General features: G+C 34.4%; 2 protein-coding genes across 4 annotated transcripts; one reads left to right on the top strand and one right to left on the bottom strand.

Moving 5' to 3' along the window:
• Positions 1-112,584: 112,584 nt before the first annotated feature.
• On the top strand, positions 112,585-242,067 carry LOC100372533 (potassium voltage-gated channel subfamily KQT member 1-like). Of its 3 annotated transcripts, none has more exons than XM_085507845.1 (13): positions 112,585-112,901; positions 217,055-217,145; positions 218,575-218,701; positions 219,774-219,949; positions 221,143-221,271; positions 222,443-222,553; positions 227,817-227,912; positions 228,445-228,533; positions 229,040-229,290; positions 230,752-230,772; positions 232,308-232,400; positions 232,704-232,902; positions 236,602-242,067. In XM_085507845.1, the coding sequence occupies exons 1-13, from the start codon at positions 112,630-112,632 to the stop codon at positions 237,164-237,166; spliced, it is 2,220 nt and encodes a 739-aa protein (XP_085363971.1). In that variant the 5' UTR covers positions 112,585-112,629; the 3' UTR covers positions 237,167-242,067. The 3 variants fall into 3 exon arrangements, with proteins under 3 accessions (XP_085363971.1, XP_077868035.2, XP_085363972.1); XM_078011909.2 differs by lacking the exon at positions 227,817-227,912 and adding an exon at positions 227,645-227,740 and having other exon boundaries at positions 112,587-112,901; XM_085507846.1 differs by lacking the exons at positions 227,817-227,912; positions 230,752-230,772 and adding an exon at positions 227,645-227,740 and having other exon boundaries at positions 112,588-112,901.
• A 4,404-nt stretch (positions 242,068-246,471) lies between these two features.
• bmp5/8 (bone morphogenetic protein 5/8) lies at positions 246,472-264,172 on the bottom strand. Its single transcript, NM_001164916.1, is given in 6 exon segments — positions 246,472-247,179; positions 247,785-247,858; positions 248,952-249,143; positions 251,839-251,987; positions 253,012-253,186; positions 263,472-264,172. Coding segments are annotated over 6 exon segments (1,275 nt in total). The 5' UTR covers positions 263,896-264,172; the 3' UTR covers positions 246,472-246,918.
• Positions 264,173-267,995: the final 3,823 nt, after the last annotated feature.

Genomic DNA, 267,995 nt, shown 5'->3' with positions numbered 1-267,995 from the left:
CTAATGAAAATAGTAAGTTCCTTGTACTGTCGTACTGACAAATCCCAACTTATTTTGTTAATGTTCTCTGAAATCGATTATTATATGGATCTCTCGTCTGTATATTCGTTTACTTCAATTGCCAAAGCTACAAGTAAACACTGTTGTGATATATGTGTATGGCACAAATGCACGTGTGGAACACGATAAAATGGAAATTTATATTGCAATACTTCACTCTCAAATCAGTTATATTGGTCATATTAGTTGACCCTTTACTGTATCGCATTAAGCAGAACACATTGATACATATGTTTTTTTCCCATCGCATTCGCAGGACATACGCTTCTCAGCTTAAAATGTACCAGTCAGCATTTATACCCTGATATATATATGGATAGCAATTCTGATCGCGTAAATCATGCGTAATTTTGTAATTTAGCACCTACTTTACATATGGTTAGTTTCACTTTTATCAACGAAATCACCACACCAACAACAGTAAATCAGTTGTAATTCGAAACAAATAAATGATCTTGTAATCACACTAATTTAACACGATTTTTTAAAATTATTTTGTTTCAATAACTGGGAGATACGTCGAACCATAGAATCTACGTACATTTGACTCCAACTCAAGAGAATACCGATTTGTTTGAACATTTTTCCCCACACTTATGGGTAATTTAGTACAATAAGTCGCCGCATTACACTCAAATCGGGGCAATGTCTCTCAATTCGATAATCTAGCCACGATCTACCATCCAAATACCGCGAATGTTTAATTGCTACTTTATTAAATCCCGCACTTTTAATCATTGCCGTAGATTTCATCCAATTAAAAACTACATGAAATGCACGTGATACAGTATCAATTCAAACGCAAACACCTCGTTCACAGCTGTATCATTTTGGGAGTTATATTTCAACCAAACAGCAGTCCAACGTCAGCTTCGATAAAACTTTCGTTTCAAAAGTGCGACCGGGTGATCAACTACGTGTTTGTTGATAGTATTTTAGTATAGGTGTCTATGTCGCTCGTTACTGTGACCGAGTACGCCATACTACCACGTCACTATTATTTCTTAGGTAGTCGTGTAGACATAATATTCACTATAAATAGCAGATTTGACATTATGAACCAATATTTGAAACAACCATAGAAGTTTTTGACGTAATCAAACACTGCTACTCGGCTAAATCCTCGCAAATGGTCTTTTGCAACACGTGAGCGGACAGAGAGACTCTGCAGAAGAGGAGTTTTGGCTATAATATTGGTTGATTAAATTACCCCTATTATTACACGGAGACGATTGCATATATGATTTGCGAGAGCACACGGATTGATTCGTAATATATACAAAGTCGAACCTTATTGATTTTTGTGTTGCATTTGATGTGTTGATCAACATCAGTGATTAATTATATTCATAACAATGATAGGCGCCCACAGATGGCGATATTTACGTGAAACTATTTCACACAAGGAAAATTTGATATTTTGGTGAACAAACCTATATTGAACTAAAAACAATGATAATTACAAACAGTATTTGACAATATGTAAAAAAAAAAACACAAAATGAAGTACGTACCTGGATTACCTTTATAGTGTTCACACTTGTTTGCTGCATCCTTGTACGCCGGCGTAAAAGAAAAACAGATGAGAACACGTGTTGTAAGTGCATTGGCGTCATAAACTGAATATTAGTGCCACAGTCAACTGTCTTTACGTTTATCTTATTTAAAAAATAATACCCACAATAGTGTGTTGAACTTTCAAGCACTTTAGTCTGTTGTAATTATCTGTTTACGATACTGCGTGGTTGAAACAAGTTAACGATGTATGGCATCGACTTGCCAACTATTATTGTTCGATTGAAAAATTAAAAACAACGACAGAAATATATGGTCAACATATATATTTTTCTCTCGTGAGAACACGTAGGTGAAATTCAAATATTTCTACCAGTTTTAAAATCAGATGCCACATGAAGGGTTCACTTCCATGCGCTGTGTGTATGGCAAACAAATCGTACAAAATGTGGAAGATTTATTCAGAATCTCGGTTCTTTTGATGTGCGTTCTTATATTATATACATCACTAACAAGACAGAATAGCATTAAAACGTCAGAGGAATGAAAGTGGATGTTTTCGGTATAGTGCTTACTTATTTCAAAGGGGTTATTAAACGTGGCATGGGGTCCTTCATGTGTGTATATTTGAAAGAAATTGCCGACTTTACGTTAAAAGCACGATTCGCGGGAATAGTTGATTATGGAAACAGGGTATCTTTATTGCACAACACGAATACCTACATTGCGATGATTTTGAGATACCACCAGGATGTACACACATCACAAGGCTCCCTAAGTGAGCTACAAAATGTGGATAGTTTGAAAGATGATCACGTCAATTGTTAACATCAATAAAAATTAGTCATTTGCATTGGCTTCAATTTCCTGTTGAGGTTTAAGCATTGATTAGTTCTGTTGGTTGACGCTGATTTTATATGGTTGTACTATCTCGACGTGTGTGCAATTGCGGTGATTTCTTGGTATTTCAACTATACATGCTGTATTCCCTGTCGCTACGCTGCGCAGCGCGACGCAACACTGCGCATGTTAGTTTTACGCCCTCAAATCCCCCAGTTTGCTTATTCAAGTTTGTGTTAAAATAACCTAATTAAGCATCCAAATATCTATATTTTACCACGATTTTGGTAGGAGAGTGAATTGCCAGATCACCTATTTGGAAATTCGCTTTGGGTAATTTTCTGTATACATTAGTCGGTCAACGAATAAACCTAAGAGATGTAGACGTCGTTGAATAGAAGAATATCACGCGCTCAGGAAACCCGGAAATGATTCACTACTGGCTTCGGTGATTTAAACATTGGATTTGTTCGAATTAACCTCTACACTAGTGTGATTCAAGAGATTAGACAGGGAATTCCGAGAATCATTGTTTGTTGATAACATTGCTGTGTGAGATTAGCTTAACTGAAGATGCGTCTTTAATTCAACGTATTGACGAGTAATCAGCGCCAACACATATACATGGAAAATAAGCACATCAGATTAAAAGATCATGTACTATACAATTATGCACACTGTATATTATGAATGTTGATCACGTGATCAACTAGACTGTTTACCGCAAACGTGCACATACTAATGACATGGTACTTATACGTCGAACTTGTCAGTTGCACTACATCACATTATAAAATATATTTTAGAGTTTGGAAAAATAACTGTACCCATTTGTTGGCTGATTTGCATATTACAATTGCTCTAGGAATGACAGCGTTTGCTACGTGCAGGACATGGTCGATACAATGCAATGTTCTTCTCTAGAAACGTGACAGTCGAAAACAATTGTTCGAAACTATACCAGATATTACCTAAACCATAATTGTAATGTATGCGTAGCTGTTCAAACAATAAAGAATTGGCTCATTACTATGCAAGGCACGTACTGGCTACTGATATTATATGTATCTGTCTCAAAAACAGGTTGTGCATATCTAGCACACGAAATACATGACAAGAATAACAATTAATGCATTTAAAAGTTCGCCCCAAGAACATTATATCGTAAAATTGTATTTGTAATTTGAATTTGTTTGTCAATAAAAATAATGCACCGTCATGTGATTTTATTTGAAGCGGAACTATGCCGCCAATTTCTTAGAGAAACTGATACGGTATATAGAAGTCTAAATCATTTGTACCCCGGGGTATAATCTATTTATTCCACGGCGTCTAAAGATTACAGTCTGTTATTAACTTTTAACATGTGCCCCATTTGATCAGCTGAAACCCCAAACAGATTTGATCCTGGGTGAACTAGGGGTTCCAGTGACATCTGTCTGAACTAAGGGTTCTTTTTGATATGCGACTACCCTAGGGGATTCCGTGCTATGTTCCTGTACTTGTACTTGTCTGAATACAGCGTCTAGTGAGTCAACACCGCGTACCATCACCTGTATCTGATATATTTCTTGCATATCAACTTTTGAAATATCATATGGTTTTTAACAACTAGTCTGTATAATGAGCATTTCTGATAATCCTCTCAAATGCTTGTAGATTAGCATTTTGTGAGGTTCTTGTAATTTTATCCCCAATTTCTTTAATCCTTCGTACAGAATTATTTTGTTGATTTGATATTTACGAAAGCCAATACTGTAAAATGACTAATTTTCACTGGGTTTGAATTTCACTGATTTACCATTTCAGGCATATTCAATGGGTTTTAAATTCACGGTTTCGTCATTTAGATAATGTGTTCTATGCTAAATTGTACATACTCACTGGGTTTTAATTTAGCGCATTTTCCAGTCAGCGAAATAAGCTAAATTAAAAACCAGTGAATAATTACCCCTTTACAGTACTACATCAGCAATCATGCTAGACAATAGGGTGCTTTTAAAGCAGAATAATCGTCACGCCGCATCGGGTACTGAGCGATGAACACAATGAGTGTAACAAATTGTTTACATTAATTCAAACACGCACTGCGTGACAACGCGACACGTCACGCGCAGACGGCGACGCTTTGAATTCATACATGTATATTAATAATCATAATGTTGCTTGCGAGTATATGGCTGCAATCGGAGAATACATGCGTGTGATCCGATCAGACCAATCAACAGCACTGTGAGCAACGTGCAGAGCAAAGAGGTTCACTTAGACTAGTTAATTGATCTTACTCTGTTAAAGTTCGCTGTCACTCCATAATCGTCAAATTGAATGATTGCAAAATAATTCAAGCAGCCCACGTGACCTTTGACTCAGTGTCGAGCATTGACGCATACCAAATAGGTAAGGTGTAATAATACGCAATCCTTATTCATTATATCAAATGTGAGATGTCATGATCCCTCCAATATTATGTTTCCCGCTAACTCTCGTGTTCATTTCATTTCTATAAATAACGTGTACTGCGTTAAGCTGTAACTGTAAATGCGTTGTTGTTTTTACGCGACATGTTACAATACGCCGCGTCTGTAAAGATCATTGCGCGTCGCCGCAGTACTCCCAGTCTGTCCCTCGGGTATTTTTTTAGTTTATATTCAATATATCTAGTTCATGCCATTTAATTAGAACCACGATTCTATTAGTTTAAATTTTATTAGGGCTGGCCAATTAAATTAAATTATAACATGTGTCTTTATTGCGCCTGTCCGTAGCTGAATTTCTTTCATTTACTTTTCTGGTAGATTTGGATTAGCGCACGCGTATTTTGATATAACTGCAGTCCAGTCTGTGGCGGATTGATATATCGCAGTTACGAAAGGTAAGTCAATATTTCGAATTGTACGTAACTTCGTTGTACCATGTCGAATCATTAGCAGCATTCAATCGTAAATGTCAACAAAGGGTCGATTTTGTTTTGATGTTATACGTTTAGACGTTCTTGTAAAGATTCTTGTTTTGTTCGCACGGTTTATAAGTTAACACTGCGTAGAAATATAATTTTGTTTTGGACATCGATGCGACGTGAGCCACTGAGCGAGTTGTGTCACCGTCTAAACTTGAATGTTGAATGTTGGCTATCACATAATCAAATAGTAATATACAAATTTCAAAATTTTTATTTTTCCAGATTAGATTACGTCAAAATAAATCACTATTTGTCCAGCTACTTTTAAATCCATCTCAGTGACTTTATAATATAGTGTATTTATTTCATTTAACATAATAACACATAAATTAAGGACAGATATTTTAAAATACGAACGTGTTTTCAATTCGTTGTATTTTGCCCTGCGTTTCCTATTGACGAAAGCAAAGTTGTAACAATTCTAACAATTTAACGTTGGTGTATCATATCCTCGGTGTTATCGAACGCCAAATACCATTATGTCTCACACGTGGAGCTCATACTTGTCTAATTATTAAACGCATGCACTCATCATGCCTGGCATTTACAAATGACACAGTTGCCCTCATTACAAACATAAATACTTTGACTAAATGGTTGACAGCGTATTTGCATATTTTATCTGCGGTCCTTATTTCAAATACGTGATTACCAATGAGTCTAGGAAGTTTATTCTAAATTACCAGTAATCACGGCTGCAGCACGTTTGTGGGCATCAACATATTCTACTACAACTTAGCATATTATTGAAACAAATGGCCTTTTAAAATTAACATCAAATTGTGTAAATTAGCCTATTAGTTCACACGTCAAAGTGATCGTAATAATGTCAAAGTTTTTGTTTTTACATACCATATGCCACTCTAAATCGAATTTTGTGTTTTATTTAGTCTTACGTCCTGGTCCCCAGATTACTCTTGTGAGCAAAACGTCTGCATGTTATGATACATTGATACTATCGGACTATTTGATACGATCTTTTTTTATCGATGGCTGTATTCCAGTCATAATAATATATGGGAACTGCCCGTATCAGATTTATGGTTAATGGGGTAGCGCATACCCAAGACGTAAAGCTATCCGAATACGAGCTTTATCCGCAAATATCATGCATCGGTCTATTTACACACGTAGTTCATACAGGGGGTGATCGATTGATGAGGCAGTGAGATAACCCACCTTATGTATGAATATGCGTGTATTTTCCCGTGAAGGTCATCGATCTGTTCCTTCATTCGTTTACTATTATTATTGTTTTTTTATTGCCCGGTTTCTGAAATTAATAAAAAAAAATCGCTACAATAATCTGCCTTCTTATGCGGCGTCACGGAAAATAAAACCGGATCAAATCGCTGCAATTGTAGAGTGCGCGTTTAATGGCGATAGCTCTTATTTAGCGTGTAGCTGACATTTTAGTGTTGTCAAATACATTGTACATATGTATTTAAGTGGTAGTAATGCCACGGAGGTATCCCCATGTCATATAAAGTAATGGAATTATACAAAATTTTACGTATTGTTGTAACTCGCAGCACTATTGAGTCCTACATGCTTCTTTCTTTGAAAAGAACTCTGCCCCCGGAAGCGTGGGTTCTATGACTTTGTAGTCAGGGGAAAGAAAAGAATAGTTATAAATACGATCATAGTAGTAGCGTACATGTGTATTATTTTAACATTTAACCATTCATTTTGCTTTTATTTGCACAGTGAACTTTTTTGATGTTATCAAATTTCACCAAGTCCGAATTTGTGCAATTGGTTCTCGAAATTGTAAATGTCTTTATGAATTACTAATTTGAATATCGATAAATATGCCGTCTATTTCACTTATACGTAACTGTGATATAGTATGCAGAGTATTAACAGCCTTGCGTAGTCTACGTCATTCAGGTTATGTCGGTTGTTACTGGAAGAACATTTCTAATCACTGTTATAGTGACAATGGACACAGATTTCGAGATTTCCGGATTTAATTAAATCAATGTTGTAGTGTAATATCCAAACATCAATAACATCGCTGTTTCTGTTCATCATAATGTCTTCAAGTACACAGCAGCCATGTTTCCACGTCATGCATTTATTACCAAAACGACCCACCACCATATCATTCTGCGTAAATCTGAGAAAATTACAAGTTAATCAAGATTCTCATCTTCGTCGTAATGGCAGTACATGATCGTTAAGTCACGCTTTCCTCGTGACCTCAATATAATCTACTATGCGCTTACCAAAGGTTAAGGCGCTGTAATTGGTGGGATTTTTTTGCTGGCGTTGTGAGCCTATTCCTTGTAGTGATAATCCCCTGCTCGCATTGTATGGAGCAGTGTGTGTTTCTGATGGTTAGTTAACACACCGATGTGTATAGCTCTCTTGCAAACACTATAATAACCACCGCAAGGATTTACGCAAAGGAGGGTAACGCGATACAGAAAATACCCTTAATGAGGTTTCAAACTGAATTCACTGCGCTATAATATCCGATCTTCCGTGCTGTGGTCCAACTATTACCGACTCGCCCAAAAGACTCGATGTGTAATATACATCTCCCTTGATTCCAACTGCTGAATCCGATCTTTTTGTTTTGATGATATTGGATTTTAATTTGTCTGAGAGGAACTTTAATGTAGCTGGTTTGGGGATTATTACATAGTAGGTAAGTAGCTCCAAGTTACGTAAGTGCATATATATATATATATTGGTATACATATAATCTCACTGACAAGACGAGATGGCGGTATACCTTAGCATAATGAAGTGTAGAGCGATTGATGTATATTTGTTATCACGTGATAATGTTGTACTAGGAGGATTCATTGCGATTTAATATACAGAAGTAGGAACAACCTCTAACGGCGCTTCGGAAATGACGTATTATAAACATGAAGAGCTAAGTATGAATTGGCCTTTCTCTGTCAGTCTGTCGACATACAGCTATTTACATATATTATACGAGTGTTACAACATATCAGCCTGTATTCTAGGGGAAATAACAATTACGTCATCATCGGTGTATTGGGTGATGTACGGGGTCAATGTCACCAATAATGACACAGTATGTGTATCACTCACTTGTTTGTGCAGAATATCAGTAGGATACCGAATTACATTACTGTAACCGTATGTCAGATGGGAAACCTTTTTTACATCATGATTTGGTACTCCGAATAATAGCCTTATTTAGCTGATTGTCGAAAATAAAATAAATATATAAATAATAAGAACATATAAAATATATGCCATGTAAAGTAACGACACTTTTGATCCATCTAATCCTATTACAATCCTTTGAAAGGTTTACATTTAGTAGACTAACTGGTAAATATGGCATCATATAAAAAGCGTTATTGAGTTAGGTTTTCGATAAAATAACCTACAATTCTCTGTTATTTTAACACCCAAGTTACACTTTTGAAATACTAGAAGCGTCATTGTATGGTTTCTATATAAATATATATAGGGGACGTGAGCGCAATTTCTCACTATGAACTTTTAGCTTCGATTACGACCCTTAATCTGGTATATTGTCTTCACAAAATGTGAAATCCAGTTTCATTGTCCTGGATTTACAGTCATTTGTTTTCAGTAGAATTTTTTGACATACATGTGGTTTATATATAAAAACACGTAAACAACAACGTGTTCTCAAGGCAGCAACAAGGAATAACGAGTTAAACATTGATCTATGAATGAGACATTATATAAAAGTTACTAAGCATGTTACCATAATAACCTATACAGCATTTGAAAGCTTAGATATAAATAAAAAAATAAATAAATACAGTATTGAATATTCCGCACCGATGTTTGTTTAATGGAATACCTAAATCTCAATTCAGCTAATGTCGTTTCTATGTAACAGGGTCAATGTCACCAATAATGACACAGTATGTGTATCACTCACTAGTTTGTGCAGAATATCAGTGGGATACCGAATGTCATTACTGTAACCGTATGTCAGCTGGGAAACCTTTTTTACATCATGATTGGTACTCCGAATAATAGCCATATTTAGCTAATCGTCGAAAATATAAAAAAAAAAAAAAAATATAAAAAAATATTCAATATATGCCATGTAAAGTAACGACACTTTTGATTCATCTAATCCTATTACAATCCTTTGAAAGGTTTACATTTATTAGACTAACTGGTGAATATGACATCATATAACAATCGTTATTGAGTTAGGTTTTCGATAAAATAACCTACAATTCTCTGTTATTTTAACAACCAAATTACACTTTTGAAATAATGGAAGCTCCAATGCATGGTTTCTATATAATTTTATATAGGAGACGTCAGCGCAATTTCTCACTATGAACTTTTAGTAGCTTCGATTACGATTCTCAATCTGGTATATTGTCTTCGCAATACTATGTGAAATCCTGTTTCATTGCTCTGAATTTACATGAATGTAAATAAATAAATAAACATTTCAAATAAATAGTTTAAATAAATAGTTTAAATAAATAAATAAATAAATAAATAAATAAATAAATAAATAAATAAATAAATAAATAAATAAATAAATAAATAAATAAATAAATAAATAAATAAAAAAATAAATAAATAGGACAGTTGAATGTGATCTGACTATAATTAGAATACGAAAGCACAGAAAATGAGAAATGTATAGCCTGTTTTTTTAACAATGTCACGAAAAACTGCTCACATAAATGCATCACACAATAATGAATTGTGGAGCCGGAAATTAGGAAAAGTAGGACACCACCTTTAGATTTATTTGTCCTACAGAACTGTCCGTCAGGCTATCTTTTCGACAAACGTTGATACGGCATAAATACTAGCGTATTCACACATATCTAAGCAATCCGATGATGTATAAGTTGTAAGAGTACTAACATGCTTAGTAACTTTTAGAGATTGTTTGGATCACAGAACTATTTTTAACTGATTTTCCCATGTTACTATTTTAATACTTTTGATATAATTCTGTTTTTTGAAATTAATGAAATGTAATTATGTCCCACTTTACATTTTTCAATCACCCTATTATTCTTGTGTTAGAACAACCATGTTCACGGGATGTTCATATTTCGCAATATATGTCACAGACATTGTAGCGCGCCCATTGGTCAATTCAATTCATAGTACAAGCATCACCAATACTCACATTCATATATTAAAACGTTGCTTCATTTTCGTATTCTATGATTTTAGCTTTTACTCATTCTTTAAGCGCATTCATCAATAGAATGTTGTACAATATAAACTCACAATCCAAATTGTAAAACGTGTCACACTGCAGAATGTTCCTTATTCGACCTACTTTCAAAATTGCTCGCGTTCTATTATGCTGTCACTAACACCTGTTTGTTACAATGAATTCGGTTTTCGTATAATGCTCAGTCGCGTCACATTTATGTCAACTATAATGTTTATCAGAATCCATTAAAATTAGCAAATGCCTCTCCTGTACATTTAATAACAGGGATGCGATGAACTTATTTAATATCCCCTATGTCAAAAGTATTGATTTTTTGTGCAGAGCATTGACCTATTCGTGTGTGTTGAGCGGATTTTACATATATATTAAATATCTTTTATTGGTGGTGCATTTTCTGAGATAAAACATGAATATATCATTATATACAAGTCACATTTACTTTATCTGATTACGTCATTCCCCTCCGGTAGTATGAGATTACTGTGATCGTTTCAAGCGAGGCGTAGCAGAGAGGGTCAATGCGATCCCTACTGCCTAAGTGTGTACTTTGCGGTATTTTCATGATATATGACATATTATAAGAATTTCTTCGTGTCTGTATTCGTAATTTAATGAGATATAACAACCCAATGTAAATAAAAGAAAATGTTTGAATGTTCGAATAAGGAAGACATTCGAACGCGACCGTAACACTTCTGTATTGCATTTCACGGACGTCTGATGAGTTTTCGCTGCCAGATATATAATAATGAATGTCATTTACTCCTAATTGTTATATGCAAATTGCAAGTGCCGACCAAGGTGGAAGGACTGTGTCCCTATCTTTTGTCATAATGGTATCAAAAGTCTCAAAAGCTTTTCAATGAAATTTGTAGCGACTTTGACCTATCCATCTGACCTTGCGTTTTACTTAGTGTGGGACATTTTTAGAGTTCAATCCCAAGTATGATGAGAATAGGTAATCAACACCTTATTATGTCTATTTATGAATACTGGTACGTACAGATGGGACGTGGCCTCGTCGTACAACAATCACGAGACTGGGTACACACCAGAACGTGTTCTAAATAAAACGAAATTAATTTTACAGTATAAAACATATAAATACATTCCTGCGATGTACAATTCCCGGGTACTGAACGGTACGGTACTGAAAATGCTAGTTTTATGCTGCATACTAACCCTTAAACTGTAATCCTATACAAATAAATGTCCCACACGTAATATATTCACAGTCGGACAGAACATTGCCTATACATTATCCATTCAATTCTGTACATAACACCACAATCACTTTTCAGTCGTGTGTATATAACGATATAAAGCATTTGCCCAGAAAGTCAGCATTTTATTCGGTAACTGGTTCGGTAACTGGTTCGTTAAAAATACAATCATTACAAATGTAATCGGCGAAACAAAAGTATTCATTTCGTATATGTTCGGAAATTATTCTCGTATGTGGATACATTATACATGATCTAATTAGAGAAGAGTTTAATTCTAGAATTATGTACCGGCATTCTATTACAATGGAGTGAAAGTTTGAAATTGATTTGATTTGAATGAAACATTCTACTTAAGAGCTGGTCATATATATGCGCGGCGTGCGCAATAAAACACAATGACGAATAAGCACGTAGAAGTAAAGTAAACAAAGAACAATTACACTCATACAACATACAAGATCAATTATGTATATTTAATCAGCATGGACAAATGTTGATGTTCTTGGGAATTCACGTAATCCCCCAATGTGGTATTCACTTAAAATCTTTGATAACCAATCTTAACATGTTTCCACGGGAATTGTGCATTCATAATTAATTACGTCACATAACAGGTCATACAATATGTCTAATATTCATGCATAAATTATATCTATATGTCAGACTATTAACTGTGTACATCGCTAACTCCCCTTTCTCCCTCGATCTTGACTTTACACCACTTAAATGTCGCACTGTTTGCGTGTAAGAAACATTGTTTCGCACATTATATGTATTCAGACAAACGAACCACTTACGGATTAAAATCGTATTACTCTTGGCAAATGTGTTATGGGGTTGTATACACGACTGATATGGTTACTTGTCACGTTTTGTCTGCTTTTGTGGACGTTTTATGTGGAGTAGTTTTGCTGATAACAGTCTTATGGTGATAACATGTATATAGCATTTGTTTGATTCAAAACCAGAACATGCGATATGCGATTGAAAATTAATGTTGTAAGATACTGTAAAAGTCATTCCATTTCGTTGTGTTTTTTGAATACAATAATCTGTGGACTACTGATAGATAAAACACGACAAGGTGGACGTTAACTTACCGTATTTAATGGACTGTTTGCGAAAAACGAAACCCCAAACAGGCCGTTAAATACCGTTAGCGTTCGAGTATAATACTGCGATTTTTAGGTACTGTGAGTTTTAGATACCATCACGGGCTGTGTGTTGTCACAGTGGACGTGTGTCACTACACTTGTACAGAAGAATAATGGATATGCCGAAGACCTGTAGAAATCATAGTAAACAATATGATGATTTGAACCACAAACCACCTGCTTAGCTTATTGAGTAAAGTTACCATGTATTCAGTCAGCTTGTGTCTCTGAAAATCGTACCGTTTTTAAATTGTGGAGTCAACCGTTTTCTCTTCTTTTCAGTCATGTAAAGAGAACACCCTAGTTCTAAAAAAAACTCCCGCTCAGTTAATTGGTGGTGTTGAGGACAAATAAACTAGTAAACTGGTACTGTAACTGTTTTGAACTAAGAACGAGTACTTTCCTAGTACATGCTGAACGAAACCGAATAATAATGACGATTCAGTACGTTACGTGAAATTTGTTGAAAAACATGAATTTATATAACGATTAAAATTACAAACAATTTGGTACTAGAAATATAAAACTTGGTATCCGGATTTGTACAATAATTATTCCATACCAATCTAGGCAGAAACTATTGCTTGATACCAGATATAACTCCTAAACCGGAACGAACGCTCCGCACTGGATGTATATATATACATTAAGCACCCCAGGACGTCATCTAGATTAGGACATCCGACGCTTTCTGTGATTTAACCGACCGTAACCAGATTCTCAGTTCCTGCAATTGGGTGCTGTCACAGTCTTCTCATTGTAAAAATATACACGTTAATGAAAATAGTAAGCTGAACAGTGATTATAATATGTTGACAAGTCAGATTCTAAATGATTTTTGATGCGTATAGACTTGTTTACAGTGTATTATGCTTCGAATTCAAATACGTGGTGATGAAAATAACCTCCAACAAAATTAATATTCAGATCTATAATTAATGACCCCAAAACGTCATTTATTAAGCCGCTCAATTTCTGGCGCACACAATTACAAAAAATAACTTAACATTTGAACCTGTATTATTCCTGCATATTTATGATGGAATTACTTCAACTTGACAATTGCGGGATTTATACGTTTAATATAAATCCCCCCGAGTGACACATTGACATTGTGATGCCGAAAAAAGACATGCCAATTAGTGTAGTTATTATTGTGATTTCAAATATGGATTATAAATATTAGCATATGTATGAATAATGAGCTTCTAAAATTAATCCAATGACCCCGCGGCGAGAAAAAACAAACATTTGTCATGGTGTTTTAAAAAAGTGTGAAGGCTTCGGTGATATTTTTTCTTAATTACAAATATAAAATAATCTTGTAAATGCTTGTACTAATAATCCATAAATTTCCTGCGTAACCGATGGGTAATTTAACGATGCTTTCGGTGTTGTATCCATTAGTTTTGTGTTCTTTGTACATTACCACTGTGTATCAGGTCAAAATATCGATTCGCGGAGAGGCAAATTTGGTTAAAAAAAATACATCTGCAAAAATATCTCCTTGACCGTAGAACTACAGTAACGTACCCCGCGGGCGGATATGAATTGAATAAGTACATTGCAATTTGATTTTCGTTTCAACATACGCCGAGAACTGAAACTGCAGTGTTCTGTATTCATACACAAACTACAGACGAGCAGACACTAATCTGCAACCTAGGGTGTTATGTGATGCCATCTACTAAGTAACGGTGAGTCTTGATATACTTTAACAATGGCACATTTTATAATATTCTGTATTTCTGCTCGCATCATTCACATTTCTTATAATTGTCAGTCCTCGTCTCATCGAGCTCATAGTAAACACACAATGGTGAATTGAGTGTTCTCCTTCACATCATGTCTACGAATTATAAAAAAAACGAAATACGTGAGAAGCAATTGTATTTCAATGCACGGTTTATGTATTTCTGCAGCTAGCGTTTAAAGTTGTAAACCTTTGAATGCTTTTACCAGTCAGCACGATGATGTCTTCCATGTACCTTTCTTATTATAACCAATGTCAGTCTATGTTTGTTTGTGTTTAAATATACTGAATATTACACCCGACGGTGGTTATTATTATTAAAGGTATATAGCGTAAGTAAGTGGGAATAGAAAGGGAAACAAGAGGATTACTGTTGACATTCAATATAAGCCTTCTTTTAAATCCTTCATGGCCACCTTAAATAATTTAACGTAGATGGGTTACCCGTGTATATACATAAAGCATAAACGCGGACAGACAGCGGTGTCATTAGAATAAAATTAACATTAGGCAGCATAATAACCTCTGGTAAATCCTGCCCCGAATGACAACTGTGTTTTTAAATCTGTCTATATTATTATTATTATAAGTATAAGTGCATTGAAATTAATCACTGATGCACGAAATCGCATCTTGATCTTCTTTCATGAATCCGCCAATCAGTCTCCATGTAATTAATCCACTAACCTTGCGCTTGTTTGTATGTTTCATGTGTGTCAAGCTCGTTCGGACAGGGTACGTATTTCGCATAGAGAACTTTCTTTTAAGGGTAATTTCGTATACCTTCAGATTTAATAGAAATCTCTGATTGTGACATTTATTTTACTCGTAATATTTGTCGTTCTTCTATGTTATGTTTATTTATTTATCTGACCCCCAAGTGTCTGTCTGAGAGGTTCCCGGGAATATTAAGTAATCTTTGTCGTAAACCTTTTCTAGACTGTCAAGTAGTGTTAGCTTTCATTTAACTCTGCACCGACGTTACGAGTGCAAGAAACATCTTAGTGGAAGACGAGTTGTATAGTGTGTGTCACTCACAAAACCTCAAAACTGCATCGGGAACATTGCATTACGTTTCACTCAATTCATTATGCTGAATAGATTTACTTTTCAACAGAGGAGGTACAAATCATATTAACGGAGTTTATCGTAAAATGAACCGATCCTGACGTGAATCGGTATCATTGTAACATTCTATAAAAATACATATATGCTACATTTTTAAGATATATTTTAAATATTAAATAACACACATAGAATATGTTATTATGATACAAGTCTGTTGCATCAGAGAGTGAAAAAGATCGGTTGTAGGTTAGATATACAACTCCACGGTAGAGCATCATGACAGTCGGTCGTTTTTATTTTGACGTACTGCGCATGTCAACTGACCTTCAACGTTCCTTTATTGCGTAACGTATATCATCGGACAAGTAACATTAGCATTCACACGACGAATATTAATAATTGCACTTGACTAGTGAGATATATATGTGGTTTGTTTCTAACCTTTTAAAGTTCATTTCCATGACAACAACTGGAACATACAAAATGTGGTTTTAATGGTCGCCTACAAAAAACACTAATATTAGATTATGTGGGTTTTATTTTGTTATCACGTATGTAAATAGTTTGTACGATGCATTGAATTTATTAAATTGCCGCTAAACAATTTCTTTTGAACTCGATGGCATTTTATCCCCCATAATATATGCAACACGATACAAACCAGCGATGTCTTTTACATAGACTCGTATAATTGATAACGTAAATTCACAGTTTCTGCTAACACAAGAGCTAAAGCTGGTAAAGAAGAGGAATAACACCGAATACACAGTATGCGATATCTGTGCAATCACGAGCATGCATAGCTCTGCTTACTTCACCACAAACGATGTTACATAAATTAGTTACCGTAGAATTTCCCGTAACAGGTATTTATTGTATTTTAATGTCACGTGGTAGAAATCATTTTGTATACGATGATTGTCAGTACGTACACGAACATATTAATGTGTAGTCTTTTATTTTTTCGGACGTTAAATTTTCTATTGTGCACGATTAATTCATCATAAGCGTTAACGGGGCTGTGAAACCCACATATAATTCTTTTAATCACCCAATTAACAGAAACTAATTGGCGAAAAGCTCGCTTATGCGTTTAATCGTTCTTCGAATAGACGCATTACCACCATTGATTTATTGGGTTTCATTACCAATTATCATTTGTCATATTTATGCACGACATTAGCCATTTAAAGAAAACATCACTAATGCTGCCAGGCCGTTTGTAATTTTTCTTGAGCCGTCAGTTAATGTAGAATATAACAAATAATAGAATATAGTTAAAATATAATATCCGAAACAAAATTATAATTCGACATTTAGTAAACACGACACTTCACATTGTTTAGAATGTGTTGAATATTTTAAATATTTTAAACAGTACAACACAATTCAATTCCCAATAACAATAATATTGATCGTGGCAAATGGTAATAACTGGTAATGTTTATGAGTTTCATAAATCTCACCACACAGTATTCTTTGTTATAATCGACATTTTGGTGTTTTTTTTTCTGATCATGTCACTAAAAACGATACCGGTTAAGTAGGTTTTGATGTCGAAATGCGTTTTCGTCATTTTTAGGTTTTCCCGATTACGGCTGCAGAGGTATTGTTAGTAAACGTATGTTTGTGTTGAATCACGCGTTTTCATTCCGCATTTAGATTTGATAACATTGCAGTAAAACAAACGCTAGCCACTTTCTGAAATGAGAGTAAATTTGTTATTATCATGGATTTTTTGGCACAAAATTGTGCGTCAATTATATCAATATTTCATTATAAAAACTGCGGAGAAATACGCTAATTTCTTGATTCTTGAACTCTGTATCTTCCATGGAGAGACAACTGCGACACAATATAGTTAAGGCATAATTGTCTTCTCAGTCTTTTAAGATCAGTCTTGTTCCTTGCAGATTAACAATTACAAAACGTGCGATTTTTGTCATCGATTTACCTTTTCCCAAGCGTGTCCAAGGCCGTCAATTGTAAACAAAAAAATCATCATTTGTAATTCTCACGTTCGTTCGTTTTCAACAATGTTCGCTTGTTTATTTTCCGCGATGTGTGTAAAGATCACGATTTGGATTTCGTAAACATTTTTACTAAACTGAAACTTTCCCACAATCTATCACGCCAATGTACAATCTGTATGTGTAACTAATATCACATTTACGTGACTGTTCATTAATGCTGAGGTTTCAAATAACCGCCATATTATCTGTGATACCGATAACGCGATGCCCCAAAACAATTGGTTTATTAATTACACGCTATAAATCATCCAAACACCTGCATTTGAACGTCGGAAATTAATTTCTCTAAACTTACTTTAAATCTAAACTATATTACCACCTGTCTTCGTCTTCCTATAGTACACCATATTGAATAATAGTGTAAGATCATAACATATCTTTTGGTATTATAGTTATGCTTGGTCCATTTGCAGTTTCAACTACTTTTATAGTGCATGATATGATACGTTTAGTTGGTTTATATGAAGATATATTACATATGTTATTGCCATGGTAATGTATTATGCAACTGCTTGATACAACAATGATTTCCAAAGATAGAGAGGTAATTCTACGGAGACCTTTATGACTCAGAACCCATTTACTAGATCTATATTCTTGAGATCGTGGCAGTTCTATTATATTGATGTATATATACTGTCTTGTCGAATACGTGTTCATCGGGCAGATTATTGCTTGAATATACGAATGCTTTAGAAGTTAGATATTATTTTATATATGCTCACTTTTGTTTGTCTTGGTTGTCTCGACGTATTTGCTAACAGTTACCGTTCGCTGCAAGATCCCGTGTTGTGTGTAAAAATCGATCGTAAAGACAGGACGCAATCACAAATCCTAACGGCATAATATCACCAAAACGTTTGCAAAAGCATTTTTGGGTTAATTCAACATTTAATAAAATTAGGTTATTACAAAAACACCGCACAGTATGCACGAAGACAGAACGGTGATCCTATCGACCGACCTATAGTCTTAGTGCATACTTCGCGGAACTCACGTGACAACCTTATCTTTTACTGCTTGTAATAATGGTTTAATGGGAGAGAACAGCCGGAAGTGGCAACGAATTATGTGTTGCTGTCACGTGCTATGGCGCTTTTACGTCCGATCAAGTAACCAACAACTATTGAGTCAGAGATACGTTAATTCAATATATCATTGAGCCCCGAATTTATATGGCGAACACCAATTGGTCAGCTGGAGTCTGACAATGCGCAAAACCACTGAGTTCGAGTCAAAAGCAGCGTGTGTGATAATGCTTTAAATTTCTGGCTGCAATGATACTAACATCTCTTGTATTGTACTGACCCATAGTTCGTCTATTAAGGACTATAGCTGATCCAAGCAATTTTGCCTGCATCCTTTGGTCAGATGTTAACGAAAGAATGTGTTCTAATGTGAAGACATTCGAACGTGTCCGTAACACTTTCAAACACATCCGTACGGCGTTTTACGGACAGATGAAAACCACTAGTATTGTTTTCGGCGTCCGATGTACAATAGTGTGCTTTACTTGATGCTAGTCAATTTTGATGACGTATCTTAATGCCATGTTTTTTTTGAAAGACCGGCATTACGACATTGAGCTCCACAAAAGAAAACCAATTTCAAAATCAATTCATTCTATGTTTGCTGCACACGTTCGGTTCGAGCCTTTCCCGCAATACGCAGTGACCGAACAATTATTTATTATTTCGTTGTTTCTTCTACAAGAATGTATGCGTTACAATCACACTTTTATAACTTGGGAGACCATCTTTGAAACGAAAAATATCACTATAATGTTACCAAGTTTGTTTTAAATACATTTATCATAAAAAAAAACATTTTGAGTAACTATAAGAAGGAACAGTATTGTTTCAATACTGGCAATCATTTTGCATAATTTATTTTTAATCTTTCACACGGATGTTTAATCTGCTATAATTGAGGAAGCATAAAAAACAGATGCATAAGTTATGAACAATAGTATCGGAATTGGGAATTATAGTCTCTCTGATAATGAAAAAATAATGAATCAATTTCCATAGATGGACTGAGTTCAACAAACTGTATACTGGATGCGGGATATTTAAGTTTGCGATCACATGTGACTGTGAAACTTAAACGGCGACAGTTGTCGTGCCACGTCCTGTTTCGATATGGTACTCATAGCGACGTATACAACGCGTGTAAAATACATTGTTTATTTACATGAAATTCGAACACGCGCTGCGCGACGACCACCGCGCTTTAGTCACGCGAGCGGCACGGTGCTCTGGACAGCTTATAGCCAGGTATTAAATACGTCATGAAATTCACCGATTAACCTACATAACGCATATATATATATATATATATTTCAATAAATTATGCACTACTGTTAGGGTCTATAGTCAAATTCCCCGATTAGGTCGCAGGTCAATAATCTTTCGAGCATAGAAATCATTAATGTAATGCATTTCCCCCCTTCTCTTTGGGACATATTTGACATTTAGAAAGCATTGTTTTTTATAGTCGTGTTTCCATTATCAAAGTATGCGATGTTATAGTTCAGGATACATCTGTCAGTTCTATATAAACACGACAAAGACAATTGATTATGTCCCCTACCTGAGAGCTTTTTAATGCTACCCTTGCCCGCAGTGGCGAACGTCGACTATCATGTTTTTTTCCATGATTTGTTCAGTGATTTGTGTTGGCTATCAATGCCTGTAGCTGAATATTTTTGTGTTGCCACATCTGATCTGATACTATTTGAGCTTGAAGCCATTGTCTACAGCGGATTAAAGTACTTGTAAACTCTATTTTGAAGATCATAAATGTGTATGTATCCATGCAAATGAAATCCACAAAGCTACAAAAAACGGCATTTATTTGGGAAATTGTTTATTTCATAAAGCGTGTTTGTCAATGTGGCTAAAGGACAACAAAAATATTCCGATGGAAAATGAAACAGGTTAGATAGATGAACGTATGAATTACCTAATATACGGTAGGTGTTTATGTTCATGTCGAAACGGCATCAGAATAACATACACAACATACACACAAAGGAGAGACGGCACACTTACGAACAATCAGAACGCATATACTATTAAACAGTGATTAGCAAACTAATATATAAGGACTTAAACAAATATAGAGGTCGATGCTGGAGATCACAAAAACACCTCTGCGTTTGCAGTGAGAACTATGAAAAGCGATATTCACATATATCTTTATAGGTTAACGCCCTTATTAAAGTAACCACATAATCCTCATTAAAAACAATGAAAACGTTGATATATTCATGATTTAAGTTAAATGAACCTTAATAACTTGACAGTAAGTTTCCTGAGTCGGAAATGTACATTCTTTCCATAAATTACATTACATTCACTTGAAATAGTAACTATAATATTGCCCTATTTTCTGAAATAACCCACATCATAACCGCACTGTGTACCATTTTATCCCACATGAGACGTAAAGTGGTTGTTCTTGGGCAACTCAACAATCTGTTCAAATGTGTCGCCATACATTCTTGAGAATAGTAGTGTTAAGCGTACTGTATTGGTCTCATCATATTCACAGCAGTATCCACGAATGGCTCGAAATCGATTAAAAAGCATTTTCATTTGATGAGATTTCCCATCGATGCGCCCGAATTCACGCAATTACCTTGTCTGAATGGTTCGGTTTTATGCGTGAAGACCAGCATGGAGCATTTCCATGGTTACCGCGGAGTTGAGCAGTATCATTGACCGGGAAATTATGCTAAACGATCGTCGGCTGAATGTACGCCCAGTTTTACGCGCTGGGTTTATTCGGATATCTATTCACCGTAAATTGCGCCGGGATTCCTTCATGAATTAGAATCTGGCGGCACTATTCATTGCAAGGTGGGAAGCAAGACTTACCCCGACCACTGAAAATCTAAACAGTTGTAATAAGAGATCAAACTCCTTCTCGTTATCTGACTTCATCTTAGCAACTGTGTCACTTTGTTATAGCAACCGTGTCATAGCATCGTACCAATCATGACATTTCTTCTTTGTCATCGCAAATATCGGGAATATCATCTTGTCTTTACGTCATTACGTTTCCGGGAATGATATTTATCTTCGACGTTATTCAACATACGCGGCTCTATACACGGGTAATTTTACTCAATAACCATAAATTGTTGATCAAATCATGCTGATTACGCCCATAGTTTTAAACATAATAACATAATTTCAGTTCAAATAGATTAAGCTAAAACTTCTGCAGTGTTGTTAATGGCACGAGAGCACAACGTACAATGCGATTGACGGCAATTATTTTTTATTTTTATTCACACCATTCAATGAATAATATTCTTTGAGTTGTTTGACATCAAACCTTTTAAAGTTAAGGTAGAAATGCAGTTTATCTGACAGGTATTTTAATTAGTTAATTAGGAAACCAAGATGACCTCATTTGTCCACAAAACTATATATTTTCCGGAAGCTTATTGTATGAATTTTTAAATTTTAAATTTTTTTATGGACAGTGATTTAAAAAAAATAGCTTCTAAGCAATGCTTCTGTTTCCTGTCAAAATTGGTTTACATCTCTTTACTATGAAGAAAGTGTCGTCTTGAAAACTATCTTCCAGTTGTCAATTTTGCAGGGCAGCAGCTCAAATTTCACTATTTCAAGTTTATGCATAAATTAATACCCAGGTTAGTTGTTTGTACGATTGTTGTAACACTGTTCAACCAAAAACAATGCTCCGACGGTGTTTTGAAGATAAACACATTGTCAATCATTTGTGAAAATTTCAAAACAAAAGGTCAAAGCGTCTAGGAGCTATTTTTTTTTAAGTTCTGGGATGTGCACTAAAAAGAAGCTGAGATAATTGCTAATTTCCATAACAATTCACTCAGTACGAAGTTTGCTAATGCCGCTAATTAAAATGGCTGTACCAGTTCCAAATTTAAATGTATTATCGTTTTGTTACAGTTAAATATAGTGCATGTTATGGAGATCCCGTCAGTTCTTTTTTTTACCATGTTTCTTTTTTTATTATTTATGTACAGCCTTGCTAAATCTTGCTAAGCATTCAAAAGAGAGAATGTTTGCACCTGGTATCTATATTTGAAAATCGTTTTTTGAGTATGTTCCACTATTCCCAATTCTACAAAAATTCAACAGTCTATAGCCAATACTGTTTGGATAATAAAAAGCAAAACAAAAAAAATTCACTCCCAAGTGCCCACGAACCTGCATCTCTACCTTAAATAATCACAAATGTATGTGTACATCTATGTAACGTGTTACAATGTTCTGTATATCACTGTCTAAAATATAACAAATGTATAATTATTTTAACCCTTAGAACGCCTGAAAATTATATTTTTTTCTAAAAATTAAAGAAATTCTCGTACATATTTTCGCTATGTTTAGTTATTTTATTATATTATTTTTAATTGACATAATGACTAAAGTTATTGATCACAGTTTTGGAACAAATACAAAAATGGAGAATAAAAAAGTTAAGTCAAAAGTTACTGGCGTGTGTTACATGTCCTGTGCACCATGTGTGTACGATCAATATATTGAACACTGTTTATAGGCTGTAATGTTTGTATCACAGCAACTACATACACTTGGACTATCGGGTCCTGTGCAGACTCCCAGTACACACTTAGACAATCTGGTCCTGCCAGATTGCGGTGATACACTTGGACTGTCTAGTCTTGTCAAGACTCCCAGTACACACTTAGACAATCAGGTTCTGCCAGACTCCGGTGATACACTTGGACTATCTTATTTTGTCTAGACTCCCAGTTCACACTTAGGCAATCTGGTCCTGCCAGACTCCGGTGATACACTTGGACTATCTTGTCTTGTCTAGACTCCCAGTAAACACTTAGACAATCAGGTCCTGCCAGACTCCGGTGATACACTTGGACTATCTTGTCTTGTCTAGACTCCCAGTTCACACTTAGGCAATCTGGCCCTGCCAGACTCCTGGGATACACTTGGACTATCGGGTCCTGTCCAGACTCCCAGTACACACTTAGACAATCTGGTCATGCCAGACTCCGGGTATATATTTCGACTATCGGGTCTTGTCCAGACTCCCTGTACACGCTTAGACAATCTGGTCCTGCCAGACTCCGGGGATACACTTGGACTATTGGATCTTGTTCAGACTCCCAGTACACACTTAGGCAATCTGGTCCTGCCAGACTCCGGAGATACATTTCGACTATCGGGTCTTGTTCAGACTCCCAGTGCAAACTTAGGCAATCAGGTCCTGCCAGACTCCGGGGATACACTTGGACTATCAGGTTTTGTCCAGACTCCCAGTAAACACTTATACAATCTGGTCCTGCCAGACTCCAGGGATACACTTGGACTATCAGGTTTTGTCCAGACTCCCAGTAAACATTTAGACAATCAGGTCCTGCCAGACTCCGGGGATACACTGGGACTATCAGGTTTTGTCCAGACTCCCAGTAAACACTTAGACAATCTGGTCCTGCCAGACTCCGGGAATACACTTGGACTCACAGGTTTTGTCCAGACTCCCAGTAAACACTTAGACAATCTGGTCCTGCCAGACTCCGGTGATACACTTGGACTATCAGGCTTTGTCCAGACTCCCAGTAAACACTTAGAAAATCTGGTCCTGCCAGTCTCCGGAGATACATTTGGACTATCAGGTTTTGTCCAGACTCCCAGTACACACTTAGACAATCTGATCCTGCCAGACTCCGGGGATACACTTGGACTATCAGGTTTTGTCCAGACTCCCAGTAAACACTTAGACAATCTGGTCCTGTCAGACTCCGGGGGTAGACTTGGACTATCAGGTTTTATCCAGACTCCCAGTACACACTTAGACAATCTGGTCCTGCCAGATTCCGGTGATACACTTGGACTATCTAGTCTTGTCTAGAACCCCAGTGCACACTTAGACAATCTGGTCCTGCCAGACTCCGGGGATGCACTTGGACTTTCTTGTCTTGTCTAGACTCCCAGTGCACACTTAGACAATCTGGTCCTGCCAGACTCCGGGGATACACTTGGACTATCAGGTTTTATCCAGACTCCCAGTAAACACTTAGACAATCTGGTCCTGCCAGACTCCGGGGATACACTTGGACTATCAGGTTTTGTCCAGACTCCCAGTAAACACTTAGATAATCTGGTCCTGCCAGACTCCGGGGATACACTTGGACTATCAGGCTTTGTCCAGACTCCCAGTAAACACTTAGACAATCTGGTCCTGCCAGACTCCGGGGATACACTTGGACTATCAGGTTTTGTCTAGACTCCCAGCAAACACGTAGACAATCTGGTCCTGCCAGACTCCGGGGATACACTTGGACTATCAGGTTTTGTCCAGACTCCCAGTACACACTTAGACAATCTGGTCCTGCCAGATTGCGGTGATACACTTGGACTATCTAGTCTTGTCTAGAACCCCAGTGCACACTTAGACAATCTGGTCCTGCCAGACTCCGGGGATACACTTGGACTATCTTGTCTTGTCTAGACTCCCAGTGCACACTTAGACAATCTGGTCCTGCCAGACTCCGGGGATACACTTGGACTATCAGGTTTTGTCCAGACTCCCAGTAAACACTTAGACAATCTGGTCCTGCCAGACTCCGAGGATACACTTGGACTATCAGGCTTTGTCCAGACTCCCAGTAAACGCTTAGACAATCTGGTCCTGTCAGTCTCCGGGGATACACTTGGATTATCAGGTTTTGTCCAGACTCCCAGTACACACTTAGACAATCTGGTCCTGCCAGACTCCGGGGATACACTTGGACTATCAGGTTTTGTCCAGACTCCCAGTAAACACTTAGACAATCTGGTCCTGCCAGATTCCGGTGATACACTTGGACTATCTAGTCTTGTCTAGACTCCCAGTAAACACTTAGACAATCTGGTCCTGCCAGACTCCGGAGATACACTTGGACTATCTTGTCTTGTCTAGACTCCCAGTGCACACTTAGACAATCTGGTCCTGCCAGACTCCGGGGATACACTTGGCCTCTCAGGTTTTGTCCAGACTCCCAGTAAACACTTAGACAATCTGGTCCTGCCAGACTCTGGGGATACACTTGGACTATCAGGTTTTGTCCAGACTCCCAGTAAACACTTAGACAATCTGGTCCTGCCAGACTCCGGGGATACACTTGGACTATTGGATCTTGTTCAGACTCCCAGTACACACTTAGGCAATCTGGTCCTGCCAGACTCCGGAGATACATTTCGACTATCGGGTCTTGTTCAGACTCCCAGTGCAAACTTAGGCAATCAGGTCCTGCCAGACTCCGGGGATACACTTGGACTATCAGGTTTTGTCCAGACTCCCAGTAAACACTTATACAATCTGGTCCTGCCAGACTCCAGGGATACACTTGGACTATCAGGTTTTGTCCAGACTCCCAGTAAACATTTAGACAATCAGGTCCTGCCAGACTCCGGGGATACACTGGGACTATCAGGTTTTGTCCAGACTCCCAGTAAACACTTAGACAATCTGGTCCTGCCAGACTCCGGGAATACACTTGGACTCACAGGTTTTGTCCAGACTCCCAGTAAACACTTAGACAATCTGGTCCTGCCAGACTCCGGTGATACACTTGGACTATCAGGCTTTGTCCAGACTCCCAGTAAACACTTAGAAAATCTGGTCCTGCCAGTCTCCGGAGATACATTTGGACTATCAGGTTTTGTCCAGACTCCCAGTACACACTTAGACAATCTGATCCTGCCAGACTCCGGGGATACACTTGGACTATCAGGTTTTGTCCAGACTCCCAGTAAACACTTAGACAATCTGGTCCTGTCAGACTCCGGGGGTAGACTTGGACTATCAGGTTTTATCCAGACTCCCAGTACACACTTAGACAATCTGGTCCTGCCAGATTCCGGTGATACACTTGGACTATCTAGTCTTGTCTAGAACCCCAGTGCACACTTAGACAATCTGGTCATGCCAGACTCCGGGGATGCACTTGGACTTTCTTGTCTTGTCTAGACTCCCAGTGCACACTTAGACAATCTGGTCCTGCCAGACTCCGGGGATACACTTGGACTATCAGGTTTTATCCAGACTCCCAGTAAACACTTAGACAATCTGGTCCTGCCAGACTCCGGGGATACACTTGGACTATCAGGTTTTGTCCAGACTCCCAGTAAACACTTAGATAATCTGGTCCTGCCAGACTCCGGGGATACACTTGGACTATCAGGCTTTGTCCAGACTCCCAGTAAACACTTAGACAATCTGGTCCTGTCAGTCTCCGGGGATACACTTGGACTATCAGGTTTTGTCCAGACTCCCAGTACACACTTAGACAATCTGGTCCTGCCAGACTCCGGGGATACACTTGGACTATCAGGTTTTGTCTAGACTCCCAGTAAACACGTAGACAATCTGGTCCTGCCAGACTCCGGGGATACACTTGGACTATCAGGTTTTGTCCAGACTCCCAGTACACACTTAGACAATCTGGTCCTGCCAGATTGCGGTGATACACTTGGACTATCTAGTCTTGTCTAGAACCCCAGTGCACACTTAGACAATCTGGTCCTGCCAGACTCCGGGGATACACTTGGACTATCTGGTCTTGTCTAGACTCCCAGTGCACACTTAGACAATCTGGTCCTGCCAGACTCCGGGGATACACTTGGACTATCAGGTTTTGTCCAGACTCCCAGTAAACACTTAGACAATCTGGTCCTGCCAGACTCCGAGGATACACTTGGACTATCAGGCTTTGTCCAGACTCCCAGTAAACGCTTAGACAATCTGGTCCTGTCAGTCTCCGGGGATACACTTGGATTATCAGGTTTTGTCCAGACTCCCAGTACACACTTAGACAATCTGGTCCTGCCAGACTCCGGGGATACACTTGGACTATCAGGTTTTGTCCAGACTCCCAGTAAACACTTAGACAATCTGGTCCTGCCAGATTCCGGTGATACACTTGGACTATCTAGTCTTGTCTAGACTCCCAGTAAACACTTAGACAATCTGGTCCTGCCAGACTCCGGAGATACACTTGGACTATCTTGTCTTGTCTAGACTCCCAGTGCACACTTAGACAATCTGGTCCTGCCAGACTCCGGGGATACACTTGGCCTCTCAGGTTTTGTCCAGACTCCCAGTAAACACTTAGACAATCTGGTCCTGCCAGACTCCGGGGATACACTTGGACTCACAGGTTTTGTCCAGACTCCCAGTAAACACTTAGACAATCTGGTCCTGCCAGACTCCGGTGATACACTTGGACTATCAGGCTTTGTCCAGACTCCCAGTAAACACTTAGAAAATCTGGTCCTGCCAGTCTCCGGAGATACATTTGGACTATCAGGTTTTGTCCAGACTCCCAGTACACACTTAGACAATCTGATCCTGCCAGACTCCGGGGATACACTTGGACTATCAGGTTTTGTCCAGACTCCCAGTAAACACTTAGACAATCTGGTCCTGTCAGACTCCGGGGGTAGACTTGGACTATCAGGTTTTATCCAGACTCCCAGTACACACTTAGACAATCTGGTCCTGCCAGATTCCGGTGATACACTTGGACTATCTAGTCTTGTCTAGAACCCCAGTGCACACTTAGACAATCTGGTCCTGCCAGACTCCGGGGATGCACTTGGACTTTCTTGTCTTGTCTAGACTCCCAGTGCACACTTAGACAATCTGGTCCTGCCAGACTCCGGGGATACACTTGGACTATCAGGTTTTATCCAGACTCCCAGTAAACACTTAGACAATCTGGTCCTGCCAGACTCCGGGGATACACTTGGACTATCAGGTTTTGTCCAGACTCCCAGTAAACACTTAGATAATCTGGTCCTGCCAGACTCCGGGGATACACTTGGACTATCAGGCTTTGTCCAGACTCCCAGTAAACACTTAGACAATCTGGTCCTGCCAGACTCCGGGGATACACTTGGACTATCAGGTTTTGTCTAGACTCCCAGCAAACACGTAGACAATCTGGTCCTGCCAGACTCCGGGGATACACTTGGACTATCAGGTTTTGTCCAGACTCCCAGTACACACTTAGACAATCTGGTCCTGCCAGATTGCGGTGATACACTTGGACTATCTAGTCTTGTCTAGAACCCCAGTGCACACTTAGACAATCTGGTCCTGCCAGACTCCGGGGATACACTTGGACTATCTTGTCTTGTCTAGACTCCCAGTGCACACTTAGACAATCTGGTCCTGCCAGACTCCGGGGATACACTTGGACTATCAGGTTTTGTCCAGACTCCCAGTAAACACTTAGACAATCTGGTCCTGCCAGACTCCGAGGATACACTTGGACTATCAGGCTTTGTTCAGACTCCCAGTAAACGCTTAGACAATCTGGTCCTGTCAGTCTCCGGGGATACACTTGGATTATCAGGTTTTGTCCAGACTCCCAGTACACACTTAGACAATCTGGTCCTGCCAGACTCCGGGGATACACTTGGACTATCAGGTTTTGTCCAGACTCCCAGTAAACACTTAGACAATCTGGTCCTGCCAGATTCCGGTGATACACTTGGACTATCTAGTCTTGTCTAGACTCCCAGTAAACACTTAGACAATCTGGTCCTGCCAGACTCCGGAGATACACTTGGACTATCTTGTCTTGTCTAGACTCCCAGTGCACACTTAGACAATCTGGTCCTGCCAGACTCCGGGGATACACTTGGCCTCTCAGGTTTTGTCCAGACTCCCAGTAAACACTTAGACAATCTGGTCCTGCCAGACTCTGGGGATACACTTGGACTATCAGGTTTTGTCCAGACTCCCAGTAAACACTTAGACAATCTGGTCCTGCCAGACTCCGGGGATACACTTGGACTATTGGATCTTGTTCAGACTCCCAGTACACACTTAGGCAATCTGGTCCTGCCAGACTCCGGAGATACATTTCGACTATCGGGTCTTGTTCAGACTCCCAGTGCAAACTTAGGCAATCAGGTCCTGCCAGACTCCGGGGATACACTTGGACTATCAGGTTTTGTCCAGACTCCCAGTAAACACTTATACAATCTGGTCCTGCCAGACTCCAGGGATACACTTGGACTATCAGGTTTTGTCCAGACTCCCAGTAAACATTTAGACAATCAGGTCCTGCCAGACTCCGGGGATACACTGGGACTATCAGGTTTTGTCCAGACTCCCAGTAAACACTTAGACAATCTGGTCCTGCCAGACTCCGGGAATACACTTGGACTCACAGGTTTTGTCCAGACTCCCAGTAAACACTTAGACAATCTGGTCCTGCCAGACTCCGGTGATACACTTGGACTATCAGGCTTTGTCCAGACTCCCAGTAAACACTTAGAAAATCTGGTCCTGCCAGTCTCCGGAGATACATTTGGACTATCAGGTTTTGTCCAGACTCCCAGTACACACTTAGACAATCTGATCCTGCCAGACTCCGGGGATACACTTGGACTATCAGGTTTTGTCCAGACTCCCAGTAAACACTTAGACAATCTGGTCCTGTCAGACTCCGGGGGTAGACTTGGACTATCAGGTTTTATCCAGACTCCCAGTACACACTTAGACAATCTGGTCCTGCCAGATTCCGGTGATACACTTGGACTATCTAGTCTTGTCTAGAACCCCAGTGCACACTTAGACAATCTGGTCATGCCAGACTCCGGGGATGCACTTGGACTTTCTTGTCTTGTCTAGACTCCCAGTGCACACTTAGACAATCTGGTCCTGCCAGACTCCGGGGATACACTTGGACTATCAGGTTTTATCCAGACTCCCAGTAAACACTTAGACAATCTGGTCCTGCCAGACTCCGGGGATACACTTGGACTATCAGGTTTTGTCCAGACTCCCAGTAAACACTTAGATAATCTGGTCCTGCCAGACTCCGGGGATACACTTGGACTATCAGGCTTTGTCCAGACTCCCAGTAAACACTTAGACAATCTGGTCCTGTCAGTCTCCGGGGATACACTTGGACTATCAGGTTTTGTCCAGACTCCCAGTACACACTTAGACAATCTGGTCCTGCCAGACTCCGGGGATACACTTGGACTATCAGGTTTTGTCTAGACTCCCAGTAAACACGTAGACAATCTGGTCCTGCCAGACTCCGGGGATACACTTGGACTATCAGGTTTTGTCCAGACTCCCAGTACACACTTAGACAATCTGGTCCTGCCAGATTGCGGTGATACACTTGGACTATCTAGTCTTGTCTAGAACCCCAGTGCACACTTAGACAATCTGGTCCTGCCAGACTCCGGGGATACACTTGGACTATCTTGTCTTGTCTAGACTCCCAGTGCACACTTAGACAATCTGGTCCTGCCAGACTCCGGGGATACACTTGGACTATCAGGTTTTGTCCAGACTCCCAGTAAACACTTAGACAATCTGGTCCTGCCAGACTCCGAGGATACACTTGGACTATCAGGCTTTGTCCAGACTCCCAGTAAACGCTTAGACAATCTGGTCCTGTCAGTCTCCGGGGATACACTTGGATTATCAGGTTTTGTCCAGACTCCCAGTACACACTTAGACAATCTGGTCCTGCCAGACTCCGGGGATACACTTGGACTATCAGGTTTTGTCCAGACTCCCAGTAAACACTTAGACAATCTGGTCCTGCCAGATTCCGGTGATACACTTGGACTATCTAGTCTTGTCTAGACTCCCAGTAAACACTTAGACAATCTGGTCCTGCCAGACTCCGGAGATACACTTGGACTATCTTGTCTTGTCTAGACTCCCAGTGCACACTTAGACAATCTGGTCCTGCCAGACTCCGGGGATACACTTGGCCTCTCAGGTTTTGTCCAGACTCCCAGTAAACACTTAGACAATCTGGTCCTGCCAGACTCCGGGGATACACTTGGACTATCAGGTTTTGTCCAGACTCCCAGTAAACACTTAGACAATCTGGTCTTGCCAGACTCCGGGGATACACTTGGACTATCAGGCTTTGTCCAGACACCCAGTAAACACTTAGACAATCTGGTCCTGCCAGTCTCCGGGGATACATTTGGACTATCAGGTTTTGTCCAGACTCCCAGTACACACTTAGACAATCTGGTCCTGCCAGACTCCGGGGATACACTTGGACTATCAGGTTTTGTCCAGACTCCCAGTAAACACTTAGACAATCTGGTCCTGCCAGACTCCGGAGATACACTTGGACTATCAGGTTTTGTCCAGACTCCCAGTAAACATTTAGACAATTTGGACCTGCCAGAATCCGGGGATACACTGGGACTATCTAGTATTGTCTAGACTCCCAGTAAACACTTAGACAATCTGGTCCTGCCAGACTCCGGTGATACACTTGGACTATCTTGTCTTGTCTAGACTACCAGTGCACACTTAGACAAGCTGGTCCTGCCAGACTCCGGGGATACACTTGGACTATCAGGTTTTGTCCAGACTCCCAGTACACACTTAGACAATCTGGTTCTGCCAGACTCCGGTGACACACTTGGACTATCAGATCATGTCCAGATACCGGGGATACATTTCGACTATCTGATTGTGTAAGTGGATAGGCATTTTAGGGGGTTCAGTGTGATATAGTTACACCATTGGAGAGATATTCTTGTTTCTTGTTTTTAGGAACATTTTTAATCTACTTTATGATTGTTATTCTGTTTGGACACTGATTGACCTCTTTAAGATGACTAAATGTAAGTAGATAAAAAAACAAGCGACATGTTAAAAAAAAAATTACGGAATCCTAACGCTATATATGTGGATATCATTAAGAGATCCCATATTTGGAATTCGTGTTTCCTAATAAGGTAGGATGCAGATATACCGCATGAAATACTGCAAAATTACGGAAAGCAGTAATTTATCAATTTAAGATGACGAAAGACATTGACATTCACCAATATCGACAAATAATAGTCTACCAGCAAATTCACAGGAAATATTTCGAGAAATGTTGTTAAATAGTGAGTATAAATATTTAATTACGACTAAATTTAAACCTGTCTTATAGTATTATGGCGTGAATGAAATGTATCCATAATGTATTAGATACAAATAAAGGTTTACATTATCGTGTGATAAAGCAACGACGTATGTACACCTAATTTTGATAGAGATAATGTTGTAACATTTATCTAATAATATAAATGGAACTATTAATCCTCAACAGATTGGTACATTAACAGTCATTATTTAATTTATTTGCATGTGCAGTATTTCATCCTACAATACGTTAAAGAAAAAAGGGGTAACCCACAAAAGAAAATATATGCACAATATCTCGTATTTATAGCATAATATGGCAAAAACCATAACCCAAAATTGTATTGGGTATTCCTGCTCTGTCACAAAATAAAAAAGGAAATAACATCAGTAAATGGCACCCGCTATGACACTGTTTTTCATTAACAGATAACGGATGTGCTTATTTCCACATATCACATCAAACGTTCCTTCTGAACATATCTTTGTACTATATTTCAGGCGTTACGTTATCGCTGTAATTAAACTTTGACAAAATTAAAAAAATCTAATTTTTCAAAACAATTAATGTTGTAAGTAAGCGTTCACACTAATGTTCTGAATTTATTAATAATTCTTTACGCCGGCGAGATTTGTTCAGGGCTGCGTTCTTAGGCATATCGTGAAGGACTCACTCGATGGCAACCTCGCTAAATGATTCAAATAGCATTTATCGCTCTAAAGATGTATAAATTGACATCTAGTAAATCGTATATTAAGATCACCGGGGAATCATTCGAGTGATCGCATCGGTGTGCGTAGAATATCTGATGAACATCGTTTTCACTTTCGAGAGAATTGCATCCATGAGTTACAAACTTCAAGCTATAAACTGCGAGTTATACCAAATTTACATGTCCGCTTTCTTGAGGTAACCACGGCAACTATGATCTGAAAATTGTCCAAAAAGCAATTAATGCAAGTTTGAAAAAATGGTTATTTCAAAGTTCTTTGACAATTCTACAAATACAAAAGTAATGCTGATTTATGTGGTTTTTCATATCAAAACTATCGTATTATGTATCGGGAAATGCATTTACTGTATTATTCTCCCGGAACTGTGAACTGTGAATTGTAGTTACGTCAGCAAGTTGTAAATGCAAGTCTCGCGATATCGATTCTAAGCAAATTTCATGATTGTTACTCTTTGTGAGCTTACCTCCTTACATTTATTGCAGCATCGATTGTGATTCGTCCTAACACTACGTATGACAATACACCACTTACAAATACATGGTACAAATCAAATGTAGCCACGTGCTATCTAAACTGTTTTTTTATGAACCAAATAATACAAATTGTTACATGTGCCCTATTAACTCCAAGCGTGGCGTTTTCAATGACGTCATTTACGTCACCGTACGACTTCGTGTACGTCGGAAACCAGTTATTAACTGCAATTCGTGACATAGCCAGATGATGAAGTACGATGAATCAAACCACTTTACGGAGAGGACCACAGTATTAAGTAGTCGTGCTATCAATGGGATACTATTGAATACAGATGTCGAGATGTAGTTCAGACTTAATCTAAGTCTAAGCTATTGCTTATTGATCACTGTCACACCAAGATATCCAGTAGCGTATATTGTGGATCGCTGTTTCCAGTATAATGAAATGATATGCAGTTTTTAATGCGATTCAAACTGCATTTTGAATGAAAACTACGGCGTTCTCGTTCAAAATGTAAATGAAATGATGTTCAATTAATAGTTTTCTTTAATCAACAGATGATTAATTGGCTAATACACGATAATCGCGATTATATTACCTTGTTGACCACTTTGTGACATTTACGCATTATAGCCGAACATTCCCGGTTGTGAATTTGTAATGTCTTCAACTATTCTAGCTAATGACTTTACGTCTTTGGGCGTTCAGTTTGTAGCAATGCTATCGCTGTTGTCACATGATAAATTGTAAAATGAAAACTAAACCTAATACGGCATTCAAGAGGGAAATTCTCAACTGCTTGGTGATTGCTTGACAAAAAATATATTTTTATATGTTATTTGTGTGTTAGTTAAAGTATACTGTTGAATATATAAGAGTACTTGACTGAAATATTTGTTTCTGTAGTAAATATTCCAGGGTCAAATACATGTATATAATAACATTTGTTACGATGCACTGGCGCTCATGTAAATGCGGACAGAAAACAACATATCATCAATCTGGTCGTATTCCAATTAGCATACACTGCAATTTGTCGACTACTTCATAACTGTTTTTTTTTCTACGACTACTTTTTTAACTACTACTTTTTTGAAATATTCCTCCCTAAACTACTTAGATTGGATTATTTTTCAGTTATCTAATCGCTGTTGATAGTGAACTCGCACTATATTGTCCAATTGACGCCATCTTGATGTATGTGCTTGAAAATTCAAAATCAGTGTTATGTACATTTAGCATGAAATCCCAACAGCATGGTCACACCTTTGTATATGGATTTTATACACAAGGCACACAATTGTTTCCACAAATTACCAGTCAATGCTGTAAAACAACATATATTTGAACTACTGCATTTATTTTAACATTTTTGCCATTTGGCAAAGTTTGCGAACTTTATATTCTATATAAATTTTACACTGGAACCTTTTCTATGCAATTATTTTTCTCTCGTTATGTGCAATTGTATAGAGCACTGCGATGTTTAATCAGCTGTCGCGACAAACCAGCTGGATAAGCATAGTTAGTTCAATCTCGTATTCATGGCCTAGGGGGTTATTATACTTCTCAACTGATGACTAAAACAATGTTTAGTGTTCACGGCTTAGGGCGTCTTAATACCACTTAACTGTTGAATGAAAATAATATCACGTTTATAACAAATCTATAACAATATTGCGTTGTACATGGAATTCTAAATTGAAATTGTATAATAATTATTGTCTGGAGCGAGATTAAATTGCTTGAGAGCACGTAGCGAGGGTGTATACATTTCAAGATTTTGTTCGTCCCGAATATCTTTGCAGACTGGAATGGTAGATAAATGGCGCCATTATATCTGAATCGTGTTCTCGACAAGCGTCGGATCGACTCTCTCTACGGGAGGTCAAATTATCAAACTATTGAGTTCGTGTTACAAGTTCATTTTTTTAATACATACTATGCGTCTATAAACTATGATGTTATCTTTTAAAGTGACAGTTATAGTTGTGCACTGTGAATACATACTGAAAGACGCAGATCACAATTAATCAATGGGAAATGAACGATTTGGCCATTACACATCGGTAACCATGGGTGGCATAATTCTCGCCGAGTGAACCTTCGGTTACCGTAGAAGATACCATCTGTGTGCAACTAGATCTTGTGATGGCATGTTTATTTCATGGACACATTGTATTCTTATAAAGATGTTGCTTAGCTATGCACAAATTAGCTAGGCGTGACTTGTCACACATATCCTGCATATTGTCTATCATTGCGTTCATGGGCTACCGTGGACAGCCATCACCAACCCCCACCCCACCCCCACCCGCACCGCAACGTGGCCCCATATCCCATATACTCGCCGCAGTCCTACATTAACGAGCACATCTCTTTAAACGGTGAGTGATTTGTCCGTTGTATTGAATTAATTATTTCCTCCAGTGTTTTCATTTTTTGTAAAGGTTAATTGCTAGTAAATATGCCATGGGTCGTTATGGACCGAGGAAGGGTATTGTTTTGGGCGCATGTATTTTACAAAGGTGTGTTGATAGTATTCTTAATTCTGCTTCGCCTGGAGGTATATACTTCAACGTACCTTATGAGTACCGTCTCTTCATGGTATGAACACGTTGTAAACGATGGCTTAATGTGGCATCATATGTTCTGCTAGGTGACATCGCATTCAATCCTGGCTGTTTTAAGAGCATTCGTTCACGGTACAAATAGTGCAACATAAACCATACCTAGTACTGCGTGGTTCATCTTCCTATATTCAAGGCAATGTTGTCCAACAGTGCACGTATTGAGAAATATGAATGAAAAAAGCAGCTATTCCTAAATTGAAGTGTATATATATCTAAACGTTTCTTTCACGTGTATAACTAATTTTAAATAGTTGAAACTTGTCTTTCTATAAGATGGAAATGGACATCTACTTTTTAAGAGAATCGAGTTCATTTCATGCAGTACCTCCAAACACAAGGCTAGCGTTTGGACAATGAGGCCACTAGAGACGATCACTAACAGTCCGGTCTTTCACAGAGCAATTCACTTGCATTATTATTTCTATAAATGTGTGTTTATCTTGTGATTGTTTCTTCATCTCTTCATTTCATTTCATATCACAACATTTGCATAATTACCCCAATCTTATAAATCTTTGATTACATGAATATTCCATACACTAAACAATATTTCAAACCGACTGTTTTTGTCGCAGAAATGCATTTTGAGTAGCAAACGACACTTGAGTTGTTCCAATGCTCATTGCTGCAATCTTCCAATGTAACATCGGTACACTAAATGTCTGCCAGGGACGGGATTAATCTCACACTAGTACTATGTGTATCATGTAGAGTAATGGTGAAATAACTTAAGCAAATAGTATGCGTTAAGACATGACAAATTGATATCGTAATGACTATATGACAAGGAAACTGTGGATATCTTCCCACTACCTTTTCTTCCTTAAAAGAAGTCATTACACCCAGAGGAAATTTGAGAAACTGAGAAGAGAGAAGCTCATTTTATAAGTTCCGTTCTCTTTGTCTAAATCCTCTGAGGTTAATAAAAAAGGCTTAGAGTATTTACTTTGGAGAAGATGATTAATCGTTGAGATTACTAAGTCCGTGTATTGTCAATCAACAATGTCACGTGGCTTACACACATACACTGGCATCTTGTCGAGGCTGTAGTGTCCATATTGTTTTTAGTGCCTGTATGATTTACGATTGACGCCAACACGGTTTGATTCCGTTGTGTCCTTATATTTATTCATTTGTGTTTCTCACCTCGATTCTCGCCTTTCGAGCACAGCCATATATCTAATTGCCCAGCGCCTGGAGCAGTGTTTTAGTGTACGTTGACACACCTACACTTCCTATAACGCGTGTCTAATTGGATCACCCCATTTTCAGACTAGGCAGAATTAGGTTTGACAGACCGTTTCTGTATTTCCAATTGTAATTCCTTGAGAAGTGTTACAAAATATCCTGCTATTCAGTGATATGATCTTGCAATTGATCTGAGTAAGATATATGGCGCGTCTGAAAACTACGGTCAGCACTAACTGTACATACAGTCTTTGTTAGCTATGGGAAACTAATGCTGACACCAGGTAGATGTGCCACGTGAGATTAAGAATAATTGGATTTTTAGCTGGCATTTGAGCCTTCAGATCTAAAATGTCTAGGGATTGAGTGACAGATGCTGTATATGTTTGACCCAGTAACGCTACATCAAACACAGAACGACTTTAAACGATGTTGTAATCCATTTACATTGGAAAGGGTTCACCTATAGACCCGGATACCATGATAAGGTTGCAGGTGATTAGGCAAGATTAATAGTGTGACAGGTCACTTGTTGTGTTCGAGGTGTTGAACCTTGCCGTACTGTTGGAGGGCACATGTCGGACAATACTCGAATGGCATAAGCAATTATGTCTTACCCGACTCATGGTGAATTCGTGATAACATTCTAACTTTTTTCGACCTTGCTGCAACACTTTTCAATCAGTAAATCACAGAGCACAATATTTACCTACAGTATGCGTGTACTCATTAACGACGAACCTCAATGTTAACATAATAACGTTTTAAGTAGCATTTAGAAATACCGTTCCATACCTAAATGATGTATATATCACATTTAAATCACACAGTTTGTTATATCAGAGCTCATTCATTTTGTTGTAGCGGGTTATGTGAATATACATTAGATACATTTCTACAGGACGTGTCGGTGTAAATACCAACGTCTGTGTCCAACGTTGTGGGTGTAGACGGACTCCAATTTATGAACGATACACAGAATTCGTTTAAATGTATGTGCTTTTTTCACTAATACCTTCCACGTGAAATTATGTTGCACATGTCATTTACACATAGTTTGCTAAAAGGCTCTAGGATGTCATATCAATTCAATCTGAACTTCAAAGATTCTTCATTTATTCATTTTCAAGAGTTATATCCATACATGTGCTTAAGGGTTGAGCGATAAATCGTGTTTCGCACTATGTAATGTTGGAATACGTTCAAATCAAATTTACTGTCGCTTGACGGTGTCAATTGTATTACATAATTTATTTATGCATATGAATTTCCATTAAAACTAACTTTGAGTATCTCATCATTGATTGTTCAGTGTGTCGGCGTAGTTAAAGATATGTTCTTTACATGGACACATACAGTTGTAGTTGATTGGACCATATTTGTTAAAGTTAAAGAGATCTTTTTGCTTGCATCCAATTTACGTGAGATAATTTTCTTTAAGTCATCCCCTAGGAGCTGATGGTAATAGTCAAGCATATTCCTGATTGATTGCGTGTACTGTAATTAATCACGACGTGTTGCTAATTTCTTTTTTTGTATATTCGGGCAGAAGATTGTATACCTCTCACACAAGAAATCAGCACGGAGAATTATATATATATTGTTATGTAGAGAATTGAGAGAATGCTGTGAATAACACCAGTAAGACGATTGCCAGACTGAATTGCCGTTAGGTACTCTGATGCATGAATTGGCAATGTCTACAAAACTTTTAAGATGCTGCTCAGGTGCATTTAATTTTACGCCGTTTACGTATATCAAAGGAACAGTACGATGCGCGTGATGTGACATGCGATTGTTGTTGACATGTGTATCAATTCATATTCATATTTGGTTTTATTATTAAGTCGTATGTATAATAGAACAAATCGGTTTACTGTTTACGTTAGCTTCCCCAGTAATTGACAATAAAACAGAATTCACAACATATTTTGCATATTAGATATCACAGCAAACGTTTTTAGGGCTCAATCCAATTGCATATATGTACCACTACACGAGCCTTAATATAATGAAGTGTTCTAGGTGTGTGCATTACGTGTCTACACCAAGTAGTGTTGCTGTTCTTCTCAGTGTTCGTCCCATATTCGAATCAATAAGAGTTATACGCTAATCGTATGTCAATGTATACATGGCATTTAGTTTGGTTTTTAGATAGAATACGTCTGTAACATGGTACGAACACACGTTGTATACTACTTTAACATCATTCACAATATAAAATCTATGTCAATGAACATGTGTCTCTAACGATTTGATCTCGAAATCCGGCAATATCCAAATATAATGTACATCCCACACGCATAGATGCCACGTGAAACAGTTATACTATGAAATGCGTTTAGATAATTTCCGTGGCTGGTTATGGCTTGGATTTGTTGTACATTAAAATGCGCAATGGTATCACCAATGTATATATATTTTGTATAAAATGTGATGCAATAACTGTGTGACGTAATAATGAATAAATTAACCGCATGGAAACAATTACCTAACCCAGTTATCTGAGCGTATCGGACCAATTCCTTTCCTTTGTGCGTTAAATGAACATTTACGTCCTTGTAACAGTAATATACTTTGTTGGCGGTAAAATTGCATCATTACTGTGAGTATTAAATCTCTCCGGTTACCATGACGATCGCTATGTGAAATTTAAACGTCGTATTTTAGTTTGAAACTGTGTTGTTACATATATATTAGCTGAAATATGTTAGCAGTCAGGTTAATGGGGGCATTAACATATCAGTGTAGGTTTCAACAAATGCACTTGCGATACCTATTATGACAGAGACAAATGGGTTTTAACATTCATAATTTACTTGACTTTTATTAGACGGCGATCCCGTTAATGGGGTGAGTGATCTCAAGTAAACGATGACAAAGACAAACTAGTTGCGCGGGCAAAGTTACTGCTTATAGTAAAGGGGAAAACGTGACAAAAGGCCGCAGATGTTTTGTCGCACTTTGAATGGTTAGCAGGGGGCCTCTCTCTGCCTCTCAGTCTTTCGATGCTTTGATGAGTGGGTCGTGTTATGGAGAGTGGCTGTTTTATTTTTTTCAGCTATTCTTTTGTATATCGTTATATTCACACGACATATAGTTGTCATTCGCCATCTAAATGAGTGTAAATAATGATCGTGTGGAATTGCCTGCATTGTAATCTGCACGTCGACATCCATGATGCTCGAAGCTATAGCAATCTTGTTTAGACGACCAAGTTGCATTTGTGAATGCATCTATGATACGTGTAGAATTTTAAACACTATTTTTGTGATGTTGGAATGGATTAACGACGTGCTAGGCCGGTAATCGCAGCCACCGATTTAGTTGGGATAATTTACAATACGGATGCACGGGTTTTAAATCAGACGAAACCGTTGCGACTGGCAATCTTCAACCAAGCATTCATTGTGTATTTCCAGCCTTTGTTCGACACCATAGGTATAAATGGTCTCGGTTTCTCTCCTTGTATCTTATCAGGCACTACGAGAGGCATCTAGTAAAGTAGTAGAGGATATGTAACATTTGAACAGCGGAATCATCCTGTCAATTCACATATTAGGTGTATATTCGGGTAAGTTGAATATTATTTTCTCGGGTCGATTCCAGAATCTTATATCACGATGAATAGTCTTTATTAGATACAGTGAAGGAACCATTAGTCATTGTTTTCCATTTCACGACTGCAGTCACCCAAGTACACCCAGCTACCCTTTCCTCATCCCCCAATTATCACCACACTGAGTACATTAGATGCCATGTATGCTCAAAGTACGTTATATTGATGTCGTTATGTTATATAAGTGGTAGATTTATATAGCTAGTATGTTCTCCAAAGGAGGTATGATTTATGATTGGTTTGAATGTGGTGTGCATTGTGTTAGGCGCGAGCGTTTTTAGTACTATATTTGCGCATATCCAGTGTCGCATTTTTCACGTCGTGATGTGCTCAATGATTCTCAGGTAATATGTCTGAAACGCCAATAACATCGTGACATAGATAGGTGATGGTTCGGATCTAAACGTCTATTATAGAACGATCGGCATCAGTGCTCTGCAAGATTATATCAATTATTGTATGGGTATCTGTCTGCTTTCATTTGTTCTAATAGTATCGTGGTGAACCAAAAACCCAGAACGTGTACATACAGCGTTATGTAACAATGTAATGTAATGTAAGATGTTTATCATTTCTTGTGAGAGTGTGCTGTTACTGTTAGTATCTTGGTGGACCATAACCTGAAACGTCGTTATGACTGTCTGTATAACGCAATCTGTATCCATACATGGAAAGGTCAATATAAGTTATTAGGAGGGTATCTATTTTTTTTTAGTACTGTGTTACTCAATACCCCCAGACGTTTATATACAGCGAACTTTTCCAATACATTGCAAGAACTATGATCAGTTATTTTGTGGATGGCTGTTTTATTTTTTCTGTTAGTATCTTAGTGAACCATGTCGTAGAACGTCTACATTCAGGTATCTACTTCCATATAATATACCGTCAAACATCCATCACAGATTTGTTATGTTTTTTTCCCTGGTGCGTAGCTATATAGTGCCGTAACAATCAGTCATTGTGACAAGGATGTCTGTATATTTTAGAACTTAGAATTGTTGTACTGTAAATGCCCATGGTTGTAAAGCTTTGATGACATTTCAATTGAATCACATAACGTGTAAAAGTGGATATATCTAAAACAGTTTAATTTAACGAGTGGCATTAAGCGTTAAGTGATTAACGTGTCCACACGTTAAATTATGCACTGGTGAAGCCACCGTATATTGCACCACACTTCCTGTTATGGGCTGTAGTATATAATATACATGGATAGTTACAAGGAAGTTTACAGCATGTTTGAAAATTACAACAAGTTTATGAGACGTGTCTCTTTTTATTCATTTGAATATTTCAATTTGCAGCCTACTGACAAATTAAAGCTCAACAGTAAAACGGCAACAAAACAATATCATATCTTGCTATTGACATCATATCTTGCTATTGACATCATATCTTGCTATTGACATCATATCTTGCTATTGACATCATATCTTGCTATTGACATCATATCTTGCTATTGATATCATATCTTGCTATTGACATCATATCTTGCTATTGACATCATATCTTGCTATTGACATCATATCTTGCTATTGACATCATATCTTGCTATTGACATCATATCTTGCTATTGACATCATATCTTGCTATTGACATCATATCTTGCTATTGACATCATATCTTGCTATTGATATCATATCTTGCTATTGACATCATATCTTGCTATTGACATCATATCTTGCTATTGACATCATATCTTGCTATTGACATCATATCTTGCTATTGACATCATATCTTGATATTGACATCATATCTTGCTATTGACATCATATCTTGCTATTGACATCATATCTTGCTATTGACATCATATCTTGCTATTGACATCATATCTTGCTATTGACATCATATCTTGCTATTGACATCATATCTTGCTATTGACATCATATCTTGCTATTGACATCATATCTTGCTATTGACATCATATCTTGCTATTGACATCATATCTTGCTATTGACTGCGCTATTATTCCCTGTATCTTATTACTGACAACAAATACCATTCATATATGACAATACTACTTATAAAACATATAAAACTACTCCACCAAATGTGCCATTAAAAAAGCAGATTTGTTATTTAAGCAGACTGAACGTGAGTTACACGGATAATTACAAATACGTGGTTGTATTATCAAGTTATTTTGTTGACTGTATTTATCGGGTGTGATGCAATCGCCGTTGGATCGAATTAGATTAATACATTTGCACACATAGTGCGTTTTAAATCGTTTTTACATCACGCCTCGGTACACAAATAAAAAGTTATAGGACAACTGGAATACAAATAGAAAATAAGTAAATGGAACCTACCACTGCATCAAATTTCAATCACATTGTCATTTCAGTTTACCATAATAACTGCCCTCTATCTGAAACTCAATGCCCCTTTTGCAATATTCATTAAGATCGGCGATGAATGTACATGATCATTTTACTGTAACCTTATGTTTGGTAGTCTGCAACATAAAACTATACATATAAGGTGTCTATATTGTGGGCACAACGTGCTATACTCATTTGGAACAAGTTGATGTGTAATCGGTATTGGAATACTGACTGACAAGAATGATATTGTATTACATGAATTTCAATTGTTTACTCTTTACTTCCTGTCGTGATGGTAGAGACATTAGGAGTACAATATTTTGTTTGACTACGAATATCAGTTTCGCATATTTACTGATTTATACTAATACAATAAGTGACCTTTATCTACATAACAAACTCAAACTGTACACATTCCATACTAGCCGCTGCGTGTCACATTTTAACATAGTATTTACCTTGTCAGCGAAATGTTTTCTATTCAAACATGCATAGTATATGAGTTATTAAAAAAAGACGCGATCTATCTATATACATTGAACTGGATAACAAATACAGTGCTGGGGAAAAGAGGTTATAGTTATATCATATATATCACTGATAACAGTCAACTGGTGATGAACATGTGGAGCAGTCAAAAAATAGCATAGCATATTTGCATGATGACAACAATTATAGTACACTAAATCTCTATAGGTCAGACAAGTGACTGACTGAAGTCTACCCCAACATCATCTTATATTTCCACAATTGGAAATGTATGCAAATATATGCATATAAGTCACGTGATGCGCCCCATCACCATATACACTCGTAGCAGTATTAATTGTCGACGCTATTTTTCAGATATCCTTTTAGCTTTCAACACATTCACCCATGCCCCATTGCCTGTCACACCTTCTATGTAATTATCTGTCTACTAGAGTGTTAATCCTCTGGATAAAGGCAATGCTAATGATGATTACTCTCGGTGGATCGCCGTGATCTGACAGTACACCCATTAAGATTAATGTAATGATTACTACATAGGTTTATTGTGTCATTCTAACGAACGCCAATGTGTACTGCAAATAGCACTATGGCGGTATCCTGGGTAACAAATGTAGTCAGTCATCGATAGATCACCTTATCATTACATGTTTTGTTTGTTTTATCTATTTTACTCCTTAACAGTCTGATTTATTTACAGACATACTGCATTTAATGCTCGTTTCATGTCTATTTCGAGGAAACTTCACACGCACTGGGTTGATATACTTATGTAATGTTTACCCAAAAACTGAATACGGACAACTTTGTTCTTAAGGTGAATCCTCGTACTGGGAATATAAAACATATCGTCGTGATATCCTCTTAGAACAAGGGTATCAGAGTCCTCGCACGGCCTCACTTGCCTTAGCCTCAGAGCACTCTCTTTCAATTGAAACCTTGTACATTTCAAAATGATACGTATTTGGGAGAGAGTCGTTCATCCTAGCAGTATGTTATAAATACCACATGGCGAACAAGGCCCTATATAATATCTAATGACAATGCTGATAGCGTGAATATCTAAATATCAGCTAGATATATATGCGATATGCATCGAACGTATCAGATATATACCGAGGCCAATACTTGACCACCGTCTAGTTTAATATTTGTGTGCAGAGCAGTAGGGACGGGTATAATTGGGTTTTTCATTTGTATCCTCCGATTCAGTAGTATTACGCACGAAAATATTAATTATTACCGACCCAAATTGCCCATCGTCCGATGGCGCAGCGTTTCATGCGCAACGATGCGTAACACAGTAGCGGCGATATACAATACATAATGGTATTAGCGGCCGTGAAGCAAATGGCCTGGAACTGATTATGAGATTTATGATGCAAAAACCAACGAGAGGTGAGCGATAGCATTTCCTAATGGCTTCTATACTCAGGCATCGTATTGATGGCTTTATGATTATTATTAACGGCGATGTGCCGTCTAGTACTTCCAGCCCCTGGCCCAGCCGTGCGTGTAAATAAACGAGACGTCTTTTTTTTTCTTCACGCCGCTATCATTCTATATCGCAGGATGCCTAGTCAGGTCGTGTGTCGACCTTTGTTTTCTTTTCTGAGGTCTTCTGGCGTGTGGTTTGACTTTTTGAGCCGTCTATAAAGAGATCTAATCATTTGGCTCAGTGGAAGAGACGATATCCTATCCACATCCACTTTAACAAATAGATTTATTGCTGACATCGTCCTGGGTAATTTATCACTAGATTTGGAGTGAAATATATACTACCATTTTAGTCTACATTAAGTTACATATAATACCCGTGTTTTTTGTTAGAAATCAGATTCAATATACGATTTATTTATTTTTTCATTCCTGGATTGTTTAGATACTATTTATATTTTGTATGTAATTCTGGTTATATTTCCATCAGTTGCGTTCAGTGAATAGCGACTAATTTGACTTACCTGGCTGTCCGATTTCATTGTGTAGACTGTCAGCTAAGTGATAATTTACCTGACATTTGGGACATTGTTTACCGTAACATAATACGATACGAGTATATTGGGTGTTTCAGCGTGACATGCTGTGGCGGACTATGTTTTGTAAGACGACGCCTTGCCATCATATAGAAATCAATAACAGTGTATGTACACACGCAAGGCATGTTGATTTCTCATACTGAGAGAAGGGCTCGTAGATCACGACCTGTGGTCGCTTTTCGTGCATGTACGATCCTGTTCCGTCCGTAGTTACGGTGAAAAATAACCCGTGGTCCGCCGCATTCGCTGCTCGCCTGTTTCCGTTGATGTATGGAATTCATATCCCCATTCCCTGTATCGAGTAAATTTAACGCATATTTTTTGTGAGCGTCTGGATTAAACGACAGCGACCCGCCATAAGGAGTATCATCGGTACTCGAAGATTTTACCGGCTCGAACAAAGAGGTGAGATACAAATCATGATTCATATAGTATATCCTCTCGTTACCAGCGTCGAACGTGAATGATTTGTTTCAGAATCATCCTGACAATGATGTTTAAAAGTGTATCTGTCAATCATGTCGTTTCACCCATATACGTTTTTTTAGAATTAAGCATTACAAAGAAAGACCCAAATCATATTCCTATCAACAAGATGTATGAGATATGTTTACACTACTTGAGAATCCTGTATAAAATCGAAATCAGGTGATGGATTTGTTTCACTGTTCAGCTTTCACTTACTGACCTTTTCCTGTTAATGTTCGCAACAACTGGCTTGTTACCCGGAAACGCAATATTGTAGGCGGATAATTTATATTTCTCTTGAAATGTCATATTTAGTTCTTAGTTTCCATTCCCAAAAACAGTAAAATCACCACCAAGATACTCATATTTTTTTCTTGTTGAAATTCAAATTACACCTAAACATGCCTGCTCATCAAATATCCCATTGTATTTATTATTTACAGAACAAATCCCCCAGTACCTGATTGTTCCAACGTTTAAATATATGAAGATTGTTTAACAGCTGTACCATATATCGTACTGCGCCACATTTTACGTACTTTGTCAAATATCTCTTCTCTAAAACCGCTGTACAATTGAAGCTATCCTCCTTCATCACATCGGTTCCCACAACCGTAAACATTTATTAAAAGCGATCAATCAAATTGTTCTGTATTACATATACATATTTTCTGAAGGTCAACCATTTGACGCTGATTACATATAGATATCCCATTCCGTATAATAATAGTAATGTTTAAAGAGCGTGATACTGATATTGAGGGCAGAATGCATGGTATTGCGCTACGTAATATATAGAGTGACTACAGTGAGTACGACAGATATAAGTGTGCGCTCAGTAATGGCCGCACCTTACACGATATGTGCAAATTTAATTAGCAACTGTAAATATTTTATTGGGGTATAGTGTACTCCATATACTCAACTTTTCATTAACAACATTCTGCAGAATGATCCGATGATGCGAATTCATTCTACTCCTCTGAGATGGGGACCGGATAGAAACGACGTGAGAGGATTTAAAACTGACTTGTATCGTAAATTATTTTTTTTTATTAGTCGAGTGATGATTCATTAGTATGCGCCAATGCGAGCACAAAACGTTAGTGTGACTGTTATCTGGTTTAGTCGATGTTTCACGAAATTACAATGTATTGGATGCCTCACTCCAGGTTATCTATACTAGTAGGTCTCTGCGATTCGCAAACCCACGCCTGTATTGTCCATATGCCGATAACACAATTCCCGGTTGGCAGATAGTGTTAATTATTCATGTATTACGCACCGTTATTACTACAGTATTTCTTTTATCAAATATTTTATGTACACTTTCCAATGTAAAGGGACCGATTACAAAAATTACGCCATTATCCGCACTCTGTGATTATTAATAATAATATTAGCCTATTATGTAACATGTCCCGTGTGACGATTCGTTATGACAATCTGAGCTGCACAATGACAACGAGTTCGAGCACTTTGACCTACTATCCCGGCCTAGTTTCGTTTTTAATGCATCGATGACATGTTGACCCCATGCCCTTTGTAGTTACCGGATTGAATGTATAATTCTTATAAAAGTATGCTTGACGCAGGAGCAAAATAAAAATAACGAGTCCCCTGTCCATACCCTTATATTTGTAATATTGCTGTAAGCTTATTACGTATCTTCGTATCACAACCAACTGTAGCGTGAACAACAACGAATGACATAAATATATATGTATGTATTATGTATGTGCAGTGTAATGTGGTTTGTACAAATGCAATTTGTAGTTGTTATCGAGGCGTATATCCATGCATGAACATCGTGCATTATAACTAATACATTAGTGTTGCAGTCAGAAAATTGAATTTGCCATCCTGTATGTCAAGATTATTGTTTAAAATGTGAAGGCTAGTAGTGAAGAATTCGACTTTGAGTTTACCATTATTTATGTTCCCCATCTTTGTAGTAATATACATCTTCCCCCTGCATATGGTGGGTGTATACATTTCACAGCGTGTTCGATATGCTAAACTTTGCAAAACGCCATAGACTCCTGTCTTCCATGCTGCCGAGTAAAGATTTTTTTAAAAGAACGCCTTATATTAATATTCAAGCGTTTCTATGGCAAATATTATGAACATGTGACAAAATATGACAAATAACCCAAACAAACGATCTCTGATCGTGTTAACATTATTTCCCCAATGTAGAAGATCCCATCATGACATTGACTACTCACATTGATATATAGCGGGTGCTATTGGTAGGGCAGGATATGATCACGCTTTTGCAAACACCTGGTATCAATTCTTGGACTCAATCTCAGGGTTCATATATAATTTATGTGAATGCTCCGAGACTGGTCATTTCTCTGTTGTAGCACAGTAATTCACTGTACACATTTTTCCTATGTGTGTGTATAAATGTACCTTGGCTGGTGTATGTCTTGTATATGTTGCTGAAATCCCTATATGAATGAATATCATTGTTTCTTATTCTTGTACCATGGCGAAGCAAACCACAAGCGACCGTTGTCGGATTCGACAAAATTACCCGAACTTTAAATAATAATAATATATATTACTTTTATCTGAATGAAAGCAACATTCAATTTATACAAGAATGTAGTTTTTAATTAAATTACAATTGGTGTCTTTTACGTAGGTTCACTGACAGAGTGTAAGTTTCAATGTCTTGCCGGAGAATTTTAAGCCTCGGTATAGGTTTTCATAATACATAATTCAAATATCTACTTTTATAGAACTGTCAGTGTCAGATGCACGAGTGTTTTTGTTTGTATGTGTCATTCTCAAATCTCGCATCACCCTGACGTTTGCGGTATTCTAGTGAGTGCAATATTCTATTCGATGACGTGTTCAACTCATAGCCTCGTTCGAGGTCATTTCCCGGTCAAATTGGCATTAAGATTGTGCGGTATTTTAATTAACATGTCGAGGTGTGGTGAATATTTATAGAATCACTGACCTGATTAGGTACAAGCAAAATGACCGATTTGATGCATACTCCGATAACACGTGACACTAAAACCTGCAGATGGTATATCACGTACACTCTTATTATACAAATATTGTCTCAATATTGTTGCCACAATCGATAATTACACATAGAATTAATAATATTAATTAGTAATATATTTCAAAATTTATCTCAAATAACTTTTTAATATTGATCAAGACCAATTGAAATACACCTGTATTTAAACATACTCACTTGTGTTTTTAATAATAATATATATAATGGTTGGTCGTCGTCTCATGGTGCATTTAACATGCCAAGTGGCCTGTCAATACCAGCAGCTTATTACTGCCAACGTGCGTTTCACACATGTGTGTCTTCATATCTATGATAGACATAAATTATTTTTAATCTAGATGTTTCAAACTTTGATATATAATATGTATGAAACGTGTTGTTTCTATAGTTACTAATTTAAAAATTTAAGTCGAGGCCAATAATAGTCTTGAAACCAATTTCTCTTAACCTTGAACCTTGAACAACATTTTAATAATATATAATAAGATTGGGGTTAAATGTGATAACACTGATCTTCACATAATGGGTGCCACATTTTTTTGTAACACCTGGAATCATTTATTGACTGTATCATTCACTGATTTTACCGTGTACTTGCGCATACTTATCCTTCTTTGTAGGGTCTTTTTCTAAAATAATGAATTTAGAAATTATGTTAAATCTACTTAAATTACTTTATACTATAACAAATATAAGTTACATAGGCTAACTAGATACAATTCTCTACACTGCTACGAGGATCCTATTTTTCAAAGCAGTCAGTCGTATAAAATAATTTATACAATGAAAAAAGTATTTCTGCGCCTGAAATTGCTTTGTTAACGTTGATCCTTAGGAGATACTTCCATCTATCTTTCTGTTGCTCTTGCTCTGGCTGTTGTACGTTGCTTAGATAAGCCGCTATTGTCATGGATATGAATGATACGATATGTTCAATTATTCATTTCTTACGTAAACAACGCGACTGGAAAAATGAGACTTGATAAAGGATTGTTTATGGCATTCTGATAACCTGCGATGATAAGCTTGATTACAAAAATGAGGTTTCGTATCTATGGGAAAACCGCTGTTGATATTTGCGCTAACATCTATTGTTGGGTTTCCAATTGCAATTGTGATCTTCAAGCACGCAACATTTACTTGCAGGTTAGTCTGTGAAAGAAAAGTAAATTAACTAAACACTTTGGATAAATTAATTCCCCTTTTACATGATCGATGATCCATTAACCACTGAAGAGCGTCGCGTCTCGCTACTCAATTTATGCATTCATTACTGGAAAACAGTATATATACAGGACATTTCGCTTTAAGTTGAAGAATATTTCAAATTCGTTTAACTTATTTAAAATAAAAAAACAACCTAAATATATATATTACTTTACTTGTAATTCTAACTAAAAGTAATAAAAAGTGTTCACTGTATCGCTGCATACTAATTGTAATAAAGACCAAAAGCAATAAAAACACACTAACGTGAAATACATGCCTGGTGATTTTTTCATGGCGCCTAAAACAATTTTCAAATACGAACCATCATTTATATATCATTTATGTTTAATCAGTGTGTAAATAAGTTAATTTCGTTACACAAATTATCTCAGACAATTTCAGCGTCAATTGTCTGTCTACTGCACTACTTGACTTACATTGATGTATGGCGTGTGTCACACACGGAGAAGGATGTGCTCACTCATATTTGTGTTCCTGATAAGAATTCTAGATTGAATGCCTTTAGGCCAATATTTCACTGAATCGACCAGATATTGTATTGTTATGACATTATATTGATACTGTGTGTCTCCTTTACTGTTGTGTTTCCAATTAACCGGTTATAACTAAAGGGCCTCGTATGTGCAGGCTAGACATTTCTATACTTTTCATATTGCTGGTTATGTTATTAAAATTAATAGGTTGTGGTTTCCGCTCTCGTGTTCATCATGACACGGTATGCAATGATACGTGACATGGCGTGCTTACGAGAAATGTACCAACGAGTAATAAAGAATCACTATTGTAATTGAGATAATCAATCTTTTATCCGTGTATCTGTTGTTTTAGCATATTAGCCACTTTTGATTTACCCGTTCTGTAGTAATTATCTGGTGTATAATGAAGGCACGATTTGTCTACACACCAGTCAACACATCATTTGAAAAAAGCTGATTAAAGGCCCGACAAGAAGAATTTTAATCACGCAATAAATCTGGTATAATCTCCAGCATCGCATTGTTCTATCGTAAAACATATAATCAGTCAACTAGGCGTGGTACACATCCTGGTCAAGTGTATTGCATGTGTTATTAGTTCAGGACATACAGTACACTACAATCAGTGTGTTGTCTGCATCGTGTTTACATCGCAGCTGCACGCACACACACACACACACACACACACACTTAACAATGCAAATATGGGTCTTTTTTTTGCTATGTCGGACTGTAATCTAAATTTCTTCAAACTTTAGTATTGAAAAAAAACTTTCTTTTTCTAACATTTAATAAACGTTATGTATCGATTATGTCATGTGGTAGTCATACGTGTATTGATCAACTGAGCGAATTGCCTTCTGAGAAAGAAATTGATTGTTTTTTTCAGTTATTTGACATTAGTCATTATTGATCTTCGGACGATCGCAGTTTACTTTGTACTGTATTACATTATGTTCACTCGACTAAGAATCAGTATTCGGAGCTGTATTGCATACACTACAATAACCGGCATCACGAAAGCGATTATATGACTCCCGCAAATCCCCAATTAATATACTAGAAATCACTAACTTGATCAAGTAAATCTCACCGGATATAAATAGTATAAAGAAATTGCCAAGTTAATTACTAATCAACGTTAACCAATTTGTCAACATAACCTTGGCGCCATGCAGTCTGACCTACCATTCACCAGTCCCAAAGTGATAACCCCATGTAATCACGCAATGTTGAACCTCACAACCCTTAAAAGCGATAGTGGCCTTGATCACTTATGGTGCAACGTTGTGGTTATGACGATTATGAAGTCCATTTTAATAGAACGCAAGGTCTAGTCGGCTGTGAATTGATATTATTGTTGGCTTTAAGACATGATTGAAGTATGTAAGCCGAGAGTAAGGTATGTGCAATGATTGAATGTTAAATGTCACATTCTGTTAACGATGATCACCACTCTCCTTATAACCGATTCAGAATATAAGCAGTGTGTATATTTATTTATATGACCATCCTGCTGCGTTTGGTGTGTTTCTATGAAACTAAAACGCGGTGATCTATTTTCATTTCTCGAGTTGTTGACGTTACACCAACAACACATTAAATTTAGCGCCAGTCGCTGTACAGCGCGTTGGAATTTGATACTAATAAACAATGTATTTTGCGCACGATGTTTACGTCGCATGGGACCCATATCGATTACCATGTGGCGCGACGACTCTGGCGAATTAAGAAATATTCCTGTCAAAAATTGGCTTATAAAAATTAATGAAAACCTCTAAATGTCTAGTGTCGTCAAAACGTGCATCTTTATCCTGTGAATTACGATTCAACGAATGGATTTTCACATACTGAAAAGACATATGTTATTCAGTATATGACGGTTACACGGTGTATCCGTTGGAATTGCTGGCTTTCTTCCGTGTGGTTGCAGTATTTGCCGCAGAAGCAGGATATGTTCACTTTTTTTCGAAACCCTTGATATAACTTAGATATAACTTATAACTCATGATGACCTGACCCTGTACTAGGTATGTTTAGACCTTGGCTATTGTGTCCTTGGACGAGCAAATTCGCAATGCTGGTTATGAATGATAGTTTAAATTCGTTCTGTTATTTTCACATTGATTTAACGATTCAACACAGACAAAAAATTGCATTTCAAATATTGTTATGCGATACTTCATGCTGTAGACCAAATCGGATTATAATTTATCTTGTACTAAAAAAGTTGCATTTGCATTATACACATGATTATTCATTAGATAAAAATTCCACTAATGCGCATGTGCCGTGATTGTCATTGTACATACCAGAACCAGTGCACATGCGTTACTGAGAATTTCATTGCAATGTACTCGTAAATATACAGTATCAAAGAACAATATTGAAAACACATCATTTCTTTTTCATGTTACATAAGGCGGGTAGTATAAACAGAATTAATTAGTATAATGTAAAATAGTACTTACGGTTACGGTTAAAAGAGTGACGGTTCGAAAGTTATTGAAATATTTCGCGAGGGAACAATGCAAAAATGAAACCTGTGAGGAATATGAGGTACCTAAAAGTATGCTGGAAAACAGTACAGCGAGAGTGTCAACCGACATCTTTTCTTTCCAAGGATACATTATGGGAATGCCGAAATCCAAAATGTTTAAAAACAGAATCAGCGACCTTGTTTGTGTGGAGTCCGGTCAAACCCAGGTAGCGGCCATGTTTGTTTTTATTATTGGAGTTCACTTGTGCGTGTAATCATTCCATATTTGGAATTCGCAATTCCTTATATGGTAGGATGACAATACCCTGTAAAGTATCGCAAAATTACGGCACGCTTTAACGTATGGCGTTACGGTGACAGATGTATAATAATATTATATATTACAATACCGTGCTCTGGGACGGCGAGCAGACATGACTGTTATGATTGGCGCATAACTGTGTTGCTGCGAGAAATTGAATTTAATGATTTTACAACCGGTGTTGTTCAGGTGCATATTGCTGTATTGCCATCTTAGAATGTCAGTAATATTTTACAGACTCAAAAGTGGGTATGATCATTCCATACGTCGCGCCCTGTAGTTAGGGAACGCTGTCGTGGCATAACAAAGCATATAAGATACAGGAAAAGTCATTCAAGTTTACAACTAGGTTTGACTATGAGTAGTCGTCATCTAGAATATATAGTAAAATCTCTGAAAAACACAATTTCATGGATGTACTACAAATCATCAACCACACTTCGCCTCAATCATTTGCGTCATCGAAGCGCCTTATCACAAGATGGCGCGATTTATGAGAAAGGTGTACTTTTTAGCGAATAACAAACCGTGTGAATTGTTGTGAATTGTCTACAAAGCAAAAGCTAGCTACAATACAAATCTTCTTCAACTTGGTTAATTAGTGCAAACATGTGCTCAGCTCAATTCCCAGGATACAGTATATATTATTTCTGTGACCAAATGGAACCTAGTTATTTTAGAGTCGACATTTCCGTCGATACAACATGGTGTATAATAAAAAGTGTCTTGATAGTTGTACAGTAATGTCCTGTGACTTCACTTACTAGTATGACTGGATTTAATAGTTTACTTAAAGTACTTCGGTCATACTATATCTATTATGCTTCTTATCCTGACAACGATTGCCACTTATATCGTTGTTTAGTATTATTAGTATATGTACACATTTCAAGATTTGTAATAAACATACATCTATACGATTGTCACATTATAGTGCGATATGCACACATCGTCCTTGAAACTCAGCAGATACCCGATTGTGCTTGATAAGCTGTTCTTATATTATTACGTTACAACAAGTTTTATGGTGTTTATTCGGAGCTTTTTTATTACCGTCATATATTTGTCAGATTTCTCAGACTCCTGGGACTACCTTCAGGACAGCTTACCTAACCAAACGACGGCGTACTGCCTTTTTGATTTATGTTAGTGACCTGCGGCATATATATTATGTTTAAAACGTGCATACATACAGTAATTTTACAGTCTAGAATAAAATAAGTAATGGTTATTTTTTTGCCCACGATCAGGCACGGCAAATTTTGTAAATCGAAACTTCTTCCTTCGCTCATTTGAAAAATGTTGTACTTTCCAATAATTCTCAAATTTATCGAATCTGATTCGTAGAGTAACATTTACAACTTCTTCAGAATACTCCTTTCAGTTTACCATGTCTCATAAAGGCATTATCTCTAATCAGTGGAATATTTTGAGACCACTTCTACAAACAACTCATCTCTATGTCACGGATTCCCCCACGGACAAAATAACACACGGATTTAGAGACTGGAATATCGACCACTTCCGTGGACAACTATTCTTGTATTGAAGTGGCTATTATTGTCAAGATTGTATGATAGTACAGCTCGTATATAATGCTTTCTCATACACATTCCTCTGCGCTTTATTTAACGGCACTATCATACTAGATATGGCTTGAAGACAATTATCGTATTGCAAACCGCAAAATAACATATGAGCTTATTCGGTTTCTTTTACAAGTGTCTTTGCCTTCAGCAATCGCACGTTTCTAGTTCAAAATCTTCCCTCTCGGTAATAATACAATTGACTCTGATTTCCTAGCGATTGTAGAGTTTTATATATTAACATTTGACGATGATTCTATGTATGCAATTCACACGAAAGCATGTGAAGTTGCTGTACTAATGCATGTTTGAATATATGCCGAGTAGCTGTTTTCAAAATTCAGAATTTATTTCGGCTAGTTGAGAGACTTACAGGCGTTCGTTGCAGAACACAGACCGGGTAGCATTCACAGTATCAATACTATATATAACTTACTCAACATTTGTAGTTGCTGAATGATTCCTAATCCAGAAAGATTTATCTTGAACCCAAATGAATTGTTTCAGATATTTCTACTTTCAAATTATTATTCAAACAGAATAAAGTCTAGACCCATAATCACCCATCCACAGTGCTGTTATTATAATTAATTAGACGCATTCATGGATAACTTGTCTATCTTCTTTTTATAATCAAATCATTTTGTACAAACCTCAGTAGTGTACGTCTGCCTTTATAATTAATGTATTTACATTGACTCTGATACAGCTACATTCTGCGTTATACTTGCAGTACCGCAGTAACGTTAGTGTCCATATTCAGACAATCGGCCGACTTGTCTCGAACACATGCCTACGTCGACATGAAATTCAAGCTTTTGTACACGTATTGACCTCAATGAAGAATACATATCCAGACTATAACGTTGATTATGACGGGCACCACGTGTGGAATACAACTTTTTTTAAGCTTCTGATATGACGTGTTGGCTGTCCACGTCTTACTCTTTTTGCTTGTTGGCCATTTTATTTGCGATGTTTTCATTTCCATGACGAACTGTGAATAATTTTAGTAACATTGCGGTGCGGTTACCCTATATTATATATGCATCTATTCAGTTAACAGCTTTTTTTTCAAAATCATTAAAATTAGTGACTTCTTTTCATGTTATAGTACAAGATAAAATATTTTTACCGTATGCAGACAAAGATAGAAAATGATTTTAAATGACTTTCGTTTCTTAAAATATTATATATGAAGTAAATTGAATTCGGCCCACTCTCCTCAAGGCCATATTGTGCATTATAGCCTGCATTCAATCGCTAATTGAATCTTCAATACAGTCTTTACAATTTCGATATATATATATAACCTGAATAGATTCGTTAAAGCACCGAACGTAAAGCGACTTATCACATTTTCGCTGCAAGGTAAACTGCATCTTTGAATGAACTGTCGCCGATAAAGCATGTCATATGATACACTTTAGTGAGTGTAAGCGTACTGAATCAAATCTTCGCTGAAAAGGAGGAAATCTTATAAATGTTCTATTATGACACGTTCGAGTGCCTCTTTAGTGGAAGTCTATATGCACACGAATTGGTACATATTGTGTTTGGGACGGTCTAGCGGATCGCACAAGCCCTATTCATAGATATCAAAAGGTTTCGTAAAGAGGATGTCGCAAATGATTTCCTCGAGGTAGGAGACACTCGTAAGTTTGATTTGTTTATGGTGATTCCCGAGATTGAAATATGATGAGTTGAATTGCTTTTACAGTAAGTATCTTATCTATAACTCTGGCAAGAAGACGCCTAGAAGTCCTCCTAACATACAGCTACTACAACATATTAGTTGTTTTAAGGGCAACGAAGTTTTCTTAATTATTTCCTAAACTTATTTCGTAGTCACTTCATCACAAAAACACGCGAGCTCTCGCAGCACAAACCTGGCAACATTTATCTTAGCCGGTTTTAACATCTAATAGTATTGACATGGGCAGTGATACAGACATTCCATTTGAACTCTATTTTTAGACTCCACTATTGTCTGCGCTAGATAGGAGCTTTGTTAGATGGCTCAAGGGACAGTTGACGGATGATAACATTTACCAGGTCACACAATAGACGCGGGTTATCAGTTGAGGTTACTGATACCATCTAAGTGCATACACTGGCCATGCTCTGCCTCACTATATCTTACATACGATAGTTAGTACTTCATTTTTTTTGAATAATTATGGTTTTTATTTCAATAAATTATCTTATACTCTCTGGACAAAACACAAACATGCAATGAATGTGGATATTGTTTTACGCCATACATAACTACTACATGTTCGTGTCAACACTTAGTGTAACATTATATTTATAATAACATACAAATAATTAAAACAAAATAAGTATGATCCTTCTACTTACGTTGCTTTTAGGGTAACTCATTATGAGTTATCCTGAAATATATTCTTTCAGAAAGTCATGGTAATATTTTTCTGAAATAGCTTACGATTAACTACGTCTTAAAAGTGTAAGCCTACATATACTGATTTAATTAGTATTTCTGAAAATAAAATAAAAAAGACTATATTCATTTAACGTTGCATCATTCTACACTGTATTATAAGCATTGTTGTAATCACTCGAGGCGACTTTACTTTATTTTAGAGTCTCCTAAATTCTAGATGCTTACACAGGGTCAGTGAACGGTTTTCCGCAGTTCATAAAAAATGAAAGTGCAAGTTTAACATATATCAAATTACGAACTACATGCCCTAGTAATGAACATGGACCGCGTGGGCTGCCGGGAATTATAATTGTGTAAGCGCGATAGTGATGACTATGAAACCTGTGCATGTGTATGTATCATAACTAACATAATGTATAGGACTATATTTTCGATCCCTAGCAGATGCGATATAATCGGCAACCTTTAAATATAATTACATTCATAAGCAAATCCGCCAAGTCGGTTTATTCAAATCATAATACCTCAAGTAGCAACACACTTTATATGTAAAAGAGATGCCTAATGTCTGCTAAAAAACTCACCCCTCTTCCAATAATATCGTTTCACAACAGATATCTAGATATATCTATATCTAGATCTAGTTACTTTCCATCAATTACAAAGTAATGTCTCTATAACATATGAAACATGTACACACAAATATACAGTTGCCAGCCAGTGGTCAAAACAATTCTGACAACAAAATCAAATCACATCTTAGTCTAGAAATTGAATGTGAAGTGAATAAATGTTTGAGAGAGTACGGATATAAATGTTTCATATATGATAATTCATATTGTTCATTTTACTTGCAAAAGTGGTGTTTGTTGATCTGGGAATTACTGATAAATGGGCTAGTACGTAAACCATTTACTTCTTTATCCTTTTTTTTAAAGTCGTATAATTACGATGGCGCACACTTTACATGTCTCCAACTATCAAATGGTACTTTGAACCGAATGTGGGCAGCTGTTTTCTTCCAGTTTACTGCAGCGCTGTTAACGATTCGGAGATAATTTATCAAATACTACATAATTTGTCATAATAAACAGGTTATGCCACAGAAATGAGTGAGATGAATAGTCATTAGTTTCCCGCCAGGAAACCCCATCCTGTCAAGATATTTTCAGTAAGCGTATACGTTCAGCTCGTGACTAGGCTGCAAATATGCTCGATTATTTTCGTATTCGTTAGGCTGCCTTATTAGACATAAATTGAAATATTTATTGAATTACGGCTTGGTATCCTGTCATACGTGTTCATGTGGTTTGTTTGATTTCTAGCCACGGAGTAATCATTCACTAAGATTTGACTTGTGATTGTAACCATGACAATGTATGCGTCCATGTTGTTGATACAAACAATGTATGTTGTGAAGAGTAGGTGCTACCACTACAACAATAGTCAAATAAGTAACTATTTTTTCAGACAAATGGTCTTATTATGTTTTTAAATTAATTTAGTAAGGCCTTGTGTGATTGTGCAGCAAATTGTAGGCTTAAATATAGTCTGCTGGGTAGAATAAGCTTATTGCATGCCCGACTATCAAATTAAAATTATATTGTGTTTGTAATCAGTTTGAAAGAATTGATTGTCGGTTGTAGTTTGTTCTGATGTTACCTTATTATGTGGTACAAGTGAATTCATTGTTGAAAACTGAAGTATAAAATACTCATTCTTTTCAAAATACCTGACATTACCTCTTGGTTGGTTTCCAGGAGGTCTATATAACTTTCTCGAAATCCACTGAGTTGTACTGTGTTGCGATTATTACCTTTGTATTTGCGGAATTTGCTTATTGACATTGATAATTTGCATATTGACATTGATAATAATTAATGTGCATATGGACATTGATAATTTGCATATTGACATTGATAATTTCCATTCTATTTCATTCATACGTTCGCTATACTGGCCGTTATAGTCTACGTATTTGTACATTCCAGTGATTGGCATTCGAATTCAAAATAGCCAAATATGATGTTAATTTAAATAAATATTTCGACACACGCATCGGTAAACTATTGACAAGCGTACTTCAGTGTTAATACATTCGAAAGGATTTATAGATAATACATACGCATATAAGGCATTTATATATAATATATACACATGTATAGACATTTGTATATATTACATACACACATATATATACATTTATATGTAATACATACACGTATATAGACATTTATGTATAATACATACACATATATAGACATTTATATATAATACATACACATATACAGGCATTTATGTATAATACATACACCTATATATGCATTTATGTATAATACATACACATATATATGCATTTATATATAATACATACACATATATATGCATTTATATATAATACATACACATATATATGTATTTATATATAATACATACACCTATATATGCATTTATGTATAATACATACACATATATATGCATTTATATATAATACATACACATATATAGGCATTTATATATAATACATATATATATATATATATATATATATATATATATATATATATATATATATATATATATATATATATATATATATATATATATATATATATATATATATATATATATATATATATATGCATTTATATATAATACATACACATATATAGGCATTTATGTATAATACATACACCTATATATGCATTTATGTATAATACATACACATATATATGCATTTATATATAATACATACACATATATAAGCATTTATATATAATACATACACATATATAGGCATTTATGTATAATACATACACCTATATATGCATTTATGTGTAATACATACACATATATAGGCATTTATATATAATACATACGCATATATAGGCATTTAAATATAATACATACACATATATAGGCATTTATGTATAATACATACACCTATATATGCATTTATGAATAATACATACACATATATAGGCATTTATGTATAATACATACACATATATAGGCATTTATGTATAATACATACACCTATATATGCATTTATGTATAATACATACACATATATAGGCATTTATTTATAATACATACACATATATATGCATTGATGTATAATACATACACATATATATGCATTTATATATAATACATACACATATATATGCATTTATATATAATATTACATACACATATATGCATGTATATATAATACATACACATATATAGGCATTTATATATAATACATACGCATATATAGGCATTTAAATATAATACATACATATATATATGCATTTATATATAATACCACACACATATATATGCATTTATATATAATACATACACATATATAGACATTTATGTATAATACATACACCTATATATGCATTTATGTATAATACATACACATATATATGCATTTATGTATAATACATACACATATATAGGCATTTATTTATAATACATACATATATATATGCATTTATATATAATACACACACATATATATATGCATTTATGTATAATACATACACATATATATGCATTTATATATAATACACACATATATATATATATGCATTTATGTATAATACATACACCTATATATGCATTTATATATAATACATACACATATATAGACATTTATATATATAATACACACACATATATATGCATTTATGTATAATACATACACATATATAGGCATTTATTTATAATACATACACATATATATGCATTTATGTATAATACATACACATATATAGGCATTTATGTATAATACATACACCTATATATGCATTTATGTATAATACATACACATATATATGCATTTATATATAATACATACACATATATAAGCATTTATATATAATACATACACATATATAGGCATTTATGTATAATACATACACCTATATATGCATTTATGTGTAATACATACACATATATAGGCATTTATATATAATACATACGCATATATAGGCATTTAAATATAATACATACACATATATAGGCATTTATGTATAATACATACACCTATATATGCATTTATGAATAATACATACACATATATAGGCATTTATGTATAATACATACACATATATAGGCATTTATGTATAATACATACACCTATATATGCATTTATGTATAATACATACACATATATAGGCATTTATTTATAATACATACACATATATATGCATTGATGTATAATACATACACATATATATGCATTTATATATAATACATACACATATATATGCATTTATATATAATATTACATACACATATATGCATGTATATATAATACATACACATATATAGGCATTTATATATAATACATACGCATATATAGGCATTTAAATATAATACATACATATATATATGCATTTATATATAATACACACACATATATATGCATTTATATATAATACATACACATATATAGACATTTATGTATAATACATACACCTATATATGCATTTATGTATAATACATACACATATATATGCATTTATGTATAATACATACACATATATAGGCATTTATTTATAATACATACATATATATATGCATTTATATATAATACACACACATATATATATGCATTTATGTATAATACATACACATATATATGCATTTATATATAATACACACATATATATATATATGCATTTATGTATAATACATACACCTATATATGCATTTATATATAATACATACACATATATAGACATTTATATATATAATACACACACATATATATGCATTTATGTATAATACATACACATATATAGGCATTTATTTATAATACATACACATATATATGCATTTATGTATAATACATACACATATATAGACATTTATATATAATACATACACATAAATAGACATTTATTTATAATACATACGCATATATATGCATTTATGTATAATACATACACATATATAGGCATTTATATATAATACATACATATATATATGCATTTATATATAATACACACACATATATATGCATTTATGTATAATACATACACATATATATGCATTTATATATAATTACACACATATATATATATGCATTTATGTATAATACATACACATATATAGGCATTTATGTATAATACATATATATATATATATATATATATATATATATATATATATATATATGCATTTATGTATAATACATACACCTATATATGCATTTATATATAATACATACACATATATAGACATTTATATATATAATACACACACATATATATGCATTTATGTATAATACATACACATATATAGGCATTTATTTATAATACATACACATATATATGCATTTATGTATAATACATACACATATATAGACATTTATATATAATACATACACATATATAGACATTTATTTATAATACATACGCATATATATGCATTTATGTATAATACATACACATATATAGGCATTTATATATAATTACATACATATATATATGCATTTATATATATAATACACACACATATATATGCATTTATATATAATACATACACATATATAGGCATTTATGTATAATACATACACCTATATATGCATTTATGTATAATACATACACCTATATATGCATTTATGTATAATACATACACCTATATATGCATTTATATATAATACATACACATATATATGCATTTATATATAATACATACACATATATAGACATTTATGTATAATACACATATATAGACATTTATGTATAATACATACACCTGTATATGCATTTATGTATAATACATACACATATATATGCATTTATATATAATACATACACATATATAGGCATTTATATATAATACATACACATATATATGCATTTATAGATAATACATACACATATATAGGCATTTATGTATAATACATACACATATATATGCATTTATGTATAATACATACACACATATATATATTTATGTATAATACATACACATATATAGGCATTTATATATAATACATACACATATATAGACATTTATGTATAATACATACACATATATAGACATTTATTTATAATACATACACATATATAGGCATTTATATATAATACATACACATATATAGACATTTATGTATAATACATACACATATATAGGCATTTATTTATAATACATACACATATATATATGCATTTATGTATAATACATACACATATATAGACATTTATATATAATACACATATATATGCATTTATATATAATACATACACCTATATATGCATTTAGTGTAATACATACACATATATAGACATTTATTTATAATACATACGCATATATATGCATTTATGTATAATACATACACATATATAGGCATTTATATATAATACATACACATATATAGACATTTATATATAATACACACACATATATATGCATTTATATATAATACATACACATATATAGGCATTTATGTATAATACATACACCTAAATATGCATTTATGTATAATACATACACCTATATATGCATTTATGTATAATACACACACATATATATATGCATTTATATATATACATACACCTATATATGCATTTTTGTATAATACATACACATATATCGACATTTATTTATAATACATACGCATATATATGCATTTATGTATAATACATACACATATATAGGCATTTATATATAATACATACACATATATAGACATTTATATATAATACACACACATATATATGCATTTATATATAATACATACACATATATAGGCATTTATGTATAATACATACACCTATATATGCATTTATGTATAATACATACATCTATATATGCATTTATGTATAATACATACACATATATAGGCATTTATTTATAATACATACATATATATATATGCATTTATATATAATACACACACATATATATGCATTTATGTATAATACATACACATATATATGCATTTATATATAATACACATATATATATATATGCATTTATGTATAATACATACACATATATAAGCATTTATGTATAATACATACATATATATATATATGCATTTATGTATAATACATACACCTATATATGCATTTATATATAATACATACACATATATAGGCATTTATTTATAATACATACACATATATATATATATATATATATATGCATTTATGTATAATACATACACATATATAGACATTTATATATATAATACACACACATATATATGCATTTATGTATAATACATACACATATATAGGCATTTATTTATAATACATACACATATATATGCATTTATGTATAATACATACACATATATAGACATTTATATATAATACATACACATATATAGACATTTATTTATAATACATACGCATATATATGCATTTATGTATAATACATACACATATATAGGCATTTATATATAATACATACATATATATATGCATTTATATATATAATACACACACATATATATGCATTTATATATAATACATACACATATATAGGCATTTATGTATAATACACACACATATATATGCATTTATGTATAATACATACATATATATATATATACATTTATGTATAATACATACACATATATATGCATTTATATATAATACACACATATATATATATGCATTTATGTATAATACATACACATATATAAGCATTTATGTATAATACATACATATATATATATATGCATTTATGTATAATACATACACCTATATATGCATTTATATATAATACATACACATATATAGGCATTTATTTATAATACATACGCATATATATGCATTTATGTATAATACATACACATATATAGACATTTATATATAATACATACACATATATAGACATTTATTTATAATACATACGCATATATATGCATTTATGTATAATACATACACATATATAGGCATTTATATATAATACATACATATATATATGCATTTATATATATAATACACACACATATATATGCATTTATATATAATACATACACATATATAGGCATTTATGTATAATACACACACATATATATGCATTTATGTATAATACATACATATATATATACATTTATGTATAATACATACACATATATATGCATTTATATATAATACATACACCTATATATGCATTTATGTATAATACATACACATATATAGACATTTATTTATAATACATACGCATATATATGCATTTATGTATAATACATACACATATATAGGCATTTATATATAATACATACACATATATAGACATTTATATATAATACACACACATATATATGCATTTATATATAATACATGCAAATATATAGGCATTTATGTATAATACATACACCTATATATGCATTTATGTATAATACACACACATATATATCCATTTATGTATAATATATACACATATATAGACATTTATGTATAATACATACGCATATATATGCATTTATATATAATACATACACATATATAGGCATTTATATATAATACATACACATATATAGGCATTATATATGCACATATAAATCTGATAAAACCTGATTTATTAAAAGATATTTCCGATTTTTATCTTTTGTAATGTGCATGTAATTTATTGAAAAAAGAATATTTATTTATTGAATCGCTTCCTCATCTTTATGGTATTATAGTATCGGAGACACTATTATTTGACGAATGTTGTTTAAATTTTAATTCCAATGCCATTAATGTAACAATAGCAATTTACACATCGGTGTTGGTGTGGTATTTTACCAAATACCTGTATACCTTTATTAGTATTCCACACATACGAGTGTCCCGTATTTCTCTGATCTCTAACACTGCATGTAAATGACAATTATACTTAAAAGTGTTTTATATTTTATTAATAACTTGACAATATTGAACATTGACCTCCACGTTTCGGAATTTAACCAGCATCGCGTCCAACAATAATCAGGAAATCATGTCATGTATTTATTTCCGGCAATTTGTCAATGCCCTTCAAATCCAATGTCGTGTTTTCTGCATTGTGTTCGCTTTTAATTTGGCGGAATTTTAGATTATTATTATATCATGCAGTATGACCCCAAGTGTATGAAGTTACGGGTGAATGGGACCGTCTTGGGGTAAAAATACACAAAGATATATACACGTAACGTTACATAGAGATACTGCATAACATTTTAATGAAGGAAAGTGATAAATATGTTACAAGATTCGTCAGCTTACTTCTTTACTATTATCTCCATATTGCATTTTCCTAGTCTCGTTAGCAGCCTTACTATGACGTAAAGCTAGGTTATATATTCAATCTTGGCGCCTATATGTACTGCATTTTGGGTAATCCCTTCAGCTAGAGGCTAGGCTTTATTTTTCGCAATATATGTCAATACAATTGATATTGTGTTATGCCTCGGGGTTTACTGCCATTTGAGTTAAATATTTTGTGGATTGGGTTTTCAGATACGTTTCTACTATTGTATTGAATCGTTAAGCCATTTGCCACGCGTGTCACGTCTATAAAATGTTAAATACTGATTGACCCTGAAATTTAATCCTTATCAATTCAATTACGCATAATATAGAGTAGTCGGATTAATTTGTGTTTTACGTTTAACTCATACAATTATATATATTCTAAGTGTTTTGTAACAGGCGTGACAGCTGGCTTTGTATAATTGTGTTATGCGTGTTTTGTCATAGGTTCAAACACCTTCTCGCTGTACTAACATATTATTATATGAATCCTGAACCAGTGACATGTGAAATGGTTCCTTTCAAAGAAATATTCATCTTTTGTTACTTGTCAGGTAATACAATCCAAATTATATACTTATTTATCATGTGCTTATTATTGAGTTGCCATGGGCGACAACATTTTGTGTCTTTAATTATTTAAACGGCTTTAGTTAACTGTAAGATATCAACCTAAATACTGCGTAGATTATTGCATCGCCACACAATGTTTTTTTTATAATGAATAAACATGCATGGAATTATTCCTGTTTGATCATACATCATGCACATCCAAATTACCTTAGCATATATCGCCACATAAATTTCACGATGATAGTACACGAGCTTTTCATTCCACTTTTATAGTGTATTTTAACGTGACCTAGATTCAGGAGAGATAACATCGAATCGATGATTCTTTGGTTACCCTGGATCATGTTTTTTGAACTATGGCATCACCTAAGTTTGACTTATTGACAATTTGCATACAACTAAACTAGATGTGATTCCATCAATACAGCGATTTTCAATAAACTTGTCTGGGCTTTGATAATATGTTGGGGGCATCGATGATACATGTTGTGAGCTTATACAATGTTTTAGTTGGCTTCAATAATGCTTTATGGAATTCAATAATGATGTCGTGGGCTTCAATAATGTCTTTGTGGGCGTTGATAATGTTTTTATGGACTTTGATAATGTTTTTGTGGGCTTTAATAATGTTTTGTTGGCTTCAATAATGATTTTCTGGGCTTCGATAATGTTTGGGGTCTATGATAATGTTTTTGGGGGTTTCAATAATGTTTTGGGAGCAGCTTCGGTAATATTTGTGTGGGCTTTGGTAATGTGTTTGTGAGCTTAGATAATTTTTCTGGGCTTCGATAATGTTTTTATGGGCTTTTATGGTCTTTTTATGCTTCGATAATGTTTTCTGGGTGCGTTAGTGTATAATTTAGGTTTAGATAACGCGATTTTCACCAACAAATTTATTATATCAAATATGTTAAAACGTTGAAAAGAATTATATCTTCAATTTAAATAAATCAACAAGGACAAATCACACACGAACATAATCTAGAGCAATCCGTCTACATTCATATGGTGCTTATCCTCGAAAAAATAGTAAAACATCACCAATAGATTCTAGTTAGTGAAACAATTTCAAATTTTAAAATTACAACATTATGTCACTTCTATTTAAGAATGCCAACAATTACAGGCCCAAAGTAATCGAAATCGGTCCTAAACAAGTTTGTGTAAGGGTTAAATAAATGATTTATTTACTGCCAAGCCTATTGACAGAGATAAAAATGGTCCTATTAATTCTGCATTTTAAAACCTTAATTGGTGCTAACAATTTCAAAATTGACCAAAATTTGCATCTCTAATTAAACTAAGCCCGCAATTATTCTTTTACGAAATTATTCGGACTGGGATGCCATCTGTGATTATGAATAATAAGCTCAAAATGTGACACAATTGATCAAAAAATCACTAAATTCGCAAATGTTACTAAGTTGATCTACAGACGTGTTATTATTATCTCGTGCACATGTGTCAAATCTTGTTCCACCAATATCTAAAGAACCACTAGTGTAAATCCATGTATATCAATTACTAACTACTACGATAATGATGACATCCTAACGATAGTTTGTATAAAAACAAAACAAAACAAAATATGAATATTCACACCTATAATAACTACCTTGAAATAAGTTAATCACATGTTAAGGTGTGTAAAATTAGTATACGTACCGCTGCCATCAATAGTAAGTTATGTCAAGAGAGATTGTTTGGCCGAATTCGGCAATTTTATGCCCAATTTAGGTCTTGTGACATTAAACTTTTCCTAGTGAGTTTGCACTTGAACCGTTGCGTGTAATGCCTGCCAAAATTCATTATCATACTTTGCATGTTTGGTCATTACTGTTTTCATCGTATCCATGAATAATACACCAATCTGCCATACCATAAGCCCTGCATTATACTGCATTATACAGACTGTAGCTAAACAGTAACTGTAGTTACTTACATGTCTCCGAAAACATAACTTTTCTACCGTACATGGGGCGCAACAGGACATTTCATCCAAACAAATATGCCCTTAGAATATTATTATATCATATACTGATATTCATTGACATGTATGCACAGTGTGTTACCCTGGGTCATATACGCCATCCCAACTGTCTTTTTATAACGTTACTGAATATACATACATACACCTCACATCTGCCTTAGCTATAACCATTCTAAGTGCTTTCATATACTGTAATTCATTGGCATGTATGCACAGTGTGTTACCCTGGGTCATATATGCCATCCCAACTGTCTTTTTATAACGTTACTGAATATACATACATACACCTCACATCTGCCTTAGCCATAACCATTCTAAGTGTATTCATATACTGTAATTCATTGGCATGTATGCACAGTGTGTTACCCTGGGTCATATATGCCATCCCAACTGTCTTTTTATAACGTTACTGAATATACATACATACACCTCACATCTGCCTTAGCCATAACCATTCTAAGTGTATTCATATACTGTAATTCATTGGCATGTATGCACAGTGTGTTACCCTGGGTCATATATGCCATCCCAACTGTCTTTTTATAACGTTACTGAATATACATACATACACCTCACATCTGCCTTAGCTATAACCATTCTAAGTGATTTCATATTCTACAACTCATTGGCATGTATGTACATTGTGTTACCCCGGGTCACATATGCCATCCCAACTGTCTTTTTATAACGTTACTGAATATACATACATGCACCTCACATCTGTCTTAGCCATAACCATCCCAAGTGCATTCATATACTGTAATTCATTGGCATGTATGCACAGTGTGTTACCCTGGGTCAAATATGCCCTCCCAACTGTCTTTTTATAACGTTACTGAATATACATACATACACCTCACACCTGCCTTAGCCATAACCATTCTAAGTACATTCGTATACTGTAATTCATTGGCATGTATGCACAGTGTGTTACCCTGGGTCATATATGCCATCCCAACTGTCTTTTTATAACGTTACTGAATATACATACATGCATCTCACATCTGCCTTAGCCATATCCATTCTAAGTGCTTTCATATACTGTAATTCATTGGCATGTATGCACAGTGTGTTACCCTGGGTCATATACGCCATAAACAGTCTTTTTATAACGTTACTGAATATACATACATACACCTCACATCTGCCTTAGCCATAACCATTCTAAGTGTATTCATATACTGTAATTCATTGGCATGTATGCACAGTGTGTTACCCTGGGTCATATATGCCCTCCCAACTGTCTTTTTATAACGTTGCTGAATATACATACATACACCTCACATCTGCCTTAGTCATAACCATTCTAAGTACATTCGTATACTGTAATTCATTGGCATGTATGCACAGTGTGTTACCCTGGGTCATATATGCCCTCCCAACTGTCTTTTTATAACGTTACTGAATATACATACATACACCTCACACCTGCCTTAGCCATAACCATTCTAAGTACATTCGTATACTGTAATTCATTGGCATGTATGCACAGTGTGTTACCCTGGGTCATATATGCCATCCCAACTGTCTTTTTATAACGTTACTGAATATACATACATGCATCTCACATCTGCCTTAGCCATATCCATTCTAAGTGCTTTCATATACTGTAATTCATTGGCATGTATGCACAGTGTGTTACCCTGGGTCATATACGCCATCCCAACTGTCTTTTTATAACGTTACTGAATATACATACATACACCTCACATCTGCCTTAGCCATAACCATTCTAAGTGATTTCATATTCTACAACTCATTGGCATGTATGTACATTGTGTTACCCCGGGTCACATATGCCATCCCAACTGTCTTTTTATAACGTTACTGAATATACATACATGCACCTCACATCTGTCTTAGCCATAACCATCCCAAGTGCATTCATATACTGTAATTCATTGGCATGTATGCACAGTGTGTTACCCTGGGTCAAATATGCCCTCCCAACTGTCTTTTTATAACGTTACTGAATATACATACATACACCTCACACCTGCCTTAGCCATAACCATTCTAAGTACATTCGTATACTGTAATTCATTGGCATGTATGCACAGTGTGTTACCCTGGGTCATATATGCCATCCCAACTGTCTTTTTATAACGTTACTGAATATACATACATGCATCTCACATCTGCCTTAGCCATATCCATTCTAAGTGCTTTCATATACTGTAATTCATTGGCATGTATGCACAGTGTGTTACCCTGGGTCATATACGCCATAAACAGTCTTTTTATAACGTTACTGAATATACATACATACACCTCACATCTGCCTTAGCCATAACCATTCTAAGTGTATTCATATACTGTAATTCATTGGCATGTATGCACAGTGTGTTACCCTGGGTCATATATGCCCTCCCAACTGTCTTTTTATAACGTTGCTGAATATACATACATACACCTCACATCTGCCTTAGTCATAACCATTCTAAGTACATTCGTATACTGTAATTCATTGGCATGTATGCACAGTGTGTTACCCTGGGTCATATATGCCCTCCCAACTGTCTTTTTATAACGTTACTGAATATACATACATACACCTCACACCTGCCTTAGCCATAACCATTCTAAGTACATTCGTATACTGTAATTCATTGGCATGTATGCACAGTGTGTTACCCTGGGTCATATATGCCATCCCAACTGTCTTTTTATAACGTTACTGAATATACATACATGCATCTCACATCTGCCTTAGCCATATCCATTCTAAGTGCTTTCATATACTGTAATTCATTGGCATGTATGCACAGTGTGTTACCCTGGGTCATATACGCCATCCCAACTGTCTTTTTATAACGTTACTGAATATACATACATACACCTCACATCTGCCTTAGCCATAACCATTCTAAGTGATTTCATATTCTACAACTCATTGGCATGTATGTACATTGTGTTACCCCGGGTCACATATGCCATCCCAACTGTCTTTTTATAACGTTACTGAATATACATACATGCACCTCACATCTGTCTTAGCCATAACCATCCCAAGTGCATTCATATACTGTAATTCATTGGCATGTATGCACAGTGTGTTACCCTGGGTCAAATATGCCCTCCCAACTGTCTTTTTATAACGTTGCTGAATATACATACATACACCTCACATCTGCCTTAGTCATAACCATTCTAAGTACATTCGTATACTGTAATTCATTGGCATGTATGCACAGTGTGTTACCCTGGGTCATATATGCCATCCCAACTGTCTTTTTATAACGTTACTGAATATGCATACATGCACCTCACATCTGCTTTAGCCATATCCATTCTAAGTGCATTTATATACTGTTATTCATTGACATGTATGTACAGTGTGTTACCCTGGGTCATATATGCCATCCCAACTGTCTTTTTATAACGTTACTGAATATACATACATGCACCTCACTTCTGCCTTGGCCATAACCATTCTAAGTGCATTCGTATACTGTAATTCATTAGCATGTATGCACAGTGTGTTACCCTGGGTCATATACGCCATCCCAACTGTCTTTTTATAACGTTACTGAATATACATACATACACCTCACATCTGCCTTAGCCATATCCATTCTAAGTGCATTCGTATACTGTAATTCATTAGCATGTATGCACAGTGTGTTACCCTGGGTCATATACGCCATCCCAACTGTCTTTTTATAACGTTACTGAATATACATACATACACCTCACATCTGCCTTAGCCATATCCATTCTAAGTGCTTTCATATACTGTAATTCATTGGCATGTATGCACAGTGTGTTACCCTGGGTCATATACGCCATCCCAACTGTCTTTTTATAACGTTACTGAATATACATACATACACCTCACATCTGCCTTAGCCATAACCATTCTAAGTGTATTCATATACTGTAATTCATTGGCATGTATGCACAGTGTGTTACCCTGGGTCATATATGCCATCCCAACTGTCTTTTTATAACGTTACTGAATATACATACATGCATCTCACATCTGCCTTAGCCATATCCATTCTAAGTGCTTTCATATACTGTAATTCATTGGCATGTATGCACAGTGTGTTACCCTGGGTCATATACGCCATCCCAACTGTCTTTTTATAACGTTACTGAATATACATACATACACCTCACATCTGCCTTAGCCATAACCATTCTAAGTGTATTCATATACTGTAATTCATTGGCATGTATGCACAGTGTGTTACCCTGGGTCATATATGCCATCCCAACTGTCTTTTTATAACGTTACTGAATATACATACATGCACCTCACATCTGACTTAGCCATAACCATTCTAAGTGATTTCATATACTGTAATTCATTGGCATGTATGTACAGTGTGTTAACCTGGGTCATATACGTCATCCCAACTGTCTTTTTATAACGTTACTGAATATACATACATGCATCTCACATCTGCCTTAGTCATAACCATTCTAAGTGATTTCATATACTGTAATTCATTGGCATGTACGCACAGTGTGTTACCCTGGGTCATATATGTCATCCCAACTGTCTTTTTATAACGTTACTGAATATACATACATGCACCTCACATCTGACTTAGCCATATCCATTCTAAGTGATTTCATATACTGTAATTCATTGGCATGTATGTACATTGTGTTACCCTGGGTCATATATGCCATCCCAACAGTCTTTTTATAACGTTACTGAATATACATACATGCACCTTACACCTGACTTAGCCATAACCATTCTAAGTGCTTTCATATATTGTAATTCATTGACATGTATGTACATTGTGTTACCCTGGGTCATATACGCCATCCCAACTGTCTTTTTATAACGTTACTGAATATACATACATACACCTCACATCTGACTTAGCCATAACCATTCTAAGTACATTTACATTCATTATACTGTTATTCTTTGGCATACATTTAAAGTTTGTTACCCTGGGTCATATGTGCTTTTGTATTTTCGCCTAGTGCTTCCATAACATGATATTATTTCGACATATTCCCTTCGGTTACTCTGCATATAGTTGTATTATGTAGTCATACGTCATTCTGGGTCACAGTACAGCCTAGTTGGCTGTATATAATGTTATTCTCCCGACACGAATGTACCTTACCTTAGGCAATATTACATTCCAACTAACTACATATAAATTATTGTGCGGACCATGTCTTCCGTTCACCTGAGTCCTACTGCCTCTCAACTAGCTTTTCATAATGCTCATTTAGCCACATGTGAGAACTATGCCTCGAGCGAATTCATTTGCAATTGCGGTTTATTTTTCATACATTAGAACACGAGTGAAAGCAACAACTGAATGTTACTGTAACAGACGAACTGAAACGTCGGTATCCGCGGAATTGTGTTAAAATCGTAATTATCACGTGCTCTCTGCTTGAAGGCGAATCGACGCTTGATTATTCTTCAAATGTAGCGCTTTTTGCGTTAATTTTCTAAAATCCTGTTAAACCGTCGAGTTGCTTTCAACGGGCACTTCAAGTAACAATTGGTGGGGTATCTTATTAAAGCATGACGTCGTACGTCAGTTGGGATATACCGGTCGATTCTTTAGAACGACGTACGTGCTCTGCATACAAATAACGTTTTATACACTTGTGTTTGATTCCGAAAACTGTTGTTGTACAATAATTCTTAATGATGCCAGAAATAACAACACAGAACAGAACAATATTCCAAATACTCATCGGCGCTATGAATCAGAAAACATTCAATTTTAAGTACAAGAACAACGTTTCTTCATATTATAAAAAGCAAACATATGTTTGTAATAACATTTTCGGTGGTGGACTCAAAAATACTTGCTCTTGTAATAACAAAAACAAAAAAGTGGGGATCTTTAAAGAAAACTATTTGATGATTTTAACACTTAACAATAACTGTGTATAAGTGTTGATTCTATCCTTATTTAACTTGGTCATGTCATGGCGAAAATAAATTGTCAACATAATAGTAAATTGCATTTTTTCCAAAGAAGTAATCCAGACATAATTTAATTCATGGATATGTGTATTGCGATGTACTGTGCGATATGATATAAATTCCATATTCATAATTCTGTAATAATTTCAGATTACGATATCATTGATATTTCCATTGCCATGATTACATTATCTCCGTAATTTGCAAGGCGCGTCACTCGCAATCCTTAAGGTAGAGATGCAGTTTACCAAGATGACCTCCCTTGTCCACAAAACTATATATTTTCGGAAAGCTTATTGTATGAATTTTAACATTTTGTATGTATTTTTTTATAGACACTGTAGTTTGAAATATGCACAAAAAATGTGTTTTTTTTTTGTCAAAAGTGATTTAAACAAAAAATTAGCTTCTAAACCATGTCTGTCAAAATTGGTTTACGGGTACATCTGTTTACTATGAAAAAAGTCCCGTCTTGAAAACTGTCTACCGGTTAACTAACGAATACGCAAATATTGCGCCAGAGACCCCGAAAGTTCTAATAATTTACACGAATGAACTAGGATAAAGCACGCATGAAACTTATAAGTTTTTATCTTAGTTATCAAACGAGAATTTGTCGTCTGTATGTCTGGTTCGCGTTGGTTTGATACGCTCCGCATATTACTAGTACGTTCTAGCCTGCGGTTCGCTGGATAGTTAATAAAAAAACAAATATCTGCAAGCGAGTAGAACAATGTGTTGAGTTGAGTATGTGTTTTTGTAAAATATATGTTCTATTGATGAAAACTAAATGCATGGAACCCCGGGGTCAACGCAAAACAAATAAACTCGCCTTACCCATAATGCACTTATTGTAATTCATTCCAGCTCTTAGGGCATTGTGGTATCCTGAAGCGATTTGGATTGAAACATGGCAGTTATCACACACGAGCTTATAAAAAAATATACTTTGTTCAAAAGCCACAAGAGAATTAGTCCAATAATTACTGAACGGTAATTTACTTTGATTACAGTAAATGTGTTCACTAAACAGTCATGACAACAGTATATATCCTGTCTGCACTTCATCCGGTCACGTGTTTTACCATTGTCGTGGGGAGACATGGGTAAGCGCCTGCATCGTTGATGCAATTTCTCCCATTAGCTCATTATGTTCGGTTTCCATTTCTTCAATATTACAAACATGGAGTGGCACTTCTAACCATCAGTAGAGTAGGGCATTACCACCATTAATTGTGTTAGCCTACATATTGAAACGTAAACGCATTTGATATGAGCTAATTTCAGACGCAACTTGTGAATAATAACACGGAAATGAATTATAGACTAGTGTCGAGTTCCCCGGTTATTCCGGGTTGCTATGTTACTGGTTTCGCTCGCGACAGAAGGTTTAGGTCGATTTTATAATGTTTACAATCTCGTTTGCGAGTTTTTCATATGTTTAATATATATATACGTTTATGCTGTCCACAAGAAATGTCTTACTTGAATGAAAAACACGTTTAAAAAAATATCGCAAAATTTTCTCAACTTTCAAAGGTGACGTGGACGACTGCGACATAGAATCAAAACCAAACATATTCTCGTTGACCAAAAATGAATTAATGTCGTTTCGACACCACCGCCTCCACGCACCCATAGCAGCAGCAACCGGGTAACTCGGAATTAATCTAATCCTAATTGTTCCGTGATATTCATCGTACACGTGTCACATTGTGATACTTCAAATAAGTCAAACATCCAAATTCTTGCAATAATTGTTAGTATATAAAGTAATACTGAGTTATTACTTAATATTTAATTGTTTCTCAGTTAGTTGCGCCTACTCTACCCTCAATTTCTGCCGGATTACTTGATCTTACTTGACATTGCTACCAACAAACGACAAGACAGAGCTATTTTGGATTGGCGGGCTTTAGCCAGACAGTCACTCAGCCTAGTCAGGCAGTCTCGCCACCCAGCAATTGTTTTTACTTTTGTTGAAACTTTTAATTAATTGTTCTGATATTTATCGTGGTAGTACATTTGACACATTTCATAGACTTAACCATTCAGAGGAAATATACTAGTATAATTGACTAAGTATGCATTTTTAGTTTAAAATGTTCTTTTCGACTTCTTCTAGAAAACCGCCAATTCCTTTGATGGTTGGTGTAACACTGATTCACTGGCGTGACTATGTCCAAATTTGTTCATTTCGTCAAAATATCTGTTGTTTTATTTATTGATAAACCGAGACGTATGTTTTATGCTTAGATGTTGGTCTTTGTTTACCGTTAGTTAATTTTGATAAAATAGGTTTCTAATAATTTGAAATCTTGCAGTAGATGATATTTTGTAAACACTGGTCACGTTTTAAGATATATTCAATTTACACATTCGTTGATGAAGGCATATGAAACTATGTTTCCGGAAACAAGATAGCTACAATGATTGAGTCGCTTTTCAATTAGGATTTATGTTTTAATCTGATCACTGGATGTTGATATACACGATTGTGGATGCTTTCAAATATCAGTTAATTTCCATGTTAGGAGTATACGCGAGAGTTGTGCGCTTCCATGGTTCTTCGATGCTTATGTTCAATTAAAATGTTCAGGCTTTCAGAGCAATTGTTCTCTTCGGATTGGGAAATGCAATTAGTGACGTCATTGTTTCTCTAGTAACGCATTTACATATATAATCGTACAACAATATTTATACATTTGAATATAAGGGCACCAAGCCATGACTTTCAGGGTTGTCAATCAGTTTTAATTTGTTTCTGCTTTTAGCAAAGTCGAATTAATACATCGTACCTCGGTGTAATAGTCTCGTTGGCAAACTAATGACTGATTTGTATTAGGTATTGAAAGGGCCATGGTCGTCGCGCTGCGCATATGCGACAATTGTGTTGATAAACATTGATTTCCCACAATCCAATACGCTCTCTAATGGCAATCACAAGTATGATGTTTGACCCCGGTGCGACTTGCCCAAATTACCGCCGGTGACTCCTACAAAATACCTAATTAAAGCTTAGTAACGTCTCAGTTTGTACTCGTTGATCTGCAGAACAGTCAAAGTATTTGTTTATATGAGACCCATATATCTCACACATGCGTGGCGCGACTATTGCCCTTTAAACATGTTTCTGTCCACCATAACACGCTACAATTCTGCTGTGACTGTATTCCATTTTGTTCCTCGAGATCTGAGTTTTTAATTATGCCCACCTGTGGTAACCGGAGGGAATTAATAATTCAGAGAATCAAATACTGCACTCGATCATTCGGTTATTCACGTAGATAGCCTGCTTCTTTGTAATTGGTTTGTTACCCAGTGGGAACGGTTTTCAGTAATACTAAAAATAGCGATTGGATATTGTGCCAAGGTTACGATGCCATTAGTGCATTAAATTCTACCCTAAATGCGTACCTAGGACATATATGCATCTTCAGTACATTGAACTGGCCTTCTTTTTGTATCGCGTCTTCCTCGTTTATCTCAGGAATTTGATACCCAAACATATCGGCTTAACAATCACGCAAGGTTGATATTGGACTGCATCGTCTTTCATAAACGACGATTGTGTATGCAATTTAGCCTGTTGGGCTTCTTGTGATTGTCTGAATACTGAAATATATATTACGTATAGTGTATTTGTGTTGTATCTCTCTCTTCAATACTCAATGTTGAACCGAGAACTATATCGAGTAAAGATTAGTGATTTGAGTAATTGAAAAAAATGTTTAATACCCCTCCATTGCTACAAACGATGGAAAAATTCTCTGTGGCACACATGAAACGAGAAATGCACACGCCAGTAATGTCGTGAAACCGACAAATGATTTAATTGAATCAATTAATTTCATTTGCATTCATGTTTTTAATAATTAATGAGGCGTATCGCTTGACATACTTTTTTTGATTACACGTTTTCCCGAGAACACAGTCGCGTTAAGGTTACTGTCAAGATAAGATATGAGCCTGTTCATATTTATCAGTAAATGGTAAAATGGCGTGGCACTGTTTTAATGCTTAAATCAGCATGTGACATTTCAACATTGCGCGGTGTGGCACAAAACTGTATTTCAATTGTTATGATGGAAACAGTTTTCATAAAACACAATGTGAATTATTAACCTTTTTCTAAAACCAGGATTTTAGAAAAATAAGTCAAGACAACATAAAGTACCTTGTCAGTTACGATATGTCAATATTCAATAATTTGATAAATGAAGAGATGTCTTTACCATAGCAACTAATAATGATAAACTGGCTTCCATTATTTTATATTGTATATCATGTTCACAAAAATCAGTATGGTGACGTAAATATTATATTAGTTCATAACGCAATAAACCATGGATGCAAATGGCCGCCGATATCTCGGGAAGAGCGAGAGTGACACGGACCTTGTTTTTCCCTCAGACAATGTTCCATTCTCTCTCGTTCGCTGTTCATATGACCTATTTAATCATGGTATTCGGAACAGTGGATACGATGACCTGAGTGAAAATCGAACACTAGACTATTAGAGGGACAAAAACAAGTTTTGTGGTGATCTCGCTCTCAACGAGATCTCTGTGTGCATTTGCGCCAAAGGCCTGTTTAAACTAATCAGGAAATCTACCTCAGCTAAGGTGAAAATTAATGTATTCACATAAATGTTATAGGTGTAGATTGTGTTTAATATGCAGTCGAATCTGAAGTATTCAGAATTGTTCGACTAAAGAACAGTGCTTATAATTTATCATTTAACGTTTGAATTACCAAAGTGCACTCGGGAAACATAACCACCGTAATGATGAATGGTCAGGATTACATAAAATAGTTTTTAAATTCCTGTAAAGCAATTCTATGCTAGGCTTGTGATAGGTACTATATAACCAGGTATTCCATGATTTATTTATGTAAAACTAATTGAGGAAAAATACCTAAAGGTTGTATAACAATATTTGCGGCGCGGTGTGCGTAATTAGAGTATCTGTTCGGTTGAAAATATTGTCATAGTGTGATTTGTTGACTTTAATATCTGCAATGGTGAAACACATGTAACATTTCATACGGTAGTTATGAATTCTAGACAAAATATTCAAGGTTGAATACTGGTCCCTGAGGTAAAATATGACTACAATATGTAACATTCATACAATTTGAACATTCATCATAAAGATGAATAATATAATTGTTGAATAAACCCAGTGACGACTATTGCCTGTAGAATTCGGTCGACTGTTATTATTAACAACTTAGTAGCCAGTGTGACGTAGTGAGTCTCGAAATGTATTCAGCTATTGGTGGCTTGTGATTAAAAACATATATGATCACTGGAACAACGCTCGTTTATCTCAAATTATGAAATACTCATTGCACAGCCAAACATGTTTTATAGTGATTCATTTTGTTGTGACAATTCTTAGGTTTATTATTCATGTATTTGATTTGAACAAAAGCGCCCTATTGTCGATATCATACTCTCATATTTATTACAAAATGGCATATCTGCATTTTCAGAGGTCAAAGATAACACACACAAATACATACATACATACATACATATAGATGCAAAACAACGTTTATTGATTGATATAAACACGCCCAACAATCGAATTGTTGAACCTACAGTAAAGCTAGATCGGCACGTGCAATATGAGCTGCTGTGAAGTCAAATAGTCGAAAATGATTATTATTGAACTTGATACACAAAATAACGCTGTATTTCAAATTCCAAATGATGAGGTTTAAAACGAACATTTGCAAACAAAACTTTTGAATAATCGAAAAAGACACATTATTTTGGTTATTAATATAATTGATCGCCAAATCGTGTTTCCATTCGATATTGGTAGTGGTGATGATGGTGTTGTTGTTGCTGTTGAAACAACACTACAGACGACCTTTTTTGAGGTTGTCATCTTTATACAGTCCAAAAGCGCCCAGTAATCATACGATCCTCGTTCGTGGCAAATAGTCTAAGCACTTAAGGCCACCGCTGTTACTACCATAGTATGTAGGTTACGGATACAAAAGTCGAACACGATTACTGGCTCCGAAATTATATCATGGTAATTGAATGAACGTGCATTCTTGTACTTGGATTAACCTTTTGTTACTCTATAATGATCTCATTGAATTTTCCCAGAACAATAGTGGCATTAGAGCGAGTAAGTTTTCAGATGGATAGATAAGTCCTTTCTGAGTTATTTAATGACATTTATTCATAATATTTTAATTATGTAAACGTGCGGAGGTTTAGTTCACTGCATCGTTAATGCTAATGACTGTGTCTGAAAGAAAAATAACGAATACCGACAGTGTTATTAGGGAAATAAATTTATTGCGAGAGTATGTGACTGATTTATCAATCATTACCTTTCCATGAACTTGATCACCGATTAGTAGACGGTCATACAAATCAGTCCATTGTAAACTCCATTTTAGACCGGGATTTCAGATTTATAAATTGCATTGTAAAAAGACTTTCACATATAGCGGTTAGGTTGCTATAGAGTCGTCAAATATCACAGTTCAAATCAGAGAAGAGATATTAAAAGACAATTTGGTAATTTTTATTGCCGTCTACTCTACAGCCACAAATCTACTTATATCCCCAACGCACGTCTTGAAATGATTGCAACATATGCTGAATAATTCAGTTTATTCTTGCCTCTTTGTGGCCATTCGAAGGATGCCATTGTTTGGCTTATATCTTATAAATTACATGGATAAAGCTGGTTGTGTTACCATGGCAATAACACCCTACCCACTGAAAATCATTGCCCACAAAAGCACACAAAAATAAACTCTTTAAAGCAAACTAGACCTTCAAATCACAAATGGAAGCAATTTCAAAAAATAATGAACTGTTTTTCCACTGCGAACTGGTTCACTGTAAAATGGTATCATAGCCCGAATAGGAAGATATAAACGCTGCATCTAAAACGATGATATGAATAAAATTGTCACATCGACCAAGTAATCAATCAGTCAGTCGATCAATCATTCTTTGAATATATTAATCCTTTGATGTATTGTTATCGAAGTTATTTTAATCTTTACACACTTTACCGGTAACAGATTGTATCAAACGACCACCACATATACCCTTTAAATGAAGTTAACTCGAACAAACATGTTAGGAATAATGTATGATTTGCCGATTTAGAAAAAAGTAACTATAGCCATCAACATCCAGATATAGTTGTCTCCAATTCCAAATCTTGTTTAGTATCACGGTGCACACAAGATGAAGAGATCACCAAACACGTCCACTAACACACAATTAGAAAATGTGGCACCAGAGTTGACTATCGTATGTCAATCACTATGATTCTTAGGGCCGTCAACACAGCCCGACAAAAGGTTTTAACTTTTAAACTAGTCAGGATTGCCAGTCTTCAATTCTACCCTTTACTAAGAAGGTGTACGCATATGTTATATGAAACTATACCCATTTTACACATCCAGTGTACTTAACTTACCAACATTCGTTAATTTGAATACCGAAGGAACTCGGTGGGCTAAATCCTTCAGAAATTATCATCCCTGGTGCCAAAACAAATGACGGTTTGTTGGCTTTAGCTTCTCATAGTGAATAGTTCTAATTTTTTACTTGATAATAAACTAGTCGCAAAAAAAAACTTTTCAGAAGTTTCTATTGACAATATGTCTGTTCCTCCTGAGCTTACGTCTACACCATAGGAGGTGGACAGGTAATGTTTTGAAATAGTGTTTTCTATATGGTTAGATATATGCACATGGGTTAGACCACCACCAGTTCTAGCCCTATTGATCCTCAGGTTTTTCCCAAACTTTTTGCAGATGTTGCGACAGGTGGCACTGATTCATGATTTTACCGAGAGGACATCAGTGTCACATCTAATTTAAGAAACCGCAGTGGGTCTCGGTTTTGCACTGAGGCAGCATTAGAGAAACATGAGAAGAACTTGGGTCAACTTCTTTACACTGCAACTAAGTTGGCATGTCAACATCGTGAATGCATTAAGAATCGTGCTGGCAAACAGATTAACAGTAACAAACCAAAGTTCACATGGTTCTATCATCTCTTAAGAAGTGCATAGCTTTTTTAAAAGAAAATTGTTTGGCGACAAGGGCGGCAAGGCAATACATAGTCTTTCCGATACTGAATTCAAATGACTTGACAAAGGCACCCATATCTCCTTAAGGGCAATCTCCTAGACACTTGATATGAATGCTACATTACGGGCTATTTATTATGACATAAGTAAGGCTGTTATAGCTTCAAATGCAGTGGTGCAAGCATTTCCTGATCTCTACATCAACTTGCTGTGGGACCTCATGTTTTCATGCCCTTTCACTGATGGGGCAACATTCCATTTAGAATGCTAGATCATGTCTACCATTCAACTCAGACCTCTGATTAACTTTGTGGAAACTGCCTTTGTCACAAGTTCATGGACAAATATTAACCAAAAGCACTATTTTTACCACCCTTTGTGTGATTTCTTAACCAATTCAAAGTCACAAAATTCGTGTACCACAAGGATAACAGGCACAAGTGTGTGCACATAAAATCAATCTTTCACATTATAAAAGCAAAATGTTTGCTTGGTATGGTTTTCATCTCCGGCAGATCATCGCTAAACGTAGCCTACACCACACACGCCACAGCTCGATATCTATCTAAAATCGGTATCTATCCTACAACATCATTCAATACTCATCACAAATATATTTGTAAAATACCACATAAATAAACTGGCCTGTAAATTGACAATTCTATAAAGTTACGATACCTGTAATTGTGATGTTCCTCAAACTGGAGTTCATGAATTAAATTGTTGAGCTCTATCTACCCATCCAGGCTTCCTTCCCAGTTTGATGTAAGACTTCTATATTAAACGCGGAGTTTGGCTGATTTCAGGGTCACACCAAAGCCTGGACTTGCTTCATTGGCAAAATTGCGAGCAGAAACAACCATAGAACAATGCTGTCTCATTGTAAATACCATGACCCACAACACCTGTTTACCCATCACTTGGATACTCGTCCAGTGTAATGTTCGTGTAGAGTCAACTACGCCTACCTACTTGGCTATAAAACCTGCCTCTGATTGCGGGCTATTGTCAATATATATGATTATTATTATTATAATAATTAAATACAAAATGTGAACTTTTGTGTACAACTTGTGTTTCACTCTAATAATTTGATTACATAATTACATCTTTTATGTACAACACATAATTCGTTTCATTAAATTACGATCCAGAAGCCTTGTAACAGACTTGCTGAGCCTGGTGCCGCAAGATTGTGTCCAAGTCAGGTGTTATTGGTACAGCTCTGCAATGAGTCCACTTCCTTGATGAATACAGAACAAGAAGGTTCTAGTCTGGTGCAACTTCTTTACTGTGGTGACACACATCGTTATGACGATACGAACCCCTACACTAAGCCAGCTGTTAAAGGAGAATAATGTTGATCTGGTGTGAGGAAAGGGACTACAGCTCACCTATCACAAAACATGAGGAGCTCTATGTGATTTCAGTACTGTTTCACTTACACACTTAGAAGATTTCCAGCAATTGGCAGTTGAGAGAGAATTCTTCAACCGAGTGTCTGACAATATCGCCAGACCTTAATGTGACATTAGTAAAGAGCTGGACGTATTGTAGTTGAGCTAAGTAAGCTATTTCCTCCAGCTTTCTTAGTTAATATGAATCTGTTCCCAATTTCTTGATCAGTACAACATACTTATGATCAGGTTTAAATCCTTTCCGTTCAAAGTCAACAAATTCTATGACAAGATGACAAGTAAATGTTTTTTGACTCGTTGTTTTTAACTAGTTAAGGTAATTCTGTATGATTGTACTTCCATTTCCTACTATTTAAAAAGACCAATTTTGGTTAAGAACAACCTACTTTTGTACTCTAGTCTAGTCTAATGAGTTAAATATCAAATTTTGGTGAGGTGTGTATGACCAAGCAAGAAAATTACCACAAAGATAATAAGACATATAACATAGCAATGTCATAGTTACCTTAATCCAGCCCGTCTCCCATCAATACATCAATACAATCTGTCGTAGATTGCTCACTTGTGGCGCTAGGGTCCCAAGTGCCAATTTTAGTAGCATCTAGGGGTGCTAAGGTCAAACTCGGGCAGTTCGCTAGCTCACTGAGGTCATTCAATACACAAATAATTAATTGCTGGTAAGGAAAGTATGTAAAGTTTCAAATTAACGTGGTAGAATTTGTGCAATTTTCGCTCAGAATTGAATTCGCTGATTATTATAGTGATTTTAACGGAATTATAAATTGTACAAATTATACTGACTTTTTTTGGAGATAACAACCTAAATATTCACGAATAATGTGGATGTAAAATCTGTAACACAATTTTATGCAGTGGCATAAGGTTGTACTCTGAAGAACCTGGTTATTTTGTTCATTATCAAATGACAAATATATATAATAAAAAATCTTTATGTATGAAGTCCACTTAGGAGTGTATATGTTTACCTGTCACGCACAAATCAAGTGGGATGCAAAACTATTAGTCAAAATCAGGGTGCATTAGAATGTATTTACTTGTTATTTATAATTATTATAAATACGGTTTGTAATACTTTTAGTTATAGTGATCATTCAATGAAGAAGTCATTTTAAGAATATATACAATAACTATGTTTGAAGCAAGCTATATTCCAGCTATATATCTATTATGTATCAATTGAAAAATAGTATTTTGAAATAACTAAAAATAAATTGTCTAAGGTGTATTAAAATAATTATTAGTTTTCTCGATTAAAATGACATAACTATTTTAGGTTACAGTTTATTCCACAATACATGCGCTTTATCAATATTACAAACTTTCAGAACATACTGGATGTTTGTTTTTATGGATTTTGCATTTGCGCAAACTTTTTATACTACAAAATGTATAATAAATAAACTATTTATTATTTAAATTAGTCCAAACAATTAACTGTGTATCCTTTTGTTTGCGGTTTGTCTATACTTAGTTTTTAACGCAAAATATTCCTGGAATCCCACTCTGTTGGATAGTTTTGGAAAGCACTTGGTTCTTATAATTTGCGTAGGTAATCACGTGATCATTATGTGCACACATGTAATACTTCCATTAAACTTGAAATCAACCTTTTGAAAGTGGTTTATGAAGGTAGAGGCGGCACGCCAATTTATGTCATATTATAGTATGAGAAAATAATTTCTAAATGATAATTTAAGTTCCTATAATAAAAAGATAGTTTCAGTCATTTTATGTCAAAGCCATCAAACTATAACAAATGAGCCAACTCCCAAGGTTCGATTTGAGGAGACACAGTTTACAGTTATGGCTCCAAAATAGTGCAGACGATCGGGCAGGTGATTCTCTAGATAAACTCATTTTAAAATCGCATTTGGGGACCTAATTAGAACAGAGAGTTAGACTAATTTGCATGCCAATTAATATAAGTATTCGATTCCCAATTCAAATTGTTATGCAATCCAGATGCCAAATTCTATTAGTGTAGTTGATTATTAGATAGAGAGAAAAGTCGTAAAATATAAATGTGGCAACGTTATGCAACATATTGTTCAAAGATGCAATATGGGCAAAAACGTTTTTTTAATATTGTTACGTAATTAATAGTGTTGTTCGATACTCCATACTGAAGAATAAATCAGAAAATGATTTATTATAAACTAAACAAATGTTGCGTTTGCAGGACGCCAAGCAGTATCCGTTAGATGAAAAATCAAAACCACTATTACGCATGAGCAGTGATTGTTATTGTACGTACCAAAACAACAAGTGCACATGCGTATACGAGAGTTTCACTGTTTCATCGACCAATAGCGTTTTCGGTTAATGATATATTATAGATAGCCCAATGCAGTCACCAAAATACAGTATAAAACAAAAACATTCAAAATCACATGTTTTCCTCCATTTTGCATCTTTAAGAAGATAGGAAACTATACAAGGTTTTGGAGGTTTTTCAGAAATCTGTAACAACTATCGCATAGACATGCCTGGTCAACGAACGCAGTCAACTATTCACAATAAATTGGATTGATTGATGAAAAACGCACGTGCAGCATTTAAAATGGCAAACGAGGAAGATTATGTTGACTTGCTTGATATGTACGTGACGTCAGGTATGAATATATTTGCATCACTAAAAAGCTACAAACCGACCTCTGTATCGATGTGGTCATTGTAGAGGTCGCTGCAATTGCATCTATTCTAGAACTGCTACATCCAATTTCATTGCAAAACGCGGGGTGTTGCGTACAAGGTAGATCAGTCAAATAAATGAAAAGCATTCCATGTAGAAAGATCCAGATGATCAATCGCTGTTTTAGAACCGTGGTCGACGCTATCTAAGTTCTCAATGTGTCTTTACCTCGAGATGTATCTATATGTTTGAACAGTACATTTTTTCAAGATTGAACGTTATGTGTTCCTCGAACGTTAACGGGGAAATAATACTTATTCATTATTTTGATAATTTCCGCTGACTGGCTGAGCACTTATATTAATGGCGATTCACATCGCGTGGTGGATAACTATGCGCACATACTGCTTTAATTCGATCAAGATGTTCAGTTATTGGATAATTAAAAATATCCCGTATCGTCGGAGATCTACATATATGCAAAGTCTTTGAAGAAATGGTATTAAGCCGCCACAACGGCTGTGTGACGTTTCTGTGTCGTGGTGTCCTAATTTCAAAAGCAGGTTTACGCTTAAAGACCGGGCGCCACTCTGTCCCAGACGACTCACGGTCTGTCTGAAGCATGAAGTCTGTTCATGAGCAATACTATTTTGAAATAAATATTTCAACAAAATATTATTTTATTTATATGCCATATAACTTCTTTGTAGGGCAGTGCTGCGCTGTGCATTGATTCAAAGACAACGCATTAAATTATATGGCGGGAAAGGTTGAGGGCGACGTATTTGTTTTTCTCCGCGGAACGTTAATATAGAGGTCAACGGAAGGTGACAACAAGGCACTTGCGCGCATTCCAGTATGCTACCAGAATGATTTAGCGCGCGGATGAAACGTAACGCATATAACGGGTGATCTTATAAGTTCAGTTGAAATGACTGCGGAGTACTCCCAGCCAAAATCAAGGTGAGTAAGACGTGGGCGCTGAACGGCCATGATCAATGTTGCAACAATATGGGGTGAAATACGCTATGTTCTGTCCAATCACGTCGCGCACGATCACCGTCCCGTTCGTACTAGAATTTCGCGGTATTTAAAACAAATACTAGTATGTACCTGCCTTGTATAAACGATATATTTGGAGGGTTATTTTACTGATTATTGTGTCAACTGGCTACGATTGAGACAGCAGACTGTATGCGGCAGCAGACTGTGTGACGCACTCTGATAATACTGAAAGCCGCAAATCTTCTATAGAATGTGGTATAAAATGTGTCATTTTGCAAAATTGTAACATGAATCGTGATTCAGTGGGACTGATTCCTCTTGTTTAACAAAACATGACGTTTAGGTACGAGTCACTTTGTGATAAAAAAAACATATCAGGGGCTTGGTTAGAAAAATATTAATGCTTCGTTGTATGGGATCTTTCATCAATGAACATATATTATGTTTTGCCCGTGCTTTAATCATTGTAAACCGATGCGATGTGATAGTAATATATCCAAGGACGGTTTTAATTCGACACGTGTGAGACTCCGTGGCAACAGTGTATTATTCATGTGTGTATCATAGTAGAAAATTATAATGGAGTATTAACAATTAATTAACTTTTAGAAAAGAGGAATGAAATTAAAGATGCAAAACCCTTTTGAAAATACTCGTGGATATAAATTGATATCTTAAAACAACATAGTAAATCATTAGTAATTCCGACAGTTATCAAAAATAATTGCTCATAAAAGGTTTAATTATATGCAACACAACTAATCTGAAATGTGAATTCCCCAGATAAGATACCATATAAGGTGAATTACATTCATTAGACACTTGGACACCTTACCTATAAATCGCGCCCTCTAGTGACGAAGCGCTTTAGTGACGTAAATATGAGTCATCAATAAAGATTATGTTTTTGATAAATTTTACTATATTCTAGATGACTACACAATTAAACAATCAAAGCACATTTGTCAATTTAAACGACATTGCTTCACCTTTATATATATAATGTTTACGTCACAGAAACATGACGCCACTAGAGGGCGTTTCTTATAGTAATGGTGTATTTAACAAGCTTGATAACTAGACAATGCGTCCAGGCACCGAGACGTGCAGTAGGAAGTATTCATCATCCATATTTCACGTGTCTTGGGATGTCATTAACGCAGCAATTGCCGTGGGAATCTCTCAGTGATGTTACTGATCATTATTTTTAGAATCAACGACCCTCAACATAAACATCGAACATCATGCATATTTTGTTGTTGTGATGTATTCGGAAACAACTAGTTTCAAAATGGTACGTGTACGCATGTCTCCGAAGGTGAAATTCAAATTACCTGTTGTTTATTATGTTTTGTTTCCGTTTCTATTACGATCTTCTAATTGTAATCACAAATCGAAGACAGCAATACATGCGCATTACACATTTCAGAGGAAAGCAGTACATGCGCATTACACATTTCAAACGAAAGCAGTACATGCGCATTACACATTTCAGACGAAAGCAGTACATGTGCATTACATATTTCAAACTAAAGCAGTACGTATGCATTACATATTTCAAACGAAAGCAGTACATGCGCATTGCACATTTCAGACGAAAGCAGTAAACGCACATTACATATTTCAGACAACAATACATGCGCATTACACATTTCAGAGGAAAGCAGTACATGTGCATTACACATTTCAGAGGAAAGCAGTACATGTGCATTACACATTTCAGAGGAAAGCAGTACATGCGCATTACACATTTCAGACAACAATACATGCGCATTACACATTTCAGACGAAAGCAGTACACGCACATTACATATTTCATACAACAATACATGCGCATTACATATTTCAAACGAAAGCCGTACATGCGCATTAAATATTTCAAACGAAAGCAGTACATGTGCATTACATATTTCAAACAAAAGCAGTACATGTGCATTACATATTTCAAACGAAAGCCGTACATGCGCATTACATATTTCAAACGAAAGCAGTACATGTGCATTACATATTTCAGACAATAACAATACATGCGCATTACACATTTCAGACATAATTCAGACTACAGCAGTACATACGCGGTACAAATTCAAGACTACAGTAGTACCCCGTGCGTTACACATTGCAGACTACGGTAGTATATGCTTGTTACACATTCAATACGACAATAGTATATGCGTATTACACATTTGTGTATTACACAATCTGGACGACACGATACAGACGACAGCAACTCATGCGCGCTACACATTCGTGACGTCAGCAATACACGCGTGTAACACTTTTCAGAGGAAAGCAGTACATGCGCATTACATACTATAGTATTCAGTCTACAACAGTACATGTACGTTATATGTATTACGTTGCGAAAATAAAATTTCTGCTTGTTGTTGACTGTTAACAAAAAAACATGCATATTTGTTATTTTATTTATAAAACATATATCCAAGAAATGCCCAACTTAATCAGTATTTATGTCGATTCCGCCAATGTGGGCTCCTATTGTTATTTTTCTGACAATACAATGGTCCATTTCATTCAAACCTGGCGCCAGAAAATTACGTTCCACTTTATCTATGATAAAAGACCGTATATGTGATGAATTTCATCTGACCATGGAGGTCATCTGACCATGGAGTCATGATTTGACTCAAACGCAGGCTTCTTATAAATGAAAACTTAAAATACAAAACAAATAAGACCGGGGTTTGCGGCAATAAAAACGTCGCCGCCACGTCGTAGATTGTAAACGAGGATGACCACACATCGAATCAATTTACTGTATGTCTCGGTAATGTTTCGTGCAGTAATTATATACAATCTTTTCTTGACACATCTATGACACGTGTTTCGCGATCTGATATCTTCACATCTGTGAACGCTTATCGCTGTAAATATGAGTAAACTGTAATGAACGTACAATTGAATAAAAGAGATATAATGATGACCTTAGTCTGACATTAACCAAAAGTCAACTTGCAGAATTTCTGAGTCAATTACTAAAAAACATTTTATGAGTATTTATCGTGTATCATTTTACAACTAGCAGGTAACTACTATGAATCAAAATAAATAAACGGGGTTTATATTTGTTAGCACTTTCATATTCTTGTGTGAATAATACGTATAAATTATTTCTTATCTTCAGTCGATATTAGAAAGGTGAAAATTTCCATTCGTCGTGAAAGCGAGCAACGATCCTCTCCGATATGTAACAACATATCATCGGTCATTTCGTAGCCTTCCGCAATTTTAATCAGTTGAAGTCAGATGATGATCTCTGTGACAGACATGCGTCACATTGACGGGTGACAAATAGCATACATTGGTGATGCACTTAGCGAACATTGTAATGATGTGTCATTAGTTAACAAAGTTAGTGCCAGTGAGGCACCGAGTTCGATTTGTCACGTAAAATGCAAGTAGAACGAAGTATTTTAAAACACATGTAATCCCCGTGTGAGGCCGTTCATTCGACTGTGCTAACAATACACACTAAGCTGCCTTAAAAGCTGCTTAAATCATTTGACATGTTGAATTGTCCAATGCGCTGAAATAGCTCTGTGGTTGGTCATTTTCATCTGACTGGCTGTCATCTAAAAGTAGTTGGCTGATTCGAATTATGCGCATGCGCATAATGTCAGCATTGACGCCAAATAACTAATTACATTGGTCTTACGTTGACACTGTTATGACCTAAAGTAGAAGATATTTCTGTTTCGGTTCACCTTTTCTTCAACTCTAACCAAGCAACGCCGTTTATCTTCCCACCGAATAACGTGGTGTGGCTATTAAGGGATAAAAGTGTGCGGTTTCCGTGACGCTCTGCTTGTCGATGTACGTACACTTCCCTAATAGCAATAATACAAAGTTTAAAGAGCTGTGCATTAATCGTATGGATTTTCTGATATCAATTTAATGGGTGAAAAACCATTAGCCTATATGTAGTTGGTATCCGGGATATAAACGTAGGCTGTAAATACCGCAGTGTTAGAGTGAATGAAACATTGCATTATGTGTCACGCACGATTTATTGAACGTGATATGGACAAGAGAAGCCCAGTGATGGAAGCGTCGTTAGTGGAGTTTCGTCGAAACTCCATTGTTACGTTGTTCGCATTCCCTCATTTACTCGGTACCCACCCTCACTCTTGAGACCCCGCATGTAATTATTAAATTAAATTAATACGTGTTCGTGCTCGCAAGCTGCAGTTGTTTGCAACAACATACACTGGGACTATGCATGTGTATTTTGAGCAAGATATCTGCGCCGTGCTTATCATAACTATCACTGTGCTAATGTGTATCACGTAGGTCGATAACCTCGACTAATAGCTGAAATGGGCGGATAATCTCCAATCTAAGGTGTTAGAGGGCGCGCAAAGACGTACACCTATGCTCTACATCAGTTTTGGCTATTAATGCATAGAATTAGGATGTCCAATAATTTTTAGATATTGTCATACTTCCAATCTGCAGCTAGATTCGCAATTTAAAGGGCGATAGTCGTCGCGCAGTGAGTGTTCGAATTTCATGTAAATAAACAATGTATTTTACACGCGTTGTATACGTCGCTATGAGTCCCATACCGAACAGGACGCGGCACGACGACCACCGCCTTTTAAGTGTGGTCACCGAAGTACATCTAACTCCGTCTGACATATCATAATCACGTCCTAGTCTCTTTGTGCCAGCAACCAATCATAACTCGTGTTACAGGTAGCTCAGTTGTTGTAAAATGTGAGACCGAAAAAAACAATTCGAACCCCTATTTTTAGTTGAACATTTTAATGTAAAATGTTGTACATATTTATTTATTATTTGTTAATTTTGAACCAGATGGATGTAATTTTACGTTAGATGCCGATCACATCGCCAGGACGCTGCTATTGAATTTACCGAAACCCACGCCTGAGGTCATTCTTGCCTAGTCAGCGAGTCTATTGCTGCACCCTCACCTGTCAATAATTAAAATAGTAATCTACCATCCGATTTCCTTGAAAATATACCCGATATACAGTATTATAGTCTGTAAACTCAATATGTTGAACCTGTTTCAAATCTGGAAACCGCCATATTTGGGAATCGAAATAACGATTTCCGATCTTTTGAACAAACATCACAGAAAACTACATTGCCGAAAACTGTATCGTACACATAATTATTAGGAATCTTTTGTAGGAAAGAACCAATTTTAGTGAAGCGATGTGAGATGTAAGCCATCCTCCCCTGGGTGTCATTGGAGAAAAGACAAACAATCAGCCTCGGTAACTATGACACACTGCATTACTGCAATATAACAACGTCAAATGGAGCAGCCTCATAAATCTATCGAAATTATTATTGCGACTGATCTTATCGTACGACTACAATAATTATATTTTCTTAAGTGATGAAATATATATTATATGTATCGCCCACGTTGTAAGTGGATAGAGATATATGGCTAGATTCGCTCACATCCAGCACTTCGGGGTGAATGTATTACATCGATTCAACTCAATTTCAAACTTTATCAGTTTTATTTTTATTTTTTTATAATTGCGCATTTTCACCAACACAACATAATATGTTTGATTACTATCATATTTCATAACTGCAATATGTTCGATATGTCTCTCGTGGTTTATATTAAAGGAAAAACCACTTTTTATACGGGGGTGATCAGGTTCCAACTTCAGAACAGCCAATATGTTTGTTTAAAGTTCTTGTATCGCGTCCTGTTCGATATGGGTCCCATGGCGACGTATACAACACGTGTAAAATACATTGTTTGTAATCACAAAACTTGAACGGGTATATACATCTGTCTTAGTATTATTGCATATTCCTGAATGTAATTATTCAGAATTTGCCCGGAGTGCACTATCTGAATTACAAGTTGGTACTGGCCAGTATCGTTCAACTGAATGTTTTAATATTCATTGATAGTTTACATATTAACTTTAATTTGCGACTGACATCGAATTTCCGAAGTTCGAAACCAATATTTTCGTGTTTTCTATAACCAAGTGTCTAACAAAAGTGCTATTTCCAGTCTCTGGAGTTTGATGTCTCGCTGGTAATTCAAGACAATTCACAGAAAGTTTGGGGGAATCGGTCAGATAATGACTCGCAGATAACATGGAAAATTAAAGTATTGATATATGTTTTTAATTACGAGGTCAATTCTCCCATATGGTAGTTACATAGTGTCGCATTCATACAGCGAAACACCTAATTCAGGCATTTATTGCCAAGTTGTTTCTGCTGGACTTTTGAATCCTGCCCAGAAGGGACATATGTTGATAATTGTACCGTTGCCCTTTTTATTCGACACTATTTATTTTATTTTTTTAATGGTTTGTCATATTGCTACCTCTGTTTAACATATTGTAATGTTTGATTAACATATTGTAACCTATGCCGAATACACAAAAACCTGCGTTAAACATACTGTAATCTGTGTTGAAGATATTGAAACATGTTTTTAACATGTTGTGTCCTGTGCTGCACATACTGTTACTCGTGTTGAACATACTGCGACCTGTGATTAACATATTGAAAGCCATATTGAACATATTGAAACCTGCGTTGAACATACTGTGATGTGTTATACATATTGTAACACGTGTTTAACAGGTTGCCCCCAGTGTTAGACACATTGAGACCCACTTCGAAGACGTTACGACTTATGTGTTGAACATACTGTAACTAACCTGTGTTGTACATATTGCGAACTGTATTGAACATATTGCAACCAGTTTTGAACATACAGTGAGACCGATGTTGGACATTCAGATCTGTGTAGTTTCATCGTGTAAGTGTTGAACACATTGTTTTACAGCATGTATGGGTGGGTGGGAGTATAGATTTTTGTGTTGTTGCGACCTCTATTAAATGTTTTGCTACCAGCTTTGATTTTATAGTATGACCGGTGTTAGACATATTAACACCTGTGCTGTTGTTAAACATGGCATGGCATGTATTAAACAAATTGTGACATGTGTTGAACAAATTGTGACATGTGTTGAACAAATTGTGACATGTGTTGAACAAATTGTGACATGTGTTGAACAAATTGTGACTTGTTTTGAACAAATTGTGACATATATTGAACAAATTGTGACATGTGTTGAACAAATTGTGACTTGTGTTGAACAAATTGTTACATGTGTTGAACAAATTGTGACATGTGTTGAACAAATTGTGACATTTAATGAACAAATTGTGATCTGTATTGAACAAAACAAATTGTGACATGTGTTGAACAAATTGTGACCTGTGTTGAACAAATTGTGGCCTGTGTTGAACTAATTGTGACATTAAATGAACAAATTGTGATCTGTATTGAACAAAACAAATTGTGACATGTGTTGAACAAATTGTGACCTGTGTTGAACAAATTGTGACATTAAATGAACAAATTGTGACGTGTAATGAACAAATTGTGATCTGTATTGAACAAAACAAATTGTGACATGTGTTGAACAAATTGTGACCTGTGTTGAAGAATTTGTGACATGTGTTGAACAAATTGTGACCTGTGTTGAACAAATTGTGGCCTGTGTTGAACTAATTGTGACATTAAATGAACAAATTGTGACATTAAATGAACAAATTGTGATCTGTATTGAACAAAACAAATTGTGACCCGTGTTGAACAAATTGTGATCTGTATTGAACAAATCAAATTGTGACATGTGTTGAACAAATTGTGACATGTAATGAACAAATTGTGACATTTAATGAGCAAATTGTGATCTGTATTGAACAAATTGTGACCTGTCTTGAACATATTGTTTTACAGCATGGATGGGTGAAAGATTTTTTGGATTTATATTTAGGTGAATCGAATCGTGAGTGAGTGGTGAGGTTGGCAGATTCGTGGTTAGATGGCGCTTTGAGGTAGGTAGGACAAGCTGAATATGAATCATAGTTATATTACAGAAACGAAAAAGTATATATTGTATTTCTGTGTAGCGCTTAAACAACCTAATTGCATTCAACAAATTAGCTCACCAGCAACACAAGTGATTACTGATGTATATATGTGTCTAAACATGTCTGTGTGACATATATTACTCACTCCAACAGGTGGTATGAGTAAAATGGTTAGTGATGTATATATGTGTCTATACATGTCTGTGTGACATATATTACTCACTCTAACAGGTGGTATGAGTAAAGTTATCAGTGATGTATATATGTGTCTATACATGTCTGTGTGACATATATTACTCACTCTAACAGGTGGTATGAGTAAAGTGATTAGTGCTGTATATATGTGTCTATACATGTCTGTGTGACATATATTACTCACTCTAACAGGTGGTATGAGTAAAGTTATCAGTGATGTATATATGTGTCTAAACATGTCTGTGTGACATATATTACTCACTCTAACAGGTGGTATGAGTAAAGTTATCAGTGATGTATATATGTGTCTATACATGTCTGTGTGACATATATTACTCACTCTAACAGGTGGTAAGAGTAAAGTTATCAGTGATGTATATATGTGTCTATACATGTCTGTGTGACATATATTACTCACTCTAACAGGTGGTATGAGTAAAGTTATCAGTGATGTATGTGTGACATATATTACTCACGCTAACAGGTGGTATGAGTAAAGTGATTAGTGCTGTATATATGTGTCTATACATGTCTGTGTGACATATATTACTCACTCTAACAGGTGGTATGAGTAAAGTTATCAGTGATGTATATATGTGTCTATACATGTCTGTGTGACATATATTACTCACTCTAACAGGTGGTATGAGTAAAGTGATTAGTGATGTATATATGTGTCTAAACATGTCTGTGTGACATATATTACTCACTCCAACAGGTGGTATGGGTAAAGTAATTAGTGATGTATATATGTGTCTAAACATGTCTGTGTGACATATATTACTCACTCCAACAGGTGGTATGAGTAAAGTGATTAGTGATGTATATATGTGTCTAAACATGTCTGTGTGACATATATTACTCACTCTAACAGGTGGTATGAGTAAAGTTATTAGAGATGTATATATGTGTCTATACATGTCTGTGTGACATATATTACTCACTCTAACAGGTGGTATGAGTAAAGTGATTAGTGATGTATATATGTGTCTAAACATGTTTGTGTGACATATATTACTCACTCTAACAGGTGGTATGAGTAAAGTTATTAGAGATGTATATATGTGTCTAAACATGTCTGTGTGACATATATTACTCACTCTAACAGGTGGTATGAGTAAAGTGATTAGTGATGTATATATGTGTCTATACATGTCTGTGTGACATATATTACTCACTCTAACAGGTGACTATTACTGTCTTCAAATACAAGACGAATGAAGTTTTGAATTCCGTCAGAGTACCACATGCACTGGGCATAACATAATAACTGTCGTAAATTTTCTGTTATTTGACAAAAAGAGCAGACTGACAGGTATTGGCATTAAATACAGTTGATTTAATATGCGCTAAAACATGCGCACAAGTCAAATATACAAAAGTAGTTTACCTCCATAAGTTAAATGAACCCGTTAACATCACAAGGGTCAAGTATATTGGGATATCCACCCCGTCCATATGCTGTCAATATCCAAACATCGCCACACGAGTGCATTATCTTGTACATGCCATACTTTATTGACAGAGATGAAAGCCCTGCAATATTACTCTTATTATTGGAACATTTTTTTAATAGAGAGTCTATAGATATGTGTCATTGATTGGCGTACTTATACTTGCCTCATTGAGCTGTGCGACTGTCACATGCGTATCCCAATCACGGCGTGTATTGATTGGTGGAGAATTACGGCTAACCTTTCTGTTTAACCTTTTGAAGGCTTTAATGTTTCCGCCAACATTTGTGGGTAAGCATTTGAAAATTGTATGTAGATTTTTTAATATTTAATATAAGAACACTGATAACTATGAGCAAATCTAATTACAATACAGCTTTGTTTACTGTAGGTGATTATTTCTGGTCACATAGGCGGCCTGCTTGTAATTTTAATATTAACAAATTATTAATACGTTTCGGAAAACCTGAATGTTAAACTATTTAGAGAACATACTAGTATACATTATTTATCGTACCATTCATCATGTGTAAACAGTCTCGGATTAAATATAGACCAATATTTAACATTTTTTTCAACATCTTTGTATCTCAATATAATTTAAGTAAATCGGACAAACCAACATAATACGAGTCCCGAATCGATTTTTTGCGCGGAAAAGCACTTTAGACAAACGGAAATTTCCATCAATAACCATTTATAATGTTATTGAATTTTCCAAATCGATAGCAGCCCCTTGGCTAGTCACGATCCATACGTGGTAACAATGTTGTATTTAAAAACACTGACATAGGCGGCATGTGACGATTGGAAGCTGGAATAGCAGGTACAAACAAAAGATTTGCGCGCGCGTGGTATGCCCGGTAACTTTGACAGCGTGTATCCAATCAATTAAAAGTAATGTGTTATATTTAGTTTGTTTGTATTTTTCTCTGTTTACAACACTGCCGATTTGCTTCTTGTGTGGTTCTTCATCGCCATACAACTAAACATGGCGAATAAAATGCTCGAATTAGTTAACATTGTATTAATCGACTGTACTCTGTATCGGAGGGTGTTTATTGGGTACCGCCCGCTATTGTAAGATTGCAACCTCGCCTTCGGCTTCAGATTGAGAACTTAACCTCAAATTCAATCTCCGAGTTATATGCTACTTAGGAGAGAACACACAAACAGGCGCACACCCAGTATTACTTCTTGACAGTCTGAATGCAAAAATGTGTACCCGTTTCCCCTCTTCACACAGATTATAATTTTCTTTTGTTTTGGCTTGATTGTATTATGAACGTTCTCCTCTCGGAAATATTGATTTTGATGGTTGAAGAATGTGTTCATCGATGTTCAAGAGTTATTTTCAGCTGCCAGTGCATGTAGCATATTTATTGTGATCTTCTATTATATATTGGTAATACATCGACTGGGCGTCATCGATACCATGATCTTACAAAGCCCCGGGGTCCGACTGAAACTGTCATGACCCCCTAGTACGTGTTATTTGCATCAGATCCTGACCCATCCCATATGGCCGCAATGACATCTGTTTACAAATTCTCAACGCAGTTGGAGTGTCTTGTTGAGTATTTGTTTTGAGCATCTTCAAAATTGTGAACTGTGTGACGTGTATTAGGGTGTTTTTCAAAATATTTGTTCCAAGGTTTCTCGTATGAGATCCCGTCCCTTGAATTAATTCTGTGCTATACACTGTTATCAGCATGGCGGACAATTATATTATGTTAACGCTAGTGGGCGTACTTTTTTGCGTGATTGACTTTCTGTCCTACGTAATAATTTTACAAATAATCCTTTTTCAGAAGAACCTTTCTACGATTGTCAAGTTTAGCTACATGCTATGGGGTATACCTATTCCATTTTATCAGGAGTAGGAGGCAACTACTGTTATCAAATAAATTTGTTAATGGTCCCTATTACTGTTATTGATGTCCTAAATATTGATGTAAATACGTTTCATTGAACAGAAATGAGGGTAGCTTCGATGCTATAATAAATGGTTAGCCATTAACAATATGCTAATAGGAGAAATACTAGTAACTGTGTGTGTTTATAAATACATTTTTCTGCATGATGGTGTGTGAACAGCGTCCACAATTCAAATTCAAATTTGGTAGAAACTAAAGATTGCGATTTATGAGTTACGTAATGCTCCGAGAAATATTCATGGGAAGTAGGGGGGATGGAATAATGCAGGTTGTTTCAGTAGTATGACATCATGAATTTATTAAAGTTAACATTTGTGAAATGAATCTTCAAATATTTTGGTTAATTGATTGATTAATTTCTCACAAGACTCGTGTCCTTTGTCTAGTATCGCAATTGGTGAAGAATTGGTTAGTGCTTCGTCAAGTGCTAGAAACTTAGGTGTCTTGTTTGATTCGCAGCTATCTATGGAAACACACATTTCTACTATTTGTAGATCTGGATATTCCCATCTAAGAAATATTAATCGTATTCGTAAATCATTATCCCAATCTGATACTGAAAAGTTGGTACATGCATTCATATCTTCTCGCTTAGACAGCTGTAATTCATTATTGTCTGGTCTCCCTGTAACTAAGATAAAACCTCTTATTCGTGTACAAAATGCAGCAGCCCGCCTTGTCACTCGTGCTCGAAAATATGACCACATTACAGACATTTTTATTAAACTTCATTGGTTACCAGTTGTACAAAGAATCAATTTCAAATTACTTTTACTAGTGTATAAATCTTTGTATGGTTTTGCCCCAAATTATCTATGTGAATTAATCGAATTTTATGTACCTAGTCGTAGTTTAAGATCTGAATCAAAGTTTCTTATTAAAACTCGTCAGGTGTGTAGTAAAAAGTCCAAGGTGTTATACAAAGACCGTGCTTTTGAAAATTTAGGTCCTAAACTTTTTAATGAATTACCTCTGTCTGTTCGTTCTAGTCCTTCAGTAGACATTTTTAAATCCAGACTGAAAACGCACTTATTTAAATGTGCTTTTAATATTTGACTGATTGTTTATTGTATCAGCGCCTTTGATCTTCATATGTTGGAATTGTTGCGCTTAATTAAATAAAGTTATTATTATTATTATTATTATTGTTAATATCAACAATCACCGAGATGGTTTTCTTCTCTGAATATTGACCGATTCATCGTAACATGTGATTACTAACTATATTGTGCCTCTGCGCTGTATGTTCTTACATAGCAGTTCTCACTACCACGCATGCGTCTACATGCGACAGTGATACGGTGTGAAATGAGAGGCGTTTAATAGACTCGAGGGATAATTTATGAACGAAATCATTTATAATTATCCAAACACATCTTGGTGGTGGATTCCTTGCATTAGTTATTTTCAATTTGGAATTTATAACGAAGACGAAAATAAGGGATTCGTGAGCGTTCTGAATATAAACAAATATGACCTCGCAAAGGTTGTTTTTTTTTACTTTTGTTGGGGGAGGTTACTGTGAATACCCACGAACCACGACCTATCGCAACAATTCTAATTACCCTTGGGAATTGTTCTGCCTTGTTTTTTTTATTGCCTCTGTATCTGTTTACCCAGAGAAACAATAATACAATCTTTCCCCTCAAATCGTACGTGCATTAGTGAAAAACGTCCCAGGCATGTCATTTAAAATACGCTGGGGCATGTGTTTATAAGTGAGCCTGTCTGTGGCATTGCTCTAATGCACATGGGACGCTGCGGATGTTTGAGTCGGTCTACAGCTTTTTTAATGTATGTGGGTCGGACATGGACCATTAGGAATTAAGTGAGTCTGACTACGACATTTCTAAGGTATGTGAACCAATACGGATGTTTGAGTCCGTCTACGACATGTTGTGGACCATTACGGGCGAGTGAGTTCGTCTGCGATTTTGAAGGTACGTGGACCACTGCTGTTGCTTCGGTCCGTCGTCAACATTTCTAAACTTTGTGAACTACTACGAATATTTGTACCCGTTTACCGGCCCCTCTTACGACGTGTCTAAGATACGTTGATCTTTGCAATATGACATTTTTAGTACGTGTTAGCCGAAATTTTTGGTCCATGTCTTCGATATTTTATGAGGTCTGATTAGAAAAGAAACCTCAATGCACGTACACTGTTGTTTAATCTGGGTTTGGTAATACATAACTTACGTTATGCCTTAACCTTTTTACAAACGGTGTCTGATGCATCGTATGTGCGATAGTTTATACCCGACCGTTGCTGGGCCTCAGTAGTTTCATAGGTGCAATCATGGAGGTATTCTGTCTTTTACTTCCATGGTGCAATCGGTAAATACTAGTGTTTAAAATATCGAAATGAAATGAAATAAAAGAAAAGTTGAAACAAATGCTACAAGCATTGTGTTAATTGAGATGCAGCACTGGTAGAATTCAAAATCCACGGCGTTGGCAGTGTAGGTGTTACTCATTCGTTCGTCGGTTGCCCACTCAAACCTGAGTTCAAACCTACGACCACGGCTACGCTCCTAAAATATCTGATTTTAAAACAGTTAAGGGATGCCTTTCGATTTTTTTTTTCAGCTGTGAATGAGGGTCGTCTTTCACTGAACGTGCCTTGCAGAATAAGTTGAGGTTATACTAAATGACACAAAGCTAGGGTGTCATTGTCAGAAACTTTTTAGCTATAAACAGCGTTTTTCTTTCAAACTACGTTTAAACTAAAAGAGTTCAATTTTTGACGAAACCGCTTTACAAAATATAGAAGGGCCTCATGCACCACTGACTGACCGAAACTAAGTATGATGCCAAACTATACATGTCTTTGGAGTTGGAACCGTGATAAGAACACTATGTTGTATTAGGTGTATGCCGTCAAATTCAGAACAAATACTGTCAAGGGGAAAAAGCACGGGTCAGAAGACGAGTCCAATACCGCCTCAGATCTGCAGTCTTTGCTAGGCATTTCTCGGTGCGGTAGATCACCTATTAACGTGTCAGATCAGTCAGATGTTTGGAATATAATGAATAACAAGAAATGTATACGTGATCATTAGATGTATTGTCATAATACGTATCTAAAATAACGAACGTCAACCAGACGTATATTTGAACGACATTGTTCGCACACCCATCGACATCACTTTGACGTCACGAACGCTCTTCGTCGCTAAAGGGCGCGACGCATACGAACGGTGTATTGGATAAACTGTCTGACATTGTATGGTAATATTACTTTTTGAAGGTTTTAACTAATCTGTATTTTGACCACATGTCACTAGTTTATATGCTAACGAGCCGCTATATATAATGGGGGCATAATTATGGGATAGACGTTACTTGTATTTGCCTTCAGATGTTTACACGTTGTGGCATGTATGACGAGATGGATTGTAACCCTGGGTCTACGGCGTTGTGAGAATGGGCTTTATTTACATTCGGTCGTCGGCTGCCCATTCAAACACCGCGAAGAGTTGGATGATCAGTGTCTTGGACCAGTTGACCAGAAACTTATAAGCTCGATTTGGTTATATTGTCTTTGTTGTACGCATGCGCATTGTGTGCGTCTCTGCTTAAGCTCGGGCTTCATTTACGCTTGATGTACGATGCGTACCACAACCTTAAACCCCGGCCGTAAACGTAGTAATCGCGACGGGAGCATTTTTTTACACGTTTTTATGAAACAATCAATAATTTTAATGAAATGATACTTCAACACCGATTCCTATGGAAATAGTTCTAACATATCCATTATTACATATTTCAGCCATTTTTTCTCGCTAAAAATATTTCATTATAGATAAAAACAACAAATGTTTGTCAATAATCAATAATTGTAATATTTGTACGCCTCTAGGTAATAGTTGGAATTCACCCGATTGTTCCCGCTATTTTTTCTTCGTAGTTTTGTCCTAAATGACGTTATAACGCAGCTTATATTCACGCATTACGCTTTACGTATTACGCATTACGCGGACAAAGACGCGTCACGTGGACGGACCACGCGTTAGTGGAGTCCTAGCTTTACGCGTCAACTCCATTTAGCTATCCTCGGGGACGGAGCTACGTCACAGACGTTCCACGTTGCTAAGACGCGCACCACTGTACCACGTATTTCTATGGGCTCTGTGCGCGCTGCTGTGGAACGCCGGTCGAGCCGGTGAAAATTCGAGAAAACAACACAAACTCAACTTTGAAGTAATCCTGAACAACAGAATTTAATATGTTACACAAGTAGGGCTAATCTTGTTACACTGTTCAGGGGAGTCTCAACAACCATCTCAAAGTACCGTTTTCTGCGAGTTTTTGGCCTTTGTTTTCACCGCGATGGTTGCAAGGCGGTGAAAATGCCCGGATGTCCGCTCCCGAGGATAACAAGATTCACAGCGTTGTTTAAAGCGGGAGGGTCACCTGCGCACGCGCGGGAATCGAGTCCCAAGCGACGATAACAACACACGCTAACACGCAAAGGCTCATGGGTAGACGCTTGTTTGTAAACAATTACACGCTATGGCAATTTGACGCATGCGCAGATGACAACTCCCCCGCTTTAAGTGAAAGGCCGAAGACCGAATCTAAATAACGCCCACTTTGACAACGCCGCCTATCCAGGGTTAGATGGGCTGATGCGTCGAAAATAAATTTATTCAAAATTGAAATCAACATTTTTATAGTACAACTTAGTATGTATTATGTATTCTCAGTTGTGTCCTTAATTTCCAACTCTCCAGGTGCAGATAGTCGGACCGGAACACCACTTGTTGATTGAATCAAAGCGGCGGCCATCAAGCGTTTTCTTCCCGAACTAGCCTAAGGGTTGTATGTAAATATACAAAAATACAAAGGTAAGTCCGTCAGTAATGACGCGCACTTGTAGAATGACTGAAATCTGTCTGAATGACATGCCACCAAATTCAACAACAATTTGAATATTGTAGCTATTTCTTGCTTCTTCGAAATATTTCGAGTCATGGCCATTGGTGCATGAGTACACCTTTCTTGCACAGAGGCGGCGGCATGAAATCTGCTCACCAGCCTTGCACCAAAGGCGCGACCTTACTAGGGGGTCCGGAAGCATGCTCCCCTTTGACAATTTTGATATCTAGACCCTCTGAAACGCTATTTCCTGATTTTTGAGGGACAAATTTTGCTGACACAAAGGATTTCAGTTTGATTTTGGAAGGGCCACGCCCCAACATTTTTTTCGAGAGGGCGACGATGAACTATTCCCAATAACATCAAATAAAACAAAAAAATGTTGCGTAATAATTGTCATAATTGATTCAAGATGAAAATCCAAATCAGGATGTGATGTGTTATACAACAAATATTGACTGGCCTTATTGCAGCGAGTAGCATTCTCAGTCTCTTTCCGTCGGTCTAAGGTGTATGGCCGTTTTGTATTTCTTTTACGGTCACAGGGGTTTCGTGAACCCACTAAGAACACAATAACAAATTGCCATTTTGTTTTGACAAAAGGAAAAAAATCGCAACTTTACCATTCTAGCGTCTGTGTGTAATAAAGATTGCTACGACGTTACAACAACAAGCAGAGCAATTTTACGTCCGATTGAAATTGGCCTGTGACGTCACAACATCCGGGACATCATAATTAGCAGACGACAACAACATGGCTGACACAGCTTTTCGTTGGCTTCAGAGGCCAATTTCTACATAGTAGCCATGAATAAGCTTGTGCCGGGTGCCGACGAGAAGGAATTTGTGTCTCATGTGGCGATCACGAAACATGCACACCAAGCCGTGCCAGTGTTTGCTGCGTTCGTATGTGTTCAACTACATTATGTGTGTTATGCCCCCTCACTATGTGAGATGAAATGGTATGAGCGTCATATCCTAGACTAACTGTCTCATTGTCTTTGTTTAGGACAATAAACCAGTTATCCAAAATTACTGCCCCAAGTTACTGACCTCTGCTTTCGGTAGAAACCATTAATTCTCGACCTCGGGGAATCCAGGAATATTGTAGAACAAACAACTAAACAACGAACACTTGGTGGTGATATTCTCGCCAAAATCACTTTTATTTCAGACCAAATTATTTCTAAACAATGTAAACAAATATATGTGCCCCATTATTCTAAAATGTTAACGCACAACCATACACAGTCCTATAGACTTTCCCTAGCGAAGTTTAAAAATGTTACGTCACACTGACGTCAGTCCGCGGTCAAGAATATACACCACTCAGCTTGGAACGGTAATTATTGATATCGACCTCAGCTTTCTGTCAAATCCTCAATAACCAGCACCACCACGGCATTCTTGATAATATTACCCTCCGCAATGTTGTAAAAATAACGTATCGATTTGCGGTTTGTTAATTCTACTACTATGACATAAGTTACAATTTTCAGGCAGAACATCCAGGTTACATAGTATACTGAAATAAGATATATTAAATGCTCGTCCGGGGCATACATCTGCCTTAATTCGTAGAGTAGTATTAATTGTCTATTCATTATTTGTCTACATTAGTAAATTCTGATTCTATCCTATAAAAAATAATTGTACATTCACTGCACGTACAATATTATATGATCAAAGATTTATAAGATAGGGGTATGAAAGTATTATATTTAGAATAATTATAGTATGATGTACAGTTAAGAAGACGGTCATATGGATTTGAAAGTTGAATACTAGTACCACTATATTTGTCTCTATTTATTTCTAGTCATGACATTTCGCACACCTTTGTAAGAATGCCCGTTCTTTATAATCCTAAAATGACCATGGCCGGATGGATTTGAAAGTTGCATACCCTTATTTTTGTATCAAGTTTTATTTCTAGTTAATATTGGGTATATCTTTGTAAGAATATCTAACATCGCAGTGTACTATAACAAAAGCTTAGTAAGGGATTAGACATTTGAAATCTGAGGTTGGGCGGGTCCAGGGTGTTAGCCAGCCACCAAACGGACTGGCAACTTTGATTTTGGACAGGCATCTTTTTCCCATTTTTCTGTTTTTTCCTATTGTTCTTTGATATTTTTACCAAAATATATCCCAAACCATCTACATTTTCATGAAGTTGAATTGTTTTGGACTGGCAGTTGCAAATTCCTGGCTAATAGCCTGGGCGGGTCACTGAAAAAAATTACATTATTCACGTTTTTTTTCTAATTCCTTGACATTATGCAGTGATCATTTACTATTTTTCTCTTTTTACCAAATTTTATTCACAAAACCCTCCAATTACAGTAACTCCAATCGCATTGGAATATGGTTTATTTCACTGATATATTATTATTATTATTATTATTATTATTATTATTGTATTATTTTTTTTAATGATTTTGGGGTTCTATTTAATTTGATGGAAGAATTGTTTCTAAGGATTTGTTTTGCGAAAGCAACCCGGTGCAGCAAAAATTATTAAAAATAAATAATAGTTACAATACAAAAAATATAAATATATATATATATAAACCAAACAGGACCTTAATCCAATGAGACTGGTAGTAATCACCAATCTTTAATAACATACGTCACCCCTAGACAACATACGCATTTTCAAAGTTGGCGTTTTGCATTTCAAAATGTACAATAAATTTTAATAATATACAACGACCCGTTGCTGGGTTTCGCCCTGAACGACGAATGAATGGTTTTAGCGGATCTACTCAGCTACCGATGCTCGTCACTTTCGAAGTGCGCGAGTAGACGAGTCACGATTGCTATGGTGTGATTAATCGATTACATTAGCACATCAGTAGAGAATTATAGATGCCCAGTTGGGTAATAAATACATGAATCAATAGAAACTCACCAAAAAATTAGAAAATGTGATAAGTCAAACGAAATATCTGCTTTGATCAGTATTATTGGGCTTGTGATTTTTTTATTTCATATATGCAGGTGTCGCTCACTGGATATCATTAGCTCGCGGTCTGCTGTGACAAAAATGCCCAAAAGTTATTTTATTAACAAGATTTTGCCTTCATGGGTTGTCGACATTGTAGTCCAACCATGAAAAAAAGAGTGATATCACAGTTTATGACTGTTTGTATTGCTCGGGTGTTTATTTCCTATACTGCCTAACGTCATCCGGTCACCCCGTCGACTCGGGACACCGATGATCCTCGTCCCAGGCACCGCCACATTGAAACATGTGACGTATATAGCATTTTTTCTAAAAAGCGGTTACATGGTAAAATAATGTTAGCTTATTTTAATTAAATGGTTGAGGGGGTACCATGATATATGCATGTGTTTCTGTAACTTCATATATAACAACGTGGCCGTATGGATTTGAAAGTTGCATACCCTTATATTTGTATCAAGTTTTATTTCTATTAAATATTGCGTATATCCTTGCGGCAAGAATGCCTAACACTGTAAACAGTAACATTTATATTACGGGCGATCATTTTTTCACAAAAACCTTCCGTAACCCTTATTTGCAAATGGGAGAAACCCTAAGTCACACAGTTACAAACGCACGTTTCAAAGTTAGCATTCTGAATTTCAAAGTATACCAATAAATTACAATAGAACGACATTACAACAGCGCGGCCCTGAATGTTTTATCTTGCACTACTAACGGTTTTAACAGGTCTAATGCGAATGATCGTCACCCAGACTGCTGCCTTCCGCTGATTTATTCAATCTTTCACATGTTCACTTGTTCGGCTGATGAAACACATACAACTGGTTTGTACTGATTTGTTTTTCTTTTACCTAATAGTTCATTCTTATGCATTTCTCAGTAATCGCAAAACGCTTTTTACGGACGGCGAGAAACCTCGCTTGTGGCTTCTGACTGGTTGTCGTGAAATATATTAGCTTCCCGCACAAAGAGAAAATACTGATACTTGTTCAATACCGTGTTAGAAGTCGATTATAAAATTACATGCATTTCGCGCCCATGGCTTCACAACCATGTATGAATGGCGTGTAAAGTTTTGGAAACAGTTTGAAGGGCGAGGGTTGTCGCGCAACGCAGGTGTGACATTTGTGTTTATAAACATTGATTTTCCCACAATTCTATGCGCTTTTTTAATGGAAATTACGAGTACGAGTTTTGACCTAGGCGCAACGTGCACTAATTACCGATGGCGACTCCCTCGATACTTTCCAATCACCAAAGAAATTATATAGTCAAAATTTAGTAACGTCTCAGTTTGTACTCGTTAAGGAAACAGTCAAAGTCGCCATCTATGTTGATATGAGTCCCATATTTTGCGCATGCGTGGCGCAATGACCACCGCCCTTTACGTGATTTTTCATGAAAGGCAAAAACGGGACGTTCAAATCGTGGCAATAGACTATTTGCCGGTTAGATTCAATGTCACGTGAGTACGGCACCGAATCTGCTATCTTGTTCGTCCTAGTCCGTAACCAGAAGGTATGCTAGTGATATCAACATATCAAATTTATTTCAAATAAGTTTAACTTCATGCGTTCAATATCCTATCAACCAGACCCGTTCGAACACAGGCAACTGCATCCCCCAATGTCACATCTGTAGCAAATGATGAATCTCGGTCAGTGGTCAGCCTCTCCACATTGCGTATGTGACACACTCGATGAATATATTGGTCGACCCCGGGCCTTTTTTAGTGTTCAAAAGATATGTGGGTTTTACCGTTCATGGACCTAGTGTAACCACAGTAACTGTGGTGCAACAACAAACTAAATTGAGCACCCAACGTTGTCAGGTTGCATGAACGTTGAATTACAAGCTGCGATTTAGAGTTGACGTGATGCTGATAGACAGCTACTCATATAACATTACAAAACATTTATGTTGTTTTCATTATTGTATGTTATATATACGTGTATACGTCTTTTGCATGTTCGCTCTTCGTGTCGTAATATGATAACGTTTTGTTTGTTTGTTTGTTTCGCTGAGGGCGCTATTGCTCTATCGAATTTTGCGGGACGGGTTTAAACGAACACCATATTTGCTTTACAGCTTGTGCTGAAAACAAGAGTTATTGCTTGACTGGCGGGCACCGAGTTCACTATGATTTTGCGGATTATTTTATGCAACCTCTTTCAACACGCCATGAAATATATAGCGCATTTGTGTGTGTTTTTTAATGTTTTTTTTTTCCAGTTAATTTCAATTATCGATCTAATGATGAAAAAATATATTGTTTTATTTTAAGGAGTGTGACAAAATTAAAATATAATATATTTGCCCCCACCTCTTCCTGTCCCACTAATTGCTTTCTGGGTACATTTGGAAATCCCATCGTACAACTGAATGAAATACAATTTGATGATAATAAGAAACCAAGCCATAACATACGACTGCGTTTTTCATTCGTTTTCTCATTAGCACGACGGCAACCGACCAGAAATCACATCAAAGAGCGCCGCCTCGCGATACACCGCCTATTAATTGACGAGACGAGCCTCAATTAATTAAAGCTCTAGAATAAACGTGTAGTCGGTTTACTCAATGTCAACGTTAACGCCGATATCGCATTAGGGTCCCCTAACTTCCAGTATATTGATAGAAAATGCTGAAACTGGTCACATGTTTACAATCTCCAAATATATTCTCTCAGGGAGTAATATACCTGTTATTAATTCAAATTAATTATTTAATTCAGTTTTATAACATTAATTATTGGTACGTACCAATATTTCAAAGTGCATGCGCATTTGTTTAGTTCATTATTTCATCCAGTTATACAACTTTAATTACTGGAACGTACTATTAATTCAAAGTGCATGCGTATTTAATATACTGAAGTTATCCATGTTGCCCCAGTCTTTAGAATGTAGTTTTATAGTGATAATTTCAGCCTGAGTAACTTGTGCAGTTGTAATTTGAGTTAGTATAGTGATATGCACACGTTGCCACGAAGTAGCCATGCAGTGCCGGAGCTCATTTCATTTAAGATCTCCCTCCATATTGCTTTGCCGCAGGCTCAAACACACATACACGCCAATCAGTGTGTGTTAAGAGGTTGTCCAGCTGATGGGTTATACCGGTTTTCTTGTAATTTCTAGTCTAGCGCCCCCTATTTTTTATCTGATTCAACCGTACGTTTGTTTTGACATATTAACTGTTTATCGGGACCCACGTGTAATCTTGACACTGTTGTAATCGTTCTGAGTTGAGTGTGTATTTCTCTTGTCCCGTAAGTGTACTTTTTCGACAATTAGGAATTAGCTGGAATATACTATGATAGGTGTGACTGTCTTTTTTTTTTTCGTCATTTCTACAACACTTTATAAATGAGCAGCTATCGGTACCTGGGATTACACCATGGACACCATTATGCGTTGCTTACACTGTTAATCTGACTTTTGTTTCCCTAATATCAATTCACCAAATCTCATTTGTTCTTAAAAGTATTAAAAACTGTGCCTTTAAAAGACACATGGTCCGGTCAGTGCCGTATAACGTTTTTTTCCTAACCAGGCACAGATTCTGTCACCATTATTCTTCAGTTTTTTGCTGTTGCTGAAGCATTTTTTTTTTCAATTTATTTACTTACAACTATCACCCCTACAGACCGTTGCCGTCCTAAATAATTTCATACTCATATTAAATAGTCGAAATATGTTGTTGGGGCCCGAGTATACCAGCCGGCTCACCGCGTATCACCCTGTTGTAATTTTAACGCGCTGACACTGAACACATTTATGGTTTTCTTTAAAAGGAAATCTGTAAAGCTTGTTCATGGTTCGCTTGTTTTCTGAGACTTGAGTTACAAAGTTTAAAGAGAGAAAACAAAGATGGAAAAAAAGTAAAGAAGTTCGTCCGTTGCCCCTCGTCTCCTCGTAACATACATGCTACTACCGGTAATTTGACAAGAAATTTTTCCAGGAAATTTTTCCTCTTTCCAGAAGCTCCAGATTGTATTTTTATCATGTATTTCCTTTTTTCGAGATAGGTAGAAATGAATCGCAGAGGGCTCGCCACTGAAATGAAACGCTTGGATAGTCACTCTTCCGAAGACTCCGCCGACGAGTGCCCGAAGCATGCCGAACGCCGAGCGCTGCGTGTGGAATTTCATATGGCCGATGATGAGTGGAGGGATAAAACAGATGAGAATAGTGACGATCCGCACATTGAGCTACGTCGCAAAGTAAAACGCGAATTCCAAAAACTCCACGGCCGCCGCCAGGCCGGCCGATTAGCCGCCCCAAGAATGAGTTTATTGGGAAAACCACTGCATTATCGTCCAGCAACTAAAAGAGCGCTGAAATATCGCAAAACGCAGAGCAAAATCTATAACTTTCTGGAGAGACCGAGCGACTGGAAATCTATAACATATCACGTAATAGTGTAAGTACTGTGTTTTGCCATCGTCTGCATCTTTGACGTTATTTTGCTTGTGACATTTCATCTCTAAAATTGTGTTTTTCTATATATTCTGACTCACAGTAGGTGTATTTCTTCACATTTTGGTCCATTGTCACTGTTTATTTCAGCATCACCGTAAAAAAACGGTTTTGGTTTCTACTTACAGCGAACAACGGCCATACGATTTTATTTAGCTTACTGTGTATTGTCACTGCCGCCGTACATTATTCGGCACACAATTCGGCCTTCAGGCAAACAACATGTCGTTAAAAATACCACGTTCTCTATGCCTTTTTTAGAGGGAATAGTATTCATTCAGGCTTTAATATTTGTCGGTGTAATTTTATTTTAATTTTTTATTTGGCGCGTAATTATCATGCTACGTCTGGCCGTTTGATCTGCTTCAACACGTACACATCGCTCGTAAAATCGTGTTACAATGTATTATGGTTATTGTTTTTTTTGTTTTTTTTTAAATACCAAAACGGGAGTCTCATGTCAAATATGTTTATTTATATTCATCGTGTAGTCTGCTGGTAATGCTATCTGACCAAGCCTTTTTGTAGATCGTGTTTTACGGCAGCACGAACATTCATGCATTAAAAAAAAAACGATGACATTTCGTAAGAGCAGGAGGATGATGTATGCGAGTGAGTTAGAATCGATAGACTCACTCCAGAACATCGTCTTCTACTCCAGCCCAAGAATGAGATATGCATACGATTGAATAGCGCTCCTCGTGCGGTTGCAATTGATTTTCATAAAATATGGGACTCATCACTGAAATTGAGCCTTAAACATGGATGACATTTCAGTATACATGTTGTATCCGTAGCCATTCTCATACGCACCAGCATTTGTAATACAACGTAGCCGCCATTGTGTTTTTTCCTACGCCGTGGACAGTGCTCGTCGATGGCTTGCTGGGCTTTTATCGAATTCACTACCCGGCTTACCGGCAATGCGGAAATGTGGAAAATGCCCCGTTCTTTGTGTTTGTGCCTGTTGTATCGCCGGTCTCCACACGCTCGGTGTCTCGGATTTCAAGCACGCCGAATTCATTTGATGTAATCCGGGTAGTATCTAATACAGCGTGTTTAAAACATAGACTAATCGGCACAGAGAAGCTTCGCAGCGAACTGGTCGAAGAAAATCGCTTTTTGTTTGCGAAAAATACTCACCGCAACGCTCGATTATATCGTGTTTTACTCCCCGTATGTTTCTCTAGCATTTGTCCAAATATTATCTATTCACGAGAAAAACGCAGCCATGTTTTGATTACATCGTTTGAAATTATAATTTCACAAGTGGCGGGGGGGGGGGGTGAAATTCAGCATGATTCAAAAGCGTTTATTTCCATGGCAATATAACGTCAAGTGAAGTGATATCAAAATGTAGTGAATTCAAAAGAATCTTGTAATTCGAGGCAGGTTTTTCAAGATTCATTATTTTTCTGAGGTAGGTGTTCCAACCCACACTGAACATCTTGAGGAAACCATCCTAATATTATAATGGGGTTATTCTTGTAGCGAAAACCATTGTGGCATATTTACTGAAATCAAGAAAACATGGGTATTATATTTTCAGATTTACATAAATGTACCTAGCATGAAGTGTAATTTGGTGAATACCGAAGAAGGATATGTGACATGAAATTTTAAATATTAAATCTTAGTCCTCAAAATGAGCTGCATGGAAATACAACTCAGTGATTTCTATAGCTTATCAAAATATCTATATAATGAAATAATTTATTAAATTTGAGAATATTGTGAAACAATCACAATTATTAATTATTCTCATCAGATTTATAATTTTATAAAAAATTTAATGAAAAAAAATGTATTTTAATTTTTAATAAATCTGTGCATTTTGTTGGTGTACATGCAACGAGTTTACATGTTATATTTCTATCTTCATTGTACCAAGGATCATGCCAAAAAAACAGGAGATTAGGTATTATATCGTATGAAGATGCTGGTAGTGCCCGAAAGCTGGCACCATGAAATCAAAAACACCTTTTGACTCAGGCCCATTAGAAATGCAAAAATTCTATCATAGTGTATTCCAATTTCTGTCATTGGGGATTTCCTCTGTTTTTGTATGCCATTATGTCGAAGATAACACTTCGCTTTATACATACATGTGCAATGTTAGAAGAAAAAAAGTTCGATTTCCCACTGGTATTAAGAGAAGAAATACCAAACAGTAAAAACATCCATGTTATTCTTGCTGTATATGGATGCTATTCAGACGATGTCGCTGCTCGCTTGTACCCACAATAACATAATGGATCAATTTGTATCCTATGTTAACTAATAAAACTAAGGATGGTGGCAAATTATAGGCAATGTAAGTCCATATAAAAGATAGTTTAAATTACACCATTCGCCTAGGCATAAGTGTTTGCTTGTCTTATAAAGTGTCCACCCCCGTTCTTTAATACTCTTCAGAATTCATTGATAACATGGTCAATTTCACACACAATAAAAAGACAAAGCAGAAAAAAATAAACGGTTATTTGCATAAAAAATGTGAAGAAATTCCTATGAAATTTATATTGATCTGTTTTTCTTGCAAATGTTTCATTTAAATATTACCCTTGGACATGCATCACAAACAGACTGGCTGGCTGACATGAGCATACATCACAGACAATCCGTTTGACAATAAAATAAGAAACCACAATTTGCACTTGATGCATGTAGGAAATCAGGTGGTATAGATCTAATCTAGGTGAAATTACAAAATATGTAGTTTATTTTCTGTGAGTATTATGTCATATAAAGCTTCATATTAAAACTGTTATTCAGTGTATTTTTTGATAATGTTTGAAAACGAGAAGAATTTGAATTTTTTGATGTTAAATTTACATGCCTGGGATTGATAACATTTTCGTATGGAATCCAAATAATTACCGAGTTCGTTCATCATTCTCAATAATGTCTGTACTTCATGTTAAATATGAAAGTCTATTTGCATTAAATTATGAAATTTGGTGCAGTACACTTGTTGAGCTGCCTTGTGGTGAGTAGGAGCCATTTGGGTATCTCATTTGCATAATCGCTTTGACCCTGACAATATGTGTGTTGAAATGTTACACATGGTCTATTTCATTCAGTCATTTGACTCACCTGTGCTTAATGTCCATGAAATTGACACACTGCTAAAACAATGGCAATTAATCAGTCATTCTGTTGTAATTTTTGAATTGTTATTTAATATATACATACACAGATTAGGAAAGCTTAATGCCTTATATCTTGTATATGTGTATTTTGAGCCATGTATGCCTAAATGACTCAAATTTTAACAATTCAACCAGATGTTGTGGACATCGACCTGGTGATGTTATTTTTTTTTAAATATTGTGGTGCTAATTGACAGCTGGGGACATTAAGTGTCACTGATGCCCTCACATGGTTAATTTAAGTATATTCAGTACATTTTTGCCACATAAATCATAATATCCTATCCGTGACTACCTGACACATAGGGCTTTACTACCATGCTATTATAATCGTATTATGTCATTTTGATGTGTTATACCAGCATCAACTGGTTCTGGTCTAACACAAGCACCTGTGGATTATATTATCACCATCAGTTCCCTCTTTTCATCACAAATTCACAAAAAAAGAGTCCTGTTTATAGTCTGTATTTTCCTTCAGAAGATTGGGGAAAAAATTATTTGACTAAAAACTGAAATTCAACCCTAAGTACCAATCGGACTCTAGAGCTAATGATCATACAAAAAATGTTTATAGATGTGTTTATAATAAAAATCAAATCTTATATCTTGAAAATTTAAATTTGAAAAATGTCAATGCTACGTGTAGATTAAATCGGTACTTCTTCTAAAATCTATTTTCATTAATCAATATTGAATCAAAGTCATCTAATTATATATTCATAAACAAACATAATTCATATTTATATTCTGGCATCATTTGCTTAATATAAGGTATCTCATGATAGCTGAAACACAGATACAATGACTGTGGGTTAGAAAAACATTGCGTTTAATTCATTTTCATCTGTTATGACCCCGTGCGTGATCTTTTGGAATTTTATCCTCCAGCAAGTTAGTCTCCTTAATACTTCAAATTTGAAAACAAATGGGTAATACTGACGCAACTTATTTTGCTTCAATACATGAGCTGAGTGTTATACATCTATGATGTGTTTTTTATTCCCATGACAACTGGTACCAAATCAACATAATTTAATACAAATTGTGGCTAATGCCTTTCCATCATGGCTGACATTAATTAAGAAATAAAATTTACATACCCAATATGACGACAACATTTTCACCAGCTGATATCTCATTTTTTAAATTTTTAAACTGAGTTTCAGATTATTTAAATTTTATTCACATTTTTCTGATGAAAAAAAAAAAGATTGTTGAAAAAACTGTTAAATTTACTCTGCTATAAATTTCTGTGATTTTATAATTCGAAGCATTTGTGAGAATGAACCAGGGTGAAATACTGCGACAAAATGTAATGAATTTTCATAACAAAATTTGGTGACAACAATTCACAGTAAAGCACTTAAAATCAGTGTTTTCAATTAGATAATTACTGTGCACTGCGAGGATATTTTTCTCCAAAAGCTGCTGTGACAGCCTAGAAATCCTTGAAGCTAAAACATCATGTTATGCTGTCTCCTGATTGGTCACAATTTGTCTAGCCTGTAATTAGAGTGGTTTACACTATGTATTTAGTCTTTAAACAATTTTAATGCCAGTACAGTTGAAAATGTAAACCTGAATATATTACGGCAGAAATTAGTTTAAAGGGTTGTTTTTAAGACTGAATTAACCTAAAAAGAAATCGGGTCAATAGCTGCACTAATGTAAATAGTGGATTTAATCTAATATGCAAATAACAATTGAAGTGCAAGTCAAATAAACAGATACCCTATCTGCTATGCTATGCTTTGTGCGATGTCTGTCAGATAATACACATTCAAAATATTCATTGGAAATTGTACAGTTTTGTATATCTTCATTATTGATTGTGATGTTATTTCTCTTATCATTTGGGTAAAATTTGTATACAAGAAATAGTTTATTTACTTGCTTTCTGTTTTACGGCTCCTGTGAAAAGCTGTACAATGAATCTGTTTATTGTGAGGATTTAAAGATTTGCATTTCACGATTAAATAAATGTACAAATAAATTATGTCAGGATAATCTGCTTGTAATGACACCCCTTGGTTGTGTCAGAAAATAAAAAAAAATGTACATTTACATAACGGTAGCAGTTTGTGGTTCTGGTTTAAGAAAAGTCTAAATAATTGTCATTATAGTTTTCCTTGCCAGAAATGATTAGTAAATAGTTGAAATTTTACATTGAATGCAAGTAGGGATGAAGAATTTTGAACGGATTTATTAAAATCATGTGATGAATGGATGAGAGCTGTTGAGAGCTGACACTAAAATATAAATTCTTTTGTTTATATACATATACAACATTGAGTATCTGATCTTTGTTTTATACTCATAACTCACGAAGAAGTAAGCCAAAGATGAATGAAGACCAGAAATATAAGCAGCTCCTGTTAATGAACATAATTTCACTTGGAGCAATATTCCTATATTCTACTAATTACTCTTCAGACTAATTAATCAAATAAATAAATGTACCAGTACTTGGCAATTTTAATATTACATTGTACCTGGAAATGAAAATGTACATTTTATAGGAAGATAATGATGAGAGTAGTGACGGTCAATTAAAGTAAAACCTAAATAAGCATTTATTGTTATGCTAATAAGCAAACTTCTGTCTGGTGGTAGTGAGAGTAATCCTTACTTAATTTTACCTTCATTGAGGTAACAAATACAAGTTTACCACTAGAAAATGACTTTTTTTTTCACTTTATTGTAACTAAAATCTATTGCGTTCGTCGATGACAACATGGTTGGTTTACTTGTTGATGCCTACATTCTATTAGGGACGACGTCAAAAGATTGATGTCGGATAAAAAACTTAATTCCTTTAGTTTTTTTCCAAACCCCCCTACCCCCCACTGAAACTTAATTGTTAAATATTGGTCATGGCGTCAGACTACATTCACCATTAAATACAAATTGATAATCGGACAGTAGTATTGCGTTGCAGTTGGTTGTCGGGTGGGTGTAAAAAGATTTTACAAATGCACCTCATTTGATGCACAGATTTACACTTGAACCAAACCATTTTTCTGGGTTTTTTTTCCTTTTCGGTTATTTCTGTCCATGATCTGATAGATTTTTTTGACTTCATTAAAAAATAAAATCGTTTTTGTAGGATGGAAACTTTTTGAGGTCAAAACCCCCCACCCCCAAACTAAAGGAAATAAGTTTTTTATCCGACATCGATCTTTTGACGTCGTCCCTTAGTCAGTTCAATATTGCGACGGAAAATGCTCTAAAATGTGTTAGTCATCTGGTTTAATATAGGCTACAAAGTTATAAAAGTTTCAAGCCATTCTACTTGTTTGACACATCAAGTGTAAATTTAATTGTTTTATATGGGGACCATGCTGTGCTAATTGTTACAGATGTTGGCAATGTTTTTCATAGAAAAAAAACATGTTAAGGTCAGGCCCAAAAAATAATTTGCTCTTTTCAAATGAATTTCTTTTGGTTGTGGAGTACTTGTGGGCCCGTTCCTGGATGATTTTCTTTGTGGATTTGCTGCTTGTAAAATTTTCAAATGTACTTATTTTTTGAGTTTACGAGATTGCTCCTATTTTCGGGGTTTCGGAGATTGCAGGATCACATTTTGTTCAATTTTGCGTAATACAACTGATGACTGAGATTTTCGGTCTTTGCTTCATGAAAAATTTCGCACACCGCCCCTAAAACATTTCTCATAAAAACTATGTGTCTAAAGGTAAATGTTCTATAAAAAAAGTCAACAGGTTCATGACTTTGACCTTGTGACTTTTACAAAACATAGCTGATCCTATTTACAAGAAACTTCAAAAGTGTATTGTTTCGATTGGTATTTTTTAAAAATATTTGATCTGCTCAGTAGATTTGCCCCGACAGCTCATACATCATTAAACAAGGACTTATCCATCATGTCTATCAGGATAATTGAGTTCTCAGTTCGTCAAATAGGAACATGTGCTGCTTTGGACCATTTTGGAACTTTGCGTCATGGGAAAATGGTGGCACAGAAGACAATTTAATACTTAAAACAGGACATAGTAAAAGTGCCCAGTCGTGCATATTTTGATTAATGGTTTTGGGGGTGATAGAAAACAAAGCTATTTAAAAAAAATAAAAAATTGGGCTCTGGCTAAGTCAAACATTATATTAGCCATGATGGATATTGCTATATTATTGTTTTGATCTTCACCTGGAGAGAAAAAAAATCAAGATATTGTCAGATTTAGAAAAATCAAAATATACTTACTATGATATCAACTTTAAGAAATATGTTTCCAGATGTTATCAATTTATTTTGACAAGATTGTGACCTTTTTCTGGAAATAATGCCTGGCTTGTAATGTATCTATCAGTGGTGAAAGTGACATAATTCAGAAAATAATTCACAATTGGTGACTGGCAAAGGGTTAGCAGAAGCCAAGAATCCATGTAATTCACCATCTCGACTGGCGAAAGGCTAGCAGAAGCCCCGAGTAAACTCAGAAAGTAATTAACCATTGGTGACTTGTGAATTTCTTCAGAGTACTCATTTGATTCTTCAGTAACCGATTTATTAACATGTGACCACTTGAAGGTTGTATCTAATATTAATTTTCAATTAGTATAAATTATATGCTTTCATAAAATATATAGCGTGATATGGTTTAAAACAATACTTTTATGAACTTGTTAGTATAAGTTTTACTTCCTGAAAACCTCTACTCCATTCTTAATTTTCAAATTGTTTGTGTGTTTCATAATATGATAATATTATTGGATGAGTCACATTATTTGATCGTAAAGTGAGAAATTTCACCGTAAACACTACATTTATTAGTTATGAAGAATTGTTTCACTTCGTACAAGCTTTGCAGAAGCACAAATATACATTGGATGTTCCTGTTATAATACATAATATGTATCAAATTTATTTAAAAGTAAAGGCGAAAATTTATTTTCGTTTACTCGAATAGGGTTAGGGTTTCTAAAGTGTATGCTTTGAATGACCATTGCGGGCGCGATACAAAAAAACACTGTGAACATTTACTGAGCCATTATAGATCTGCTTCCAATTTATTTGCCACTTTTATTCATTGGATATATGGTGTCAATTTAGATTTGTTTTCTCTTATTCTGATTAATTTTCTAATGGTTAAGATTCAGCTGGTTTGTCATTAGCGTGATATGATGATAGCTCTGATCATGGGGTGAAGATCAGGTCAAAAGTGAGACTAAAAGGTTAGAATTAGACCCCCTACTAGTCTTTGTGTTTATATTGTGTTGTGTGGTATTTGGCAGGTCAGAAAATCCCAACTGTCTGCAGTTAATTCTATGGTTCTCCAGGAATCCAATTATCAAAATAATACAAAGCAGTGAATGAACCTGCAGATACTTCGCATTAATATTACGATGTGGGGATTAATAATCGTTTCCTGCTATAATTCTCAAATTATAAATTGGTTTCTTTGACATTAACATTCCTAACACTGGGAAATCATTTTGTTAGATGTGATGATTATGTTGTTTGAGTACAACAATTTCCACACAATTAGAACAATGAAGTTTTAATTATATAATGTTTACTAAATGGTTTTGTGTATCAGTAGTTGCATAATTGTTTCAGAGGAGGAGTATGGGGATTGTATATATACTGCCTGCTCCAAGTCCTTCAATTTGAGTGCAGGTTTCTTATTGAAGTAAGATATCAGTTATTATTACGGTAGTCATTCTGTAATGTAATAGTATGCTCAAAATCATTTTGGATACAATTTTATTATTATCCAAACCGAAAATACATAATATAGATGATTTGAAAATGTTATTAAAATTTATTAAATAATTATAATAAATAATTCAAATCTAACGAGTATACTATTAGCTTGCATGGACTTAAAATGCAGCCCTGGTAGTGGTAATCATGGTAATTGATAGTTCAAGCTGAATCCTGCATGTTTTAATCCAGTAATGACCTTGCCACATTTCTGCATTATCATAAATTGACTAGATTTGATTTTTAAGTTGAGTCAGTTGAAAAAAGTATTTATTTTTTAATCATATATATATATTTATATAGTTTTAATAACTTATATTAAAAATGAAAAAAAATTATGTTTATTGAGTTTCCATGACAAATTTGAGACTCCCTAAAAGATATATACAGAAATATTTAAAAATTTGTTGTCTTCTCAGTGAATAACAGATACTATGGCAGTTTGTAACTCTGCTAATGGCATCTTTGACCTTAAGAAATTATTATTGTAAGGTCCCTACATACCATGGGTACAGATTACTAGTGAAGCTTAACACAGCCAATTATTCATGCTTCTGAAGTCTACTGAAGAATTTGTCAGTGTTCCAAGCCTGCTGCATACATTCTAGCCCTTTTGTAAACAGAAAAATTAAATCATCACAAAAATGAAAGGATGATTTTAATTTAGTCTTGAAATATAAGTCGTGCATCAATCGTTTGTACTGTTTACAATTTGTGAGTAACATATGTTGTTCAGTTTATATGTAAATAGAGAGACAATCTGAAAAAACAACATCATTTGGTATCAATATGATTGATTCCTCTAAGATGGGTGCAAATATTGATATTAAACTTCAGTTTTAATTTACGATCGTTTATTACTTCCCTACTTAATATAAAGTTCCCTCATTTTCCTAATCCCTAGTATGAATGATGTGTGTACTACAGAAACCATGGTTTAATCTATTACATGGGTAATTCTCATATTACCTACCTTATTTCCTCTATTAGAAGCAAACATCCATTGTATTGAAATTGTCAGTTTGACCATAGGTACACCTCTGTCATTTACATATAAAGTACATGTGCTATTATTAGAGCAAATACTGTATTTGAAAATTTTGCAAATGTTTGATCTTTAAAAGATGACTGCAATATATCCAGAGATGCTGAAAACTGTCCTTTCTGGGTGGATTATATCCCATAATTCGCATATATCTGTACAACTATGTGTAGGTCAGTAGACAAATTGCAATAGCAGATTATAATCTTGTTAGAATTTGATTTAAAATTCATGTTTCTGTGACAGCGCTGCCATGAAGACGATTGGAGGGTATACCAATTATGAGATAGATAATCACTGTTATTATGAATTTTTTTACTGTCAGTTGACGGCTGTTGGAGCAAAGCTGAATGTGTTTCCTTGATTAATGATAATTTTCTTTTCATATGACAGTATAGAATTTAGGCATGACGTAAGTATATGGTTTCTTCCAGTATTAAAGAGAAAGTGTTTCATGAAAAAACAAATATTTATTCAGCCTGTTTGTTTTATGTGATGAGAATACTAATTCAGTTTGTACGTCATTGCGTCAGGTCTTCTGACCTCCTTCGTTCCCTCCGTTTACAGAGAGTAAATGAATACGGCAGGTCCAGGGCATTATTGCCACATAGAACACTCAAATATTATAGTGAAGCCTTTTGAACTGAATTCCGGTACAGTTAACCTTGTCTAAATTACACCAGTACAGTGCAAACATGTCTAAATTGAACACAAGTACAGTGAAACCCGTCTAAAAATGAACACAGGTAGTGAAACCTGTCTAAACTGAACACCAGTACAGTTAAACCTATCTAAGCTGAGTACCAGTACAGTTAAACCTGTCTAGACTGAACACCAGTACAGTGAGACCTGTCTAAGCTGAACACCAGTACAGTGAAACCTGTCTAAGCTGAACACCAGTACAGTGAGACCTGTCTAAGCTGAACACCAGTACAGTGAGACCTGTCTAAGCTGAACACCAGTACAGTGAGACCTGTCTAAGCTGAACACCAGTATAGTGAAACCTGTCTAAGCTGAACACCAGTACAGTGAAACCTGTCTGAGCTGAACATCAATACAATTAAGCCTGTCTAAATTGGACACCAAAAGATCTGAAAAAATGCGTGTCATTTATGGAGCCGCTTGTTGTGTTTTTTTCTATATAAAAAAATGTCTACGTAAAAAAGATTGGAGAAGGTATTTTTAGTTTAATCTAGTTTCAGACATCTACTAATAAGTAATAAATGATATAGTAGTAATTAAAATGATAATTGTTTTCATAATTAAAATTTCAGAAATATTTATGGAAGGCAAGTATTAAAAACTGTCATGATCAGAATCTTTGAGCAATTAATTTTTAATTTTACATGATTATTTCCAGACTACCATAAATTAGAAATAAAACAAGTCTTGGCCAAGTGATCAGGTCTAAGGAATTTGTTAATGAAACAGGTGAAAATTATTACTGTGCTATTTTACTATGGCTTCAATCAAATGTACTGGGTATGTGTTGTTGCTCAGAGCAATTTATTAATTTGCTCTCAGGTGTGTCAAATCGTCACTGTCAAATTTTAGTCATCCATCATCATGAATAATTAATTTTATTATGAAATGTTTGCGACATCAATCGTAACTATAAAGCAGTAAACATGTAAATATGCAAAACGGTTACATTAAGTCAAATAAAAAATGTTGTGGTCCCCATAATGTACTTTTCAAAAAGTAGGTTGGTATGGATTTTTTTTTTTATTTTTCTATATATTTGTTCTTTTATAGAAGGACAGTTTTTGAGTATCCTAAATCATGTTTAAAGCCTATTTTTACATTTTACATTTCTATGAAATCACATTCAAAACACCATTTTCGTGAAATTTTCTCAAATATGACCCAAAAAAAGTTCAGAATTGGGCAGTAAAAATAGGGCGGGTCGAGTTATTGGAACTATTATTTTTTCTACTATTGTTTTTTCTCTAGGCCTTGTAACTGTTGTGTTCTATACCATAAATATATTACAAACATACATATGGTTTCCCTATATATATATATTCTGCACTATTCTTTATGGAAAGTTGCTGGTATAAAAATATGTAATGAATAATATGTAGCAAAACACCATAATTAGAATCATTAATGACATCATCATCATTGCTAAAACTATAATATTTGTGATATACACTTTCAACAGCTTGTCGCATCAATAAATCTTGTATTATATGTAAAATCAAACATAGATACAAGACAAACAAAGTTCATAGCGTTGTTATGACATCAAAACATTACATGTGATTTGAAAAATGTGAAAGTATAATGGGGGTATTTTCATGCCTAATATAGTGCTGCTTTTCATATATGATGATGTAAGGATGTCTCAGTGCCATATTCCCCTCTCAAAAATCGGCATTCCACTTTGAGCTGCAAGAAAGAAATTCAAATTAAGAATCAAATCATTTGATTTTGCAATGTTCAGTCTGTGCCTTTCTCGCAATATGCAAACTCTCGCAGTATCGCCAATTCACAAAGTTATGATATTCCATGGAAAATGTAGGATGGGGGTAATATAAGCTCCTTTACTGAATGACAATTTTGACAATATTTATTCTGTGAAAATTGGTTAGATATGAATAATGAGAGTAGACAGGATTGAATTTCTTTGAATTTATATACATGTAATCTTAAGTAGAACACAGGACAGAACATGTTGGTTATATTTATGTCTTGAAAGACTAATGAGTTCTTTCCTAGTTATGAGGCAGTAAAAAATGATTGTGCCCAGTGTCAAATATGAGAAAGGTCTGCTTTAAAATAATATTGCTTTTTTCTCCTCGCTTAAGATAACAAAAAGTAAATGCTTTTGTACTAGACATTATTGGAGAACCTTTGAGCTGATTTTCTGGTCTGGGACTCGAGAGGTAAAAAAAAAATGTTTGTCATTTCTGTGTAATGCTTGCTTCAATTTCCATTTCTTCGAATATATTGTAGCAAATATGTTTAAAATTAAATCAGGAGGTTAATTTTGAAGTCATCGAAAATTGTAAAAATGTAGAAATTATACTAGGTTCGTAACAACATGGAGTCACATGGAGTCACATTGATTTTCAGGAAATATTGTCCAGGAAATTTTGTCCAGGAAACTGCTATTGATGCATCAAATCATGAAAATTCCTGGCAGTAAAGAGTTTATATTATTTTAGGAGGGGGAGTCAAGAGTAATGAAAGCATGTTTATTCTATTAAGAGTGTACTGTAATTTGGTAAGGCATTGAAGCTTCCCTTGAGGTGCACATACAGACACAGGCATCACATTGGCTCCATTTTGTCCCTTGTGTGTTACAAGCCTGGTAGACAAGAATTCCAAGTTTCAGTCTGGATTTCTTGGGTGTGGTACTTGTATGCAGTGAACTATGTGAGATGGGGAATCAGACATAGTTTCGCTACACAAGTTATTTTTTCTCCTTTTCCCAAAAGGAAAATATGTGTGAACAATTCTTGCTGGGGTATTGTGGTTTGAAAATTATCTGAAACTTCACATGTTCACAGTTGCACTCTAATACAAGTGATGAGGCACTTTAGACAAGGTGCTATCAAAATATATCTCTATATAGTGCAGTCCTGAGAGATTTTCTTTCACTTTGTCACCATGGCAACATTGACATTTTACCAATTTGTCCTTGTGAAAACTGAGGGAATAGATAATTATAATTTTTCTACCATGATAGGCCCCTACTCCAACAGTGTATATAGTATGTCTGTATGTCAGTCATTTCCCACGCAGACCTTAGAAGCAGCTACTGCTGAGATCTTGTTTTGAGAAAGAGAGCCAGGCATGACTTGTTTTTACCCTCCAAACAGTGTTTCAATATTTTTTGTCCTTGCATACATTGTAGACAGGGGAAACGGTGAATGCAATGATAAGCAGTACAGAAATTAATATCATAATAATGTGAACTTAGAATATTTTATTTATTTATTTATTTGTTTATTTATTTATTTATTTATTTATTTATTTATTTATTTATTTATTTATTTATTTATTTATTTATTTATTTATTTATTTATTTATTTATTTATTTATTTATTTATTTATTTATTTATTTATTTATTTATTTATTTATTTATTTATTTATTTATTTATTTATTTATTTATTTATTTATTTATTTATTTATTTATTTATTTATTTATTTATTTATTTATTTATTTATTTATTTATTTATTTATTTATTTATTTATTTATTTATTTATTTATTTATTTATTTATTTATTTATTTATTTATTTATTTATTTATTTATTTATTTATTTATTTATTTATTTATTTATTTATTTATTTATTTATTTATTTATTTATTTATTTATTTATTTATTTATTTATTTATTTATTTATTTATTTATTTATTTATTTATTTATTTATTTATTTATTTATTTATTTATTTATTTATTTATTTATTTATTTATTTATTTATTTATTTATTTATTTATTTATTTATTTATTTATTTATTTATTTATTTATTTATTTATTTATTTATTTATTTATTTATTTATTTATTTATTTATTTATTTATTTATTTATTTATTTATTTATTTATTTATTTATTTATTTATTTATTTATTTATTTATTTATTTATTTATTTATTTATTTATTTATTTATTTATTTATTTATTTATTTATTTATTTATTTATTTATTTATTTATTTATTTATTTATTTATTTATTTATTTATTTATTTATTTATTTATTTATTTATTTATTTATTTATTTATTTATTTATTTATTTATTTATTTATTTATTTATTTATTTATTTATTTATTTATTTATTTATTTATTTATTTATTTATTTATTTATTTATTTATTTATTTATTTATTTATTTATTTATTTATTTATTTATTTATTTATTTATTTATTTATTTATTTATTTATTTATTTATTTATTTATTTATTTATTTATTTATTTATTTATTTATTTATTTATTTATTTATTTATTTATTTATTTATTTATTTATTTATTTATTTATTTATTTATTTATTTATTTATTTATTTATTTATTTATTTATTTATTTATTTATTTATTTATTTATTTATTTATTTATTTATTTATTTATTTATTTATTTATTTATTTATTTATTTATTTATTTATTTATTTATTTATTTATTTATTTATTTATTTATTTATTTATTTATTTATTTATTTATTTATTTATTTATTTATTTATTTATTTATTTATTTATTTATTTAAAGGGAACCTCAATCCAAACAACATAATGACCCCTAAAGAAAAAGCTCCACAAATGTAGGAGAATGCAATTTAGACTTTTTTTATAACAGTTTTCATTCTCTAGATATTCAACTTTTCATCATTAATAAGTAGTCAGCCATCTTGATTCTCAAGCAAAGGATTATGGGTAAAGTATGACATCATAGAATCTGTTGTCAGAAATTGAGAAAATTATTTCATCTATAACATGAGAAATACTGATGCGAATTAGTTCAAATTTTCGTTGTGCATATTACTCATGTATATAATTATAGTAATGGAAATGGGAATTTTACAAATACACATAAAGTGAAGATATTGTTGAAAACGTTAAAAAAATAAAAATCAATATTTTAGTTGTGAAATATAGAATGTCACTTTTGTGTCCCCTTTTTGCACTCAACATGTGATATATCACCTATATAACCTACTCACGTTGGTAAATTGTATACAATATAAGGAAATTTTAGCATTTGGTAGAAAAACATAAAAATAAATATTTTCAGTTCTGTTTCCATGACAACTATTTTATAAGCATGGATGGCACCATGTACTTGTACTATGTATGCTACCAATTTCTAAACTTTCAGCCAATTTGAAGTTGAACTTTTGAAGTTATAGATGAAATCATTTTCTCAATTTCTGACAACAGATTCTATGATGTCATACTTTACCCATGATCCTTTGCTTGAAAATCAAGATGGCTGACTACGTAATACCGATGAAAAGTGGAATATCTAGAGAATGAAAAGTGATACAACAAAACTGTAAATTGCATTCTCCTACATTTGTGGAGCTTTTTCTTTAGGGGTCATTATGTTGTTTGGATTGAGGTTCCCTTTAATACAACCACAACAGCCATATAACGCCAAAAACAGTGGTGTGTTAGTAGACACATTTGTTAAATACAATATAGCAGTAAACAAAATTACAATCAGAAAATATGTTTTAAAGTAGACAATCCCAGATTAAAAATTTCGCAGTTTATGTTTTATTAAAAAAAACCTAGGCAAACGACTTAATAACCCATTCTTAGTGACGTCAATGTTTCCAATTGGTACTACGTCAAATGTGTAAACTGAAAAAAGAAGATAATTTACAACAACTACCAGGTAGGTAGGAGATGATTTTAAATCTTTATGATGCCGCCATTTTATTTAAACGTTTGTCTTACTTCACAAGTTTATCTTACAATAAACTGCCCCCAAATACTGTGTTTTAATCAATACTTCTGTGACTACTGCTAGTCATTGTGTTGGCATGGCAGCTAAATCAAATCTGATTCCCACTTTTAATATTAATTTTAAAAGAAGATACTCACAAGTTATTTTCAGAAAATTTGAATTAAACATGGCAATTTGTAAATTCATCATTTGTGAGGTATACCTTCATATTTGCTTGCAGGTGGATAATACTATCTTAACATTATTATCTTTAAATTAAAGGCTCTTGCTGCTAAAAATAATTGATGTCAGTCACTCTATAAATATCCAATGGTTTATGAATACTCCAAATAGTAATTTACTCTCAAGTTTCCAAAGCTTAGATACTGGGCACTCTTCGTAGTCTATGTAATTGTTGAAATTGAATACAATCCTGTTTCATGTATATTTTTGGCAACACTAGAGTCAGTCAACATAGTATAGAAATGAAAAATTTCTTTCTAACATGCATGAACTTTTATTTGTGTAACCATCAGAACGTGATAAGTGGAAGATTAATGTGAGAGAAGTATGGTGAGGTAGATTAATAAGTTTAATATGTAGTATGTGGCACAGTGACTGTACTTCATGGCATGTCTAATTTAGATATCCATTAAATGGGATATAATGTTTTGTCGAAAGTTTGTGAGAAAAGGCTTGGAACATACAAACATGGAAAGAGAAATGATAAATGCGCTCACAGCACAGAGAAAAGCTGCACAGATATAGGCTTTGCATTATTTGTAACTTAAGACATTGATGGATGGCACTGCTAAAGATCTGAAAAAAATAAAAAAAATATTTCCATATAATGTTACTAAGTATTAAGAAGACCTGTTATAGGAAGGTTTTATGAAAAGTAGCATGGCTACATTTGCCCACAATGCTATTGAATAATATTTACCCACAATGCTACAGCATTGTAATAAATTACCCATGCAACTGAATAAGCTATACCCACAAAGCAGCGTGGTATAACTTACCTACCATGCTACTGATTACCTTTACCCACAATGCAACTGAATGACTTTACCCACAATGCAGCATGATAACACAGTTACCCACAATGTCATCTTTTCAAATTTGAAATTATTTGTATAAACTATGTTAAAGTTGTTCATTCTGATTTGATTTGGAATATGTAGTTATTTTTAGATATGTGAGATGATTGTGCAGTCAGACATGAAAATGCACAGTTTATTGATAAAATTCAGTTCTTTTGAATGACAACTGGTTTCTTGTCTGGTCTGTCAAATCTGTGTGAACAATGACTGAGTCTTTCTTTCCCTATTCTACCTCATTATGTTTTCCGAATCCCTTCAAAAGAAATTCTTGATTGAAACGGCAACGTAATTTTGCCTAGAATGAAAAATATGAAATTAACAGCTCAGTCATGTGGATGGAGTCAGAAAATATTACTGGTGGAATTCCATGGGATTTGCTGCAATAATAACACTGATCAATGATGAATGCCGATTTCATTGTGTTTTGTTAATGGGATTGTAAATTTATGGCACTTTGGAATGTTTTCATCATCACCACGGCGATTGTTTTGAAGATGAAGTAGAATCCCATCATAAATTCAAATTTTTTTACGGATGTGAAATTTATTAGTAGCTTTTATCAACACTTTTTCAAGCAAATTTTATGGTTTTTAACACATGTCAATAAAGTATTCCGTATTTTGCAAGTCCAAAACACTTTTTCAGTGATGTTTTACATTTTTTTTAATAAATTCATTTGATTGTATATTTATAATCGTATTTTTCATACTGGAGATCAGTGACGACATTACTTGGGCATTTAACTCCCGCAGTATGTGGATTTATTTAAATATTACTAACCAAATATGAGCTTTTGTGCCAGAGAGCAGGAGTTTACTTGCTCAGTATATAGGAATGCGTAAAAGTGGATGCATATAATAAGATACGTAAACAGTCAGTCTCATGTTGTTATTCTCATTTTTGTTAACAAATATAAATCAAATATATAACACTTTTTTTTCATTTTTTTTGGCCTACTTGTTATTATCTAGAAACAAAATGTGTTCACTAATCTATGTTTTTACATTGTCTACTTTTCACTTACTTTTTGGCTAAATAGGCTTTGAGTATTAGATATTTCACTTTTGTAAAATATTATCTAAATTGGTGAAAAATTCATGTTTGCTTGGTCGGTTCCTTTTCCATGCATGTGAGCTCTATTAAAAGTGCATCCTTAATACAAGCATGTAGGCCTAAAACCAATAGGTTTGGTAAGATTACATGTATATGTACACCATAATGGATGCAAACTTTTAACAGGTAATTCATTTGATGTGCATGGTATAGTGAATAATATCAACTGAGTCAGTAAGCAAGATGGTGAAAATTAAAAAAACTCCTTTGCTTTGACTTTTGACATTGAAAAAGTATGGTATTATTTGAAATATCACATTCATAAAATGTTGATAACACTGTATTTACTCTATTAGAAATGCATGCATGGTAAAATTGATCCTGTATATAATGTTTGATTTATGTGCACTTATATTATGGATGCGCTTCTAATGGAGCAAATAGATATGATCTCATTAAATAAGTTTGGCAGGAAATGGCATTTGTAACAAGCCTGATATTTCATAATTGTTTATATTGTAAAAAAAAATTATTGTATGTGGACTGGGTGATACCATTATTTAGTAGTTTAGTTGTGTGGAAGGTGTATGATGAGGAGCACTTTCATTGCCCCTCTCTTGATGGCTGTTCTACCTTCATGTAAATAAAATCATCCTATTGCTTCAGAAAGCTTACCAAATTCACATCAACCTCAGCAAATTTTAGACTTGTGCTGAAATTTGCATGACTATACGTCATCAAAAATGAAACGAAAATTATAATAAGATGTATATGACAGTAGCAGCGTTGATTTCCACTGACTGTATTAGTATTCATATAGCAAGTCCTTTTATAGGTAACATACTGCTGCGTATAACATTAATACAAACACCTATACGCAGCCAAATGTGATCAAAGATATCACACTGTTTGCATAATTTATTGCTCATATTGTATCTTCAGCATCCCATATTAGAGGTTTCTATATTAATTATTTTTATTGATTAATTTAAAGAAATTCTCATAGATAGGTATAGTGTTTTGCAATTTAAGTACAAATTTAATTTATAAAGGTTGATTTTAAAGCTCACCATCAGAATTGGCCAGCTTAAAGAGATTTGGATCAAATTGAAAATGAAATGTCGCTGTCTTCATACTTTCAGGGAGAGAATTCCTAGTCATTGATACAGAAAACGATAATAATTATGAGGTCAAAAATTCTCAGTTTTTCTTAGCCTTTATCGGTCAGGGCTTTGGCAGGGCATATAAGCAGATCACTACATGTGTTGTTAAAATAATAGATCTGTATGTGAAGCACAATGCTGGCTCATTAAACATGATTTATTTTGTCCATGCACACAAAACTACAAATTTCAGAGAACATCAACAATGCCTAAGGGTTGATGCATTTAGAATCGTGGGGAGGGCGTGGAAGAAGTTGATGAAGACTCCAAAGTGACTATTATTTAGTACATCCATTTTTTTAAATAACTACCTGTATTGTATATTTTGTATATACAAGTGCACTGTAGTTAGACTGCAAATTTGGGGGTGGGGGAGATAGTTGATAATGCAAATAATTTTATTATATTAGATATATATATTTACATTATAGCTTATCTTTATCTTGTTGGACTCCAACTGGTTAATAAGGTTATTATATTATTAGTAGTTATTAACTGATATTAACTGAATGCCCCAAAAAAGTTTTGCCACAGTTAATAACTTCATGAATTATTAACTTCATTAGCTATCAGGTTCTGTGTTGTGTGATGCAGATCACAGATTTCCTAATCATTCGCTTCAGTTCACCGCTACTGACACTGACAGTCTTCAGAATATTTAATTAAACAGTGATGTTTAATTTGAAAATGAGTCGTGTACAAGCTACAATTTTTGATCTATTAATTCATTGTTATCGATCACTGGTAGTGTAGTGGTTGTTGCATGGGACCCATAATCTGAATACATTGTTGGTCTTAAATCGAACACAATAAAGAAATCAACTTGTACCCTGGTCAGTGTGCAACAGAGGGATAAATAAAGCAACTGACTGTCAATTTTATTCACCATCCAGATGCGAGATATGCATGTGCAACTAAGCCTGGATGATAACAAGGCATCACATTAATAATGCTATTACCATAGTAATATGTTACACATTATTGTTACATATTTCCAAGTATGGTAGCTCGCACCTTTAATTGCCACATAAACAAAAACAGGAGTGACTGTGTCACATTCACATACCACAAAAAAATAAAAATGCAATTTCTTTCATGTATAATAAAACTTGTATTCTGTGTATGTCAAAATATGTGTCTATGGGCTGATTCCATCTTGAACGTTCAACCACCAAGAAGAGTTAGACCTCAGAACCTATATAATGGGTTTAGCCCAATAACAACTATATACTGATGATAGTTTCTTCTTTTCAAAGCATTGATAATAGGTTATCATATCCTTATCAACGTAGTCATGAATCTGTATACCTTTAACGACATAGACATTAATCTGTATACCATTTTGCGGTCAACAAATTTATCAATATATCAGCAATAAGGAATCACTATGACACTTTGACCAAGATGTTAAAATGGATATGCTGCCATTAGTTGTGATGCGTGATCAGAGAAATAGTTTTCTCATGGGTTTTATAGAGATAACAGTTTCTAGTTGACAGCAATTTAATAAAATTGATGTACTTCCCTGAGATGTCAAAATCAGGCATTTCTGTAGAAATGCATCAGGCAGCTCAATTTCATGCTTCATTGGGCATGCATCTGTAATTGGTTGTTCTTATAGATTGCCTAGTGATGAGATGTATCCAATTTTTTGTGTCTGTTTGGACATACTTAGTCCGAAAACTGGGGAATTATAATATATCCTCTGTGTCCGTGCGTCTGTTATTTGCACCTATTTCTCAGACGTGCACGCTTTCATTCAAACTTCACACACACATCATATCATACATATGCCCATGCATTTTTTTTATAATCCAAGATTCATCAAAGTCAAGCTTATCTGCCATTTGAAAGCTGGATTTCAGTTCAAACTTGGTATGTCCATTAAACATAATGCATCTGTGATGCACCTCTTGTTTTTCCCAGATTTGTTACAGAATGGCTGACTGATGGCTATTTTGTTTTAACAAATGCTGTTTTTTTTAGCCATAATGTTAACATGGCTGGACTGATCATGTTCAAACTTCACACATGCATCATGTAACACATTTGCACATTTGATCTGTTTCAGAATCTAATTCAAGATTGCTGATGATCATTTTCAGGCTAGAATTGCATTACGAATGTCATTGGTAGATTAAAGGAAGGAATTCCACAAATAAACTGGCTCCATTTTGTATCATGTCTGTCACAGTGTAAATAATTATTTGTTACTAATGTTGGACAGTCATTAAAAACAAGATTGGGACATTGTCATGGACAATGACTTGTCTTTATTTGGTCTGGATACTTTGGCCCTAAATATTCAGATCAAGTTGTTCATCAGACATATTTTGCATCTTGGTGGCCTCATTCTTGTTCTCGTTCTCGGATTGAAATATTATTTTTTCTTTAAATTAATAGAAATTATGTTTATTGTCTTTAAATTAATAATTCTAAATCATTGTTGCATCTTCAGGTGATGCACAAAATCACATAAAAGAAATAACTTCCATTAATATATAAAATGATTTTTGGGATTGATACATTTTTAAATCTTCGTAACCAGTAATCGCAAATACAATATTCAATTTGATATAAAACAATTATTTATAACTCGTATTTTCTTGTAATGTCATCAGAAGTAATGTGTCTTTATATTTGGATATTTATATATGAATAAATACGTTTAAAAGAAATCTTCATAATCAAATTTGTATTAAATAATTAATATTGATTTATGAATCACATATATTGATTAGTTCCGGTTCCTGGGAAACTGCATCATGTGATGCATATCAAGGTATTCTCATAATACATCAGTAACTTCACCATCCTCATGAGAAGAGTACATAATTTAGGTACTTTTAAAATATTGATAAAAAATATTACATGAAAAGTTATTTTCAATATAATGAACCACAACCCTGATGTTACCTAAAAAAAATCATCAATGAATTATACCTCTTAAATTTACAAAGTGGGAATACAAATTTAATCCCATAGAATCTAAAGTTTTGTGAATTTTTCATTGATCATTTTAGTATCCATTTTGAATTGAACAATGACTAATCATTCAATTGAGAAATGCATGCTAGACTAGTTATCACATTACCTAATACGGGTTTAGATAATGTGACTGATATCATTTGACAGCAGTGCATATCATTGTATGCTGTGACGTTTAGTGTGAAACGTCTCATATTTGTGACGCAGGATTAAAACCATTCAGACAACAGTATCAGTTTTATCGCATTGGTATGATAATTTCAATCGATTATCAACAATTAGTCATTTGATCAATTACTCATGACTCATAACTTTATCGACTGATGGTGTTTTTTGAATAATACTGTAAATGCACTAATTATTCACTGGGTTTTAATTTCCCTATTTTTGCCAATAAGTAAAATCTGCTAAATTAAATCTATATGAACTTGTAACATAACAAAGAACTCATTGTTTTTCTGCCAAGTTCGTGAACTTAAAACCCAAAGCATCAAAATAGTGAAATTAAATGTCAGTAAACATAAATGGTTTTATAGCATCGATAAGAATGCTACTTACGAAATTAAAACCTTCAACAACAGAATTAGGAATTAGTAACATTTTTAATGTCATGTGAAACACAGGAGATAACATAAAGAAAGGCCAATTCCACTGGCCGAGATTCATTCACTAACGAATGCAACTTTGGGGGAACCTTGGTTAAGACGGTTGACGCCAGGATAGCGCATTACAAATTGCCATTTGACAGAGAGATGGCCATACAGCCCTGTCATGTAGTCCCGAACATGAATATGACTTCTGTGGCAAAATGCACTAAGTGTCGTCACTAGCACTTGCAATTTGCACATACAGAAAAAAAAGTCAGGAGAGACAACAGTGACACTCAACAGTGACCGGAACTGTCGCCTGGCACAAAAAATATTCAAAAAAAAGAAGAATTCTTGTAAAACATTTTGTGTACAACACTTGCATACGTATTCCAGTAATAAATATATATATTTATGTTTAAATATGTTTATCACATAGAATTAACTGCATTCTAATGTTTATTTGGTCACTGACATACAATGAAAAGTTTAATTATTTGTTTATATATATAATAAACTGTTTTTAGGTTTATTGATGTCTTAGGACTATTATGTGACATAAGGTATGTGACAATCGCTTAAAAGTTTTGCCACTCTTCTGAATTACTGACAGTCACAAGAACAAGGGACAATCCATACATGCTGCATTGAAGACATTTCTGTATAATTGTTAAAGCAAATAAAATTCGAACAAATCATTGAATTATTAATGTTCAGGACATAGTTCATACATATTATCACTATCAAATATGTCATATTATATTCCCGAAACACTAATAAATGTCTCAAAAATATGTCTCAAAGTGCAAATTTACAGAACAATGAATAATTAAAACAAGCACAAAGCCAACATAATTTCTTTAACATTCAAACCATTCCCTCACTGAACAGACATTAACACAGAGATTTTTGCACACAGTAATTAAAACTACCTCTGACCTTCTGAACAAAGAGATTACACCTGCTGTGCCTATGCTCAGGTAACATTAAAAAGACAGATTGGCAACATCTATTGTTCAAAGGTGTTAAGAGGATTATTTTCTAGCCATGTATGCCATGGATAATAAAGATAAACAGTGTATCCAGACATTACCAAGTGCACATGTTTTTCGCGATTTTTTTTTTCAACTAGATCATTACTTTTAACGTTTTAAAACAAGATTGCCTGAAAAATCTTCATATTATTAAAGTTTTACCAAAATTGACTAGGTAAGTTTTATTTGAGTTACAGCCTTTAAAGCAATGCGAGTTGTATTAACAAATTTATAATTAGGAAAATGAAATCATAAATAATTTTAAAATGTGACTGTTTCTGTGTTTTCTGAAAGTGTGTGGTTAGTGTGAATTGAATTCACAGTTTGCCACAATTAGTATGAAAATATGTCTACTCGTAAACTCAAAATTCCAAAGTGTTTGGGTTTTTTCTAAAAGAATTACCAAACAAGCAAACCTTCAGAAAGTGACCGGTTAACTGGATATGGAAGTTTATTGTTATAAAAAAACAAAAACTTATTTTTTATTTTTTGGTCTAATTAAAACTCTGCATTAACAATTTCAAAGATCTAATTGTAATGAGAAAACATGACATTGCAGTTAACTGGACAAAGCCTTGCAATGACATGCGATACTTGCAAAATGGCATTTTACTGAAATATCATGTGAGATGTTTAAAGAATTGCTTAATCTATTACCCAAATAAAATATTCTATAAGCATTTTTTAAATGTAGCCGAAGCAGACATAGTAACAATATTTATTGATGTCTGAGGCCCATATTTTAATTATTCAAAAGTCCCTAAGATTCAAGCAATTATCATAAATATAACCACAATGATGTCTGTTATACATTGTTATAACTTTGCATTTAATTTTTTGCATTTCCAACATACCAGTAAGATAAATGTTGAACTGTTAAATTATATTACAACAATTGTTTAGTTATTTCACAATTCTGAGATTTTGTAGCCATGGCAATGGAGGATTTTTAGTCGTAAGATTTTCACAATTATTCTCTCATAATTTAATTTCTTCTTTATGCAAAGATGAAATAATATTTTGGTATTGTCCTCTCAAAGCCCAACTCAATTTTATCATTTCTGTTTAAAAATTGACATCATTCCCCCAGAGAAAATACCTTCATAGTTTTTTTCTCATTAAAAGTTCTTTATTGCGTGTTATTAGTATTACTTAAGTTAATTATCCTACTGCTAAATTGATATGGTGAATATTAATTGTCAGATCATATATCTATTTTTCAGGTCTTCTTATTACCTGTCATATTAAAATAATATTTAAAAAGATATATTATGAATGATAAATAGAAATATTGTGTAATATTATTATCGGTATATGATAAATATGTTGTCAGATCATATACATTACAATAATGCTTACAGAGATATGGTATAAATGAAATATTGTGTAATATTATTATCGGTATATGATAAATATGTTGTCAGATCATATACATTACAATAATGCTTACAGAGATATGGTATAAATGAAATATTGTGTATTATTATTATCGGTATATGATAAATATGTTGTCAGATCATATACATTACAATAATGCTTACAGAGATATGGTATAAATGAAATATTGTGTAATATTATTATCGGTATATGATAAATATGTTGTCAGATCATATACATTACAATAATGCTTACAGAGATATGGTATAAATGAAATATTGTGTAATATTATTATCGGTATATGATAAATATGTTGTCAGATCATATACATTACAATAATGCTTACAGAGATATGGTATAAATGAAATATTGTGTAATATTATTATCGGTATATGATAAATATGTTGTCAGATCATATACATTACAATAATGCTTACAGAGATATGGTATAAATGAAATATTGTGTAATATTATTATCGGTATATGATAAATATGTTGTCAGATCATATACATTACAATAATGCTTACAGAGATATGGTATAAATGAAATATTGTGTATTATTATTATCGGTATATGATAAATATGTTGTCAGATCATATACATTACAATAATGCTTACAGAGATATGGTATAAATGAAATATTGTGTAATATTATTATCGGTATATGATAAATATGTTGTCAGATCATATACATTACAATAATGCTTACAGAGATATGGTATAAATGAAATATTGTGTAATATTATTATCGGTATATGATAAATATGTTGTCAGATCATATACATTACAATAATGCTTACAGAGATATGGTATAAATGAAATATTGTGTATTATTATTATATTACTCATATGATAAATATTCTGTGTAAGACCAAAGACCCTAGAGACTATAGGGACAGACAAGAGCAGCAAACACTATAGGTAATAGAATGATGTCCCATCACATTTTATAATGTACACGCAATAAATTACCTAATATTTAAAGCAGGGGAGTCATCACCTACGCATGCGTCAGGTGGCCATAGCGTGTCATTGTTTACAAACAAGGGTTTTCCCATCAGCCTTAGCATTCTTAGCTTGTGTTGTTATCGTCGCTTCGGACTCAATTCCCATGCATGCGTAGGTGACGACCCTCCCACTTTTAAATACGCTGTTAATTATGTTTATAGAAGACTAGTTTTGGTATCATGATTTAGGTACTGTGACATAGACAGGTGTTTGTTTGAAAATTGATGAATAGAAATCTTGTTTACTTGCATCATCATTGTCAGAACAAGGTGTTACCTGTTTTTCAAAAATATGGTATGCCAAATTTATTCAAATTCTACTACTTCATGTCATACTGTTATAATGTTGTGTAGGCATGTTTTAGTTCGTAAATTTGTACATCGAAAAACATGATTAATATTTTGTGGATTTTGTATGTGTGTGATGCAACTTGTGGATTATTCAAATGTAATCTTGCACGTCAACATCGCATTAGAATCCCAAGAGACGTAACATCAGAGACTGTACTTGCATATTCTCTAGGGTCTTCGGTTATACTATACATATATTATTTGGGTCAGCTCAATGCATATCACTACAATACATGAACATTATCATATTTAATATAGATATCTATAGCATAAACACTTAAGAGGCACTGGTACTGGTAGTTCTGTTTACCTACTAGACTAATGTACTACTAACTAACTTAAATGCAAAGTGTCACACTCAAGTCTTGCATCTACTAAGTGTATTACTGACCATTTCTACAATGCATTATTAGAGGGAAATTCACATCAAATAATGTAAAATTATACACCATTTGCAATTCACTAGTGTATTCGAGTCAGAATTGAATTATGGGTAAATTTATTGATGACTCTTTTTTGGTAAGATATTGATGGACAAAGTACATTGTAGGTTATGCATTTAGGACTGAATTGGATTCTGGGAAATTTATCGACAGAATCGGTTTTAGGTAAGACATTAATAGGTGAATTAGATTGTGGATAATATATCAAAGACTGAATAGGATTCTGGGTAATTTATTGACAGCAGAAATCAGTTTTAGGTACGATATTGATAGGTGAATTGGATTGTGGATAGTATATCAAATACTGAATTGGATTATGGGTAATTTATTGACAGCAAAGTCGGTTTCAGGTGAGATATTAATAAATGAATTGGATCATGAGTAATGTAAACAATATTGAATTGGATTCTGGGTAATGTAAACAAGGCTGAATTGGAGAGCAAGGGTGTGGATAAGATTGATTGCTTAAAGGCCCAGGTATACTATAAATACGGTCCTAAACAATAGGGATTATTTCCTTGCTTGTCACGCTGTAGTAAACAGCTCCAGCCAAGCCCCGGTAATAGCGCGTTTTCTCGAACTTACAGGTCGATTATGTCATGCCAAAGTGGACACATGTGACTATGAATATCACAGCAGTGACTGTGTGTAGTATTTATGACAATAAATAGTGTACAAGCTGAGATTTTGGCGGATAAAAGTCAAAAACTCGAATCGGGGAAAGGGACACGCTACTAATCTTGAATAATTAACTACTGTCAATCAAAGTCACGTGATGTTGGACCACTGAAACAGGATGCATCATAGGCTATGCAAGTGATTAACAACACTCATTAGCATAGTCACACCTCCAATTCACACTTGCCCAGGGCAAGTGAATTGGGCCTTTAAGCAGATTGTAGGAAATGTGAACAATATTGGATTGTGGGTATTTATTGGAATATTGGTAATTCACTGCAATGCTTCAATGTGTTGTATTTGAGTGATGTTAGAGACAAATGCTTAAAAATAAATGCACCCTTCTGTTGCACTTATGTGGAGTGAACATAGAAGGCATAAAACTAAATAATCACCAGATTTGCTATGTTTGCTATATTGAGTGGTTACATTTATACCTTCATTATTGGATTGTCACATTTAAGTATCATTTCGCTCAATACTTAGCTTTCCCTCTGTCCAGATGGCTATTCATGTAGCATGTATAGGAGCCGTTCTCACCAAATTGTGATAGATAACCATCCTCATTATCAAATCATATTGCCTGTAATCTGAAATCTAAAATTGAATCTTACTCCACATGCTATAGTCAATAACATTTACATATGCTTCATTTCCAAGAATGGGTTTTAATTTTAAACCAAAACAAAATTAAAACATATAGCAGAAGATTTTTACTGTTAGAAGCACATCACAAATAGAAATATAGCCCAAAAACATGCGTCTATTGTACACACTGGATTGTTAAAATATTTTTATTTTAATTGTAGACACACCTAAGACATTTACGTGCATGCACGTCTAATAGAACAAATATGGTGCTCAATCATCTCTGAAAATGGCGTATAACTTTAAAAACAACAAAATTAAAGCACCATGGTCAAAAAAAAAACAGATTTGATTTTCATTTTGTGTACATCGTGTGGGACTAATATCGAACAGGACATGGTACTTTAATCTTTTATTTTTAAACATGATGGACAGAAAAACGATAATAGATGTTTATTCAATGGTTTAAGTGAAATCTATTGTAACAGATGAGTAATTGAATCTGTGTGACAAAAACTGTGGAGTAGTTACAGAAAGCTGACTTAAAGTGGTGTGCTCAATATTTATACAATACTGTAGTAGATGCTAGGATAGTTACAGCAGCCCATGTGCCATATGATATCAGTTGTTGATTTTTGCTTTAGGCTAAAAAGGAGACACTTGATATCTGTTGGCAATGATACCATGGTTTACTCTTAAGGTGGTTCTCTACCATTAAAACAAAGCATCAGACTTTTTGATTTTTACAATGTATTTTTATTAGTCCCCGTTCGGACAAAGTCCGAAAACGGGGACTTATAATTCGGTCTCCGTCCGTCCGTCCGTGTGTCCGTGCGTCTGTGCGTCCGTCCGGAGTCATATCTCAGAATCCCTTGGACCGATTCCGTTCATTCTTTGCATGTGCCTAGTACTTTATGTGGGACATATGCACATGCAGTGATTTAGCGATTTGATTCAAAATGGCTGACTGGCAGCCATCTTGTTTTTTGAAAATGTTGTATTTTGGACATGCTTTGTCAGTTTTCATTCAAACTTGGTACATAGAGTATACATGTTAGGATACATGTCCATGATGATTTATTTCACAATTGGATCAAAGATGGCCGACTGGCAGCCATCTTGTTTTTTGAAAATGTAATATTTTGGACATGCTTTGTCAGTTTTCATTCAAATTTAGTACATAGATCATACATGTTAGGATACATGTCCCCGACCGTCCGTGAGTTCCTGAGTCTGTCCGTCCGTCCGTGTGTCAGTCTGTCCATGCGTCAGTCTGTCCGTCATATTTTAGAATCCTGTGGACCGATTCTGTTTATTCTTTGCATGTGCCTAGTACCTTATGTGGGACATATGCACATGCAGTAGTTTAGCGATTCGATTCAAAATGGCCAACTGGCAGCCATCTTGTTTTTTGAAAATGTTGTATTTTGGACATGCTTTGTCAGTTGTCATTCAAACTTGGTACATAGATTATACATGTTAGGATACATGTCCATGACAAATTATTTCACAATTGGATCAAAGATGGTCGACTGGCAGGCATCTTGTTTTTGTTTTTTTATGCGGTATCTTGGACGTGCCCTATCAGTTTTCATTCAAATTTGACACATACATGTACTTTATACATGTTAGGATGCATGTCCATGACAATTTGTTTCAAAATCTGGTCAAGGATGGCCGATTGACAGCCATCTGACTTTTTGGCCTTACTACTATATTTCCACAATTTATGTACCATTTTCATTCGTATTTGGCACATCATACATATCAGTGTGTTTCATAATCAGATCAAAGATGGCCAAATAACAGCTGTTTTTATTTTGGCCATATTACTATGACACGAAACACGTGTTTTGATGTAAATAAATAATCTGTTGTATACGCCACTTGGAACTCAAGTTTCAAGGACACACTCGCGACAACCTCTCTGCTTTAATATGACGAGCACAAAGAGAACTTAACGGGGACTGTGTCATTTTCAATGACTTGTTTATATTTATGACCAAAAAAAAAATACTATTCACACAAAATGGCCCTGAGTATGAATTTTGATTCATTTACAATTGGTTTCTATGGCGACAAGGTCGTCATATCTCAAAATGATGTGTAACAAAATTGTGAATTTAATATCAAGTTTAAGTCAGTGAATCAGAAATACACATTCAGTAGTTTAATATCTCAAATGGAACAGCTTCAAGGCATGTTTCAGTTAACATATAAGCTTTAGGCAGTCAAGAATAAAAAAAAAACTGGTTTATTAGGATTTTAAGACTTGTCATCTTTTTTACTACAGGAGACACTTCATTGTCCATCATCTATATAGAGAAAGTGTCACTTACATGTAGTCACAAATAGATATGGTTCAATTCCTCATTTTGTGATGCACATGAACAGGGCTAAAAATCATATACATGTAGTTACAAGATGATTATTATTATTTTTTGAGAATACTGCCGGATTCCTATTATAGTGAGCAATTCCCGCCCCCTCCCAGTCCACTTTCTGAGATATCGTGGATATTTGAAAACAACAGATTAGTTTAATCTTAGCCAGGACAGAATCTGGCAAAGAAGGAAGTACAGATTAAAAAGATGTGTTTGTCTTTTTACCAAGGTCAAATTATTTTTGTTTTTGTTTAATAGAATGTTGTATTGAATATATGTATATAGATAAAGAGTAAATAAAATATTTTCAATAATAAATTTTTATTTGTTTATTTTTTTTTTATTTATTTATTTATTCCATCTTAGTAATTCATTCCATCTCATGTATTTTATTTATTTATTTTGTTCATTCTATCTCAGTGTCTGGCAGGTCTTCAAATTACGTCCAAGCAGGTAATTTGTAATACCCTTCAGGAATCAATTTTTATTTGAAGAAAAGTAAAGAGTATACCGGCATGTTTGATGAGTCAGTACAATTTGTGATTATCGTGACATCAGGGTCTACCAAGAAAACCCCAGGGTAGAAGCTAGCATGCTCAGTGCAATCAAAAAAGCCATCAGAGTCACTGAATCACCAACTCTCACAAGGTTTATAATATTATACATGCAGTGCAATTGTGAAACAAACAAAATTTTTTGAGAGAGATTGATTATTCATGGAATTATGCTCAGCTACTCTTGCACCGATTGGAGGACTTTTAATGATGCAAATTGTGAACTTAATATACTCTTTTGCAAAAATATGTTTATTTGAATGTATATACAGTGTATGCATGCACGTCATCGATTGACCAACAATTTTTTGTATCCATTCTTGCTCATACGCAGGTCTGGTCATAAACTTGTCCAAATAAATGCCATTTATGCTTGAAATATAATGCATTATTTGTACATCTAGCATTGAAAACAATATACCGTTCAATAAAATGGTGTATTTCCATTCGTTTCAAAGCATATCTGCATTTGTTTGAATTTTCCATTCCCTTTATAATGTTGACCTGTTAACACTATCCTTTGTTTGCGATGGATACAGCAGAAGTGCCATGTAGTGTTTGAAATAGACCATTTTCTGTTCACTGCGAGAATCACGCGTTATGCGTGAAATTGAACGTAAAACAGGACAAACAAAGGTCATAGCGTCGTAGTCGCGTCAAACATCACGTGGGATTCGACAAACGCGAAAATATTTCGGGGACATTTCCATGCTTAATAATGTGCTGTCCACATTTGATGATAGGCAATTTCAATTAAGTAAGGGTATTGGGAAGCAGTATTCCTCTGTCGAAGATCGGCCGGTCAATGTAAGCTACAAAATAAAGAAATTCTAGTTCAAAATCAAATCGTTCGATTTTTGCGGCAGACGTTCGACGCGCGTCTTTCATGCATCTCGCGAGATCTCGCAATTGTATGGAAAATCACCTATTGTATCCCGTCACTGAACCCTGAAAACATTTTGGATTGTTACCTCTCATTGTTGTAATTACAACAAGCAGGAAAAAGATGAGGTTATCACAAGGATACTGCAAAGTATGCACTCAGGCAATACAGGGTTGCATCAAATGATCAGTTGATATGATTGAAATACTGCTTTTGTAACTATAGCGATTTTCTCATGATAACATGATTATTACCAGTATACATAGAAGTAATAAATTAATGAGAAATTAAAGCCCAAAATGGTTTTGTGATGTGCAATTTTTATGGTGATTAAAACGTAGATATTCTATATTCAAACATGGTAGTATTTTATGAATTTTTTTTCTTAGCCTTTCAGTTTTCTTGATCTGATAATTTAATGGCATTCAAGGACAACATTTTGCTGAAGGACCGTCGTAAAGATCAAAAATGAAAATTCTTAATGCTCTTGCAAGCTTAAAGTGGTTTACAGTATGTTGATTTTGAAATATGTTGCTTGAAAATCATAAAATTTTCTCTCTTAGAAATGCTCACAATTTGATGACTCAATGATGATTTCCTGTTGTAGATCATCCACTGGAATGTTGAATGCTATAAAATTTTACAATTTATCCTGACTCACAAAATGTGTCTCATGAAATTAAACCAGTTTTACAGCACGACAAGCTCTAAAACAGGTAGCAATATGTTTAAAAAACAACTATAAACAAAACACACTTGCTGTATTTGAATTAGATGATTACCATACATCATACATGCAAGTTCTAAAAATGTTATAACTAGCAATTAGAATTTGTAGCAAGATGTGTGATCACATAGGCATTCTTGTTCTAAAAAAATATATTTTTAATAATATTAATTATGATATCATAATAACTAAGCTTTAGATTTGTTAGAATAACTTTACCGAAAACCCACCACTTTTTAACATGGCGGACTCATATTTAAATTATTGCTAGTACCAGTGTGGTTGAATTGGCTTTATTTTTGGAACTGTTTACCCCTGTGATAATGCTGCTTGCTATTTGATTTAAAAGCCAGACAAAGTTTTCAAATTTTAGATAGTTGACTCATTGGCTCTGTGTGTAAAACAGCCCTGCTTTTCAAGTTGTATTCAAAGCTGCCTGCGGGGAGTTTAATTGTATGTAGACCTAAAACCACATCATCAAATACTGAAAACCCTTATATGTTATAAATCTACCAGCAAAAACAATCAAATTTAACCATCCATGAAATAAAAATTGTACAATGTGTTGTAAAGTGTTATTTGTAACATATGTATCTTATTTTCATGACATTTGACACATTGTGTACACACTGTAGCAACAGTAATGCATGAGATGGAAATGGAACTGCATCATTGATTACAAACAATGGCCTACAATTCTTGTGAAATATTGTCTACTTGTATATTTTACTGTTGTATCTCACTAAATTATGAATAGGTAAATATATCAGGGTCCATAGCATTGGTAAAATCCTTTAAAAGTCTTTGGATTTTTTGAGGTCTAGAAAGTCTTTGATTTTTCTTTAAATTACAGGAAAAATTAAATAAAATCTTTGAAAAGTATTTTAGAAAGGCCCATTTTCTCCAGGGAACTACCATACCCTTAGAACTTTGATGAGCTTTGGTGATAATGTTGGCCTGAATTAAGGATCAAAATGTCTTGGAAAATGCAAGAAAGTTTGAGAAAAGGTCTGGAAAAGTCTTGGAAATCATTTGGCTCTTGGTGCTATGGAGCCTGGATGTGTTTTGTGATCTTGTTATTCTTGTGATAACTTCAAACATCATGATAACTCAGTAGATTTATGTTGTTTAAGATCAGGCATTTGATTCAGTTAGATATTAAACCAAATTTCAAAAGTTACTTCAAGTATGTGACTGATGTAGACAGCCATCATAAGTTGACAGCTAATTTTCCGCCTGCTGCCTCTGAACAAGGCTCTTGAAAATAATGATTACATATACTGTTCAAAGGAGAGTGTGCATGTATGCTCCAATGGTGTTAATAGTTTATGAGATACGATATAATCTAAGGAAACTTTCAAAGATTTAACTATGAAGTTATCAGTATACAATGTGCTTTTTATAAATGAAGCCCTGATTACATTGTGGTATTTCATGGTGCATAATAGAGGGTTTTGCTTGAACAGATAAGGGAATGATTAGAATAGAAGTTCTTAATCTTTCTGGGAACAGGATGTCATCATTATTTATGTTTGTGTTTTGATGATGTCATTTGGGTTTCTGGGAACGTGATGTCATAATTAATTTTGTTACTGTGTAAGTGATGTCATTGTTATTTGGATTACTGCAATTTTTTTGGTTTACACGTGTGAATTTGTTTTTGAATCTAATTCAAGATGACTAAATGGCAGCATTTTCAGTGCCAAAAAAACAAATCTTGGTTGTGTAATAAAAATTTCGTTCAATTTTTATTCTACACATTGGATATTATGGTATCTTGCATGTCACTTTGTTTCGCAGATTGGATTTAAAATGGCCGACTGGTGGTGATTTTGGTATAAATAAATGCTGTTGCAAAGCCATATTTTTGGCATGTCTGGACCGACCATGTTCAAACCTCACACATATTTCATACATCATGTCCAATTGAAGTTGCTGAATGGCATCACTATCAGTTCTGATTCCAAATTGCTGCAGTTGTATTACTTATTGTCAAATACTTTTATATGGGTTAACATTACACAGGGTTATTATTACATGATTTCCATTAGTTGACCAAGCTATGATTTTATTGATTCTGACCATTATTTTTGAAAGCATTGTTTACTGAGCTTGGTCAATAATCCTGCTGTATTTCTTTGTGTAATCTTCTTTCAATGTGACAATAGGGTAATGTGGTATTTTGGGGAAAATCTTGGTCTTTGTCAGTCGTCTCATGAAAGATCACCTAATTTGTCATTTATTTTCTCTGTTGGTAATTTTGCCATAACAAATGTTATCAGCTTGTAGGTTGGTGTAAATGAAATGCGAATAAAACCATTATATTAATTGACAAGTACTTTGTGTTGCTATGAGTCATGAAAGTGATGGCCGTTTCTAGGGAGATATTTTTATAACAATTTGTTAAACAGAAAATCTAATTATGTGTGTCTTTTTACTTTGAAAAGTCTGTCAGAGCTATAGAGACTAAGGTCTTATTATCATAATGAATAAATAATAAATGTATGCATTCTGATTGGACGATGTATCTTTGATTCACTCATTTACTGTTCAAATCAAAATGTACGTAGTAAGGAAGACGATATAGTATTTTTGAGATTTTGATGGGCAAAGAAAGCTAGTTAAAATATGATTATCTTTTTAAAATTTTTGAAAAAAATTACTATATAATGTATTTTAAATGATGAACAACTGATGTCTACAAAACACGTTATTTTAAGTTGTCACTCTGAACAACTTTGCTTTCAGTCATTTAAACCAAAAAATGTGTTGCTTAAATTAGTGAGCATTGCTCATAATGACAGTGTATGAAACTTTATTTTTAAAAATAAACCTATGATTCATGTTCATTAATTGTCACAATAATGGTGAATTCTCTATTGTATAATCCCAGTTACAGCGAAGGGCAATTTTCACAATCACCATAATTCCAAAATAAAATCTGGCTGTCTGGAATGGTGGCTCAGTTCTGACTTTTTTAGGGTTGATATTGTAGGTTTTATGTTAGTACCATGTTAGAAATCTCTCCTGAAGGCTGTCGTAATGTATTGACAACAATTATGAATACCTGTAGGTATAATTTGTATGCATATTGAGTCTATGTTGGATTACGGTCCTGATCCACAGAATGATCCCATGACAGATGAATGCTTTTGGGAAATTCATAAAGTATTTGAAATAGGAGTAGAAAGATGGGAGAAAATGGTTTATAGGTTGAGTGTGTTAAATTAATATTAATCCATGCATTAATAAATACCAGAACAGCTGCTAATTTATCTTAATCTCAATTTAATTTTATACTTGGCATCAGAGAATGTACATTGACCGTATCGCTATTCCAAATCATAGTGCATTGTGAGATTATGGTAGAATCGAATAAAACTCTGCCAATTACAAATCACACCCACTCAACCACTCATGTAACTATTCCACAATGCATTAAAATTTGTAATTGTGAATTGTGATGTATGCCCTGCAATAAATAAGCTTTAACATACATCTGCTGCAGTATTGAAAAACAATGATTCATTAGACATTTTGAAAATAATTGGATGCTACCTGTTATGGTCATGTTTGAAATATATTTATTCAAAACTCTTACAAATATGCATAATTGATCGAGTGTATATAGCATGTATAGCAGAGTTTTATTTCTGCATACTGGTATTTAAAATGCGCTAAATTAGAATATTCAAATATGAATGTAGAAGGACATTTTCAACTTATCGAAATTGTGGCCGCAAAGGCAGTTTATCTATACCTCAAATATGTTTGAATTTTTATGACTTAAATTATTCACGGAAAAAAAAAGCTTTTTTGTCAAACGTTTGCTATACAATATATACTAATTTTGGAAATTACAGATAACAAAATATTATTGATATCATAATATCTATTCAATGTATTATCACGTCTTCAACTCAGCCAGTCAAACACAAGCATTTGCAGACCTTTCACCAAAGCCTTCATTGCTAAGGAATTTACTACTGACTTTGGTCTTTCATTGAGTTTTTGGTACACTGTCTCAGGATACAGAGTATATAGCCTCCTCATTAAGCCTGTGACACATTCACCCAGGGTATGGGTCAACAACCCATCAGGTATGATTTGAACTCATGGCTACTTATCATGTGACTGGTGTATGACTGCTGATTGGTCCAACCAAAGATTTTTATTGACGAAAAATCATTTATGGTCACGTGCTGAATTTTGCACTATGACCAAAACAAAGGCAAACACTTTTCTGGCTTCTGTTGATGCATTTATTATGAATATAAACAGCTTTAAAAAACGTCACAATTTCTCATATATTCTTATGAAAATGAACAATATTGATTTTTCAGGAAAAATTATTGATTATGTGATAATATTGATTTTGACATTGAATGACCTGATAATGATTGAATGGATTCTTCAAATAGTGCCTCTAGTCAACAATAGAATGTTTTCTTTTTATAAAGTGTAAGCTATTTCCACAAATTTCCAACAAATATATTAAAAATATTAATAATAATATAAATATATTTTATACAAAAAAAACCAAAATAAAAATTACTCAAGAGTACTTAAGAAAAGAGGAATTTGATATTATGAAAAGAAACTACTTCATTGAATGTGTAATTTTAATGAAGCATTTTGAGTTTGCTGTTTATTAATTTTAAGCTAAACAACAGTGTGAAAGTACTTAAAATTAGTAACCATGGTAACCAGGGTTTAACTGTTTGATTAAAAGAACAGTACCATATTGACTTTATTTAAGTGTATAAAATAGATTTATTATTTACGGAATTGTAAAAATATGGCTTATTTTGACTACAGACAAAAGTGGTGAAACTTTATACTTATGGTCAACCACGGTTTAATTGTTGTATTTTGTACGCAGTTCAAAATTGTTAATTATTCATTTGCATACTTTTCATTTGCATAACTTCGTTTGTTTGTTTAATTTCTCCACTGCGCATGTTTCTTGTAGCCAATTCGCTTCGTTCTGTTTACATGCACTGTTTACATCGCACGCTGTTCGTGCCCAGTTATTTCTGTTCGGGTTATTTTCACCCACCCACTCACCCATTTTTTTTTTTTTTCTATCATTTTGTATTAGTATCACGCTTTGTTTTGTTTCGTTCTTGTTTTTGAGTGCTTTTTATCGTTTTGTCACAGTTCTGTTTTTGCCTTTTAATGCTGTATTTCACTGTATGCCAGAAATGTAATTTTAGATTCAACAGAATTAAACTAACTTTTTATTTTCTTTTGCCGCCAATTCGCTTGAGTCGGGTTCGTTCTTTTGCCAGTGAATAATTGCTTGACCATGATTAAAGTTATTGCACTTTTTCAACAATAAGCTTGTTCTATTCATGTTGGTTATTTCATTACTCCAATTATAGAGCAAGCAACTACCGGTACTCATTTTTGATTCCATGCACTACAAAATTCCGTAAAAACTGTTTCCAGTTGCTGACCCCTTAAAGTTTTTGTTACTATTTTCTTAAGTATGAGTAATTTATGGCTTTCAAAAACCTTTTCATTCACATCGGAATTTGAAATGAGAAAAAGTAGTGCCATTCCTGTAAATGCTATAACAGTCAGACCAGAAATCATTTCAGAGTGACATTTTCATTCTTTGAGCATGTTCACTACATGTCAGAGATGATGATCTCATAGTTATCTGTTTACACAGCAGTATGTAGCTATTTTCATATTTTTAAGAAGCTAGTGTTGTCTCAAATGAGATGATACTTACTGTAAAGGGGTTAATTATTCACTAGGGTATCTGCCAGTATATCAAATTGTTGACAAAATATTGTTTTTATTAAAAAATAGTTCAGGGATGCAAAAACGTATACAGTATTGAAGGACAAATGTCATGACAGTGTTGACAGCTGAAAGAAAAGAATTGAGAGGAAACATAATTTGATGACATTTTGGTGGTAATGAAATTAAACAAGATGTTTTAGTATGATATATGGTAATTTAGTATTGGGTTTAACATTTTTCTTTATTCACAGCCCCTAAGTGGTTCAAATGCATTAGGAATGTTCAGAATTTAACACATGTAATAAAATGGAAATGGCTACTGAATTTAAACTCAAATTTTCATTTAATAACTAATTGATAATACCAGGGGTATCAAGGAATTATAAGATTATACTTGTATATGTATATAGTGTAGATACGAGAGTCTATTATTCTAAAACAAGAGTGCTCAATACGAAGTATATATAGAGCGGACAGATAATGTAATTGAGGATAGCTCCTGATGAGTGAGGCACTTGTACCTTACGAAATAGTGCTGTAGAGTTTCAATATTAATGTAGTTGTCTTAATTCCTCAATAACCATATAATATATTTATATGAGGTAAAGATCTTGCAAGAAGCAAACTTTCCCACTTTGTAGCATTTGAAAGCAATTCCATTTCATGCATGTCAATCAAATGTAGTTCTGACCAATAGTGACACAGAACACAGTGGGTGCTTGGAAATGTTTGATTGTGTAAATAGAAATGAGTGACAATATCATTGCATTCAAAAACAGATAAATTACATACGTCACATTTAATCAAGGACTCTGTCGAAGACTATCTGAAATAAACACTAATCAGTTCTTTTCGGAGTCACTAAAATGTATTAGAATTTGTAGAAATGTAGGTATTACCGTAATGTAGGTTTGTCTTGCAATTCGCATGATCTCTTTAATTCATGTGAGATCTTCATCCCATCGCACACTTGCATATCCTCATTCTCGTACATCCTTGATAATATTTAATATACATAAATTATTACTTATAATTAATTTGTAATGTTCACCAAATCTTGTAACTAATATGCATTCATTGTTTCATGCAATATATATATATATATATATATATATATATATATATATATATATATATATATATATATATATATATATATATATATATATATTGATTAATTCCAATTATTATTATACTAATTAATTTTAAATGTGATCAAAACCATAATACTATATTTATGCCTATTTTTGTTTCATATAATTCAACAGCATTTTATCTTACTTTGATCGTGATAATAGATTTTCCTGTTTTAATAATATATTGTTCCTATGTTGGTATGTGATAATTAATTTTAATAATGTATTATAGAATGGAATGAGTATACTAATCATTATTAACAATGAATGATTATTTGAGCACTTTCCGAATAAAAATTCGGCACCTGTTTAATATTATAGGCCACCTGGATAGTTTATTTTGTATATTTGTTGCATTTTGTAATGATATTTGAGAATTATTACTTCAATCTGAACATTAGGTTATTTCTATCGCGCCATTAATGCAGAGTTGCCATGATGATTGCCATTACAAAACAATAAATGCTTTGCATATGACATCACAAGTGCTTCACCACGCGATGTGTTACATATAAGATGTGCTAGGAACTGTTCAATATTCACCATTACTGCCATTTTGAATGAATATATTTACATTACATGTATAAAAGAAAAATACCTTTTTCTGTATGGATTGCATATGACCAAAAAAATATTTTCAAAAAAACATTAAGCCACATAAATGTAGTAAAAATAATTTTTAAACATTTTGTTGTCAGATCCTATTAAAATTTTACATAAATTTCGGCAGATCTGATATGTGGCCCAATGTTTCTGCATTATTTATTCAAAATGGCATCTAGCCACAGCATGTACAAATACGATCATCAATTCAATGAGCAGTAAATCTTATGCGAGCCATGCAAGTATTTTAAATGATTGTTGTCAGAACCAAGCTATTTTTATTGTTTGGCCTAATGTAATCATCATAACAGGTCACACAGTATGATGAGATGACAGGTGGAAGGAAAAAAAAAATTATTTTCTAAATGTCAATTATTTCTAGTTAAGCAAACCAAACCAAAGTATATTAAAGTACTAATTATATTTTCGCGCTATGAAACAATAACAGACAGATCCTTCATACAGACACTTGCATCATTAATTTCTTACTAAATTCCATGTGAGGCTATATACTTCACCTCTATCACTTGTTATAGGCAGGCACAATCGCAATCTAGTTCGAGCACGAAGAATATAATTACGCTTAAAAAAAAAAAGTACCTTCTGTGGTTGCCATGGTGATCCCATCTTTACAAGCTTTGCTCATCCTAGGCAGATGTTCATTGTTTATTCAGTTTGGGGTTTATGTGAGTGATTAGTGGGAATTCTAACAGGGACATGTGTGATGTAGCAAATAGTCAGTGAACCTGACCTTTGACCTTACATGATTGTGAAGTAAAAGATTACCTGTGCTGTTCTATTTTTAGGAAGCCATTTTTTTTCCCATGTTTAATTTGATAATTCAGCTTCATAAATCTTTTATTAGCTTGACAGTTTTCACATATCAGAAATAGATTGAAGGCTTGCTAGCCATATTCATTTTAAGTTCATGGCAACTGCTGTGTTTTTTTTTTGAAAAAGAAGAATTCAAAAATAAATGAAAAAAGATGTTTTTTTTGCAGATAGGTTAGAAGGATCATATTCAGATAATATCGTATTGTATAGATTTAAAAAAATAAGCTAATAGTAATAATGTAGAAGATAACATTTTGTAGAAAACAATTGAATATATATAGATAGACTCTGGAGGGATTTTTTAAAAAGTGTGTCAGCAGGAAGGTTTTGCTTTAAGTATGTCACAAGGAGATTGGTTTATAACCTATGATCAAGTTTAAGAGGTAAAGCATGAAAATGAAGGATGCAACCACTTGTGTGGGGGAGGTTAGCTGGTTATCAATATGTTCTCAAATAATGGACCTGCTCTTCTCATCGTATCCCATGATCCCTACATTTGAATGGTTTCACCCAACAAGGACATTGATCATTGCAGTGAGAAAATTGGAGTGATAAGGTAGTGTGTGAAATGTAATAGAAAAAACATAAGGGTTCTTTTTTCGCTTAAATACAGGTGCAAAGAGGTCGTTCGTGGTTCTCCCTGAGGACTGAAAGTAATTAAAATAAAGATAAAATGAGGATATGTTGTTTGGTTCGTGGATAGAAGTGATGGTATATTTGTATTGGTTGGAATTACTAAGAAAACGAGCATGAACCTCAAAATAAAAAGGTCACCAATGAATAATGTTGTTGCTCAGCTCAATTAAATCATGCTTATATGGTATATTGTCTTACCTTGTTCCACCATTATTTTTTGCTATTTTTTGTTTTTAATCAATTAACACTGGGTTAAATCTCAAGGATATTGTTATACTATTGTAAAAAAAAAAATATTTTATAGGGAGTTGCCATTATGTATGAATGGATGAAAATTTATTGAAGCTATTTAGAAAATACATTGCACCATTGGTTATATTAGCCATACCTAGTGTTATCATTGGTCATGATGGCCATCATGATTTGTCTTACCCTTTACTATCATTGGCCATATTGGCCACCATGATTTGTTTTACTCAATGTTATCATTGGTCATCATGGCCACTATGATTTGTCTGACCCAGTGTTATCATTGGTCATCATGGCCATCATGATTTGTCTTACTCAGTGTTATCATTAGTCATCATGGCCATCATGATTTGTCTTACTCAATGTTATCATTGGTCATCATGGCCATCATGATTTGTCTTGCTCAGTGTTATCATTGGTCATCATGGCCATCATGCTTTGTCTTACTCAGTGTTATCATTGGTCATCATGGCCATCATGATTTGTCTTACTCAATGTTATCATTGGTCATCATGGCCATCATGATTTGTCTTACTCAGTGTTATCATTGGTCATCATGGCCATCATGATTTGTCTTACTCAGTGTTATCATTGGTCATCATAGCCATCATGATTTGTCTTACTCAGTGTTATCATTGGTCATCATAGCCATCATGATTTGTCTTACTCAGTGTTATCATTGGTCATCATAGCCATCATGATTTGTCTTTCTCAGTGTTATCATTGGTCATCATAGCCATCATGATTTGTCTTACTCAGTGTTATCATTGGTCATCATGGCCATCATGATTTGTCTTACTCAGTGTTATCATTGGTCATCATAGCCATCATGATTTGTCTTACTCAGTGTTATCATTGGTCATCATAGCCATCATGATTTGTCTTACTCAGTGTTATCATTGGTCATCATAGCCATCATGTTTTGTCTTACTCAGTGTTATCATTGGTCATCATGGCCATCATGATTTGTCTTACTCAGTGTTATCATTGGTCATTATAGCCATCATGATTTGTCTTACTCAGTGTTATCATTGGTCATCATGGCCATCATGATTTGTCTTGCTCAGTGTTATCATTGGTCATCATAGCCATCATGATTTGCTGCACTCAGTGCCAAATCTTACCGACTTGCTGAACATATTCTGGTGACTGTAAGGCTTTGCTCCCTACAGGGCCAAATCATACCAACATGAAGCATACTCTAGTGGCCGTTAGGCTTTGCTCCTCACAGGGCCAAATCGTACCAACATGAAGCATATTCTGGTGGCTGTGAGGCTTTGCTGCACTTCGGGCAATATCTTACCATCATGCAGAGCATACTTGACTGTCAAGTGCTGACTGACATCAAAACGAAATAGTATCATATTGGATATGTCATAATTGTACTTGAGGAAGCAGTTGCTATGGTAACTATTGAAATTTATGAACCCATTAGTCTGTGATATGTTAAGCAGTGGAATATGAGCTATGAATTCGAACATTATAAATTCCCTGAAACTGGCAGATAAATTGACCCTGTTGTACCCTTTCACTTGAGCAGCATCGCATTTCCAGTCAAATTATCCTTTTAGTGGAAAATCATCCAGTTGATGCCTTACAGTACTTTCTAGTTCACGCGACCTTCATATAATATGACCTTTCTTTAGATGAAATACTGTCTGATTTGTCTGCCACATACTTTCTTTTAAAAAGTATGATAGAAAATATCAAATTTCTGTTAGTTTGAACAGAATGCATTTGTAGAGTTGATAAACACCTTTGCAGTGATTACAAAGTTAAAGCGCGGTGGTTGTCCCGCGATCGCGTGTTCGAATTTCATGTAAATAAATAATGAATTTTACATGCGTTGTATACGCCACTATGAGTCCCATATCGAACAGGATGTGGCACGACGACTGTCGCCCCTTTAACATCATATGGAAACTTTTTATTATATTTTGCACAGATAAATTTACGTCATTTTCACTTATGTAAGTAATATATTTGCTTAGCACTAGAGAAATAACACAATGGTTGTGTATTACTGAATGAGCAAATATTGTTATCAATGAATCATTTTGAAGTGGAACCATAAAACAAAGATGTCACATTTATAATATAAAATATTTTTAAAAGTGCAGTTTACCAATTAAATATTTTTTCATTGATGACAACTATTAGTGAATGAAAGACTAAATTTGCATGCACTGTTAAGACCACAAAATAACTTTCTTCATTTGTCTATTATAGTGATTTCTCTAGAACTATAGACATGGTAGTCACCATCTGTCTGTCAACGCTTCAACCATTGGTATTTGGTAGGAAACCACTGTATGATAGTTCATGGTTATATCAATGTTTCCTTTGAGAATAATTTCAGGTATGATGGGATAGTAATGATTAATTTACTAACTGTTTTGCTTCTTAGGTGACCCTGATTCTCATGATTACATCTGACTCCTAATTTTGCACTAACATTTCATCTATTCATCCGTACATGTTGCTAAGTGGAATCTGTTCAAGTGACTGACTGAAAATGCCTCTTATCTATAAGGACATACATATGGATTACATTAATGTTCTTTCTGTTAAATGGAAGTTGTTGTATTTAAGCCAGGAAAAATATTCATGTGTGTGTTTTTTGTGCTTGTTAGAAATGTATTTAAAAATGTGCACAGCCTTTTCTTTAAATTGTTTTTGTTAGAATTTTATAAAGCATTAAAGAAAAATCCAATTTACAGGAATATCAAAATCAAAACATATTTGTTATGATATTTTAATGATAATAAAATAATACCTGGGCATATTCATTTACAAAAAATGACTAGAAACTAATCAATTGTTGTGGCCCTTACTTGGATGGTATTTGTTGATCAACCCCAAATTCCCCCTCACCCAAAATTATTATTGGTCGATCCCTTAGAATTATACTGTAAGATGTGAGAGAATGCCCCCCAATTAACACAGGTATTATAATTTAGCAGCAACCAGATTGGTAAAACTAAATCATCCAGCACCTTATGCAAAGAAGGGTATTAGCCAAATTTATTCCACAGGCTGTTAAAATAACTGATCAGCTATCTCACATTGAAGACTTCTTTTACTTATTATAAAAGCACATATATCTCATATGTCTCTGGCCTCGAAAGATAATTGGTTTTGGAATATGGAAAATAAGGTTCCATTCTGCAATTCATGTTATTCTAAAAATAATAATAAGCATAATTTTTTTTATTTTTTTAATTATATTAACTTATTCAAACACATAAAATTCCATGGAGGATTTCAACTAGTTACATAAGAAATTCTACGAAAATTCACACAACTGATTGGAAATAACAAAAGTTACATACACACTAGAATACTAGTTGCAAAAGAATTTGTTATTCCTGTGTAAGTATAACTAGAACACACCCAATACATGTAATAGTCTATCGGTAGACAGTATTTGAGGAATTTCAAGTTGTAATTTTTATGTAAAGTTACATGATACCTTGCTAAATTTTCATGGGTTTATAGTAATCAAAAAGTGAAATCTATCTTCATCATTTTGGATCTCCGCTAACACTTTGCCACTTGCCAATGGTTATTTATTTCATTTACATTTGGTTACTATAAATTTTGTCACTTTAGTCATAAATGACTCGGAGTAATTTTAAACCATGAATTATTGGTAAAAAAAATGGTCATTTAAAAGCAGGTCATCATCATCCACAGAAATGTAAATTAAAGAACCAGGAATATGTGTTGTTACAGTAGCATGTTTCAATTTCCTGCACAAATCTGACAAATTTCATGATTTGTTATTTCTTATTATTTATGAAATGGCTAAACAAGTTTTAAATTGGTTAAAAAATGTAGTATTAGCCATTGATTTTATTTAGCAAAATCCTAGACATTGTTCCTCAATTTTACCAATTTTCCTGAATTCTACAACAATTTACCTAAAAAAAAGTGTTAGATCTAATACTCTTATGGTTAACAGATTCTGTTTGAATTATTATTAATCTGTTCATTTTATAAAATGAATGACTGGAAGGAAATGACTGCAACATGTAGCGGTAATAAGCTGTCCTATCATGAATATTTACAATTCCACTATTGAGAACACTAAACCGTGGATATAAAAATGTTCACACAAAATTACCGCCCCTGCTTTAAATCACTGAAGCTAATGTCTGCATCTGACAAGGCCAAATTAAACACAAAAATGAGATTGGAAAATAAACTGACTGGTTGTTCAATTTCATGTCATGTAAATTGCATGACATTGCAGCCATAGACTTACTGGCAACAGTAGTTGTTAGAGTCATGAATGTGTAATGTATATGGAATTAAAATCAGTACAATATACTCCTGTATTTATTGTCTACATGTGGTTATACCTTCACATCTGTGGACTATACATGTATTCATGACATTATGTATGTATAGTAAAGAGTGGTGCTATACCGTTACTGGATGTTTGTCCTTGGGTCTGTCCTGTAATTACTTTTAGTCCACCAAAGTCAGGATGACAGTCACTAAATTCTCTCCGAATGAGCACACATAAATATACAAAAAATTAATAGTTTATAATATTTAATATTTCTACTGTGGTTAATTATGCCCTTGTAACTGTACTGCAAATTATTTATATTTAGTTATTGAAGTCTCACTCGTAATCCAACTTGCATTATGTATTGATGAGTTTTATAATTATAAAAAATTATTATAAATTCACAACAAAAGTGCTATAAAACATTTCAGCGCTATTACTGTAAAATCGGTATTAGAAGCTGCAGCTTCTATTAAAATGGTACAATGCAACAGAGGGATGCGGCTTCCATCAGAGCATCTACACATATGAGAAATGATGAATTTTTTCTGTACTGTCCTCAGGCATACTTTGAGGTATTCACGTAATGTGACAGCTTTGTTTTATTGTTCTACTTCAAATTGATTCATTGAAAACAAAAATATATGTGCGACTTCTATTAGAGATGCGGCTTCTAATACAGATTTTACAGTAGTTTTCTCCAGTATGATAATTTAATGCTGCTCATGGGGAGAGAGTTTTTGAAAAGTTGTTTACTGCTTCAGAATATTTCGGTCTTCACTGACTCGCTAGAGAAACTTCACAAAATTTAGTCTCTCATGAAAAATAATGTGATTAAGGATTTATAGGGTAAGGGTGTGCAGCTAGATATCTATATTGCAATTAAACTGAAACATTGCTTCTCTTAAACAGGGGAATTCTATAAATAATAAAGTTTAAACTTAGTCTAATTAAAATCACCTGCCTCGCCAAGTGACCACCTGTGAGCATTATATTTTTCTCAATCCTCCCGACATTGTCTGTAATTAGCCTCGCATTATCTAATCTCATTACATAACCAGACAGGAACCATTTTCTCCATATTTTTGGACTTAGGGACTATAACTATATTATGGTGTTTTAAAATAGAATTCTTTAAATATGATTTTCAAGCCGTTTTAGTGATAATTGAGGTTGATTTAAATGTAGCAGCTGATTAAAAAACAAAAATCTTTGAGTCATTTAATTTAAAATTAATATTTCAGGAGTGGTACCGTATTTGATCCATTGGTAGCGCATGGGTTTAGCAGAGATGTGTCTATCATAAAAACATATCATAACAATTCAGCGAACAATACATGCACTTCTATTAGGAATGTGCTTCTAATAAATCAAATACAGTATTTAAATTGATTGTTAGAAATATAAGGGTGAATATGATTTAGTGTTTACAAGCCCCTCTAAAGAACACACAGTGTATATCCAGCATGTATTACTTATTACCTCTAATGTTCACACATCTTACAACCTGCTTATTATGACCCCTAAAGATCACACATCCTGGTACTTGTTTATAATCCCTAAAGGTCAGATATCCTGGTACTTATTTATGACCCTTAATAACCTTTTCACCACCAGTTCCCACTTTTCATCACAAATTCACAAAATAATCCCGTTTATAGTCTGCACTTTCCTTCTGAAGATTGGGACAAAAATTGCCAAATTTGTGGAACGAAAACTGAAAATTGACTCAAATTTTGTCTGTTGGCTTCAAAATTAGGGTTCATCTCCAGAAATATTGAAGAATATTAAAAAAAAAATGCAGAAAAATTTGGGCGAGAAAGTATGGTGGTGAAAAGTTTAATGGTCTTAAATCCTGGGATCCAAGGTCACACCTTAGGCTACTTTTTTATGAGCTATATCATACATACGTCAATACCTATTTACCCATGATGCACTTGGCATAATCAAACCATAATGAATAGCAATCTATTCTAGGGACAAAAAGTGATTGGCAGATTCATTTTTTGGGTCTTGATAGAAATCTTTGTATGAAACTTAATACTTGTTTGCAAATGAAATTTTCTTATCTTGAAAACAAAATGTTATCCTAGATCACTGTTTTAATGGCTGTGAATTTAATGGCTAACATTCGGGATGAAAATAACTTTGAGTAATTGATCATGATATTAATGTAGGGGTTTAATCTTCAGCAACTGAAATGGTGAAATGGTGAAGATTACTGCTCTACCATAACTTATTTTTCGTGAAATCAAAAGGTGAACAACAAAATTACTTTTTATTACACAACCTATGAGTATTTAACCATTTTACCACCAGACTTTCTTGCCTGAATTTGACTGTCTGTACTTATTTATTATATTCTTCAATATTTCTGGAAATAAACCAGTATTCCAGAGTCACTAGACAAAAGTTGAGTCAATTTTTAGTTTTTGCCGAAATTGGCTATTTTTGTTCCAATCAGCGGACTATTTTGTGTATTTGTAATGAAAAGAGCGGGGAACTGGTGGTGAAAAGGTTAATGACAATAAAAGGACAGGTCATTGGAACCATTTGTACTGAAGGCTAAACTAACCTGAAATAAAGTGTCCTGAGAGTTTGTTTATTTATTTCCAAGATAAACTACTAAATTGAATATAATACATATACAAAATTCAGTAAAACCATCATGGCGAGGAACGTAATAAATACCTCAATTTGAGTTAATGAAACACTATGTCTCACCATTATAATAACATGAAATTGTTTTAAAAACATACCAGTAATCCTTTAATGTAAAGAAGTAGCTACATAAGCAAGCAACCAACTGCATTGCAAAATCTCAAGAAAAAAACAAGTACATTTTTCTAATTAAAAATACTACACTGAGCATTAACAATAGCAGACGTACCCACAAATTCAAATAGCAATAACACTTATATTTACATATGCAATTTGATAACTGGTTATTATTAGTTGCATGCTACTTGTATTTGTATTTTGTAATGATGTGAGGGTAGGAAATAGTGGAGACTGTAACTATGAATTTGTTTTTGTAGAGCCAGGGGAAGCTGGAATACTCATAATTAACTTGTGTTGGTGGTAGCTGCTGCGGAAGCTGCAAATACTAGTAGAAACAGCGGAGACTGAAACTACATGAGAATTTAATGGCTGAGGCAATGGAGTCTGCGACGAAAGACGCAGTAGAGCTAGGCTACCTACATGGTTTGTTAGTGCGGATAATTAATTGAAGAAATAGTTTAACAAGGGGCTCTGTTGTATCAAAATTAGATTAGGACATTTTGTTCAAAATGACAACTAGCATCATTGGACATTTCTTATTATTGGCCATATTTTGGGTGTAAAACAGTACATTTAACAGAAAACACTAAAAACATTGAACAAATGTAGGACATTTTGAAATAATACCAGCAAATTGCTGATGTCCACTGAGCATCTAAATCACTGTGTGTAGAAGACTAGTACTTGTAACCTTACATTTTCAGTAGTTGAGTGTTTTCAGTGGCTAAAGCTCACAAGGGTCACTGTGCATCGATCCCTAAATAAAATTGTGGGAATATTTATCATATTTCTGTTAATTTGATCTATTCATATATTTTAAAGTGTCAGCAGCCACTGCATAATTATGGTTATGATATAGGTCATAAAAGGTCGATTATAGCTACAGCAAAATGACATTGCTGAAACGGATGTGCATGACAGAGCTAGTAACCAGTCACAACATGATCATTGTCAGTTTATTAACAAGTGAGTCACAGAAAACATGTTAGACACGGCATAACAAATTGTCACCACTACTAAAAGATACTGGATGGTTTGAAACAATACACATGTGTATAAAGTTTATATAACCCTTGGTGACCCCAATCATGAGTCCAAGCTGTGCATGCAATTTTCACACAGCTGTTGATGAAAAATAAAAAAAAGCTATTACATGTTTGCGGTAATTGAAATCTGGCATGATGTAAGTCACCAAAATCCAAGGTGATCTAATAATAGTTTCATTTCTGGTGAAAATTAACTAGCAAAACATTCAAGCTAAATGTGTGTTGTCTCTCTGTGACAATTGTGACCAAATCCGAGCCAGTCTTGCACACTGAGAATTTTTCATTACTTAATTTTTCATTTAAAGTCGGTGAGGAGTGAACACTGGAATAACTTGTATTAAAACAAGCAGTATTTTATATGTATGCTGCTAGGGACCTATATCAAACACATTGTGGTGAGATGCACAGCCTAGTATCGAACATGTTATGCTGAGATAGCATTTTAACTCAATGCAGTCATTCTAAATTTGTAACACATTACAGTAAATTTAATGAACATATGACCTTTTGTGTGTGAATTATAAATATTTATATATTTACCCTAAAAAACCCTTGTCGTACATTTCAAATCTGTAGAATGTTTGATTGGCTATTGAAGCCATTTTGTTATGCTCATTTGCTATTAGTCTTGGCGAATTTACTGCCATGCGCATGAATGATATTATATATGTGCGGCATGCATTCTCTAAGGCATTGTCATTGGTCAAGTTTAATTTTCAATATTTTATATGAAAAAACATTCATGAAATTCTTTGTGATTACTTGAGTCAATTAATTCTTATAAAATAAATTTGATATTAATTAAATGTCACTGAGTGAGACGCAAGTTAAAAATTATTATTATACATCTGTCCTCGTAATGCTATAAGTTACAGCGTGCTGTAATTATGCAATATTTTATGGGGTATTTTCATCCTACCATATTAGGAAATGCGAATTCCAAATATGGAATGATTACGCACGCAAGTGCCCTCTAATAATAAAAACAAACATGGCTGCCACCAGGGTTTGACTGGACTCCATAAAAAGAAGTTCGTTGATTCTGTTTTAAACTTTTTAGATTTTGGCATTCCCATGATGTATTCTTGGTAGGAAAATATGTATACGCTGTACTGTCTTTGTGCATACTTTGAGGTATCTTCGCAACAACCTTATATGATGTACTTAATAATAATACAATTAACTCTTAATGATTTTCACAAGTCAAAGGTCAAAACTGAAATTTCCATAAAGATTTTCTAAAACTGAATTTCCTACGATGCATTGCATTGACTTCACTATATGGTATAATCAACATAGCATATTTAAATGCAAACCATCAATAATTTATGAATATTATATTTTATTGTATAAACATCACCTGCTGATGCACTGATGTTTTTTTCTCCATTCATTTTGGATATTGGTTGAGGTTTTCATCAGGCAATGTGCTTAAACAAAATTAAATGTCCTTGCACTAATCGGAGTATGGTGATGTTACAGATTAACTGATGCTGATCCTTACACATCTTTATTCAGTTTTGCCAGTGATGTTTTATTTTTTTTTCATCATTGCACATTTATGAATTGTTCGTTTTATCTTGTTTCAATCTTTGTCACACGGTGACGCCGTATGTACCGGCTGGTTATTGTATGTATCAGTCTATTCTACAAATATTTTCCTGTGTTTGAACAAACAGTTATGCAAAAAGAAACACAAAGAGGTGGGTACAGTGTGAAAAGATGTTATTTTCTATTCTGGACAATGATGAAGAATAGGATTACAAGATCTTGATCTGAAATACATTTTTTACATTACCTTACATTCTAGTACAGTGATTCAGATGTTCAGTGGGCATTAGCAAGTTGCTGGAATTTTTATCTAAATGTTCTAAATCTGTTCAATGATTTCAGATAAAGAACCTAGTAAGTGTTTTCTATTAAAATTATTGTTTCACACACAAAATATAGCAAATTATTAGAAATTTTTCAGGACGCTAGTTGTCAAAAATGCGTTAAACTATTTTTTTGAGTCAATTAATACCTGTGGTATAATGGGTAATTTAAGGGGAAGGTATAAAAGGTGAAAAGGTCTGTCCTCATTTTCCCAATGTAAATTTAGTTTTTGTGGACAACCATAATATTTTTAATAAGACTAACAAATTGTGCAGTGAGCGCCTTTTTTTTTAAAAATTACAATGGAGTGAAACTAGTGAAAAAGAAAGGTTGTTAGCAGCTCCTTTTAAACTGACCTATATACTTACCAGATACAAATCTCAATTTTATCATCTGTCAGTATAAAATCTTGAATGAATTAGTTCTATCCACTTGTCATAGGTTGTTAAATGTTGTTACAATGGGAAAAAAAAAACTATTTTTATAATATTCATAAAATTCATACGAGTTGAACTGCTTTATGTGTGGCCTTTTAATATACTCATGGTGTAGGAGTGGATTATTTTGTATGAATACCGGTAGTACTATTTCTGTTTATAGAAATTATAATAATCTGTTATAATGATCTAAAAATAAATATTTCTTATATGGTTATGTTCTCAATAATTAGAATTATGAGTATGTCCTTAGAGTTCTAATAATTCATCCATCTAATTAATTTGTGTCTGAGAACATGTCTATCATTATAATAAACATGGGCATTCTGTCACTTGATATTTCATAAAATGCCCGTGCTTAATAATATTAGGTAGCATTGACATGTAAACAATACATTTATTTTGTTCTCATTTCCTGTAGTTCTACACATAAAATTGTGTTGATAGATTGATTGATTGATTGATTGATTGATTGAAGCTTAGTATTTTTTTAGACTTTCTCATTCACAATCAAACCCAGTTTTAGTATACTTTTGCGTTGAATTGAATGAATGCAGCTAACTACTTGTAGTTACAAATTGTTTAAAGGCACTACAAATTCTTGTTATTTTGTTGATAAAAAGCAAATTAATAATCATGGGTCACAGTGCAAACTTGTGTTAATGGATTGAAAAATGAGGTTCATAACGCAGATGAGGTTCATAAATTCCAAAACTAATTTGTGTACCAAAAATTTATTATTTGGATTTTATAACAGCCATTCAAAATAATTAATTTATTTTAAGTTTCAGGAAATTGCTGTCAAAAACAGAAAGTATCTTTCTCTGAAATGAAATCTGGTGATCATCAATTTATATTTTAGCTTTAGACGATTAATACTTGATTGATACTTGAAGATTGAAGATTGTCCCTAATTAGCAAATCAACCCTAACACCAAATTGTACAGCCAATCAGAGAGCAGCTTTTATGTATGTACCTTGAAATGTCAATACAAAATTACTAACAAGATTGTGTCTGATTGGCTACTCAACCCTAACACCAAATTGTACGGCCAATCAGAGAGCAGCTTTTATGTATGTACCTTGAAATGTCAATACAAAATTACTAACAAGATTGTGCCTGATTGGCTACTCAACCCTAACACCAAATAGTAAGACCAATCAGAGAGCAGCTTTTATGTATGTACCCTGAAGTGTCAATACAAATTTACTAACAAGATTGTGCCTGAATTGCTACTCAACCCTAACACCAAATAGTAAGACCAATCAGAGAGCAGCTTTTATGTATGTACCCTGAAGTGTCAATACAAATTTACTAACAAGATTGTGCCTGATTGGCTACTCAACCCTAACACCAAATTGTACGGCCAATCAGAGAGCAGCTTTTATGTATGTACCTTGAAGTGTCGATGCAAAATTATAAGATTGTGCCTGACTGGCTACTCAACCCTAACACCAAATTGTACGGCCAATCAGAGAGCAGCTTTTATGTATGTACCTTGAAGTGTCAATGCAAATTTACTAACAAGATTGTGCTTGATTGGCTACTCAACCCTAACACCAAATAGTAAGACCAATCAGAGAGCAGCTTTTATGTATGTACCCTGAAGTGTCAATACAAATTTACTAACAAGATTGTGCCTGACTGGCTACTCAACCCTAACACCAAATAGTAAGACCAATCAGAGAGCAGCTTTTATGTATGTACCTTGAAGTGTCAATGCAAAATTATAAGATTGTGCCTGATTGGCTACTCAACCCTAACACCAAATAGTAAGACCAATCAGAGAGCAGCTTTTATGTATGTACCTTGAAGTGTCAATGCAAATTTACTAACAAGATTGTGCTTGATTGGCTACTCAACCCTAACACCAAATAGTAAGACCAATCAGAGAGCAGCTTTTATGTATGTACCCTGAAGTGTCAATACAAATTTACTAACAAGATTGTGCCTGACTGGCTACTCAACCCTAACACCAAATAGTAAGACCAATCAGAGAGCAGCTTTTATGTATGTACCTTGAAGTGTCAATGCAAAATTATAAGATTGTGCCTGATTGGCTACTCAACCCTAACACCAAATAGTAAGACCAATCAGAGAGCAGCTTTTATGTATGTACCCTGAAGTGTCAATACAAATTTACTAACAAGATTGTGCCTGATCGGCTACTCAACCCTAACACCAAATTGTACGGCCAATCAGAGATCAGCTTTTATGTATGTACCTTGAAGTGTCAATGCAAATTTACTAACAAGATTGTGCTTGATTGGCTACTCAACCCTAACACCAAATAGTAAGACCAATCAGAGAGCAGCTTTTATGTATGTACCTTGAAATGTCAATACAAAATTACTAACAAGATTGTGCCTGATTGGCTACTCAACCCTAACACCAAATAGTAAGACCAATCAGAGAACAGCTTTTATGTATGTACCCTGAAGTGTCAATACAAATTTACTAACAAGATTGTGCTTGATTGGCTACTCAACCCTAACACCAAATAGTAAGACCAATCAGAGAGCAGCTTTTATGTATGTACCTTGAAATGTCAATACAAAATTACTAACAAGATTGTGTCTGATTGGCTACTCAACCCTAACACCAAATAGTAAGACCAATCAGAGAACAGCTTTTATGTATGTACCCTGAAGTGTCAATACAAATTTACTAACAAGATTGTGCCTGATTGGCTACTCAACCCTAACACCAAATAGTAAGACCAATCAGAGAACAGCTTTTATGTATGTACCCTGAAGTGTCAATACAAATTTACTAACAAGATTGTGCCTGATTGGCTACTCAACCCTAAAACCAAATAGTAAGACCAATCAGAGATCAGCGTTTATGTATGTACCTTGAAGTGTCAATGCAAAATTATATGATTGTGCCTGACTGGCTACTCAACCCTAACACCACATTGTACGGCCAATCAGAGAGCAGCTTTTATGTATGTACCTTGAAGTGTCAATGCAAATTTACTAACAAGATTGTGCCTGATTGGCTACTTAACCCTAACACCAAATAGTAAGACCAATCAGAGAGCAGCTTTTATGTATGTACCTTGAAGTGTCAATGCAAATTTACTAACAAGATTGTGCCTGATTGGCTACTTAACTCTCTAACACCAAACAGCAAGACCAATCAGAGAGAAGATATTTAGTTGACTAGTTTTTTCAGCCTATCAAATTATGCTTTATATATATGCTTTGACTCAAATGACCTTACATGGACCTTCATCAGATTTGTTCATTGTGATGGGATCTTCAATATTTTATTTTCAGTGAATATTTTTGTCATTTTTACCTTGTGAATGAAAGGCATAGTATATGAGGGTAAAATGTTTTTCCGCGTTGTTGTTGTTGTTTTTATCCAGCTCCTTCAACTTGGATATTACCAGTTTTGGATCTCATCCAAGTTTGATCATGATACATTTTCTATGTATAGTTTTCAAGATATTCATTAAATTTTACTTAAAATTATCTTTGTCTTGTGGTTACGATAACTCAACAATTTTTATCTGATCATCTTTAAATTTGAGAATCTTATAAATCACTATGAAATGTCAACCAAGTTCAGTTTTGGTGTAACTAGCATGCGTAATTTTCAAGATATGGGGTTAAAATTTGACTGAAATAAAACATTTTTGACATAGAAATAAGTGGACAGCATGATGAGACCAAGGTATTAGTAATATTCCCTTCAAGACCTGTCAGTATGTGAAGGATCAATTGAGAAACACATTAACTAGTATTTTGCTCAAATATATTGCAGTATTAAATTTTTTAGGAACTTTTATATAATTCATCTTATGTTTTTTCTATAAGGCACGTTGAGATTAATACAGTACATGTAGTATTAAATAAAGAACATAAATATTGATTTTTTATGTAATTATCATGAATTTTTAGCCTGTATTTTCCTTGCAAAATGCTTAATATATTTATTGCATTATTTCAGGACTTTATACTCACTTGTGCCATGCAAAGATAAGGTATTGCATCGTTAGTTTGTTATCCATCTATATATTTGTTATTTAATCTAGGTTCTCAATAGACAAGGTTGTAATAGCTATGCTATATTTGAAAAATACCATCTCAGTCACTTTGTTTCTTGGTATGCAGGAATCTTAGGTGGATCTCTATGACATTTGTAACCCAATATTAACAATTGCCATGGCAATAACCATATAAACAAACATGGTTTTGATATGGCAAGAACGTAGTGGTGGTAGTGGTGCCGTAGTGGTGCCGGTAACCATGCCAAGTAGCTAGTGTCTCATCTTACAAAACATTATTAACTTTTTTTAGGATGACACTGTACAAGGACAGCAGAGCTTAGTTTGACTCGAAGGTCACTTGTTGATGAAATCCACACCCAGTATCAAATGTATTCAGTGCAATTTGATGGTTGTGTAGGCTGTGTGTGATTATGGTAGTCCTCTTGTATTTGTTATTATTGCTAATTGGTTATACTGTTAGACACATTGTAATCCAAATTGTTTTCATAATGGCTTCCCATTATCAAACCTGGCAATGTGGTGAGTTTAGGTGTCAAATTTAATAGTCATTCTGCCATGTGCTTCCATGGCATACCCCTAACTTAATCTAATCTATTTTAATATAATCTAATCATATTTAATTCTTTACTACTGTTCAAATTTACACTCAAAGATTTATCTATTAGTGGCGCATCCAGAAATAGGTGTCCCTGTCCTTGCAGCTTAAAATTAAGGTAGTTCACCACCATTGACAAATGAAAAAAATTTACCACTTTGAATCATTCAAAAATTGTTGTGTGATGATTTACATACATTTGAAGTTTTTACGAAGAAAAAAAGGATGAGTTTTCAAGAAAATGTATGCAAAATAATCTAAAAAGCGGCCATTTTGGAACAATTTCCATTGGATTCCATATAAACATATTATTCCATGGATAACTTTTACTAATGTTCAAAATCCTCCAATGTTTTGGGACAGCCATATGTAGCTCTCATAACACTACATATCATTTTTTTAGCAAATGTCACCAAACAAAATTTTGAGATATGAGGGAATGTTTCTGCCATAGAAACTAATAGTAAACTGTTCAAAAAACGTATATTTGATCAATTTTCGATGTCGTTTTGTGGAAAACTTAGTTTAGTGACCCTATATTTTTATTTCAGAATTTTAAACCTTACAGTAACCCAATCTCTCTTGCTGAATTTCAAAGATTTCTGAGTATTTTTTTAATGGCAGCAAACTACCTTAATTATTCCAAGGTGCCAATTGACTGCAGACCAGCAATAAGTACAAACTGACCATGAAGTGGAGATTCTTAGCTCATTAACATTCCTAGCTGCAGCTAGCAGCTGTAAATAAATCGCACCCAGTGAGAATTTACCTTTACCTTTCAGATATAATGGTGATGAGATTGAATATGTGTTTCCTGCACACTTGGGGTCATCGCTCATCCAGGGAAATGATTGTCCACATATGAGAAATGAGAGTTACTCATTCTCGTAAACAATGTCCCTCGTGGAAAAATTAAAGTAATTATTTGTGAAGGGGGAAGTGAAAATTGTTCTATCTAGTCACACATTTCTTAATGAACGATATGGGTGAAAAAAAACCATAATAATTTGTAGTTTTGTTTTGAGAATGGAGGGATGTAAAGTTGATAGATTAATGAAAAAAAGTATAAATTCACAGTACGCCGTTAAGTGCATCAATTTTATATTCACCAATTAGTGCAATGTGCTAAATGAAAAGCATAATAAAACTCATTGTTCTGCTATCAAATGTATAGGAAGTTATAAATTAAAATCCTATGGAATTAAACGCTTCAACAGCTCAAATTAAAAAAAAAAAAAAACTGGTATACTAGTAGCTTTTGATATCTCAACAGTAACAAAAAAAAACACTACATCAAAAATTTTCTTGAGTAAAAAATTGCTACACAACAAACAAGTGCAGTTCATATATGCATAATATAATTGTGAAGTCATTGATTGATCAGTGGTCTTGTGGGGATATCATTTAGTTTCAACCTCAGCTGAGTACAATTACCGTGCTTGTCCACTGTGGTGGAATTGTTAAAAGAACATATTTACTGTATTCTTCTTAATTAAAAGCACATAAAAAAAAATCATACTTTAAAACCTCAAAATAGATTTCTCATTATCATGTACATCAGTAGAAATGTGTATGGGTCATAGGCTATTTGTTAGAATTTTATAAAATTAATAATAAATTTGAATAACAAAAGCACATTTTAATGATAATTTTAAAATAAGAACTCTCCTTGCACACGTCATTTTGGAAAACAAATTGACCAGAAAATGTTTACTTTTTTTACATGATCAAATGCATTGTAAAACTGCCACTCTAGGTTAGTACAATGTAACATGAAGTAACGAACATTATCTCAATCAGTATTGTTGCTGCAATCAGCACAACATATTAACAGCACCATTGGAGAGGCTAACAAAGATAACACAATGCATGAAATAAATTTGTGTGGGGGAACTTACGTAATTTTTACCTGCTTTATATCGCCATTAACAAAAAAACTGTCAATGATGATTGAGATGTTTTAGGTTTAGTTTTTTTGCTGCAAGATAAGTGGCCTCTTAGGATTGAATAAATACAGTTTAAACAACTTCAAAATAACAGTTGGTATTATAAATGGTTGCATTTTTCTGTCAGTGATGTGATAATTTGATAGTGTCTGCACAGACTAGATTACAAAATGTCACCGCACCTTTAAAGTACCCAGTCACATTTTCACTGATACACATTTTTTTCATGTTCCCTGCCTCGCAAAATTGTTGCAGTGTCAAATTAATCAAATCTCAACTCATGACCATGTTTAGCTCCGCTGTCGACTTTGTCGAGCGGAGCTTATCATATGAGTGATTGTCCGTCGTCGTCGCCCATGTCAATGTTTTTCTTTTCGACTTCTTCTTGAAAACTACTAGCCTGAATGCTTCATTTCATGTTGATATCTTCAATTCTCTAATTTGGGTGAATATTTTTGTCATTTTTGGTAAAAAGTGATATTTTCGACTTCTTGTTAAAAACCGCAAGTCCAATTGTTTTGATATTACATATATAGGTACTACATGTGGACCCTCTCAGATTTGTTCAATTTGTAATGATATCTTTAATTCTCTAAATTTGGTGAATATTTTTTGTCATTTTTGGTAAAAAGTGATATTTTTGACTTCTTGTTAAAAACCGCAAGGCCAATTGCTTTGATATTAACATATATAGGTACTACATGTGGACCTCGCTCAGATTTGTTCAATTTGTAATGATATCTTTAATTCTCTAAATTTGGTGAATATTTTTGTCATTTTTGGTAAAAAGTGATATTTTCAACTTCTTGTTAAAAACCGCAAGTCCAATTGCTTTGATATTATGTAGGTAATAGATATGAAGGTACCACATGTGGACCTCTTTCAGATTTGTTAATTTCGTGGTGATATTTTCAATTATCTAATTTTGATGATTATTTTTGTCATTGTTGGTGAAAAGTTATATTTTTGACTTCTTGTTGAAAACAGCAAGTCCCATTGCATTGATACTATACATATTGTTCATTTTCTAATGATATCTTCAGTTCTTTAATTGAAATGTGCATTGCTAACAGCAGAGCTATCTCAGCCGACAGGCTGCTTATTTATTTTATTATACCTTTTTGCCCTGTCATTTTTCACCCAAAATGAATTGGAATAATTAGTATTTTTAGAATATAGCTTGAACTTTGACACATCAAATGAAATTACTTTAATGCTGAAAGTAGTTTTTCTTTGTGCCTTTCAAAAAATAGAGGTTTTGCTGTACTATTCCCTAGGGCTAGAGCACTTTTAACAAATTTGGCTTTGAAAATCGATGCCCTCTCAAACCCTGCTGTTGAGTAAAATTAAATCTGTTTTAAAAGTAGTATCTTCTCAATTTTAGTATCTTTGCCAGCCAATGTCTGTTTATTTGGACATTGTTTCACCAGGATTCTATGGCAGGATTCTATTAAGTGTGTACGTATTGGGATGGACTTCTAGCAATTCAACATTCCACCATTTTTTTATGCACCACTCTGATTGGTTGGATATTTTACCTTAGTCAAATATGCGACTCCACAATTAAATCATATTAATGTTTATTTGAGGAGTATGTTTCACTTCAAGTTTGTGAAATCATGCGATTTGGGTGATGCGATTTTCAGTTCAGTAGCACTTGTGTAGCATTTTACTTTATGCCATTATAACAATTGATTTTAAATAAATATTTCATTCATTGTATTTTAATATACATTTGTATATTAATTTTTAGTAGTTAACATTCATTTAGTATTGCTCATATATTTCTTGTTATCAATTTTTTTGTCAGTATTTTTTTTAACCTTTGAGATCTTAATAAACTTAATACTGTACATTGTACCTTTAAGTCAGTGTTATGTCGTCAAATATTATAATTATGATCATATGATTTATTAATAATGATAAATACTATATCATATCCTCATTTAGGATCTAGACAAAAATTATGTCTATATGATACCATTAAACTAAGAGCTATTAACAATTCTATTATAACCTGCTGCACTATTAATCCCATTCAGATTAGTGTCTAATCTACTGGATTTAAATTATATCAATCTATTCATGCAGATGTCGTTATTGTGTCAGTTGATTTAAGGACTCTGTAAATCATGACAGTCCAATTAAACCTGCTTCTTCAAACAGTTTATAACGTCATAGTTGATCATCATCATTTGTATACATGTACTGGTAGAAAACGTATACCATATTTGTTCTATTAGTAGCACAATTGTGCTTACATAAATGAGATAGATAGGTGATTGTCTTGTATATTCTAATAATTCGGCCCTGATTTATTTTCTGATGAGAACACTGGTTGATAATCTTTGATCCAGCACAACTAAGTTGATGACTACCGTCTAAACCTTAAATGGTCACTCTTGTCCATTATTTCCCCAATTAACGAATCCATGATGCATAAATTATAACCTTAATCATTGCTATCTCCTACATTCCATTGAGCGTTTTCTCTGTTTATCCATGGTACCTGTCTGTCCAAGCATGAAATGTATCAGTCCATCAGTCATAGCATTATCAGATATATGTACTGGTCCCATCAACTATCATGCGATCAGTCAATTTTTTTTAGCTCATCCACCCATGAATGTCATCATAATAGATCTTCCTTTCATCACCTGCTCTTGACAGTTTTATATCCAACCCAGGCGTGTGTTTATATTTGTATATGTGACGTCATCCGAGTGTCATCCGGTGCACTCTAGGTGTTTCACAAAATGTCTGTGTTAATTATCATAACAGTACATACATTTTTAGAGTGATCGCTTAATTGTGACTTGTTTGGGAAAATTGTGACCTTGAGGAGTATCTATTTTGAGTGGCACCAACTAGGAAATAAACATTGGGATTCGCTTCAGAAAAATGTTCAATTAAACTCAATTTTGATCTGTCCTCTGAATACAAATCCTCTTATTAAATCCGACCGAGTGAACTGAAAACGTGGCAATTTAGGTACATTGTACTACTGCTGAAGACTTGCGTTTGATGGTTTGAATGAAATTACCTGCGCACTATGAATAACAGTGGAAATCAGAATTAATTGCGTCATCAATATATATGCTTTTTGTTCTGATGGAAGCATTAATCGTACTCATTTTCGTAAATCGAATAGATCATCTTAAACTGTATTAACAATAGCTGTGGGATATGAATTTACATCTCTCAACTTGAAACACTGTTTCCTATGCAATCTGTCATTTGGACTCAAGGGCATCTTTTGGTTATGCTGTGAAAACATACCTATTTAAACAGTATTTTCATTTAATTACTTATGCCTATTTCTTTTTGTTTTTATTGGCCTTGAAACTCAATTTATGAGAATATGTGATCAACCTTATTTTCCTATTCCTATGTTAAATTCACACAAGAAAAATATAACAATATATATGCAATTATTTCTCAGGCATAATCCGTATATCAGAAAAAATCTATTTGCAAATATATGAATAATTGATGAAAAATTGTTCCAAGATAAATAATCAAGACAAACAAAAAGGCAATACTTATACAAACAGTAAACAAAAATGGAAGACAAATAATGAGCAAAAGACATGAAATGAAGAATAAAAATGGGTAAATAACATAAATGAACAAATTAAAGATTTGACTATAATATGTGGTATAGAGAGCAGTTTTAGATTCCTTCATTTTTAGCTCCGCTGTCAACTTTGTCGAGCGGAGCTTATCATATGTGTGATTGTCCGTCGTCGTCGTCCGTGTCAATGTTTTACTTTTTTGACTTCTTCTTGAAAACCACAAGCCTGAATGCTTTTATACTTGGTGTATATGTACCTTGGGTAGACCTCTCTCAGATTTGTTCATTTCATGATGATATCTTCAATTTTCTAATTTTGGTGAATATTTTTGTCATTTTTGGTAAAAAGTGATATTTTCGACTTCTTGTTAAAAACCTCAAGTCCAATTGCTTTGATATTACATATATAGGTACTACATGTGGACCTCTCTCAGATTTGTTCATTTCATGATGATATCTTAATTCTCTAATTTTGATGAATATTTTTGTAATTTTTGGTAAAAAGTGATATTTTCGACTTCTTGCTGAAAACCGCAAGTCCAATTGTTTTGATATATTATACATATAGGTACTACATGTGGACCTCTCTCAGATTTGTTCATTTTCTAATGATATCTTCTGTTCTTTAATTGTCATGTGCATTGCTAACAGCGGAGCTATCTCAGCCGACAGGCTGCTTGTTTTTATTTCCAGTCATCTATCTTTGAGTGCTTTACCATCTGTTAAAATAAACAAGATATTTACAAATATTTTTATTCTTGATGGAGTAGATGAAATCATCCTTCTATCAATATTCAAGTCTGGCAATAAACACCATAGTATATATTGTCACTTGTTTCAGTTAGATCGTATAACCACTGAAGTAGGACTAATACCTGTAAGAATTGAAATGCAGAAGAGGACTGATGTAACTGTGTTCTTTCGAGTAGAACAGAGACGTTGTATAAGTAGTATGACTATAGCTAACAACTCGTGACAGGGACATGACATTAAGGATGGACACGGCTAAATAGAAATAATGCAGAAAACTAAAAAGCACTTCTGAAAAAATTCCGGAACTGGTTCTGGGTCATGTATGGATGGATTTCGTTCAAACTTGGTACATACATTATGGTTTTCTAATGCACGTCATTTTGTTTTTCAAATCAGATTCAAAATGACCAACTTGCAGCCATTTTATTTTAATGAATGTGGTTTTAGTGCCGTATCTCTGATATGATTGTTTGTTTTAGCACATTAGAATGGTGGTTTTACCATGAATATAAAAAATTAGAAAAATAAATGTGGAAATTCCTGTGCTTACAGGTAGTAATTTTTCAGTTGATATAATATTATTTTGTTTTCTAAAATCAAAATATTCAGGCAGATTAATTTGTACTTTCATTTTCTCTGAAAACTGAACTGTTTAATTTGAAAAAAGAAAAAGAACTTGTGCTGTTGACCAGAAACATTAATGTTTTTTTTTTCTGGGCCATATTTATATATAAAGTGCATTATCAAGCATCTGTCTGTGAAAACAATAGAATTCACTTATGGAAATGTTTGAAAGTGTTCCTTATTTTAAAATTGTAGCATTTATGTCACAGTCATTTTTTCTTTGTTTACATTGTATGTAGCATGCCTGAAATAGAATAATGTCACTGAATTCAAACAAACACGCAGACACAAATAATTTTTGCTGGCATTTAGGGCTGTTATATCATTAAATTATGGCTACAAACACGAAAAGATGTACTATATATTAAATAAAGTGATCACAAGAATACTGCAAAGTATGCACACTGGAATTACTGGATCATTTCAACCTCTGTTACGCCTCGGTAGATATGATCGCGGCATTGCCTTCATGTATATTTTGTAGTATTCTTGTAATAACTTCATAATCTTCAATAAATCTGACTTCAGGCACAAATTGTCAAAATATTCATGTATAGAAATTTCTATAATTCTATAATTTTTCTGTATGAGCCACCTACATGTATCACCCCAGCAATGAAAGATGAGGGGAAAGTATTGTCACCAGAATAGTATCAGCATGAGTTGTTTTCCTATATCAAGTTTGGCATGTTACAAAGTAGAGCCACAGCTTTTTGGTTCATTGTTGTAATGTTCTCTGGTGTTGTGACCTATCATCATGGTGACCCACAATATTGTTTTCTGTTAAAACACATGTTGCATGAGTTTAAGTGCATTTATTATTTTAAAGACCTTATTTGCGGTTAGCTTATTGTATTAAAAGTACAAGGCGAGGCTGACCACAGCTATGGAGTTAACAATCATAATCATACTCCTAACAAGTTGTGATTACCAACTTTGTTTACATACAAATACTCATTACTAATTCTATGCATACCATGTAATATAATAAAAAGACCCTTCTAATGAGTTAACCTGGCCAGACGAACATTTATCAGAATTCACAATAGCTCAGTCATTAGAGCCTCTACTACCCGGTAGTTGTTGTGCCAGATGTTGTAGTTTTGAACTCCACCTTTGCCAACTTTTTCAATAGTAGGGAGAACTGTATTTCTTACCAATCTGAGAGTATATGTTGTACGTCAGCTGTACAGTCTCAGCCAAGTTGCAAGGTCTGATTTACAATGTTGATTACATGTACTTATATAACTGTACCAGTTCGCAATCTGCATATGAATACAACTGTAGCTGTTTTACAATCTGCATATGAATACAACTGTACCAGTTCACAATCTGCATATTAATACAACTGTGCCAATTTACAATCTGCATATGAATACAACTGTACCAATTTACAATCTGCATATGAATACAACTGTACCAGTTTTACAATTTGCATATGAATACAACTGTGCCAATTTATAATCTGCATATGAATATAACTGTACCAGTTTTACAATTTGCATATGAATACAACTGTACTAGTTCACATTCTGCATATTAATACAACTGTGCCAATTTACAATCTGCATATGAATACAACTGTAGCAATTTACATTCTGCATATGAATACAATTAGCAGTGTTCAATCTGCATAAAGACACAAGGACATGATTCACATTACCATAAGTATTACTTTGTATTACATCTTTTGAACACTATACTTTTCCTGGTCAAAATTGTGCACATTTAATTTACATTTTCTTAATTAATTTTGGATGAAATGGACAGTCTCTCATTGACTGTAAGTTTTATTAACGATTTTTGAAAACAAATTATGAGTTTTGTTTTGTGGAGGTGATAAAGGCTGAATTTTGTATTTAAATGATGAGAAACTGTTGTACAATAATATTAAAATTGATGTGCACATACTACGTATTCCTGTTACATTTGCTGCTGAAATTGTCTACACGATGGTAGCAAAAATGTTGTGGGTGACTAACCAGATATATGACTAGATCTGGAGATTGCCTTAGCAACAGGTACAGGTTTTAAATGCAGAGAAAGTGTATCATTGTTCAATTCTTGTCAAACTTAATTGACTTCAACTATAATGGACAAATATATTATAAGTATACAATGTAAGTGTACACTTTAATTAAGCTATTTAAAACCAAAATATGAAATTAAAACTATAATTTTAATGTGTTGACGAAAATAGTGCAATATTGTTGATGTTGACTAGGACTTTTTATGCATGCATTCTTAAAAGAATTGCATAATATCAATGTAATTTGTTCGAATAATGAATGAACTAATTTTACTCTCATTATAAATTCATAGAATAATATACAACATTAGAGCATTTAATAATAAAACATATCTCACAAATGATGGTTGCCATGGAAACAAAACATTACTTTCAGTTAATCCATCGTCTTTAACTGGGATTCGTCAAGCTTTCAAGCAATCGAAGATAGTTCGTTCACCCTTCCTCATTTGACATTTAGCGTAGATCTAGGGTTGGCTCTATATAATCTCACTAACACTAATTGTTAAACCTTCCTCATCAGACAGTTGTTAATTTTCTTTCTCGATAGACTTAACTATTGATTAAATATTTTAATATAACCTTGATTAGTGAATGATTAATGAAGTATGTTTTTATATTTCATATATACAGCTTTATCTAGGTGTTTATCTGAATCATATTTAAGTCAAATATAAAAATTATACATGTATGTAAATATTATAATAATTTATTTTTTCAATGAATTCAGTAATCAGTTATACTTTCTCCATGCTAATAGAAACATCTTTTATTAGGCCTCAGCATCGTTGAGTTTTTTTTCATTATTGATATTTTAAATAAACTACATAACACAATAACGGGGAAATATTAATTTTTCTATATAATAATGAAATTAATAAACACATATTCCATTCTCACTATGGTCAATTTTATTTTCATTATATAAATATCTTTTATAAGACTGCAATTATAATAAAAGTAATTAAGACAAACATATTTAATGTGAATATGGTTAGTGATATTTTGATTATTTTTCTGATGAGTGTATTTTTTCTAACATTATGACAGTGAAATGTTTATAGTAATTTATGAAAACGTATTCCACCTTTTACTGAATATGCTTTTAGTTTGTTGATTCTTGGCAGGTGTTTTTGATATTTCATTCATAGTATGTCATTATTCATTTTCATATGCTAAACTACTTTAAATAACTTTTCTAGATCAGTTTTAGCAATTATATTAGTAAAAAAAAATCGCGAAAAAATGCAGCAGTGAAAATTTCTTTATGTATTATGTTGGAGTGATTTTATTGAGTCAGAGTCATTTTCTGAAAATTTCATAAAAGTTTGACTTTAAATTACATGTCAAGTTAGGTCATCTTCGTCTTTCACAAAATAAACCTACAAAACTTGCTCTTTATGTTTTGATAAACAAATTATCAAGATCTGCAGCTAATGGGAAATTAGGTCCACGAAAATTATATAAAATTCATATAAATTTTTAAAATGCTGCAGCAGCATTTTGGGGGTATTCATGTATTCAGTTTAAATTGTGCCTATTTTCAAAATATATGACCTAACCTTTGGTTTTCTATAAATACACAAAGAACACTTCAACACTTTTTTTGAATTAAATGTACATGTGCGATAAGAGTTATTTTTGATTGGTTTGTGTTCATATTCCAGCATACAGGAGTACACACTGAATGTCTAGACGCGAAAATAAACCAAAAAAAGGATGGAAATCAAAAATGGAAAGTTGCATCAATAATTCAATGAGATATTAATTCCCAAGAGTTTAGGCGTAATGTTTGAAAGATGACTATGATCATATCTTGTGAATTATATTTATCCATTACAGATATGATAGACACCTTCCATCATGAATGTTAACTGGGCGTGTCAGCATTCTCTACAACAACACTCTTTTCATTAATACATTTTTTTTCTTGCAAATACACTTTTTTCTCAACATCCAACCTTTGGTGTTACAAATTTGTTTACGCGAACTGTATTTATCTGTATATTTTTGTCTTAACAGTTAGAATTTGACATTGCATTTATAATTTGAGCAACTTGGTGTGGAAATATTCAGACAGCTATCAAGAAAATTGAAGTGCAATTTTCGTAGTTCAAAATTACTGAGATTTTAGGTTGCTCACAGGAGAACGAAACTGCATGATAGTCTTTAAATGCATAAGGAACGCATAGAAATATGCAACAGTTGTAAAAATAATATAAAATAAAGATTGTGTAATAATAGAAAAGTAAAAGAAAACCAAAAAAATAGTAAAAAAAAAAAGAAAAATTATGTGATTGGATGGTAACCAACATCAAAGATGAACGGATTCACATTAGTCTAAGATCATTTTGAACAAACAAATTCTGTTCAGAATTATCGCAAACCTAACTGATCTATGAGTATGTGTATTACCCAAAGGTGAGATTATCATTGCTTACAATCTATCAGTGGTCTCCTTGACATTTAACCTTTTCACCACCAGACTTTCTCGTCCAAATTTGTCTGCATTTTTTTCATATATTCTTATTTAAATATTTCTGGAAATGAACCCCAATTTTGGGGACATCAGTCTAAATTTGAGTCAATTTTCAGTTTTTATCCCCAAAATTTGGTTATTTTTGTCCTAATCTTTCAAAAGAAAGTGCAGACTATAAATAGGACTATTTTGTTAATTTGTGATGAAAAAAAGTAACTAGTGGTGAAAAAGGTGAAAATTCTTCTTTTTACAGAGTTTCATGTGCTTCATTTAAACAAGCTCCTAACCAATAGCATGGTAGCTCTTACTTTGAAACTCTCACCAGCTACCAGCTAGTAAAAACAGAAAATATGTTTTCAACACTTCAATATGTGCCTCTTAGTTAAAACTTAGCTTGTGAAAGAGTCAGTCTTTTTACATCATTTTATCAAAGTCAAAAATGCTGTTAGTACAATCATATTTAGAACAGAAACCATCGTTTTTTATTGAACAAAAATTCTGCCATGCAAACATATTCAAACATCACATTTACTGGAAGCAAGAAAGGTAAAGTATTGTTAGTAAGATCATCTGCCAGTTTAAAATGATCTACTAACAGACAAGAATGTAACACTATTTGATGGCAAAAACAAGTCTTGTGGCTTTGTCACACTTGACTATCTTTGCAGCCATTTGTGTCAAGGTCTATTGTGTGAGTCATGTTTAATGAATGAGCTGTGGGAGCTGGAAGTAATAATAACATTCTTTTTATAATCAATTTCAATTTTGAATATTTGTTTCATTCAAATAACATCATTTGCACTGTTGAAATAGGAATTTATTTGTTTTCATTCATTTTTTTAGAAATATGACAATATTGTTTACTAAACTTACAAAACAAAAGAATGGGATATTTATACAATATTTTGAAACCAGTCCGTTCTTGCTCATGTGTGAAATCATTTTTTGGCTCCATTTTGGAGACGAAATTAAATTCCATGATGATAATAGTTCACAACCAGTTTTATCAATTTCAAATTCAAGCTTGTTTTTGTTATCCATCGTAGCATATCATCTATGAAATTCACAGGATAGTTTCAATTCTCTAATTTCCTTTGCTTTTGACAGCTACCTTCTGTTCGAGAATATACCATCCTGCCTATTGTTCAAAGACTGCATTCATTTTAAAATGTATCAATTTTTTTTTCCTGACACATTGTCATTAAAGCGCCACATTAGTTACCTTGTATCATGTTTGAAATGAGTCCCATGCAACATGTACAATGTATGTAAAGTATATTATTGCTTTTAATACACCACATTTGAAAACATGCAGTGACTGTGACGCATAAGGTAGATTATTCCAAGTGTTCTACTAATTTGTTAGAGATGATGGTCAACAGCTAATTTATGCAAGATATATATCATATAAATACAAACATTATAATGATTTTTCCAAATTCAACAGTTGCTATATTTAGTGCATTATGTAAAGTCATTAACAATATACACAAAATGAATTTATCTGAATGTTATATTAGAAGTGATGCTCACCTGTATTTTATCGATTTATGTATAACGACAATGTGTCTTTTAATAAATGTTCCTTTTAGAAATCAAAATCTAATAATTTCTAAAGTTTGATATTGTTGATAAATTTATGCTAACCAGCGGTTTATTTATATATACACTGTGCAAATTGTAATAAAAAAATTGAAAATCAATAGTAGTGCAAATGCGCAACTCAAAATACAATATAAGTTCAGTTTCATGAAAAATCATAATAAAAGCAAAATCTTTTTAATGAACATAAACATTGAAAGCTACCTGTGCACGCTGATTATAGAAAACAAATTGATCACAAACATTTTTTTTTGTCTTAATCCTTTGAGTGCCAGATAATCCTTTGCCAAAATTCAGTGCAAATATTTTAACATTTTATTTTGATCCATACAGACAGTTTCAGATATTGCTTTTAGTTTTGAATCAAAAGATTTGTCAATTTTTATTAACATTTCATTTGGGGGAAGAGCAGACTATAAAACAAAATCATTTTGCAGATGGTGCCAAATGTTGACAATGCCTGGCACTCAATGCAATGTTTGATGCATGTGCACTTCTATTTATTAGAGATATGCTACTAATAGAGGAATTACAGTACACTTCATTAGATGTATTTGAATATATTTTGAATTTAAAGGGCGGTGGTTGTCGCGCAGAAAGTGTTCGAATTTCATGTAAACAAACATTGTATTATACACACGTTGTATACATTGCTATGAGGACAGGACTTAGCGTGATGACCACCACTCTTTTATAACCCGCTTCAGTCACCTACTTTTGCAAACTCCGTGTTGAACATTAAGACCACCTGCTTTTGCAGTTGAACCTCCTAATGAATATTTAAAAAAGCGCTCTACACATAGTAATCTTACTTGTTACAGTTTTGAAATTGGAAACCAAATCACTCAATAGTACCATCAGTATTCACAAGATGCATGTATTTAATAGTCTGAAATATGCTATGATGTCATTATATTGGAATTTTAGTGTTAAATATTTCCTTCTTCACATTCCTTTACACAATATATACTGTAACTACCTGTCAAAAATAAAATACTTTAGTCATAAAACTGAATTATCTTAGGATAGCTTCTATTTTTGCATCCATCAGATGATGATATAAAAACAAACTGACAGGGCAGTTACGGGAGTTAAATTCCAGGAGGGGTGATGATATTGAAATTTTGAAAATATCATATTGCTTTATCTACCAGGATAACACATGGAATTTGCATGATATATGTAGTAATGCTGGTCTCAAACCCTACAAAGTGTAAAATAAATGACTTTATAAATTGTGTTTTTAGTTCTCAATTCAGCTTTGTTATGAAAATCACTTCCTGTGATGTGAAATATTGTTTTATTCTACAATCCATCAATCATTTTAGTGGCTAACATTTATGCATTCTAAAGTCTTCTCAAAATCTGTACCATGAATCTAAGATCAAAATGGACTTTCCTCTCTGGTGCTTTCATCATAAATAACATGTCAGCAGTTTCGTAATTGTTTCTTGGTCTGAATCCAAACATACATTCTTGTTCCTGTCTCTTGGCAAAACATCTTGTTTCACTTGCAAAGAACATGCTGACATTTTTTAAATAAATCACATGAAAATTCAATGCAAGGAATATATGGAGGCTGGAATTGAGACAATTTGCTGTAATAGAAAGTAGATTAACTCTTCCCTGTGCAGGTATTTTGTTGCTTTCCTCTAAGGAACATCAATGGTGTGTAAAACTGCAGCTTCCGTGTGTTCATGAAGAGAAATGAGTTGAATTTTATTGTGTCACTACATGTATGTTTTCATACCTAAGGGTTTGGCCATTAACAACTTTAGGGGGGGCATATTTCAGAAAGAAATCTTCACATAAAAATTGAAAAAGAACAACAACTTTATTCATAAAACAGCTCAAATGCATTTAATAATAAAAGGAAAGCAACAAACAAAGGTACAGCATTAAAAAATAAGCAAAGAAAAAAAATAATGTGCAAAGTCTTTCTACCATCTCCCCCACAGAATATCTAAATTCTAGCCCCTTATATATTTATCTGAGAAACAGCTAGGACTACTTTGTGTTGTGGAGGGTTACATCATTGATAATTGCTGTGGTGGGTCAATAATGAGTATTGGTATTTTCACTGTATGTCGTTCTAGACTTTGTCCAAAGAAAAGTTCATGAAAAGCGTAGTCTAAGCTTCTGAAAAAATGTTGTGTATTCAGTTCTTTGGAATGAAAGTCAACAGTGAACAATATTTTATTATAAAAAAAAACTTTACTTTGAGCAAAGTTGTCCATATAATGTAACAATACATGGCGTTAATGCATTTCAATCTTAAAAACCCATAATTTTATCACATCATGAAAGGCTCCGTGAATAGCCAAAATAAATGAGAAATACACAGTTGAAATTAAATAAAGTAATTAAAGAGATTTTTACACTACAAAATATTCCTTCATCAACACACAATGTAAAATATTTCAAAATAAAAAAAATGGGCACAGTTCAAACTTCATGAATAATATCCCCTCCCAAAATATTTGTTTACATCAATATTCTCATATTTGCTTTTTGTGTGTATAACGCAATTTGGATGTATTCTAGGTGGCTTTAATTGAAGAAAACAAATTAGATACGTTTTACTGAACTTCCTAAGCCCATGAAGCAAACAGGATTCTTCACATATCTGTAATTTTTTATATTTTTGTATCTCTACTGTAAAGGTTTAATGAGAAATGAGATATTTGAGAAGAATTAATCAGAAATATTAAATTCAGATTCACATTAAAATGATTTCTTGTCATTAGATAACAATTAAAGTTACAAATCTCGGCTGTGCGCTTATTCTTGAATGATTGTAGTAGGTTTGCTTGTTTCCTAATAATGCTGATGCATGTCTCATTTCTCTTTGAAGTGGTGTCCATTTCATTCTACTCTACTTATAGACTTGAAAATTACCCATACTTTAACATTGCTAAATTAAATGGAATTGCAATAATTACTTATTACTCTGAAGTCTGCATGTTGAGGAGATTTAAAATTGTTACAAAATGAAGACAAAATATAAAGTGTATCAAAATAGATGTAAGTCAGTACTACAACTCACTAAATAATTGTGTTCTGCACAAGCTCCAACAGATAATAGGCAGTGTTATTATTTCTGCCACTAGAGGGCACTATGGTACCACTAGAGGGGGCTGAATACTTTTTCTTCAAATATTGATGTTTTGCTTATTTGTTTTGTACAATTCCTATTATGTGGCTCATAGTATCTCAGTATTCCTAACATTATTTTTTTTCTACATTTAGAAATTTCTCTTAATTTTGTTGTTGCTATATCAGCGTGATATCAACATCCATCTTAAATTGTGGTTGCTTATAATACCGTTGCTACCGAGTATTTTATAGTATAAAAAACGAGTATGGCATTGACATTTCCTTCTTCTAATCAAATTTTTATTTGCAATCCAATTTAATAAAGAAAAAAATGTGATCATAAACCTGAATGTCAATCAGAAAAAGTAATATTACATAGAGATATCGACTGTTGTAGCATATGGTGCCCTATCTCTGGACTTGATTATACATATTGATGACCAAAGCTAATAGTAACAGTAAAATGTGAGCACTCTACCTAAGACTTTTAATGAAATAACAGCATTGTCATTTATGTTTCTGACTTGAATTCACTGTGATGTGTTCCTTCACCTGAATTAATCACATAAAGTCTAATATAATCTGATCTATTCTATTCTAAGTTAATCGTGTCTTGTTTATGCTCTTCTATTATGATTTGTTTGATTCTATTCTATTCTATTCTATTCTATTCTATTCTATTCTATTCTATTCTATTCTATTCTATTCTATTCTATTCTATTCTATTCTATTCCTCATCACTGTACAAAAACACATTACCAGCGCTCACCAAGGCAGCTCAACAGACAAATATTTTGCAATGTATTTAGGTCATGCTTAAAGCCTTGCTGAGGAAAATATGATTAACATAGTGAATCTATGTCAGTATACATGTAATATGGTCATTCAGAGAATGAGGAAGTATGGTCATTAACGTTTGAAAATACAGATGAATAGCATGTAAACCAAGTAATAAAGATCAGGAAGTGAATTTCAAGGGAGACACTCTAGTCAATGAGAATAGAGTGATATTCATAATTCATTGCTTGCAGAACACCTGTGAAATGTTACCGTAGTTTATATGACATGTCCATCTTCTCATCATTTGAAATTCTCACATTTTCAAGGAATATGTATTTATACATTTCATACACAATTAAATGCCCTGTAACCTGGATTTTGTATACATTTCATACACAATTAAATGCCCTGTAACCTGGATTTTGTATACATTTATAATTTGATAGACAATTGAATGCCCTGTAACCTGGATTTTGTATACATTTATAATTTGATAGACAATTGAATGCCCTGTAACCTGGATTTTGTATACATTTATAATTTGATAGACAATTAAATGCCCTGTAACCTGGATTTTGTATACATTTATAATTTGATAGACAATTGAAAGCCCTATAACCTGGATTTTGTATGCATTTATAATTCGATAGACAATTGAATGCCCTGTAACCTGGATTTTGTATGCATTTATAATTTGATAGACAATTGAATGCCCTGTATTTTGTATACATGAATATATATTCAATACACAGTTATAGAAATGCCTTGAAACCTGCATTTCAAATGCACTAGCCTTATATAATTTGTATACAATTAAATGCCCTATAACCTGCATTTTCAAGATTAAACTTGTGTACAAACTTTAACATTACATCCATCTGTATAAATTTTGACCATGTATCTTACTTATTTAAAAAAATATTGCTCCAATATTGATATTCCATGCAAGTTATTATTAGATTATGCTGTACTTTGGTTAATATATGAGCTGTTCACACTGTGGTGTCAAATGTCTAGTTGCAGTCTTAGAATTCTGTCATTGTATGCAAATGACCTTGGCTGTAATGAAGATGGCGGTTAGGAAGGTTCAGTAGGTGAAAGAATTCTGTTCATGTAGTTGTTGTTAAAGGATTGTCATGCTGCGCATGTGCAACATTTCTGTTGATAAACATTGATTTTCCCACAATCCAATGCGCTCTTCTAATGGAAATCACAAGTTGAATAGAATAGAATATTAATTTATTACAACGTTAAAGAAAATTGGACAGTTCTTTTTTGGTTTCTACACAGAAGAAAGTAATAAAGTTAAAAAACAAACAAAACAAAAAGTGTGAAACAACAACAAACAAGAAAAAGTATGAGTTTTGACCTGGCTCTACATCCAGTAATTACTGTCGGTGACTCCTTCCAGTCACCATGGAAATTACATAGTTTAGGCTTGGTAATGTAACAGTTTGTACTTGTTGTCTGCGCAACAGTCAAAGTTGTCATTTGCACATGTGCAACATTTCTGTTGGTAAACATTGATTTTCCCACAATAATGCGCTCTTCTAATAGAAATCGCAAGTATAAGTTTTGACCTGGGTTCTACATTGCCATTTTTGTTCATATGAGACCCATATATCTCATGCATGTGTGGCATGATGACCACATTGCTTGTGATTGCAATAACTGAACATGTGGACATAGTATCTATCAGTAGAAAATCTCACCCAAGTTTGATTTTGAATATCTTGAATAACTTTCAAGATATTACTAAAATGAGGCTTAAAAATTCCTATTGGTTTAACCTAGGAATTATTACATTGTCAATTTAATCTGTGAATTCTTGTTTAATTCCCCAGGTAATTTTGTCATCAATTCAAAAAGCACTTGTTAGCATAGGAATACAAAAAACATTCTACTTACATAAATTGTAGAGTTTTCATATTCTGTCGTTTATGCAAATTGTTTTCAATTACTGTAGAATACTTTATTTTCGCTTAGAATTTATTTTCGCTATTTTCTCTGAAGGGATGATTTCGTGAAAATAAAATCCAGCGAATATACTTTTTTTCCTATATTTCACATTAAACTCATCAAAAATCAGTGAAAATAAATTCCATACAAAATGCCCAAAAAGCCTTTTTCAGCGAAAATTAATTCCAGCGAAAATAAAGTATTCCACAGTATTTGGCAACAAGAAGTAATATTTCAAAGAAATCTATGAAATATTTTATTCTCCATTAGTTCTCATGTGAAAAATATGCTTCAACATACATGTACATGGCCCCTTATATTTATTGAAATATGACTTGTAGATTTCGAAGTCAGTTTGAAAGTTGAATATTTCCTCCTGTGTGTCACAATAATAAATGATCATGCTAATTAATTAGTATCTTGGGCAGTTACTCAGCGATTATTATTGGCTCATTTCAGTGAATAACACTATATTGTCTGGTAATTCTTAGTTTTAATACTGGATATTGTGCTGATTCGGTTCATTCTTCATTTTATCTGTTTATTAGCTGGTGATTAAATATTCTGTGCCGCCAAATAGACAGGCAGTACTGTTCCTCTCCCTCTTGCAATGAAATCTTCTGTGCTTAATCAGAGACTGGTATTTTATATTTTTAAAATGATTATTAAAAATTCTTTTCTTTGGTTTCATATCGGAAATATGATTTTTGTAAGGACTCCTTCATAAAATTGTTGGTTTGCCTCCTTGTCAGGCACGTGGGCAGTCCTAATTGTCAATGTCTTCCTTCTTGAACTCAGCGTATAGTGACAGCGCCCTCTAGCATTACTTACATCACTCCCTATGAAATATTAACTTTTACTAAATTTAAATAATGGTATAATGTAATACAGTAAAATCCATGAAGATATAATTTAAATAAAATGGTTATTTAAAGATTTACCCTGGAAGACCCTACTACCTCATGCAAATCCAAAGATTATGCTTTCATTGGCTATTGATTTGATGACACTGATTAGTCAAATTGTTTTCAACCATCACTTGAAATTTATAAGTATTTCTTATAAAGAACATTCGTGCCTTTATGAAATTCACTGTAACGAACACATTAAAATTAAATAAAGTTTATTTTATCAGCTTTTTATATACTTTTGCACCATTTTGTTCTGATTTTTTTTTAATTTTTATTAAGGTACATGTATATAGCCAATGTAAAATAATGGAAATAAGGTCCATTTGGTCTAAAAATAATAAAGAAATTGTAGAAAAATTTATTAAAATATTCTATTGCGATTTCAATGGGAAAGGGTTAACACATCTGTAAGAAAATTTCTTTAGAATTTCCCTGCAAACACAGATGGAACCCAGAATGTATATAACATTGATTTCTAAAAAAGTCTGTTTAAATATATGCTTTTAAATTGATTGACGTAAAAACAGGATTACATAAGATGGAAATTTGACTCCTCCATACCTATGTGCTTTCATGAAAATCTTTTGTGACATAATATATTTGCAATATTAGAATCACATGTAATACTGAGTCATAATTACTTTTGCGGTACTAAACGAGTGAACAAGATGCATGGTAGGTAGTATAATGTGCAAATAGCTGTTACATAATTTATTTAAATAAAAAACAGTGTTTTATAATCTATCAGCCAGTACTTCATTCATTTATTTACACATGCATAGAAGTGCACAATCAGTTTACATATGGAAGTGCACAATTGGTTTACACATGGAAGTGCACAATCAGTTTACATATGGAAGTACACAATTGGTTTACACATGGAAGTGCACAATCAGTTTACATATGGAAGTGCACAATTGGTTTACACATGGAAGTGCACAATCAGTTTACATATGGAAGTACACAATTGTTTTAGACATGGAAGTGCACAATCAGTTTACACATGGAAGTACACAAAATGGTTTACATATGGAAGTACAGAATTTGTTTACACATGGAAGTACACAATTGGTTTACATATGGAAGTGCACAATTGGTTTACACATGGAAGTACACAATTGGTTTACACATGGAAGTGCACAATCAGTTTACACATGGAAGTGTACAATCAGTTTACATATGGAAGTACACAATTGGTTTACATATGGAAGTACACAATTGGTTTACATATGGAAGTGCACAAGCAGTTTACATATGGAAGTGCACAAGCAGTTTACATATGGAAGTGCACAAGCAGTTTACATATGGAAGTACACAATTGTTTTACACACGAAAATGCTGCACAATTGGTTTACACATGGAAGTGCACAATCAGTTTACACATGGAAGTGCTTAATCAGTTTACACATGGAAGTACACAATTGGTTTACATATGGAAGTGCACAATTTGTTTACACATGGAAGTACACAATTGGTTTACACATGGAAGTGCACAATCAGTTTACACATGGAAGTGCACAATTGGTTTACATATGGAAGTACACAATTTGTTTACACATGGAAGTGTACAATCAGTTTACACATGGAAGTGCACAATCAGTTTACATATGGAGGTACACAATTGGTTCGCATATGGAAGTGCACAAGCAGTTTACATATGGAAGTACACAATTGTTTTACACACGAAAATGCTGCACAATTGGTTTACACATGGAAGTGCACAATCAGTTTACACATGGAAGTGCACAATCAGTTTACATATGGAAGTGCACAATTGGTTTACATATGGAAGTGCACAATTGGTTTACATATGGAAGTACACAATTGGTTTACACATGGAAGTACACAAGCAGTTTACATATGGAAGTACAGAATTTGTTTACACATGGAAGTGCACAAGCAGTTTACATATGGAAGTGCACAATCAGTTTACATAATGGAAGTACACAATTGGTTTACACATGGAAGTGCTGCACAATTGGTTTATACATGGAAATGCATGATAGGTTTACACATGGAAGTGAACGATAGGTTTACACATGGAAGTGCACAATTGGTTTACACATGGAAGTGCTGCACAATTGGTTTATACATGGAAATGCATGATAGGTTTACACATGGAAGTGAACGATAGGTTTACACATGGAAGTTCACAATTGGTTTACACATGGAAGTGAACGATAGGTTTACACATGGAAGTTCACAATTGGTTTACACATGAAAGTTCTAGATTGTTAACGCATGGAAGTGCACAATAGGTTTACACTTGAAAGTGCACAATAGGTTTACACATGAAAGTTCTAGATTGTTAACACATGGAAGTGCACAATAGGTTTACACTTGAAAGTGCACAATAGGTTTACACATGAAAGTTCTAGATTGTTAACACATGGAAGTGCACAATAGGTTTACACTTGAAAGTGCACAATAGGTTTACACATGAAAGTTCTAGATTGTTAACACATGGAAGTGCACAATAGGTTTACACATGAAAGTTCTAGATTGTTAACACATGGAAGTGCACAATAGGTTTACACTTGAAAGTGCACAATAGGTTTACACATGAAAGTTCTAGATTGTTAACACATGGAAGTGCACAATAGGTTTACACATGGAAGTGAACGATAGGTTTACACATGGAAGTGAACAATAGGTTTACACTTGAAAGTGCACAATAGGTTTACACATGAAAGTGCACAATAGGTTTACACATGGACTTGCACGAAATCAGTTTACACATGAAAGTGTGTTCCTACAGGAAGCATGGTACATTATGTTTAGACAAACTGCAGGTGTAAAAATGTAAATGCTTGATCTATTTTACTCATCTCAGAAATCCAATTACTGCAGACAGAAAAAAATAAAAAAAGATCTGAAAAACAAGTTTTATTAATTGATTCTGCCTGACCTGTGTAGGTTGAAGTGAAAACAAATTTGTTATTCATTATATTATATTGTCAAGTTGATTTTGAATAATATAATTCACACAGCAATCACTAAAAATAAAATATTCCAAATTTGTTTGTTGATTGACCGATTCAAAAATAAACTTCAAGCAGGTTTATTTCACTGTCCAACAATGGGAGTCAAAAACATTCATTCACGTACTAGCCGATCAGGTATAAATTCTACCTAATCATAAAATCATAGAAAAAGGTTGCTTCTAATGGATATTTTAGCTGTTTTGCATAACTATGTCCATTGAAAATCAGTTGGCACATGATTTTAATTGAGCCAATCAACATTGTGAAGCAATTAATTGAGCCAATCAAATAGATTGTACTATATATAAGCTTGAGCAGTTTTCTTCTGTGAGAGTTATTATTATTTATTTTTTTGACATTCACTAATTTGAAAAAAATATTCAGAAAATAAAATGTGGGTCTTTTTTCCAAGAATGTACGTGTTTTGGCGAGGATTGGAGCAAACAAATTGGGGTAATAAATATTCTGTGTTTAAGGTTCCTTTCAAATCATATTGGTGTACTATCCTCCTCGGTGAAGAATATTTCATCATTTGTTATGGATCTAGCAACCTAAAAACTGCAACAATGTAACAAATATTTATTGTTGTTGTTTCTGAGCATTTTATTAACACTTTGGATTTCAACATTTTTTTTATTTTGTTCATTTTTATTCAAACATTTGATCTAACCTATAGGCATTGGAAATTAATGTCCAGGTTATTAAAAATTAACAAATATATATTATAGAAAAACATAAAAACTTTTGCACAAATATTTTGGCAGGATAATGATGGCATTCACAGGGTTAATTTGCTGTGTAACCATAGTATATTCAAACTATTCATGCATCAGACTCACAATTTGCCATCACTGCATCACCATGGTTATCTTGTACATCAGGATTCGTGATTGTGAGCACTATTCATATTTTGAGGGATTGTTTTAGCTGAACACATTTCACATCGATCATAAACAGTGATTGATGACCTAGTAACAGTGACCTCAATTAATGGCAACTGGTGAAATGTGTGTCCCTTATCCAAAAAATGGTTTGATCCAATATGGATGTACTATAAAAGTCTCCTCCATTGAATTTCTTTTAATATTTACGATATATGAAATTGTTGAAATTAGTAGTGCTCCAACTGATGAAATAAAATATTTTGTTGTGTGACAGTCAGAGTGGTAAAATCATATTACCGGTACTAAGGTTGGATTGAATGAGGGTCAAAGTTGATAGTTCCAATGAGTTGCATCATTTCGTCCAGCACAGAAATCAGTCAATAAAAAAATTACGCATTTTCTCATAGATTCTGATTTTAAGATGCTCCTCTTACAACAAAACTATAAGAACCTCATAAAAATTGATTATTTAAAAAAATTTACATCAATTATTGATTGATTCAAGAGATTCATAATCATAATTCTGGATATATTTAATTTAGTCAAGTCATTATATAAGATAAACAGTAAATAAGAACCAGAATACTATAAATTGTTTTTTAAGCCAAGTAAAATAAACCTTGTGTTCCCTTAACCTTACCTACCCATATCTTGAATTTTATTCATGCAAATGAGCCACAAATTGTGTATTTCTATGCTACAGGCATATAATATTGTAATTTTTATACCATTTACTTCCTTCTATGCAGTGAATGACTAGCACTAAATTGTACAAAAGAAGTCTATCATGAAATATAAATCGTTCTTATATTTGTATATATAAGTATGTTATCAAAACTACCATTTTGGTTCAACCTCATTCAGAGCAAGATGTTGGTTTATCCTCGTTCAGAGGTAGCTGTAAACAATAAATACAAGAGTGAAACAGGTGTGAGATAATTGTTTATTAATCATAAATCAACTAGCTATGAACAAGGATGAACCAAAATGGCAGATATGACGACTTACTCAGACAATACAACTTTGGTGAATAATTTTTTGGACCATTATAACATGACTAGATATGAACTAGGTTGCCACTTACAGGATCCTTAATTTTGGGCCTATTTAAAAAAAAAAAAAAAAAAAACGTGACCCGATATTTTATATTTTTTGGTCGGTCGCTGAGAGCAACAAAACAACATTTTTTTTTTTGGCCTTATAACATGGCTAGTTATGAACTAGGATGAACAAAATGGCCGATTTGACGTCTTACTTGAACATCATGACACTAAACCCCACAAATGGTCAATTGGCGAGATGAGTGTATGGGTTATATGACACAGTGAAATTGGGGGGAATTGATTAACTCAAAGTATAGATAAAAGATGGTCTAGATCATAGTTTGAAATATAACTTCATTCTTCATTCTAATTTAATAAACCCCTACTTGAATACAATGCTACAGTAGCTTTCATTTCCAAAATTAAAATTAGTATTTTATTATTAAAAATATAAAGGTACTGGGAAACATACATTGACACTTTTCCATTATTTAAGAGATGAATCACCATGGTTACTGATCTAGCACACCATCCTCTTACACAAAAAGCTGACTCTGTGAGTTGATTAGGTCTTACATCTTGTGATACTCCTCCCTTGATATTACTCGATTTTAATCAGATTTTCCCTCCCTCAAACCTATATAGTGGCTGCATGTAAAGAGGCTCCCCAGTGAAGCTCTTCTGGTGTGTTTTTTTCAAATTTAATTTGGAGAATTTTCATAAAACGAGTCAGGTTTGCCAGTAGTAGAAGCAATTGTAATGATGTGGGTTATACTATTTTCAAATAGGGGTAAAGTTATTTTTAGCGGATTATTTTTAGAACATTGATGCTGGTTCATGTGTTTTTTTTAGCTGAATAATTACAAATATCATAGATTAACATTAAAATATATGTGTGCTAAATACATACCAATCATTCCACTCTAAAAAAGTGATTATTATATGTCCCTCAGTTTCACCTAAAATATTTTCAGCTGTTCCATTTTGAATCACATACTTGATATTCCAGGTATTGATTACTTTCCCCACTCTGTGCATAAAATTCCTTCTGATGGGGATGAAATGCATGTACGTTTTATCTTTTGAGGAGGCATAGTGCCAAGTAATTTTTCTTCCCAAATGAGACTGGCTATTCTATCAAAATCCGCAAATTGATTTGCAGTTGAAAAATAACCATTATTCACATAAAACCATAGTTTTTTTTTCCTAAGTTTGCTATTTGAAAGTAATTTTAAAAATATATATATCTTTTTTGTATTATATATAAATAAAAGAGTTTTAGGGTATGAAAATGGCTATTGTTGATGTTCTTCATATCATTTTAAATCTTGTGTTCTCGCCTACATGTTTAGATCATAAATCTGGGCATGTCTACGGTTCACTTCACTTGTGAATTGCACTTCTAGTGTAATCGGATAAATTATTAATCATGTCGCTTTTAAAAAGTTGGCCACCTCCATACACAGAGTAATAGTGTTCTTTGCAAAGGCATTAAAGATTGTATGAGAACAAACATTATATGTGCAATAAATGTCTCCCTATTAAAGGAATTTTAAGCTGTGGGTTACACAGATCATTTCATTATTTATCCATGAATAAATGCATATGAAATGCAGGTTACAGACAATTAAATTGTGTATCAAATGTATAAATGCATATGATACACAGATTACAGGGCATTTAATTGTGTATCAAATGTATAAATGCATATGATACACAGATTACACTGCATTTAATTGGTTATCAAATGTATAAATGCATATGATACACAGATTACACAGCATTTAATTGTTTATCAAATGTATAAATGCATATGATACACAGATTACAGGGCATTTAATTGTTTATTAAATGTATAATATACAGGTTATAGGACATTTAATTGTTTATCAGTTTTATGTGCAGATGACATTCAGGTTACAGGATATCAGTATATTATAGTGATCATGTGACTTCACAATAACCAATAAGATTTTAGGATCTTAGCAATATAGATTTACATGTGTGGGACAATTATAAAATTATAAATATTTATATCCAACTTAGTGTTTTGAGTTGCACTGACAAATGTTTCTTAAGAATAAGATATTTTTTTTCCATACATTATTAAACTATGATAGTTGGATCAGGATTTGTCTGTCATATTCCAATTACAGTAACTAACCTGTGTAACTGCAAGCTCCACCTTGTAATGCTAATATAATTATGTCAGCTAGATGAAGCATATATCCATAACTGTAATGTGTTGTCTTATTAGCTGACATTGTACAGTGAATAATTTCTCTATACAATGGTAACACTGTCATGTATCATGCCTTATAGAGCTGGAAGCTAAAGTGATTCTTGAAATTGGTAAAGATGATGCTATAATGTATTTATGCAAATATGAAATATTAAGGATTTTTTAACGTTTTAGGGAAAGCTGTGCATCTTGAATTTTCAAGATGTTTCAGCCAAGTGCCTAAAAGACTGGTGAACTTATATCAAACTGTGCTAGGATGATCAGGCAATGTTGCTTTCAAATATTAAGTAAACAAATAGTTAAACATTTAATGTGCCAATTCTTCATAAGACATGAATGTTACAAATTTAGTGCTTAAAGCACCACCTGGAATTCATAAAAGTTCGTTTATGATGAAATTGAAACAGTTCACAATACATAAAACAAAATAAAATAAAAAAATTAAAAAAAAGCATGTGTAAATTCTGTTCCACACCAGGTCCTGTTTGATATGGACCTCATATAAACCTGTACAACAAGTGTAAAATACATAGTGTATTTACATAAAATTTGAACATGAACTGTACCCTTACACTCTCATTTACTCATTCACATTCACTCTTCCTCATGTGTGAAATATTTGAAACAAACTATATAAAACAGTGCAATTTTGTGTGCACCTTCGACTTTCCCCCAAACATGGAGATTACACTTGATTACACATGTTTTAATTATCCACAGCCCCTAGTTTTGTGAAACGAAAGTAATTTACCGCATTGCACAAAAATGTATTGTGAACTTTTTGAAGTTGAGATGAAAATACATACAGTATGTGGTGATTGGAACACAGTTAAATAAATGTCAACTTTATATGACCACCTCAAATCTTCATTCAGGATGGAGAAGAAGAATCTAATCAGTTTTTCCCCCTCTTCAGATTTTAAGGGATCTTCTCAAAATTTTGCCCTGAGTTTTAAAGCCAGGAAGTCATCACCTGCGTATGGCAGACGGCCACAGAGTGTCATTGTTTACAAATGGCTTTAATTCAAAAGAGAATGACCTGGTTTTTACTTTTTATCATATACCATATTTTTATTCCATGTTATGTGACCTTTAATGTACAGAATGAACACATAAAGTAAGTAAGTGAGCAAATAAGTAAGTATGATCGGGAGAATAGATCTTAGATACAAATGCCATCGACATCTCGCTGAGAGGGAGAGAACCATGAGGCTTAATTTTGCCCCTCAAATTGTGTTTCATTCTCTCTCGTCATGTAGCCTGGTTTCCTATTATAGCGGTTGCTATCGTTGACCATTTTGATGAACAAGCAACAAGACTATTCCGCCCACCTCCCCCACATGTGCACTGATTCTCTGACCTCTGTAATCATAGTATTAATTGGAACAGCAGCCGCAATGTTGGGGGAGAATGTAACATTATTTGAAGGGCAGAAACAAGTCACATATCTCTTTTGTTCTCAATTAAATCTTGATGGCCATTATTTTCTAAGGTTTATTGGATAGTTATTCAACTAAAATATTGGTTTTTGTTCGCATTTCTGGACCATTTTGCCTTTCTTTCAGAGCGTGTACACTGTGTAGTAAATTAAAGATGTTTTCAGCCTTGAATGCCATGCACCATCACACACTCAAGAAGCTGGAGTTTTTAGTCATGCGGACATATAATCAATCACATTTAATGTACAGTATAATTATGATCTCATACATGTGGTATTGTCTAATTTGAAGGTATGATGGACATGGACGTATGTGGGAGGAATACTCAAACAGAAACCAAATTTTATAAAAGGTCCCTGAAAAAAATTATGACGTTGCCTTCAGGGCAAAATTCCATTATATACAAAAAAAATCTTAGTACATTTAAGCTGAAACCATGTGCCATTTTGTAGCAAGGTTGCCCCCTATTTTTTTAATTGCCGGAGGACATTTTGATCAAATCGTGCATATAATCCGTTCCAATATCAGATACATGTATTATTACAATCGCGCTGTTTTCTTATAGTTTGATAAGCCAACTGATCACCACCAGATTTACTATTTTCATTCTCTAATTGCTTTGTGTCCCTTGCCATTAGTGTAGTATATAAAAAGTATTACCAGAATTTTCCATTTTCCCATTCTTATTATAAAAACGTCTATTTCAGTTTGTGTTCTGCAAAGAAATTTGAAACTTTTAGACATCATCAAAATCTGATCAGGATTTTGTGACTGGAGGGCATTTCATCCACAAATCTCATTTAAAATTAGAATCATGTTTTCTAAATGCTAGTTAAATTGATCAGAATGTGATTGCCGAATTCTCCATTGAATTTTTTCAGTTTTTAATTTAAATTTTTTTTTTCTAATTTTAAATGTCAGGCATCATTTTCTGAACATTAAAATGACTGCTGTCTCTTCTGACATTTTTGGTTTTTGGTGCTCATAATGCAAGAACAGTCAGCTTCAAGAATCAAACCCACAATCCCTCAGTGTACTATAGCCCATCTTATCAGTTATAGATGTCTTTTCAGGACAATATTATTGTTACCATTTATTGTATATATTACCAGAGGTACATTACTTGGGGTTTGCAACTACGGTGACATGATACCAAGATCCCGTTTCAATCTCGCTCTCGCATAAGCATTCCAACTCAGGAAAATGCAAATGCGCATGCCCGAGGTAACTAGGATACTGGAACGTCCAGGTGGACCTAAATAGCTGCATACAATATGACGGATTACGATAACTTTATTTTCTGTACATTTTCGATGTATTACATTTTTTCACTATGAATGTGGTAATACATGTTTTATTGTTTTATTACAAACCGCCTGTGTCATGTCAGAAGGTCGTAGCACCAGTCTCGCTATCTACGAGATGAGACTTGAATGGGATCTTGACATGATGTCACCATACAGTACTATGCGCGTTGCAAACCCCAAGTAATGTACCTCTGATATTACTGATTCTGATATGTCTATGCTTCATAAGTCCATAATGTATCATAAAATCTCATCTTTACTATCTTTAGTTATGAGGTACATGTAGTTGGCTCTACCATTAAATATATCACCAGATTTTCTTGTCTTTTACAATGATGTTTTATTTTATGCCGTTATTCACAAAACCCTGATAAAAATATACGATCACAAAACTATACACATAAATACGAGTCAAAATCCATTAGTGATTTTCTAGACATTTATTATTAGTTTCTATAATATAAAGGTTTTATATCTCAAAACTTTGTTTAGTTACATACATGTATGTTTAAAAAATCATATGTAGTAATTATAATCGGCACTTTTGGTTGTCGCAATTTATTAGGAAATTTGTTCTATTTATTTTTTATGAAAAATCACTTTATCTTGTAGAATTAATAACTTGTGTCTAAATCTACTCATTTGATAAATAGTTCACCACTATTCATGCCTTATGATTGATCTTAAAATGTGGTATGCACAAGATATGGGTCTTGTATGAACAAAGATGGCGACTTTGACTGTTGCACAGACTAACGAGTACAACCGGAGACATTAATTTACCTTAATTAAATCATTTTTTTTGTGATTGAAAGGTATCAGGGAGTCATCTGCGGTAATCAGTGCACATCACATCCACGTCAAAACTCGTACTTGTTCTCCATTAGAAGAGTGCATTGAATTGTAGGAAAATCAATGTTTATCAACACAAATGGCGCACATGTGCGGCGTGACAACCATTTAATCAGAATTTCATAATGGATTTGGTATACAGTTGGAAGTTGGGTTAAAATTCACCAAACTTTTAGTCAAGGGCAGATTATTTTCTCAGAAAAAGTTTGTTTCAACAGATTTTGATTTTCATTATGCTATGTGTTGTACAGTGTGTTTTTTTGAGTTCTAATTAAATTTCAATGCATGAGCAAGGCTTGAACCTTGATATTCTAAAGGTACATGTACCCTGCTTCAAAGAAAAAAAGATACAAATGTATTAGACTAATTAAAATCATTTCAGGAATATCAAACTAAGGCCAAATACAATAGAATAGGTATATTTTTTGAGACATGTGAACAATTTGTTTAGCATGCTGCAAAAAACAGTAAGTGAGCACCGACATAAAGTCAAAACTTAACAAGAGTGCAAAAGGTGGAAAAGCATGGCAAGGTCGGGTTGCTAATTTATTTTTATTTGGCCTAATTTTAAAGGAAGTGCAACACTGACCCTCTTATCCTCTGTTTATAATTGGAAGCACATTCAATATAATGTTTTGAGCAAAAATTAGTTTCTCTTGGGTTTTCATTAAGACAGCTATTTTGACATTACAAACGAGTCTTGAACAAGGAGAAAAGTTAGCCTTAAATTTTTTCAGTGAGGTGTCTAAGTTTAAAAATGAAATTAGGCACTCTGAGAAACATTCTTTCAATTTCATGCATTTGTACACAAATTTAATATACTGTAAAATGACTAATTTTCACTGGGTTTAAATTTCACTGAATTACCATTTCAGGCATATTCAATGGGTTTTAAATTCACTGTTTCGTCATTTAGATAATGTGTTCTATGCTAAATTTTACATATTCACTGGGTTTTAAATTAGCGCATTTTCCAGTCAGCGAAATAAGCGAAATTAAAACCTAGTGAATAATTACCCTCTTTACAGTACCACATTCCAAGTGGGCTTTGAGATGAAAACTACACATTTGTCTGTGCTAAATTGGTGAGTAGTTGGTGGGTCAAAAAACTACTCTTTTTGAATATTAGTCTGTCTATAGATGCAATTAATTATCTATAATTATACATCTGTCACCATAACGCAATAAGTTACAGCGTGCCGTAATTTTGCAGTATTTTACAGGGTATTTTCATCCTACCATATTAGGAAATGTGAACTCCAAATATAGAATGATCAGCGTCCTCTGATAATAAAAACAAACATGGCTGCCACCAGGGTTTGACCGGACTCCACACAAAAAAGTTTGCTGATTCTGTTTTAAACTTTTTAGATTTCGGTATTCCCATGATGTATCCTTGGTAGGAAAAGATGTATAATAATAAGGTTATTACAAAGATACCTCAAAGTATGCACTCAGACAGTATGCTGTCGCATCGACCTCCGCTGCGCGTTGGTCGATACTGCCGCTGTACTAACTTCGTGCATACTTTGAGGTATTTTCGTAATAACCTTACATTATTATGAAAATGAAATGCAGCACTAGAGCTCAAAGTAATATTGATGATAAAAAAAAGTAATTCAAGTTTAAATTTCAATTTCATATCATTTGATTTTTACAGATCTTCGATCCGCATCTTTCACACATTACACAAGATTCACAGTTTTTTTTTGTTTTTTTTAGAAATTATCGTAAACCACAGCATGTTGTTAAATAACTACAAACCAATAAATTCCCAGACTATGAGTGAAGATTGTCTTTAACAGCATCAGTGACCTACATTTTCATGGATTACCACCCTAGACGATAAAAAAAGTAAAAAATTCCAGATCTTCAGATCATGGAATAAACGTGATCATTAAAAATTGTCTTGTATAACCCTTAAGATCAGGGAGTTGACTGCTACTAAAATGGATGCCCTTTGAACATCCTGTCTGTACTAGACTTACCGGTACTTACTATTTCAAATTGATGTGCATGTGTTTTAGTGTTCATGATTACTTGTGAAACAGTTTCCATATATTAGCATCTATGTCATTAAAGCTTTCATCTACTATTGTTAAACTTGTGTCAATTCCAACAGAGCTACATTGTATCCGCTCATTTTCTCATAAATTTTTTTCAAGACCTATAGGTTGTTTTGAAGTCATAAAAAATTAGAGAAAAATACAGGAAATCAAGGAAATATATTTCTACCAATATTGAGACGAGTGGGAAATTACTCACACTGAAAGGGTTTTAGTATATTTAATTAAAATATCCATTATGTATTTGTGTTCTGCATGACCCAGAACTGCTTGAAGGTCGTCACAAGAGGTCAGTATTCTACGCTTAAAATGATCGACCGACTTTTTTTCATTGCTGTTCAACATGTTTATATGACAGGCGTGACATGTACGAATTAGCAAACCTATAAAATGTGAAAAAAACTGCAGTAATGCAAGTGAAATACAAATTATATAATATGTGTCAATTTATATATAAAATATATTAAAGTTTGTAAAATGGAATTATGTACTTCCTTATAGAATTCAAATTTGAGTCTACTATCTATAACTTTGTTTCCATACATTATTTGTCATTTTATTCAATTTTTACCAAACTTTGCAGATAGAAATTTCCAGAATTTTTTTAGTAGTAAATAAATATTCAAGAGAGAAGTATATTTTTTGCTGCTAATGGGAATGTTTCTTGTGAAATATCTAATCTACAAAACCTTTCAAGATTAATGAGGTGTATAAATTATTCACAAAATGATTTAGTGTCAGAGATTTATTACCAAAATTTACAACCAGAAAGCGTTCCTGATCAAAATAAATCTATTATTTAAAACTAATTTGCCAATTCAGAAATTAGTGAATTATTAGACTATATCAAGATTTTGACACTGATGTATTTTACCTAGGGTTTATGTTATATTTGTAATGAAAATAACCTGGATTGGGTTGATTATACTTACAAATAGATTACTTACTTCAGAATCAAAAAAACATATCCCAATTAAGGTTGTGAGTTAAACTGCTATATTGCTCTTGAAAGTAAATTCATGTGTACGTGGAAGTTGTTAAAAGGATTCATATTTTGGTTCATGCTCATAAATGCAGGATATATCAAAGCTTCATTGACACATTGTGTGATTGAAGCAAAGGAATTTTTAGGCTCGCTACTATAGTTAAACACTACAATTCACGAGCAGGAAATCAGATTTTCTACTCCGTATTTTGTGCTATACACTGAGCATTATGCCATCAGTAGACTGTCAACTGATTTGTATGGGTTGTGTCCGGAAGATACTGTTCTATAGCTCTATTATGTCTTTTGCAGACCTAGAAAAGACCGGTGTTCATTTTATTTTCAGGATCAATAATCTTTTTCCTTTTATCAACTGTCAATTAAGCCTTTATATGCCATGAAAGGCATTTAATTGTTAGCTTCAGAAACATGGTTTGCTGAAATACTCAAGCCATGAAAGGAAAAATGCAGCAAAAATGATGCTGAATGATCATGTCTGTAACTTAGCATTCATTCAGTATTTTCAAATATTCTAATATTGTGATGACTAAATAAATAAAATTCATATAATAATAAAAGCATGTTCCTGTTGAATTTACATTTTTGCATTCAAATCAAATGATCATGTATTATTTAATATCTTTTGTGATGAAAAAAAGCCCATGATCATAAAAAAAATTGTATGTATGCAATCACAACTTTTTGTTTAAGCTTTGGAACAAAATATAGTTTCAGAATTGTAAAATCACATTTACATTTTAGTCTTGCTTTCCCAACATACTAGTAGCAAATCAGGGATAAAAACACTGAAATTCAACATGGCCGCCCAAGTCATTCAACGAAGTAGAATTCTAGGTAGAAAATAAAAATCTCAGTTTCTATGGCAACCAGTAGGAGAAGAGGCAGTCTAATCTCAAACTCTACTGCCATAAAAACAAGTAAAAATAGGATGAAGTGATATAATGATATGTCAGACCGCAGCTTAATTCTTAGTATAAATTTGGATTGCTGTGGATTTAGTGTGTGTATAGACAGCAGAAAGGTCAAACAGAAAACTGTCTATGTCATCACTTTATCTCCCTCTCATCATTACACATTGTAGGTGGCAATTATGACGCATGTGTTGTATCACATTTATGAGAAATTGTGGAAATTCTGAGAAAAAAAAATGTATTTTTTTCTGTTCATTATGATAATGTAGGTAGTAGTGAGGAGTTAGTTGTTTCTGTTTTCATTGTCAACAATTGACGCTGGATAATACACAATAAAAGTAACTGGCATTTACATCACCCAGCATCAATATGTTTTATGTCTAGGTGAGATGTGAAAACAAAGATTGAAAGACCAAAAGCGCCACTCACGACCAAGCATAACGTTATCATAAAGCACATTATTTATGCGTCCTTTTCCGGTTTCAAATCCCACTCTTTTATTGATGCACTCTCGCAACACCCATGCGACTAGCAGTGCACCACCAAAAGCAACATGCGATAAAATTGAACATGCTCAAATTGTGACAAACCATTATGTCAATTATCATAGAGCGTAGTCTGCAGCGGGCTTATAATGTTGTGTATAATTTTTGACAAATGGACCCAATAACCTCAAGGTTACAAGTCTTGAACAACATTTTGGGGAATATCAAATGAGAATTGTTTTTTTTTCATTTTATTTTGTGATAGGAGACAAAAGTGACCTTTTGCACTCAAAGAATTAAAGCGGGAGCGTCGTCACCTGCGCAGGCGTGGGAATTGAGTCCCAAGCCATGATAACAACACACGCTAAAAATGCAAAGTCTCATGGGTTGATGCTTGTTTGTAAACAATGACACACTATGGCCATCTGATGCATGTGCTTTAAGACATTTTCAACACCACTGAAATAAAATTTGCTCAAATGACTGCTGAACAACAGAAAGAACGAATTACACTAATTTTTCTAATTATACTTGCACATCAATATAAACATTACTCGATCAACAAACAATTGACCCTTCACAAAATATACCAACAATATTTTCCAGATGTTTTCAAAAATGTTGATCAAGAGATTAATGAGAAATCTTGTCCAAATGAGCAAAGGAAATTACATCAAAAAATGTACCAAATTTTAGGCAGGAAAAATTACTATAAATAAACAACTTACAGATCTGTGAGCTTCAGCTCTTTGAGTAGTAATAAGAGAGTAAGTGATTGATAATCAAATAGGAATATTGTTTAAAATAAGTGATGTTCCTAAAGAAGTATACTCTCAGGGGTTTCACAAATTCATATAATAGCAGGCCATCATCCTGTAACAACAGGCCGAAACAAAAATAAAAAGGCTCTCGGCAGTGAAAGGGCCTGCAGTGAAACTGGTATTGGTGGTCGGGTGGGGTGGCGGGGGTGTAGATCAGAAAGTAGACGGTCGATTTGGGCTTGTAGTAAGCCATATGGCCAGTGGCCGACTCTTAACAAAACCCCTGAGTCCGATCTAATGGTCTCTGCAATATCATCTTCATAACTATTTTAGAATGTTGAGCTTATACGATACATATTAATTGTCTTTATGGGATATTAAATTTCTAAATAAATGCAGTTGTGTAACTTATATATTGAAAATTTTTGAGTGAAATATTCAGTTTCATTCTGATGTGTGTTCTGCATTAATGCTATATTTGTAATGATCACTCTATAACATTGAATCATTCAATGCTGAAGTCAACTTCATTTACCATTCACAAATTAATTCACCCATAATCCCTTTGCTTGAGAATCAAGATGGCTGACTACATAATACTGATGAAAAGTTGAATATCTAGAGAATAAATAGTGATATAAAAAAACTGTAAAATTGCAATCTCCAACATTTGTGGAGCTTTTTCTTGGGGGGTCATTGTGTTGTTTGGCTTGACTTCCCTTTTAACATATTTTTTTGTAGAATTTGATCCCTTTACTATGTGCTAGATATTTTTCCTGCACAAAATTCACTGGCCTATATTTTCGCATTTTGTAAAATTGTCACTAAATTGCATCTTCTGTTAAAAAGGTACAATGCAACAGAGGGGATGTGGCTTCTATTACCGCATCTATACATATGAGAAATGGTGAGTTTTGAGGTCTCAATTTTTCGAAAAGACTAGAATGTCTTTTATTAGGGATGTGGCTTCTAATACAGATTTTACATTTGTGTGTATAACACTGATCTGGATAGCATCCCAATTATAGCATTCTCTGTTGTTGGACAAAATATTGACTTTGTTTATTAATATTCCAAATTGTGTCGTCAGCATTTTAGAATTCAAAATTGAAGCATTTTTTTCCAGTTTCTGTCTATAGCCATGGTTGATGCCCTGTTTATTGAGTTGAGTGCACTGTTCATTGACTTAAAGGTTAAGTCAGTAGGCTTAGGAGATACCGTTAATAAGCAAAGAATGTGCCGTGAACTTATTTTCATCTCAAATTAAATTGGAAAAACCATCTTGGATATGCGTTCTTTATTTGTGAATCAAGTACCTTCCTTCTATTATTCCTCTACTGTTATCAAAAGTAGTTGGTATGTTATTGATATCCTAGTCAAATTATAGCAATACCGTAACTGTGTTTTCATAAAAGATCACTCAAGAAGTTATCAGTAATTTCCAGAGTTCTAAATCTGATTGACGCCACACCAGCTGAACTGTTAACAACTTAATCACAAATAGTCAGGCAGTATAAAAACTCAGCTATACACAGACTCATATTAAATTGCCCCTCGGAATGCGTTCGCAAATTAGTTATCAGTGCTATGGAAAACATAGCGAATTCAGCGCCTGAAGCGAAAAAGCTGATACCCTCTGACAGGTATATAAAGATGTGAGAAAAGAATTAAGGTAGTTCAAGCCAAATTGAAATTTTGCGGTTCTGAGAATCTTACTGCACATATTCACAATGCATTATGGGAAATAACCTTCCATTGTTTATAATGGAAACAAATTATTCCACTGAAAAAAAACGTTTATTAATTTTTTGATATGTTTCAGGAGTATTTGGATTCATGTCAATAATAATATACGACTTTTTTATCCCATATCACTGAGCATAAATTTTAGATATGACAAAATAATCTCACCATGGAAACCAGTGTAAAAATGCCAGTTTTCAACCATTTTCCATTGTATCTTGAAAAATTGTCTGGTGACTCCAATTTTTTTTTTTTTTTCATTTCTGATATCCTGATGACATGAACCCTTATGAAACTATGGTGAACATGATATTTAATGTTGAATGTGGCTTGAATCTCCTTATGTGGAGTAGTTTTGAAGATTGTGATTTGTATATTTCAAAGAAAATAATTAACCAAATGATGTGGAAGTCCTAACATACATATGTGTTTAGCTGGAAACATTTGAAGTACATTAGAATCAAAATTGTTTCAACGATATTTTAATAGGGTGAAAATTTGCGGTTGATTTTTTTGTACTTACTCTTAATGCCTGTTGGATTCAATTCATACTATATTGCAAAATGGTATTTGTGCATCGTGTTGGCATGAAAGAAAAGGTGTATTGATCTTAGTCTAATAATTAAGTGTATTTCTAATACAAACGCTTTTTCATTCAAATTTTTTTTAACCCATTTTCACACCCCCACACAAAAAAAAGCAAACAGCTCGATTTTAATGGGAAAGTGGAGTGAAAATATTCACATTCCTTTAAAAAAATTAAAACAGTATAGTGTGTGAGTATCATTGTTAGTATTCTTTCAAATAAGATTGTGCAAAGCCATTAGGCTTCTATAAAAATTAAAGAATGCAAAGATAATTCCGAGATAAAACTGCAGTGTAGTGCAAATCTTGCGAATAAAAAAAATAGGAATGGTAATTTAGACCTAAGAATAGTATGAAAATTTGTAAAAACTTGTTTTATAAATTATTAAACAATAAATGAATAAAAAAAAATGAACTGAATTCAGAGTAAAGAAATTGTTGCTTGCATTACATTTGTTTTATTTGTGATATCTTAGTGGCAGCAAGGACAGGGTATGAACTAAAAATAGATTACCATTTCCTGATTGGATTTTTTTCTCTTTCTCTTCTCTTCTGAACCACTCCAATCAAGCCTAACACATAACTTGCTATGTACAGGAGTAGAGATAATACACACTATCTGGTGCACAATTGAGGAATGTTACACTTACGATGTACGTCACTCTTCAATCATTTTCTGTGATGTAGAAACCTGTTTCATCTAATCGTAAATGGGTTTTGGTATATGTGGGTCACAATCAGTGCATTTGGCTTAAACACATAATTCCTTATTTTTATATAAATTTAAATGTGCGTGATGACCGTCTTCTTTAAAATGATGTATAATGAGCTTCTTCACACACAATGTCTGCTTTTTTCATTATCTCTATTTAAATAATACAGATGTTCTGTTCTTCATTGAACAGTGTATTTATTCCAATTTAAATTTTTTTTATAGCTTACTTGACCAAGATTGTCTAATCGTAATTTATAATATATAAATCAATATTGCCATGGAGACAGGGAAACTGACTAAATTTAGTATTATATATTTGAGCGATAAAACAGCTAGACTCTGTGATTGTTAAAAAAATTCTTCTTGTGAATGAAAGCAAATTCTGAATATTATACCTTTATTTTTGTTTTGCCATGCAAACAGTGAGATTTGCTCTTATCGGTTCTATAATGATGAATACCTACAAGATAATAACAGTATTGAAAACAATCACACTTTCTAGAAGGGCTAAAATCTAATCATTCTTCGTCGTTCGTTCTTTATGCCTGCAGAAAAGACTGATCCTTATTTAAAACTCATCAAGAAAAAAAAATGGTGGATCTTTGTTTCCATGGTGACCACCCTGGGGGCTATCTGTTTCCTGAACTTTCTAATTGAATCGCATGTTTAGCAAAGTAGGGAGAAAATGCATGTAAGTGACTGATTGAAGAGGGCTGCTGTGTCCATAATGATCTAGAGGCCCGGATGGCTGTTATATGTCCGTGTATGTAGAGGCCAGGATGGCTGTTGTGTCTGATTGACCAGTTTAGCTGTACATACGCCGCTGTCACTTCAGTTTCCATCAATGATCTAGATGCCAGGGTAGCTGCAAATGTCGATCTGTCCATGTGATGTTTGGACTGTGACCTGCATTCATATGTATCTATAGTTGCATGTGTCACAGTGATCAATGAACAGATGCAACTGTTCATATAATTTAAAGGCTACTTGTGGGTGCAACTGTCCGTATGTTGTAGATGCCACTGGTGTCTGCAACTATGTATATGAGGGAGGGACCATGGCATTGATAGTGGCTGAAATAATTGTCAGTATAATTGTGGCAGGTGATAATGTGAAGCTCAGACTAATGTCCACTTATTATAAAGAATCAGTGTCATCTATTGTTAATGTGTAAATAAATAGCTTACTGGTGTCTATTTATGATATAGAAGCCAAAGTGTTCTTTGATAATTTGTAGCCAGATTTCTCCGGTTTCCAAGTAGGTGCCAGATTGGTACTGGTGTTCACCTATGAAATAGAAGCCATGCAGAGAGTCGTCCCTTGATAATGTGTAGCAAATTGAACTAGTCGGGAATGTTTATAGGAATGATATGACAAGCTGTCAGTTAAGAAATCTACTTATTTTGTTTGATCATCACACTCATCTTGACAATATAGATATGTGTAAATAATATTGATTGTTAATCTAGTAGGCCATTGTTAGTGTCAACTCTTCTTTATTTGGCTGCTTAGCAACAGCATCAGTTACGGTATCCTAGCATTGGTAAACTAATAAATGATGGTCTTTATCGGATAATACCTGGCAAATTGGTGTTGTTCTCCCATTTCAAGCCCAATTTACTCAACAATATGTAGTCTGGCTGCAGCTTGGCAGCTAAATAATTATTGCAAGGGATTTATAGATTGTACTCCCAGTCATCACTTTGGAACTTGATTCACTTGTTGCCTTGGTGATTATCACTTATCTCTCTTTAATAGTAGATTATAAGACTATAATTGTTGTTTAATATGGAGTACAATAGTTCTCAGGTGAGGTGAAGCCTTTAAAAGTGCATTTGACCTGTCATTATGTTTTTATCTTCCAAGTCTTACTTATTGTGAAACTACATTTATCTGAGTAATACAGAATTATCAGTTTAGATTTATGATAATATTACCTATTTAGGCAAATATAATGAGGAATATGTTGAAATAATTGTTGTTGTTTTATTATTGTATATATATATATTTACACCAAGCTAAGTCTACTGAGGCATGGACTGTGTAACAAAGCTAATTGTAAAAAAAAATTGTATAAAACTGACAAATTTACATATTGTCATTACGTTGATGGTTTTTATTAACTAATTTAAAATATTTTTAAATTACTCTGACCTGAGCTTGTGACAGCAAAATTTATGCAATCTGCTGAGCACTGGTAGTGGTTGTAGTTGCTTATTGAGATCTACTGTATCTGTAACTATTTGTTTTAATGAACCATTACTGTTAGTTGTTAGTTAATCTGTCATAAATAATGTCATTTTTTCTTTTTTTTCAATAATTAACCTATTTGAGAATTTTACATGTACAGTTGTTGCATCTCATAAAATACACAATATGTTTTTGACTTCTTCTCGAAAAATATCTTTAATTCTCTAAATTTGATGAATATTTTGTTATTTTCGGTCAAAAGTGATATTTTGAACTTCTTCTTGAAAACTGCAAGTCTGATTGCTTTGTAGGTACCTAAGTTGACATTTCTCAAATTTGATCATTTCATGAACACATCTATAATTTTTTAATGAAAATTTTTGTCATTTTTGCTAAAAAAAATATTCTACAAACAGCTCCTACAATTGCTTTATTTTTGTATGTGGAAGCACTTGAGTGGACTCATCTTAGATTTTTTCATTAGATTTGCTACTTTCCTCCAAAGAAGTGGAATAGTCCAGCTCTACCATAACCATGAAGTGACTATGATTTAACTTTAAATTTCTACCACATTGTGTTATATACGTTACACAAGATTGAAAACAAAATTAAAGACATACAGAAAGCTTTCCCGACCGACAGGTCACTTGTTTTTGAATTATGAACCTCACTTGTATGTATTATGACCAATTTTAAAATCAAAATGGCCACCAGATAAATTCTTAACTCTAGGGAAATCACATTGTATTGCTTTTAGATTTTCTGCATTTTTTTAAAGTTATCCTCAAATTTGATATCCTTATGATGTCATGTATTCTTGTGGATATACTGGTAGATATTAATGTGTTTTTGGGGGCAGACTGTAAGCCGATCTTATTTTATAACTTGATTGGGAAATGTTACTATACTTCGTTTTTGTCCTCTACTTATGTCAGGTTTGCACAGGTCAATTATAAGATGAATCCTTACTGGCGAGAAACCATTCAGTTTTTTGATTAATTTTTCAGAAAAGGAATCAAAGTTTCACAGGAAATAGTTTTTATAAACGGATGTTTAATTTTTATTTTCCAGTGTCAGTTGTTAACATGATCACTTTTCAATTTGGCCTGATTGAAATTTAGGATTTCTTGAAAACTTGTTCCTGTAAGCTTGACATCAATTGCATGTGATTATTCTGTCTTTATGTGAGCAAGATACAGTGTTGATGAGTCAAATATTGGCTAAAAATATGAATACATCTACATGAGCCTAGTCGTACTCTACTATCTCACCTACTGTGTTGGGTTTTGCAACTGACATGTGTTGTATTTTATTCATTTTTGCTCTTTGTTGAATGTTGTTGAAGCATTATGGCTCCTATGGTTTTTATTGCGAATAGTTGTATTGTTCACTGTGAATGCCAGCTGTGTGGATCATATTCCTGCCAACCCATTGCATGTGTTGAAAAAACATTTTTCGTTCATTGCAAGATCCTGTTTTATGCATAAAATCAAACATGAAATTAGGACAAACACAGGTCATAGTGTTGTAGTGATGTCAAAACATCACATGGGCTTTGACTGACACAAAAGTATGGCCGTAGTTCAATGCTCAATAATATGCTAGCCCCATTTGTTGATGGTTAATTTTGATGAAGGAAGGGTATTTTAACACTATATTTCCCGCATTACACAAGTTCTTGCAGTAAACAGAAAATCACCAATGGACATGTGTATCATATCAATCAAATTAACATTTCATTATCAATGCAGCCAAATTAGTAATTTAAGTCCCTTTTCAAAATTTCAAGATTTTTCCAGCAAGTTGCTCGCCATCTTTTCCTAAAATTTTTGTTTTCCATAATAATCAACATTTCATGATTCTGAGATGCTTACAAGATATGACGAAATAAAGACATAAGAGTTTTCTGTCAACCGTTTTCAATACATGCAGAGCCCAAATCACATTGTGGTACCAAATTTACACACACGGGATAAAATATTATGCTATGCCCGACAATGAGACAGTTGGGAAATGAATTTATTTTCCAGCTAATGCATGCTATTCATATATCATGAATATATGCTTTATTACATGACATATCACTATGCATGTGGTACTAAAAAATAATTTGGGCTTGCACAGATCCTTCCTTCTTTCTTCAAAATTATATATTTGATTTCAAATTATTTATTTTGAACACTAGAGGGCACACTTCATCAAATTTGTGCAAATCGACTGTACATTCAGGATCTTGCAGTTTTAATCTAATTTGCATAACTAATATATGTTATTGGATTTGAGAAGACATCATCATGTCGTGACAGACTAACTCTTTTATGGAACTGCCAATGAGCTGAATTGTGAAACAAATCGGAATGGATAGTTTCTGATTAATTAGTAACAAAAAAATGTTTGAGGCAAATGATTAAAGAGTTGTTTTAACTGATAACCTAGCTTTTTCCAACCCAGTGACTTGAATATACAATGTACAAATGCTATAGAGTAAAACAACATAATGCAGGCATACCTTTGTTCTAATGAACTGAGATATGAGCTAACACGGCAGCCATTGATGAACAAACCACCGTCTTTGCCTTGTTATTTTCTGTCTTGTTTAGTACTGTAAAATTGCATGTATTTTGTCTGAATTAAATTGACTCACACAATACATACCAATACATTCATTAAATTGCTCAGTGCAGATGAAAATAAAATTATTAAGAAGATTTCACAGTTTATTTGCAAAGCCTTTCAAGAAAGAATAGATAGTGTGGAATACTTTATTTTCGCTGGAATTAATTTTCGCTGAGAAGGCTTTTTGGGCGTTTTGTATGGAATTTATTTTCACTGATTTTTGATGAGTTTAATGTGAAATATAGGAAAAAAAGTATATTTGCTGGATTTTATTTTCACTGAATCATCCCTCCAGCGAAAATAGCGAAAATAAATTCCAAGCGATAATAAAATATTCTACAGTAGTTGATTGTTACATCTGTCACCGTAACGCCATAAGTTACATCATGCCGTAATTTTGTGGTATTTTACAGGGTATTTTCATCCTACCATATTAGGAAATGCGAATTCCAAACAAAGAAGTTCGCTGATTCTGTTTGGATTTCAACATTCCCATGGTGTATCCTTGGAAGAAAAAGATGTATAATAATAAGGTTATTACGAGGATACCTCAAATTATGCACGAAGACAGTACGCCATCACAACGACCACTGCGCACTGGTCGATACTGCCGCTGTACTGTCTTTATGCATAATTTGAGGTATCCTCGTAAAAACCTCATTATTATTATTTCATAATGACAAAAACAAATGTCTTAAACCTTTTCGCTTAAATTTCAATACATTTTCACATTTTCTATAATTATCACTGAATTCATTCTTAATGTTGGACCAAACAGACAAAATGTGACATTATTTCCAGTTTTTGATAAAAAAATTGAAATTTTCACAACATTTTATGTGGAAAAGAACAGACTATAAATGGAACTATTTTATGGATGGTGCCTGAACTTGACTTTGGAAATCAAGGGGTTAATTGTCGTACAAAAACATGTTGAAGATCTGTTCAAGAATATGGCTATTAGAGAAAATAATAATGATGACACACAAAATGTGATTGTCCATCGATGCATGACTATAAACGGACTACTTTTGATGGTTTTTCTGTGCTAGTGTTGGCTTCTATTTTTATCACCTTTGTATATCTGATGAAGAATAGAGTGAATAAAGTGGAGAAGAAAACACTTTCTTGAATGCAGTCACGTTCAGGGATTTGGTCGTTTTCTTATCAAGCTATATCATCTCTGTTTCTATTGCCTCAATTTGAGATCAGCACAAAGCTGTATAGCTATACTCTATTGATTGATGTCAGATGCAGCTTTCATGCCTGCCATTTTCTTATCAATATTTTGTATTTTGTTAGAATGCAAAGCAGACAAAGATAGCTGGGATTATTGTGAAGGCCAATCACAGGAACATGATCTCATTACAAATGAAAATGAACAAAACTAAATTCGACTGTTGACAGTCAACTCTCACCTCTTCATTGTTCTGATTCAAATGCTTGTCACTTTCACCGAAATTTTTTCTAGTAATTATCTACTCACTTAGGAGTGTTAAAATCTGATCTGTTCACTGCTAGATCCTGCAGTGTGTGTGAAATCAAACAAAGGTCATAGCATTGTAGTGATGTAAAACATCACTTGTTATTCAACAAATACACATGTATTTTGGGGGTAATTCCACGCTTAACACTATAAGGTTATTACGAAGATACCTCAAAGTACGCACGAGGACAGTACGCTGTTGCATCGATCTCCACTGCGTGTCGGTCAATACTGCCGTTGTACTGTCTCATGCATACTTTGAGGTATCTTCCAAAAAAACCTTATTAGTATACGTCTTTTCCTACGAAGGATACATCATTGGAATGCCGAAATTCAAAAAGTTTAAAACAGAATCAGCGAACTTCTTTGTGTGGAGTTCGGTCAAACCGTGGTGGCAGCCATGTTTGTTTTTATTATTAAAGGACGCTTACGCGTGTAATCATTCCATATTTGGAATTCGCTTTTCCTAATATGGTAGGATGAAAATACCCTGTAAAATACGGCGTTACGGTGACAGATGTATAATAATGTACTATACACATTTGGTGATGGTCAATTTTGATGAAGTAAGGGTATCTTAGCACAATATTTCTCTTTCGAAGATCAGCTTTCTGACATTGAGCTATACAAACTCAAGTTCGAAGTCAAATCCTTTTATTTCGACATTTTTTCATGCAATTCTCAAGGTTGGACATCAAAACAACTGAAAACTCTCAGAAAACTGTACTTTGGGAAAGTTTCTTAAACAGTGTAACAAGATAACCTCTACTTGTTCAAAATGTAAAAATTAGACCACTTTCCCCCAAAATCAACAGACTGATTTGTTTTTATTTGCTGCCATGACAAAAGCAGCTGTCTTTCTGCATCCCAGTCTTGCTACCATCTATGACACCTGAATAAAAGTTTGCCCTCTATGGCAACTGAATAAAAGTATGCTCTCTATGACACCTGAATAAAAGTATGCCCTCTATGGCAACTGAATAAAAGTATGCCCTCTATGACACCTGAATAAAAGTATGCCCTCTATGGCAACTGAATACAAGTATGCCCTCTATGACAACTGAACACAAGTACACCCTGTATGGCAATATAGAGAGTTGTGTTTTATATAGTAATAAATCATAAATAATAATAAATGATAATATAAATAACAACAGTTTCTAAAAAAAAAAAGAAAAATGTGTCATAAATTTCACAAATTAAATCACCAGAGAAATTATGAGTATATGCCAGCCAGCAGCTTTATATGACTGTGGTGTTACCGGTACCTCCATATTAAAAGATTCTTGGCTGGATTATCTTTTTCTAAGGTTTATTTCTCATGGAATATGTGAAAATTCACCAAAATAAATATAATGTGTCATTAGATCTTGTGTAGAAGTTGTGTGACACATAGAGACCAAATTGTTGTTGATTAATTCTGGTTGACTTCATAAAACACAATAGTGTTTGATATGTGAAACCTGATAATATGATTTCATATCATGTGACTTACTAATATATTTTTCTTATATTTTATTTATAGATTTTTGGTGATTTTTGGGTGCCTTGTACTCAGTGTTTTTTCTACCATACAAGGCTATTATCACATCTGCAATTCGGTGCTCTTTTACCTCGTAAGTTCAATTTTTTGTTTTGCGTTTTTTAACACTTAGAAACAAACTGATTCTTTGAATCTTACACCAGAGTAACTTAAGTATTAAAATATATTTAATACTCGATAGCAGATGCAAAAGAAACTCATTGGGTTCATTCAAAACCCTTACAATCTGAAGATATTTTCTGTTTTGATTTCCAGTTTACATGAAAACGCAAACCAGGAAAAATTACATCCTGGATTTGCTCTTGCAACTGATGCTTTGAAATTTTACATTAAAGTGACTTCATTGACAAATTAGATGTTATTTGTGATGTTTTAGTGGGAATGTTTGAACCACCATTTCCAAATGGATGCCTGTTGCTAGGTAACATAATACTGTATACAGTTTTATTTTCACCACTATTTTGATGATATAATAATTTATCGTTTAATCATAAAGACAAAATTTCAATATAATATGACTCGCTGTCATAAAGATCCCAAATGACATTTTTTTGCGAATTCATGAAATTTATTTTCATAGCGAAATTAAAACGATTACAGTGTATCTTAAGTGTCCTACATTGATAACTCTCAGTTACCTATTGTTAACCTTGTAGCAGATGTCACAAATACCAGTAATACTCGGGAGGGCAAGTCTCAACTCTTTCAACCTTAGGAATTTATGTGTTAGATTCTCAAAATATCTTTTGAAAAATAATCCTTGAATGAATCCTGAGGTTTTATAAGTTTAAACTAAGACAAGTGGAAATTTAATTCTTGTTGTTTTAGCTGTTAACCAATACTAATACATTATTAAAAATAAAAATAAATGTCACCTTGAATGTATTAACGGAATGACATTCTTGATAATATTTAATAAAATATTCATATATATATATATATATATATATATATATATATATATATAAATAAAATGGGTCTTTTCTACTGCCAATCCTATAGCTTTTCATTTGTATACTGCCCTCTATAGTCTGTTTTGGACTACATATATTATGGGTCATTTGTAATGACAACACTACAGCTTTTCAGTTGTATACTGCCCTCTAAAGTCTGTTTTGGACTATATACATTATAATCATTTGAAATGCCAACCCTACAGCCTGTTTTGGACAACATGAATTCTTATTAACTTGTTGGTGAGATTTGAAAATCTCATCGTTTCATTGGTGAGAATCCAATTTGTCGGTAAAAATTAGTTGAAGCAATTCTATCAGAAAAAGATGGTGAGAAATTCTCATTGGCATTAGTAGAGCAGCGTACAGTGAGTGGAACACTACATATTATTTGTTGAGGTGTTGTATTTGACATCTATTGCTAATGCTGCAGTTTGACTAACATAAACAATTAATGGCAATTACCAGTAATTAGCTGTAGATAAAAAAGTCACTCACAAAAGTCTTGAATTGCTAACAAAAAACACTTTTTTTCTCTTCTATTCTTAGGAGTTATTTGTCGTTATCTGGTTTAGTGTGGAGTTTATACTACGTGTGTGGTCTGCAGGGTGCAGGAGTCGATACCAAGGCACTCCGGGACGTCTGAGATTTATTAAAAGACCTCTTTGTATTCTAGGTAGAGTGTATTATTGTCTTTTGGTTTCATTCATAAATGAATATAAGGCTGTGCAAAAGTGATTCTTTGTTTGACCCTAGCATTTTTTTAATTTCGGGAAAATTGAACAATTATGCAAATGAGGTTTTGCATCAATTTAATGTCAACTGTAATTTCTGTTTTACGGCTCTTTTATCTGTTTGTGAAAGAAAGTTTATCTTGTTATACATGTTTATATGAAACAAGGGGATTGTATCAATCCGTACACTAAGACTATGTGAGCTGTAAAGCTAATTGTGTGAAGGAACATATCAGGAACTAAAGCTATGAAAAGAAAATTGTTGTGGAAATGCTGTTTCTGTTAATTTGACTGTCACTATAGTTCTTTCTTTCATATTGTGTTTGAAACATTTCTCATTTTATAGTTTATACCACATTTCTTCTGAAGTGAATCAGTCTGTAATGCATTCATTCAGTCTTGTAAGATGTAAATTTGAAAATGAGCGTGTTTGATATAAAGCTAAAATTAAGGGATGAGTGATTTCTAACTGCATTTCTTAGCAGCTTACTCCTGAATTGGAGAAATTGTATCAGTCTTAATGTACATCTGATTAGTGTGGGATCTGTTTTACGAAAAAGGCTTAAAGTTAAAGGATAATATATGAAAAATAGTGTTTGATTTCATTATAATTGCCAACATGATGATGTTCAAACTGTGTCTATGTCTTCTTTATCATTTTTGAACATAAATACATGATTTGCATATTTTGAAACAGAGTACTCTTGGAAAGATTGTGGCGGAAAATTCATTGTTTGCCTTGGTGTGTATAGTTTTGGTTTATAAATGACATTATCGCAATATTGTTCAGGAAAATGCATTAAATATGATTCAATTTGATGTATCGTCATGGAATTCAGGTAGTGTCAAAATTTAAACACTGCATTGCTGACCATGTATCTCAACAAAACTGCGTGAATAAAATTGATACTGAACCACAACTTAAGTTTTGTTATACTGCCCTCTATAGCTAACATTCATAAAAACAAAAGTAACCTATAAAAACAAAGGCATTCTCTATTTTTGTCGTTTCAGATATGATAGTAATGGCAGTTTCAGTTATTATCATAGCAATAGGTACTTCAGGGCAAATGTTTGCTTTTTCTGCTTTGAGAGGATTGAGATTCTTGCAGATTTTACGACTTGTGAGAGTCGATAGAAGAGGAGGCACCTGGAAACTATTAGGCTCAGTTGTATGGGCCCATAGACAGGTGAGTGTTTTTCTTTTAATATATTCATTGATTTGTTTGTATGTTGAAAATAAAAGTTGTATTATGCTGTTTGTTTCATATATTTCTTAATTTGGTTATTAAAAGTTATATTAATTATTTTTGCTTGTTTAATTATCTATTTCATTAATCAAAAGTTATATTTTTACTCAAATTTTATTTATTTATTAATCATGTATTAAGAGGTTATTACAAGACTACCACATATGCATGAAGTCAGTATAATGTTTGTGTCTACCTACACATAGTAGAGGTTGATGTGATCTGTACTGCCTGATTATATACTTTCGCGCTATCCTTGTGATAACCTTATTAGTACACCTTCATGTTTGATGCGTCGTGCTCATTAAATTGTCTTAATTTTCCACCATGAAAACATTGGGTAATAAAAAATCAGCTGACACACATTTACAATACTGGAGACAGGCACTTTATTTGAGTTTGGACACAAAAATCACATGAATATGAGAAAAAGCAAATAGAAATCGAGTTTATGAGATTGCAAATTTAGAAGTCATTTAAGAAGTCTGATGTTTGTTGATACTAGATTAGTCTATTATACAGTTTCAATTACTGTCCATACACTAAAAATTCATTCAGAAACAATTTACCTGGTCACATGACCAGTGATTTGCATTTCCAGTTTACTTGCATATATTATGCATGTAGCAATACATGTCGATAACAATTAAATTTGTGATCAGATAAAAGATAACAGTCTTGCAGCCATCTTGCTTTTTGGCCATATAGCTTTATCTAAGGGATGAATACCCCCTAGTTCCTGCTTCTAATAATAATGTGAGATTATATCCTGAAATGGCATCGAAAAGCGTTTAGCGTTGTGCACATCCTGTCACATTTTCGTCCTGTGTAAAAAAAAAATTCTATTGTTTTTGGTGCTAGATGTATACTGTAAAATTACTAATTTTCACTGGGTTTAAATTTCATTGATTTAACATTTCAGGCATATTGAGTAGGTTTTAAATTCACTGTTTTATCATTTAGATAATGTGTTCTATGCTCAATTTTACATATTCACTGGGTGTTAATTTAGCGCTTTTTCCAGTCAGCGAAATAAGCAAAATTAAAACCCAGTGAATAATTACCCCTTTTACAGTATTATATATTCTTGTGGGAGTGATAACTCATTTTTCTTCTATTTTCTTTTTATGCAGGAGTTGATCACAACATGGTACATTGGTTTCTTAAGTCTTAGCGTTTTATCCTTTCTAGTATACAATGCAGAGATGGAAAAAAATAAAGAGGATTTTGAAACTTTTGCTGATGCAATGTGGTGGGGATTGGTGAGTACTTGTGTCTATATTTAGTTTATGGAAAGTACAGGGACAGGCAACTGCAACAAACATAAAAAAAATTTCCAAAGCCACAAGTTTAATTTAAATGTCATAATTGTTTCCACTAATATTCAGACATTTTATGCATTTATCTATAATTTCTTAGTTATTTTCTTACCTGATTCACCACTAATCACAGATTTGATAACAATTTGTTGATAATTAGGGAAAAAATTATGCTGGTTTTATTCTGTAAAAGGTGAGTTTGGCATTCAAAGTGATGTTGAAATTATATTTATTTAAAAGTTCAAGAGAAAATGGTATAATAAGCGAAGCTAATGAATATTTATACAAATTATTTGAAATCAGGAATAGCTGTGACTGAAATTATACTTTAGTATCATATATATATTATTACTAACATTTTATTTCTGTCAATAAAATTATTATAATTATAATTATAATTATTATTAATATACATCTGTCACCGTAACACCATAAGTTACAACTTGTCGTAATTTTGGGGTATTGCACTGCATATTTGCATCCTACCATATTAGGAAATGCAAACTCCAAATATAGAAATATTACGTGCATAAGCATTCTCTAATAATAAAAACAAACATGGCAGCTCCCAGCGGGAAGTTTGACTGGATCCCACACAAAGAAGTTTGTTAAATCTGTTCTAAACTTTTTGGATTTTGGAATTCCCATTATGTATCGTTGTGAGAAAAATATGTATAATAATAAGGTTATTACGAGGATACAACAAAGTATGCACTCGAGCAGTATGTGGTCTCGTTGACCTCTGCTATGCGTCAGTTGATACTCCTGCTTTACTGCCTTTGTGCATACTGTGCAGTATCAATGTAATAACCTCATATTGTTAATGGTTAACTTGATCACAACATAAACTAGACAACAATCAAAGGAGATGCCTACCTGTATCAGATTTAATTTAGACCTAATGATTGTGTAGTTAAGGCTGAAAACATGTTGTATGACATTGCTGTGACATTAACCTTTGACCTTAATATTCTGATCAGTTCTTTGTGTCACATGGGTAATGTGTGTAATGTTTGACATTATTAGCTATTGTGTTCTTGGAGCTATAGTGCAAAAATGTACATGTATATACAATTCCATATCTGATAATATAAATAAATTTGTTTATTTTCAGGTCACCTTGACAACTGTAGGCTATGGTGATAAGGTCCCTGTGACATGGGTTGGAAAATTAGTGGCTGCAGTGTTTGCTATAGTTGGTATTTCGTTCTTTGCACTGCCAGCTGTAAGTTACTTCTCATTTAACCCTGACATTTCATTCTATATCCAGCCCTGTCAAGTCATACGCTTACTGTGAATTATTGTCACCTTACATCAGATCATCAATGATAGCTTGAGATTTGTTATTTCATCAGGCCCGTTTCCAGCTTATGTATTACAAAATTTATCAATAAGAAATGAAATTGATGAATTTTGTTTTTGTAATTCAGTTTACGAAAGCATGTTTTGGCTTTCAATGTTATTAAAACTACTGACCATAACATCAATTTACCAATTTTGGATTTCCAAATTTACCATAATATAATAACTGATTATAACTAACTGATAAATACGTTACATAGACAGATATTCGATTTGTCTACACTCTTGAATCACAATACAGTACGATTGGCTATATCAAGCCCTATATACTTCTCAGTGCTCTTTTGTTTCACACACTGCATCATGGGTATATGTTGGCATAAACAGCAACAAATATAATGTGCTCCCATATCTGATTATCTTCCGTGCATTTTTGCGAGCTCTTTTCATTAGACAAATTTATATTTCGTTTTGTGGAACTCCAAATTGTTAAATCCTGGAAATTCAGAATTCACTTTATCGCTGTTGTATTCAAGATAGGACAATCGGGAAACCTGTCTTTACCTGGTCATATTTTTCAGTTCTTTCCCTCCATACTTGCTTGTTTAAGAAAACGGCTTAGTCTTTTCCATGAAACAAAAAGAAACCCTAACCCTAACTCGCATTTTTTTTCATTGGCCTAATAATATCTGAGAAATTTTCACACTGTAAAACACGAAATGAATAGTGCCATCAGTGTTCAACAATTCCAAAATAGCTGTCACATCATGTGAATACAAATGAATTGAGCTGCAAAGTAGGTGGAAAAAAGATGGAAACTAAATATTCTCAACAAATTTATTTCTGTGACGTGGCGAGTCGTTCAAAATTTAAGGTTACGATTTTGTTTTGTTTCATTTTGTGGAAAAAACTAAGGCTAAGAAAACCTCTATAAACTGAACACCTCTGTGAAGTCATGTTAATGTTTGGTTTATACCTGGTATATGTTTCATTGTATTAACACATTGCATTGTGGGATAGTAAGACAGGAACATGTTGATAAAAAGTAATCATTTACTGAATAAAACTGTTACCGTGTTCACACTATAAGATGAAATTACAGATTGAATTTGTTGTGTTTAGCTATTACATTTTAACATAAGAAAATTGAGCTACTTTAAAATTTGAATCAAATAAAAAACCTTTGTAGTGGTATATAGATTCCCTAATCACATCTGAAAATCATACATGATTATCGATCTTTGACGTTATCCAATTGCCATGTACTGTATTTCCTCTATTGGCAGCACACGTCTATTAAAATTGTAATGCAATAAAGTTGTTGTTTAATTTTGAACAAAAAGTACACCCAATTTAAAATACTTAACATTGAAAATATGTTTTCATACCAATTGAACCATGATTTCAGTTTAATTTTGACTTTGACTCATTTCTGTTTCCATAATGTGCGTCAATCAAGGGTCATGGAAAAGATATTAAATCAATGCACTCCTCACCCAATGCCATGTTTGATATGTGCCATATTCATATCTATTCGTTTACATAAAATCTCAATGTGGATAAGCTGAATACTCATCCATAGAAACACTTAGTTTAAAGCGTCTCAGTAGAGTTTCAATTTATGTAAACAAATAATGTAATTATCTTCATTGTATACTTCACATGGGGCTCATATCAAACATGACTGGTGCCTTAATATGGAAAAGCATTCTCACTGAATTCTTACTGCAATATAGTGTAGTGCAATGCAAAGTTCTACTCACAAAAACTTTATCATTTATGTGATATGGTTGATCACTTCAAATAGTGGAAATGCAATATGCATATTTGTGTAAACAACCTGATTTTATTTTATAATGTTTCATGTGAGTGTGCATCATGTTCTTGTTCATTCTTCTTATGTATAGTTAACATTTGTTCTGCATCATCTGATACTCAATCACCATTTCAGCTTTCCTTCTATGTTTCCTACTCCAAGTATGAGCTCAGTCTTTCTGTTCTGCCTTCATCTATCATGAGTAGAATGCAGTCATGAATATGCATCACCTTTGCTGGGGGTTAGTTATGAATATGCATGATCTGCTGGGGGTCTTTCATGAATATGCATGTTCTTCATTGCATCTTCATTTCCTAAACTAATACAAAAAATCTATATAGCAAACTAATACCATTCTAATCACTGCATCATTCTTTAGAGTATGCATGACCTTTCATGTCGCCATTTTAAATTTTAGAAGTATTTCTTTGGTGACATTCTTTGTAAATCTTTTTTTCAATAGACAAAATGATTTTGGACTTTCTTTCAATTTCAACTTATTTAAAAAAAAAACATCTACAATTTGCAGTGCTGTCATCAATGTTTGTTCTCCCACTTTACTTTCAATATGAATCAACTTACAACCATCACTGTAGAAGGAGGATACTGGCTTGAGTATATCTAATATATGATTAGTTTTTTGAGCATGCACATTTTGCTGCCTGATTTCTTTATTATTTTTTGATCAAATGGACTTATTTGTTCATTTTTGAACAAATTATTTTGTAGTAGGTTATAGAAGGTCATACTGAATATCTGGCTTTAAATGTATGTTGTCTGTTACATTATAAATTTGGCTTCTGCATGTTCTAGTCGCTGTGACACATGTTCGTTAAGTTAGTGTTTGAAGCCAATTTTTTTGGGTTCGGTGACTGGTGTACTGAGGTGCACACCTACTTCCAGTGGGAAGGCGCTTTACTATGTTTGAATCTCATGTATGGTTGTTTATATGTTCATATATGTACTTGGATTTGTTAAATGTGACAAAATTTGATTTTTTCATTTAGATATACTGAGATTATTTATTAAGATTATTGGTTTGAAAATCCAATATTATAAAATGACATAAAACACCACACCAATGTGTTGCTTTGCAGTAATCACATTTTGATTTTGATGTTGCTCTTTGATGGTTATATGATACTATATTAGACAATCCTGTTACTCATTTGTGGTAAAAGGTTTAAATGCAGATATATCAGACAATCTTCCCTTGTGCTACATTTCAGTGTTATCCGTTTGTGATGAAAGATTTAAATTCACATATATCTAACAGTCTTTTATTGTGCTACATTCTAGTGCTATTTATTTGAGATGAAAGGTTTAAATGTGATATATCAGACATTCTTTCCTTGTGCTACATTCTAGTGTTACTCATTTTAGGTGAAAGCTTTAAATGCTAATATATTAGACAATCTTCCCTTGTGCTACATTTCAGTGTTATTCATTTGAGGTGAAAGATTAAAATTTAGATATATCTAACAGTCTTTCCCTGTGCTACATTCTAGTGTTATTCATTTGTGGTGAAAGGTTAAAAATCCTTGTATATCAGACAATCTTTCCTTTTGCTACATTCCAGTGTTATTCATTTGAGGTGAAAGATTAAAATTTAGATATATCTAACAGTCTTTTATTGTGCTACATTCTAGTGTTATTCATTTGAGATGAAAGGTATACATGCTGATATATCAGACAATCATTCCTTGTGCTACATTCCAGTGTTACTCATTTGAGGTGAAAGGTTTAAATTCTAATATATTAGACAATCTTCCCTTGTGCTACATTTCAGTGTTACTCATTTGTGGTGAAAGGTTAAAAATCCTGGTATATCAGACAATCTTTCCTTTTGCTACATTCCAGTGTTATTCATTTGAGGTGAAAGATTAAAATTTAGATATATCTAACAGTCTTTTATTGTGCTACATTCTAGTGTTATTCATTTGAGATGAAAGGTATACATGCTGATATATCAGACAATCGTTCCTTGTGCTACATTTCAGTGTTACTCATTTGTGGTGAAAGGTTAACAATCCTGGTATATCAGACAATCGTTTCTTGTGTTACATTCCAGTGTTATTCATTTGGGGTGAAAGCTTTAAATGCTGATATATCAAACAGTCTTTCCTTGTGCTACATTCCAGTGCTATTCATTTGAGGTGAAAGGTTTAAATGCTGATATATCAAACAATCGTTCCTTGTGCTACATTCCAGTGCTATTCATTTTGGGTGAAGGGTTTAAATGCTGATATATTATACAGTCTTTCCCTGTGCTACATTCCAGTGATACTCATTTGAGGGGAAAGGTTTAAATGCTGATATATCAAACAGTCTTTCCTTGTGCTACATTCCAGTGCTATTCATTTGAGGTGACAGGTTTAAATGATGATATATCAGACAGTCTTTCCTTGGCAGCATTCCTGTGCTATTCATTTGAGGTGACAGGTTTAAATGTTGATGTTCCAGACAATCTTTTCTTGTGCTACATTCCAGTGATTTTGATTTGTGGTGAATGGTTTAAATGCTGATATATCAGACAATCTTCCCTTGTGCTACATTTCAGTGTTATCCGTTTGTGGTGAAAGATTTAAATTTAGATATATATAAATTTAGATATATCTATGATATATCAGACAGTCTTTCCTTGGCAGCATTCCTGTGCTATTCATTTGAGGTGACAGGTTTAAATGTTGATGTTCCAGACAATCTTTTATTGTGCTACATTCTAGTGCTATTTATTTGAGATGAAAGGTTTAAATGTGATATATCAGACAATCTTTCCTTGTGCTACAATCTAGTGTTACTCATTTTAGGTGATAATCTTCTTTTGTTTACATTTGATTATTGTTTTGAAGTAAAAAAAGATTTGCTGCTTTGGGGGTAGATTTATTTCATATCAGATGATCATCTCTTTTGCTGAATTCCAGTGCTACCCGTTAAAAATCAACTTTTCAATGCGTTGCGTTGGTGTGAATTGTCTTGATTGAGGTATATCAAACAACCTTCTTTTTGTCATAGACCATTGAGTGTTGCTTGCTTGAGGTGAAATGTGCTCATCTCTTGCCATATATTTCCAATAGTTGAATGAAAGTAATTATTGGGGATTGAAACTTGATGACATGCCTTTTAATTATTTTAAGAGCAAATATGAGAATGTCACCAAAATAACTATGCCATTGATCAATTGCCTCTTTCTGGTAGGGTATACTAGGTTCAGGCTTTGCCCTTAAGGTTCAACAACAGCAACGTCAAAAACATTTCTTACGAAGACGCCATCCAGCAGCTGAGCTCATACAGGTGAGTAACCTTAGTAAACATGGTGTACAAATAAAAACAGTCCAGTATGGCTGTTCTCTGTATTTTCTTAATACAGGGTATTCTAGGTTCAGGATTTGCCCTTAAAGTGCAACAACAACAAAGGCAAAAACATTTCTTACGAAGACGCCATCCAGCAGCTCAACTTATCCAGGTATGTTGAGACGCATACTAACTTAATTACATCAGTGCACTGGTCTTCACCACAGCACATCCAGAGTACAAAAAAGTAGGGAAACTTGTGGGGTGGAACATATTTCACGTTATTTGTTGGTGCGAAAATCTTTTTACAGAACAACAAATTGGAGAAATAGTATTCAAATATTATTTAGTTACTTGTATCACACGACATACAATTGATTGATTTAATTAGTTTTCCATCCTAGGTCCTTCAATGCTCAGGACAAACATTGAGAACTTTTCCTCCTCACTTCATATTTATGTAGCAAATTCATCCTTTTGCAGGTGTAATTGTTATAGTGTGTTGGCCTAGAACTGTTCATGATATCAATTCACTGTGATTACTTGCTGAGAAGTAAGACTGATCATTGCCTGTTATTAGAATTATATTGGAATATACACATGTTCTTAAACTATTGAGTACCCAATATGACACATTGATATGCATAACATATTCTCATGCTCTTGAATACTTCCATATAATTGAAATGTGTTCTTTGATTCAGTGTGTGTGGCGTTGCTATGCAGCAGATCCATGTTCTATGTCCGTAGCAACATGGAAACCTCATTTAAGACCAGTTAACAGCCCTACTACGTGAGTTAATAGAACCATTATCATTGCATGCATGTTTTGTTGCCTACCAAATTAGTCACCAGTTATTGTCACAATATACAATATAATGTATAAAGCATGCTGCAATGATTGATACATGTTTTACAATATTTCTTATGTAAAGGTAGCATTATAAAATGCATATTGCCTTAAAGGTGGCTCAATATTTGTTCTAATGTTATGACAACATACTGGATATACCACTGGAATACAAATATTAGTAATATTACGTGATGTAGGTGACATCTATAATGTTTTTGATCATGAATATGAACTATGTTCCAATATGTTGCTATTATATTTCAAGCATGGTTTCTTTCTATAAATTCCTGAAATATTTTGGTATACTGTCTCTTCTGTTTCAAATGCGCTAGACTAGACAGCATAGAAAAAGGTTGAAATATAATTTTATCTTCTCTTAAGGTATTAATGGGCTTTTGATATTCACACTATGTATGTTTCACACTTTGTTCCTCACGTGTGAACAGAACCTCCACTATTCACAGAAATAGGACGAACCCCAGCCTAATATCACGTCTTTCAACAAAAAGAAAAATTGGAAGTCCAATGGTTAGAAGGCACAATCCATTGAACCAGCATGATGCTTTGAAAAAATCACATAGCCATGATCTAGATGTAGGGGATAGTCTGAATAAAAGTTCACTTAGTCTTCATGATGGTAATGGCCCATTATCACGAAATCAGGATTCGCTTTATTCTCCAAAAAACAGAGATGATGGTAAGTGCCCTGAATATTATGGTGTTATATACAATTGCTTCTTTTGGTGACACTTTCTGCTAAGGAACCATATTACATGAATCTATTGTTTGGTTACAGTATCACATGAATATGATATCATCTATTATCATGTAGATCTGTCATGTACTGAGCTCTAAACCACATGGAAAGCATGGCAATTATATTTGTTTCTGTACTAAAATGTATAATACATCAATTATTGTATTTAATTGTAATTTATTTTAATTGCTGATGTATCTACTAGTCGATTGATCAGATTTTATTTTAATTATATAATATGCATTTACTATAACTATGGTATAGAGTAATACACCAACCTCTGCCTAATATAAAACAATCACCTAAAAACAATTACTTGCAGTGATCATACTGGGATGTTTTTGTTATAGTTATTATAGTAAAACTTTACGTGTCTAATGAGAGATTCATTGAACAGAATTAATAGAACAATGTTAGTGACCCATCACCAATTTGTCCAATCCTTTGACATGTACTGTATTTTTATTGCCTTGGAAGTGTTTGGCAGACAGGAAGTACAATGTAGAGGAAAAGCTGCAATTGGTGAGGTGTCCCTATTGACCATTAATGCCATAGACAGTTGTTACTGATTACATTAAATACACATTGCATGTTTTAATATTATCCAGCGGTTGGCCTTGCAATATTCCAACTTGGATATGCAGAGTTGAATATGCATAGTTGTATCTTTCAACTCGCATGGTTTGGTGAACACACTCCATCACAAATCAAGGTGCCAAATATCAGTAAAATGCTGATTGGAAAAACATAATCAATTACTTGACTGTTACTTTGCATGCTTTACACTAAATTATTAAGTAAAGTATTCTCTTATAGTGTAAAATCACAACACAATAGATTAAAGATTAACCACATCATCTACAGAAGTATTTTCATATTGGTGATCAGAAACACAGTAAATTACACTTTATCTCATAATAATATCACATAAAAAAATAATCGGTATATTAACCTAAGAGCAGGCACGTGGGTGTCAATTATGCATGATAATTGTACTAACAAATCGCAAATAGAAATGAAGTGTTTGCTTGCTGCTTGCTTCGGATTAAATATTCTTCATCTTTCATGTTGTTGCTGAAGCTAAATTTTCCATGAATTTGTCAGTGATTGTGAACGTTTTTAGTGAATCACTGTCATTATTTTGAAGACAAAATATGTGCATGCATGGAATTGCTTGTATCTCTCGCTTTCAGTCTATATGCTGTCTCATTGTGTTTATCGCACATCACTCTAAGATCTCAGACCATTCTCAAAAATCCTTTTCCATTTTCTGGATCCATTGCCCAATTGATTCTGATCATGTACATACTTCACCACACTATTTATAGCATAGCGATTCTTAAGTTTATTTCAAAGACAGTGTTTTTTTCAACTTTCTTTTTATTTCTCCACATTTTCAAGAAACGTCCACCGGAAGTGGAGGTAATGATGCCTGGTGTTTTTTTTTATTTGCATGGCTGGATTATCACTTTCTCACCTGCCTTACCTCTGTCTGTCTTAGAATAGCCAATTTACAAATGTTGGAATGTACCATTATATATTGAAGGGTTTAACAGGTTGTTTAATCTATAAGACCACTTAGTGCGAGATCTTAGGCTGATGTCATCTAGATCTATTATTGTTTGTGCAAAATGTTTTGTGTTTTGTTCGTATTTGTTTAAAAATGTGTCATAACAAAACTCGATCTGTTTGGCTAATAATAATCGTGTCTTCTTGAGTATATTAATATATGTGTCAATTAACAAGAAATCAAATTTCACACTAAAATTGTGTTTAATAGTCATTGGATATATTGTGAAAATTAACTTAAATGGTGTGTATAACATTTAATTAATTAATTTGCTGTTTAATAAATATATTTAATACATAAATGTTGTTTCTTTCGGGGATTATTAAAAGAAATATCTCCAAAATTCATTACACGACTGACTCGACTTTTCTAGTGAGATCGCTGATTAATTTCCAAACAATGAACTGAAAGACTGTGTATATATCAGTATATATACACTGCATGTATTATTAAAACAATAGATAAGCCATGAGGTAACTAAAATAGCTATAAAGGCATAATTTGAACCTTACAAACAGAGATAACAATGGCAATATATTCTGATAGTCTTAAACCTATTCTCAATATTATAAGTTGCACCATTAAATTGTCTGTAGAATGTGTTCTATGTTGTATGTGGTTAACATAGGTAAACTATTATGAATACACTTAACAGTAATAGTAACCAGTATCGTAAACTTGTCCATATATCTTCCCTATTTGGTGTTTGTGTAACTGTGTTGGTGTGTTCATACTGTTTTTATTATGGTTCATTGTAGAATTGTTGATGTATATGTTTCCAACTGTTATGTGCTGTATATCGCATTGAGTTGAAGTGTTATGTGGTATTTTGTTACTCATATTAAGTGCCATGCCAGGCTGAATAATTTACATCGTAAACTAGATTTGTGTTAAGTATATAAGAATAATTATTCGTAGATCATATTGCTTAGATTTATTATATTAAAATGAATGAATGAATGTATCATTACCGATAGTGTAAACAGAGCATGGTCGTCTTGTTAAGACATATCAGATGGTGCTATTACCATGCACCACCTAATGACGTATTAACCATATAACAATGTAGCAATTGTAAACGAGACTTATTTGTAATACGTGTCAGTTGACGATGTGTTTCTATCATCTTTGTTGAAAAACCAACATATCTTATGAAAAGACATAATGTAACAGCCCAACTGCTTAATATTCGAAATACAAAGAACATAATGCCTTGCTGCTTGGGAGGCATGTTTTGTTTTATAAATATAACCATGATGTGCATTTAATTTTGCCATTAGCATATTTATTTGGTAGGATGATGATCTAACGGGATACATAACATAAACAGCACGTACATATCAGATGTATTTCATGACACTATTTAACAAACATTTTTTCAAAGCAGATAGCATTAAAGAAGACGAACCAGTAGTACCAGAGCCGCAGACAACTGAATGGTTTGTGACACAGAATATAGCTGCACTCAAAAGATTACTTGGTATGATATCATGAATAATATTCTCACTAATTTTAATTATTTTTTGTTTAAGTCAATGCTTTTGCTGGGTGACAATTCAAATAACGTCAACACCATAAAACAATTAAAACACTGGTTAAAACAATGAGAGAAAAATATATCAAAGCACACAAGAAGTCATATCATACATCTTTTCCAGAGGCTCAGTTATAACAGAGTCTAAGTATATATCGAACACTCGTTTTGTTTTAACGTTTGTGTTTTCAATATAAACTTGATTCTGATATAGATTTGTGCTCACTGATTAATTATCTAATCATTTAGATGATGATGAAACAATGGGACTGACCAGACTTACAGAACCTCATAAAAATGCTGTACGTGCAATCAGAAAAATTAAATATTTTGTTGCTCGAAGAAAATTTAAGGAAGCTTTCCGACCATATGATGTAAAAGACGTTATAGAGCAATATTCAGCAGGAGCAGCTGAAATGCAGTTTAGGATGAAAGCGATACAGGCTAGGTGAGTTTTGTTTAACTCTTTAGTGTATAACTTTTTTAAAGCTTTGTAAGAATTTTTACGTTGGTTTTTGATTTGTCGAATTAATCATATCGTTAAAAATATTGCTAGTGAAGTCCTGACGATTTTTTAATTGACAAAAAACACAACTCGGCATTTTTCAACATAACTACAGACCCGCCAGAAAGTATTTACGCACCTGTCATTTGATCGTTTTCGTAACTAAAAATAACAATTTCGGGTAACATGATGTGTTGACTTTAAAATATACTAAATTTAAGAAGAACTAGTGCATTTTAGTCAAAATAAAATGGTTGATTTGTGTTTAGTTTTTTTGTATGTAGACGTTTTTTCAGTGAGCGAAAATCGCCATGGTTAACTCTATGGGAGCGCGCTCATTTGCATATCATTTGCATCTCATTAAAACTTCGCGCCATAAAACATGTGCGATAGTCGTGTCCTTTCTCATGCAAATTTGAACCAATTGGGAAGCTGAAATTATTTCAACACGCGCTTCTGGGCGGGAATACCTGTCAGTTGTAGTTCATGAATATTCCTATCGAGGTCATAGTGTCAGATACGTAATTTTTATTTACAAACATTGAGCCATGCCGAAAGTTAGGGAATTGTCAGAATTTACTAAAGGGAACATTGAAGCACTGTATACAGAAGGAGTGTCTAATAGGGAAATTGCAAGAAGACTGGGAATTTCTGAAGGCTCCATACGTTTCAACCTGCGAAAACTTCGTCTGCGAGGTAGTATGGGCAATCGTCGTCGATCAGGTCGACCAAGGCGTACAACGCAACGCGAAGACCGGCTACTCATCAGGTCTAGTTTAACGAATCGGTTTCACACCGCCCGTGATTTGCGTGCCAATTTTAATCAACTCACTGGGAAAATATTGTGTTTGAGCACTATAAAATCAAGACTATATAAGGATGGTAATCTTCGCGGCTGTGTTGCAAAAAAGAAACCAAAACTACAAACCTCGACACATTGCAGCGCGGTTGCAATTTGCCAGACAACACATCGACTGGACTCCGGCGCAGTGGGCTCAAGTTATCTGGTCGGACGAATCAAAGTTTACGGTGTTTCGTAGCCGTGGAAGATTATTTGTACGTCGGAGACCAGGTGAAGAGTACGAGCTGAAATGCATTAAACCTACAATAAAATTTGGTGGTGGTAGCGTCATGGTGTGGGGATGTTTTTCGGCTACCGGCTTAGGGTCGCTGGTCCGTGTACCGACGACCATGAACCGATGGAAATATTTGGATATCCTGCAAAACGAAATGATACCGTCGGCACTAAGACTCGTTGGACCCAATTTTCATTTCCAACAGGATAATGCCCCGGTTCACACAGCATTGGCAGTGAGGGATTTTCTAAATAATCCACAAGAGTACGGATATCTTTTCGACAACTTTACCACTTTGAATTGGCCTGCACAGTCTCCAGATTTGAATCCCATTGAGAACCTTTGGGAGTTAATCGATTTAGAGGTGCATTCCCGACCAGTTGCTAACATCGAGGATTTATACGCGAGTATAATGGAAGCTTGGGGACAGTTCCAGGTGAACATGTGTCGGAAACTCGTCGATACCATGCCAAAACGGCTCAGAGAAGTCATCCAGCGAAGAGGTGGACACACGCATTATTGACAATCGCCGCGTTCTATGTCTTCATGAATATTCATGAGCTTGCGTTTACACGGTATTCTCCATAGAGAATTCGAACGTTTTTTCACTGTTTCGTTCAGACTTCCGTTTTTATTCAATCCTGCATGACAATGACAATTTTGTTGTTTTTATTGTGTGTAAAAACGCATATTTTATTAGATATATAAATATATTTATTCAAACCGTTATTGAGTTTATTTTATTGTATGATATCGTAGGTAGTAGCTGCCTGTAGTGTGGTGCGTAAATACTTTCTGGCGGGTCTGTATATGCCAGTTTGGGGCTTTGAGGGACTGCTACCCACTAAAACAATTGTTACTCGTACCATAATGCAGTGCGACTATGACATTGTTAATGTTTACCCCTTACCAACAATCTGGCATTGGTAAAGATGCTATTAACCATAACTACTTGTGCAGACTGTACAAATGGTGGTCTTCAAAGTTCAAGTGGGTTTTGCTAAATTTCGTTTTACTGAGTACACTTTGCATAAATTTTATATCGACTGTGACGCATGTGATAAAATGTTTTAGACACTCAGAAAGGTTATTTCTTACAGAACAAAACCCAAAAACGAAATAATGAATAAATAACATTAATACGTTTATTCATTTGATGAATTGAAGAACTAAGTAATACTTCTTGTTTCATTTTATGAAAAATCATAATAAAACTTGATAACGCAATACATTACATGTCACACACTTGAGATAGTATTGTAATGGTAGCAAAGACTTGGTCAGTAGATTCTAGAAGCATTCAAACATTCTCAAATGTTATATATAATGCATTCATTGTATACTATGACAGAACCCCACACCCTCCCCGTGGCTTTCGTTGCGTATGGAAGTTATTTTCACGAGTGATGCGGTGTACACCGCATACTTGATTATTTCGTATTAAAGAAAGAACGTGCAAACCGGGATAGAATTTAGGTCGGAGAACCCCATTGCACAGTAATATGTTCCAATATAAGTGTTACGCCCTAGCAGCGCGTGTCAGTGTAGAACGCGCCCGGAGAACGCGTGTCACTGATTGTTTGAAATTAAAATAATCAGACGTCTAATCCGAGTCACTTTCCGAATAAATAACTCGTTGACGTTTAGTTGGGACCACGGCAGAACCAGAACTTGAACATTACGACTATGATACACAGTTTATGTTGAAGTTAAACGTTCCGCCACAGAATTGTGCATTGGCAAACATGCCGTGCAACTGCGGTACTCCACAGACGGGGTGACTTTCGTCGACAGCGGTTGTCGCTTAGCTGCACGCTACAACTTCGTGTGTGATGTTGCTTGCTGGTCGTGGATTGAGTCTTGATTACCGGTTAAAATGTTGCTCTTTTGACGTTGGTAATTTTTATTTGGAACTGAGTAACGCCGCAACGTCGCCAGCAGAAACCTGGTATCTCGATGCTGATGGTTGCGGCTGCATAGTAATCGCTGATTGTACTGCTGGTGGATCTTCTGAGAGCCCTTCAAGGTTTATAAAACTCAGTTTCCAGGTGGTCAACATACATTAAGTTCTCCCAATCGTAGTATTCTATGTGATGTACATCTGACATGCCAAAAATGTTGTTGAACGATTTGAACTGGATAAAAATAACAGACGAAAATGTGTTTACAAAATAAAAATAGTTCGGTAGCCAATGAAAATACCATGTTCATTTGCATATCGACCGTGAAAATACCGAAAACATTATTGCATGGGTGATATGCAAATTAGTTTGGGCCAAAATAAGTGACTGCCTAATAGTACCATTACTGTTGTTCAAATTTCATTTCACTCGGCAAGTATATTCATGTACCCCAGGGGGAAATATCGTACTTCTAAATATTGTTTACTCTGAAAAACTGTACTCCTGAAGGAACTACTTTGTTTGCTCTCAGACCTCATTTGCATATGGGTTGTGTAAATACCGATTTTGATTTCAAGGACGAATCAAAATATACTGCAGTACATATGTAATAATATTATATACCAGTAAAATTAAGTTTTAAATAATATTTTCTGTCTCTGCAGGCTAGATGAAATTCTTGGAAAAACTGAAGGAAAGAATGGAATCGAGTTGTATAATACAAAGGTTCCTATGATCACCAGGGTTATAAAAGTTGAGAAAAAGGTCAATATGATTGATCGAAAATTAGATATGTTGATTGAACTCTACAGAGAAGAAAGGCAAGAAAAAATGAAAGCGTTACAACAAAATAAACATGAACATGATGATCAGAATGATAGTGACAAAGACACTAAAGATCCCCCATCACGGATTAGGCGGCATGGAAGAGCCAGAAAGTTGTCACGGGTAAAATCAGAGGGGCATGGGGCACATGTTGATACCCATGAAAAGTCTGAACGCAGAGTTGAATTCAGAAAACTCTCTGATTCACAACCGAGTATTCCATCGTCTTTAAATTTAGATGCACCAGATGCAACAACTGTTACAGTATCCACAGCACTTTCACAACCATCAATCACTACTACTACTGAAAGTGAACAAGGCCTGCAGCTCGCAAATGCCAAAGGTGTTGGTAGGGGACAAAATATTCCTGATTATGACAGTGCAATAGACGATACTAGAGTTTAGTATATCAGCTTACATCCATATGTATATTTTGCCCAGGGAGCCAGCTGTGAATAGTCAACTTTCTTGCCAAAGACAGAAATCAACAGATACAATAGTTAAAATTTTGGTAGAGCTTCCTACTTCTGTTTTAACACGATTTGGAGCTAATCACACATAATGATTTAATTGGAATTAAAGATACTACTAACCCATTGTGTGGATATATATGTTCATGACTTCAACGGAATATTATCCAAGGAAAGTATGCGCGTACATGCGTGTCATCTGTAACATATCCATTTCTTTATTTCGTTTTCATTCCTGGATCATGCAGTGAAAAACAACAATAGATTTATTTGAAACTAGTAAAGCAAAGAATGTCACTGCTTTCTGGATATAAGGAGCTGAATGCTGTGCCTAAAATGGGATTATTATATCTAACTAATTGCTTCATATAAAACTACCGAACCAGGATGTATTCTCACATAGAATATCAAAGAAATGCTACTTACTAAATGGAATAGTGTAGACATTTGTTTGAGTGATTCTGAGTGGATTATCAATATACATAACCTGAAATGGAAGTAGTGTTACTCAACATTACTGCCTAGTTGGGACATTATCAAGTACCTGTTTTAGAAATGTTTTCGTTGGTTTCTGTCTGGGCCATCTCAGCAAATATTGATAGCGAGTTGTGTGCTGAGGAATTTTGAACCTTGCGGATAAACATTACTGCCATGGACACAATGCTTCTTCTGGATATAGTTGTTAAGAGAAACATAACTTTACAAACGCAAACAAGAGAAGAATTACTGCCGTCAACAAGTGAATGAAGCTTCGACAAAACAGTCATGAATTTACATGTTTTAATTTAGTTGTTAATTTGTTTTTCATGTTTTGTTTGATATTGTTTTTAATTTTTTATTACTTTCATTTCATACATTCACAAAGAACAGCGTAATTATGAGTTTCCAAAGCATGAGAGGTAATACAGAAAATATATGCTGTGTTTTTCTGGATTTTCATGAGATAATTAGGCCGTTTTTTGTTGTCCACATTATTTTTTAAATTCTGGACTCTGATGTTCGAAAAATATGAAGAGTTACATACTATTACAGGAATGAGTGTGGTTCTTGTGTGTTGGGGCTTGTTACCCAATTATGTATGGTATTTGCCTGCGAGAGATATTTTTTCTATGCAATTTCTGCGACGATGGCAGCTGCGATTCATGGCTTGCTACTTAAGCAGTACTATTGATAAAAAAGTGTATGTTCGATTATATTGACATAAGTATAATTCTCGCAAGTTACATGAAACCTTTGCTCCGGTATGGTCTTATGAAAGTCTTTATTATTTCCTAAACAGTGAATTGCTCGTGAGGTATGGTCGTCATTGGTGGTACCTTTAACGCGAAAATGAATACTATGTAGTTATATTTTGCAAGATTGTCAAATTACTTAATATATATCTGCTTGATAACAGAGTTTCTTCTTTTTGTCTGTTGGTCACGTAGAACTATTTGCTACATGTTTCCTCGGAGGCCCAGCTCTCTTTGGATGTAAAATGTAACTCTTACATAAGTTTTGGTCTATTTGACTGGTCTATCACAGAAACGTCACAAGTGGAAAATATGAAGGCATCTCAGAGTCTTTCAATATATATTCAGGGCATTGCACAGTAATTTAAGTAGCTATACTATTATTATTATTATATTTAAAACTAAATCTATTTATCACTTTTCACGTCAGTCATGTGTGCACAATTTTTACTATTTGAAGGAGATGTCTTTTTTTTCTTTAATGTCATCACTTAAATACTTCGCACAATATCTGCTACTATTTCAATTGAAATGAAAGCCACAACTGAATTCTTTGTTAATTGTGACAGGGTTTAGAAACGTTTAAAAGTTTAGACCAAGTTCAAATTAGTTAGGCGTTCTGGGTGATCAGAAATTTGAAAAGTTGTGTTTTGGTGTAAACATGTTGACTGCATACTTTTATAAAGTATGTATATTCTACGTTCTCAGCATGTCATTGCACTATACGTGTGTTATTCATTGCAGCACAACAACGCACTCTCACTCCAGCAAGCCACTTTCGACTCTAGCACTCAATCCCAAGCGTATCCCATCTAGGAAAATAGTGAAATGAATCACCAGAAGTTTAATACATATAGTGTTCACTCTATCATTATTCTTCTTTACTTGACACTCTACTTGCATATTTATGTTTTGTATAAATGAGCTGCATTGGCATTTTAAATGTTTATGACATGTTTTAATTACTTGAAATGGCCTCCTACATTACCTCATGAAATTTTCGGAAATAACGTCATTTTCAGGTACATGATTGCTCAACCACTTTTCACCTGATATTGGAAACGTTATCGAGTCATATATTCTAATCTCTTTTTACTGTTTCATGTTTTTATTTTTATTTTACTTTTGACTGGAGGCTGAATGAAGCGCAGGTGTTTTATTTACCGTCTCAAATTTTATTTATTAATTAATTTATTTATTTATTAAATATTTATTCAGCAGGAGCGGGTTTTAAATTAAACTGTGGCGGGCATAAGCAGTAGTTTCTAGCGAGTTTCTAGTGCTCGTGATATTCTGTGCCTTACGTCAGTAACGCCGGCTCGTTTGAGGGTAATTCATGACGTGCTGGTCGGCGATCCGTGCAAACCAAAATATGTACCCAAACTACTACAGTTTGTTCAATATTTCATTTGACCTACGAAGCCATGGTGTAATAAATAGATACTTTACTGTTTTGGTTAACACGACAAACTATCCTCTAAGGTGAACAAATTGGGGACGTATTTGACAAAATATCACGTGACACTGAAACCCAATAATGGTCTACTGATATTCAGGTGTTGGCTATTAACCTACATAGCAAGGGGACAGTGAAAGACACTGTGTTCATGCGGTATAAACACGAAACTCGCCACACATCTCAAAATTCGTATGCATGAGGTGTCCCTGTAAACATGAGCAATATCAAAAAAAAAAAAACTTTTTTCGGAATTTAGATGGACTGTTCAATATGTTTACCTGAGATTTGCGGGTCTTTAAGAACAGGCGGTGATAAAGTTCTAATGAAACGTATGCTACGAACATGCCATTGTATTTGAATACAATATATCCATTTCTATATTTGCACCCAAAAGTCAGCACCTAGTAATTCAACTTTTTTTCTGGGGATTGTTTTGAAGCCCTGATATGTCTTACCTCTCCACCCTCTGTGTTCTACATCTTCATACATGGTGATACTACAATTATATATACTTAAACACTTTACTATAATATAAATAGTAGCGGATTCTAGCGTAATTTTCTCTTTTATGTAACTTTTAGAACCATTCTTGGTTATTTCCCTACTAAACATTCTGGCAATGGCCATTCTATTTTCGAAAAATACAAATGGTGGTTTTATCGTAGACTTTATATACCATTGTGTAAACCTGGCAGGTTGCAGTTGAACAATACTGTGTACCTATTTATTTACTGATATCTACGTTTATTCTGATCTCAACACGTTGCTTGGCGCATTTCACTTGCTGTTAGCTTGCCATAAAATGTACGTGGCTCAGACTATACATGTACTCTGTACAATAAATATACCTTTAGGTGCTAATTAGTTGCTTTCCCTGTTATATGTGTTCCTTACCAAGCGCAAACTCGGTGTTAATGACTTGCTTTTCTATTGTATTATAGCTTTGCCGTGGCCACATTGCTTATATAGAGTAACATCAGCATGTGTCACACAAAGCATTGATACGTTCTTTGGATGCGAGTGGGCGGTGGTAGGACAAAGTTGATGTATAGAACGCGAATTTTTCTGTACATTCGTGTTTCGCTAAAATTGTAAATAACTTACAGGATAATAAAATAATTTCTTTTAAGTTGTTAATTTTTTAACAATTACATTTTGAATTCAAAGTACTCTCAATCAACCCGTCGTCTACAGTGCACAGATAAGCCACAACTTTCAAGTTTTATAGTTGCATACAATTTTATTTGCAGGCCAAATCAATGGTGGCTATATATCTGATTGTTATGTGTAAGGAATTATTTGGCAAATATCACATTTGAAACGCAATCACGTGTAGAATAGAGAACACCTACTGTATATTATAATGCTTCCATTGCATACTACCAAATCTCATCAACCTATGCTAATGAGCAAACGTGTGTCAGGCACATGACAGACACGTCTGCTGATTTACATTATATTGTGCCAGAGACTAATGCCACATGATGGATTCCGTATAGATGTCGACGATGTGTGTGTGTATGCGTGTAATATTTGGTTAATGATTGGAGTGTAAGTGGTAAGGGTGATGATTGCACAAATGAACCATCATGGGTATATTCGTACTAACTCAATCAATTGAAAATTCGATTTGGATATTACATTTTTATACAGTTTGGATCTATGTGCATCTCTTTAAGGATACGTTTTATAAACGTCAGTCTTTGATGTTATTGTCCAATTCAATTATTAGATCACGTGTGTGAAAAGGTTTTATTTTATATAAATATGTACATAAAACTTTACTGACTCTGGTCAACTCTTTGAAATTTGCCAAATAATTTCTGTGATTGTGTAAACTTATAGGATTACGCTGATACTGTGTAGATGTTCCGTGTCCATGAATTCAAGAAACTATATGTATAATATTATTTTTACAATCTGCCAAACGTGGAAGAAAATATATAATTTCATTTCTTAACTCTTTATAGTTTTTCCCCTTCAGCTTTTAAACTATAATAACTTGCATACTGTAAGTAGTCTAAACGCACTGAGAGGATTTCAATTTGACTACTGTCGAGGTGTAATATTATTTAACTTCTTTGTATCCTGACAAAAGTCATTTTTATCAGAATTAAAAATATTTCAAAACATCCATATATATAATTTTAGTAAGTGTGCTTTTTTGTAAGCTGTGCCCTCTAGCAACGAAGACCTATGACGTAAATGGGTAAAAGAAATGGGAGTAATTATCGGACAAGTGCATCTGTTCCCAGAAGATGCATAAATCCTTTTTTTTTTTTTTTTAGTTCTCCAACTTATTTCGGGAATTGTAATTTATTTGTTCAATGTGTATATAGGAGCGCCCGGGTTTCCGTGATTCGAGAAAGTTGTTCTTTATTTCGTAATATCCATGGACGAATTTAAAAACAAAAACGTGCCCACGCAACTCATATTTAACTGTAGTAACATAGTTTAGTGGATTATCACTCGGGGTTCGACGGTGGGCTATATCATCAAATCAATATTCGATGAGAAACATTTGTTTGAGATGCGCGCGAGTTGTTTCCTGTATCGCCATTAGACCCCTCCCGTTCGAATTTATAGGATGGCTATTTTAAATTACTCGTACTTCGACAGCGAACTTCGAACATTGCATACTTCCTGGGTTAGTATTGTATAGCGCATATCCGAGGCGGAACTCGGTCTGCAATGAATGATGGGATTTTGTTGTAGTGAAAACAATAAATAACATCTTAGTCAATAAACGTCACAATACGTCAGCTTTCAATCAGTATAACCGGTGACTTTCAGACTCGATTGTTAAAACGTCAACTAGCGACTATCTTAAGCGTCGGTATAGCCCATTAAATTGAACTCGTCATGCAAGGCGCTGAATGCGTATAGTTCAACTACTTTGTCAATATTCCTGTAACTCGGGACATTGGGAAAATTTATATATAGAACCAAAAATGTAATCATTTTCTTACATCACGGGAATATGCACATTTATAAAATAAAATGGTAATATGCCCGACAAAAAAGCAGGAAAAGCCAAAAAAAATAGAATTAACTAAGGAAACAATGCGAGTATTAAAACAATATGTATATTGGGTTTACGAATAGCGAAGTTGTAGTCTGGAAACCAACCTATCCGAGTGCGCTTGAGAATGGGCTGGCGAATCGCTATGTAACAACGTAGTCTGCTCTGTTATCAGACCCATTCACTAGTATATTATTCATAAATGTTTCAAAGTTTCACGACCCCAGACGCCATCTAGACTAGCGAAGATGGGGAAAATGAACTGACTCATGCATAAGATTTTAATCAGATCGAGGTACCTGGGATATAAGGAGGGAATGTGTGCACACATTGGGGGCGTTCATGCCTATATTTGAAATGCGCAAGACGTCACACAAAATCGTTCTTTTTTTCGTGTTTTCATGTACGAGGTTAATGATTGTTCTACGCGAAGCACTTGACCACCATAAGATGGATGATTAGACTATATGGCATTTACGTGATGATCATCAATGTATCGCCAATCAATTGATTATATACTCAATGGAGGCCAACACTCAGTAATGACTAGAATGTTCACCGTGCGTGACTCAAGCCACCATCGTAAACGGCGTGGAGTCACGCATCACCGTGGCCGTGACCGATGGGGGGGGCCCTAATGAGCTGTCAGTATACGAAGAGTGGTGGGCGGTTATACGTCGTCAGTTTGCTTATATTACGATTTTGTATATTATGATTCGAGATAATCGAACTACTGACGATTTCCGGTCCAGCTCCAATTATAATTATATCCCCGTGTTTGATTTGTCCCGATTTTTTGGCAAACCACATCCTTAAATTAAGCGTACAAAAACAACGACACTGCGATGTAGCAAAAAGGGATATCTGTAGTACCACGGAATGTTCATCTTTAACATATTTGCATGAATTTGGATAACAAGAATTGGAATTTGGGGAAAACATAGAATTCTTGCTAGATGGTATGCAACCTGGCTTTCACGTCACACATTCTAATCAGGAAAAAAGTAGTGGATGGAAAATACTATACATCCGCAGTTGACTCAAAGCAGAGGGACAAGGTAAAAAAACAAATTCATACTGAGATCACCCATGGGCGCTATGTGTTAACCGATAACACCTTATATGGCGTGTGCTTTAGGAGCACCCCCCCCCCTCCAAAGATTTATTGTGAAGTTCACCTCATTCATGATTGTAGCAGTCTTGCTTGGGATGTTTTGAATGGTTATGACACAATAGACCACTATCGTTATCAGACTCTTGAGGGTATTTTTTCGCTTTTGAATTCAAATTATGTCATGGCAAAAGTCGCATTTGCAGAGTGCATATTGCATACTGGTATAACGTGAAATTTCCCAATTCGTGGCCAACCTTCATTTATGTAATATTATACATACATTTTCTTTGTCTTGTAACTTTCTTACTTATAATATAAATAAGCTTTACTACGCTAAAAACCAAAGAAGATATACTAGTATATCAATTTTCTTTAAAGACGTGATAAAGCTCACTTTACTCGCACAACTCATTTACATATTCATTTTTGTACGATGCCCGCCCTGCATATGTAGCTATGCGGTCAAACGCACTATGGTCCGTCATGGTTTAATTTTGATCTCACGACAGTGTACGAGTTGGGTTTTTTTATGGCGCCCTCTATGGATGCATGCATGCTATTGGCCTTAAATGCCTTCCTGTCGGACGAAGTCTGAAACGAGGACTCGCGTTTTGGGTTCCGGCCGTGCGTTTTCAAAGTTGGTACAAAAAGAAGTTATAATAGGATACATATGCACGTCAATTTTATTTTTCGTTTGGTTTACCTTTGACCCACTGGCGGCTATTTCCGTCTTGAAAAACAGTATTCGATCATATCAACAATTTCTCAGCCATGCCTTGAATTAATTTCACTCGAAGTTGGTATTGACATCACTTACGAGTTACTGATGCACGTCAAAATGGACGAGTTTTCTGCCCGTTTTTGAGAGATATTATACAACATTGGATTAAATGTGTTACAAAGGTAATACAGTTTGGGTTTAATGGTTTTTAGCACTTTTTGACCGACTTTGTGGAAAATAGTTACAAAGACAATATACAAATATACGTTGTTTGTTGTTGTAATGATCTTTGACAATAAATCAAATTCGTCACCCGTTATGACCTACCACAACGCTGATTCAAGCCCTCATTCAAACTGCATGGAACCTGTATCCATGGTCAATTGTGTGTTGCCCACTGTGGAATTACTTTGCCATTTAATGTTTGTAATTTTTTTTGGCAAATTACCAGTGGAATAATGTATAATTGTTAAATAAACTATTTTTCTTTTTCTCATTTACCCCCACTTGATACTGAAATGCATTTTTGTGTATGTGTATTGTGTATGCATTTTTTGTTTGAACTAGTTTCATTTTGCACAGCATTGGTCAATTTACGTCCTAGTACCAGTAATTCCCCCACAATCACACAGTATTATCTACAACCACATTTTAGGTTTAAATACATTGAGTTTATTAAAACATATATAACCGTGCACGAGGTTTGGAATACAACCCGTAATGAATAATGTGTGTAAACGTCTATGCTGGGACGGTCACGTGTACGTCAAACGACATCTAATGAAAATATCCGAGCCTGTTAATTTAAAGTTATTTTTCCACGACTCAGTTACTTTTTTCGGATATTTAAGCAACAAATGTGACCTCTGGAAAATACTGCAATCCAAGACGCCAATTAAGTAGAACAAAGGCAAGCATAACCACTGCACATTATTTAAAAAAAACATGCGTTAATTAAGAATATACAATCACTAAAATCCAGTTGCGAAGAAAATTGAATTCAGTTCTGGATTTGAGTTAAACGTCCACACACGTGGGACATGGCAGTTGACGCCATCAAACACACAATATCTCGTTAATGACTGAAGCATCGAAAACACATAATAATATAGTTACAAGTTCATAATTGAATGCTTTGAATAAATTTGAATCTGAAAAATGTGAAAAGATTAAATCAGGAAAGTATGAACACTCGTACTCAAACAAAAGCAACCTGAGCTATCAGTTATAGCGGGCGTGCTTCGCCGCGTATCACATTCCCGGTAGATGAATTGTGACTGGTACAACGCCTTACTCTCAGTAACAAACCATTTCGAAACACAATAAAAACAAGACGAACGACGATGATCTAGAAGGTATCTTTCGAAGAAATATATATAACAATTAAACTCCCATGTATATGAACACAATTTTCGAATTCGTTAAATGTCATGCATTTTTGTTTACAATACAAATAGAAATAAAAATCTTTACACAACTAAATACCTTAATATTGTGAGCAGTGTCAGCGTAAGTTAAATAGAAATAAACAAGATGTCTTCTATATAAGATATTTGTCACATACGTATACAAGTCCCTGAATTAAAAAGTATATATCTCACGCAACGTGTATATAATACACTGTATAATAAATTAAAAACAACAGTATTTCATATTATCACCGTAAGTGGCAGTTTCCAAAATGCCACAAGACGAACTGCTGTAACATAAAAAATATAGCATTACCTGCCGGGCGGATCTCCTTGTATACTTAGTTTTTTAAAAACGATTAAACTAAAATATACAAAGCATATAAATGAGGTCAATCGTCCGAGAAAATAACATATCAGAAAAAAAAACACAGACGAAATGTTCAAACTTCAACTTCATCATGGATAATAAGATGTCCCATGATACTTTTCGAGTAAAGAAAAAAATTAGCCGATTCACATTAAAGGTGAACAATAAAAATATAGGCTTCATCACTTGGCAAGCTGTCGTCTGATCTGAGAGTTTCCCGTCAATTCTGCCTTTTGTGACACAAGTGAAAAGCCGCTGTATTTTTTGTTCACAGTATGCAAACTGCTTTCCGAGAAACCGACCAATTATTAATTTTGTGAAGAAGAAACATTCACGCATTAAGGCGTGAATAAAAAATATTCAGTGACAACCGCACGATTTGACTATCATGTTACGGTATTTTTTCAGTATGACGTTAGAACTGTCATCGAAATAGAGTACCGAGATGGCGTTTAACTTGGTGGGTGCACAACAAGGCTTGGGAACTGCTTCCGGATCCATGAGATGAACCAGGGTCTGGACTATAGCATGATTTGTTGCATTCATATGTGCATTCAAGGGAAATGAACATTCCCCATTGCAGTAAAAAGCGGAATAGCCATCTGGAGCAATAATCCAGTCCTGAAATTTACAAGAAAACAAAATGACAGATAAATCATGTAATTATCAGAAATCCAACCCAGCTTAACATTTCACATTACTATGTGTATCCCCACATGGCGGCACTACACCTGTTTAATTCGTAACTATATGTGTAGCTGTATGTCGCAGTCACACGAGAGCTGAACATCCAAATAACTGGTCAGTAAGACGGGAATGTTATGGGTAACACTACCAAATACGGTATTGTGACCCAGGCCACGTGACAATCAACCGACTTTCAGCCAATTACTGGTGGTGTAACAACGCGAATTTGGCATAAACTGTCGAAATAGTTGTGAATTGTACAGTTTTGAAATAAATAAACTTAGTGATTGAACAAAAACAATGTTTCTTAAAATATATCCAGACGCCGTAGAAATTTGTACTTTTACAATTTCAGGTAAGATATGGATCGTTGAAATTTACGATGCATTGATTTCATGGCGGCCGTGTTTCAAACTTTATAGATTGACGTAGCGATGACAAATCTGGAAAAAATATTAATAAATTGTACTGGTTGATTTATTTGGATGTTTTAGCCCTCGAGTGTCTGTAGCCAATAAGTGATTAGTTTCCCTTCTTACCTGCCAACCTAGCTCCCTGAAGCTGACAACCAGTGATCGTTTTTTACAACTTCTATCGCGGCGACTCTTGTTATCTGAGTATCAAAAAACAAAAAAAAAACAAGGCGGGTGAGCAAAATATAGTTTCCATACATAGCATAACGAAAGATTTGTGCTTTTGATGATTTTTTTTTATTTATTGAAAGCAATAAATGTCATTACTGGGAAAACCCTATCTAGGAATTAGATCTCTGTGTTGCGAGATGTATTATTGTTTATAAAAGCCATTTATAGGTTGATTGAGCACGTGACATTCCTAAAATGAGAATGTCTCTTAGAAAAACAAAACTTTGCATTCGATCAATGTTGCATTTCCATGCTGAACACACAGAGCTGAGAACAGCCACTGCTTGCGCTGTAAAATTTTGAAGTATCGAAGTTTCGAAAAGGTAGACACATGAGCGACGGCACTTGTGAATCCTGGTGACCAGTTTAGTGTGGTGTTTAGCGTGTAGTCTTCCAATAACCACAACAAACAGGGTGGAGTTCAAGGCCGAAAATATGTGCTCGCGGCGTTTCATAATAAATGCTTTTTATTAATAATTGCACCTTAACATAATATTTCATTAGATACGACTACGTCATATCTCATTATAATATTAGCATATCATATACGCAGTCACGGTACACATGCTTCAGGTCGTTCTTACGTATTCCAAAACGCATGCGCGACAGTGCCGTGGTACAAAGTGTCAATGTGAGGAGGGTAATGCCACATACCCGCTGTAAACTGCGGGCCACTTTCCCTGTGTTGTTGAAATTGACAAATTCAAATTGCATCACCACCCATTCTTCCATAACTCCCTTCACAATCAAAAACAATGTCTCCTTCATCCACACGAAAACACACTCTTTTCCTCTGCTAAAAACAATCAACGAGTATTAAATAATTCATGTCTACTTCTGTGAACTTTCTAGTTCTAGTTCCCATAACCACGGATAGCAGTTTTGTTGACAATATAGTCTATGTCTTCTAATGCATGGGATTCTAGTACTGGTATGTAAATTCGACTGACTGCTGCCACCAAGAGTCAGAGACAGACAACATGATTATGAAAACAACTTCAACCTCTATTTTTAGTTGCAGAACATTTTGAAAACAAAATGATTAAAGTAATTAGAACTAACCTTCGTCGTCATCGTAATTGTCGGGTTTCTTGTTTCTATCTCGATTTCGATTTCTTTTCTTCGACCCTGCTCCTCGCCTCCGTCTCGAGTGTGCCTCTTCTGACGTCTTGAAAAATGCTACCACGAAAGGTTGTTTTTCATCGGCTTCGTCTTCTCCTAAAATGCCGACATCTTTGATATCCACGGCCTCTCCTAGTTATGTGATTACAATATACTTTATATTCAAACAAATTTGCTTTTGATATTGCACTGTTCATGACACATACAAGAGTATTCTTCTATAAGAAATTTAATACACTAATACGCATGAAATTGTTATTGTACGTATCCAAATAGTGCACATGCGCATTAGCCATATCGTAATGTTGTATCGAGCAAATACTTGTGTGGTGTAGGCCATCCATGAACATACAGTATCAGCAATATTCAAAAATTACGTTCTCGTCTAAATTGCATCTTTTAATTGCCAAATCAGTTTAAAAATGCCGTATGATTCGCCTTCGCGACCTTTATTTATCTCAGTAGCAAAGAATACCACAAATTAGAAAAATGTGGGTATTGAAAGTGTGTGTTCTCCTTCCAATGAACACATTGTCTGACTTTACTGCTAATTTCCCATGAAATAATTACATATGACGTCATATCGGATATGCGTTCCACATCTGCACCTGCTGGAATGGTGACCAGCCCCTTGTCACTCGTGTACGGTAGACGAAACGATATACTGTAAAATCATTTATTTTCGCTATTGTCGCTGAAGGGGCGATTCAGTGAAAATAATTTCAAGTCATCAACACTCAGTGAAAATGAACTCCATACAAAACACCCAACATTTTTTTTTCCTGCGAACTCCAGCTAATTTTTTTTACAGTAACACCCAAAACCACCAACTTTCAATGTTGATCATGTAAAATACGTGTGGAGTACAGGCACGAGAGTACGTCACATCCGGCTGTTCGGACAAGTTTCGTTACTTTAGGTGATAGCAGAGAGTGATTATAATATTTCACTCTCAGCTCTAATCTGAAACTCGGCAACATTTACTCTATAATTTCTCAGAAAATTGGCGCCATTTTTCCAATTCACTTTTCTTACAGACGATAATGTGACTGGCGGTCAAAACGCATATGTTGATATAAAAATGAAAGAATATAGTAACATGTTAGGTCTAGATCAGAGTCTTTGCGGTCTTCATTACTCAAAGATTATATCCAGTTTCCCCGCGGTTATTGACGCCAGCTTGCCGGCACTTGTCCGATATTAATCTGGCTGATTCGAGAATGTTTTTTAATTTCTCCGTAATGGATTGTTACCTGCACATGCGCAAAGACGTTCTTTGGTGAGAAACATCTACACTAACACATCGCTATTCGCTGTGCATGACATGGAGTCATGTTTTGAATTCTGCGTGATACGTAAACTCTTAACCAAACAATAATTGTGTAAATAAGTTACTGACTTCGCGCTATTAAGTTTTGTATTCGATGCATCAGATAATTTCACCGTGATGTTATTATACTGACTTAGTTCATGATATTCACTTTTACCACAAAGAGAATCAAGCTGTCACGCCATTAAAGCACGGGGGTCGTCGCGCAGCGCGTGTTCGAATTTCATGTTAATTTCCATTTGATGGATTAACATTCAAAATTTAAATACATTATGAGCAACACTTCCACATTAATACAGCTTCGCATGTTTATAAAAGAAAGTAAGGTAATGTGATACAGTAATTATCAATTCTCTGATTTTCCAAGCCCTTTTGTTAAACTGTTTTAGTAAGTTTTTGTTTATATATTTAGGAATTGTTATCTAGTTATAGATTGGACTATGTTCTATTCAAAATGAATAATGTCAATAAAGTTAAAGTTAAAGTGTAAACATACAATGTATTTTACACGCGTTGTATACGTCACTAGGAGTCCGACATCGGACAGGACGCGACACGACGACCACCGCCCTTTAATGTTCCAAGCCGCACGTATCAGCGTTGAGTCGCAAGTCGACCTACTTCTGACTGAAAATGACATTACGATATGACATTTCATATATGATTTGAACTACCGGTAGGAATGCAAAGATAAACAGTTTGTACGAGTTTCAACTTTTTGTGAGATTCAACTACACCCGCAGGGCAAAGTTTCAAACTAGTGATCTAGGGCAGATGCAACTAAATCTTAGGAATTTATCGACACATTAGCTAAGCTATGTGCATATACACGTACAATATTAAAATGCAGTGTGAAGGGACGTTCTAACAGACAATTTGCGGGTTTCAGGTGCGCGTGATGTTTAATTCGATTACGCCAGTTACACCACGGGCTCGTTCGAAGATCGTGCACGATGCACACCGCCAATGCCCGGCGCCAATGGCACATGTTGTTCTGTTTGTACAACGCGACTGCACATCTACAGGAGTTCACGGTACTCTACGAGAAGAATGTTAACCTGCAAATACTTGGTATCAAAAACAACTTGAACGCGATGCGAATACAGTGACACCGTACTAATCAACAACCACGACCGCCGAATTAACTTTTACAGCAATATACATATAATGTGTTCTGAACAATAAATGCCACTTAATAAACAGTCCGTAATTTTGGAATTGCCAAACGGAATGGTATGCGACTTATAACAGATGGGCATGGTAGTGTCGAGAATGAATGGGTTGCAAGGACAGGTCGAATGAACGAAAAACAAGTTTATCTGCACGTCTCTGACATATATATATACTAGTATGGCACCATTTCGAAGGCGGTCATTTTAGAGTCAAAACCAACCGCGACTTAGAACGCCATGTGTTGGGCCCACTGTGACGTCAGATGTCTAATAACAGAAGTGACAAAGATTCAGAGTTTGTTGTTAGTCGTAAACATATAAATACCTTCTGATGTCTCTATTTCGACGTGGATTTTCAGTTTATCTTTTTCCAATAAATCCCACACATCTACAGCATGCGTGACGTCAAACACTAACCACCCTTGCTCATAGCCAAATATCGTCCTTTGGTCAAGTAAAACTGTCTCTTTTGCTCTGAAAAAATGAAACAAGTTTGTTTATTACAATTTTGGAAGATAGATATTTAAATTAAATTTAAGTTTTCTGGTCACGTGAAAGATTTTGGAATTTTCCAGTGTTTACTAAGCGCGGGCAAGAGGGGAGAGGCAATTTTTAGAACCAGTCGTTCACGAGCCCGTTTGCTTTAACTTCCCTCCAGAAATATCTTTGAAATGTGCATACGGATACCAAAATGTTATAAATGATGTCATGATGTATGAAAGACACGTTTTCTATGGTTTTTCTTTGCAAACATTGAAATGTGGCACGGTAAAGTAAAATATCTACTTAATACTGCGTATTTTTGCTCACCAGAAGTGGATCAACTTCGTTTATGCATGGAAGGTACTAACGTTAGTACTTACCATGGTTTATGTTCGACTGCTATGTGACATCACAACTGGGGCGTATTGGAGTGTTTTTACCACCGTCACTGGTCACAGTGCCAAGTAAGCTTGGAGAAAAGATAGCCAACGGCGAAATCGTAGGATAATCTCAAATCGTTTTTAAAATTACTCTAGTTACCGATGCAATAATGTGACGTCACTTCCTCTTTTATCTACTAGTACTATACATTTGCAGCACATACATTTCGTATTCGTTCGATGACAAATGTAACATATCAATACGCATGCGCAGTAATTGTTATTGTACGTGCAAAAAACAATTAGTCCACAGTGCCTAAACAGTGCATTGTTTCATTGAACGAATACTCGGCTGTGGGCTACAAGAACAATGTTTTTAGTTCAGGATATTTCATGGTCAAATACATTCATCGACTTACAGTATACAACAATAATATTAAAGCGCGGTGGTCGTCGCGCAGCGCGTGTTCGGATTTCATGTAAATAAACAATGTATTTTACACGCGTTGTATACGTCGCTGTTAGTCCCATATCGAACAGGACGCGACGCGACGACCACCACCCTTTAAGTGTTCACAGTGCACTATAACAATTATATTATCGTACGGAGTGTAAAACAATCAGATAAAACCTACTTTCCGGTAAGAACTTGATACACGTGTATTTTGTAACTGCTTTCTGGATCCAATGATGTTTTATACATTCTCAACTCGGCTGACGTCACAGTATCTTCCAATGACACGTCACTTACGTCAAATTCATACCGTTGTACATTGACTCGAGGTGATTTGTGATGTTTCTTCTGATGTACTGAAATATCAAAAACATACATGTGTAAGTCATACTGGTATTGGTACACGTGATCTCATACAAGGTCATACATACTGGGGTCACACATCCTGGTACTGACATGACGTAACAAATGTTACCCATCTTGGTACTTGTCTTGACGCCATACATCCAGGGACGATGTTCCATGTAAGGATTTAGATATTTAATTAAGATAATTGCAACGTCGTGTTTTTTGTAAAATCGTTATCGTGCTGGATTATAGATATTACATGGTCATATAGGGAAGTTTGCTTTATCGTAATCTGAGAAACGTTTTTGTTTTGGTTGCACGCGGAGTATTAAGCGCGAGATGCCAGTGGGACATCGCAAATGCGCATGCGTTTTTTTTTAGAGTGGGGTTACTGGTACATACTAATAATTCGAAACGCATGCGCATTTAGATGTTCAGTTTACGAAAACTACTATGCAATGCGTAAATATTACCAGTAGTATCGGACAGACGGAACCAAATAGAGAGCATTATCTTCACTCGAATGCATACTATAACTTGAACAAGGTGATGATGAATTATCAGTTTGTTTGTGTACCTCAATACGCATGCGCAGTTCACTATTTCATCATACAGATATCATTTCGGGAGTGACTAAAAAAAACATGTTTATTTATGATATAGCCACGTGATCCAATACATGAATTATGATATTTGTAGAAAAATGTGCTACATGGTTCATCGCCACTTTCACTTTGCACGCAACCAGGAGTGGACATGCATTGAATGTCCACGTTTGGAGCATTCGACACAAATATGATTTAAAAATAAACACGTTATATAAGAACCAGGAATTCACAGTGAAATGCGTCGAAGTAAAACGAACATGATTCTCATGCTTATCACATAGGTATACATGTTTTTTTTTGCTTTATATTATGGAGTTGAAACATTCTCATTTCGACTATATGTCCAATCTATGCACACAAGTGGGATACATTGGACCGCCGATGAAGATTTATGGAGAAAGAGACGTGTGCGTACGACAGAACCTCATCGTCTGTTTAGAGGAGTATCTGCCTGAATTGGTACCATCGGCAAAACCGAACCGCGACGAATGAATCAAAACCAGGAAAAATAGTAAGATACGGTCTGTTCTATTACAATATCCAAGCCACCGAAATCACTGTAATCAATGAAAGGAGAAAACACGAATTGAACTGTTGATTTAAGAGGACAACGCGCCTACCTGAGCGTAATTGTTTTCACATCAAAAGAACATGCCTTTCACGTAAAAACTAAACAAACTTGCATTCAGTGAAGCGTGATCTAAGTCGTAGTGTGCGGTCCGGGAAAGCCGTCGCCATTTTGATTAACGCAGCCATAAGAGTGGCTGAGTTCAGTGAAAAAAAGAGTTGAAATGCTGTAAAGGCTTAGATTTGTCAGAGATTGCCAGCTATTTAAAGGTATCAATGGCTAGTTCTATTTGAGTGAATACACCGCCAATTTTATCAACATTGGCACGTAAATCAACCAAAGCCCTCACAGTCCCGTTCTAAAGAACCGATTAAAACTGGCCCCACGCGATCAGAGCCGAACGTTCAGTAAGAAAATACAAAATATTATAAAAATCAAATAAAGGCAACTTTAATATGAAAAAACGCCCAAATTTGTGTGAACGGGTACAAAAAATGCATAGATCGTAAAGATTTTTTATTTTATTTTCGATTTGTGAACTATGGATGCTGTATTCTATACAGTGCAGAATATTCTATCATGCATACCAGGATAACAGCGATGGGTAATCGATTCCTAGTCCACTGCCGACAGACAGGAAAAGGACACTCAACATTTTTCAGCTCAGGGCATTCCGAGGACTACGCCAATTATGTTCGTCTGTACCTCTTCCCCAAACCCAATTTAATTAGTTGATGACTCAACTTTCCAATTACACCCACCAACGCTATTTCGACAAGGTTATCAACCATCAAAACGTAAGGGTGACCGTGGACAGTACTTATTCCAATGACAGCTAAAAGGTATTACCATGAAGTCACGATCTAAAGGCTGGTTTACACAGCATCACTTCTCAAAAGTGAAGTAAAATAAGTTTAATTCGCGTTATAAATGTCTATCTAAGGAATAACTAAGGTAGAGGCAAGGGAATAGGACCGGCGTTTAATACAATCGCAAACACATTACAGAAACTCACTTACACATCTCTCGGGTATATAGACTTCACAAATTATGTTGCTTCGCTTATACGCCCATGGAGTAGATTACAGTAAATAAACATATCAGAAACCGCTCTTATCGCAAGTGTCTTAATTCCGTTCAAAGGCGGTCCCACCGTGATATATATATCTGATTATCTGCCAGGCACTTTAAAAGCCACGATGCTAATAATACAACCCCATTTCACGTACACTTCAACTGAAAAGAAAAAATAGGGACATGCCACCAAGAGGGGTCCATTTTTAAGGGAGTCTAGAAAACCTGCTGATGAGAGTAATCATATCGACAATAAACGTTATTCCGGCATCAAAACTGCCATTTCGGCGAGAAACCGCTCACCATACAAAAGTAGATGACAACGTTCTAAACGATTTTTTGCAACAATTTGTGAGAGAGGTGTTAATTTTGTCCGTCTGGACAGGGATATGCGCCACACCCCTACCATACATTGCCAGGAAAGTAAATTTCTTCTTTCACACACAATTACGTGTAAGTGGACATAGCAATATGGAGGCGCTCTGTAATTCACATACACTAGTACATAACATACACTGAATTGTGATATTTTGTAAATAAAAGTATCGAGGGGTCACATTGTGTGGCAGCCGTCTGGCAGCACAGTCGACAAGCAGTACACCGCAGTCATGCAGCGCGTCACAGCCGAAGCACCGCAGTTGTCATGCAGCGCGCCACGGCCCGGCCGCGCACGAAGCACCGTAGTTGTCATGCAGCGCGCCATAATCGCCACACAGCGCGCCAGTCATCAAGTAGCGCGTCACACACCAAATTCGTCACGTTGGCTGGTTCCTGCCCCAGGTGTCATAGGACACTTATCATTGGCAAGGGACACCGGGAACCAGTGAAAGGCCTTACACAGCACCACATTCTCCAAACCTCAACTGATTACTGCCGTTGGTGCTGGGCGTTGGTGGCGTGGCGAGGGTCCATAATCACTGATTCAGCACGTTCAGTCGACGCATGCACGATCCATAGTCGTCACGCGGCGCGTCACACGCAGCAACACAGTCGCCCACAGCAGCACAGGTTTTTACATGCCTTGTATACATCGCATGGGACCCATATCAAACACGACGCGACGCGACAACTGTGATGTAAATTTCTCTAGAGCAGAAGCTTGAATCTATAAAGAAATGACACTCGAGTTGTTTTCTGACAAAATTGAGAAGATCAGCGAAACAGCCTCTCTAGTAGATCTGGGTACATGGGTGTCCTGTTCTTTTGAATGATAAAAACATGACAAAAACAAACATAACATTTTATGGCTATCGATAAAAGAAAACTCACAAATACAAGAATAGATCAAATGTGTAGCGAGTTGTGCCCGTGTAATTATTATAAATGTGCTGATTCGTAAAATAAACACGTAAACCGCCATACTTTAAAACAATCTACCCCTGGCGACTTTAGCTTGTCCACAAACGCCGACACGTGTTTTTTTATGATAGTGTCAATGTCACCTCAACAAATCAACTACTTCTCGCGGCAGTGTGGAAACACTGGCCTGTTGACGAGAATGAATTCATACACTCTGAATTCGGCAGTTCACTCAACTGTGGCAAAATTGCAAGCAGGTGGTCCAACTTCCGCCACGGTGTTCTCCTTAGTGTGGGTAGTGTATTAATAATGCAAAGTTGACTATAAAACAAATTACTTATTTACATTTAGGCCGTAAATTGAACTCGTGTGGGGTTTTGTAAAAAAGAAATACAGTAACAGACATCAGTTTTATGTCAGTGGAGGGCCCAAAACGATTATGGATATTAACAAGCAATGACACAGCCGCCGTTTGCCACACAGTAACCATATGTATACCGTTATACTGGGAAAAGGAACGTAGGAGGAGGATGTGGTATGTAACACAAGTGTTACACGCCGCTCTCGCATGGCACGACACAATAAATGCGAATGTTGTTATATAACAACGGAGATTAAACAAGGTACCTGTGACAATGGCCATGGCCTTTAAAATACACGTCTCTACATGTTCAGATACGGATAATGTAGATTCATTGCCACAAATGTTGTCAATAGTTATTGAGTAGTTGCAAAAACTGACAAGTATTACCTATTTTTAAATGTTTACTACAGTTTCTATAGCTTGACCCGAACCAATTTCTCTGATTCATGTCTGTAACTTAATTTTATCTATCTTGGAAACGATTGTTACTAGGGTATATATTGGTATAATGAATAGGTTGGAAGCCTAAACAGTATATGGTCAACTTTGTGGCTGTTGTCGTTTCAGTTAAAGGTATAGCACGTGACTGTCTGCTGGCGAGTTGGCTGGTACCCTACGTAAATGTTGAGTGCTCTTGAAGTTCTCAAAAAACTGGAGTGCGCACTAAACGTTTTATTAGCGACCGGATTTTGATGGCTACTCGTTGTGCACAGAGAAAGCTGCATAGTGTCATTCACAAGTGATTGCCTATCGGAGACATACCATACTAAATAGAACGTGTTTACCCTCATGTAAAGGGACTTTTCTGTGGCGAGGTCATGACTTCATTTTAACGGTCTGTGGCCACATGAAATAAGACATCGTGAGATCGTTTTTTTTTTTTGACAACTTGGAGTATATACAACAAAAATAAAAATATTACATTCCTAGAGTTGTAACGTGGGATCTTCATATTATGGTATAATATGCATTTCTCGACAGTTTTGTTTCATATTTATTATTCTCATTTAGTACCTCTGTAGTGCATTCGAGAATGTCATCAGTCAAAAGTTTGTATTTTGTTGGCAATGTATTAAAATTTGTATACGTGTTTGGGCGGAAATTTGGGCAAAGAGTTCTTGAATTAAATATAATTTCGGAAGTATCTAACAAAAGTACGACGGAGATGTAAAAAAAACAGATGAAAGCTGAATAGCTAAGGCTCACTGCATAATCCAATCTGTTGTACGGCGTATCATTTAACAATCGCCACATATGTTTCAGTTTCGCGATTATTGGCACTTTAAACTTTAAGCTACCAGCAATTGAACAGCAATTTGAATATAAAAATAAAGAAAATGTGTAAACAATAAATAATGCATACTATTAATACAAAAAATAATGTTTTAATCATATTGCATACAATCAATCATGTTTTATCAATTTTTAATAGGAAGTATATATACATACTTTGATTTGATTTACATACCGGCCTGTCAAGTTATTAAAAATATATTTTGTTGCACATTAATTATTCTATGTACATACATTTTAATTAGTACATATGCGCTTTAAATTGAAAATGTTAGTCACATGATGTCTATCTGTCTCCCGTGAAGAATACAGCAGTATTATTATTATTGCACCAAATCCCTATTAACTTCTTCACCACCAGACTTTCACGCCCATATTTGTTCTTAAAGTCTTCAATACTTCTGAAAATAAACCCAATTTCGGAGCCAACAGACACAATTTGAGTCGATTTTCAGTTTTTACTCCGGTTATTTTCGTCCAAATCTCCTGAAGAAAAGTGCAGACTATAAACGGGACTTTTTTTGAATTCGTGGTGAAAAGAGGGATCTGGTGGTGAAAAAATGTGTTCATACCACTGCGATTATTGGTCGGCCTTATTACGACAATTTCCTCGCTTAGTGTGGGAATTTAGGACGAATATTTTCCACGAACACTACTAATTTACGTAAATTGTAACACGATTAAAAACACGGTAACCGTGCTTTAATTGGCCAGTGTGTGAACAAATCAATATGACCCGAGGAACTCGGAAGCAGAGACAACGTCTTTCGGTTTCCGTGGTGCAGTAATTTTTTAAAACCGAAAGTTTCACCGCTGAAGAATGTATGGTGTTTCGAAAGCAGACGCACCATATGTGTGGTCCAAACAGCTTATTTCACATTCAGTCGAAAGTGGAATTGTAAATGTATAAAAAAAAAAAAAAAAACACGATCCTCGGCGACTTGAATCACAAGCGAACGTAATACTACAAGAATGTGCCGGGGGCTTGTGTGGGTCAGCGACGCAACAAAATTGAGCGTCGTCGGCCAATTTCTCAATTCGCCACAGCTGAAAGGCTGTGTGTCGCGGACACAAGTGGGCGCGTGGTGACAATTAAATGGGTACACGTTCCCCGATACGTCGCGACACACAAGAAAGAATTTAGAACCTTACAAGATCAAAGAAACACGAGGGGATCGCTTTCCACGTGTCGTCCACCAGACGTAGAAACATACGCCACCAGTAAGATTATACGCGTCGTGCCTTTGTTTCCAGTTAGCAGATCTGCCCCAGCGTAAACGTGCAGCTATTTCATATTTGTTTACTTAAGGTGTTTATGTTTGCTTAAGACGAACAAACAAACACGAGTTTAATGATTGCAGAGCGGCACCACGGGCCGAGTAAACGGTTTACTCAGTAGAACATGTGGCTTCATTTTGTCCTTTAGGATTGAAAGTACAGTCGGAGTTAGTGTTGACACACGCCGTGTAGTTAGATACTAGTATACCATTATTTCACGCTGCGCATTAAACGAAATCACCCGATAATTTAAAATGATTTGCAAGAAATTTCACTGATCGCATTATTGATGTCTCATAATTATATTCAAAAATGCTAATTATGCGATAAATATTGGCGAATTTGCGGATGAATCACGTGTTATTCCAGAGGCAAACTTGGCGGGAGTTTAAAATTTCAAAATAAAACAACGCACTGCGTAGCATTCAGACTCTCGTCATCTAGTAGTCTGAGCAAGTTTTTTTTTTGTTCGCAAAGTTCAAGTTGTAGGGTGAATCCTTGACATTATTTTCCATGAATTACGAGTGATGGATACCAATCTCTAAACATCGCGAACTTTTCCATCACCATACAATCTACAAATAAAGGAGGAGGAAAAACAACACACTTAAAGGTCATTTACTGCCAAAATACATTTGATGGTGTCGCCCTTTCTCTCGCTGTCAATGTGCTTTTCAGGACAGAGTGATGATAATTGAGACGCCGCCCGATGCACCAGCTTACTAACAGAAAAGACTCGAAAGCTATTTGCCGACCTTTGCAGGACGAGTAATACCATCGAATGGAGGTAATTCCATATAAAAGAAGATATTCTACATAACCGATTTGTCGCGCGCAAAAAAAAAAAAAACGTCTTAATGAATTATTTTCAGAGAGTATGGATTAGTACATTAAGCAAATTTTAAAGTCAACGGTGTGCAATTAAGGATATTTTTAACAGATGATACCGAGTTAAACGATATTTTTTACGATGCTTTTATCACGCCACGACCTCGGGTTAAAAATCCACGGCAGTACTTGCCTATTTGCATGACTTTAAACGCACATGAAAAACGGCAAGGATGGACGGGACGTGAGAGAAAACAGAACCTGACTGGACGAAACTACTCTCATCATAATCATTCAGTTGACATGCATAAAATACGACTTGGAGTTTTCAGTTCCCATCGACCTTACAATTAGTGATCGAGAATATGTTTTCGGAACAAATAAATCACGGAGCCTAAATACGTTAACATGTAATAATTCTATCTATATTCAAATTTATTCCAGTTCTATATGAATATGTCTTATAATATACTAGACGTTGTCATGGCGTTCTCTCAGTACACATGATTTGGTCTCAAATTGCTGGTTTTAAAATCACAGTTAATATTAGTACAGATACCGTAATTGTGTTAACAATGCAAAGAATGATGTCCCGTGATTCATTGGTGCAATCTCAATTTAAATTGGTTGTCAAATCAGCAATCAGAACTGTCTCCTCATCTGTGAACATATTAAACACCATCGGACAACCCCTCCCAACCAAGAGGTTACTGACCTACTGTATGACCATGGGGAGGGAGTGCCCCAGCTCGAATTCATTGTCGGGATAACAGAGAATATAGTAAGTGAGTAGCATGCCCATGTACTACCGGTAGTATATTGAAAGTCGAATCATGTTTGAATAGTTCAGTTTCACCAATTCTCATTATAGTCGAGATTTTTTTGGTTCGTAATTGGACAGTTCGATTTCGAACCTCAATTATGTAATACAACTTGGACGCGAATAGATTATTTTTATTTTACCTTATTTTTTTCACAAATAACACGCACCGATTAGCCAATTAGCATATGAGCATCCAGATTGTGTGTTTCGTGCCACAACAGGTATTGCCTAACTTATTTAAGAGATTACGCAACAGGGATATGTTGGCGCGCCATGATTTGATTACATAGTTCTTTGTAGTGAATATTTGAAACCTGTTTAGGTAGTAATGGATAGAGGATAATAATAATAATAATAATAATAATAATCAATATACAAAAACTTGAATTTTTTTCAATTATTTTGTATGAGTTACAAGTCAAAATTAAAGCCAATGAATATGTATATTCAATATATAATATTAGAGTTTGCCATATTTCTGACTCAGAATGCGTTAGCACCGCCCACCTTCAAATATGCAGAGATATACGTCATCCCCCACTTATCTGCGTCCCCCTTTCATCGCACAAGTACATAATTGCGTCCATTGAGAGGGGTAACCCCCGCCTCCGATTGCCTTGAACACATAGTAATTACAATTTCGACGCTCTTCCCGACTCTTCGATGAGGCTGACTGAGGTACGCCGTAAATGTCTCTCCGCACTAATTACAGACAGGAACATTGGATTTTTCACAAAACCCCCACCCGATTATCTATTCTGCGTCATAGTAGGGCAGATGCAGAAGCAGAAATTTCTCAAAACAAGCCCGGCTTTTCGCCATACACAGATGGCCCGCGGACACACTTTCGTTCTAATATACGCATATTTTTTGACTTTATGGTGCTCAGGAGGAGGATTACGTTTCTACTAAGAATACGGAATGGCCAGTAAGTGTGTACACAAACAAGGCTACAAGACAATATACTCTCCACAAACACAAAGAGCGAGCAAACACTTAAAAGCGAATCAAATTGGTGCCCGTCGTTAAAGTCCACTGTTCGTATAATGAATGGATCGCTCTGTTTTGTTGTGAATACTAGTAGAATAGGCGAGTATGAGTTGACTTTTACTTCAATGCTTTTCCCAGGCTTTATGAACTTTACTGAGAGAACTTGCCGGGGAGACTAGTGGACGAGAGTAGGTCGATGACTAATGGCCGTGGCGGCTTAAAAATGAATCGTACGAGGTTGCTGTATTCACAACGCCAATAATCCCGGTGAATCGGCAATGCCAAATTAGAATCCCATCACATCAATATTTTCACTTAGATTTCCCACTGTACACGTCACGGCATGGAAATGCGCCGAATGGTTTGTTAAAAAATAACAAAAACACAGAATTCAATACTATTGAGTAACACACACAGTATCAAACCAGAAACGCTATAGGCGATTCCATGAACAGCGCTGCCATAACGGTTGACAGCTTGTGCATAAAGAGATCCGTAAACCTGAAACATTACGTTACGTCACATGCTAATAAGAACGGTGTTAATTAAAAAGAATGCATTGACCGTCTTTTGTTAGTTCGTGTGAAATGTACTCTTTGAAAATGTGTAATTTCATTTAAATGAAGAAGAGCGCGAAAACACGAGTATTCGTGTATGCCGAGGCGCTTTTTTGATACAAAAAAAAAAGAATGGGCAAGGGTGCGATCCACTGCGCTCTCAGTATTGTACCAAGAAAGTGGGCGTCTTTTTACCACAACAAAGGAGGCAGTATGTAACTTAAGCGTTTAGAAAAAAACTCTGAATAAGTAGACTTGCTGAGATAAAATGGCAAAAATTGGAAGCGTTAAGCCATCGAAACTACAACGCGAGTTACAAGATTCAACCCAGTACATCGTCAGAGTGTGAGCCATTAAACGGAGTGGTCGTAACAGACCTTAGTTTGGGAGTTCTGTTGGATAATGACACGCTGACGTGAAAAATGACAGGTATTTCAACAACACGCGTGTTGACCAAAGAATGAAACATCCGTTCCAGCTGTCGGTCTGTTGAGAATCTAAGCCAACAAAGCTATTGAGACCGAGTATTTGGTTGCGGCAATTCGTTAGTGCTGGGACGAATATTCAATTATATATTTCACCTATACAGACAATATACATGAAATACTTACGTGGAAAACTCATGACAACATCGGCGTTGTTAATAGCGTTCACCTCCTGAAGCGTGTAGTTGTGTGTTAGATCGTGGAGTAATGCATGACTCGGAATATCCTCCAGTGTTTCGTTATTTTCCGTGGAAATTGTTCGATACAAATCGATCATGAACTTAGGAGCCGAATTGTGCGTTGCTTGTGCCCGTGGCCTCGGTCTATGTTGGAGACCCAATAGCGACAGAATCTCGTGTTGCATGTCCTTCTTTTGCTTTCCGAAAACCTGAAACACTGGGTCATTGAGATCCGAGTGCAAGTCCTGCGTTTCCTCTGCGTACAAATCCCAGGCAGTGGTACTGGTAAATAACAGCCAGCAGAAGAGGACCCAGCGACACCGCATTTTATCCGAACGGCACATGCTTAGCTCCGTAAAATCTAGTATCATGACTTCACACAGCGCGGACCACAATAACTTGCGGGAGGCTGAACTGAGTGGGTTTTTTTGAGATGTAAATGCAATACGGGGTACGTTTGAAAGGACGCTCTGAGTGCCTTATTGAGAACACAAGTACCTATTAGAGTCCTGTTTCCCAACTCGCCGTCGAATCCTCTTGAAAATCGACACAGACTACAACATACAACTTTTAAAAGACTGAGTATCGAAGCAAATATTCACAATAGCTAAACGTCGTTGAATAACCATACGCACACGCACTGGCTGCTCACATACTGGAAGGTGAGTCGCGAAACAATAAGTACCCGGATGTTTCACTGTCCAGAAAACTGCAATTAGGCCCACGTTACTGTGGATGCGTTCCCATGGGGTTTACAAATAACTGAAGTTGTACTTGTACATAAATCAGATCAGAAACGGAACTGTGGTGACGCGGCAATTGTTACTAGACGCAAATGGTTTAGACGTACTCTGGCAAATGGTAGACTTCGACGAACTTTTCACTCAATGTATGACTGACTTCTTTCTAACGGACCGCCCAATCAGAGGCTCCGAAACCTTTACTGTTTGTTTTGTTCCTAAGAGTCTCGGAAACAAATTGATGCGGGGATTCAATCTGTTGTCATGACAGCAAATGACCGACGAAAGGGAAGTGAAATGTGATCTGGGTGGGTATCAGCCCACCAGGGAAGAACAAGTTACTCGCGGAATAGTGCAGTTTAGGTATGAGTTGTCAACTCGGCAATTCCTCTCACCTCTGTGTCAGCGTGCGTCGCTGTTTGATCACTTAATTCGACACGGCTTCGATTGGTCATAACACAAATTGTTAGGATATATGTTTTTGTCAGCGCATCACGAGGCGTATCAGCGACATGACGTCAGACCTTACTGTCGAAATAATTTTAACTCTCGTGAAGACCGTGTTTCCTTGGAAACAGCGAATCTATCCTCGTACCGTAGATAGACTCACTGGTATTCTCACTGGTTTGATATGTTTCACTGATATAAAGCAGGATATTACATTTTTCTTCTCATTTCGTCATATGGGTTTAAGCTCATTATCATCACAATTCCCCTCCCCTTTATTTTTCGAACAGAGGGGAGTGTCCCTTCATAAATAATGAAACAGCTTTTGGTATTACCGGGTATTTTTTATTCAAAAAAAAAACACATGCAAGTTTGACTGGGTATGGTTTAAAGGGCGGTGGTCATCGCACAGCGCGTGTTCGAATTTCATGTAAACAAACAATGTATTTTACACGTGTTGTGAGTCCCACATCAAACAGGACGCGGGGCGACGACCACCACCCTTTAAACGGGAATAGAAGTACTACTTTAGTGTTACCTGTTTGGGAAAACATAAAGTTAACAAACAAGCATTTGAAAATTTGTTCAATCGTGGGACAGCCTCGTCTAGTTGCGTCCATCGAATCGCTAACCGTAAACACACTTCCCCACTGAGGCCATAGGCCGAATAAACCTTAGCGGGCAAACAGGATAGCCGAGATATCACCTATATCTAGAAATTACAATACTAACCGCTCTGCATTAACCCATTCGTGCGAAGAACTTGAACCCCCAAGCCACCGTGGTATTGTCTGTATAAACAATTTTGTTTTTACAAGAGAGAAAATCCACTTGGCAGTGAATTATATGTTTTTAACTACAGGCTATCAACAACGGGGCGCTGGTTGACGGCGACGTGTAGCTTACTGTCGGCCCATTATTTATATCGTGGGATTTGACAATTTGTAACAGAAATACCCACAGTAAACACTGCTCCACACACGAATCATGATGTCATTGCGTTTTGTTCCCATGGAAACTGTGTTGATAAGCAAAAAAGACAGTGAACTGATATTTGACACCAGATTAATGTAAACAACAATTTTATTACACAAATTGTTTTGCTTAAAATGCAAGGATCTGCTCGCACCCCAGTAGAAATAAATGATCTTGCCGTAGATGGCGTGTGGCTAATCATTAAAGAACATGGTCATTACCATAATTGCTGAAAATTTGACATAAACGGATTTCTCCCTAATATTTATCAGGTTCATTTTACCGTTATATAACAGAAAACCGACAAATAGCTACTTTATTAATAATAATATTTAAATGAGCGACCCCATTTATGTACGTAACGTAAAAGCCTGGTCTAAACATTAAAATCCCTCCATGCTTGAATGATTTCCAGTGGCGACCCAGCAATTAATACGTTCCGTGCGCTTGTTTTTGCAATTAGTAGGATTTCTGAAAGCATTGAGTACGAGACGAGATTGCCTGTCTTACCGAGGTCGTAATTACAAGGCAGACATCATCCCAGCTTCGGCTTAATTGACTACTTTCAGTAAAAAAAAACCAACATGTTGATTTCAGAATGTTGATGTTTTTGATTGACAACATACCATGTGCTCACTGCATGTTTCTCCGTTGCGGCATGGTCGCTGTGTTGCGTTTATACGTAAAACCTCCAGTCGGTATTTGGTGAACTGCTACGTAATTTGAAATCTCACAAAAGAGCACATTCCTTTAAAAAGACGGTGTTTTATTATATTATACCATGGCATTGTTTTACATATCAACTTATACTCCTCATAGAGTCTACTTAAACACCGTTTCCACGCAGGGAGTTAGTGTGTTTTTATGGGTAGTGTTGATGGTGAAACAGTTATCGCTACCAATAAGACGGTGCATGATCAAGCCCTAGTAACGGACATTGCCCGGCAGCACGAAGAACTACTCAGACAAACTGGCTTCTCTGAGAAATGTTACAGTGTCTCATATTACTCAGGCAGTAAGTATTTGTCGTTTGTTTTCCAGACGTAACTACTGAACGGAACTAAAAGAATTTCAAATGTTATCACGTGACATGCGGTATATTACAGTCACATTGACATACCAAACTTGGATCGTGTCCTGAGTTATGTCGCGTCAATGTCCCTACAAAATATAAAAATGTAATGTTTTTTCAGTTGTTCTGAAAGGCGGCACAAATTCGCGATTTACTCGTGTACTATATATTTTGAGTTGTCTAATAACATGAATTTTAAATCTCTCCCGTTGCGCAGCGCCAAAGCGGGAACTCATGGCGCGATGCTGTCTGTATGTATGTCTGTCGATGAGCAAACCGTGTTCTGTGTTTCATAACAAAGAACCAGTCAACCAAGTGATCAGATACAATGCAATACGGCGTGATTAATTTCTTGGTACGAAATGGCGCATGCTAACTAATTAATTTGCATATTAATTCAACATTTTGTTCCTATCTCAAAAAACCATATTACAATTCAACTATAAAGTGAATCATCGTATACATCTGCCAGGGCTGTTAGGGTTCAGTTCAAATCCCCATGAATACTAATTAGATTAATTTGTATATCAACTATACATGCTATCGCTCCACTGTCATTATGTCACTTCTAATGACACTAAAACTAAAAATATATATAAAACAATATATAGAGAACAATAATTACATTTCAATGTTTTGTTAGCTGCAAGATATAATTGAAATGCAAATATCATGGCAATGCATACAGTAACATAATATCATTTGGTACAAATATGTGCATAGTAATAAGCTGAATTTACATAATAACTACATTCATGGCCAATCACTCAAATTAGTCAAAGTTCAAAAGTCCGACGTCGTGCTGATTGGCCCAGAGCGTCTTAAACCTCAAGCCGTGGTTAAACGAAGGAATAAACCACCGTCGCAGGCGGGTATACCAATAGATATTGCACAATTCACGACATATATGCACGGGCAGCATTGAAGCAATCTCGGCCAATCATAACGACGTTTAGAGACAGGCCCCAGACTTGAATAACATACAGTAGGGATAAATCCTTCTGTCAATTAAAATCGACAACAATAATTTTGCGTTGCGAACATAGCGAATAATGAAGAACATTGTGATCATCGAGTATTTTATGCACATGAGAGTGAGAGAAAAAAAACTTAAATAAATGTGCCTTCTGTATTGTCTTTCTTGTGATCTCGGAAGTTTTTTTCGACTCGCAAAACGTAAACGTATGTCGCAAATTATCGATTGAGAAGATTAACACATCATACGTTGTCGCCAAAA

The sequence above is a fragment of the Saccoglossus kowalevskii genome, chromosome 14 (assembly GCF_978046115.1).
Source record: "Saccoglossus kowalevskii chromosome 14, keSacKowa6.1, whole genome shotgun sequence".
Classification (NCBI taxonomy): Eukaryota; Metazoa; Hemichordata; class Enteropneusta; family Harrimaniidae; genus Saccoglossus; species Saccoglossus kowalevskii.
The sequence above is the reverse complement of the archived record's forward strand: the minus strand, read 5'-3'. Positions and strand labels throughout refer to the sequence as shown.

Coding starts and splice junctions, on each gene's coding strand:
- LOC100372533 (XM_085507845.1), top strand. CDS start 112,630: ATGGCCGATGATGAGTGGAGGGATAAAACAGATGAGAATAGTGACGAT. Junction 218,702..219,773: donor AAGACCTCTTTGTATTCTAG/GTAGAGTGTATT, acceptor TTGTCGTTTCAG/ATATGATAGTAATGGCAGTT. Junction 232,401..232,703: donor TGCACTCAAAAGATTACTTG/GTATGATATCAT, acceptor CTAATCATTTAG/ATGATGATGAAACAATGGGA.